The 288358-nt window shown below is 46.6% G+C and overlaps 7 protein-coding genes and 1 long non-coding RNA gene across 21 annotated transcripts; 5 read left to right on the top strand and 3 right to left on the bottom strand.

Annotated features, from left to right (window-relative positions):
• The first annotated feature begins 6657 nt into the window (after nt 1-6657).
• LOC100123382 (15-hydroxyprostaglandin dehydrogenase [NAD(+)]) lies at nt 6658-8650 on the top strand. Its single transcript, XM_001606968.6, has 7 exons — nt 6658-6861; nt 6948-7074; nt 7161-7267; nt 7377-7550; nt 7625-7773; nt 7857-8045; nt 8130-8650. The coding sequence occupies exons 1-6, from the start codon at nt 6769-6771 to the stop codon at nt 7999-8001; spliced, it is 795 nt and encodes a 264-aa protein (XP_001607018.2). The 5' UTR covers nt 6658-6768; the 3' UTR covers nt 8002-8045; nt 8130-8650.
• Nucleotides 8651-67024: 58374 nt separating this feature from the next.
• LOC103317219 lies at nt 67025-70789 on the bottom strand. Of its 2 annotated transcripts, none has more exons than XR_512754.1 (3): nt 70674-70789; nt 67683-67844; nt 67025-67367 (listed from the first exon to the last, which is right to left on the bottom strand). It is a non-coding gene; the product is annotated as an uncharacterized LOC103317219 (long non-coding RNA). The 2 variants fall into 2 exon arrangements; XR_512753.1 differs by lacking the exon at nt 70674-70789 and adding an exon at nt 68089-68632.
• An 11573-nt stretch (nt 70790-82362) lies between these two features.
• Nucleotides 82363-83233, top strand: LOC100680393. Of its 2 annotated transcripts, none has more exons than XM_003424044.3 (5): nt 82363-82489; nt 82560-82659; nt 82726-82808; nt 82883-83003; nt 83072-83233. In XM_003424044.3, the coding sequence occupies exons 1-5, from the start codon at nt 82445-82447 to the stop codon at nt 83155-83157; spliced, it is 435 nt and encodes a 144-aa protein (XP_003424092.1). In that variant the 5' UTR covers nt 82363-82444; the 3' UTR covers nt 83158-83233. The 2 variants fall into 2 exon arrangements, with proteins under 2 accessions (XP_003424092.1, XP_016837664.1); XM_016982175.3 differs by having other exon boundaries at nt 82365-82489; nt 82571-82659.
• Nucleotides 83234-95414: 12181 nt separating this feature from the next.
• Nucleotides 95415-208083, top strand: LOC100123387 (homeobox protein cut). 9 transcript variants are annotated; one of them, XM_031923675.2, is made up of 9 exons: nt 95415-95878; nt 101709-102888; nt 150303-150488; nt 189929-190247; nt 192122-193411; nt 198658-199063; nt 199769-200444; nt 200899-201172; nt 201633-208083. In XM_031923675.2, exons 2-9 carry the CDS (start codon nt 102781-102783, stop codon nt 203369-203371), a joined length of 4998 nt encoding a protein of 1665 aa, XP_031779535.1. In that variant the 5' UTR covers nt 95415-95878; nt 101709-102780; the 3' UTR covers nt 203372-208083. The 9 variants fall into 9 exon arrangements, with proteins under 9 accessions (XP_031779535.1, XP_031779539.1, XP_031779538.1 ...); XM_031923679.2 differs by lacking the exons at nt 95415-95878; nt 101709-102888 and adding an exon at nt 129936-130020 and having other exon boundaries at nt 199793-200444; XM_031923678.2 differs by lacking the exons at nt 95415-95878; nt 101709-102888 and adding an exon at nt 129936-130020 and having other exon boundaries at nt 200899-201157.
• Nucleotides 207967-211679, bottom strand: LOC100120247 (ubiquitin-conjugating enzyme E2 G1). Its single transcript, XM_001607335.6, has 6 exons — nt 211405-211679; nt 209822-209924; nt 209643-209740; nt 209381-209559; nt 209179-209301; nt 207967-208875 (listed from the first exon to the last, which is right to left on the bottom strand). The coding sequence occupies exons 1-5, from the start codon at nt 211448-211450 to the stop codon at nt 209221-209223; spliced, it is 507 nt and encodes a 168-aa protein (XP_001607385.1). The 5' UTR covers nt 211451-211679; the 3' UTR covers nt 207967-208875; nt 209179-209220.
• On the top strand, nt 211605-213573 carry LOC100123401 (intraflagellar transport protein 20 homolog). The gene is made up of 3 exons (XM_001606992.5): nt 211605-212292; nt 212453-212607; nt 212686-213573. Exons 1-3 carry the CDS (start codon nt 212169-212171, stop codon nt 212797-212799), a joined length of 393 nt encoding a protein of 130 aa, XP_001607042.1. The 5' UTR covers nt 211605-212168; the 3' UTR covers nt 212800-213573.
• A 501-nt stretch (nt 213574-214074) lies between these two features.
• LOC100123408 (probable protein phosphatase CG10417) lies at nt 214075-218756 on the bottom strand. 4 transcript variants are annotated; one of them, XM_031923684.2, is made up of 7 exons: nt 218091-218756; nt 217118-217397; nt 216788-217035; nt 216261-216649; nt 215951-216080; nt 215415-215870; nt 214075-215329 (listed from the first exon to the last, which is right to left on the bottom strand). In XM_031923684.2, the coding sequence occupies exons 1-7, from the start codon at nt 218199-218201 to the stop codon at nt 215078-215080; spliced, it is 1866 nt and encodes a 621-aa protein (XP_031779544.1). In that variant the 5' UTR covers nt 218202-218756; the 3' UTR covers nt 214075-215077. The 4 variants fall into 4 exon arrangements, with proteins under 4 accessions (XP_031779544.1, XP_031779543.1, XP_032452810.1 ...); XM_031923683.2 differs by having other exon boundaries at nt 216261-217035; XM_032596919.1 differs by lacking the exon at nt 218091-218756 and adding an exon at nt 217659-217818 and having other exon boundaries at nt 216261-217035.
• Nucleotides 218757-227658: 8902 nt separating this feature from the next.
• LOC100123415 (heparan sulfate glucosamine 3-O-sulfotransferase 1) lies at nt 227659-272110 on the top strand. The gene is made up of 4 exons (XM_008214428.3): nt 227659-228447; nt 258775-258873; nt 267587-268133; nt 271309-272110. Exons 2-4 carry the CDS (start codon nt 258815-258817, stop codon nt 271939-271941), a joined length of 1239 nt encoding a protein of 412 aa, XP_008212650.2. The 5' UTR covers nt 227659-228447; nt 258775-258814; the 3' UTR covers nt 271942-272110.
• Nucleotides 272111-288358: the final 16248 nt, after the last annotated feature.

Genomic DNA, 288358 nt, shown 5'->3' with positions numbered 1-288358 from the left:
GGTTTGCTAGTCTGCATTTTGATCAGACTGATTCAGTTTTATTTTTGGACAAGTACGCTACAGGCAGGAGGCAGAATGGTATTTCAAGTAAACAAGTTTAAAAAGCGTTGAATCTTTGAAAATAAAAGATCGCCGCAAGCCTGATGCTCATTGTGTGCAGAGGAGATTCCCATCAAGTCTCGTGGAAAGTTTTGACTTGAACCAGATTTCACCGCGAGCGCGCACACAACGAAATTCACCGGTAAGTAGCTACTTTAGTTAATGTCAATCATCGCCACTTCTTTGTGTCGCGGTTGACACAAAAAAATCTCGCCCGTCACATCGTAAATCACCACGTACGATCTAGTATATTTTTGTTCTCTAATTATAAATTCCAGCCAAGACGCGTACGGACAATCGAGTAAAAAAAGGTACGCGTCTTATTGCCGTGTACACACATAGAGACATATAATACCGGACCCCGACCCCCTTGAACCCCGGACTACTATTATAATATACACTGTGCTCGCACGCGCTGCTTTCCAAACCAAATTCAAGGAACTTGCTGCTCGTTCGAATCGACTTTCGGAAATTTTGGGACGACGCGGGCCACGATTTTTCGTGTCACGTAGAAACGATTTCCAGCTAGTCCTCGAATTATATGCTCGGAACATTATTAAATTAAAATATTTCTCGGAAACTTTATTTCTTACGTATATCGGTAAATACGCGCAGCTCCTCGAGATTTATACGAGGAACGTGAGTTTTAATTTATTTCCAAAAGCCGCGTGTGTGCTCGTGCCTCTTTAATCGAAAAAGGACTATCTTTGGACGCGCGTCGCGCCGCCCAGCTCATGTAATGTAAACAAACGATTCATTATTATTTTGGCCGAGTAGATTTATCGCATCGGCTTGAGATAAACAATCTAATCATTAGTCTCATCGTTAGCTTATTGCAATCGAATCGGCAATTTCAGCGTTTCGGACTACTTTATTATAGGACCCAATACGAAAAAGCGAGTCACGCGTGCTCCGGTAGCCGGGAATATTTATAAATCAGGAATATCGCTGCGAACGAGCCGCGCGACAAGTATAGCTCCTGTATATATTCCGACGTAGCACACACCTGCAGCTTTCGCTCGGTTTGATATTTGTATGAAGCGCGTGTAAACTTGTTGGGCAATGACGATGACTTGATGCTTATGAGCTCCCTCTTTCTCTCTCCTTCTGGCTTTTTCTCCTCGTTCCTCTTTTTTTCGAGCCAGATCGTATCAGAGTTTCGAGAACACGCGTACTGTGTGAGAACAAGCGGCTAATGAAGAGCGCTCGCTTTTGCTCGGGTCCCAAGAACTCTCGAATCGCCGTTTGATTGTCTTTTTAATAATTAATTTTTGCAGCAAACTTGTCATTTGCTCGATGAGGGATGAGCCCGAGTTTCATGTTATTGCTGCATAAATCCTCGGTAATTTCTTATTATACATTATTTTTTTCTTGGCTTGTGTGCTATATCTTTATCATTTTAATTATTGCCTTATTATGTAAGCCGTACGCCGGAATAAAAGAATTTGTTCAAAACTTATCTGACCAGTTGTAGTACGTTAAAGCGACAAAATTACAAATTGCCGCTTGAAATGCACGCAGCCTGAATCAGAGCGCACGTGTGCCCAAATGACTTTGCTAAAATAATGCTTCGAAGAACGCAGCAGATCATATCACCATCGCAGTTATGAAGCCATTAATTTATCGGGCGAAATTGTTTCAATTTCGAAAACCGCAATGTGTATGATTAATTCTTGGCGATTTCGAAAAACGCGCGCGAAAATAGTATAGGAGGAGTATAGGGTATGTGTGTGTGCATATCGACCTTATATGGGACTTCTATGTCGGTGTATAAATCCAGGCGGCGAAAAAAACTGTCTTGGCGACGTTAATTTGTGAACGATTACGGGCACCTGCTGCATCGTGGCGCGCCTCAAATGACAGGGAAGTGCTGCCGTCGTTGCGCGGAAACAACACAAAGAGACTTGCAGCACGCTAGACGCGACTCGACCATCGCGCATTTTTTTCTTGACTCTTGCGCGCGTCTTTTGCTCTCATCGCGTGAATGGACTCATTCTGTCAATCTTTCTAGTTTCTCCATATTTCTGCAGCTTTTTCCCTGCAAACCTCGACTTTTATTACTTAATTTTATTAACTAAATCGGCCGCCTTTTTCCCCAGTTCCAGTCGAGTAGCCTATGGTAGTAAACGTCCACTACGACGACTTCTTTGAACTTGGCGCAGGATATGGTGAAATTGAAGTAGATAAATGCGTCAACTGCAATTTGTAAATAATTACGGAAGCCCTAGAGTCCGCGCCCTGCAGTTTGACGTTAATTACAGATCTAAACTCTGCCTAGACAGTTTTACAGGAAAGTTATCCTGAAATCGATATGAAAATCCAGCGAAAGTGTGCGATTATGCTTTCTCGAAGAAACTATATCGTACAGTTGGCAGTCTGATGTTCGTGTTCTAGTACGGAGATGCTTGATAGCTCAATTATTTATCATTGATGCTAGTTGTGAGTGAAATATCTTATAAATTACAGTTTACGCGAATTCATCGCACGATATAAGCCGCCGCGAACTAGAATAAGATAATTACGGTGGTGGTCGCGTTTATTTCCGTCTAATGATGATAATCTTGACGCTATAAGATCGCGATCTTAATGTAGAAAGCGCGTAAACTGCTTATAATTATTATCCTATTTCCAGGAATATCCTTTACTGCCAATAATAATCAGAAATATAATTTCCTGCTCTCCCGGGCCAATAAAATCAATGCGTAACGAGGCGGAATGCGCTAGAGCTTGCGTATCTGACTAACGAAAGTTAGGCAAAAGCAAGGCGAGCTGCTCGTTACGGACGCTTCGAGCGCGCGCGTATTTATCCTGTCGTCGAAATGATCTTGAACGGCAACAGATTCTTGGATTTCATGGCGACGATCGGGCGTAAAGTCGAGCGAACGACTGCACGGTCACCGTGCCACGACGACGATTGCGATTAATTAATTTTACTCCGCCGAGACACTTAGTTTCCGTTCGTTTAAGCTCGTTAATACGCTTCTCTCTTTCTCTCCCTCTCTCTTCTACTCGCTCGCATCGCCGCCCCCGCTGCCGCCGCCGTCGTTCTTTTCGCTTTGGGCCCTCCTCCCCACGACCGCTCCTTACTTCGAAGATTCAACGCGCTTCCCGTTTCGCGTGTCTCTATGCGCGCTTCTCGGTAATCTATTTTCAAGTGTCTTCAAAAATTATAGAGCAGCTCTGATATTCAAACGCGCTATCGGGTTGTTGACATCTTGCTTCTGTATTCTTCCTAATTTCGTCGTAACCACTTACAGCGTCCGTCCGCGATGAAATATCAGTGTCTAATAAGCTCTGAAAATAAAAATAATATGTAAACCACGCGAGGAACAAGAAATTAAAAAGAAACCGGTGCTGCGTGGTTTCCCTTGACTTTGAGTTTTGACAGGTTGATGGACAGCAGGTCACGATAGTGTGATATTCCAAGTGTTATTACTCCGGTGCGCGCGTCGTCGTACTAATGAAATTAAGAGAATAAAGTGCTCGGAATCGCGCGTTGACCTACCGTGGGAAGTCGCTCGCGGGTCAAGCAGGTAAGCTCCCTTTGCCCCTCTCGCTCGCCGCCTTCTGGACTTATGTATGTCCGGTGTATTTCCTCGGCATCATATCGCGTTCTTCGGAGTGGCTCGTAAAAGTCTTTGCTGCTCGCGTTCGCGCGTGCGCACCCAACGATCATTGTCGAGATTAAGGAAACGAGCGGACGGGCCCGGACTATACTACTTCTTGGCTCGAGTTGCTTGGGAGCGCAGCCTTTAAGACTTGCCGAGGATTTACGCGTATCGCGCACTCATCGCGACGACGTCCGCGGACTTTTCAACCAGCAGCCGGCGACGGCTATTAAAATTCGCGATTGACGCAGCTCGAATCTACCTTTTCCTTTAACTGCCTTGTATTAAACGACCGAATGGCTTTTCTTCGATTTGCAATTTTAATTAGTCGATATGGCTGGTCGTCCCACTTGCACGACATCGTATTCGCGAGCCAAGGTTTTTTTGCTGATCGATACTTTCATTTTACGGCATCAAACTACTCTCTTTTGGGAATAACGTCAACAAGGTTTATGGCACCACAAATCTCTTTCGAGTTCAGCGGCTTGTGCTTACGTTTTTGCCGATCATAAAATGACGGAGTTTCATTTTTTCCAACCTTCCCGCGCTAGATCTCAATATTTTTACCGCCCATAAATTAAATACATTTTTTTTAAATTATTTTATTGCGACTCTTATTTTCTCCAATTCAGTCAATTTTACTGCCAATGTGTTATCAATGATATTTCAATTAAAATCGCTCGGATTTTCAAGCATCAAACAGCTGTATGCTTGAGTTTGTGAATATTTTTTCTCAAAATCATTTTATACCCTGATAATATGTTCTTTCTTTTTTCTAAGTAGTTCGCAAACTTATATCAACGTTAAAATATAAGTTATACACTCATTAGCAAATTAATGAATGGAAAGGGCATTTAATTACTTCGAAAAAGGATTTTAAGATCAATCCGAAAGACATCAACTCATTTTACGAGGCCACAAATTTTGTTCTGCAGAAGAAAAAACGACCAGGTCTCGAGCAAAGAACTCTTATGTCGATTCTAAGCACAAAAAAGAATACACGAAAATTCGGATTTCAATTCTGTTGTTTAATAAACCAAGTGCGCAAGTTTCGCATGCTTTGAGAAATTGCAATTCATCGAAGGCGAGAGCGTGCACACGCCGAAATTACCGAAACTAATTAATTCACAGGCGTCGGATGCGCAGAAATAACGCGAAAATAGATTGCGCAATGCTGCGAGAGCGCGCGCCCGAGTTGCTCTTCGAGATATTCAGCACAGGATATAAAATTAATAGCGATCTAGATTTCTAAATTGTGGAGAATGCGGCAATTGCGAGTCGTGGGAGTGCGCGCTGAGCGATATATATATATGAAATTTCATATCTTCGACGCGAAGAAACGCGGCCAGAAAGAGAAAGGACGACGAGAGATAGAGAGGGAAAGAGCGAGCAAGAGAGGATGAAAAGGGGAGGGAGAAAATGATAGCGAAGAGAAGAGCGAAACGCATATAGCAAATGCCATTCCTGACCCGAGGCGGTTCCATGCGTTCATTGCATTATTCTTTGCTACAATCATTAGTACAAGGCATGTTTAAAACCAGAAGATTAAAAGAACCATTATTAAAGTGTTTTATTAGTTTTCGTTGGAAGACCATTACTAACAGTGTCTTACCTCTAAAACTTTATGTTTCGTAATTAATCGGCAGCATCGCCGTTTGCAAATCGCACATTTTTCGATGCTAGACAAGCATTGCTTCCTCATTTAGGGAAAGGCTTGGTGCGGTTTGGCGGGGAGAGAAATGCTCATCGCATCCATCGAGAAGCTTTTACCCAGATTTAACTTTCCATCGGTCCGTGGAAAAAATTAATTTGATATTGCCCAACGGTAACCATTTTAATGAATCAAAATGCTCGATCTTTAGTATTTCACTCGGTTCTTATCTTTTCCATCCATTAATGTTTCGCAATTTGAAACGCAAATGATTTAATTCGCGTGGAAATATATATATGTATATATATTAAACATTCGAAGTGAAAAATGCGGATGATGTTTCGAGTTCAATTAGTGACGCATCTGCGGCGTAGAAATCCTCCTTTAACTAATTGCAAGTTTTGCGCTCCAATAACATCATCGTTTTTCACGTCGTGCTTCGTTCCTATACTGCGCGCAGAGTTCTTGGCAATACTTTTTGCTTTTTCACGCTCATTGATGCTGACCGCGGTGTCGGGTAATTGGTCGGCTCGAAACAAAAAGAGCCCAAGCCTTCCAGAAGGGTCGCCATAAAACAATAAATACCAAACTAACACACCGTTGCCGCGGCAGAGATTCCCCGTTTACACTGCTTTGTTGGCTTTTATTTTCTACTATTTCATTTTTACAATGTTTCGTTAAACATTTGCTTTAACCAAAGTATAGCCTCGCTTCGTTTACATATGATAAGATTTCGATTGAAAGCTGAAAGAATTATGACGGAAGAGCATGACTAACTTGGCAAACACATGCTCGACAATTGTGATAACGAGCGTGAAATGTATATAATTAGTAATGGAGGCTTTTCTTCATTGACACGTAAGAGCACATAAATGTTTGATTATTTAAAGGGACGGAGTATTCTATGACAAAAAAAAACACACCAAAAAGAACGGCAATGAAGAAAACGAAGAAAAATGTTGAAGAAGAAGACTATAGGGTATATACAAGTTAAGCCATTAATAAAAGCGCTCTAGAAGTTCGAAATAACTTTATCTCTACTACTTTACTATACCTCGACCTTCTACTCTATACTTCACACCGACTATCAAAAAACTGAGGAAAATCATGATTTTCCGTCGTTTGAAAAATGATTATTCTTAATAAACCATGTTAGCATCAATATAAAGTCCGTTGGTTTATTTGATATAGAAAATAAACGTAATATAGAACAGCATTAACAAATCTTACTTGACCGCTGAATCTGGTTTGATAGAATATCTGCAAGATAACGTTATCTTTCACAGCAAATATTAAACGTTATCGCAGCAAGTGGATACAAGTGTACATACATTTTTATGTTTTAGTTGCTCTTCAGAGTTCGTATAGATTGCTTCGATTTTTCAAGTTTCTGTTGGAAAATAATTAATTATGGAGATTTCAAATAAAGTTATTATTATTACTGGTGGAGTTGGTGGTATGGGATTCGAAACTGCGAAGGCCTTACTGAATCACGGGGCTAAGGTTAAGTGTTGCGTGGTTATGAGTGATACGATTCTTTTAAGCAATAGTTAGTGAAGTTCGCATAATCTGAATTTAAAATTTTGCAGTTTGTTGCGTTGTTTGATTTAACCGAAACCGACGGCCAAAGTGCAATTGAAAAACTAGATAAAGAGTTCGGGAAGGGACGCGCTGGTTTCTATCCTGGCGATATCGTTATTGACAGTGAATTCGAAGGTAATATACACTATGACGTTATAAACTATCTCAGTATTGAATTTCATAATGCAGTTTTACTAATTCTGGAAACGCTTTTTTAACAGATAATTTTAATCGTATAATCAAAGATCATGGCAGTATTGATGTTTTGATAAACAATGCAGGGATTGCAAACGAACAAAACATAGAACGTTTAGTAAATGTTAACGTGGTAAGCTCTATAGATAAAAACATTTTAAGAGCATCTCAAATGCCTCTTTCTCTCTCTCTCTCTCTCTCTCTCTCTCTCTCTCTCTCTCAGTTTATAAATTTCATTATAGAAAGCCGTCTTGAACTCCAGTTTATTGGCTCTAAATCACATGGGAAAACATAAAGGCGGTAAAGGAGGAGCAATTGTTAACGTAAATGCTATCTTAGGTCTCATTGATTGTCCAATTTTACCATTTTATAGTGCTACAAAGCATGCTATTATTGGCTTCACAAGATGCATGAAGGTAGCTAATGTTATACATTAAAAATTTGCTTATTATATTCAACCGAATTATTGACATCCCAACTTGTTCATTAGGAGAATTTTGCAACAACCGGAGTTCGCGTGATGTCGGTATGCCCAGGAGTGACTAAGACGAATCTAATCAAAGAAATTCCTAACCACATTTTAGATTTTGTTACCGATAACTTGAAAGACAAGGCTTTGAATGAAGTACCTGTACAATCGTAAGTATTAGTGAAACTTTATCCGAATTTGGTATGCCAAATAGCACTTCATAACAATGTAAATTAATTTATTTTCTTTTAAGGCCCAAAAGTGTTGGGTCTGCCATAACGGAAATTATTCAAAAAGGAGAATGCGGAGCTGTTTGGGTCGTAGAGAACGACAAAAAACCTTTAGTAATCAAACCATGCGATCATTATATCAGAATGGGTACTCCCGTTGATAAGTGAAGCAAGTTGCGTATATTTACTTGTATTTTAATTTGCTTACACAGGTATGTACATATTTAAAATATCCTATATTTCCCGTCAGCTGGTTTGAACATAAAAAAAAGTTATCAAGTTCATTACTTATTTAGCATAAGGAGACAATATTACACATGAGCACAAAGCGTGCAGACATGTCCGGCGCTGCCAAGGATGCATTTTATAGGTCCGATGCCTTTTATAGTCGGCGAGTGGCTGATGTCCGTGCGAACTGCTTTAAAGAAACTACTTGGCCCAGTGGATGAGGAATCCTGTGCAATTAAAGGCTTATTGCTTGCATATCTCCGAATCGATTCGCCATTAAGAGTCTACGTGTATAAGTGTGTTGGCAAACACAGCAATAAAGACTTCTTCTAGATGACAAATGAATGGTCCCGCCAATTTAATTAAAAACTGTCATTGTTAAATGGATACTATTAAATCGATGAAAGAAGTTTTTAAACAGTTTGTTTTCTCAAGTTTGAGCTTGCATATTACGTTGCATGTATTGCGCTTTTATTATAATGACATAATTATGTTCTAAGCAGTGTAATCTGCGTAATATTTTACATTTTTATATTCAGAAATGAACAATGTTAGTGTTATAATTTGAGTAAAAATGTTTGTAACAAAAGGTTTGCGTGATAATTTTTTTCCTTAAAATATTTTAGAATTTTTTGAAAGTGAAGCAAGAGGGATGTGGTTTAACAGTAAAATATTTGGACGAAATGGAGGAAAAGGAGAACTGGTCGATTTTATGAGTTTCTTTTACGAAGTTGTCGATTAGATTACTGTCGTATATGCCCCAAGATACACACCACTCACGGTCTAAGAAAAAATCTCGCGATTTTATACTACCTTCCGTCTTTTTACAACCTTGGGGAAGGCTTCAATTGATTTTTTGGCTTTTATTGATCCCTCTCCCTATGTGTTCGCTGTCTAAAAATAATTTGACCTTGCCGTCTTGAATCTTGTATATTTTTTAGGAATTCAAACATTAACGCGCATTATAAATATCGCGAACATAAAAGGAGAATATTCGTAACGAGATAAAATTGCGGCAATAATAACTTGGTTTCGGCGAAATTTTTATGACAAATGAGCGGAAAAGACAAAACGGAAAGATAACAAAGTGCGAGTGCAGCGACTGCGAGCGGTCGCAACATTCAATTTTTCAGTACGTGGCTGCACGTCGAGACGAATGGTTTTGTTTCTCATAGTGCGTGGGCGCATTTCGGCAGCGACCAATCATGTATGATGGACGCGTAATTCATCCTCTCTCCCTCTCTGCCTCTCGCGACTTTGGTCTTCTGCTGCAGTCACTTCCCTACTCCGATCGAGGAATACCGTCTTCTTTCTTCGATTTTCATTGCTAAATTTGCCATAATTCCCTACTCTCTCAAGTAAACGTCGTCTAGCCTAGAATAATTTTGCACAGCGCTTGCAGTCTCTCGTTCGTTTCTATTTTCCCATCAGAGCGTCGACTTCAAACTTTGTCTTCCCTCTTCACCTGTTATATTCTTGAAATAACGGGCTGTTTCTTCTCGGACTGCCAGTTCTATATTTCGTACTTCTCACTCTCGGGCCGTCGTTCCGTACTTCACGCTGCATTTGCTTATGCTATTCCTACTGGCAGTACTGGTAGTGAGCGTCACTCGAGTCTCGCTTTCGAGTCTTCAACTTGTATTCTTCTTGTGGTTAGCAGGCCTGCAATTCCCTCTTCATCCGGTGTCTTTCTCCTCTTCCATTTGCCGGCCGCGTGATTCGTGACTTTATCTGAGGGGACACGTACGCGTGCGCGCGCGGGCAGACGGTCACATGTGAAGCGGAGAGTCTGTCGAGCAAGATAATGCGTCCACCTACAAACCAATCTATTAGGCGCCATCTCTCTCTCATTCTGTCGCGCACTTACTGCTCACTTACATCGAGGCCCTTCTCGTCTCCCGTCTCCTGCATCTTCGCGATGCTCGCTGCTCTAATCGCCTTTTCTCTAGAGATCTCAGAGCGACGCACTCACCGGAAGCGTCGCGACACTGCTAGCTCTCGCTCGCCCACTTGCATACTACAGTATATCGCTCTGATCGCAATAATGCACACATCCGCGCGCACGAGAGTGAGAGCAATTTTTCGCATATTTTTCAATCAAACCTTTCGTCTCGCGCTATACCGTCCTTCCCGCTTAATTAAGCGCATACAACGACTCTTTTCTCTTTGCCTTGAAAAAGGGCGATTATGGTGGCGGCGTCGGCGGAGGAACGGCGGTCCCAGTAGCCGCCGAGAGCAGAGGATACATATAAAGTTTGAATTTTTCAATTATCTCATTGGCAATTGGCGCGCTGCTAAGCTCATTTACGAAATTATCACTGGCAGCGAGCGAGCGGCGCTCTGCTCACAGCGCACGCGGCGGGCGACATAATGCATAGTGATGACGATATGAAGACATCGCTTAAATTCATCATTCTCAATTCTCGTAAACAGGCAGTTATAAATTATTCAGGCCGAAGAGTAGTGTGTGGCGACGACGGCACATCACGTTGGGATGACCTAAGCGGCGGCCGTATAGTTGCGCGCTAACTGCCGGCAAATTAGCCAATTGAGGGCTTCGAGTATCCGCGGATATCTTATTACACACTCGACCAATGGCGCCCGACCTTAAACGCCTATCTAGTCGCGCAAGCTGCCGTTAGCGAACGATCCTCTTCCTCCTCCGCCGCCGCGCGCGCAACGAGAACTGCGGATCATTATCCGTCGCCGCCGGCGCTGCTCTTGCAATTTCTGGCCTTCGGTGTCGATTCCTCGCTCGTTAATCCTCATATCCTCCGATTGGCCTTTTCGCCGCATCGGACGCCAGTAAATCATACCGCAGCGCCAGCCGCAATCGCCAGAAATAGACGCGCGGTCTGGCTGCATGTGCGGGCATTGAAAATGGAAATACTGAGCAGCCTTCTGTAACGAATGCGCAGTAGTTTGTTATTTCACGCGACGTCGCGCACATTCTGCATAGTATACTTATAACCCAGTTGTGCAGCAAAAGAGCGAAAAGCGATACCAGAGCCGGCGGTCCCTCGTCATCTACATGCGCTCGCTCGTCGTCGCCGCGGTGCTCGAGTGAGCGACATTGTCTCTCGGTGTCTCGTTCTCCGTGCTAATAAGTGCTAGACTCTGACAGAGAGCGCTTGGCTTCAGCTTCTCCGTAACGAGGGAATGGCTCGACTCGCACACACCTATATGATGCACCCCACCGCTAGCGTCCGTGAGAGAGTTGACCGGAACGATTATAAAGACGCGCGAGAGCTAGAGCAGCTCCTTCGCGCGCGACGCGAAGACTGCGAGACAACGAGCGCGTCCTCCGTAAAACCGGTGCGTGTAAGCAAATTTATATTCTCTATCTCTCCGTATATATAGAGAGAAGCTGCTGGCTCTCGACCGCGTCCATCCGTGTCATTACTCCCTTTCACGATCCTCGTTAGCGCGCTCGCGCATAAACGACTTGGATATCCTAATAAGCGCGAGCGGAGGCGCGAGTCTGTGGTGGCAAAGCAGCGTGCAGTAGTACAGAAGGCGCACAGGTAGCGCGTCGAAAAACGACGTATCGCCGGAGCCTTTTCGAGCCTGTTATATGCGCGTTGCATATCAGGGATGTGTTTCGGACGGTCATGAGATACAATGACTCTTTCTCACACGCGTCCGAGGCGCGCGCACCACAGCGGCGGGCTATCGTCGCCAAAGAACTCTATACTCTGCTCCGTGTGCACACGTGCCGCCGGCGTATAGCTTTGACGAAACTGGAGGCATGAACGCGCGTCTCTTGCTCTGATTATTAGTCGAGCTTATAAGAGCGGCGTAGAGACGTGTTTATGGTTATTCTCGGTCGTTACCGACTGCTTCGAGGTGTTTCCTCAAGTCGTTTTTGTCCTTCGCGATGATAATCGACAAAGTTAATAGACATACAGACCAGCTCCGCCACTACCTGAGTCCGCGCGCGAGTGCACTTGTGTCAAAATTTACGATAACAAACTTGTCGAGATAAGCTCTGATCCAGACAGAAAAAGGAGTAAAAACAAGGCACTTCGCGCGGAGAAGTAGCTACGGTAGATCAAAACAGCGGCAGAACTTTTATCGGGAAATTTCAGTCGGCTGAAAGCGATTTATCCGTACAGATATTTCTTATTGAAATTGAAAAATAGGACAGGCGCAGTGCCGGAATAACGGAGCGAGAGCAGAGCCGAGAAGAATGAAGACGGAGAAAAGCTTAAAGGGAACTTCCGACGGTAAAATAGAGCTTTATTCGGGGGCTCTTGGCCGATCGCCACGTTGGCAACGCAGATTCGCGAGCCGTCGCTGCACAGCGCCGCTCTGTGTCAAACCGAGAAAGAGAGACGGATAGGGCGAGAGAGCGAATGCCGCGGAATCGATTAAAGTTCCAGTTTCGGGCGAAAGAGACTGTACATAGTTTTTATAACGCCACCCCTTCCCCCGCGCTCTTTTGTATTATTAATGCGCGAATATGCACCGCAGAGCCGCGAATATTGAGCGCTCATCGTGGCATATGAAAATCAGGCAGCCAAGCTTACAAAGGCTGTCGGAGACCGCAAACGCGGTGCGCGAGCCGACGTTGTCGTCGCCGTCTACACGAGAGCTTGTAAAGAGAGAGAGAGAGAGAGAGAGAGAGAGAGAGAGAGAGAGAGAGAGAGAGAGAGAGAGAGGGAGAGGGAGAAAGAGCTATGTACGCACTACTCGCACACGTTTACGCGCGCGCGTGTGTATGTGTGTACCGACGGCGGCTGCTTCGCCGTTCTACTCTCGTAATGCGTCGTAACTTGAAGCTGCCACCAAGCCACTCGGCGTCTTCATACTCCCCCGCCGCTCACCTACGTGTACTCGCTTCGTTATGGGTCTCGAATTTTTCCTTGTTCCACTCTCTCTCTCTCTCTCTCTCTCTCTCTATCTCTCTCTCTCTCTCTCTCTCTGCGCTCTCGCCGGCTTTGACGCCGTGATTGTACTCGTCAGAGATTCTTCCTTTTTCCCTCGTTCGAAAAAAAAATGTTTTTGTTTTAATTATTTAGAAACGTCGCTCTGCGCGTATGGGCTTTGGGAACGGGATTCGAGAGTTAAAAGTGCGTAAATCCGTATTTTATCATAAGACCGTAATGCGGGCAGCATTTCCTTATGAAATATGTAGTCATTACTAAAAGAATCTCGTTAAAAATATGCACAATTCTTTGAAAGACGTGTTGCTCAGGACAGAGCCGGAATATGAAAAAAAAAATCAAGTAAAATTGTGGCTCTCGACACGTATATAATGCACAAAGAATTTTAATATTCATCAAATGAGTCGCGAAAGAAACGCGAAAATCCCGCGCGTGGCTTTGCATTTCGAATTGAGCGCGCGTAGGCGGCGTTGTAAACACATCCCCTGCAATATCGCTGAAAATCTCTCGGCATCGGACTATTGCACTTCACACACACAGCAGCTGACGAAGAACTGCGAAACATAGTTACATAGTTACATTGCACGGGCGCCGACGATAATCAGGTAGAGACTACTAGTAAGTCACGTCGATTAAGGAGAGATACATCGAATAAGGAAGGCACATAAAAAAGCCATGCGAGGCGGTCTGTCGGCTGCGTCTGGTTCCCAGAACTCACTTCGACTCTACTTCGCGAAAGAAGCGGGGAATAAAACATTTCCCACAGATTAGAGTAACCTCGGTGTGCGTGACCATACGCGTAAATTATACACTCTGTGTATGTACGTATATAGGAGGCGAAGACAGAACGCGAGCGGGAAAAAGACCGCTTACGAAAAAACAGTTATAGAAGTCATCGCCGTTCCGCATCCGGCGCGAGACAAACTCGGGGCTTTGGAAGTATCGAGAAAAAGAGATGAACAAACAGACGGTGTGGCGAATTAGCTTGCGATACACAGAGCACAGCGCCGCTAGATAGGAAAAAGCAGATAATACGCGCGCGGGTACGTCTGTGTCTTGGCGGCGGCGCATAATCGTGACGGACGCGATAATCGCCAAGCGCGTTACCGGTAGTAGTAGCAGTCCTCCTCGTCATACTCGCTCGGCCATTTGGCTGCGGCGAGGAGCTTCGGGCCGGCTTCAAAGGAAAATAACGTCACAATTTACCGATGTACTTTCTCGTGTTTTCGCGAGATCCCGGCAAATCTTCGCGATGAGAGTGGCTATAACGCTCATTCTCGTGTCTCTCTCGCTCTCTCTCTCTCTCTCTCTCTCTCTCTCTCTCTCTCTCTCTCTCTCTCTCTCTCTCTTTCTCTGTTTGTACGCCGCCTCTCGCGGTCCCTCTCCGCTTCCTTCGCTTCTCCGTGTGTACTCAACAGCACAAAGTCATATTTAATTTCTTTCTCTCGCGCCCGAGCTCTTTCTCACGCAGCACACTCGAAAGTAACAACCGCACTTTTACACGTCATCGGAGACCGTACGATTTTAGTGTACTGGGAAAAATCGGTTCGATGAAGAATTCTCCTTCAGCGCGCGCGAGCTCATATATCTCGGCGCGAGTCAGAAGTTTTTCTAATTACAGCAAAGAAAGTCTCGTTTCTTTGGCCACGAAGAAAAGTCGGCGGCTCCCGTATAGTGTCGTTCGTCGAATTCGTGGCTGCACACGCGAGCTATAGAATCTCGGGCGGGAGAAAGACGAAAAGGGGCCGACGAAAGGCTCTCATTACGCTATTAATAACGGGCGCGGCGGCGGAGGCGCGCGAAAAAAAAATAATCCCCGAGACTGACTGCGGGAGCAATCCGTTTCGTCGTCGACGGCTTGTGGGTGCCAGAGTATAAGAGAGAAAGAGAAGTCGAATAATCCGCCGTCAGTGCAACGCGCATCGACCAAGTGTTACTGTGCCTTGCATTGGCGCCGGCCTCTCCGCAGCGCGAAGAAAGGAGAAGGAGTGAGAAAGAGAGAAAGCCGCATACCATATCTAATAGTGAAATAATTCAAATAATTCAACAGGAGTTATGCGAATGCCTTATCGTCTTGACGCTTTGAATTACCCGCCCCGACGATGCTGACGACGTCGCTGCAGACGAACACGACGACGACGCTGCGAGAATGTAGCTGCACGCGTCGCTCTGTTAGATAGCGAAGATTTTCGCGGTGCGTTTATATTTTTAGAGTGATGTATGCCTTCGTTTGATTTCGAAGATTGCGCGTCGTGCTTTTCTCTTTGTCTCTTACAGCCGTCACGTTCTCTGTCTGTCTCTCTTTCTCCACCACCTTTCACTATCTGGTTACGAGTCTCGTGTGTTTTCGAATTCCCGTGACTTCTAGCCTCTTTTATCGGATTCACGTATTCAGCCTCTTCATTCTCTCTCTCTCTCTCTCTCTCTCTCTCTCTCTCTCTCTCTCTCTCTCTCTCTCTCTCTCTCGGGTTGCGCATAACGCCTGATGCTTTAGTTTTCTCAGAACGATTCAGGAAGATAATTTCAAGCCTTTATTTTTCGTTTACTTGATTTTCACCGCTCCCATCAAGAACTTGCGATTCCCACAATTTGCATTTTCGCACTTGTGCGAGCGTAAGTGCGCATCTCTCCGGCTGGGCACGAAAAAATCGCGACGAACGCAAGATTGACATAACAATAAACACGCACGAGTCGAGAGAGGAACAACACAGGGGGTAATAAAGTCGAGCGGAGAAAAATGCAGCAATTGTTTACACACCTGGTATAATTGGTCTCGCGGTCGCGATGCCGTTTTCACGAGCGAGCATCGGAGAATAGTACCTGCTCGGAAGCACTGCGTAGCGAGAGAGAGAGAGAGAGAGAGAGAGAGAGAGAGAGAGAGAGAGAGAAAGAGAGAGAAGTAAGAAGGAGCAATAGAAGGAAGGCTCCTCGGCGGCAAGTAGACCATGTCCCCCGCTTCTTCGCCGAGACGGCATATAGATGTTAAACTTGAGTACTCGAGGAAAACACAACGGGGAAAAACATTTCGAGCACGCGGCTTGTATACAATGATGCTTGGATAGACTCGGGCTTGTTAGAGGTCGAATGCAAGAATCGCGGTTATTGATAAGCTTTAATGGAGTGGCGTGGGAGGAGATGCAATTCCGTACAATCGCTCATCTTGCATGCTGATATTGGCTTCCAGGAATCAAATTAACCGCATACATACTCAGTGCTTAAATTAACCTTGCTCCCTTAACACGTCGCTGTTATAAATTTAAAATAAAAACGTTTACATTATTGCAATATTATGCGCGTGATTATACACTGCTGTTAAATGTTGCAACGACCATATTAAAAGAACAACACCTATCCGCGCGTCTCGGCGATTTCCCTTCGTTACGCTTTATCGTCGCGAGTATACAAGGGCGTTGGCAGCGGCGGATATAGTTTTATTTTCCTCCGCGCGCATTAGTTTAGGTCTATGCATTTCTTCTTGAGTTAAAAATTCAAGGAAAATCGCAAGTCACAGGCTACTGGTTTAATAAATGCAGCAGTGTGTTTCTTTGTACTGCGAATCGCTGCGAGCGCAGGGCATACAGTGCGCGCTGCATTTTAAAAATAATCCAGCTGGGCGTTGGAACGTGGAGAGAAAAAAAATACATTAAACATGCATCAGGCGGCGGTTGGCGAGGGAACGTGTGTGTCGTATCACTATAAGAGAGTAAATAATGCATAAATAAATCATGCCGCGTCGGTCGCATCAGCCATAGCGCAGGGTCGAAACATTCAATGAGATAATCGTAACGCGCGCGCGCGCGCAGGTATATCAGCGATTATTTTAATTGGCGGCTTAATAGAGTGAATTACTCGCGCCGCTGCCAGTAAATTACGTCTCGCATAGATTCGAGTTCGGCTCGTCTGTACATGTACGTACGCGCGTGTGCTCATGTGTACGTACCGAGAGTTTATAATTCGTACAGCTCATCATTAAAGTTGTCTGCTGTTCGCGGTCTTCCTCCCGATGCGCGTGAGGGATCGGGAAAACTCGGCCGGGTAGATCGCCGATAAATGGCTGCAACTCGCCCGCGGCGGCGGCGGCTATACTATAGGATTCGCCCGCGATCTTGATACTCGCGCTTCAGCGCCGAAGGGCCCTTCTTCCTCCCGCTCTCTTTCTTTTCCATTACGCATTAACGCGCAGCCAGTGGAACTACCCGCGGAATAATTTAGCGTCGAGCGATCCTGATGCGTGTGCCTCTGCTCGCGTGTGCGAGAAAAACCGCCAGCTGCCTCGTCCTCTATCTATGCGTATATGCGTATGAGTGTGTCTCGATACAGGCCCTCTGCGAAGGTGTGCATTGCGAAACGCGTGTATATAGAGAGGGAGCGGGAAACCGCACAGTTGCATCGGACTGACATGGGAATCGGAGTAATTTAATACTTTGAACGGAAACTGTCTTTGAATTCTAACGTGCCGGCTTCATTAATGGGAAAGCCTCGTATTGATTTTATCAGATTCGTTAACAGTTATAACCGTGGCTTCATTTAAATAATATCGCTTTTTACGCTTCGGTTACCGATTCCGATCTCTAATTGACTTTAACGATCACAGCGCTAAAGTATAATTTATAACAATCCGAGCGAGAACTCGGTGCCATTATCGCGCTGTTTTTAACTCGAATAAATCACCGAGAGAGACTTTTTCTTCTGAATTATCGCCCCGATTCCGAGCTGCGGGCAAAATAAGAATCGCAGCAGCGCTCGTTGAGACGCGATTTCTCTCCCATCCCCGGACAGTCTGGCGACACCGGAGCTGTTTTGCACGGTATATTAATTTAATTCTTTGGATACTCGATAGATGAGGGGGCGGTGGAGAGCGGAGGAGGACGAGTCCGCGCGAGCCGGCTTTGAATATTCATAGGAAAGAGGGAATAGAGATCGTCCGTAATAGAATTTAAATTAAGTAAGGGCTGGGGGCTGTGTATAGCGTCGCCTCGGACGCGCGAGCGGCTGCAGCGGCGGCATAGAGTTACGTAATTCTGTAATGCGAGTCTTGTACGTCGGCAGGAAAATCTTTCGCTCCTCATCGCTTCGCAAAACAAACTTTAATCGATTAATTCACGCTGCCAGTTTTATATTCCGCTCTGCTCTCTCCTCGTCGGCTGCTGATCTCAATAATATTCTGATGATGTCTCCGAGCTGCGAGCGTATATCAGGTCGAGATTTTTCCATCCCGCTTTCTCAGCTTATTGCAAGAGCTTTGTTTGTTTGACACGAAAATAATTACAGCCGCGCGTAAAGAGCGATTCGAAGAACAGGCCGTCAATTAATTCCGCTTTACATGTGCGCGAGCTCGCCCATATAGGTATACGCACGCGTATATACCTTTGCCTTCCATCTTCCGACGTGTGTCTGCTGCTTGGCGCGTAGTGTGTTGGCACTCGAGACATCTGTAATCATAATGATCGCGGAGTGTTAATCTTCCCGTTAACTCGGCCGAGGTGTTTAACCTTGTTAACTAGCTCGCGCGCGCGCTCTCTTCACGCTCTTACCGATGCTGCAGCGCGATGCCCCCGAGAGCTGGCACACAGGTGCGCGTATACATACGACGCGACAACACACTACACTCGCGTAAATACATTACCTAAGTGGTTTTGCTCTGTTTCTGGGACCATTTAGACGTCGAAAATCGCTCCTGTATGAACGCTTTCTTCTCCCAGGTCCCGCACATACAATTAGACACCTCCGGAGATTCATCGGCCGGTTCACACGCGACGCGACAATATAACGGTGCTAGAGAGGCGTTAGTTTTCTCGCTATATGACTGAAGCGGCAGTGCTGGATCTTATATTTTGATGTCGGAAATTTGGCACAGCCGGAAAATCATATAGCTCAAAATTCACATAGCGGCTCGAGCTGTCGCAGTGTCAGCAGCTAATAGCCCTGGAGGTATTCTTTAAATTTTCCCAGCGGTAAGCTACAGTGTATACTGGCCAAAAGCGCGTTCGTCCGTGCGAGCGCGCGATGCCAGGCGATGCATCCATATAGGCATACTACTATACTGCATGCAGCGTCGTGTGCACGCGCGACAGCCGAGCGTTGACGTAAGCCCCGACTCGGTCACACCTGACGTATCCAGACGGATTTCTGCCTCCGTGACTGTCGTGTCGAGTCATCGCTTCGCGGCTCGTTCCGAACTCGTTCGCCATCCGAAGAGAGATGCAGGCTATCATGCGCCACTCGTGGGCCACAGATTCTAATGTCAGAGCGTGAGAGTCGGAGGCAACGCCATTATTGGCCGTCGCTTTCGACGACGCGGCTCGCGGGTGGTCCAGTACATGTGAGTGTTGCTGAGGATGCTGAAGCTCATCGACTTTTTTACATTAATTACTTGGCTTGTTTTTATCGACAAACGCCGATAGAGTCCGCACTGAGAGCGTCTTAATGCATATTACAAAATTTGTTTAGCAATGAAAATTTTAATACTATTAAAAATAATTGTACGAATTCGACCCTCACATCCATTGTCAATAACGGTATCGATAATTTTGCCTGTTTCAGGTAAGCGTTACTGCACGCAGAATGTACAAATATAGAGTTGTGCCACCTATACCAAAACTGCCTTATTAGGCCTGGTGCTTGGGCCGTTCATACCGTAGCCGCCCGATACAACTGACGTATAATAAGATAAGATCCAAAATTCAATTGAGATAAAAATGGAAATTTAAATGGGCGGAATTAACGGATCGTTAAAGTACGCGTATGTGTGACCATTAAACGCTGCTCAGTTGAGCGCGCATTTAACGAAGAATCTTTGCTTATTATTATGCGCTCATACAAATTTGATAATTTTACAAGTCGTTTCTCTCGTAAGCTTGGCCGGATCGAGCTCTATAGCGCGGCAGCTCGAGCGAAGGAGAGCAGCCAGATCGCCGTCGCGGATAAGCAAAATAAAAGTTATACTCCTTACTGTTCGCACACGGCGGCATCTAACTACGGCCGCGTGTGTGCAGCGCGCACCCGCGTCGATAAGCGCCGAGCTCGATGCTCTCATGCAGCGCGCTAACTCTGTGAGAGTGTGCACTGCAGTATATGGCCGCCGGCAACGCCGCGTACAGTCTGCGCGAAGAAAAAGATACAGAGAGGAGAAAACTCGGCACGCCGTGGAAGTTCACCTGGCCAGCTTGGCAATTAGCACGGCCGGTAATTAGTCGTGCTCTTGTTAATCTGAATCGATCAAATAATTATACTCGCCCGCCCGCGCGCGAGCGCACTGGAAAAAGTTGCAGCCGATACTCGTCGAGCTTGGTATAAGTTTGTTTATTAAAGCAGCCAGACAGTCGAGATCGAGCCGCGCGCGAATCGTGCAATTATAATTAATAAAACTCGATGATGAATTGCTTCGCCATCTACATAAATATACCCGTCTCATTTCGTCGTGATCCTTAAACAAGCGATTTCTTCTGCAATGCTCGGCTGGTAATCAGAGCAGTTTACGAGAACTTTCCTGTGCAGGCTATTTTTACCCCCGCTGATGATGAGGCCCGCGAGATAATAGGTAAACATATTACTCAGTTCCACTAACTCACTTTTCCTTTGTTTCAACCCAGCCTGCGCGCGAGGCGACGGCGACGTGGTCCGCTCTCGAGACACAGACGGAGACTTCACAGGTCCCGCGAACCCCCGCGAGATTTATTAATGTTCCAGAGGTGATACGTGGCGCAGCCTCTTGCCCTTCACCTTGACGGCCGCGTGCGCGTCGTCATCATTGTCGAGCAGCGCGTATATGTGCACTTGATTCCGAGAAACGCAAAGTTCAGGTCCCGAGCTCGTTCCTCTCTGCGCGCGGCTGGACATCGGCGGCTCGAAAAAGGAGCGACTGGCGGAAAGGGATAGGCCGAATGCAACGCGCGTCAAGTGATTTACTGGGACTCGTCATGTAAAACGGGACACACTGCACGCATATGCGGCTATATTCCATGGGGAGCCAGAGAGAGCGCTGCACAAGAGGGCGTTGATTATCGCCCGAGATTGTTCCCGTGTATACAAAGAACAGACGGAGGAGGATGGAGAGACAGAGACGTGTACATCCCTCGCGAAAGAGCGTAGCTGGCCCATAATCGTCCCGAGGCGCATCTCGAGATTCAGAAATTTTTTTACGACTTCTTCTGCTCCTCTGTCTTTCCCCTCCCCCTCCCCTCCCCCTCGCGCCGCACTCTTTCCTCTTGTTCGCTGCAGTTCGTGCCCGGACTGCCGGATCAAGAAAGAGAGCTCATAGGTCGAGAGCGAGCTCGGTGGCGACCGCAGGTCGATTGGATTATCGCAAGACATCTAAAAATGAAAAGCCGAGAGAGAAACGAATGGTCTACTGTAGATAAAGCCTGAAGGGCTCGTAAAGAATAAGTGAGGAATCGTTTGTTTTTGTTTTATTTACTTCAAAATTTCGAGTTTCTTTTGGGGAAAAATATAAAACGGTGATTCGGTTTCAGTTTCTTATCCGTGAGCTTGATCTCTACGGTTGAATATTAAAAGACGCTATAGCCCCGACTGCAGCGTTGCCGTGAGATTAAAGTAACTAACCGAGCTGCTCAGTTTAGTGCGCCCATAAAGGACCGATAGCAATTGTCCGTGGCGTATCTGCAAGTTCCATTTCGATGCTTCGACCGTAGGTATAGCAGTAGGTGTGCTACTGCGGAGTAATAGAAGGAAGAGGGGGAGCAAAAAATAGCATAACCGAGTAAGCCCCGCCGCCGCATGTACATATAGATTGCAGTCTATCGGTAATTTTGTTTGCCGGCGCTTCCAAACTGCGGGCGAACAAACGCGCGGGAAATTGAAAGTTCAAAAATTCCGAATTGAATTAGTTGCCAAAGTGCGTGCGCGACCCGTGCGTCCTTTTTTCCTATTCGAGGAACGGATAGCTCGATCCACTTAAAAGGGAAGCAGCGACGCTGGTCGCGCGCATTTGCATAATTAGAGAAAGCCCGAGCGCGTAACCTCGATAGTCAAACTCTCTGTTGTAGTAGCAGTAGCAGTAGTAGTATAGTGAGCTGGGCATTTTGTTGCGGGCGGGTCGAAAAAGTTTGATTATAAAGTTCCGAGCGATGATGTGTCGTCCGGGAGTGGGAGAGAAATCTCATTTTGCGAAAAGCGCCGTTCTCGCACATATATGTAAGGGTCAGAGAGCATACAGCATCAGAAGCGCTTCCGTGTATGTTTCTCACAGGAGCGATCGTGTGGCAGCCGCGCCTGAGCGGAGATTGAGTTCGACTCATCTCGAAATGCTCGTAGCGGCGAGTATATCCTATTCTGAGGTATATATAGGTAGTAGGTGTATAGCCGAGAGGGAGAGAGAGAGAGAGAGAGAGAGAGAGAGAGAGAGAGAGAGAGAGAGAGAGCTAGATACATAAACAGGGGCGGAAGAAAGAGGCGGGAGAGAGAGAGGATAGGAAGGAGCGCGGCGGTGGCTATGTACGTTTTCATGTATATCTATTTGCCGACACAGATAAACACGGATAAACACAGATAGAGTCGGACCCCCTCACGAGAGAGAAGACGGGAGAGCGTCTCTATACTAGTGGGAGTGAGAGAGAGAGAGAGAGAGAGAGAGAGAGAGAGAGAGAGAGAGAGAGAGAGAGAGAGTTCTTATAGTGGAACTTATTGATCCAACAAAACTCATTTCAAGATACAGTGCAAAGTCTCCAAGATACTGCTCCTACTCCTCTGTCTTTCGCCGTCTCCGTCTCTCGAACTCTCCCTCTCTCGCTCGCTTCTCTATAGCCGATCTATCCGGCTGCTGTTCTTTCTCGCTCTCGTGAGCCGGTATACTGCCGGCGGCGTTGCAGCCTCTCTTCCTCTCCGCGGCTCAGAGCAGTAGCAGCAGCCACCCCTTCTATAGCCGATTGCAGCCCCATCCGCCAGCAGCGCCTTTCCCTCCATCCCTCCCGCCCCCTCTCTCTCTTGCTTGCTTCTGCTGCTGCTGCTTCTTCCTTTAACTCCCGTATCGTATCCAAGACGCTCATTCGATCCTCTCTGCTCTCTTTCGAGCGAGTGTACGAGCTTCGTCTCTCTATCTCTTGCAAGCTCGCTGTGCTTTAGTCGCGCGTATAGGCGCGCTTAATACGTGTACGAACCAGCGGGAAGAAGAATATTAACCGAGAGGAGGCGCGACAGAGAAATTCCATATTTGCTAACTTACCTGTAAATCTAGACTGTAAAATATTTCCCGCAATGTTGATTTTCCGATCGGTATAGTTTTAGCTCCCTGTACTGTGGACAAGCTTATTTAATTTCGATAACTTAGCATGAGCTTGCCTCTCAAAAATAAGGAAACAAAACAAATACGCCATACGCATTTTTCAATGGTATACGCGTTTAAAAAAAAAGAAACAAAAAGAATGGAGAAAATAGTCATGTTTTGCCAGTAAACACGTAATCTATAACGGGATCAAGACCACAAACCAACTTTTCCTCGAGCTTAGAAAAAGTTAATAATTAGAGTCGACGCGTGACCTTGTACCACGACAGGGCGATCTTCGCTCTCCGTCTAGTCCGCCGACTCGATCTCGCTCTCTTGAGTAGCAGTGCCCGGCAGCACGGTCCCTCTCGCTCCGACTCCGCTGCTATATACACTGCCGTACCTCAACGAGCTTTCTCTCTCGAACGCACAGTCGAAAAGCCAAAGTTTGCCGCGTAGCGGCTGCTGCACACTGGAAGCAATTTCGGCAGCTTGCGCCCCCTCATCTGGTTTTACGCACCCGGTAAAGGAAAGTGCATAAAGCTCTCGCTTTCGAGTGTCCTCTCTCTCTCTCTCTCTCTCTCTCTCTCTCTCTCACTCTCTTTCTCGCGCGCCAACTCTCTTTTTACTCCTTCGGGAAGCCTCAGCCTTTTCGCCGACGATCTCCTGGCTGTGAAGGAGTGGCTACTCTTTTTCTACTCAATCTCCTCTACGGGCTTATCGATCCGCCTATGATAAAAAATTCTTTCTCAGTTATTTCGAGTACGGCTTATTATCCAATGGAAATTATTCACGATCGATTCTTTACCTGTCTATATTTGCGATCGAGCAATTTTGTTGATCAGCCTTTCTATTTATGTGGAAGGGTATCGAGTTCAAAGAAAGGGCGCATATAACATTTTTGTTTTTTTGAATAATCAGTGTAGGGGCACCTCCATTGAGCGTACGATACCGTGGATCGAGTGTTGGTGCAAAGGGTAGACAGGGCGGCACGCGTCGGAAGCAGAGACACCGGCTCCTCGAGCTGCAGCAACGGCACTAGCGGCAGCGAAGGCGGGGGTGGAGAGAGTAAAATGGCGAAGGTAGGAGAGGGAATCAAAAGACAAATCGAAAGAAAGAGATATCGAGTCGTTCCGCGGGTGGGGTGTATAGGTAGGAGAGGAGGGATGTATAGGTGAGTCTCTCGGGCGCTAGCAGTATCGGAGAGAGAGCCAGCGAGGGAGGCAGTGGGTGGCAGCGGCAGCGGCGGCGCAAGACGCGAGAGGAAAAGAGAGAAAGCAGCGCGGCAGGGGTGCGCGAGAAAGGGGTGGTAGCTACACGCCGGTAGGGGCGGAAGGCCGCGAATGTCGGAGGGAAAAGAGGGAAAGAGAGAGGACGCCGCGCGCTCTCTTTAGCGGATGCGCGCAAGGCGGACGAGCGAGAAAGAAAGACGAAGCAGCAGCAGCGGGAGGTGGAGTAGAGGGAGAGCAGGAGAGAGAGAGAGAGAGAGAGAGAGAGAGAGAGAGAGAGAGAGTATAGAGAGAAGTGGTGAAAGGGGAGCGGGAGAGTCGGAGGAGATAGATAGATGTATGTGGGAGGGCCGCTCGATACAGCCCCAGCAAAACCCTATCCTCCAGCCAAAGCCAGGCATCGCATCGCGAGGTTAAAGTGAGAAAAGTCAACCCAGTCACTCGACGAGTCCTTCCGCGCTGCTGCTGCTGCATCGAGGCTGCCGCCGCGGATGCAGGTGTATATACATCCTCGTATCCCGGCACTTTTCCTCGGGTCAAGAACCTCGTGCGCCCCTAACGCAACTATCTTTTTTATTTTTCTCCGCGAGCGACCTCTTTCGCCTCTCTCTGACCAGAACTGACGTATTCGGATGGCGAGATACATTTCGTGGCAGTCTACTTCTAACGCCTCCTATTATTGAGCCGATGAGTTAAGAAGTAATGTTCAAGTAGTAACAGTCGGTGCTGACAAGACGTGATTAGATGTAGGATGTTTAGTCAAACGCTCAAATTTTTAAGGTTAGGAATTCAAATGTATACAGGAATCCCGTGAGTTTGGCGCTATAGTCTCGTCTGTCTAGTCACGCAGTTCGGATATTCCTATATTTATGCATAAGAAGAATATTTCTGAAAATAAAACTTTCATTCGAAATATTTTCTTCATATTCGTTATATGCTTCCATTTTATAAAGTTACCTTTCATTACAAACCTGCGTAATTCAATAAATCATTTAGATCAATGGCCGATAACCGAATGGATTATACAAGTGGGCAAGTATATAATGTACACGTATACGAGTTCCTGATAATCGCACGCGAGAGAAGTCGTGGGCCATGTAGGCACGGACACACAGAGTACACGGGAAGGGGTGTAGGAAAATGAAAAAAGATCAGCGAGCTAGTGAGACAAGCCGAGCACTCGCGGGAGACACATATAGAGAGCTACGGCAGCAGCAGCAGAGAGCGGGCGAGAGTCGGCCTTTTATCGAGAGACTTTTAAGCCCACTTTCCCGAGTTGGCTGGCTTTCAAAATTCAAGTCGAGGGAGTGCGCGCGCGCGTTTGCGAGTCAGAGACAGGCTCAGTGCCTGCTGCAGCAGCGCCGGCTTGTCACTTGGCTGGTTATCCAGGCACTTCCATGCCCGGCCACGCGGATACGAGTGCATAAACATGCGAGCGGGTGGCATTCTAGCTAAAGAGTACCTTTATCTCCGGCGAGCCGCTTCTCACCACTCTCTGCAACCTCGCTCTTTCTCTAGGCCTTCGCCAGTATAGTGCATAGTTCTAGCGCACGACCCACGCACAGGCCCAAAGACTTTCTGCGTTTCGCTCTCAGCTCTTCCCCGCGCTGCGTACAATATAGAGGTGGAGGCGCGCGCGCGTGTACTCACGTAGGTTACTCCTTCCTCTGTTGGCGGCGGAGGATATTGTGATTTTAGCGTCTGTGTAATTATGGAAATTAGCGACATGGAAAGCCTAGGATAAAAGGGTTGATTATAATCCAGGCGCTGGAGAGAAGGGGCGGGCGGGAGGGAGTCTGCGCCGCTGAGATGAGTGGAGTGGGGGGAGAGAGGAAAGCGCGAGCGGGAGAGCGAGCGTCTCTCGTACCACATGACCATAGATTAAAATGCTCCTTCTGCACTCTCACGCAAGCCTGTCCGTCGTCCTCCCTTTTCGCTTTCGCGCACGTTATCTGCATATTCTATCCCGCGCGGCCGCTTGCGTATCCCGGAATGATGATGATATTATAGGATCAGGTTCCTATATCCAGCTGCTGCTGGCGGTTCGCCTCCGAAAAGAAGGCAGAAAAAGTGATGGCTGAAGAGCTGCCCCCCAGAACGCGCAGTGTGATTCGAAGCGACGTGAAACGAAATGCCGGCTCGCCGCGGCGCTATATAGACAGAGGGGTCGCCGACGGGAGCTTTTCTTTCCTCTTTCTGCCGCCGGAATGTATCCGTCGTCCGATGGCGAATTATCTTCTATTTTCGCGTATTTGCATGCGAGCACTCTGCGAGCATCGAGTAAGAGAAAAAGCCAACTCTCGCTCTAATGGAATTAGGAGGGGCAGAGCAGATACTCCCGCCTTTGTTCGGATATCAAACGCGAAATTACAAGCTATTTAAAAAAGTCCGCGGGCTGCTGGGGTACGTATAGCGTACACGGCTTATCCGCAAGCGGGCTCGCGCTAGTCCCATATAATTTTTTATCAGCGCAAAAACGGCAAAGTTTTTCGAGGAAAAATTGCCTGCCAGAACGGATATCGCCGATTGCGCGGATATATAGAAGCTGCCACGGCAGCGGAAGCAGCGCCGGTGGCTGCTGCAGGGAGTAGGAAGAAAAAGAAGAAAAAGCGAGGGTATATAGCGCATAGGAGCGAAAGGTGTAGCGCGGCGCAAGGAAAAGAGAGAAAGAGGAGGCTTGCACCTTTTTCCTCTCTGCGCTCTCGCGCTGCTACCCCTTCGGGCAGATCGGCTCCCTCTTCCTCTCGCTCGCTTTCCTTTTTTCTCCTCCGCGCCGAGATAGATCCCTCCTCTGACGCTCGCTCTCTCGCTCGGTCGGGCGGTCTCCCTCTTGCGTCTCTCCTCGTCCCTCATCGATTCCTCCCTCTCGCCGCCGTTCGCCCGCTCTCGCACGGTGGCGACACGCTCGCTCCCCGTTTTTTCCTATCAGGCCATTGGGCACGGCCCGAGAGTAGCGCGTACACATACACGCGCACACAGCAGCCGCCCCCACTTCCCGGACTCGCGGCGCGTAGGAACCTATGCTCGCTGATCGGCTATCGAGTGAATATCGGCTCGCGCTCCCATTGGTCGGCCCGCGGCCCCGGCTCCCGGTCACGACTGATTTGTTACGTAAAAACGTCGATAGCTTCTGTACCACCGCCCCCGCGATGCTGCAGCAGCGAGACGGCGCCACTCGCGCTCGGAGCACGAGCCACCCGCCTCCCCCTGAACAACGTCGCGCTGCTACTGCTCTCGCGCGCGCGGCGGATGAGGGAAGGGGGCAAGGAGAGCGGACGATAGCTACTGCTGCCGGTGCACACTCCTCTTTTTTATCGGCGCTCTGCGCCAGCTCGCTCCCGTTCGTTCAGGCGGGAATAACGCTTTGACGAAGAAATGGCCGCCCCCGACGTCGACCTCGTCAGCGAGGAACGACCTCGACTTTTTCCTCCCGCGCTTCCTCCTCGTCTTCTTCGTCTTCTTCGTCTTCTTTTATTCCGAGCGCGCTCGCTCTGATCTTTTCGCCCCCCCCCCCCTCGCCGCCCCATCCTCTTTCTCTCTCTGGCACCCTATATACGACCGCCGCTGGATATGACGTGTACAGCGAGATCGATCTGGTCTTACGTATAGTCTCGCACATTCTTTTCTTAATTAAACTTTTCACGCTCCGTTTTTTCCGCCGCCGAGCGACTCTTCCGCGGAATTCCCCCTTGATGAAACGCGCGCGCACTTTGAATTTATCTCTATACTCACAGCTGGCTCGTTATATGAAATCAGGCGTCGCTGATACTTTTGTACTATCTGGATTTCAGCTAGCTCTCGAAAAATAAAAGAGAGGTCATTGTCTTTTTTTTGGAAGCCACAATAACTTGGCGAAGTAACACGTAATATTGTGCCCGTAAGATATGGTTCATATTTTCCCGTCCTTACAAAATATACCCCGTAAAAAGTGGGGAAAATATTTTCCTTTCGGTAAAAAAAGAGAGAAAAGAAAAGTAAAGGATCACACGTCGTAAATCAGGTGTCCCGTCCGCTCGACAAAGGGGAAAAGTAGGACCTAAATAAGAGAAAAGCATCCGCGAGAGACGAAGCAAGACCGCATCAGCTCTGGAATTGAGATTCGACTCGGTCTCTGAGTTTCTCAGACCGCGCGAGCACAATATCGCGTGGCGTTCCCCTTTGAAATTTAGAGAGAGAGAGAGAGAAAGAGAGAGAGAGAGAGAGAGAGAGAGAGAGAGAGAGAGAGAGACGAATGATAGTTCGGCGATAAAGGTGGCCGCGCGAGCGTAGTTTGCTGCAGAGTTGCTCTGGTCTCTCGAAGAAAAGTCCTGCGCGCACGTACACACACATGAGCGCTAACGTGTCCGATACCGGCTCCGCTCGCGCGATATATACGACGGGTGGGCGATTCTCGTGTGCATTGTACGTCGCCGAGCGGGAAAGAGCGAGAAAGTGCAGTGAATGGCTTGGGCGCCATTTAGCGCTGCGCTGATGCCCCTTTCCTCGGGCGAAGTTTCCCGGCAGCGACGAAACCTATTGTGAAAATATCTACGCTCTCTCTCTCTCTCTCTCTCTCTCTCTCTCTCTCTCTCTCTCTCTCTCTCTCTCTCTCTCTCTCTCTCTCTCTCTCTCTCTCTCTCTCTCTCTCTCTCTCTCTGTCCGGCAGTGCAATGAGGTATGGCCGACGTCCAGGAAAGGGACACGTACGAGCCGGTAGAGCCATACGCCCGATCCTGTCTTCTCCGACTGTTATGTCACTGCGTAGAAATGGTCGCGTGGGAACCGAGGAAATATCGCGAGCACGCGACGCGTTCACCTCGATGAGGAAAAAAACGAAAGTAGTTGCGATCCTTTCGAAATCAACCGGTCGCCTTTTGTTATCTCCTTATTACACGGCTTTATTATAAGCGTCGCTGCGAAGGCGGCGATACGACATCCTAAATTTTGACAAATAGCTCTCGGTAATGTATGCGAGGAGCACAGTCGAGTTGTGACTTTCTGGTGGATGACAAAATCGTCGAAAGTCGTACGGTTTTAAAAATGTCGCTGGCGATGATTGGATGACGGATTGAAAAATTGTAGAATCCACCGAGCTTGATGACAATAGGAATTATCAAAGTGGATTTTCTCGTAATTTTCAAAGCGAATCCAGCCCGATGGGAAATGGTATCAAAGCTGAGCTTTATTTGGCCGGGGGTAGAACAATTGATTTTTCCGCGGCGCGTTCGAAGCAATGGCGGAGCCATTCGTACACACGGCAGCTTTACAATAATGGAATAGGAGAAAGAATGGGACAGAGAGCGAGAGAAAGGTAAGAGGCGTGGAGCAGAACGGCAAAGTCGGCGTGGATAGAAAGAGAGAGCGAGAAAGATGGAACGCTGCACGAGAGAGAGATAGATAGATAGATAGATAGAGAGAGAGAGAGAGAGAGAGAGAGAGAGGGAGAGAGAGAGAGAGAGAGAGAGAGAGAGAGAGAGAGAGAGAGGAAGAGAAAAGCTCGTCGCTGCAGCAGCAGTATAGAGCAGCGAGCGTTAGCTCGAACGCGCAGACTCAATATCGCCGAACCGAACCCTCCGATAGGTCGAGGTTCGACTTCGAGGGGAGGGAATAGATTTCCAATCGCGCGAGGGTGGTCCTCCTCTCCTCCGTCGCTCCTTCTCTTTTCCTCGCGAGCTATCCCGGCTGCAGTCTGTCCCTGTCTGGGTACAGGCAGAGGCGATCGCTGCTGGCTGTAGGTGGACCGACGCATTCCACGCACCTCCATATCGAACTGTATTCGCTCTCTCCCACCCGTTTGATACGCGCATCCCGCCGGCGCGCCACCGACCTGTGGAAGGGAGCTGCTCAGCGCGCGCCGCGCAGAGAGACTATACACGGAGGACAGAGAGGATAGAGAGGACGCGCACCGCCAGATACACGCGGAGAGCAGCGCGACGAGGAGAGAGAGAGAGAGAGAGAGAGAGAGAGACGGAAAGAGATGCCGCGACTCTATTGACCAGGCTTCGATGCGCGCATCTGGGCGTAACCCATTCGCCCGTTCGTTCGTTCGTTCGTTCGGTCGGTCGGTCGGTCGTTCCTTCCTTCCACCTCGTCGTTCGTAAAAGAATGACCGGGGCCGCCGCCGCTGCTGCTGGGAGAGGGAGAGACCGAGAGGAGAGGAGAGCTCTCTGCGCCCCGCCGCGCCTGCGAATTGTCGTCGCGGAAAAATCGAACACGGATAAACCGAAGCTCGTCGAGCGTGTAGTCGCCCCCTTCGTTCCCTGATACTGCAGCACTCTCGCGTTCGCCATTATTGCTACCAGCGTCCTCCATTTCGATGGCCTCTGGTAGCCGTGCCCTAATACGCAGCTATCTTATTGTCTTTTGGGCCTAGTTTTTTCCATTGAGTGCGGCGATATGGATATAAATACGAATCAGCAGCGAAGGGGGAGAAAAATTTGGATCGATACTAGGGCAAATAAATAAAAACCGAAGAGGGAGTCACTCCCGCAAGAAAAGATCGTCCCTTAAGAAACGAGCACACACACACAGCCGGATACGCATACACAGAAACCGCTGTGGCGTCGGTGGCTCATAGATCACCGAAGCTCGTCGCAACTTTCAGCGCGGATGAGTTGTTGGAGCGATTTAGGCGTTACCGCGCGAGCGAGAATGGCCTCGTCTCTCCTCTCTCTGCACACACACATACACACACGCGTACAGCTCCTCGAGGCCTTTTTCCCGTTCTTCTTCCTTCAAGCTTTTCTACTCCCCGTTCCTCCCACACTTTGTCTCGCCTCGGGCTAGCCTGCAGCAGCAGGAGCCGCCGCGACGCGGTATTTACACGTCTGCGTCCGCGAGCCGGCGAAACAAAGAATTATTGTTTTGTGTGCCCTTGTGGCTGGCAGAGGATTTTCCAGTTCACAAACTAAGTTAGCGCTCGTCGCTCGCGATGATGACGACGCAGTAGCTGGCTGGGCCGGGATCGAAGCTAGAAAACTCCCGAGGATAAAGCTGGCTAGTAGTATACTAGAAGCGTGACTCAGTTTTTATCCTGCGTCGTACTCCTACTCGGAGCAGTGCTTTTCTAGCTTTAAATTTTTCCGTCTGTGCATTAAAAAATAGTAAAAAGGTGACTTGATGTTTGGACGATTCGCGCGCTGCTAGCATAAAACGCGAAAAAATGTTACTTTTTGCAAATTACATTTTTCTTTACGCCGACTGTCGCCCGCGAGCGCGCGCGAGGGAGAGAGAGTGAGTTTTTGTGCCGCGTCTCTCCTTCTCTCATTATTCCGTGTTCCAGGAGTGTAGCTTACAGAGCGCCGACAATATGCGGAATTATGTGTGCAGATTTACACGAGTTACAGTTAGCAGCAGCAGAGCGACTCCGTGTGTCCTCGGCAGGTATAACGCAGCCGGGCAGTCGCAGAGGAGGGGGTGGAGAGTCATCGCGGAGAAACAAGAGACGGGTTAGTGCGCGTTAGCCGCCAAATGGAAGAAAAAGGAGTGAGAGAGAGAGAGAGACTCACACACGCGAAAACAAGAGCGACCGCCGCCATTGTGCTTTTTTCTCCGCCAAGCGCGAATACTCTCGTATATAAATCGCCTCGACGGACCGGCCGCCGCACTACGACGACTTGAGAGAGAGAGAGAGAGAGAGAGAGAGAGAGAGAGAGAGAGAGAGAGAGAGAGAGAGAGAGAAAGAGAGAAAGAGACGCACTACTTGGAGGACAGACCCTCCGCGAGCTCTCGTGGATTAGATTAGCCGTGAGTTATAACCTCGTGGAGCAAGCCGCTCTTCCGCTGAGCTTCTATGTGCAATTTCCGATTAAAGAATTGATGAGATGAAAGAGAGTAAGAGAGTAAGAGAGAAAAAGCTCAAAGCTTTCTTTCTCTCTCCGCGAGGATAGCTTTCAGCGATGAATGAGAAAAATTAATTCTGATATTTTCTAGGTGTTCTCACTAGCAAGTTTTAATTGTATTTCCCAGGTATAAAGAAGTTCCTGCATGCATTTGTATTGGTTTCCGAGTGGCAGCGGTATCAGGCAATTTCGCAGAAAACATCGTTTGAACTATAGTGCGCGTTTTCGACGATAAACGCAAAATACTTTCATTTTCACGTTTCGACTCCAGATCTCGACCGCCGTGTGCAATTCTCGGGTGCATTAGAGCTATAGCAAGGTGCGCGTGTGCGTCTCTACAATATACGATCTGGATGCTCGGATCTGCCTGTTGCATATTAGAAAGCTCAAAGGGCATGCAAAAGTTGCTTATATGAGCGCAAGCTCGCGTCGTTGAGTCGAGTGGTCTGTGCGGTTCGAGCCATTGGCCCTATACACGCAGTTTTTGCGTGCCTCGGATTTCGCTGATATAGCTTTTTACCCAATACGTGATGGTACACAGTTCTCACGGAAAACCCGTTCAGATGTTTTTTTTGGTTCAGTGCATCCAGAATACGACGTGAAATATTAAAAAGATTTACAGAATTCAATGCCGTTTCCAATGTAAATAGACGTCTGGCGCAAGCTTACCTCGTACTACTTGTAAAAAATCGACCCTGGTAGAAATGATCCTAAGAACTGGCCAGTTACTAGCCTGTTCTTAGATACCAGGGGAACTACAGTTGCAAAATAGCGGATTGATTTCCAAAAAAAATGTAAATGTAAAAATGAGAAAAATATAAATGAAGGAAAGGAACGAAAGAACTGCAGAGTCAATCAAGAGCCGCGCGCGACGTCTTCGTATACGGGGTGGAGTACCCACCTTCTACGTCTCTCGTAGGATGACGGCGGCGACGGGTGGGGCTGGGGGTGGCCGGTCGGTCGTATTGATCTCGCGACTCTTGCTTTTCTCAACTTTTTATCCGACAGAATCAACCGACCGACCGCCTCCGGAGGCAACTACGTCGCCACTGGCAACTTTATCCTCGTTTCTTCGTGGATTCTTGAGAAAAACGAACTAACAGCTCGAGCCAATGAAACGCACCCGGACAACTGCATTTATTTCCAAGCAAGTTCGCCCGTTTGATTCTCATGCTCTTTGTTGTTGACGATGAACTCGCAATGTAGCTTTCAATTTCTTGTCTCACGCGTGAAATCAGTCGACAGTACCGAGAGAGCCTTTGGATAAATGAAATCCGCTTGCGCAGTCGTTGAAAGGAAATAGGCAAAGGCGCGTATTAAAACGTAATTCGCGCTGTGATATGGTATACGCGTGCGTATAAAATACATACATATCGCCGGTAATTCCTCGGATAAACGAAACTTTTCGCCGGGATAAAATTGTTTTCCAAAGCTCGAAAAATCTCGTTGAGCTCGGCATTCGCGCGCGAGCTTTAATAATTTAATCATACATTTCATTCGCAGGGAAAGAAATCCCGCGACTTACATCCGCTTTGCCGCTCTCTGTCTGCGCCGAGGATGATGTTCTCTTTTTTGCTTTCGCTATGAAACTCGCGAAACTTGTAGCTCGGATGCTCGTCACAAAAGGGAAGCAGCGCGTGTGAGCGAGGTGTGTGCAACTAGGACGGAAAATTAAAATTCAGTTTCGCGCAGCGTCGACGAGGCGGATTGAAGCTCTCTCTCTCTCTCTCTCTCTTTCTCTCTCTCTCTCTCTCTCTCTCTCTCTCTCTCTCGTATTTATTTGTCTGTGCGAGTGCTGCAGTGAGCCTACGGATCCTAATCTTCCTCCGTCTACTCGTTCGTCGTCGCGTTCTTCCTCGATTCCTTCTTTTTGGGAGAGCGTATGAGAGACGTTCTACCGCCATCTCCTTTCGACGCCGGAATTTCCGCGTCTATATACGTACAGGCCGTCGCTCAATTTCTACCGTATTTCTGGCGTTTCCGCGAAATTAATATATTCCCTCATATACTTTGCATATTATTGCAATATTCCGTAGCTGTTACTCGTTCTATTACCGTCGAGCACGTCGGGAGCTGCTTATTTATTTCCTCCTAGCGCGCGCGGCTTATTTCTACAAGAAAGAGAAAAAAATTTTCAACCCGTTGCAGCCGCTTAATGTCGCCTGCCTCCGAAATCGTCAGAAAATTAAAATAATCAATTACGTACTTTGGTGGACCGGCTATACGGGTGTTATCGTGTTTAGTACCCGCAGTGCACATCAACTGAATTTCGTTTGAGAAAGTTTCCGCCAGTTCAAAGTTTACTCGAAAACTTTTCATTTTTCAATAAACTATATACGTATAATCTGGCGAGAGGCAACGACTGTATTGTTTGCTCTGAAATGTGCGGCTATTGCAAGTACTCGTACAAATAAAGTTTAATTGATTAAGAGAGACGCCGCGGTGCGGGCCATAACTTCGAATTATAGAAATTGAATCCAAGGCGAGTGGGGAGGGGTGCGGGAGGGGGGAGGGGAGTCGTTCAGTCCATAACGATTCATAGTAATAAAACGCAATTTTAAAGATTACATCCCCCGTCTTCAGAGCATCGGTGGGCGAGTAAAGTTCCGACCGAGGCAAGAGAGAGCCAACAGCTGAGTGCGATTCGAAGCCATCCAATCAGCGGGACAGTTTAATTTAAAGCCGCGTGCCAGCCCACACGGGCGCTAGCTCGATCGCTATTTGCATCTGCTAAGTGATAAGTAAACCCCGCAGACATATATCCGGCCGGGTGATAAGCGGGAAATAAATCGCAAAACTTTAAGTAGTTATAAATCTATACTTACCGCCGTAAAGCGACCGACTTAACGATATAGAGAGAGATAGACAATCGCCGCTGAGAGTGCGAGGGAGAGCGAGAGAGAAGGAAGACTCCTACTCCCTGCTCGCGGGCGGAGGGAAAAGGAAAAGTGAGATTATGAATATAAGGAGAGAGGAGAAAGAAAGTTGCGTAAGGTGAGGGGTCTCTCTGTGTAAGTAAGTAAGATCCGAGAGAAGGGGTGGGGCGAATGAGCGAGAGAGGCGCAGGAGCAAACGTATAGCAGGAGGCATAAAATATAATTGCATCGGATGGCGTCACTGGCTGCTGCTGCTGCCGCTGCTGCACGCCCCCGGCGCTAATAGCGCTGCGCTCTCGCATTTTAATGTCTAAATTATGTTCGCATTGAAGATTGACGAGAATAGGCTCGGCGCTCGCTCCTTCTCGCTTCGGCTTTCCGTATATAGTACTCACGCTCTCGCGAATAATAACATCATCGATGCAGTAGTATACGGCCCTTCGTTTATATTTCCGAGCTTTTTGACGTGTAGTTCGACGCGGAATTTCGCAAAATATTCCATCAGTCCGCGCAGCGCGTAAATCGTGTTGTTTCAGCATTAAAAATATGGGAACAGCTCCGACTTGTTATTGCTTTTTTTCTCTCGCTCTCTTTCTCTCAGCATCGACGGGAGCTTGCCGTTCCGAAGATGTTTGCTCTGCGCTCCGGGGCGCCGGCGCGCGAGCAATAAAAACGTTAATTAACGGCTCGACATTACGATTCGACGAAACCTCTCGAATTTATCTTGCTGGAGGAAAACATTTCTTTTCCACGAAAGATTTACGGAAAAGCGAGAAATCGAACGGGAAAGAGAACGAGCGCGCGCGCCTGCATATGAGAGTAGAGAGAGAGAGAGAGAGAGAGAGAGAGAGAGAGAGAGAGAGAGAGAGAGAGAGGGCGAGAGAGAGAGAGAGGGGGGGGGGAGGCCCTGGCAAGAGACAGAGAATCGGGGATCTTTGAATTAAATATAGAAACGCGTTTGACTGTGCTTTGTTCGATCAGCCTCGAGAACGCGAGACACGCAAAGAGTAAAGAAGAGCCGCACACTTGTGAGCGAGTGAGCGGGATAAATAGAGGAAAAGGCGCGCGCAATGTAGAATATAGGTATACGGATTTACGAATGGCGACGTACGCATATGTGCTTAGAACGGAAAGAGAGTAATGACGAGACGGGAACAGAGGGAGATACGAATACTTACGAGATTAACCTCCCACTGTGATTATTATTAAAAGACAGAGGAAGAGACAAACACTGTGTACGTGAAAGAGGATTGTTAAAGCAAGCTTTATTTTAATTAAAAGAGATAATCTAGAAAAAGTGATGGAGAGGAGGATAATTTTTTCCGAATGGATCGATATTTTTTTATTGCGAATGCAGAATTATTTCTTTTTTTCGGATCAACGAGAAAAATTAATTGAATTTTCAATTCGCTGCAATAGTCAGCGCAGCATCGCGCATCGCTATACGTTTTCGAAATGCTTTGAATTATTATTTTTACCGAGGTTGTTAATACAACGGATGGTAATATTCTACAACGAGCGCTACAGTACCAGCTGATCACAGAAAATCAACGCAAATGCACTGATATTAATTAACAAATAGTTTCCCACAGAAGTCAAATACGTCTGTATTAATTCATCATGATGTAGAAAAAGTTAGTCGGCTTTTGAATAATACATGTATTGTTCTGAATAAATTGCAACTTCGTAACAGGGTGGCTTTGATAATAAAATGTGATTATACCTTTGCGGCGAAACAGAACAACAATAATGCACGCGAGATTAAAGTAGTGCAAGCACATCGGCTGCTAGAATTTTGATAAAATGCGTATACGGACGAAGTGAAAATAGAGACAACAGCGTGCGGAAAGTGCCCGCGCGCAAAAAGGCGGCGAAGCTTCGAAGCCGTCGCCAAATTGTTCAAAGAGCGATCCGCTGGAAATTCGAGGCTATTCTCGCTAGTCCAAGCGCCAGACCGAGTTTGTCGCAAATCGCTGTCCAGTCGTCCACCAAAGGTTTTTTTACGTATTTTGACCCGTTGAATCCAAATTTCGAAGGTGGACAGTCCAAAACTGCATCCGTAAAAAGTTATAAACAATTTAATTGTTTAAACTGATCTAAAATTGATACAATTAATGTCGGGTAAATTCTAAACGAATTTAATGTAACTGTGTTCATATACAATCATGAACCTTTTTGCAGAATTGAAAAATTGTAGTTAGAACCAGAGATTTTGCAAATTTAGTGCAAAAAGGCAGGTTTTTGTCGCTTGGCGCCCGGGCGCATCAAGTGTTCGTCTCGTACCTTTCGTTCTACTTTGAATTATTGCACATAGTAAGTATAATTTTAAAGAGTAAGTATTTTTATATATTTGTATTTACAAAAAACAACATACAATTGTTTAAACAATGTAATTTGTTATTGTATTTGTTTATAAACTCGCTTGAAATTTTTATCAGAGAATAAATATAAAAACTCCGTACTGAAATGAAACTATTTTTATATATTTTTTATAATAAAATGATTATACACAAAGAGAGACATGAATTATAGGTATTTTTATGGGATTTTTCTCATTATGTAAATATTGTATTACAATTGAATCGATTTTTATAATTCGTTTTATAATCGCGCGACTTGTATTCTTATAAACAAGTTAAAACTTGATCAACAAACACGCTGCGGCGCGTGTATGGCGCGAGTTTGAAATTTTTTCAAATTCATAATTAGTTTTTCCTTGCAATTCACAATTACATTTCATAATCATAATCATTATAATTAACATTCAACAATTTTATTTAATAATATGTACAGATTTCGAAAAATAGTACATATCATTAAATATGATATGTCACATTTTGCGCCTTTTATTCTCAAGCAAAAATACGTTCGCTTTTTTCGCGGTACAAAATAAAACAAAAAATTATATGTTTAATAATTCCCACAAACACAATTACATACAAAAATTACAAAGTTTTTATATTCATTCTCTGATAAAAATTCAAAGTAGAACGAAAGGTATGAGACGAACACTTGATGCGCCCGGGCGCCAAGCGACAAAAACCTGCCTTTTTGCACTAAATTTGCAAAATCTCTGATTCTAACTACAATTATTCAATTCTGCAAAAAGGTTCATGATTGTATATGAACACAGTTACATTAAATTCGTTTAGAATTTACCCGACATTAATTGTATCAATTTTAGAGCAGTTTAAACAATTAAATTGTTTATAACTTTTTACGGATGCATTTTTGGACTGTCCACCTTCGAAATTCGGATTCAGAGGGTTAAAATACGTAAAAAAACCTTTAGTGGACGACTGGACATCGATTTGTGACAAACTCGGTCTGGCGCTTGGACTACGCGTCATTCTCCTCTCTGCAGTCCCCGGCTCGCTCTATCGTCTCTGCGGGAACATTTGTTTAATTAGCTCGCGAACGGCAAGTTTCACAGAAGAGACGTCCGTCCGTCAGCTCGTTCTCCTCGTAAGACTATACCCGCGCTGAAGCCGCTTCTCCTCGCTTCGGGCGACGTAATAGACTTTCGCGCCTCCAAATGGATTTCGAGATTTATGCTAACACGCCGCATTTGTTCGCCGCAGTCGCGAATTATACGTGCGCGTGTCTAAAGCCCCCACCGCCGCCGCCGTTACTAGTACTCTCTCTCGCCTCGCTCTTGCACATACACGCTCTCTCTCTCTCTCTCTCTCTCTCTCTCTCTCTCTCTCTCTATCTATCTATCTCTCTCTCTTTCTCTCTGCGGCGGCCCTTTTAATACTTGCGCAATATTTTTGAGCCCGGACTCACACCACGAAACTGATCTTAAGCCGAACCGTAACCGCGTTCTCTGCTCGCGCGCGCACAAGCAATTTTCATTCAGTACACGGCTCTTTGTGTGCGCTGTGTGCGCCACGCTCTCGCTTCCTTCCTTCCTTCCTTTTCGATTCTTTTATGCTCCACCACGAGAATAATAATTACTCATTATGGAAATCGATTTTCCTTTTCTCCGAGCTCTGCGACGAATGCGCAAAAGCACCCGGAAAAAAGTATCCCAGCCCGAAGGGGGCTTTTAGCCTGCCCGGAGGATACGCGGCCGCACAGATACATAACAGGCGAGATTAATTTGCGGCGAAAGATAACGAAGAACAATCTTCCCCCGCCTTCCTCCTCTCGTGCGATTCGATTGTGTCCTGCTCCCGTGTAACAAATGTATTTTCTGGTACTCTAAAGAGAGCGGGAGAACGCGAACTTACACCGCCGCCCTTGCCCGCGTGACGGCCCCGCTTTGTCCCCACTGTATCCGTAAAATATATCTATTGTTGTTCTTGCAATTAGTCATTCGACAAGCAACGCCTCGTAAATGAAGAGAAATCTATGTTAACGGTCCGCTCATTTGGCGTTATTTTCAGAGCGCGAGCCTAAGCGAGCTAGAGAGAGACAGGGAGAAGGACAGAGAGAAGTTCTGCTGAAAAAATGGATTTTAAGAAGCGAACGACGCTCTCGAAGCGAGAACAAGATAAGAAAGTTTCCGAACGCCCGCAGTAAATCAAAGCTTTATTTAGAGCTCTTGCGAAAACAAAGATTAGCAGAAAGTGTATAAAAGAGGAGCGTATTTCATCGGGACGCATTTCGAACGCGCGATGCTAATAAACATCTGCCAGCCGGCCAGTTACGAATCTCCTCTTTCTCTATGCCAATTTAAACGAGCTTGAACACGCGCATTATACCCAAAGCCATTTAACTGCGCGCGTCCATCGTTCGAGGCAATTATTCTGCCAAAAACAAGCGCCGATGCCTCAATAATTCAATTAAAAGCCCGAAATAGCCCTCGTGTGGAAATCCCCGAGAGAGATTAATCGTACTGTGTGATCGCGTTTCGCGAGCCGGTAGCCGCACCCACGCATATAAATATATCGACAAATAAAAGCAGCCGCGACAGAGTTTCCGCGAACGTTCGAAAATCGATGTTAAGCGATGGCGAGAGGCTCGCGCGCGGCAGCGGTATCTTTAGCATCGGGGACGACATTCCTCCACATTGGCGATCGGTGTGTGCAGTTGACATCTGAGAGAGAAAGAGAGAGAGAGAGAGAGAGAGAGAGAGAGAGAGAGAGAGAGAGAGAGAGAGAGAGAGAGGGAGCAGCAATGGATGGCATGCGATGCGGCGATTTGGCCCAATTTATCACTAATGCGCGACGCCCACCGAGAGTGAGACGGGACGACTGAGCGACGGTGATAAAGCAAGAAGCTCTGCCGCTGCAGCTCGCTCGTGTGTAAGAAAACACAAATACGCAGAGAGAGGATGAGAGAAATAGAGAGAGAGAGAGAGAGAGAGAGAGAGAGAGAGAGAGAGAGAGCATCTCGAAAGTCGAAAATAGCGACGTTCGAGCGAGCTCAGGCACGATGAGATGACGGTCGAGAGGAAAGCAGAAGCGGTACTCCGTTTCGCTGCTGCTTCTGCAGTTTCGAGCTGTCAATCGTTTAATTAAGGACTTGACGAGGCGCACATCTCCGCGACGCGCTCGTTCGAGCATCGATTTTCTCGCGCGCGACTACTCCGAGACTCTCCTCGTTGAATAGAGACACGCAAGAAACCAGCTCGGCTTTTTTCTCTCTTCTTCCATTCATTCTTCCCGCTATTTTCATTCAAATTTGTCCGGCGCTGCCGTATCGTTCCATTCAGCTTCCTTCGTCTCGAGAATCAAATTTGCCTTTCTCTCGAGCGACGGATTGCCTATTAATTTTTTTCTCCTCGATTGTCCCCTGAACGCAGGAATTTTTCCTCAAAGAAACAAATTAGCGACTCTGCACGCGAGTGCGCGAGTTAGTCCAATAAGTCATGTGGATCGTTGGCGAGATTCGCGCGTTTTATATCAGCGTTGATGTGGAAATTTAATAAGATGGAAAATAGCCTGTCTAATGAAAGGGAAGCTGCATTTCACGCTTTAGGGATATATGTTTGCGTCCATCAGTCGGTATAGAAGTCCCTCGCAAGCTCTCTTTCTCTGTCCTCTGTCTCTCTCGCGCAAGCATTCCAGGAATAGGCTGTCACGAGCGGTGCCAATGCAGCCACTAACCTATAACTTATTTCACGTATCGTTTGACGTGATGCATTCGATCCAATAATATCTGCGACCGGCAGCCGGCCGACGTATCTTGTGCAGCGCGACGAAATTCATAACGCGAGTCTCTCTTTCTCTCTCTCCCTTCCTCCATCCTTGTATACACACACACACACGTATACATGTACATACAGCAGCAGCAGCGAGTCTCGGGCCGCGCGCGATTCGATCTAGACGATTAAGTGTCTTCGCGCGCTCGCGCGAGCCGGAGCGACGCAGAAATTAATGTGCACTTTATTTTCGCACTTTCTGCCAGACCGGCGCAGACACGCAGCGAGAGAGAGAGAGAGAGAGAGAGAGAGAGATAGAGAGAGAGAGAGAGAGAGAGAGAAGGGGAGGGAGGGCATACGCACATAACGCCGCGACTCCTAAATATCCGCTCTAGCGTGGCCCCGACTGCTGCTGGATCAAAGAAGTTCGAGGATTATAGCGGTAGGGCCGAGAGTCTCTGACAGCTGCTTCCTCCTGCAATTTCGCAGCGCGTTCCTTGTTATGTTCACCGCGCGAATTTTATTATCAATTCCGAGATCGCTCGCACGCGCCGTTGCCGCATTTTATTATTTTCGACTCCTCGTCGTCGTTTCTCGGTCTCTTTTTACATTCGCTCTCTCTCTCTCTCTCTCTCTCTCTCTCTCTCTCTCTCTCTCTCTCTCTCGGCTGGCTTCTATTAGCGGAGAGAGCCTGGCTGCGGCTTGATATTCGCGTATAAATAACGTAGGTACACCCACTCGCTCAAACGCATTTCTATTTCGAAGAAAAAGGGAAAATCCAATTTCTCGGCCGAGTGCACGCACAAAGGAAGACGAAGGATAGCCGCGTGCGGCCACCGTCTTGCGCCGCGGATCTCCAGAAAGTCAGCCGGGGCTCAAAATCGCATTATGATTCCAACTATTTTGAAAGCGGCGAGTGCGCGACAGATTCTTCTCTAACATATTATTTACATACTCGCCGAGCGGAATTTTGGCACGTGCGGCCACGACAATAGACGGCCATATTTCCACTTCAGATGGTTACAACGCCGATGCTTCTCGGTAGTAGTGGCACTCGCTACAGTGTATCGGTCACACACCCGCCAGAACGAGTGCCATGCCGTACGGGAGTCGTTTTATTCGCGTGCCGCCCCCGTTGTTGTTACCGCTCGCGACCGTATTATGTCTACGGGGAAACACGCGCTGGTGTACCAGAAAAACGAGAAGCGCACTTCCATCTTTGGCTGGTCTGTCTCTCACACATGGCTCGTTATGACTTATCGCCTCCTCTCTTTTCGTTAAGATCCCTATAATTTTCGGTGCTACGTCGTGTGCGTTCCGCGATGCGCGAGGCCTTGTCGTTCGCCCCCTTTTCTAATTCCCGAGATGACAAGACGTTTGTGTGCTGTGGAGAATGACGTCTTTCGACTGATGCTGTCCGTTTTCTGCTCTTTTTCTCTCGTGGCTCCGACGCCTGCGCGACATATCCATCAACTCCTCGCATAAAGGCCGTAGTGCGGATCGACGAATCGTACCCGGCGCGCAGTTCGCGGATAATTGTGCGCGTTTGCTCATTTTTATATGAGCCTGATGCAGGCTCTCGCTGCGCATCGTCGCTACGGCAGCGCAGTCTTGTGATATTTATTAAGCCGAATTCCGAGCCTTTGCTTGTCGTGCGCAAATCGCTTAATCTCGAATTCTCCAGGGGGTTTTGTGAGTGGCGCCCACCGCTTCGACGATAAATTCACGCCTAATGCAAACGTCGTCTCGGAAATGCTTCTGGAACTCGGCTTTGTACTATTTTCCATTTTCACCGCCGAGCTGCTGCTGCTACTCATTGTACCTCTTTGTGCATATAAAGTCAGCGGGGAAAACAGTAAAATTTCAGCAACGAGATGGAATTTCAAATCCGAAATCAAATTGAAAAGATCCCATAAACGGATATCCGAGCGAATCCGAGCTCTGCTATCCGAAAATCCCTAATTTCCCGCTCTTCTGGAGGCTGCATCGCGGCGAGCCTTATAGCTTTACGAGGTAGGCTCGCGCTCGAATCTTTCGCCGCGGCGATCCGTCCGGCTTCTTTACGCGGCTCGGCTGACTTTTACAGCTCCCGATTCCGCGCGACGACGACGACGACTCCGGATGCGATTTAACGATTTAACGAGAGGGCAGCAAGCCGCGACGGCCGACGTTTACGAGCGCGCTCGCGAGCTTGGCAATGAAGTCGCGGATCGACGACTCGCTTGATTCGAAAGTGCACTCTCTTCGGATGACAGCCGCTGTCGTCGGAGGCGATACTTAGCGCTCGCGCCGCGGCTTCGATCCTCCATTTTCCCGGGCTTATTGCCGCGAGCTTGCGGCCCTTTTTTCCTTCTCTCTCTCTCTCGTCCGCGTGTTTCGCCTAGCCCGCCGTGTATTTCGAAGCTTCAATCAAGGTTTTACGATCGTTGTTCGTCTTTTCTTTTTTTCATTCTTGATCTGCGCAATTTTTGTTTGGGATTGAGTCGCTTCTAATTTGTGCGGCGAAATCGTTCACCGCTCGCGACGAGCCATAAATAATCGGAGCTTTCCTGGAAGAGCATCGCAGAAGAGGGAGGCATCGTAAAAAGACAATAAGTGATTGTTCGCGGCAACGTCAGCAAACTAATGACACAATTGGTGGTGTATAGTTTGATGTAGCGTCGCAAACGACTTCGGTTTCGAAGCTCGCCGCTCGCGAGATCGGTGCGGGAAATCCATCCACGACATTAATCCACGACACACGTCCGAATCCAAAGGGTCGCGTTAATTGGTCGCATTCTGAAGGGCTTATACAGACCCCCTCTCTCTCGCTCTTAGTCTTGCGAAGCATAATGCTTTCTTCCATCCTCGAGAAACATAACCGAAGCGTTCATGACTCCAGCTATTCCTGGAGATCGGCGCGCATCGCATCGCATCGAGAGCTGCCTCGGGAAAAAAAGAGAGTAAGAGAGAGTCGGCGAAGCGAGCTGAGACGAGACAGGTTGCTCGAGAAGGGAGAGAGAGAGAGGGAGAGCAGCGACGGCGCGAGCGCTACTAACGACCCCCGGGGAAAAGACGAATCGGTTCTCTAAATAAAATGACTCGGTTATTCATCGGAGTATTTGTAAGTGTCCGAACGCGGCCGTATATATTTCTTCGCGCCTGCCTCGAGAGAAAGAGAGGGAGAAAGAAAGAAAGGAAGAAAGAGGCTTCTTCGTCCGCTTCATTCTTTTATCCGTCCGCTTCATTCTTTTATCCGTCCGCTCATTCGCCTTGCCTTTGTCCGCGGCGCGCGAGACCGAGCTAAAGAGACGCGAGAGGAAAGAGAGCTCATAGCCGTCACGCTCGATCGGTCTTCTTTCCACGGAATTTCGTTGACTTGCCTACCTTCAGGCAAGAGGCGAACTTTGTGCCCAACGTCGTCGTCGTCACCGTCGTGCTCCAGAAATAATAATAAAAAAGCAGCACGCGCGCGGCCGAAAGAGAAATAATTACCGCGCACGCGCGCGACGTAATAGAAAAGTTGGGTCACTTTGAATCCCTCTTTGTGCGCGCGATACTCATTAGCCATTGTCGTTCGGAAGAGGGAGAAGAAAAAAAGCTCGCGCGAGCGTGCCTCTTTTTCCTTATACTCTCTGTCTCTCTCATTTTTGTTCGTCGAAAAAAGTAATCGCGGCCCTGGCTGACGGCCTGTCTCCGAGACGATGCTGCTGCTACTGCTGCTGCAAAAAGCCGATAATCAATCCATCAGCGGCATTTACAATGTTTGCGTATACGCGATACACCACGATAAGTAGAGAAGCTGGGGCACATATATATGAAAATCTCACTAACGCATGCACTGCCGGAAGAAAAAAGCTAAACGATCGGTTCGAGGCAGCAGTCGGAGAAAGAAGCAACGAGCCATGGCCATTGTCGTTTTACGAGGCCCCTTGAGAATTCGCAATTTCGTAAACACGTCCGATCGGTCTCGACGCCCTCGTCTTCGCGGAGCCACCTGTCCGCGGTATATGTCGTTAACTATTAACGGACGTATAATTACTTGGGAAGATCCTGTGGCAAATAAACGAGCCTAATTGACTCGGAAATAAACTCGGTCTAGCCGCCCGCTCTCTAAGACGCGACAAAGGCAAAAAGACAGCCTAGAGAATGACGGGGGCAGAGGTAGAAGCAGAGAAGGGGGTACAAGCGAGTTGAGACGAACGCCCGACACAAGAACTGCGCGAGGAAGCGCGACGGAAAGTATTGGATAAACAAAAGTGAGACGTCAGTGGGCTCTAAAAGAGAATCCGGGGTAAAATTGGCACTTAAAGAAAGAAGCGCGTCAATAATAGAACGAATCGCGATTAACAAGGGCAAATAAGAAAGGGAAATTATCAAAGAAGCCGCCGAGCAGTGGAAGGAATTTTCTTCGGCAGAAGTGCAGTGAATGGCTCTTTGAGCCTCATCGATAAACATGCTCCCAGCGCGCGTCATACTCGATCCCTCTTCAACGAAGAGACTCGGAAATAAGAAAAATGAGGGAAAAAGGAAAGGCAGAAAGAGAAGAGAGCTTGCAAGCACGCGAGAGTCAAAAGAGCAAAGGGAAACTTGAGCGGCCGCGCCATGTGCTCTCGCATACCGCAGGTTTTGACTTATGCCAAAACGATCTGGCTTTGTGTCTGTAGCGCGTTCCCGAGAATCGGTCCAGTGGAGAGGAGAAGTACTCGCGAGGCTAGGAGGAGGTGGAGGGCGGGGGAGACAAGCTCGCGAGCTTATTTTCAAAACGGTCGCCTCAAAGCTCCAGCCGCGGCGCTAAGTTTCGCTGCACGCATCGAAATGAGCCATCGCTCGCGACTCAAGTGCACACAGGCTGTAGCTCAATGATGAAAATACATAAATACGCGCGAGAGGTGCACATACACGCAACAACACACCCACCTCGTCGAGCCAGTGCAGAGCCGGTGCGGTGTCGCGAGTGCCGCTATATATACGCAACCGTAAATATAGATGGTATTTACAAGACGAAAATATTCGAATGCTGTGTAGCTCTTTGTAGGTAACGCGGAACATAGTCTCGGCCCCTTGTTGTTGCCGGCAGCCGCCCGACAGAACGACAACACTCGCGTCCGCACACTCGCGCACCCAGAACCGAGACGGCGGTTTCGAAAATCGGCGAACTAGTCTTTCCCCCTACTGATGCTGCGACTATTGTGCGTATGCATGTATACGCGACGCTCGAAGATCGCGAGGGTGCGTCTGCAGTTTAGTCTGTTTTTCCTCGCCGACGATGACGCCGACGACGACGCGCGAGAGTACACAGTACAGCGCACGGAACGTTATTTATGATTTATCGTGACAGAAGCCTGTCTCGGTAATACGAGAACAACGACGCATTCCCGGACGACGCGTGGCTTTCTCTATACTCTACCCAAAGCCGCTTGTTTCCTCGTACAGACCCCCTGAGAAATAAATTTTCCTCAAAGCAATTTTCATTCTAATATTTTGATAAATATGTCGTACATCTAACTACCAGATCAAAATAATGCCGTTGATTCTCCTTTTAAATTCCACGCTGCAGTCGTAACAGCGGCTAATTTGATTCTTGATTGCGAGTATCCGTTCGTTAATCGCGAGAACCGAAAAATTGATTGCCCCTCAAATTAAAAACTATATTGACACACGCGCAGGCCATTGATTGGTGAGCCGAAGCCGTGTCTGATTGACGTTAAGTGCAGCGGCAGTAGCAACGACGGCATAGCACCGCCCTTAAACGACTTCTCTCCTCGTCGAAGCACGACTTATGGTCGCGGCGAGGTCGGTACTTGCAACCGATTCATCTTCGCAGATCAAAAGACGCTTCTCAGAAATCGTCGGCACTCGTGGCGGCCACTGCTTCTGGGCTACTCGCGCGACGTAGAAATAGATTAATGACCTTGTGAATCATCGTGTCGATTTGAGGCGCAGCCGTTGCTCGTCATCGACTTCGGCCCGGCTCTGCAGCGACTACCGTGCAAAAGTCTTAAGGGCAGGCTATACTCGCATCCAGACGATTTCCGCTGTAGCGAGCGGCAGCCTGCAGACGTTAATGAAAAACGGAGATGCGGTACGAACTGCCGCTTATTATACGCGGTTCCTCTTATCTGACTTTGCACTCGCTGCTACACTCATTAAAATTGTCACGGTAAGCACGGATGTATGATTGTATTTTTTGTTTTCTCTTATGCACAAAATTCAACATTTGGAAAGCATTAAAAGCTTTTCTAGAATCGATTCCTTCTGGCCATAATCCCAGAGACTCGTGGGAGTGGCGTAGGGAGCCGTTACTGTTACCATTCCTCGGAGCGCTGTGCTATGCAGCCAAGGGAGGGGGATTTACGTACGTTCGCGAATACCCCGAGCCAATGCGCGCGTTGTATCCCAGGTCCGATAAATCTTTCCGGAGACAAACGGCTCTTGCTATCGGAGTCTGCTCGCGGTAGCACCAGTATCTTCAAGGGAATGCAAAACGATAAACGGTCGACATTGTGTTCATGTAATATTTTAAAAGATATGCATTTGTTTCATACGTTGTTGATTTATAAATAACTGGTTTATAAACAAACAGCAATATGTAAAAAGGATTAATAGGAGAAGGCCTCTGGTGCTGAAATCAAAAAGTTAAATCACAACCGTTTTAGAATAAATTTTATGAAGGCCAAAACTTTTCAGCTGTTCTTTTCCGAACGTTCCGAAACGTGGCGGTACTCGAGACAGCGGAATATGCCCCGGGAATCGCTCCGTGGTGGTCTGAGTTGACGAAAATAATTTTCTATCCCCCCAGCAGAAGCGCGAGTGATAAAATGCGCGCGCGAAAAATTCGGATCCGAGCGGCAGAGATGGAGATAAAGCATATGCGTACACGTAAGCTTTAGCGGAGAAACAAAATACCACGGATGGAATGAAGAGGGACAAAAAGGGAAGAGTTGAGCTTTGCGCGCGCGTTGCCGCCGCCGACACTCGGAGATTAGATTTGACAATAGATTAGCCCCGTATTTATGGCTCAGAATCAGAAAACAAGATAAGAATGCGTTGGATTGAAGTTGAAATACTTTTTTGTTTATTTGAATTTTTGTTGGGTGTCCGAATTAATTACGGCGTGCGAGTCATCAGGTCGGTTAAATTTGGAAGACACTCGCTAATTCGCCTAATCTAAGCCACTAGACGTTGATGAATCGGAGAAGTGGGTCGATCGTTGAAAATAATTTTCGAGAACGCGTGGAATAGCAGTAGGTGCGAGCAGCACGCTTGAAGACGCTCGAAATTTTTCGTAGGCGAGATAGGAGCAGAACTCGTGCAGCTTTGGGCTAATTCAGCGCGGCGCAGCGATAGGGCAAAATTAGCGTAATGCACAAGCCGCCGCCGACACGGCATTTGATTAGATCGTCCGTGATGAGCGATTTGCTTTAGCGGGCTCGAGGAGGCCGCAGCTAGTCTACTACTCGTGAGTCTGGCCAGGGTGGCCAGGCTCGTTTCACGGAATTGATTAGATTCAGTTATTAATATTCCCTTCTATCCCTCACTTCATTTCCGGCCCTGGCTAACTCGGTGCTAATAGCGTGACGACGAGCAGCTCTCCTCGCGCCGTCGGAAACTGCCAGCCGCATCGGGAATCGGAGGAGAGAGAACGAGAGAGAGAGAGAGAGAGAGAGAGAGAGAGAGAGAGAGAGAGAGAGAGAGAGAGAGAGAGAAAGCTCATGCCGCCAGTAGTGCTTCTGCTGTTGCTGCAGTCTTCCCATTATCTCTTTCTCATTCGCTCTTCTTCTCTTACTTGTATCTTCGCATCACTTGATCCTTAATAAACCATTATTATTGGAGCGGATTATATAAATATTTCATCCGCTCGGCTTGAATAAACGAATCCTCGCCGGAAGTATGAAATTGCTTTTGATCATTGTATTTGCAGATGCTTCGGGATCGCATTTATCTTGCATGATGCTTTTTTAAATATTCATCTTAACCTGATTTCCCGGATCGAGTTTGGTGCTAATGGAGACATTATTTATGCGAATGCATACCTCTGCTAATGTGTTTCAGCTCGCAGGGAGACAACATCATGTCATCAAATAAAGATATTATATTTCGAATATGCTCGAAATTAAACGCGAATCAACAAACACTAAATATTGCATCGCTATTTACGTACAATCCAATGGAGGCAGTCTACGGATAAAATTATATAACTAATATGCAGACACGGATGAAATAATTTCTTGACGAGCCACGCTATCATAACTTAATAATAAAATACAGAGGACAAAAAAGAGGAGCTTTGAAATCGAGTACCCCGTATAGCACAGAAGAAATGCGCTGCAGCATGAGCGCGTCGAGCGATTTTTTGAGCGAATGTGCGGAGCGGTCGAGAGCGAGTAATCGTCAAAAGGATTCCGGCTGCATCAGTATGGCGCCTGCGTGTCTCAAATATGGCGCACGCGAGAACCGTGCTAGGAAGATCGTCAGCGGGAGTTTGTCGGTAGCCAAAGCAAACACGATGTAGGCCGTGGACGCGCGCGTTTTACGGAGAGTCGGTCGGCGAGCTCAGAGAGATCTCGCAGACCGACAAAAAACTTGCCGCAGTATATAGCTGGTACCGCGGCCGACGCCACCGCTGCATCTCGGGTATCGTGAAACGCGTGTATCACACATGCTCTCAGCCCGATCTCGCTCCTCTCTCACTCGCCGCTGATGCCGCTGCCGCCGCCGCCGCTTCTCACTCGGCGAAATTACCCTTATCCGATGCTTCGATATTATGTCGGATCATTTTTACGACCGAATAACTCCGAGTAGTTTTTTGCTCTCGGAATAGGTATTTTCTGCCGCGGCGGGTAATAACGTTCGAGTATAATGTGGTTATAGACGGTATACTCGCCGGGTTAAGTGAGGCGCGCGCATATTTTGGATGCCATCCAAAAATAATCAAAACAGATTTTACGTACGGATCGAATTCGCAGACTTGAAATCGTTCGAGTTTCATCACCAGACATCGATGCGCGTATTTATTGTTTGCTTTCATATGTCGGTGTATTGAAAGCAAATACGAGGCTCGCGCGACTTCCTCCTGAAAAAATAAGTAAAACAAGCGCTTCGTAAAATTCGTGAAAGCGAGCGGAGGTTTATTTTCTCGGAAAAGAGTTGTTCGAATGATCAAAGCGATCAAAATTTCGAGCGGCATATAAGAGCCTCCATTAAAGACTTTCGTTCAGTCCGATTCGTCTGGGCGTATTTATAGTTTAATTTGTAGCATAGAGTGTCGTTGAGGGTCGCGAGAGTATATTTACTTGCCCGCGCTCGACTTCAGTAATCTCCGGAATTGTGTGGAAGCGTATATTCCGTTCATGCGATAGTGGAAGTAAGGAATTTTTATGAGCCCATTAGAAACATCCAGACCCCACAGTTTCGCTTACAATTTAATTCGAAAAAAACGAACCCTCATGATTCGCCGCAAGATCGATCGGCTTGATAAACTATTTGTAGGAATGTGCTCTCGCTGTCGCCCTTTCGGAATTTACAACCCCGCCAACGACCGTTACAATTCTGTTTATTAGAAAAAGAAAAAGAAGCGAAATTTTGGTGTAATGCGCGGCAGCTCGTTCGTTAAAATACCATGAGGAAATGCGTTATAAATAGGTGCGTCCTGGAGGAAGATATAAGTTACTGTTGGTTTTAGTGTGCGGCCGTGGCATAAACTCGGCTCTTGAATAATTCGGGAATTCACGCGAAATTTGGAACCACTCAGTTGGTACTTTGTGCCGCGCATTGTAAATCACGGGTTTACGATCGCCTATGGCCTAGGCAAAAAGTCCATTCCCGTAGCGCATTCAAGCGCCGCACCGCGGCTCATCGTTTTTCGTCTTCGTCTCGCTGCTATTAGTACCGGGAATAAATACGGCTCGTTGCAGAAAATTTGCCCTGCTCGCCAATGAATCATCCGGCAAGTCTCGAAACAGCAATGATACGCGCTCTAAAGTACGCGCGTCTTCCGATAAACATTCGGCCGAGCGCGCGCGCGCGCGTTGATTGAATGACTGCAATCGTAAAAGCCCGAGCGCACGTGTGCGCAGACGCGCGACCGACCGACCGATCGTTCCGCGATGAACGCTCTAGCGCGTGAACGCAAAATTTAGAATCCATGACCGCCAAGTAATTTCAACACGCAGCAGTTATCTGTCACCGAACGCTCGCTCGCTCTGCTTCTTTTATAATGTCGCTTTTGTTTTATGCGCGTATAACACGCGCGTAAGGTCGCCGGGTTAGATAAAATGTCATTCCGACTGACGATCAAGCCTGTTGTCATTTTTTTCAATTTGCTTTCATGCCTTTATCCGCGATGAATAATGCAAACAATCGCGACTGTGTTTGCTTAAAATCCTCGATTTTGCTGCCTCTGTTCCGAGGCAGTTATGATGTGGATAAAAGCACAATGTCATATTTTTTCCAACTTGCAAATCCAGCGAACATTCAGTATTCGATTTCTGAAGGAACGTTTGGTACAGTGGCTCTTTCTAGCTCCGCTCTTTGATCCCTCTTCCTTGTATTACGTCTCACTTTCATCTCACCCCCGCGAAAGCTCCTCGCGGCACCTACGGCTCGCTCGAGGGAGGGATAGCAGCCCCCTACTCCCTGCTTCGCTTACTCCGTCTGCAGCAGTTCGCACTGCAGCGAAGGCGAGACCGCAACTGCCGAGATATACGTGTGTAAGAGTAAATACGCGGAGAGTGTGGGCTGGGGTGCGACTACACGTCGGTGTGTTTGCGCGTGCAAAGTAACGAGAAAGTTGGCTGCCGTACTCGCAAAGAACACTGTACATAACACATATAATTATAATGAATTTTACCTGGGTGCCACGCGCGCTCGAGATTATATTTCGTCTGCTGCACTCGGGGAAAAAAGACACTCGTGCGCTAGCTGCCGCACGATCGTATGTAGGCGAAACCCTCGTGAATTATCAAACATGAACCCTGCATGAATAAACAATAGTCCCGCGCTTACTTTATGTATCTTGCGGCATTAGTACATTATGCCAAAAAGTCGAGGCTGGAAAGTCGGAAAAAGATAGCCGCGCGCGAGAAATCTTCTCATTGTCGTCGAGGATTCTGGCGCAAGCCAGACTATATATACGCAGCCAGTAGGAATCCGCTCACGAATCGGCGCGGTGTAAGGAGCGAGAGCGAGAGGAAAAGAGGAAGAGGGATTGCAGAGAGGCGCGGGGTGCGGAGGAAAGGGTGCATCCGAGCCGAAGATTGGCTCGAGTCCAATAGACATCTTAAGTATAATCTAACGATATCTCCACCATCGCTATTTGCTTTCTCTCTTTGCGCGTAACTGTACAGAGAGCGTGAGGGGGGCACAGACGCGAGTCGAATATCCTCGCGCAGCCGAAAACTTCGATATTGCAATGGACAAACTTCCGATGGAAATTCTGCGCTCACACTCTGCTGCAAAGTGCATCGAAGAACTAGCTGCTGCCGCCGCTGTTCCTGCGTTTTGTTCTTTCTTCTTCCGAAAACAAGTTATCAAAGTCTCTTTCGAATCCAGTCCTACTTCGCTGCTTTGTTATTTTATACAAATATCCGTGATTACTTCTAATTTACGGCCCACTCTCTTTGCAACATAACAATTTGCGAATGTTCCCGAAGAATTTTAATGTCCAGTCGGCACATGTAAGAGCTCTCGTAAATCGAGACGCGAAATTACGAGATCCTGGATATAATCAGTATACGGTATTTATGCAACTCGTATACTTGTTTATCTCTCCGACTCGATCTTTCTCTTTTATTAAACGTTTATTGAAATTCTCCGTATTATTTTTCAGAAATCTCGAAAGAGCCGCGGCGCAATTTTTTGTTTACACTCGAAGAGAGGAGAGTAAAAAATAACGATTTCGTTCCGGTTCGTTCTGTTCAATATGCAGAGTGCGACATTCGCGTATAGAGCACGTCTCGGATATAAAAGAGAGAGAGAGAGAGAGAGAGAGAGAGAGAGAGAGAGAGAGAGAGAGAGAGAGAGAGAGAAATACTGCGCGGAGCGGAAAAAATTCCCGGCGCGCAGAGAAAAACGGAGGCGAGAGCGGGCGGGGATTTTTATATAAAAGTCGGCTATAACGTGGGAGGACAAAATCATTTGGAAGATCCGTCAGTATAGTTGAGGCGAACGAAGTAGTGGAGCTGTCCTTCGACTCTTATCTTTTTCGGCCATCGATCCTCGCGAGGCTCGAGGCCATTTCGAACGTTATACGAGCGGGTCACTCGCTCTATACGTGTATACATCGAACAGTCCCGCGAAAGCCGCACACGCTCACGTAACAAGAGGCAATATTAATAAATAACAACGAGCATTGTTGAGAGAAAAAGAGGGACGACGGCCACCGTCTCGGCCGCAGCTCGATACTACTCGCTGCGCTGGCTCGTTGTTTTGGAAAAGGAGTCGGTAGCTATATAACTGTTGCTCCGCTGTCTCGTATCTTTTCGTCTTATTGGGCAACGAGCGCGACCTGGCTTTCAGCACGTACAGTCATTGATCCGACGCGAATCTCGCAAAAACTTCCTGGATTAATTCGGCAGCTACTTTTTATCGCGCTACGTTCAACCTTTGCGGAAAACGTTGACGTAAAAAATCAGTCGTCGATTTTAATTTTCACTCGAATTCCATAATGAGACTCGCTAACCGAAATCTCATTAGCCGAAGCGCGCGGAGCAGTGCGAGAGCGCGCCTTTTACATCCTTTAATCTAATAATCGCGCGAATAATTTCGAAATAACGCGACGGTGTTAAATTTTACGAGCACTGATTCCGCGAGGCGCTGAAAATTCCGGCTCGACATTATATATTGAATTTCCTTTTTGAGGTAGCAGTGAAACTGCTCGACAATCATCATCCACCGTCGTCCAGCCCGGCTTTTATTTTTCTCGCGTTTTCCTTTATATCGCATGCGTATACACGCAGTGCGTTTTCTCTCGCTCTGTTTCGTCTTTTTCTATCTAGATTTTCGTCCCTCCCTCGTTCCTTTGCTGCGAGCTGCTCGCTACCGTCGCGTCGTTGTGTCAAGAGCGGAAGGAGAGAGAGAGAGAGAGAGAGAGAGAGAGAGAGAGAGAGAGAGAGAGCACGAGATCGTGTGCAGCGTAAAGGCGGCGCAAATAAAGAGACGAGAGCGCGGCGGCGGCGGCACAGTCAGCTAAGTATGCTGTAATTAAACGGTAGGTGAAGGAGAGTTTCGTTGATGAGGGCCTCGACGATTTAAGCCTATTCTAGGGAGCAAGAGCGAAAAGAGAGGGAGGGAGAGAGAGGAGAACACGAGGGCGAACGCGCGTATTCGCGCCCGTACACATTCACGTGAGCGGCGCATACCGCGCACTTGACCTGCACACACATACACACGCGCTATGAGCGAGAGTATTAACCCGTCACTCGATGGGGCGCGCGCGCGAGAGAGAGAGAGAGAGAGCGGCACTCTTAAAATGTTATGACGTGGAACTCGTGATTTCATGCAACATTTAATCACTATATTGGTAAATACACGCCGGAGGACTGGGCGCAGTTCCTGTCAAATCGCATTAAATCACGCGAGGGACCCTCGATTAGAGGCCGCGCAGACGTTTTCATTAAAACGAAAAAATCGCGACGGCATGCAATCTCCGATGCGCACGCTGTTTCGAGTTGAAAAAATGCAAGCGCCCTAGGGCTGATGCTGCACTGCGAAAGGGATAAGCCGTAAGGGGGTGCGAGCGCCGCGCACCAATTACACAGACAACTATTGTGCGGCTCTCATTAAACGACGCCAACAAATTCGATTACTCCTGGTTCCAAATTTCGGCGCGCTGCGCGCACTATACGCGGTAAACGTCGCACACTATCGCTGCAGGCGCTATAGAGGGAGAGAGGGGGAGAGAGAGAGCCAAGGCTGCACACGCAAATGGAGAAACGCGGAAGAGAGCGAGAGAAACAGAAAGAGCGCGAGCAGGGGATAGAGAGAGAGAGAGAGAGAGAGAGAGAGAGAGAATACGCTCCCGAGACCATTTTCCCCGGGTCGAAGCACCCGAATGCCCCGGCGAATTTATTTTATGACTAAACAGAAAATTAGTGAACGTTTCGGGTTTGCGGTGTTCGGGCCTCTGCGCCCCCTGCTCTCTCCCTCTTGCTCTCTTTCCATGGCTTCGAAGAACGCCCGGAATGCTGGCTCGAATAGCTTAGCGGCTGGATCGCTGCCGATTCCGAAATTAATCGAGGTGAAACTGCAGTCAACCACGATCGTCCTCGACTCTTTTTTCTTTCCTCGCGAATTTGAATCTCTGATCCACCTCTTCAATTGAGATGTCACGGCTAGCTTGATTGATTCGTCGATCTCGACTGCTTCGAATACCTTTGTGTACCAAAGTAAATTTTTTTCCACCGAGGAATCACATACTCGCGCGCGCGCGATTTACAATTTAATTTTCAGGTCGAGTAATTTTTAGCCCTTGGGCCATGTCCAATCCATAACCACGCACGCGCGAGCAGCCAATAAGCGCAACAACCCCTGTTAGCGTTCGCCGACTATAGCTCTAATGGTTATGCTCGTCATTATCGCCTTGTCGTGTTAAGCTCGCATTACAACGCAACGGAACCGACCAGTACGGCGCGGGGAAATGCAGTCGCACATACAGATCCGGAATAAAATATCTAAACAACGCTCGGCTGCAGGCGCGATGCGTATCGTTTACACGGCGATCGCTATGTATGTGTGCAGTAATGCTAGACGAAATTCGCTCTCTGCCGCATTTAACGAAGCCATATCCGACGATCCCCTGGTTATTACGAAAATTCATTCCGGGAATTTCGAGTAAAAAAATATTTTTGTTGCCAAAGGCAACTTTGTCTCGCAAAGTGTAACGAAATATTCAACAGTCGGATGAATTTTTCTGAAATAACGATATCGCATTTCGTGTATTATTTTATTTTGAGGTAGAATTAAAGTATAAACAATAATGGTGGCTCAAAATGAAGAATAGAACGATTTACAATTGATTATATCATTCATCTGCGTCAGAGTTACATTCAGTAGTAACAGTCAGTGCGCGTAGTTAGGTATATAGGGCCGTAAAGTTTCATTCGCCGTTTGATGGGAAGGGTTGGAAGGGGTTGGTCATTCAAAGAAATTCGCGAACAAGTCGCTCATAAAAGCTTCTAAAACGGGGGCAATCGTGAAAACAAGAAGCCAGTAGTCGTTCGATGCTTCTCGCGCGAAAAGTTTAATGACTTTTTGTTAATTAAGGACTGAATGCGGAGGCCGCAGAGCTTAACGGCGGTACACGGTCAGCGTGTGTGAGTATGTATACACTGACCCCATGCAGGACATCTCGTGCGAAAGAGCTTCACGTTTGCCATTTGCGTACGTGGAGGCAGAAATACACATGGCGGCGCACGCGAAACAATTTGCCAGTCGATAAATTTTTATAGAAGGGCGAATACGTCGGAGGGAAATGGCGCACGGCTCGAGGGACGCACGAAGAGATGCGGGAGAGGATGAGGCTGCAGGGGATACGTTGAGCGCGACACGTTCCAGCGGCCAAACGGAATTGAATCGATGTATTTATGTGCCGTTTACAGGCCGGAAGGGTTAGAGAGTCGACACTCGCTGGTAATCGCACTATCGTTGACGTTTGCCAGCTGCATCGCTGCCTGAAAATCGAGCCTGCACTTTACAGGCCGAATCGCTCCCTCTGTTTTCGCGATGCTTGTTTTTTTTGCTCGCCTCTTCTTTTTCCCAGCAGTCGCCGCCGCCGGCCCAGCACCGCGCTCGCTGTGTCCCTTCGTGTTCAGGCTCCCACTTTTAACGTGTGTTTGACAAACGGAAAGCTTTGATTTTTTTGGCTCGCGCGCGCTGTTTGTCCACTCTCTCCTCTTCTTTTCACGCTTTTTTCCACGGGTTTATTTTAAAGATGACAATGCCAAATTTCGTTATCGCGTACACCCGGTTTTTCTCTGATGGCCTCCGCGTGCGCCTGGCTGTTCATCAAAACAGTCGGAGCAAGCAAATTAATCTCTTCGCGCGTATTAATAGTGAATATTACTCGATACGACGAACCTGAAATTCTAGCCAACAATACCCGCGTGAAATTGAGATTTCGCGCTGAAAAATCCGGGATTTAAAATGAAAGCGGGCTATAGTCGAGAATCTGCCGGCGTCATACGATGCCATTTATTCGGCGAAAGACAGAAGGAAATACCGGTGGAGGAATAAGAAAAGCGCGCGCAGGAAATATACGTGCAGGCAAGGTGTATCTTGTAAAGCAGCTCTCGAGACTCGGGACATGGGGCGTATAGCTGGCGCGAGGAAGACGGAAAATCGAATGAGAAGACGAGCTCTCTCTCTCTCTCTCTCTCTCTCTCTCTCTCTCTCTCTCTCACGATAACGCCAACGCGGGGGTGGTGGGGGTCGAGGTACGTCTAGATCGAGCAAAGCGAATGAGAAAGAGCTAGCCGCTCACGTAGAATCGCTCGACTCTCGCATTTGGGAAAGGCTGGGAAAGTGGAAATAGGAAACAAGCGGCGGCGGGGGTGCGGGAAGCTCGAAGGCGGCGGAGCTGAAGAGGCAATATAGGAGAAAGCTTATTATTGGAGTTCGCCGCTCGCTTCTCTCTGCGCGAGAGAACAAAATACACCAGGCGAGCAGTGATTGCTGTTTCCAATTGAACCTCCGCCATGCGCCGCGCACGCTTCACCTGTATGAACGAGCTAGCGGAAAATAATCAAGCTACGCTCGGAGCAACTATCCCACTTCTGCCGCTGCTGCAGCTCGCCTGTCCCCGGCAACGAACGAATAATGAAGGAACGCGTGTATCGGGCGCTTCTCTCTCTCTCTTTCTCTCTTTCTCTCTCTCTCTCTCTCTCTCTCTCTCTCTCTCTCTCTCTCTCTCTCTCTCTCTCTCTCTCTCTCTCGACTGCGCAGAACGTTTGTCGCCGACGTCTATATATATTTCAGAAGCGAGGCTTCGTTCTTTGCCCCTGCTTTGAGCCTGCTGCAATAGCGCTCTTCTTTATTGTCTCTGTACACCCGGCTCTGAACTTTTTCTCTTCCTTTCTCTCTTGTAGCCGCTTAAAAAACGATTGCTCTCAGTTTGCCGTGATTAACTTTTCAGTTGATCGAGAAGCGGCTTCATTTGCTAGCCTCGCAGTAGTAGCGACCGATTCGGTCGGACGAAAATAAGAAACCGAAGAACAACAGCTTTCCGTGAGCTTTGACTGTATATAGGGGTGCAGCGGCGCAAGCGGTCGTGGCGCGCGAACAAGAAGGCGGCTGTTGAGTGACAGAGAGGGAGAGAGTTCCTATTCGCGAGCCTGCACAAGAGGGAAGTACTCATCCGCTGCAGTGTGCGCTGCAACTAATGAGACATCGCTAAAGGGCACGGGCTCCTAGCTCTATGCCGCCGAGCTGCGCACACACGCGACACCGAGCGACATATACACTCGTGGGTGTGTGCACGTGGGTGTGCGCGCACGAGCCTACGGCTGCGATGACGAGCGGGGCAGGGAGGGGGAGACTGCACCTACGCTCAGCCAGCCGAAGAGAGAAGGCACAATTAAAACTGACGCTCCTAATGGCAAGTCAAACGCCGACGGGCTCGAGAGATTCTTGACTTTCCAATGAAGCGATTGTTTCATATTCCTCGGCGCGGCTCTCCCAACTTCGTGTGCCCAGCCTCCCCGTCTCGCGCGCGTCTCGCTCTTTCTCGTCTCTCTCTCTCTCTCTCTCTCTCTCTCTCTCTCTCTCTCTCTCTCTCTCGACCACCCTCCTTTCTATATCGTAGTTTCTCCAGGCTGCTCCGTGTCGCGTATAGTCTCAGGAGCCGTTCCCGATTCTTCTGCTCTCCGACGTTCGCAATCACCCCCGCGTGTGCACTATGCCTCCTGCACGCGCCACCGTCTCTATTCTCCCGTGTCTATATGATTTACTCGTCGTCGTCCTCGTCCTCGTCATCATCATAACTTGACACGCAATCGCTCAGAAAACGACGTGGCAGAAATGTGTCGCGTATTATAATGAAGCTTTGCGCCGACGCTTCGTCTTTCGATGCGGAGGCGGAGAGACTGGCCGTCGTTAAGGAACTATTCGCTTCAGTTACTTCGCGGAACTTGGCTCGATTCAAAAAGTTCTCCCGAAAGAGAGGCGTGCCGGACTTTTTATCGGATATTTTTGTTCGGCTAATTGAAGTTTTCGTCACTTCGAGCTCAACTTAACCCATTAAAAACCAGACAAAACCTGGCAGAGATATCGAGAAACGAACTGTGCCATCCTTTGCATAACCAAAAAAAAAATACATGTGTTTTTTCTTTTGTCGATCATAATTGTTTATAACAAATTATTTAAACAAATAACCCAAAATGTTGTAATTTTGCAAAACTGAATGCGGATATCGATTCTACGGACAAAAACACGACAAAAACCTATGTAACTTTTTTTTGTCAGAGTTCAATTTGTTAGTGTAAAATACCTATAAACAATCATACTCTGGGAAGGGGGCATTGACCATGCCAAATACCATGCAAAATATGGCAGAGATATCAAGAAACGAACTGTGCCATCCTTTGCATAACCAAAAATAAAAGTACCCGTGTTTTTTCTTTTGTCGATTACAATTGTTTGTAACAAATTATTTAAACAAATAACCCAAAATGTCGTAATTTTGCAAAACTGAATGCGGATATCAATTCTACGGGCAAAAACACGACAATGCGTCTTAGATGTAGACCTGCGGAATACCGTAGTGTTGCATGCTACAATTGGATGAGCTTATTTTTTGGGTTCATAACTAGGAAACTTATTGAAACTGTTACTACTTTGCGCACAATTGTTTATCCTTATTTTACACTAACAACTTAAACAACTTTAAACTCTGCCGGAATTCCCTTCGTTTCAAACGCTCGCAGATTTGTGCTCGGTGTACTTTGCCCTGCCATTTAAAGGCAAATTGAGATTCGAGCGGGCAAAGCAGCAACAAAGGCCCCGCGGAAGTCAAGACGTATGAAAAATTTCTCAAAAAAAGAAACGTAGAAGTAAAAGGAAAAGAAGATGAAGCGTGAGAGGGTGGAGAGGAAAGAAAGCTCAGGCCACGACTTTGCTCGAACAAAGCGCAAACAGTGGGACAGTTTAGAATGCAGCCGTACTTCTTAATTGCAAAGGTATCGCTTTTGTACTTCCGCATAATAACCTTCTTGCCCAGCTCCAAACCATTAGCTCCGGCAAATGAAGCAGGGGGGGGGGGAGGGAGGAAAGAAGCCAGTCGCCGCCGTCTACTGCTTCTTCCCGCGGCGCTTTACTTTTACCCGACTAGGGGCTGCAGCACCAGCCGCCGGTTCATCATCCCATCATCATCCCGCGGCGGCGGCGCGGTGAATCTTCGCGGTGGCGCCGAGGAATGTATGCGCGGGCTCGGATATTCCCGAAAAAAAGAACAGAAGCGCCAGCCGAGTGGTCGGTTCGCGATTGTTTTCACTGTAGGAGTAGAAAAATTTTTGTTTTCCCATCGCAGAGGTAGTCCGACTAATGAGGAGCAAATCTCGAGATAACTGCGGGAGCACGCGCGCGCGCATGCCACGTGAAACAAGGAAGAAGAGCCGTATGAGGCCCGAGCAAACATCTGACTATCCACTTTTGAAACGGGTCCATCTTCGATGCTAATTCACTATCCTTCGCCGCTGAGTATACTTGCGCGAATCGCCGTGGTGGATTATAAAAATTTACCTTTCCATTATGCGATAACGATAAGACACGATGATTTATGAAGATAGAATTTTTAAGAAATTAGCTACTTTTACAATAACAAGATTTAACGAGGCCACGCGGGTATTTAGTTTTATTTTCGATTAAAAAAATCGGCGCAAATCCGTGGAGTCTGGACAAAAGGAAATCAAAGGGGGAAAATTGTCGGTTGTATACAGGAGGGATAAAGAAGTAAAAAGTTCGCAGTCCATTCTGCCCGACGACATGCTTCCCGGCAGTGATTCGCGGACTTGTGCAGCCCGTCGCGCAAAGTCCGATTACGAACTTCAATTATCCGGGAGTCTATTTTCCACTTGGCTGATGCAGCGACGACGACGGCGCCGGTGCAGAATGTGTGCATGTATACGTGTACACGGCACGACGACTGGCTCGCTCGCACTTTTCGCGTATATGCAGTTCGGATTCGCGCTGCAGCGACTATTGTACGACGCAGCCTTCGCTGCTTTACAATTACTAAAGTCTGAAGTTCCTGAGTGCCCTCGACCGAGCGGTATTACCTCGGGCGACCTTCGCGTTATACTTTTTCCTCTGCATCTCCTTTCTTATTCTCTTCTTTATTCACATTTGTTCTCTTTTGATTTCTCAACTCTCTTTTTTTGTACTCCCTCGTTTTTTTCTCTACGTTTTCGCCAGCCCGTCGTCGCCGACGACGCCGCGAGTTCTTTTTCCTGTCATCAAAGTAGCGTGAGACGTGACATTTCTTGCTTTTTGAGACAGTATTTTTAGAAATACGTGTATTTGGTCGGCTGAAAATGAAGCCCGCGGAGAAACTTTTAATTAAACTTCAGATGCACATGTCTGAATATTAATAAACGGGGAGCCGTGGAGTTCATATCACAGTTATCTTATTTCTCATTCACTCTTGGGATTACGGTATGTCTTTGATGCATGTGCGTTCAATCCTCACACAAGTTTCTCATTCGCGAATTTGATGAAACCGAAAATAGATCCATTGTATCGCGCGATTCTCGAAGCCGTCCGTCTGTATTGCTGAACGAGCGACAGTGCGCCAATCCAGGAAGGAGTCGCGTCGCAACACGACGTTCTCTCTCTCTTTCTCAGTATATATCAGCGCAAGGGTGCTTCTACTTAACAAGCTTTCGCGTATTGTGAGGGAGACTGCTTAAAAGGAAACCAAAAATGGGGACAAGTAGCCGGGGAAGCAGTAGCGGCAGCACTAGTAGTGGCTGCCGTTGCAGCAGTCGACGCTTCAAGAAGGGGCCGGATGACAAGGCGAGGTGTGAGAATCAGCGGGATCAACGTGACACCTCCGGGCGCCCTCTTGTATCGCGCGCGCACGTTTTTCTTACATTCTTTTTTTTTTCTTAGCCAGCCCCGAGTGTCGCGCAAACAATAACAAACAGCACTAATGAGACTCTTCAATACGTGCCGTCAGCCGAGTGTGTGCTCAAAATCTACAGTCATCTTTTATTAGGGAAGTTTCAAATTTTCGTCGTCTCGCGTATCGGCGAGACTCGAGTGCTGTTGTCGCGGAGTCTATTGAGAAGGATCGGCGAACTTTTGGAAAAAGCTCTTGTAATCCATTTCACCGAATTGAATTTGAAACTTTAGCGGTCGTATAGCTGTTTCATCGGAATCATCAATTAGGAGAAAGTACGTGTAGTCCCGCAAGATGAAGCGACGCGAAGTAATACGTTTTTTAAAACAAAAACCTTCTCTGCGAGTTGTAGATAGAGCTTATTATCGAGGAATTTTTTCTAAAGATACTCGAGTGCGGAGGAGCTCGAGAAAGGTAAGTTTGGAGACAAGTAAAGTCGGTAGCTTTTCTCGAAGGAAAAAGCAACTAATTGGTTCCCCGGAAGATGGGACATTCGTGCAGCGCGGCAAACAAGCCTATCCGGGTGAAGGGAGTGAAGGGGGCGACGGGCGCGGGAGGGAAAACGAAGACGAGAAGAATCTTCTAGTATCTAGAATTCTGGAGCGGGCCGTTGCCGTCGTATACCTACTGTGTATAGCGTCGAGTGTGTGCCGTGCTGCTGTACTGCTCGGAAAAGATAGTTGGAGCACTCCAAAGATAAAAGGACAAGTTTCTTTTTTTAGAGAATGCAAACGAAGAAATTAGAGCATGTCGCGTGCATACGACTGAGTCGCACGTACTGTACTTCACTCTATCCGGCTGGTTGTTACCTTTCGTTTTTTTTTGCAAATATTTGCGTCCTATAATAGCCGCACGGATGTAGCGCGCAGTGCTGCGACTCTTTTGACGGGGGCGATGATCGACGTCGTCGTTTACTCATTTTCGCTGACCAAGAAGCAATTTGGAGCGATTTATCGCGAGAAGTAGCTGCGCATTATGGATCGCTTAATGCGGATAGACTTAACAATACAGAAAGGTAGAGAGAGAGAGAGAGAGAGAGAGAGAGAGAGAGAGAGAGAGAGAGAGAGAGCGAGAGCGAAGGAAGCAGTAGGCGCCGCTCTGCATCGCTGGCTATATAACGTATACCGAAGAGAGGACGCAAAGAGGGTGGGAGTTAATAGGACCTCATTGTTACGGGGAGGAAATTCGATAATCGCTCGGCACACACCGAAGTGTGAGTGAGTAGGATGGGAGGAGGGGGTCTACTGCCGCTGCAGAGGGAAATGCGGCGGCGGAGCGCGAGCTGCGTCGGGGGCGAACCTTAGAGAGAACTTTGACTAAACGCCAGCACGCTTCCTTAACCTCCCATTAATCAATATTATATCGCCCAAAACGCTCCTTTGTTTATTGACTCGAGCCACTAATAGCTTTTCAGCGGGCTGTCACTCAGTTTTTCGCCACTGCCGCCGCCGTCTCGTTGCTCCGGGCTTGAAAGCGCGCGGGCGAATATGCAGAGCGATTTTCGCGCTCTCACCGATCGACGCTCATTATGCGCTTGAATCCTCCGCTCCTCGCTTCATACGGCTAATTACCGAATCAGCCTTTATTAGCATTTCTCAGAGTCACTTCTTCGCCGAGATTTTTTCGCATCAGTCGACTTCATGCATTTAATCAAGTTGTTTATATTACGCGGTTCGCGAATATTACATCTCCGTTGGCACACCGCAGTAAAGCATCAACAGTACGTCACGTCGCTACAATTTCAAATAACGCGAAGGCGAACGCGAGCTGGAGCTCGACGATGTGATTCGCCGCATCGCAAATTACAAATTGGCGAGTAGGCAGCACACGTCCTGCGCGTCCCGCATTATTCCACGAATTTCGCGGCAGATCCAGGAATTAAAACGCTATCGCGCACTGCTGCTGTGCGCGTATAGTTGCTCCGATTCGGCCCCGTCGAGCCTGTCGAAAGAAACCGGAGAAACAAAGCAGCGCGAGTTGCGCGAGCAGAGCAGACGCACTAATTGCAAATTAATTATTACCCGGGCTCGGAGTTAATTGTGCCGCGCACAGCAGCAGCAGCAGCAGTAGCTGAAGCATTCCGTTTAATGATTTTTCTCTATCTCCCGACGAATGAACGCCTCCCCCTTCCCCTTCTCCCTCTCTTGCGTATATATGCATGTATATTCATGAGGCCGCGTGCTCTTTTCAATTAACGAACAGAGTTTTTGACGCCTCCTGGCTAAAAGCGGCGCGAGCGCGCACAATGAAAATTGTGATTATCGTAATAGCCCGGAATTTTCGCGCAAGTGTGTTTTCGGTTCTATTTCGCGGAGAGATGAAGACCCGTCGTCGGTATGTCGAAAGGCGAGAAGCCGCGAGTGCGCGCGAAAAATAAACGAAATACGAACTCTGCGCAGGCGGCAAACGAAAATTAAATATTGCTAAATGCGGGACAATTGTGGATGTAAACGTACAATCTCGTATTTAATTATGCGAAGGCTGCAGCATACAGAAACAGAGCTCGCCTGCGTGCGGGAGAAAAGCAACGGAATGTATATGCCGGGCAAAAGTGCAGCGCTAATGACAGTAATGCCGTTTTCGAGCGCGAAGAGCAGCACCGCAAAACGGCTCGCGCTCGAGCAATAATAAAACGTGAGCCTCCGCTGCTGCTGCCGCTGCGAGTTACTGCCACTTTTTCACTGCAATGCCGGCCTCGTCGTTGCGCAACGCGACTCTGACTTACTGATGGCGGATCTTCCTGATCCCACACTCGGATTCTACCGCCAATTCTCCGCTTAAAATATCCCATTGTCTGCAGTATAGGCTACTTTATTTGTGTGAATCGGTTTGATTATGCCACACAGGGAGATCTATTTGATTTTCTGTTTGTCATGGTCGGCTTATTTGTGTTTGCAGACATCGACGTTGCCACAGAGAGCTTCGCGCGCGAAACATTAAAGTAATTGCCGCGACGTCGCACCGCTTGCCTCATTGCGAATTGTACAATTTTATTCAAACGATTTTGTAAATCAAGCGTGTCAAATTTTTCTTGCGAAAAGGGTCCATAAATTTTCAGCATCCTGTATACCAAAATAGAAATAAATTATCCGGCCAAGTGGAACGCGAAACGCGTCGTATATTTTTTAATGTAAGAAGGGATCGAGAGCGCATTGGGAAGAAAGCAGGCGGCGGGGTATGTCGGAGAAGCGTGCGCGGGTACAAAAATATACAATTTCTTCCTCGTGACGTAGCCGCCGCCGTTGCCGCGAGAACGCGCTCTCTCTCTCTCTCGCGCGCGCGTGTTAGAAAATTAGCATCGATAAATTTTCCGTCGCGTCGGCAGCGGCATCTCGCCCGCGGAATGACACGATGATGCATAGACGACTGCTTTAAGAATTATTTATTATTTATTGCGACGAAGCAGCAGCTGAACTGCAGCGGCGCGGTGCTTCGGCTGTATATACGCACACCTAAGTCCCAGCTCGCGTAGCCGGGTACTCGTTTGCGAGTAAACGGGCCGGAAAAGAAGATTTTCATGGATGAAGGGAGGAAAAATGGCGCCCAGACGGATTCGCGCCTTGTAATGGAAAAGGAGACATTTCGTTTTTTATTGCCGCAACGTAAACGCTATTATACACACGGTTAGTTGTACGACGCTGCACACTCACGTAGGTCTGTTGCGACAGGAGTCTAATTCCGTCATTAATATCATATCGAGATAAACCGCGCGCGAATAATAGCGCAGCTGCAGCAGCGCGCGAGAGATGTTGTTGGGCAATCCATAGTCGAAATTCGAGGTGCGGGCAGTTTAAGTAACTGGAGTAGCAATTTTGTGGGATGAAGTGGCGCGGCTGCGTTCCCTCGCGTTCGCTTGCGCGCGCGAAGACGAATCTTCTCTTACTCTCTTTCTCTTGGCCCAGTGTTAGTCTTGCAATGCGGGCTGCTGTAATTATACCTGTCTGCCTGTCGAACACAGCAGCTGCATGCTGCACACTTCTCTCTTTCTTCTTCTCTCTCTTTCTCGTGACGACACGATGAAAATTGTCATTACACTCGAGAACTGACAATTATCGCGGCGCGTTTGCGCGATTGCAATTTGCGCCGGCCGCCCGAAAACTCTTTGAGGATTACTCAATGGATCATAATCTTGTAAGTTTTAAGTACGTCTTTGCAGCCTCGACGACTGCGCAAAGTCAATAAGCGCTTAAAAGCGCCTTTAGCCCTCATCTCTGTCTCTCGCGAGCGAGCGCGCGCGTTTTATTGCGCCCTCATCATTAGTAGCATTAACTCTTCGTTTCGGATTCCTCCGCCACTACGGCGCAGGCCTCATCCCCTGCCCGCGCGCGAATTGCAGCCGCGTATATTCAATGAGAAAGGGGAATTGGCCCTCCAATAAATACGGCATTCTTGCATTCCGAGCGATTTTTCATTCGCCCGGCGGGCGCGGTGTGCAGTTTTCCGGCGCGAAATACGTATACGCAACGGCTCCACCGCCGCGCGTGACTTATGTCATCGCTGTTCCCCGGCGATTCGCGCGCGCGTGTTCTCTCTCTTATATACTTATTCGAGACTCCTCGGCACACTTACACTTAAGCTGCCAGGACGGTGCGTGTGAGAGATACGACCGTCTACGATTCGGCGGGCTATAACTTATTTTATTTACGAGTTTCGCAGAGAGAGCGCGACTATACGGGGCTCAAGCTCCGTCACGCTGCCGCGGAGAATATCAATATGTAACGCATTTTGCTGATTGAAATTTTTGTTGGCTCTTATTTGCACGCTCTACGGACTCTCCTCATTATTTATATCTTTGTTTTCCTGTCATCGGGTGCGATCTTACAAATTTTACCAATGAACTTATACCTATCTCTCGAAAAACAATAATACCCGGCGTAACCGATGGACTACTGCCACTGATGCAGCCGGAACAATTTCAACTTGCACTATCAAGCGCGGCGGCGTTGAGTTTCACTTTCGGAATGTAAACTCGTGTCCGAGTAGTCCGTGGGATGCCCCGCGTGAAAATCTCGTCTTCTGCCGTCGTCGCTTATTGCAGCGGCGCGTGCGATGTGCATGTATGCGCATGGCGCAGCCCGGGAGTCCATCCGCAATAAACTACAATCGCAAATTACGGAGTCAAATAGTTTCGGCTCCCTCGGAATGTCGCAATTTCGACTCCTGCCGACGGAGGCAAAGGGAGAGGATATACACACGACGCGAGGGTGCGAGCAAGAAGATAGTTTGCATCGAGAAACGACGCGGGGCCGGATGTTCATTCGCTGAGCAAGATTCTGCGCCGAGAAGGAGGAAGAAGAAGAAAGCCGAGCGAATAAGACGCCGAGGAGAGAGAGAGAGAGAGAGAGAGAGAGAGAGAGAGAGAGAAAGAGAGAAAGCGTAGAGCAAGGAAAGCCCGAACTCTAATGAACTTACAATAATTGCCAGCCATTGATCTATGGACCGAAGAGCTGGATAAACGCTGCGCTGCTGGCTCTGTGTGTAGCATTACGCGCGTGACTCTCCCCCTTCGGCTACTATATCCTCGTATTTCTCCACACTGCTGCCGTCTTGAGTCTAAGGTTTCGCGCAAACATGCTGAAACGAGATTTCGCTTGAAGAATTTATGCTCCTCTCTGCCACGACGCGGTCTTTTGTTAATCGCGCTGGCTCGATAATTATCCAAGCTCTACTACCGCCACTGAGATTAATCTTTTTTAGATTTACTTGTGCATGACGTTGTTACTCAGTTGCGCGGCTAGGCCCTGATTTGCTTCTTTGTTTGAAAAGCAGAGCGAATTAATGCACTGAAGACGTCAATAATTCTGCACAACACAATTACCTCTCTCTCTCTCTCTCTCTCCCTCTGTCGAGGCTGTGAATCGTCTTGAATTGAGTATCTTGCACTTTAAACCGGCCGGGCACACGCGTGTGAGTAATTAAAGCGAGCGACTGTCACATCCGGCGACCCACGCAACTAGGGTGCGGCCCAGCATAATCGAGCTCTCTTTCAGCTGCTGTGTGTCGTCGGACGACAGCAGCAGCAGCCCCACAGGGTCACGTCAATCCGCTTCGCTGACGATGTTTTTTTTCTTCATTATCCGTCGTTTCCCAGTTCGATCTCGCTAATTGAAAAATAGTCGCGTCGCGGTTCAATCCACTCGGTTTGCTCTGCACCAGCCTTGTTATATACTGCACGATAGAGAGCGTTGAAACCATTTTTCGGAGATGTCAGGTTTCGCGCATAAAAGTTTGAAGCAGTGCTTTAAAGAGACCATGGCCTTCGTCGCCCGGCTGTGTTCCGCTACGTGCCGCTAATAAATAATTAAAACTTTTGTTTCGAAGGTGGCACCGATGCATGCGGGGCGGGGGCAGCGGCTACGGCGTCGTCGTCGTCCCACGCCGTTGAATAATCGCGCTTTATAAATTAAGGTTATGCTTCACCTTAAAAGATTCGCTCGGCATCTGTTTCTAATTACCCGCTAATGGCTATAACGCGCGCCGCACGCCCGTAAGACATTCGTTACCATTACCTTCTCCCGCTCTCTATTTCTCTTTATGTCAAAACTCCTCTTCAAATCATTCATCAGGACTTTTTCTCCTGGCCGAGCGCGCGCATCAACGTCAATGTGAAAAAAACTCGCTTAATTAAATTTATCTAATTGATCACGGGCGGAAGTGAAAGTTCACTGCACCGGCTCTCTCGTTAATCATTTATTACCCCGATACGCTGTGTAATAGACGCGAATAATCGAAAAATACTCCTTTCGCGATGTTTCGTAAACAGAGCCGGTGAATTTTTCGCAGTATCACGTATCTCGTCCCTCTTGATCAAAAGTAAGCTCAGGCAAGCCGCCTGAAGAAGGCGACTCGGGAGTCAAAGATGAATAGGTCAGCTTTGGCAGTCGTTAAACGACCGGGGTATACACTCGTGCGCGCGAGCGTAGCTTGCGGACGGAGAAAAGATGCAGGGATATCCTTAACGACGCGACAAAGGAAAGAGGTAAAATGCCGCTAAGCTCGCCTGTTAAGTCGGGGCTAAGAAGGGGTTCAGGCGTTATCTCGAGGCCAAACCTCCCTGCTAGCGCTATGCACGACCGCCCGTAAATCACGGATTTCTTTTAACGGGCATTAATTGTTTTTGCGATAGTGGGAATTCCGCGAGCTTACCGATTTCGACGAGCACCGCTGCTTATACGGCGTCGCCCCCTTATTTCTCCTCAAGACTTACAGTGTCGTCGATTCAGGTCGTTTGCATGCGTGATACCATCTTGAATTATTCGCCGTAAAGCTTACGCAAATTAGCGATGTAACGGTTATTTATTTATCAAGTTCAACGTCGCTGTCTGAAAAATTTCAGTGTGCATCGGAGGAGTTTGCAATTAATTGAAGTGAAAGAGAGAGAGAGAGAGAGAGAGAGAGAGAGAGAGAGAGAGAGAGAGAGAGAGAGAGAGAGAGTATAAGTAGGCAGGGTAATGATTCGCGTAATTGGCCCAGAATTATCGGAACATGTTTACCGCCGCGACTGGTTCCCCATCCAATATACGTTTTCCCGTTCGAACTTTCTCTTCGGCGAGTGGAAGTCTTAATTCGGCAATTAGCCTAATGGAATGTATATAACAATTAGAAGTCGCGAGGTTCGTGCAGCGCGTGCAAACGCTGCCGCCGCCGCCGCTGCGAGAGAGAGGGAGAGGGTAGTGTAAAACTGAAAAGAGGGGGCGCGAAAGAAAGTGGTAGGGGGTTACTTACCCTCTCACGCTCCTCATTATAGGCGTCGGCTTGTAAGGACGGAAGGAACGAATGAAGGAACCCAAAGGGCGACCGAAGAGAGAGCGAGAGAGAGAGACCGTATCTTGTAATTACCAGCTGATAATTTATGTTTATGCGGCGACGGCCGTAGGAGCTGCTGCTGCTGCCGCCGAGTCGGCTTACCCCTTTTCCCTCCTTCGCGAAAGCTCGCGTATATAGTTCGAACGAGGGGGGTGTAAGCGAAGTGTATTACTACACATTCTTACGGCCCCGCGCGAATAAGGAACAGAGGGACCGGGGGACCGTCGACGGCGTCGCGCGGGACTGCCGTTGTACATCCTTAAAGCCTGGCATCCATTACTTCCGTCGAAATTTACTGCCGTTTTCGCACGTTACCAGAAGTTAATGGCCCTGCGGGAACGACGCGACGAATTTTCAGGCGCGAGTGAGCCGAGTTATTGCGGGACCAGCGACGCACACTTTCGATTGTTTTAACTGCGCCGCTGGATTTTAATGTATCGCGATGCTGTGCCGCGCGCTTAAGAGATCGTTGCCGAGAATCGACCGAATTTCATTTACCGTAAAATGACGGATTGTTATTGACGCGAATGGATTCGGTTGTTTTGCTTCCGGATTTGATGTGTGATTATTTTGTGATCACCGTGGAAAAAGCATTACCTCTTTAATTCCTGGTTATTATACTTGAACCCGTTCTTCGTACGCGAAAGAATCGACTGATAGCCAAGGCATTTGTCTCCGCGGAGACTGTGAGAAAAGACGCGTATACGAGGTTAGGTCAGAACGGCTTCCTGCGCGCGCGCAGGGAAACAAAAGTTCCCTGAAACAGAACAAATGAGCGTCTATTAAAGATATATAAAGGACGGGCCTGCTGTTGATGATCCGGAAACCTGGCAGTTCCTTCGAGAAAATCGACTTTTAATTAGACTTAAATCGAAATCGTACATCACATTGACAGGGACCTGGAAAGACTGGCCCCGAGTCTATTGTGCAAGGAGTCTCCCGATGTGACGACACGAGCGGGGCACATGGGCCAGTGCAATTGAGCTGGAACTTCATCGTCCGGAACTAATGGCGATTGTCAATTAGGAGGCACCGGCCGAAACGAGAGTCGAAGTATTAATTATCGATGGGTGGTATACCTGCTCCGGATATCTCCTGCCACTACTCGCTCCTTTCAAGCGCGAAGAATGCCGCCTGCGCGATCGTTCCTTCGCATCCAAGCGTGAACTTTTACTTAGGATATTTGAATTTGATTTTATTTTCGAGATAACCGCCGCTGCCACCTGGCCTGTACGACGAATACGATTATACTGCCGCTAGATAGAAATTTAAGAGAGGATATTGAATATTTTAGATTCGCTTGGATACGGGCGCTGTGTATATGGGTGGATTTCAGGCGAGGTGTATATCATTATACCTCCCACAAAAACATAAAAGTGAGCAATAGAATAGCGAGAGAGCTAATAGGGCCTGAATTTAGATTTCGAATATTTTATTTCTATTTCAACCGATTTGTTCAACAGCTCAATCAACGCAAGCCGCGACGACTGCCAATTTATTTCAACTGCGTGAACTGTATGCACTCGATTAAATTACAAAATAAATTGTTCGAATTTCATCCGGGAGGCAATAAATCTGCATTTCGCCCACTGCAGCACTCGCCCGATCAATTAAAACTCCAAAAGAGTCCATAAAAATCAATAAAGGCGAGCACCGCCGCGTGCGCTGAAAAAGCAGCATCGGTCATTAAATAGCAGCGTCCTTTAATTCGCAGTGAAAGGGCAGGCAGGAAAATCGCAATTGAGACCAATAGCTTCTGAATGGCAGTATAGCAGCTCTCCCTCGACTGCGAAGCTATTCGATTGTCGTATTGGCACTATACACGTGCGCGAGAGTGAAATAACGAGCCTCCGCCGTGCGAGCCCTCTCTCTCCGTATGTCGTGCGCACTCACCCCTGACGCGGCACGCAAGTCCCGTGTAACTTGGCATGAGTGTAAGTAAGCGAGCGGGGATCACGCACACGTACGTGATATCGGCGCGGCTGTTCGCCAAGGGTGCGACCTGCTTGCCTATGCCCCGCGTACAGGTATAGATATACCTACCTTTACAGACACATGCAGGTGTGTACATATGTATGTGGTTCGAAAAGGAAACGCAGGAGATTCTCGCGCGCGCAGATGTCGGTGAAATTCTGTTCGAAGAGTCACTCGAGCGACGCCGCGCGCATAAGTGGACAAGGCTATTCACTTGGCCTCTTCTTCCTTTATTGCCATTTTTACTTTGCGCTACCTACGCATCAGTTTGTTTTCAGTATTTCGATGCGAGTGATTCCTCAGCAGAGAGAGAGAGAGAGAGAGAGAGAGAGAGAGAGAGAGAGAGAGAGAGAGAGAGAGACCTTCGTGTCGAACGACCGATGCTCTTTGTATATGCCTACTCGACTGCGCGCGGGCACTCGATGCTCGCGACCGTGAATTCTCACGAGAGCTTGATATTTTGTTTATACGTGCAGTCGTCGGCTCTCGAAACCGCAGCTCACGATTATATGGGTTATGGCAACACAGGAAACCTTCGCATATCGACAATTTTCCCGCGCGCCTTTCCCTCTGGTGACGCGAGACAAGGTGCACATCGTATATAATATACGTCCGGACCATCGCGATATGCGCGTCTCCTCTCGCTAACGAGAGAGCAACCTGCCATTACTTTCCAATTAAGAGGCAGTAAAATTTCAATAATGGTCATTAAAGAGCAGACGTTATACGTGCGCGCGTGCTCAGGAGGGTGCACTACGACCCAAAAAAAGAAAACACGAGGGAAGAAAGGATGCGAGGAAGGAAGGAAGGACGGAAGGGGCGGGCTGAGGAGCCTATAAACCGAGAGCCCCGAAAAGGAAGGGCGCGAAGAAGGAGCTGAAAAAGTGTAAAGTGAAGGAGCGTCAGGTGCGGCAGATGCATCAGCCGCCGCGGCGCCTACCTCGATACCAATCGTTCGCCGATATTCACCCCTTGTGTGTATGCACAGAGCTGATGGAAGCCTTCGCGATGTATTGGTGTCGAAACGTTCGCCTCTATAAGCACAGCACGGTATCTCGTATCTGCATCTGCTAACACAACTCATCCATAAAGATGACTATCTTCTCGCTTCTGTGAGCTTATATGCCTTGGAAGGAAGTTTCATACTCGTTCTCAAAAACGGTTTCCAGCTTGACTTTTCAATTTACTCGCGTTGGAAAACTCGATAATTAAAGCGCAACGCTCGTGACTTGATTATTCACGGCGAATGGTGGTTTTGTAAAACACAGAACATCAAACAGAAAATTCTCGAAAACGATTGAATTTAAAATTTCCCGGTTAATGCCGCGCAACGTGGTTCCAGTGATTTCTCCTAATTGTTCTTTCGTTGCCGGCTCCTGCGGAGAGCCGGAGATGTTGCCGCGAGGCGAGTGCGAATCCGAGCGTTAGCTTCCACCTCGTGTTTATCTTGCGAATACGAAACACGGTCGGCAGTAGCACACGGCATTGTGTTATAATTTACTTACCGATGTTGTAATTACAATTTTCGAGCCGTCGCGCGAGTGTGGGCCGCCCTGGCGCTCAAAACAGGTAAGCGAAGCTACTGTTCCTTCGCTCACTTGGCGGTGTGTTTACTCAGGCCGGCATAATATTCAATTCCAATTCGTCCAGCATTAAGCTTGCATGTCGGCAGTGCGCCGCCGCGCTGCAGCCGCCTTCACCTTTGCCACCAGCGCTGCCGTGCTATCAAACGCGAGTAGGTGGGTATACGTTGGAGGCGCCCATCGAGTTTCCTTCGGGTGAGCTACCAAGCCGCAGACCGAACGAGCGAGAGAGAGAGAGAGAGAGAGAGAGAGAGAGAGAGAGACCGCCGCTGTACCGAGTTCCCAGGTAGCTATGTGTTTTGCCGTTTCGCCCTTTTGCTTTCGCTTCGAGTTTTGCTTTCTGCTGCTGCTGGCCAACTCGGCGCACGGGAGGTTTACATATTTCCGGGGATTTTTAATTAAACTCCGGTCTGAGGATTCGTTTCATTTCGTATACATCTTTGATTTACAATTCGAAATCGCTTTTCCATCAGGCGCAATTTACGAGCTCGTTCGGGGCGCTGTAAAACCGAGCGAACCGCGTCTTTTACCTGAATTCCGTGTGAATATCCCCTCGAAAGTTCCTTTTTTCCTCGGTTCTCTCTCTCTCTCTCTCTCTCTCTCTCTCTCTCTCTCTCTCTCTCTCTCGTGTGTTCTCGCGGCGGCATAAGAGAATGAGCAATAAAATTGAGGCAAGGGTTCGCCCGTGGCAATGATACGATGCCCCTTAGGTGTAAATCATTACCGCTCGGCGTAGCTTTATCCAAGGCCGACAATATATCCGAATAACTTTGGTTTCTTCTGCGGCGAGCGCGGGTGAGTACATATAGCGCGCGAGCAAGAACGAGAGAAAGAGAAAGACAGCGAGCATCACATGTACTAGATTACCACGTTAAGTTATGATAATTTCCGAGGGAGGACGCTCAAGTACACGTCGTGCAATAATCAAACACGGCGCCGAGGCTCGATCTCTCTCCCTCTCTCCTTCTCCCTCTTTCGCTACAACAGCAACAGCAGCCGGCGGCTCATGCAATCCCTCTACCATACCCGAAGCCCGAGGCGTATAATAATTTCGCCGCTCGTCCGCGAGATAACGCTCTTTCTCTCGCTCGATTAAGGAGTCGCGCGGGCGCCTTTATGTAGCGTCTCTCGGAAAACCTTCCCGCGCACTTTGCACGCGCCCTTGAACTTGCGGCTCACCTATACCTGCGGCTACTGCACTATTTTAATTACTCGTTCCTCCGCGCACGCGCTCTACTACTGGTGCTACGCGTGAGAGAATCTCCCGAAAACAATCAATTTACAGACGGCGATGTCTGCGCGCAATTAGTCGGAATTTCCTAGCGCCCGCTAATTATTGCGTTTAATGTTTCAGCGTGCCCGAGGCGTTAATAAAAAAATGCTGCGAAGAGGTATAGCCGTGGAGAGAAACGGGGAAAAGGGGGAAAAGGGCCGCTTTTGTATAAGAGAAGACGATGAACTCGTCGCGAGTAAGAGAGAGTGAGAGAGCGAGAGCGAGAAGGGAAAAATACCTTGCCTCAGTGGAAATCTTCATTATGCCGCGCGCGCGCTCGTAAAGTTTGCTCGAAGCCAAACACATCCAATTTCCTCGGCGTCGTTCAATCGTCGAGTCCTCGTCTACAGCTCGTCGTCTATACGCCGCGGCGACGTTATTCGCGGAAACGGAAAAATAGCCGGAGAAGGAGAGCGCGAGAGAGGGAGCAGAATGAGCTCGAACTAAACGAACGTTTAACGAGTTTTCGCCAAAGAAACGTGACGTCGGGCAGCGGCAGCAGCAGCAGCATCCGCGCGGTCCGATATCGAGGCCCCTCGCGTAGGAGAGAAAGGAGAGCAAAGAGAGAGAAGGACGGACGGAAGGAAGGCGAGCGAGCCAATGGTACCGATGGAACCAATGCGCCAGGCTCGCCACTTTATTCGCGGCGGCCAATCGTGTTAAATCGCCTGCGAGAGCCTCTGCCCTCCCGTTTGTACGCGTGTATACCTGTGTGTTGCTGCAGCTATATATAGAAGAATGGGGCGAGCGGTAGCCGGGAATGATAAAGGGACGGAGGCGAGTGTGCGGTCGTATCGCACGCGGATGCAGGATCGCCGTGTCTGTGCGGGTGCAGCGAGTTATGTGCGTGCAGGTATGCTCTTATCGAGGATTGGAGAAAAAGAAGCGCGGCCAGGACTTCGAAACGAGCGAGTTATCTTCCCCCGAGGCTTTTTCTTCCCGTCTGCCGAGCTTTTTATATTACGTTCCGTGCAGCCCTTTTTTACGATGTTTTTCGACCCGCGCTGCCGTATAACGATTTTTCCGGAACCCAACTTTCTCAAAGTTCAATATTTAGACTGCAGCGGCGTAGCGCACTCGCGCTATTGGATTTTTTTTTCAGCGATGCATGTTTTCTGGTTAAATGATATGCGAGCTGGATTTTAAAATGAAATCACCGCGGGATGATGCGAAATTATGTATAAATTAATAATTGAAATGAATCTCTGCTTCGTAACGCGCGCGCATTGTAAATACTTTCAGCGAGCTCCATTGAAAAGCCGTCTAAAAAATTAGCGCCAACGCCGGGTGCGTATATATTACTTCATCCTCGTTAATTAAAAAATTTTTTGCTGATATAGGTATCCGCTTGAATAATTTATTTAACTTTCGCCACACTCGTTTCCCGTTCGATCTGAAGCAGCGTTCGTGCAACGAAAAGCTCGCTTCATCTCTCTTTCCCTCTCTCGCCGACGCGATCTCCGCAGCTAGGCAGCCGAGGAAGCCCAGATTGTGGAGGCAGTGCGGGTGGTAGCTCTCTCCCGCGAAACGAGAGAAAGAGCAAGACAGAGAAAGTATGGGTACTGCGAGCGCGTGCAGCGGGTATATGTATAGCTGTGCGCGCGGAGTCGATAGCGAAAAAGAGAGGGAGCGAGAGAGGGCGGAGGGACGGAGAGGAGCCGCGTATATAGCGCGCGCTCGCTGCATTGCCCGCAGAGAAACAGCGGAGTAATGGAAGCTGAAGTAGATATTGTATGGCATTACTGGTGAACTTTTCGCGGCGGAACATTGCGATATTGGTTTCGCCAGGAGCTACGCGATTGGCTGCGCTTTTTCATTGCTCTCGCTGCGAGGCTCCTAGCGCACATGCAGCTGCCGAGAGTAGTTCTCTCTCTCTCTCCCTCTGTTCGCCGTGCACGCAATATCGCTCGACCTCGGACTCCATATCGGCAGCTCTCTAATGATTTATTGTCTGCTGGATCGTTTTTTTACACAACTTCTGCTACCGTGCGCAACGTTTTTTTACAACTTTTTCTCGATTTCAATACACCGTTCGTATGAATTTTAAAAGTGCTCCCGATTTCAACGGATGATATCGAAAATGCGCAGAAAAAATGAGTCCTCGGAAAAGAAGCGAAAATTGAAGGAATCAGAGTCCATTAATCCCACGCGACTGTCATTAGCGAGTCAGCTGCCCGCCGCCGAAGTGTAAAGTGTCAGCAAGTCGCGCGTATCGCGCTATAGCTACCTGTAGAGAGAGCAGCGACTCTTTTTGTCTCTCTGTGCGTATACATACAGTACCCGCAACACACACGCATGCAGTAGCAACTCAGAGAGTCGGTAGTCGCGGGTATATCGGCAGTGCATTACGCAGGCCGCCGGTTTCCAAGCCGACTATCGCCTCTTTCCATTGTGTGTTCCATTGTTGCGCACGCGGCAGCCCGCTCGTTCGGCTGCCAATACCCGCACGTATTAGCGGCAGCTAACACGGCTGCGCGGCCCATTGTAAAGGCAGCGCGCGTATATATACCTGCCAGCCAGCAGATATCTATTTCCGCTATTTCCCCGGGCCCGCGCGCGAGCAGCCCATTTTCTTCCTCTCGGCTGCTGCTGCTGCTGCCGCTGCTGTTTTCTGTACTCACGCCGAGACTGCGCTACTGCTGCAGAATATTGCACGCACTCTCGCGAGCTATATACGCGCTGCTCGCTCTCTTTTCACGGCGACACAAGCAGGTGCGCGGATGCACGTGCATATACCGATCCCCTTATTGCCTCTCGTATACCGGCGCGTCGAATTTTTCAAACTCTCATTGACAAGCTCGAGTACCTATATACGGCTCTGGGCCATTTAAAGGTCCTTTAAACCCACTTTGGAACGATGAAAAAATTTACGGGCGTCGAGGCCTTTCGCGCAATCTTCCTCCAAGGCGGAATTTTCGGAGAGAGCGCCAGCGGATGAGAGAGTTGCGCGCTCGGGTTTTTCATCGTTACTCTTTTTTGCTGCCGCGACTCGCGCGCTCGTTTGTGTTTCGTCGTCGTTGCTGTGTACCGCGTGTGTAAAAGCCGCGGAGACGAAGGATCGTGACAACTGCGCGCGAGTCAACAACCTGCGGGCATTAACGGCCATTGTTTCCTCCGTCGTGCAGAACCAAAAGAATAGAGGACAGACAGGCATCGGAGCGACGATGAGAGAGAGAGAGAGAGAGAGAGAGAGAGAGAGAGAGAGAGAGAGAGAGAGAACGACAGAAAAAGAGAGCGCGCGCCCGACGATAAATTTCGAGCGGAAGCGACGGGCCGTTTCGGTTTGTCGCTCAGACTTTTCGTGGAAACGATAGCGCGGCATAGCGCTGTATGCTATGTAGCGGTAAAGTGTTTCTGTGTGTTGCATGCGAGTGAGCCGCCTCGATAATGTCGCCGAGAACGAGACTGCTAATTTCTCTCCCCATTCTTCGACCGCCGCGCGATCTATATATTCCTTTTCCTTTAGCACAGTGTACGGGCAGCACACAAAGTGCATCGTGCAGCGTAGTCCGATACACATGCCGTTGGCAGCGCGCGATCTCTATCTTCGCGCTTCATATACCTTAATTGGGCGTTGTCGGCGGCGGCAACCGATGGAATTAATTCGCGATCGGTCAGGCGAGATGCCGTTACGACACGTTGCGCCGTATTCTTAATGAGCGGCTAGGTGCCAGGATATGCAATAGCTTCTTCTCTCGGAGAGAGGCCTTGAGACTGTGTGTGTGTGCGCGCGCGCGCAGCAAACTGCCTATACATGCACGAAATTGCGGATCGTCAAATTTTATTATCACCCGCAGACTGCTATTAATTTAGCCGAAAGGAAATTGCCTACACGTTTTCCTTCTCCCCTCTGATTAATGAAAAAAAAAGAACACGCGTCGAACGTATAGACCGCGTGTACGCGATGTACCTGTTGTGTGGAGAGGATCGAAGCTGCCGCGGCATACATATATACATATATACGCAGACGCGAGGGAGTATATTTGGTGCACGGTACGAGGGATACGGAGAATGCAGTAATGACAGGAAAGCGTACAGTCGAACAGATATACTCGCTCGGATAGGCACTACTGCCAGCAGAGTGAGCCGAGGACGGATTCCCCATTCGGTGATCTTTTGCTTTGTGACTGACTGGCTGACTGCTCTGCCGCTGCGCGCGGACGACTCGGTGACAGAGAGAAGAAGAGAGCTCGCGACTATACGCAAGCCTTATGCCTTTGCACACCTACCTCTATATGCGGATGACGCGCAATATGTATGCGCTGCTGCTACCGGCACACGTGTGTGTGTGCGTCCATATATGTGTGTAAAACCCGAGCGTTTTAAGCTCTCAAAGCTCTCCTTTGCGAGACTCTCGACGCGAGCTCGATCGACTACGCGGCGGCGACGGCGAATCGCAGCCGACGAGGCTTTTACCGAGGACATGAAAAAAAACTATATGAAAGTACTCACTAGACGAGTCGAACTTTAAAAGCGAAATAGCATTGTCATCTCTACGCGGGCGCGCGCCGTTCGAATTTCAGGTGCTCGCTCGGGCGCTCCGTTTTTTTCGCTGAAAGTCACTTGAGGAGTATTAACGGACTTTTACATTTTCGATGCATGAGTGTTGAGAAAAAGTGGTCGACTTTTTGAATTACTACCTTTTTTCCGGGGCAATGGCTAGAATTACACGACGAGAGAGCTTCAAAAAGCTTCCCGGATTTTTTCGAACGACGCGTCGCAACTGTATTGACGTGAAAAAATTTCTCCGTAAAATCGTTAGCAATCACATCGTTTCGCAAGGAGTAAAGTGCATCGGCGTCGCCAAGTGACCAAATGATTTGAATCAGTCCGCAACGCGGTGGATATCATCCACGCGTGGACAACTCAGATATCTGCACAGACTGCAATTGCAATGCGCCGGTCTCAGGGGCACTGGCTCGCTCACTTATTCACTTACTCGCATATGCACGACGACTGCTTATATGAAGAGCTATTCTCCCTTTTGGCATTGAAACAAGCCAACTACTCGATAGATCTGAAAAGGATTTTCTGATTTCAGATTAAGCGGGAGCGTATTATAGCGTTTCGTCAATCCGGCGTAATTAGGCGCAGTGATTCATGCGAGCGCGACTATATGTATCCGCGACGAGTGTCGGGTTTCCGGTAAGTCTATACATGCATTGCGCAGCAGTCATCAGAAAAAAGTCAAACAACAAAAGCGTGTACGCGAGAAGCTCGCGCGCGAGCGCGCACAGGAGAACGGTAAACCATATCGCTTAGTATACACGGGTTATTCGAATATAATATGTATCGGGGCATTCCGTCTGCGCGGCGCGCGCATCTAACTATGCGCTCTCTCACGCGCTTTAATAATTTCCTGCGTTGGCACTTTTTCCCCCGCGCGTCGTCGCTCTCGCGCCGTCTCATCTTTTTATTGTTGCTGCTCGCTCGCGGTGCGAGTGTACGTATACGGCAGTTCGACGAGGCCAGCTAGGCGTGACGACGACTCGAAGCTCGCTCGAGAAAACAGAAATTATCGCGCGAACATCGAATATAAGTATGCCGGTAATTTCCCGCCGCTGCTAGCAGCGGGCATGAAGCGACTGGCGGACTGGCACATAGAGCCCGCGTTACGCGTATCCGTGCACAAGTGTAATAGACGTGTGTGTGCGAGCGCCCTACACACGTAAGAAGCGGGCTCTATACTCTATTTCTCCATCCGCACGAAAGATGGCATCTCGTCCAGGACGTTCCTTTCTTGCGGCTTATTTTCATTTCGTTACTTCCTTTCGATTATCTCGCTTCGTCCTCTATTAATCAGCCCGACAGTCGCGCGAAAGCCCGAGTCCGCGCGCAGCTCTTAATGACGCGAGCACGTCGCTCGGCTTCGTAATAAGATCGACCATAAAGATCACCCGTGAGCGTCTGATTTCTCGGCGAAATCACGAAAGCCTGTATGCGCGCTACTGCAGAGAAGGAGAGCTACTCGCCTCGCGCTCCCTCTTCTCTCTTTCTAGGAGCTCGCGAACAATGCCGGAATAATAAACGCGAGAGCTCCGCCTGCGCTTTGCTGTTTTATATCGCGCTGCTGCTGCTGCTACTGCACTCGATTGGTTTTTCTTGCCTTTTTCTCCGGGACCAGTAAATCCCCGAGATCCAGCTCTATCTCCCGCGTTTCTTCAACGACGCGCGCTCTCTGTCGTTCCGTTTATACGGCCGCCGCGCGCATTTAAATGCAGGCTCTTAAAAAATCTCGGCTATGCGCCGATTTTCTGCATCCCTCTCGCTCGCTCGCTCGCAGACTGATGTGCAGCAGTGTACACGTACGCGCGAGCGTACGTTGGACTGCGAGCCGTAGGCCATATAGACACACTCGTATCCGGTGGCCAACGGCGATTAATAACTCAGCGCTCGGGACCCTATTAATGCCATTGTTCAGAGACGCGTGACGAGGGCGGCGGCGGCTGTATGCGTTCTCGCGAGCACTTGTCTCCCTTGACTCTTTTTACTGGTGCTCTGATGTGCGTGAGTGTGCCGCATACCAGCGTGCATGCGAGAGAAACGTTTGGTGGGTTGGACAGGTGCTGCCACCTCGAGCACGACGAATAATCGGCCCGGAGAATTGAATCCGCCGATCGATGACGAGGCGATGATGACGATGGTCACTGGATCGAAACGCGTTCGCTCGCTCGTTCGTTCGTTAGCTCGTGTACACGCGTTGGCATAAGTAGTACGTGGCCGCTGCACAACGAGAAGTGGCGATCTCTATCGAGGAACTCTTCCGTCTTGCGGCGCCCTCATATCGGTCGGCTAAGTGCGTACAGGCACATGAGTCAGCCTCATTTGCATTTGCACACCGGTGTGCGCGCGCCCATATGGGACAGTCGATCGATACACTTTCCTTACCAATCAAATGTGCTCGGAATATTTTAACTTTCTCACTTATATTGTCGACTGCAGTTCCGTTTTAGTTGGAGCTTATGTTTTCTGAGCATCGTCCTTTCTTGCTTTTTCCAACCGCTCGCCACTGCTCGTTAATGCTACCGCGCTTTACTCGAAATTACGCAAAATTAAAAATTTGAATTCTTTCGAGGGAGTTTATAAATGTTTATAAGCCAGCATACCACTCTTCAACAATCATGAAAAAATATAATTTTTACTCACGAGCAAACTACACTGAATTAGATACTTCCCATATTAAGAAAAATTTGATTAAGATTCTCGCGATAAAATAACTAATTGTTGCTGTTTACATCTCGGAATTTTTTAAGGAACAAAGTACAGCGATTATCGCACACCGAGTGCTGCGTGCATATCGTTTCTGCGATACGTAGCTGAAATAAATTAAAAACGCCGTGTCACGACAAGGAGTACTTACGTAAAAAAACTATTCTACTCAACAATTAATTTGCAAAGTGTTTCACGAACTGATGACGTCAAATGACTTTGTTTCGAGGTATAAATACCTCTTGTTACAATTTTAATCAGTCATTCGTCGAAATACACCCGAGCCTAGCACGTAATTTCCCGCATCGGAGCTCCGAGTTCTCAAAAGGATGAAGTTTCTCACATCTGTCCTTTCCTGCTTTGTTATTCATGCGGTAAATATGTTTTCATTTTAAGCGTAACTAATATTTTGTATAGTATAAATTAGCTGAATTCACACGTTAGATGCTCGTCAGGTGTGCCCCCTTTCACGAGACATTAGATGATGATCCAGATTTAAATGACAGTATTGATTTATGCGCTGCTGAAGTTGGTTTATTAGTTGGTAACGTATGGATCGATATTATAAAATGACTAGTCGTCGGCATATTAACAAACTTTGAAATTGCAGAAGAAACCAGGAAAAGTTTTAATATGCCTATAGAAGCTCCTGGAAATTGCGTAGTAGCGTGTGTGTGGAAAAAAATTGGCCTGGTAAAATCAATACTTTACATATTTTTCAGCTTCGATTGTTGACATTTTTTATACCATAAATATTTTATTTCAAGATGGAATTAGATGGAAAAATTGTTAAAGAAGAAATGATATCGAGTCTCCATCCGACTCTCAAGCAAATGCCCAACATAACTCCAATCCACGAAGACGACTTCTACCATTGTGTGGACGAAGGTAAACAATGGGAATTATTTAAAAACATATTTTTCAAGGTTATACTGATATCTTTAACGTTTTTTCAGCTAATGATTATGAAGGTGGCTGCATAGTAGTCTCGGAATATTTCAAATGTATAATAAGGGATTTATTTAACCAACTGTCTATATAAATAACACCATACAAAGACTCGACCATAACTGACTTATATGATTTTTAAATAAAGTAAGTTTTTAGCATTGATCAAATTTTCATATGTATGTCTGCCGTGATTTTTATGTCTATCGTAAAATTAGTAATTATGCACTCGAGAATTGTGATTCAGTGTAGTCCGCATTAAATTCAGTTTTGCGGCTTAGAATTTCAAATCGTCAGTGAGATGACGGATAGTCGGAGCATCTCTCTTTTCCTTTTAGAGCGAGTTTGTTCTCACGCGTTAACCACCCTTATGCTAATTTATCTACCTACGTGAATATCGCTGACGATGCGCACCTGATTTTGATACGAAACGACTAGTCGCCAACACTCGCTCATTTTATTGTTATTGTGTTTTATTTTTCCTAGCCCAACAACTTTTTTCATGTATGACTATAATATCTATAGCAAAACTAAAATTAGTATTGCAATAATTTTATCTAGAGTAAGCATCGAAGTACTTATAACCAACCAATCAGCGAACAGTTTTTCGTTGTTTCGAAGCTGATCGTCATTAGAAAAATAATTCCATTACAAAATTGGATAATTTAAGAATCAAGAATCTCTCGAAGACGAACGCTGAAGGCAAGATTAAGTGGTGTTTATGGAGGGTCTAGAATATTGATACTTTGAATGGTGATCGTCAAATAATCTCCGGCTTCCGTTCACACAGTACTCGTGGCTTCTCTTTCAGTCCTTCCAGTCCCAAACTCGAAGAGCGAAGAAACCAATAAATCTGGATCGGCCTGGCTGCATCATGTGTGTGGCTACTAAGACGCTTACCCATCGCTTCCTCCCTCTCTTTTCCCTTTCTCTTCTTCTCGTGTATACCCATTTCCATTCTGGCTGCTGCCGATTTCTCTCTTCCGTCACCTCGGGTTCCTGTATACTCTTTCTCACTTGAGTTTGTATACATATATACGCATATATAGGTTCCCATCGAAGTTCCCGCCGCAACAAAACTCAAATCTAACTTATTTACATATCTGGCAATGGTGGCGCGACACATTACCATATTCCACGTACCTATAACCCGCGCTCGCGCTCACGGATATACGTGCCAACGCATGCGAGGCAAAGAGTATATATGCGAAGGTACGAACGCACTCGACTGCAGATAGAAAGAGAGAGTGGGGGATGAAGACCCGCTGAAATAAAGAAAGGTTGTTAAAAAACGCGCTCTCGCGCATATCACAAGGGTTGCTGCTGATGCTGCCTCGTCGATACGTATAGTCACGTATATTTGTTGTTGTTCTCTGCGCGAGAGCTCGGCGCGTACTTTTTATCGTCAAAATAACAGTTACGTCCCGTTCCCGCATCGATCGAAAAGCCACCTTTTCGTTGTAGTCCCGATCGTACGTGCCGCTGCACTGCCTCTACGGTATACACACCGTCATTGGCCTTTGTCCCGACGCAGTATAAAATTCAGCTGCAATAAAGAGAAGAAAAAACGGAATGAAGAAAAAATTCGAAGAGAGAAAAAATGAGAGTACGATTGGCGCAATGGGGCGTTCGTCACGAAGATCCTTGATTTGGTTTAGAAAAAAGCCCGTGCTCTCTGCGGTGTGCTTATGTGTATTATGTATATGTATATGTATAGGCAGAGACACGTCGTGGCATCGGGATGACGGTGGAGAGAGTATAGAGGGGGAGCTCTTTTATTGAGCCAGGTGGAGGGACAGGCCAAGGTCGCTTCTTCTCTGTCTTTCGATCAGGCCGCGCTGAAGAAAAGGGTTGCGGATCGATGAGTGCCGGATTAGCATTACGAGCTTGGATCTCTCGGCTTTTCTCTCGCTCTTAATGTGTGCATATTTAAAAAAATTCAGTGCCACTTCCGATATGTGAGAACCAACGAGAGAGAGAGAGAGAGAGAAAGAGAGAGAGAGAGAGAGAGAGAGAGAGAGAAAAAGAGACAGAGAGAGAGAGATGCGAGCACGGGAGGATGATACATCAAAAGAAGACTCGCTGCTGTTGTTGATGCTGCTGCAGATGGCACGAAGATTTACTCCTGTGGGAATGCAAAATTTACACATGCCAAAAACCATTTTATTATTCACCGGTTCGACTGAACTGCTTTTAAACTTGGAATCTAATTCACAGAATCGCAGTTATCAATGCGAAGATTTACCTTCATCGACTTTATTGACTATTAAATTCTGCATAAAAGAATGACGTCGTTATAAAAACGTATGGGGGCAACAGTGCTCGAAGATTTTTTGTCGTTGATATAAAATAAGCCCAGATGAAATTGAAGCCATCAAGGCTTTTTATATTTCTACACAAAAGCGCACAAGAAGCTGCAGCTCGTATCTATAAAAATTGATTTACTCCAACTCCCACACGCAGCCAGCAGACGAGTGACGCTTTTTATGAATTACCCTTTTATCGCGGAGACGAAGTTCAATGCTCCCGAGTCTCCGCGCGCAATACTTCGATGACCGTCAAAATTTTGTATGGCCTCCGCATAAGAAAAGTCAATGCGCTGCTCTGTGGGGACACAATGCGTAAAATAGGCAGGGGCAGAAGGAGAAGGTCTGGGCATTGTTCGCGCGCTATGTAACGCCCGCGCGATAGAAATCGAGAGCGGAAAAGTCGCTGCGCAGGTAAAGCTTCCAGTTTCCATTGTCGCGCGGGCGTCTCCCTGCGCCACGGCGCGTAACGGAGAGAGAAAGAGAGAGAGCAGACTAGCCCCGGCGTCCGCTATACACGTATCTATGTGGATCAGAAGAAATGCGTGCTGGCGCGTTTTGGACGAAAAGCGATATCCATTCAGGCTCTCCTTGTCGTTGTCGTCAAGCCTCAGCGACGCGACGTCCGCACGTGGAAGAGCGCCGTGAAATTGGAAACGTGACACGATGCCGCCACCGCCGCAACGTTTCCAACAAAGCCGGGACACAGGTAGAAACACTTCTAAGAGTCCACCGCGAAGATGAATTCAGCGCCTTGTCCGCCACGTATCTTTACACTGTGCTGCCGAGCTATCCACTCTCTCGTCGTCTTATTCTGCTTCCATTCGCTAGTCTTGTACCGAACGAGTTCAGCTTCAGGATGATATCGTTCTTCGCTCGAGGTCGAAGAACTGCTGGTTTCCGGTTTTTGGCCTCTGTTGCATAATTGGACTTCAACAACAACCAGAAAAACAAAAATATTTCCATTCGCCCGTTTCATTCATAGAAGCTCCATTTGTATTAATTAGCTGTATGCGTAAATAAAATTCTACGTAATAGACGCACTTGAGGCCAATCTAGAAGGTTCGCCGAATCAATAATCCCCAGATAGGATTTTAATGAATCCCATCGAGTGTTTATTATCCGATTGTGTTTTCAGGCGCTCGAGCTCGGGCTCCAAGTGACAATGAGAGCAGGTCGCTATTGATCATATTGAGCGGCTGCTCCAATATACGCGCACACGCACGCACACACAATCGAAGGCCACTTGAGTTCGCAACAGATTGGCGGTGACATGCGCGGTCCGCCCGTGAATAAATAATACATTAGCCCGAGTGCTGGGAATTTAAGCGGGCCAGTGTCGCGCGCGCATTATCCGCGGATCTCTGCATATAAAAGCATTAGCAACATTTTATCCCTTAATTTATTATTCCTACTCCGAAGGGCTGCTGCTGCCGCTGATACCGCTGCATCCGAAGCTATACTTACTCTCTTTTCGGCGACGCATCCGCGCGACAGAGCGAGAGGGAGAGAGAGAGAGAGAGAGAGAGAGAGAGAGAGAGAGAGAGAGAGAGAGAGAACAGGAGAAGGATCGAGCTGCAGAGGTGAAAGGAGCGTGTATACGTTTGAGCTCGGGTCGCTCGCGAGAATGCACGTACGATGCAAATTTCTTCGTATGCAAATTGCCCGGGAGGTATGCAAATGCCTCGAACATGTGTTCGTCTTCGAACCCTTCTTCTGCCCTCCTCGGGATATTCGAGCTCCCCTCTCGCTCTCTCTCTCTCTCTCTCTCTCTCTCTCTCTCCCCCCCTTCCCCCTAGAAGCGCGCGAGCTAGCTAGCCCACCCTACGACCTTTCGAAGATGATCAGAACGCGGGCTAGTTTGCATATCTTGGATATTTCCTCTCATTGTATCGGAAGCATTGTGATCGCCGCCGCCGCCGCTTTCACGTTATCCTGCGCGCGCGCTCTCTCTCCGTCTGCCTAGTGGCTTTCGATAGTCGATGCAAACCATTAATCCGAATCTCCTTTATATCCAACGAGTGGATTGACAGATAGCTCCAAGTGTTCCCAGGATATACACCCGAGCCTCCGGGCAGCTATCCCACTCTGTATTTACGGCCAAGCGGCTGCAACGCGTCCTCTACTCGAGATTTCCTGATCGCCGACACGACACCGGGCTTTTCAATAGCCGTTTTTTGGGCTTTATTGATGCAATATTTAAGTAGTTTTTTTATCTTCAGGTCGCTCTAGGGGACAAAAGAGACTGCGGAACTTTACCTTTGTGACGTTACAAAGAGTTGTCAGCCAAAGATATGAATGAAAATTTTATGTCGCAGAAAATAAATTATTACACGTGTGATTCTAATTCGATCCAAGCATCCGAGTAGCGCTGACGACCTGCGACACTCGGCAAAAACAGAGAACCTGATCTGCCGACTTTGCACGCCGAGAATAAAGATGAAAGCGACAGAAAAAGAGCAAGAGCCGAAGAGAGCAAACACGATATCGAATCGAGTTAACGAACTTTGCGCGACTTAATGAAGCTTCGACCGGAAAGGAAACGCGAGCAAGCGACAGCATCAGCAGCTAGCAGCCGCGAGAGAGTAAAGTAGTGGAAAGAGACGGAGAAAAGGGCGGAGGAACGTGAGAAAGCATCTGAAACACAACCCTAATCCCGATGCGGAGCTGCTGCAAAAGCTTTAGAAGACCGCTCGTATTAGTTTCATGTCGCACGCGTTATTGCTCTCTTTCTTTGCTCGCCTTTCTCCACAGTCGAACAGCTGATTAGCATATCGAAATTGCGAAATAATCGAGTGCGAATCGAAGTACTCGTCCGAGGACTGGCCGCTCGTCGTCGGCAAACCAGTATTATAGACGACCTCATTGTTCGAAACCAGTTCACGCCCGATACGTATACGCGCATAAAGGATCTCGTCTCCGGCTGATCTCTCGAGGATGTAACTGCGAGCGCGCGCGCGCGCTGCTCGTTTTAGCATACTCACTCGCCCCACTAGCCGACACCCTTAAGACGAGATTCATAATTATCACAGAGAAAGAGAGAGCCAGCTTGCTCGCGCGCATTGATTATTAAACGCCTCTTATTGTCGTGATCTCGCTCACTCACTTTCTACGTTTCGACGCACACAATACGGCTGCCAAAGGGAGAAATACAATGCAAGAAAGGAGCTTTTAATACGCGTCGTGCACGCATACCATTAAATGTACACACTTACATAATTCGACGCTCTGGAAAGTTTGCATTTCGGGCGTATGAGAACGGAGCATCAGCGTGCGCTTGTTGAATTATATTTGCGATTACGGCGAACAACGGCTTACATGGGAATTTAGTAAATATACGTACGCGATGAGGCTGCCGTCAACGATTCACTCGAAATGAAAAACGAGTAAATTATTACACAAGCGCGCGTCGCGTGATTGTTTAGCGGACGAGAATGCTTATTTACGCTCTCGAGCGCGCGAAATGTTCTTCTCCCTTCCCCTCTAGCTTTACTTCGTGAATTAACGGATCGTCATCGTCCGAGTCTTCGCTGCTGCCACTGCTGCTACTGCAGTAATACGCGGCGTTTCGTCAGGAACAATTTGTTTAACCGCAACGCAACTTGCGAGCAAGCGCCAATTGTTTTGCAATATGCCGCGCTCGCGCTGAAATGATTGCCCGAAAACGGCGCTTCGTCGTAGTGGGTTATATCCCGGCAAGTGCACGCTAGAACGCTTCATCCTCTTTGCTCGCTCGATAGATGCGGTATCATCTGCTGTCGACAGTTTGCTACTCGTTCCAATTATTCCTGACAATCGTTCTTTCGCGTTGCGAATTATCAAAGCGGACTTTAATATACTTACCTGCGGCTTGAAATCGAGAATTTTATTTTCACCGAGTTTAACAAGTGACGAGTTTTTATTTAAAATTATGCATTTTAAATTCGAGTGATTATCTCTTTATCAACTCCTTCTGACGACTCCCTTTCGTTTTATCAACTTTTTGAAACGAAATTCTCGAAATGTGAGAGGATGCCAAAATTATTTTATTCGAGAGCTCAAACAATGACCGTGCGTATATCATTTTCTCATTATCATTAGACGAAAAAGAAACTGACAAAGCATTAATAAAAAGCGCGCACAACGCACACATTTAAGAGATCGATCAAGCTAAACTTGTTGCTCGCATGGCTGATGCGCGTACGCGCTCGCGCTTCAGTATGATATATGTCGTTATCGCGTTTTTAATTAGCATAAGAAAAATTAAACGTCGATGCGGCTTTTAGCGCGCTCGCGCACATGTAGAGCAGCGCCCAGAGCCCGGGGAATTTTCACACATAACTCACTGTCGGCACATCACGAAGGGGTGCAGCAGCACACAAACACTCAAGCCACAGCAGCGGCCACCGGGTTGGGGGCTAATGAGAGAGAGAGATAGAGAGAGAGAGAGAGAGAGAGAGAGAGAGAGAGAGAGAGAGAGAGAGAGAGATAAAGAGAAAGAGAACGCTACTGAGGAAATCGTCTCGATCCGAGATGCGCACATGATCACAATAACAATCGCTCTCGTAGTTGCGCTCCCTCAATAGCTCCGAGAGATGATCTAAACCGGAAACCGGTCTAGCTAATATACTTCGCGATTTTCAAATGACAATCTTTCGGGCCTGCGTTGATGTTTAGTAATACGTACTTTACTTTCCCAGCGCTTTCGACTTAATCAATCCTTTGCGTATGCTAAAAACCGGATTTTGCTCTATAATTTTACACCTATGATCACCTCCTAGCATTAGACTCGCAGCACTGCTATATCAAAACGTTCGATACACTATTTGAATCTATTTACTTGTGCGCAGTTTAAAAATTTTAATTAACATTTTGTTTATTCTTGGTTTGTTTCAGGTAGTATACGCGCTGGTATTCGGTGAGTAGAATTTTTATTTGTACAATATATAATTAACATCATCAACATCATCAGAGAGCTGATACAACGAATGGTAAGTGGAAATCATTTACAATATACATATGCGCCTCTTAAAAATGCTATCGAAGTTTCCGCTTGACGAGCTGAACGCTCGAGTTTGCGTGGTGACCGCTGCACGCAACTGGAATTATCGTCGAAACGCAATATGTTTACGGAAATTACGAGCCAAAGTGCGTATGCGCACCTTTCATTACGAAAGGTGCGTTCAGACGTGTATTATGTTTATTGTTCCTCACGCGCCGGCACAACACGTGTAACGCACAAACTTTAGCCGTTGAAAATCGAATTAAATGATTCGCCTGATTCAATCTTCCTGATTCACAACGGAAGCAGCTTGAATTTTTATTATTTCTGCAACATCAACGGACTCAGCTTATAACGACGTATAATGATTACACTTGCGCACGATTGTTCGTTCAATGCGGTCAGACAGAATCGGAAACTTACTGACCCATTTAAGTGCTATAATATACCGACATTCGATGTTATCTATAAAAAAAATATTTGATTCGGAATGGCGTGAGCGTTTCCACAGGAGAAAAATAGAATAGAACCAACGAATGAAACGTAGCTCAATTAATTGTAATTGCATGTGGCTATATGTATGTGTGCGCGCATGAAAAGAATACAAAATTATTAGCCTCGAGCATTTATTGAACTATTCAAATAATCGAACAATAAAAATTAATTAATTGTTGCGAGAGATCGTCGCGTTACATATTAATTAAACACCAACGAAGGGTGTATCTGCAGGATGTATCAGAGCTCGGAATCGAACACGTATATTATATATGAATTAGCGCTGCAGCACGTTGCCTTGAATTCTGCGAATATGAAGTGATATCGCTTGTAATCGTCTATTCCGTCTATGACTCTGACGCGGTGTTAAGTGTCGCGCGTAATGCGAAATACGATTCCATGGACATCCTGGCCTACATCGCCAGTCGTTATGATCGTCGAGTCGTAAAGCCACTGCACACATACTGTATAACCACTTGGATATGCTACGGTTCGTTTCATTGCATTATTTGTTAATATCCGATGCTTATTGCGAGGCAAATATTTGTGTTTGCCTTATTTGTGTATCGGAAATCAACTCATGCGTGTGCGCTCGCACATCCTCGACGTTTATTTTCCTGCGTGAATGCACGCTCGATTTACAAAACTTTTTGATGAATTCTAAGAAATTTGCGAACCGCACAAGCAGGAAAGTGCGACGAGAGAGGGAGAAAAAGAGAGTGAGAGAAAAACCCAAAGTTCAAAGAGCCGAAAAAGCGTTCACGTTCACTTGCCGAAATCAAACAAATGTCGCGCGACGAATTTCCAAGAAACCAAGAGTTACAATAATACTCAGTGAGAGAGAGAGAGAGAGGCGTTCGCGGCGCGTGCGATATATATCACGAGCAAAGTCACTACCGCGTTTTGACCGTGAATATCTCGCACAGCGCCGCTGCAGGTTCTCCTGAGACGTACCCATACTCATACGCACCCCCCACACACACACACGAAGGCGAGTGCAACTCACGCGCCGCCTGCACCTAAGAGCCTCAATCTTGATCTAATCGTTCCCGCTACCCGCTTCCTCTCTCTCACTCACTCTCTCTCTCTCTCTCTCTCTCTCTCTCTCTCTCTCTCTCTCTCTCTCTCTCTCTCTCTCTCTCTCTCTCTCTCTCGTCGTCGCGTAGTCGTACACCGAGTCCTGCGAGACTTGAGCCGGAAGTGCTTATGCTGGATCTCTATACTCGAAGCCGAACGCATATATCGGCCTTTCATTTATTCGAGCTGCCTTTCGATTTTAAATGCTCTGTCTTTCTATCTATGTGCGTGATATATTATATCGGTGTGTGCGTGAGTGTACTCTTGGAGAGCTGATTTGAATCATAAAGGGCGGAAAATATGAATCGATTTGTTATGAGACGCGACATCGACGATTCGTTACGTATAACATCGTGACGAAAATAGTGTCTATGCCCTTCTTCTGTACTAAAGTGTTTGTAACAAGACGGTAAGTTAAGACTTGCATACATTTTTTTAATCATATTTTCTCTATAAATGTACAAGAGTGAAAAATCACTCTAATAGAGTCAAATATCACTCTTTTGGGAACATAAAACAGAGCCAGTCGGAATAGAGTGAAAAGTAACTTTTTTCAAGAGTGATTCATGTCACTCAAATCCTTGAGTGATATGATATTTCTACTAATACTACAAACCTAACCTAAAAATAATTAAAAATGTATGTTTATCATCACGCTGCGAGTAACTTTTAAAAAAAGATAAATTTTCAAAAATTTATTTATTTTTACTATTATATTTTAGATTCATTATTTATTAACTCATTATTTAATTTACTGTTCGTATTATTATTAATTTATTATTCATGCATTTATATTATTATTACCTAATGTATTGATTTAGTATAGAGAATTAAGGAAATTAAAATTTTTTGACGGCGACGTGATTTGAACCTGGACCCCCAGCTTGACAGTCGAGTACACTAACCATTCATCCAAACAGGACGCATGTGTACACAGACTTTCGGATCGAATATATCAACTACTTTACATATTAACTAAAGTTAATAATATATGAACAATAATTAATAAATAAAATCAACAATACTTGCATAATGTCACTAACATTTGATTATTAGATAAGTCAATTTATACCTTTTAAATTTGAATTATTTTCCGTGCGACATCACTCCAGCATCGAGTGATTCAGAGCAGGAAAATTTTATCACTCGATTACTTTTAGTCATTTTTATGACTCTATAGCTAGAGTCACTCTATAATATTGGATCATGTTATGACTCAAACTTGAGTGATATTACTGATCACTTCTTTTTAGAGTGAACTAATCACTCTTGGAAATTTAGAGTTTCATTCCAAAATATTTTATTACTAGGCAGAGCAAAATAAATATCCTGGAAATTTCATTTTTTTATCTAAAATAAAATTTCCAGGCAAAAAATCCCGATAAATGTCCTTGACCATTCAAAAATCTTAGAATTTTTCTCCTTGCCATTAGGCGCGTAATATTTGAAATAACAAGATTTTCGAAGTGTCGAGGATATTCGAGGACTTTGAAGCGGGAAGTTCAGTCTGGAAAAAGTAGGGAGTCGTGCTACAGTCCGATCGCGCCGATGTGTTGGTGTTGGCTGGCGGTGGGGGTACGGAGGGGGACGAAAACCTGCGCCCAAGATCTGGCGCTCTGGACGCATGCCCGCGTTCACCCCTTCCACAACGCTACTGTTCGAGCTTTAACTCCCGATGAGATCGCAATGGGAAACGTCGCTTGACTCATATTGTTGCTATTATTGCGATTCATCAATATCGATAGTCCTTTTTAATTGATACTTTTATTTGAAAATCTAATTTAAAAGTTTTTTGTTGGTCGGTTGTTTACAAGACTAGTTGACGACTAGAATAGCTTAAGACGCGGCCCTATGAGATGTGGAGTTTTAGTGAGTATGCCTGGTGTTATCCCTCGCCAGGATAGTCTCACACACGGGGAGCCTCGCACGGCTACTCTCATGGTGCATTAAGCATTTCTCCAACTCTCCGGGTAAACAAAAAAAAAATTTTTTAAAGTTTGGATTTAACTATTTTGCTTTGTTATCACTAACATTTTTTATTGTATGGTAATGTGAAATAATATTTGCAAAAAGTAATGGCTACTGTTGATATAATGTTTCCCAAAGCTCTGAGTCAGCGCGTTTCGCCTGATACAGTGTTTTAAAATTATAATATCGGTTCTTCCCACGGTAGAAGGGTTAATCTATAGAAGGGATAATTTATTACGTGAATCTATTATGAATATCTGGTGATTGAATAATATCACGTCTCGTTTAGAGTTACCACACATGTTGTTCGTAAACTTATTTATGTTGATCAGTTTGCTCGATTTGAATAATTTGTTTGTTTATTATTTTCGGTTATTGATTTTTTGTCAGGTGTGTCGACGCATGTTCAGTGCTGCGCTTACTTTCAATATTCTCAATGTCGATTCGTCAATACCTTCAAAGTTTCAAATTGATCGGCCTTCGTAAATTATCTCTAAAATTCATTTTCTGTTCAATAATTCACAAATTAGCGTCCCTCGATGCACTATGGCTCCAAAGTAGGATACTAAACTTTTTTGTAAACTTTGAATTGCAGTAGTATTTCATAAACTCTGACGCCAACGGCATTAATCGATACTTTATTTGCAATAACGAAGTGAAAATATTTTTATAAAGAAAACACTTTGATCGCGCAATAGTAACTCAAAGGAAAATCACGTACATTCAGAATATTAAGGCCACGCAATCAGTGCCCTGAAATAATAAACAAACAAAGAATCCCCACGCAGAGACTGTCCACTATATATACACACACCCCACTTGCCCTACTTGCAGAAAGCAATCCGTATGCCAACATATGCTCGATGGGGTGCCGCATAGTAGGTATAAGCCGGCGGCGCGTGCGGCCGCAGCCCGTCGCTGCAGTCACCCTCTTTTCCGATCACATCCCGTTGAAGTCACCGATACTTCCAATACGCGCGCGAGAGCCACTCGGCCGCGCGCAGCATCCCCCGATCAGCACATCGAGTCCCCCGCGGTGCGAGCGAGAGAGAGGCGCACCGATATAGCCGAGCGATGGAGCCGCCTATATAGATAGAGCTGCTCTCCCGTCGAGCGCGCGGGGGAGGACTGGAGAATCGGCAGACGAAGCGTGGGGGTAGGCCGCGAAGGTGGGGGGTGCCACCCCCGCTCGGCGCGAGTTGCGCGATGCGCGCGCGCCCCGCTCCGCAGAGCCCCGGTGATTCGTGCGACGACCGTCCGGCGGCGCCACACTACGGCCGCGACTCGTGCTTTCCCTTCGCGGCGCCCTGCCGAATTTTCGTCCGGGAGTCGCGAGCGATTTTCGCGGCTGCTCGCGTTTCTCGCTCTTATCGCGCGCTGACAAAATCCGACCGTGGACCCGAGCACTTGAACGAGAAGCCGTGGGCCCGGGGCCCGACCGTGTTGCGATGGAATCGGGCCTGCCGGCAGGGGGAAAGGGCCGCGCGCGACGGACAATACTTTTGCCGCGGGGTGCGGAAAGTGCGTAAAGCGGCACTCGGCGAGGGATGACTGCCGAGGGCTGCAGCCTGCGCGCTCGAGTTTAGTCTCGGTCAGAACACAGGCCTAGCAGGAGCCCGATGAGAGAGCAGCAGCACACGCGCGGTTCTCGCTCCCTACCGCCCGTGCTCTCTCTCTCTCTCTCTCTCTCTCTCGCTCCGTATACACACACTACTGTGCAGCGTAATATACAGCGGGCACTTTACCCACACACGCCTCACTCGACATTCATATATACACGCACCGACACGCTGACAATTGTCAGAATCTCGGTTCTTACAAGTTCACACTGACAGCTCACACACAGGTGCATATACGTGTGCGTGCTCGCGAGGACCATTCGGAGAGAAGAGAGTCGAGGTCGTCCAGCGAAAGCAGCGACGACACTGCTACTTGGTGCGCAGAGGACATCGAGGTCCAGGATTCTCCGGAGAGAAACAACCCAGCCAGTACGTAGCTCGCACACACATACACACTGACGAGCCGAGCCCAGGTCTCATAGGCGAATCCTCCTCCTCTTCCTCGCGGTAGAGAGCGAATGACAGTGCGACCACTCGATAAATACAGAGAAAGAGCGAGAAAAAGGAAAACCTTGCACGCGTTTAAGCATCAGGCAGTGACGAGCGCGAGCAGAAGGTCCCGGGACCTGCGACAGCGTTTCATGTATACCTACCAGTGAATATTGTGCTCTGTGACAAGTATTAAGGCGAATATCAAATATTTCATTTCGCGCGATGTATGTATTATAGTCGTGCAACTCGAAGGTTTTTCCCTACTCGTACAATACCTGCGTACCAGCGCGCAGCGGAGAAAGAGAGAGAGAGAGAGAGAGAGAGAGAGAGAGAGAGAGAGAGAGAGAGAGAGAGATATGATTTACTTTTTGCCTCGACCTCGAGTCATTAAAAGTCGTTGATGTATCGTTGTTGTTATGTTCGAAATTTAATTCGTGACTGCGAAAGTTTGTCTGTTTGCGTTCTCGCAGACGCTCGCGGTAAATATTTTCGGATGCAGTGGAATTTATAATTCAATTGATCAAGTGGACGAAAAAAATATTTTACATTTTTACCACGTGTAGCCAGACGCGAATTCCGAGAATCACTCCAAGAAGTTTACGAAAAATTGTGCTCGACGGATAAGATCAAAGAATTATCAAAACGGTTTATTTTCATTCTGCCGGTCGTGAAATCGTTTGCAGTCTCTTTATATACGATGGGTGACATCTTCAACTAGCAAAAGTCCCGTCAGACATACCGCGAGCTCGTTGCGTAATTAGACGAGCGGCCACATTTATTAGTGAGTCTGTTCTCGTGCTGTGAATAAACAAGCGAATAACAACAAAGAAAAAAGGCCGCAAAAGTGACGTATGTACGAGAGAGAGAGAGAGAGAGAGAGAGAGAGAGCCTCGCCGAGGAAAAATCCCGAAAGTGATCTCGAGGGGAAAAGAGAAAGAGCGAGTCCCGCGTATATCGGCGATCGGTGAAAATACTCATGCACAAGTGTCCTCCGGGCGTGTGGAGGAGCAGCAGCGGCAGAAGCAGCTTTTTATGTGGCTCACGTAAACCGCCGCGGCTCGCGCTCACTTTGACGGCTGCTCCTTTCTCGGCGGCTCGCGCGCGCGGCGACACGCGTATTATTACAACGAGAGAGACGGAGACGACCATGCGCCGTTGATCGCGCTCGGACGACAAAGTTCAGGTAGATCGCGAGCGCGCGACCCGATGATTTTATCGGCTTTCGTGACTCGAAAGGGAATTGCGATGAATCATGTATACGTATACGCGGCAGTGGTAGCCCAGGCTGCTCGCCGACAAATTCACCTGGAAATAGGAAGATCAAAGGGAGCTCGTGCGCGTACGTATGTGCGCCTCGGCCACTTCGTGTATCGCTTTTTTAAAATCAATTTTCGAGAGATGACTGTGCGCAGCTCTAACTATATACATACACCGGTGCCCCTGCTCCGATGCTTCTCATGCAAATATCCGCGCCCGGCTCGTTTTCGGCGCGCGCGCGTGTGACAATTTTTCGTAACGAGCCCGAGTTACAGAAATTTTTTTCGGACAGCGCGCGAGTGTGCGCAGCTATAAAAATATTTTGCGCGGAATTAATCTTTCCTGCCGCTCGTTAAAAGCGTCTCGCACTTTAGGAATATTCGCCACGGCGCGCGTTTATTGCCCGGGATTCAAAGTCGAAACACGGCTGACTGCTCTCTACGTGACCATATAGCTCTCGTGGATATTCTTGATTGTCTCGTATAGTACACGACGAACATATACTCTAGCATTTATCTTGTGCCACGCGGACTTTGAGTCGGAGAGGGAGAGTGAGCGCGAGAGCGGTCAACCAACTTCTCTCGTTGCCTATAGTCCGGCATAAAGAAGCAAGAACCTTTGTACCGATAATACAGAGAAGTCCGCGCGATAACGAGAGTGTAGCTGTAGGAACTTTTCCGCTCGCTAAGGTCGACTTCCCCCTATATATTAACAGCAACTCGGTGTACTTGGTCACATCTCGGCAGAATTTGATTTTTAATTAGCGCGATATTTCAAAAAATATGACACGATGCGGAGCACTCGAGCCAACAAAGCGATAAACAAGTTGTAAGTGCCGGTAAATTTGAAAAATTTTGACAGCTAGACATTTCGATGAAACCCTCGGCATCATCGCGGTACAATTAAAGCATTATTTAAAATTGCACAATAATTTCTCCTCGTTACTTCGCGAGAGCGATACCCGTCATGAGCGCTGCGCACTTTATCTTCGAAACAATTAAAGAGAGGAAAAAACTCGCATCTGACAAGAAAGAGAGAAGACTCGCGCGAACGAGCAAGAAAGACAGAGCGAGCGCCCGTCTCTTTCTTCTCATGGCTCTTGCTCTCCTGTCGCTCTATCTTATCCGGGGCTTCGCTCTCGGAAAAATTCGCTTACGCGAAAGCGCATCGCGGTGTGTATGAGTACGAGAAAGAGTGAGAGAGAGAGAGAGAGAGAGAGAGACAGGCGCGCGCGCGAGAGCTGCTGCAGCCAGGGCAGAAGACTCGAAGGGAAGAGGCGAGCGAGTGCGCGCGCGCGCACACAGAGTCGTGTCCCTGAGCGCGGCTCTTGAACTTGGCCGGCGTGCACTGTACGCGCTAGCTCTCTCGCTGATGATGCCCCGTGCGCCGCGCATCATTCGCCCGAGATATTGTTACAATCGCGAATAATACGAGTCCTCCTCCGCCTCCGTCGCCTTTATCGCGAAAGGGTATTGAGTAGCGTGCGACTGCGCCGCGCTGCTCTCCCATCATCAGCGGAATTTCAAGCCCGACGTCTTCAGTCAATCCACTCTCCGTCGTCGAGCCTCCGTAATTGTTTTGCGTGCGAAAAATCACGCCGCTGGATTCCCGGAATCGGGCGACGCTCGACTTTCCGCTCGCTCGCTCGCTCGTGATAAAAAAGAGAGTCCGGGGCTAGTAACCTTTTTTTCTTTATCTGTCAAAGCCTTGGAGGAATCGGTTTCTTTTTATTTATAAAACTGCTGCTCGCTTGAGAAGGATCGCGACTGGGAAAATACGAGACTTCTTGACTGCGCCGATTAAACGAGAAAAACTATCCGGTTATGCTTTTGCGTAATCGAAATTTTAGAAGAATCACACTCGGAAAAAAATCTCATTGTTTCGTTCCGCTAATCACTGATATTTCGCTCGTTGCGTTGTAAAAAAAGCCGCGCGGTTATTATATTTAGCACGCTTTTGAAAAGGCCCGAATTACCGCGACAAGAGCTGGAAAGGCCTTGCGTAAAAGTGAGGCAAAGTTGATGGCAAGGTTCGACGAGTCGTTTACGAGGATAATTCGCGTGGTTTTGCGCCTACAAAGCCATATTTTAGAGTTCAAGAAGGAGCTGCGTCTCTCTCTTTCTCTCTCTCTCTCTCTCTCTCTCTCTCTCTCTCTCTCTCTCTCTCTCTCTCTCGCAGTCGCTGCTGCCTTGGAATAGACCAATTTGAACGGGGAAAGTTGGACTGCTGCAGACGGCTCTCTCGCTGCACATAGTAGACGCGCAGGCGTTGACAAACTAATCCTCGTGCTCTATACCGGGTGATCGTAAAGCAGCGCCGACAGCCCGTTGTCGTGTACTTTCGTGGGCGTTACCCCGCGATAAATATCGGTCACGATGTATTCATAACGCGCGGATGCCTATATGCGCGACGGGTCCTTTATTATATGCTGCTGCTGCCCCTTTGCGCGATGCGCGACGTGTCGGGAATCAATAAGTAGTCCCTGTCTTCTCGATCTTGGAATAAAAAGTCGACTTTCAGATACGGGCGACGAGTAAGGTATTGCCCTTAGTCGATGCGGCGACCGATGCTCCGGCTCATTGATATTCGCATCTAATTATCTTAGACTTTCTTTTATATCGAGCACTCGAACCACACATTTTCCCTGACGAGCGATGAATTCAAATTTTTATCCACCTCACTCTTTCATTCGTCGAACTCGGTTGTTTACCCCGTCACTCTTTTATACACACAAAGAGAACAAATATTCAATATGATATCTGCATTCATGAATATCGCGGTCGTAGCTATAGTCTAGCAGTGGGATCGGAAAAACATTTTACGCGGGGAGAATGCGCGTCGTAATTCAGATGTGTATTCACGAATCGATAGCGCGTTTGCATGTGAAACGATCGAACTTCCTGACACCTGTGTCAATCAGAAATGAATTCTACACACTCCATCCGGGTTGCGTCCGTGTCTGCGTATAACACAGTGCACCAACTCGTCGCGATGTTCCAGTGGATATAAGGTAAAAAGCAGCTTGCTTGTCAATACCCAACCCTTTTATGCAGGCTATTATCTGCACGTGCCACGCGCTCTTATCTTATTTTTTATTTAATGGAAATACAATGCAAGGGTGATATAATAAATGCGAAAATTGACGACCTTATGTCGCTACTCATTTGCCTGTACTGCCGCGTTTCCGCATTAATATTGTGTTCGTCACTGTCGACAACGTAATGACAAAGTATCATTGTAATTTGTTTTTCTTGTCTTATACTTCGTCCGACAGTTTGCTCAGAGTTTTCCGAAGAATACGTGATTACGGCTATGTGTCCCGGATATATTTTAAAATTTAACGCGCGAAAATAAATAATTTGCAGCGGAGTCAGAAGTATGTTTCTGCTGATCAATAAAACAAATGGTGTACGTGCATTCTTGTTCTAGGAATACACTAGTATATATTTTAGTTTCAACCCATTAAAAGTTTAGCCAACTTTGCTTGTATACCTACAGCCGGGACAATAACAAACATTTCGAAATCAAAGCGAAATTGATTTAAGAACACGCGGTAAACTTCGGCGTCTATAAACTGCATATTCATGGAATTTTACAAAGTTAAATATATAATGTCCTTCTAAAACACTTTTGCATCACTGCCTGGTCGTCTCGAACACACTGCATGTTGGAATAAACTCTGAAATATGTACATAAATGAAAACAATATTTACTCGATTGGTCGACAGCTGTCAGCGTGAGATCTCGTATTTTCAGCCTGAAAATCGATAGCAAGTCCGAAAAACTGGCAACTTTTCGTGCTGGCCGAAGAGCCAATGTCGTTATTGGCCACCGGGAATTTTCCCGCGAGCGCACCCATCCGCGGAGATTCCGCAGCGGCAGCCAGCTCCACCGCGCGCGAGAAAAAGTAGCCCCCACCGGGCAAAGTAGGGGTACAAAGGAGAAGAGTACGTATATAGAGAGCTGCACCGGGAGAGAGAGAAAGAGAGTGAGAGAGAGAGAGAGAGAGAGAGAGAGAGAGAGAGAAAGCGCGCGCACCGCCGTAGAGATACGCGAGAAGGCTGCAGCGCGTCATAACTTATCCTGTCGAAGGGCGACCGATTCGCTTGGGCGCACGTCGCGCGAGACCTAACGGGCGTTTGGGAAAAACTAGCGATTGGCAGGATGGGGTTGGAAAAGGGCGGGAGGCGCCGCTCGGGGAGTTGAAAATACGAGATCTCCTCACAGTTAGGTACCACCTCGCCAGCCTCCGCCGCTTCTCTTCTCCGACTTGGTGTGCGCGCCGCGGCACAGTGCCCGCGAGTGCACACAGAGCTGCGCGACTCCCCACCAGCGCGGACTCCCCACCCCGATGACTCTCGGGCGTATTGGCCGGCCGCCGGGAGGGGAAGCCGGCGCCGCGATTGGCGTCTAGGGGGGCCGGCCTACTCCCACCGCGAGATCTCGGCTCCGCCCATCCCCACCACATGAGTATAACCCTCCTCCAGCCAATGCATCGGTCCTCCGGTAGCTCTTAGTTTCAGGTTAGGAGCCTGCTAGGACGGGTCTCTCTCTTTCTTTCTCTCTCTGGGAAGAGTGTCCGCTCGTGCCGAGGCAAACTCACTCGCTCAGCCCGCAGCGCAGCGGATGTTCCACATACACGCAGCATCAGCAGCCCGTGATTCAGCGATCATCAGCCGCGTGGCGTTCTGTATTGATGGGAACTAATTCACCGGCGGCGATTGCGTCAACAGGCCGTTGATTCACAGCGCACGGAAGGAACGAATCGTGCTTCGTGATACAATAACAGAGCGAAAAAAGTGCCCGGGATGAGCGACTAGTGCAAAGAACGAAACTTGTGTGATGAGATCACGTGAGTGAGAACACTGTCACGATCAGAGTACTGAAGGCTCGCTCACGATCGGGAACAGCCGGTTACCAAAGTGTCAATGTACCTGGAAGTGAGAATAATCCGAGTGAATTCGCGAGTGACCGGGCTCGAGTGATTCGGCTGGATTGTTTTTGACGGAAAAGACTCATCGCTGATGAGTCGTGGCGATGCCGCGTTTCCGGGTACGTTCGCGATACCGGTACTTGATTTCTGTGATTGTGCAAAGTTCGTAGAGTTTTGAGCAGACGTAGAAAAGGACATCAGCAGTGGCTAGCGAAAAGCGCAGCAGCAACAGCAGCAAGTGAAGCGAGCAGAGAACTGGTAGCCAGTAGTTTCGATAATTGGAGAAGAGACTCTGGAGGCGCGATCCGGTGGTCGCGATTCTTTCGCGAAAGGAGTGAAGGACGGAAAGAAGACGGGGGTGACCGGCGGCGGAGTGGTTTCGGGCACGCCGGGTAAGCACGAAGCCGTCAAAGTGGCTTCGTCACTGGGGCTCCAGGGGCCTGCTGCGCCGATCGGGGCCCAGTTACTCCAGGCTTCAGCCGCGGCAGTGGCCGGTCCAGCAGCCTCCTCGGAGGCCGTCGATCATGCGAGCGCGACCGTTTACCACGCTAACCTGCTAGCCGGGACCAGCGGCAACGTGCAAGCGGCCCTCCAGCAGCCGGCTGCCGCGCTACTCTCATCACTTAACCCGGCAGCCGCCCTCGCCAGCATGCAAGCCTCCGCCGAAGCCAGCTCCCTCGACCTCCAGGCCATGCAGTCCATGGAGTGGCTCTTCAAGAAGGAGCGCATCTACCTGCTCGCGCAGTTCTGGCAACAGGTAAGCCCTATACTCACCGCACTGTGTTCTAGCATTCTTTTCTTCTTCTCTTTCTTCGCGGTGCGTACTGTACACAAGTGACGTTTTGACAGCTCGCTCGCGCCCCTTTCCCCCAAAGACATCACACGAGAGTCCCAGTGATTGATTGGCGTTTAGAGACTTATCCCACGAGAAACTCCCGTGCTCTTAATATTCTTTCTTCTCCGCTGCATCGGTGTACGATTGATGCGCTGCAATTAATATGCGGCTTCTAGCTTGAAAATCTCACGGCGCAGTAATTAATGCGTAAAAAACAAAAGTGCGCCGCCATGAAACGCCGCCAGTCGCAGCGTGACACCGAGCACGTACGAGCATCACAGTGTTGTGTGCAGTCGTTGTAAAAAAAGATGCCCGGCCGCGAGTGCGCTATAATTCGAAAGCATTCGAGACATGTCATCGTTCGCGTAGGTCGAATGCCCGTGCACGATTTTTCACTTATCCGCTATGGTGCGTCGGAGAAAGCAAGGTTCGATCGGCAATTAAAAGCGTTGAGATAAAAACGCGAGAGAAGCGAGTCGCCGCGCACTCGCGCAGTGAGAGAGGCGAGAAAAACACGTCGCGCTGCGCAGCTGTCACTCGCGCGCAAGATGAAGCAATTAAACGCTATTTACTGTTTAATAGACAGATAATTTGCAAGCGAAAAGCGAGCTGCGCAGCGGCTTGTCGATGCCGCGATTTCGCGCGCGGTGTGTAATTTGACAGCTCGGCGTCGACTCGCACCTAAGAAATTCACAAGTCTGTGCATTGGTATATTCTAGTTCGAGCGAGAAGAGACGTGTGTGTACGTGCGATCGGCTATAAGCGTAAAGCCGGAATTTCGAACGAGTCGATGAACCTTGAGGAAGGATTCACGTCTCAGCGGAGTGTGTAAAACGGTCGAGGTGTATGCTCGGAATAAGCGCTGCTCTCCAATCGGCGGTATTTTCCAAAAACGCGCGAGAGGAGGAATTAAGCCAGCTTGAATTATTGACGTGGAAGTGGGCGCCACGGCGTATATCGATGAATCCTAACGCGTTTAACAGCTTGTACAGATACTCGTGTGCATAAGCGCCGTGGCTCGCGTGTTTAATTGACAGCTCGAGAATATAAGGGCGGTGCTGCTGGTGGTGCTGCGCTGCCGCCTGATCGCGCACGTCGCTCGAGAATACTTGACAAGGGTTGGGAGCGAGCCTCGCGCGTTATACAGCGGAATTGGGAAAAGGATTTGGAGCTGAATATTTCAGGCGGACTGAGCGGGAAATTTCCTCATTCTGTTTCGTCATTAATGCCCGGATCAGTGTTCGTGGCTCGTGATTCATGTTTACCAGGGATGTATAGCTGGTAGGGCTCATTGAATTTTCCCCATCCGGCCTTCGATCCGTCGATTTTGGCTCGAGCGCGCTGCATAGTTCGCTATTAATCGGCTATATTTCGAAGCGTCATTAACTTATCGCCGCGCGATATCTTACCCTCGAACGGTGGCAACTCGATAAGGGTTCAATGAGATTAGCCGTTTCTGCAGGATCCTGAAGTGACAAATCGAGTCGGAATACACTTAATTCTTAACCGTCTCGATAACTCGATTTCACAAATAAATCCCTTTATGTTGGAGATCATTTGAATAATTGGCCGAAAGCAGCGTTAAACGCGCGCTGCTCTTTTCGATCGGCTGGCTAATTGACGCGCTCGAGGAATTATCATTTTATTTTCTGATTGGCGTTTTGACGGCAAATTGCCGCTTTTCTATTTTAATAATTAAGAGGAGCTCGGCCCTGCGAGCAGCTCGCGCTGTGTAATCGATTTTCAATTAATGACTGCGCGTTTTAAAAGTGCGCATTATTAACGGCCATAACGAGGTGTCATAATTGTGTATCGCGAAAAACTACTAGGCGCCTAAATTATTGAGCGGCCAGAGGTAAAAATTCGAGGCGAACGATTAAGGATTAACGCCACCGTGCGCAGGTAACCCGAGGATAGGAGGTCGGAGGTCCTTGGGTAATTGCTGGTCGGTCAAATTCTCGGTCAGTCGAGCGATTCTGCGGGGGTTGATCGCGCGCGCGAGCGCACGCCTGCGAGGGTGAGGAAAGGAGCGGCCGAGAATCCGGCTTCGAAGTTTCTCTCTCTCTCTCTCTCTCTCTCTCTCTCTCTCTCTCTTTCTCTCTCTCTCTCTCTCCTGCCGAGCCGCGTGAAAGCGCTCGCGCGCAAGCTTACGGTACTTGGCCGAGAGAGAGAGCTTGCTTGGAGGATAGTTCGAACAATTTTGGGGCGGCACGCGCGCGCAAGCCAGAGCGAGAGAGAGAGAGAGAGAGAGAGAGAGAGAGAGAGAGAGAGAGAGTCGACCGACTTGCGGCCAAGTGGCCGGCGTCTAGTGGCAACAATTGTCACGCCTCGGCGTCTACCGTTTTCGCTCTTGCGTCGCCCTTAGTAAACTATAGCGGCCATCAAACGCTCGTTCTCTCCCGACACCTCGCGTATCGTTGTTTTCTCGAACTTACAATATGTTTGCGTGTATGCGCGTGCGCACGCTAGAGGGAGAAAGAGAGAGAGTTGAATTAATCGAAACAAAACCGTTTGACAAGTTGGAAATTGCAAACAATGAGCGCGTTGAATTCAGCTGACAGAACGTCAGCTTTCGCTTATAACGCCGGCTGTGCGCGACAATATTAAGCGATCGCGACGCGACACACGTGTGCGTATGTTCGTGCGCGTATATTGGCCGACGACTACCTGTTTCCAATAAAATAAGCTCGCTTAATAACGCGCAAACTAGTCCGGCAGCGTGCGGCGAGAGCTTACGTTAAATAACTAACGCGGCCTGCATTGCGCGTACACACGCTCTCGGCACTCTCTCATACGTGTGTACGTAAACAGGGAGACGTCCTGTGCCGCATAGTTTCACGATTATTCCCTCCGTTCTGCTTCTGCCGCTGCTGTGTCGCCGATGTCGCGCGAGAGCTTGGAAATTCGAATACGGTATTTCGATTTATTAGCGAAACGACCTTGCCTTGCTATACATCTTCCTCCGATATACATCTGACGAATTCGAGAGGCTACTCGGCCTCTAACGCCAATTAAAATTCATACATATTTATGGGATTCATATATGTGCGGCTAGAAATACAATACAGAAAAATCGCGTCGTCGACAATGAAAAATCTGTTTGGAATACACGCAATGATTCATGCTTCGATTCACGAGCGCGAGACGGAAATTCAGAAGCGCCCGTCTTCGTCGTCGTAAAGACAGATAAAGAAAAGTCGTTACGGCGCGAGCGAGAGTGAGAGAAGAGGCTGCGGGCGAGTCGATGGCCTATACGCGCGGCTTGGAGAATGTATTGGTTTCTATAAATATTATGTGACACCGAACGAATTCCGAGAAAGAAAAAGAAAGATCGTCGCCTCGCCGCGTAGTCGTCGTGGGTGAGAGAAAACAAGAAAGAGATATAGAGGGACGGTCGCGCAGCTCCAAGAGAAAATAAAAGACCGCCTCGGATGCAGATGCGATTTGGCATAGAGAGTCATTGCTCTCTTGAGCAGTGGCCGTAGTATGTATATATCTGGCCGTTCCTCCTTTTATGCAGAGAGCCGCAGGCTCGCGACGCGCCGATTCGTTACTGATAGACAGAAGGAGGGAAGGCGCGTCCTCGCGGGATTGATTTACTTCATCGGTGAATTATACGAGGTCAGCCGGCGAACCCCGTGCGTTAGCCAGAATCGAGACGTTCGTCGATTATCAATGAGAGACCGGCGCCTTCTGCGCATTACTTATTCGCGACACTTTTTTTTCATGCCTTGACTCTTTCTCTTTTTGATATCTCTAGCGTTACTATCGCGTCCGCGAGTTAAAACAATCGCCGGTGATTAAGGAAGCTCCTAAATTATTTCCATGTAAAAGTCGAGCATCAAAATGTAAACATTATCGCGCGGTCAAGTAGAAATAGACGGAACGGGTGCGGCATCGATTATACTTACATTTTCATTAAATTTTTCCTCCTCAATTGTATTGCAAACATTGGATAAATTAAATTACAGAGTATCCTCCGAATCCATTAATACGAAAAAAGCGTCCGTCTATAAATTAAACTCGGCGTGAGCTATTCTCTTTTATGAAGACGCAAACATCGTCTCGACGCGTCTAAAATTACAAAAGTTCGATCCATTGATAAAAACACTCGGGCTTCCGGTCGGGCTATACACATCCAGAAGAGATGATTCGGCATATGTAAAGAGCAAGACGAACAGACAGACGAATGATTCGTCTCGAGCAAGCCAAGGATGATCCTATATAAGCGAGAGCCGAGAGGACAAAAGTTTTGCCGCCAGTGTGCTGCTGCTCCTCGCTTCCCCTCGATTCCCCTGAAGGCTCGCGACCGGCGGGGAATTCCCCACCACCTCGGCGAGAGTCGAAGGGTTCCCGCAGTGGTGGGGACGCGGCGGCATCAGCAGCGGCGCTAGAGAGAACTTGCCGAAATCCCCGTGAGGCGGCGGCACTTCCCGATCTTCCGAGCGAGAGCGCGATCCAGACGGGTTGAGTCACGCGGACTGAGCCGACCGCCAGACGACGAGCAAAGCCGGAGAGAGATGGAGCCCTGCAGCTGATGCACACTCAGCCCAATTACGAAAACAAACAGAGGGACACGAATGAAAAAACTTGGCCGAATTCCCGCGCCGCACGTTGATCGGCCGGATCGATGTTTGTTTGATAAATAAATTGAGGATATTGACTTGCATGAAGCACCCATTAATGAGCCGCCCACCGAGCGAATTTCAAATATTATCGTACGCCGAATTATTGTAGTCTGTATTCATTTGATCAAATTACGTGATTAGCACCGAGACGAAGAATTGGGGATGGATAATGGGGGTATAAGGGATTTGAAAGTGCATAAGCGTGCCTCGAAATATATAGAGCTTGCATATTCCAAATGCAGACTGCCTTGCCACTGGTCTAGTCCAGAATCGGTCTAGACCTCCAGGCCAGACTGTGTTTAGAGCTTTACGACGTGCGAGTGGATATGATTAGAGCTTCCCGAGTTTGCCCGAGTCAGCTGGAGTTGGAGTATATAGCGAATCGTGTGCGGTGTGTATACGCTCTCTTGGATCATGTGTGCACATACACGACGGTACGTTTTCTGCCGCACATTCGACGCTCTCACTGCTGCTGCTGTTGCTGACTCTGCAGTGTTTTGGTCACACGCTAGGTCTTTATTGTTTTTTTTTTATTTTCTCCTTTGTCTGCACGGACTCGATAATAATAACACCGCTGACAACAATGCGAAAAAAGCTATAAACAGATACTCGTCATAAATACATATCACAGCTGCGATGCTCGTATTTACGAAAACGCTGTCGTTTGAAAAACAAGAGCAAACTAATCGAACAATTTGCAACTCGTTTAATTTTTACAAATAACCGGAATCGATAGAAAAAGCCGAAATCCAATCTTTCATCATTTGCTGGGAAAAAGAAGCACTCGAGTTTCTAAAAACACATTTAAGATAAGAGAGAAATGAATGAGTCGCGGCGTATAACAAAGTAAGGGTGATCCTTTGTCGAGCTGAGACGCCCGAGGAAAAAACTCGAAGAGCAGCAGCAGCAGCAGTGCACAAAGAGTCAAAGCGATCGGGTTTTTGACTTTAGTCTTTGGATATATAGCCGCTATAGAGTGTCTATTAATACGCACACGCTCTCTTTCTCCTTCTCTCGCTCTCATACGCGATCCTTGCACATGTGCGCTCGCTGGTCGGGGCAGCGGCGGCAGCAGTATCGAATCTTAAGATCGTTGGCAAGTGGGATTATAGCGATTTTAGTCATCCGCTCTTATTTTCCATTTTCTTCGTCTCGTTACTCAGAAGGCGCGTGCACTCGCTCTACGGGTTCAGTCGTATATTCCCCCTCCGATATACTCTCTCTCGTCGCGGAAACACATTTGGATAATATACCGACGTATAAGACGCGCGATTATTAATTTCCAGTCGCGGCGTTATTTCTGAAATAAGTGATTTAGTTGGCGGAGCGCGCACGAGCAGCGCGCATGAGCTCTTCGAGCTACTCTCTCTTCCTTTTTCTGTCTGTCTCTCTCTCTCTCTCTCTCTCTCTCTCTCTCTCTCTCTCTCTCTCTCTCTTCGCTTCCTCCACTGCGTCTCTCGGCCCAGACTCTCTGATTCACCCACACTCCCGAAATATACACGCGCGCTCGCGGAGCAGGAGAGAAAGAGAGATAGACTCGCGAGCGCGCGTCTCGCTACTTAAGAGTCCATTTACTGCCGCGTCTCCACGGAAATCAAACGTTCCTCTCTCTCTCTCTCTCTCTCTCTCTCTCTCTCTCTCTCTCTCTCTCTCTCTCTCTCTCGTTCTCGCTCGCTCGCGATGCTCTGCTTTATGGGACGCGAAAATGGGCCCCGCAACTACCCTCGCCGTCAGTGCGCGACAGAGTGATTATGCACTCGACGGGCGTTTATTCCTGGACCAACTCATTAGACGTCATTATAGAAGCCAGCGCGACCGACAGAAAGAGAGATATAGAGATAGAGAAAGAGAGAGAGAGAGAGGGAGAGAGAGAGAGAGAGAGAGAGAGAGAGAGAGAGAGAGCGAGAGAGACAAGGATACTTTACTCTCGGCCCTACACCTTTGTTTACTTTGGCCCCGAGCTCGCGAGCACTTTAATTCGACGAATAGCGAGCTTGCGTAATAAAAGAGACAAAAGAGAACGACGCGGGCGGTGGAGACGGAGAAAGATGCGCGTGCAGATTGATTGGTGCATCGAATTAATCGCGACACAATGCGCACAATAGCCGGCCGTTTTCTCGTTACGTAAAGCACCCGACACTCGCGTCACTCTTGCGACGAGCTTCTACCTATTGCCGTATGTACGCAGCATACGGTCTCGACGAAAGAGAGACCTGGAAACGTCACTCTCGGTTCGATCGGCGCACCGCAACAGTCGTGCGTATACGCGTGCGTACCAAGTACAAGAGAGATAGGCAGAAAGGCTCGCGAGAGCGACGGTAAAAACCACCGTAGCTCATTGGAGTTGGCGACCGGTTGCGCCAACAGCTCGACGTGTGCGTGTGCCTGAGATCGATACGCGTCCGCGCTTTCTCGCTAATAAAACCCGCGATTTTTCGGGCTGAAGAAAAATATAATTTTATGCTTTTATTAGAAATCGATAAATCTCCCGGGAGATTTTACGAGCGAGTGTGACGCATGGGCTGTCCCGGCGGATCTCTTCACACTCTTGTGCGTGCGTGCAACGCGTGTTATTGGATTCGCAGAATATCGAGAGAGGGTTTTATATCTGTGAGAAATGTGGCACTTTACTACTCGCTAATGCTTTGTTTTCAAAATAAATATTTCGCCGGTTCGGCTCGTGCGTTTGACCATACCATACAGAGTATGTGCAGCCGGAGTCGATGGAGGGCGTGTCGAAAGCCATAAACTGCGGAGGTTAGCGGTGGCTACACACGTGCGTATGTATAGCTATGTAGGTAGATAGAGAGCCGGCCGGCGCTAATTCGCAGGTAGAACGAAACGGCAAATTGGCGCTGACCACACACGAGCCGCGTCGTATAGCTGTCAGTGTCGCGCGATCGACGGATGGACAGCCGCAGCATCGCCGGATCGGAGTGACACGAGCAATGGCCCGCGTCAAGCCAGACGACGATGAGTAACGTGCTTTTGTTCGCTTGATAAGAGCGAAATAACAAAAAGGAATATCCAGCCCGCGCGCTGGAATTGATAATGGCTATCTAATCGGGTTTAATTAATTAATTCGAGACTAATGAGAATTACGAGCTTGCTCTCGTGCTTATTGAATCTGAAACGTTTCTCGTGCTCGATACTACACTGCCACGTTTCGCGGCCGAATTAATACGTCGCCGGTTTCCTCGAACGCGCGAATCAAGCTGCTAGATAGAGAGACGGGAAAAAAGAGTCAGCGAAAAGAAAGAAAAGTGCGTTGGCTCCCGCAGTCGATCGGATAGAATCTGGCCTAGAAGGCGAGAGCGCGTATATATTACACCTATAGACAGCGGCACCGACCGCTGCACGAATGTGTGTACATATGCGTGCGCGTTGGTAGAAGCAGTAGCGCGTGTGCGCAACAGATGCGCCAGGCACGCGAGCTCGTGGGACGGGTCGCGAACTATCGTCCGGACCTTCCGGTCGCAGCACTTACTTACACACAGGCGGTCGAATATTTGGCAAGTATAGGAGCCGCCTCTCCCCTCCATCAGTGCAAATTCCTCGCTGCTGCTGCTGCTCTCTTTCTTTCTCGATCTCAAGGACGATCGAGCTGTCGACGGTAGTCGCACGCGACACCCGCTCTATTGCGTCACTCGCTCAGCTCTTGACTTTATTATTTTCGTAATTATAATTATCGATTCGGCCGCGAGAAGTTGATACTGCTTTCTGTGCCAGCAGCGATTTTATTTTTTCTATATTCTTCTTCGCGCGCAGTGAAAAAAAATACACGCTGTGAAATTATTGCCTCGCCAGATAAAAGTCTAAACACACGATGATTTTTCAAATAAATTAGCTCTAATGTTACACTTGTACTTATCAGCGCGACGTTGAGTAATAGGACACGGAATAAATTGTCCGAGTAGCCTGCGCGCGCGGGAGATTCGATCGATTCGAGTAGAGACCCCCCTGCAAATACCCCAATAAATTTCATTCAGCATTATCAATCTTTCTATTAAAAAAGAAACGCGCGGAGAGAAAGAGAGAAGTCCCACGCGATCAATCCGGCACGCGCGAGCGCGAAGGAGAAAAAAGAAGGTCGTCGGGGGGCGGAGAACTAAGTAGCCAAAAATCGCCGGCGCGTTATGTAAAAATTCGCTATCGCGATCACGAGAGTCGTTTTTATGGAAAGTTAGACGGCGTGCATTCGTCTCCGCCGCCATCTCCTTCTTTATATCTCTTTCATTCGAAGACTATTCAAAGGTCGCTTGGACGAGTTCCAAATTCCGAATGGTCCGCGAGACAGAGAGAGCGAGAGAGAGAGCGAGAGAGAGAGAGAGAGAGAGAGAGAGAACGGCCGGATGAAGCGTCCCGCAGCGATTTGTATTACGGAGATCCGCTGCTCCTTCTCTCTCTTTTTTTTCTGCCGGGGAAATCCGAAGCCCGAGCGTTAACGTCCGCGCGGCTCCGAATAAACTTTCGATCGACGAGGCCTTTGTCCGCGCGCTGTCGTCTTGGTCGTTTGTTTACGCTCGCTCGTCGATAAAATTCGCGCTCACAAAATTATTCCGGGCGTCGTGTAGGTCGTAATATTTTTTGCGCAGCCCGAACAAACAAGCTCTGCCGCGAGTGAAAACCACGCATGCGGTTCGGTGAAAACTTTTAAACGCGGATTTAACAACGTATTCTACGATTATTGCGGCTCTCGCGCGCATTGAGATGCAAGCGCATAGTAACGAAATAATTTTCCCGAATAATTCAGTAGTGCTGGAGTATTATAATAAGTATGTATAGTAAGCGCGCGAGTATAATCGAGATGAAATACAGCAGCTGTCAGGCCTAGCACTTTCCGTTTTTACGACTGCGGCAATGCGCTTCCCATGAAAGGAGAGAGCCCCGCTTGCGCTAGCCGCGCGCTTATTGTCTGTTTACTGGCGGCGCTCGCGATACGTATGAATTTATGTTCGACAATGTGCAATTACCGCAGACAGATAGCGCGGCTACTTTACATGATTAGCAGATATCCGTACGCACGCACACGCAGAGGCGTTCACAGAAGAAAAGTAGTCTGTATAGTGTGCAGAAGCGGCGCAGCAGCCTCGGAGGAGTTCGGTTTAGCGCTTGCCTGCGAGCAATTATGCAGGAAAGCCATAACTCGTCGCGGCGGCTGGCGTATCGGCGCCTAGACTACTGCCGATCTCGTTATGTAGCTAACGCCCGCGCGTCAAGTAATGGCTATTGAAAATCGTTAAATCATGAATAGTCATCGTATATCGCCAATTAGCGCTCTCGCGCGCGATAGCCCCGCTATATTGGCCCCTCTACTGGATGAATATTCAGCGCGAGAGCGGCGGCGCGCGTGCATTCGGCCGAGAGTTGCTCCGCGCGTGAAGCACTCTGCAATACCCACACACGCACGCGTGTATGCACCTGCCGTAGTATCGGAATGGTCACGCGAGTTTCTGCTCGGCTACCGCCCTCTCGCAGCTTGTGTGTGTGCTAATATTATCGATAGATCCCGCTTCCTGTTTCGCCGCTGTCGAGGTGCACCGGCAATCTCCACGTCGGCAACTTTTCCTTTTATACCACACTTCTGCGTCCTCGGCGCATGCACTGCTGCTACTTCTTTTTCTCCTTTACTCTTAATCGCAGCTGCGCTCGCGAGCTTTAATTTAATGAATTTGAGTAGCCGGTATAAAGAGCAAACTTTCCATAGATAGAGCGAAGCACCGGCTTGGTATAATTTCATCGTATCGAGGAGTTATCGTTTCAGCTGTCGTAGCTTGACGAGTGCGTTCCTCTTTTTTATTTTGGGCGTGCGAGGCGATTGTGCCTGCAGTACGCTGTCGTGGGGGCTTCTCGAATAAGTCGCCTGCTGATAATTTGTCGTTACAGCGCCGAAACGCAAACGCGAACGGAAGACCGGATTGATAACTCGCCGGATGTTGGCGGTGCGGCTTACTATCCTTGTTCGCCGAGCGATAGTCGCTGAAAATAAGTTATCGATACTCTCTCCCTGGAATAACTTTGTTTTATTTCGTTTCGAAAAGAAGAAAATAAAACAAAATTAGAAATCAGCGTGTAATTATCGCTTACGCGCTCGGAAAATATCAATCCGGCTGGCGAGGGGATAATGCCCGGGCAATTTTCCAGTCAGCCGCAATCTCGGATGCGGCGAACGAGAAACCGCGAGATCTCGAAGATCGAGACGTGGAAAACGATTGTTGCTGCGCCGAGTACACTCGTCGATCGCATGTTCTATGAAGTGTATAAAGTCGAAGGAGCTGCTGCTGTGTGCTGTGGCTTGTTCGCATCAATCGAAGTCCGCAACCGGATCGTTCCGCATGGAATCGGCCCGAGCGGCGGAAAAGGAACTCGCTATCGCGCTCGCGCGGACTTGCGCTCTCTGCGTGATGTTGTGTCGGTCGAGACTGGCTCGGTTTACATGTATAAATTCATCCGGATGTGACGCTGTGGCCAGTGGCAGTCAATCGCCCGGTGGTCCGAGATTTCGAGAGATTTTCGTTCCCATATCGCCGCAGCGTGTGTAGCGCGGCATGACAGTCGAAAATAAAAACACTCTCGGTGGGAGTGGGGCGAGGTGTACCGTGCAGTGTGTGTTATGTGCGCGATCCGCTGCTGCTCTTCGGGATTTTTAAATTGTATCTATTGGCTGGTAGCGATTGAAAGTAATTGAATGAAGCGGCCGGCCGGTTATTTACGAACGTTTAAGTCTCCGAGCCAACTATCTGTCCATTCATTCGTCTGTCCCTTCATTCATTCATCATTCACTCGGACCGAGTAGCCGCTGGTGTACGGGCGCTGCATGTATAGCAGTAGTAAAGGCCCATTCAATTGATCGGTGATTGTCTAAATTATAAGATTGCCATACAATGGCTCTCATCTCGACCTATTGGGGTCCCGCGTTCGACGCGCGAGCGCACGCGGCCGCTGAAGCAAACGCGCTGCTGCTGCTATTGCTCGTTACGTCACCACTTTATAGGACCGGATCGTAAGCGCGAATGCGTTACACGATAGGTAATGCGCGCGTACACCTACCTGTGGTCCCACATGTTTCTCTCTCTCTCTCTCGCTCTCTCTCTCTCTCTCTCTCTCTCTCTCTCACTCTCTCTCTCTCTCTCTCTCTCTCTTCGCCGCAGCTTTAACTCTCTCGAAGGAGCCGTATACACCGCTCGCCTCTATCAAATCCAGTGTATCCTCTCCACTCCTCCCCTACCTGCGACTGTAAGCGAGTTTTCGAATCCTCTCCCCTATAATCCGATTTCAGCCGCTGCACTATACTACTGCGCGGATTAACCGATGATCATCTCTCACTCTCCCTGCAGCGCGCGCGCGTCTGTCCTATGGAATATCGCATTAGCCCTGCCGATTTTTGCGCCAAGGTCGCGCGCCAGTGTCGAAAGTGCAGCGTAATTCAAAAGTTAGCCCCGTCGCGTCAGTGCGCACATGTATCCTCCTAAAAGTTAAGGTGTCCGGCAGTATTATGTCCAAGCCGCGAAACAGGCTTAATTGCCGCTAGCATCCAAACGGGATAACGCAGCGAACACGTATGGCCGTCCCGTGTCCGGCTAACTAAGGTCGGCGCCGCAAAATCGGTTTACCATTGCACAGTACGATTCGCGCGCGCTGCACTCGTGGATACGCGCCGGTGTCTCTCTGGCGCTCGGAACTTTATCGCAGCTGGGGTATATGGGCTTAGAGCTTCGAAATGGGATATCGGTATACTCTCTTCCTCTTACTACTCGCTTATAACATTGCCATTAACGTCACACATGCGCGCGTGTGCGAGCTGTAAGTAGCGGCAGAAAGGTGGGACGTCCTCGAACGCGATTTGGCTTTTAGGACCTCCGGACTTAATTTCGGATGAGGATATACGAAGAGCGACTCTTTCGGAAATCGGAAAAGACAATCGCTGCTCCAAGCGCTATAAGCTCTTTTTCGCGCCAAGCGATTATACCTCCAGATATGTGGCTCGCCGTACTAAAATATACGGCACTTGCCGATTCCCCTCTCTCGACGCGGAGAGGAGCGCGCATATTATAACGCACGCTGTAAAGCAAAGTGATTCGGCGACGCGCTCCGCTATAACCTATAGTCTAGCTGCGAGTTATCTGTGCATCGAGCGTAAGTATGTAAGTACGTGGGTATACGGTTATACGGCTCGCACTTGCGTGTATGCGTGTGGCCAATAGCGAGACTAGGCATTAACGACCGAGCTGTAAAGGCAACGCGCGTGCGTGCACACATCCTTCGCCGCAATGATTTTTCCCATTATCTCTGCTCTCGCGTATAATTAGCGTCTCGATTTCCTTTGAAATTTCGACGAAACTGGAGCATTGTATAGGCTCAACCGATCTTTGACCGCTGCACGCGCGTTGTATTAGGGAAAAAAGGCTAATGGGTGCTTTTGTCGAAGAAGCTCATCGATACGACATCTTGCGGTCGCAATCGAGCTCGGCACGTTTCGAGGGTATAACAATTATTCGAAATGTTTCTGTAACGGGCCACTTCTATTCGGCGAGACAATGCAGGCGAGAGAGAAAGAATGAGAGAGAGAGAGAGAGAGAGAGAGAGAGAGAGAGAGAGAGACAGAGAGAGAGACAGAGACAGAGAGCTCTCTGGCAACATTTGTCAGGCAAGGAAGGCAGTGGCAGCGGCAGCAGCATGCAGATGGCACCGGTACACTCGGTGAAAACAGGTGTATCGTTGTAGCCTCTGGCCTGCCAAAGCGGTACACCAAATATAAACCGTCTGCAGCAGCGAACCATTTCTTTTAAGCGTGTTCGGTTGTCTTCTCTTTTTTTCCTGCTATCTCGCGCCGACTCGCTCGCTCGCTCGTTCATTCCTCTTATTATCTTTCGCTTCCCTTTCTTGGCCGCAAACGGCCATTGTGTTACGAATCGTTAGCTGGTGCGCGAGTATCCGATGTGCGATAATTCTTCCAACGCTATACACTCTCTCGTGTCGAAAATAGAAGAGCGTTCTGCTCGAACGAGCCTCGAATTTATAACGTCTCGTGTCCTATAACGGGAAAATATTTTTCTAATTCCAATTAGAAGTGCAGTAAAATTGGCGTTCCTCCTATTTTCTAAGAAAACAGCGGCGTGCCGCGTCGTGTCGTCGTCGTCGCCGTCGACGACGACGACGAAAGAATTATGAAAAACCGCCGCCTCGGAGAGAAAAGAAAAACAATTCGCTTATCGATCGAGACATCGGAGCCGCAACAGCAGCAATTGTTTCCAGCCATGCCGGCACTTGATTTTCTAATAATAACAGGCTACGCGCAGGAGGATGTATCCCACGCAGTTGCGTCGTTACGTGAGCGTTACAGCAGCAGCGGCAGCAGGTGACGAGGTTTGTCGTATCGCATTAACACTCGAGAGCTGCGCGCTCACCGCTGCAGCTGGGTAACGGCGTGCGAACCCTCTGCTTTATATTATATGTACACAGTCGTCCTCGCCTCGGGTGCCTCGCTGGCCCGCCACCATCGAGGCTTTTTGCGCAAGTCCCCGCTCCTCTTGCACAGCGTCGCCGCCTCTGTTTTCGCGCCATTTGCGAAACTCACGCGCTGCTTTCTATGTCTAATTGGATTTGACGGATTCTGCGCAAGCGCGCACTACTATAGAACACCTCGTAATTAGCGAAAGAGACGCGTTTACTAATACTTACCGGAAAATCCTCGAAGAGAGCGTAAACACCGGCGGCGGGGAGATCTCTCGTAACGGTTGAATGCAAATTGCAAAAAATTACACGCTGTACACCGGCCTATAGAAATGCAAATGTGCCGTTCGCCAACCTGCGCGCCCGGCGCATACCTACTCGAGTGCGAAGAAAAGAGCGAGAGAATGAGAGGGGTCGGTCGTCGCATAGGCCGGAAAAGAAGACGACGGAGCAGAGCAGTGCGAGAGAAAGAGAGGAAGCAATACACGCGTGCAGAAATCGGCAATATATTGCTCGGCCTTGGATGAGGTTCTCCGCCGCCAGCGCCGCGTGTTTCGGACACAATGGACGATGGCGTGCGGGCAGCGCCGGTAGTTCTGATAAGGAATAAGAGCACCTCGAGCGTGCTTCCGCTCAGCTCTCGGACGACTTGCTCGCCAACCGATGCACGTCCATCGCAGCCGCTGCTGCACAACTCCTTCCCTTTACGATTTATTGATTTCTGACGAAACATCCTTTGTCTCGGACTCGCATTGAAGAGCAAGACACCTCGCTTTTTTTCGATCCCGTTTTCGCAATGCGCGCTTGGAATCTCTATGGTTTATCCTGTACGACACATCCGCTGCCGCAGCCCAGGCGGACTATAATTTTTAGGGAAAGTAGCTGCGTCTGCTTATCTTAACGACTGATGCTGCCGATGCTCTCTCGAGACTTGTCTTGTTTTTCAGCTTCCGAAAGACATAAAGCGCGCTCGAGGAGCCTGGGAGAAGTGGAGGTCGGAGGGAAGCATCGCGATGCTCGGTTATTAGAAGGAGAAGGACAGGAGGCGCATAGGGGCACGCGCTTCTAAGCACTGATTTATACTTCCCACGTCGAGCGGCTGACTTGACGGGGGAAATAAAAATCATCTCACCGAGAGAGAAAGACAGGCACTATAAAGTACTTTACGAGTTTCAAATTAACAAATTTATCGCTCTCGTCTGTTGATTCTATTTCAATGCGCGGCACTGGAACGCACCGCGCCATGATGCGCTTCTAAACTCGCTCTCGCACATTATATTCTTCGCAGATACGGCATTGTGGCACTGATTTTATTGCCATCGCTGATTTTGATTCAAATGAGAATCGCGCGCGCATTCGCTGGGCGAAAAAGTCGCAGCTGATGATTCTCCTCCCCGTGTGTGGTGTAAGTCTCCCTCCGTCCATATATGTCATTGTGAGAGGGGATCGCGCTGCACATGGCGCGCTTTTGCACACGCACGGCGCGACCGCAGAACAAGAATCCATCAATGCAGAGAGAGAGAGAGAGAGAGAGAGAGAGAGAGAGCGAAAAGTCAAGCGTGAATCGGGATCCAATGCCGTCTCACGGATTAACAATTTACCTATGCTCTCTCTTCGAAGGGTGGAAATTCGAGAAAGGAAATCGACCAATCACCGGGCCGCCGAGCGATACATCAAACCAAGCCGAGAGTCAGCCTAGAGCGAAGGGAGGATCCTTTTTTTCCTTCTCTCTTTTGCGCTCACCCTGTCGCCGTCGTATGCGAGTAGGGGAGCACACAGCCGTACACGTCCAATTTTAACGACACCCGATATGTAGATCGTGGAGAGCTCCGCGGAATCTATGCAAATTCCGAACGGTGCGCGATGATGTATACAAACGCCGCGTCGTATATAGCTATAAGGACCAAGTGCGAGAATTAAAAAAGCGCAGAAGGAGCGGAGGAAGGAGGGAATTAGCCCCCCCCCCCCCCTGACAAACTGGTTCTGCTCTCGCTCGAATGCTAAACGCGCGCGCATGTATGCTTATACTTACGCGCGCGAGCAAGAGAGAGAAGGACGAACTTTCACACACGAGTGCGAGAAACACGTTGCTGGCGGTCTTCCTTTTTCTCTCTTTCTCTCACTTGCTATCAGCTCTATCGCGCGGCGCCGCGGCCATTTATACACGTCCCGATAATATATATCGGCTGCTTTTTGCGCGTTTTATTGAGTTTCGGCTCTTTGTGCTCCTCGGCCGCCTTCCCTCGAGTCTTCTTGCGATACTGCTTGCAAGGGTTGCGCTTGTAATATACTGTACTCGCCGCTGCTTGGACACCGTATAGACAAGTACCGGCCGCATTATGCTTGTGTGCATATATATAGACTAGGTCGTTTAGCCGCTTGACGGATCGTCCGGCGTGGAATCCGCGTGTGAACCCCTCGATCCACTCGTTAAGATCCGAAACCTGTTTCGTGGATTTTCCTCGCGCGTACACACATATACATGCGAAATCGCGCCGATGACTCGGGCCTTATAACGAGGGGCAAAAAAAACTTGATTAATCCAATATGCCCCTCTGTATGAGAACCTGAATGAGAATTTGTCGATCTAATTTATAGCGACTGTTTGTTACGCTGAGAAGCTGCCGCTGCACTCATTGTCTTTTTGCAGCGCGTCAAGCAGCTTTATTCGAAATAATTTTTTTCTCTCTTCTTCAAAGTAAAAAAAGATAATCTTCATCATCCCTTTGACCCTGCAGAGACTCACGCACGAGGTTAGCGAGACTCTGCCGATGCAGCAGCAGCACAGCATAGCACTCGAAAGTACCGGCGCTAATTGGAGTTACAATGAGTCGCACGCTCCGCGCACGCCGGAACTTTCGCCGAGAGCGGCGCGCTCGTCTTGCGAGAGGGCGAAAACAACCCCCGCGCTCGCGAGCGCCCAAATAAAGACCTTCCTTCCCGCAGACGGCGCGATTACGTCGCTCTCCTCTCTCTCTCTCTCTCTCTCTCTCTCTCTCTCTCTCTCTCTCTCTCTCTCTCTCTCTCTCTCTCTCTCTCCCTCCCTTCTACTCTGCGAAACCTGCCATCTATCGCCTCCTTCAAGGGGGCACTACGGCGACACCTGCTGGTCACTGCATCGTGACGACTCTGAGCCCTCTGGCGCTGCATTCTTAATCTTAATCTAGTTTTAATCTAGTCAGACTCGGCCCTTAGGCCGTAAAAATTCTTCCAGTATTACGTATTTTTAGATTTCAAACGTGCAATACAGATAGGTCTATGACCAAACCTTAAATGTACAGCGTAATATTAGAAAAGATTTATGTGATAATTAAATATGACGAAATGTGATTTCATGTGATTTTATGTGATGGTATTTTTATATATTTTATTTTCTCTTTTTGTTAGACTGTATGCGACACAGTCTTTGTGATATATATTGTATTATTTTTTGCTTTTAGCAAATAAAGACCTATCTATCTATATATCTATCTCCTTGTCGGCAGTTAAGCGACGCGGATTTTTTCCTTCCTTCCTTCGCGCCCGTGGTCGAGATTCGCTCGCGTGAACGCGTCCGCTTAAGAGGTCGGTTTCCTCCGCGACGCGCTCTATATATAGGGTCTTCTTCTGCTTCTTCTTCTTCGCGCAGGAAGCGAAGCCCGGAGGGTGAATATTGATGGAGCCTTCGAGGGGCACTAAGTCTATGTAAAACCGATAATTCCCGCCTCGTCTTTACGACGTTAAATTGATACTTGCTGGGAAGCGTTTTTTCGCCGCGCACATGCGAGCGTCGCATAGTCTCATAATATTTACGTGTTCGACATTTTTGCATCACTGTTTCGAAGCACGCGCCCGACAGTTTGATAGCCCACTAACACAATGCGACGTATAATACAAGAAACGTCGTTATCGGGGAGAGCGAGAAAGACTGGCTCGATTACAGGGAATCGGCTATCGGAGCATTTCATGCGAAGTCCTCGAAACACAAGCAGGTGTTTAAAAGCCTCGTGCGTGTGTTTGTGCGTGTCTTGCTGACGGACGAATCGTCCGCGAAAGGATCAGAACTCGGCTCAAGTTCACAGCGCTTAAAACACCATCTGCGAATGGACGCGCGGCTGACGTCGACGGAGAGGAGGTGGAGGAGAGAGGGAGGGAGAAAATGAGAGGGTCGACGCCGGTGCATTCTAACGCGTGATTATGCCACACATGCACGCCGCCGCCGCTACGCTCGTATACACGCGCGCGGAGGTCAGAAAGGATCTATGCCTCACTGCACCGCGGCAGTCATTACGGATGTATCTACCGACAGATCGCGAAAATGAAAAGTTCGATAAGAGCTCGCGCGCTCTGTCAGCGTAATATTTCTGTTTCCTCCTGTTTCGTGGAAAACAAAAAAACAATTGCTCTTGCGCGCCAGCGGAGTTTCCATCTCCGTTGTTAGCCGCCGTCAGGCTTTATCGAATTTCTCAGCCATCAATTCTGCTGTGCGCACCGTACTATACTGCGCACACTTATCGCACTGCTGGCGTTTCGAATCAGCGGCTATAGCGTAATAACTTTTCGACGCGTTTTACACTCCTCGAACTCGCGTATTCACTTCCAAATGATCGACGTGTAGGAATTACGCCAAATAGATATCCCTTTCGTGCGAATATCGGCTATTGAACAGAATCCGGGAGAGTAATATTGCCGATGGAGTGGCATAGAGGGAGAAAGAGGAAACGGAAAAAAGTGCGAAAATTATTATCCGGCTCGTAGAATTACGCTTGATCGGAGCTGCTGCTACTACTCTCTCCCCATATGAGATAGATAGAGAGAGAGAGAGAGAGAGAGAGAGAGAGAGAGAGAGAGAGCACCAGTTGCTGCAGCTTTCGCGCCTATATATGCACACACGGGGCGAGTTTCGTTTTTTTATTCCAGCGGCTGTCAGGGGATGAGCGAGTCCGGGATATCCGGAGAATGGAAGAGTAGCCGCGAGGACTCGTGCATCGAGAGGGGCTGAAAAGCATCAGGGGCTGCACACGCATCGACCACGTGCTCGCGCGTGCATTTTTCAAGCTCACCTGACTGTGCATACACCTCCATTCTCTCTCGCTCCCGTTCCATTTTTTTCCTTCTCCTCTTTCGCTTGTGGGATAATCGGAAAACAACGACGCGTGTACACGCGCCTTGGCTAATCAGATTGCGACAGACTCGATCTTTTTTATTGCGAATAGTTAGCGCTCGTCGTTGCGTACGGGCGAAGGAAAAAAACAGCAATAACGTCTTAGCGGCTGCTGTCTTGCTGTTTAATCGCGATCGTCGGCTCGTAAAGCCGAGAACAAACAATTCAGCTGTGTATATAAGTATACACGAAATCAGACGGAGAGTGAAAGTCATGCGCTCCCATTTCCGCGGAGTTCTCACCCCTTTTTCGCAACTTCCGCTTGTGCAAAGGTCTCTCGCGCATGCATCGCGCACGTATACCGCCATCGTATGAGTATAAACGGCCCGCGGATGAAATACATCAGCCGAAGCCAGGGGGTTGCATACCGCTGCTGCTGCTGCGTAAACATACGGTTTTCCGTAAACAGCCCGGCCAACCCTCTGTATATAATCTTTGAAAGCGACGCCTATGCTCTCGGCGGCTGTTGTTGTTGTAGGAGAGAAGCTGTGTACCACGTGCAGCATTATGCGCCTATTACAGAGGCGGTGCGGCTGTGAGACGGGGTTGAAATTCAAACACACACCACACGCACGCTCTCGAACTCGAGTGGACACGTATGAGTCATGTGTGCGCGCGCGAGTAGCCTATACTCGTTTCATGATTTCAGTTAAATGAAATCCCTTTGAACGCGCGCACGTCGACTCCCAATGGATTTTCAATTTCCTCGAAAGAAAAGCGAACGATCGTGCTGTACCACGTCGAATGGCTTATTGTACTGCTCCGGTCGTCTGCATGCCGTCGTTTTAAAACGGTGACTCGCGGGAAACGAGTAATTTCACGTTCTTAGCGCGCAGTGTCATCTGCCCGTGACACGGTTTTACGTAACCCATCCGAGAGCTACACACATCAACGCCTGTCGCCACCGACGCGCCGGCTTCAATCTGCTGCTCGCTCTCTCGCTTGCCTATTGCCACACGCGCGCATTACGCTTCGAGATATAGGCTATACAATCGCTCTCGGACGGCCCGCCATTGTAAATATGCGTGTACCGTATACCTACATCTATATTTCGGCGCGGTCTTTTACCGGGCTGGAGAGATAAGGAGCTCGTAAATTTCGCTTGGATTTGTCTTGGATTGTATATTATAGTCCATGACTTTAGAAATTACGCGAGACCATTGTATAGAAAAGTACATCAGCCGTTCGGGTCGTGAGTTTTTTCTTCCTTGCCTCCTCGATAAGTTGGTTCGTGACAGCGTAAACTCGCGCGCTAAGCTCCTTACGAAACGGCTATATCAGCGTTCAAACAAATCTTACCGAATTTCACAAACACGAGCAGCTACGTATCTCTCGCGTTTCGGGGTCGCTTACGTTGGGTATTTTTTTATTGTCTGCAAATATGTGATCGTCCGTGGCATAAATTGTTTCATAATTATTGAAGTTCTACGAAAATTGATAACGATTATCAAATACGTATCTCGAACCGGCGTGCACGAATCGTTGAATTTATCGCTCTTCGCTTGATATTTTTGCAGAATTTTCTGGATTCTTGTGTTCGTAAAATTTAATCGAGCCTCGAAATTACTGTATCACGGAGGATAAAATTAGTTCATCGAAAACTGTAAGCGAACGCGTGCACGCTAATGAACAAATTGAATTAGTGTTTACCCATACCGCGCACGCGCGACAATGAAAGGATGAATTTCTTAACGAGCTGAGATATACGCAGCGACGTCTAATCTGGGCGAACAACGGCGCACGCACGCTCAGTCGGGCGCCTCGAGGCAGGAAAGTGCATAAGAGAGCAATTCGAGTGCAAAGTATCTCGCTGATGCACAGTCGCCGCGGCGGAGAAAGAGAATGAGTATCTTAGCTCGCGTCTGATTGTGCAGCTCGCGAGTATATTATGCATGTCCACGTAGTCGCGCCTGTATATAAATGTATATGTATATGTATAAAGTATAACTATACGCGGATATAAATATTATATAAGTATACAAAGGCACGAGAGCGAGCGAGAGAGCAAGAGAGTAGGCGTGGTTTGAAAAAGGGGGGGCGGGGTCGCGGGCACGTTCTCCGGCTCTCTCACCCCACCAGAAAGAGAGAGATCAGTCTTCGCTCCCGCGAGAGCGAGATAGCGCAGCAGCTGAGCCGAGGCATCGAACTCAGGACCACAGCAGCAGCGAGTCCTTCCACCAACGTACTTCAGCTATACGAGCGAGATGCTCCGTCCGTCAGTCGTCCGAGCACGCAACTGAGTGTATGTGTGCGCGCGAGCGCGTGTGTATGAATCGAATTAAGGTGCATGTAGTAAATACTAGTGACCGTGTATGCGCGAGTGCAGCGAGTATTATTATATATATATATATATAGTGCACACACGTATGCGGCGCGCAGTAGGGGAGAGGTGGACGTTATTCGCTTCGCGCTCAGGTGAAAGGAGCGGAGGGGGGAATCTCGTGCGCCGCGAGGAAGTGGGAGAGAAAAAGCTGGCTCGGCCAGACACGCAGAGCAAATATCAATCCTCGCGACCCCGCGACAGATACGGATAAGACGAGTCTGCGCTGCAGCTCCGACCAATGATACTCGCGAGCTTTATCTCCGGAGCCTTTATATCGCCACGGCGAAAGTATTGACCGCACACTGCAGCGCGCACATAGTCGATCGCCGGTGCTTACGGCGCTCACTCGCAGTCCCCCTCCTCTCGCGGCTCGTCTACGCTCGTGTGCAGTGTTTGCGTGCATGTGTACGTGTACACACTACAGCGTGAGAGAGAGAGAGAGAGAGAGAGAGAGAGAGAGAGAGAGAGAGGCAGGAGACTAAAAAGAGAAAGAAGGAAGCGATAACACCGCCGCGGGGTATGATCGCCCCGGCTTTGCCCACACGCTGACCGAATTTCACGTTCGCAGTCATGGTAAGGGGATTGTTTTTGTTTTTCGTCACCTCTAGTCCACGTATGTGCGTGTAGTTCTTTCCTCTTTGGCGCTGACTGCTTCAACTCGCGGGCGTACGCTAATTTACACTCTCTGCTCGCTCCGGATTTTCACGTGGCCTCGAAGTACACACGGCGACCGCGCGCGTTTATTGTAATTGCAAGTCCGCGCGCATTTTTCCCTCGTGAATATTTTCAATTTTATTTAATAACAGCCACTTAAAATGGAAGTTGTAGAATTTTAAAATTATCACTTTTACATGCATAACCGGCGTGTATTATTCTCTAATAACAATTACAAGACTTAAACTCGTGTAGTCATTGCAAATTGTAATCGAAGTGTACAGTGGCTAATTAGCGTAATCATTATTACTCTCTCTCTCTCTCTCTCTCTCTCTCTCTCTCTCTCTCTCTCTCTCTCTCTCTCTCTCTCTCTCTCTCTCTCTCTCTCTCTCTCTCTCCGTGGGCTGCAGCCTTTCTCTATATCGCGTTGTTTTAATCGTTTGTTTTTCTTCCCTCTTCTACTTATAGCTCCGCGACGATTATAATCGCAAAGCACTCGATTGACTTATTTTTATGCATAATTCGAGCTGAAATTTTATTTCTCCCCTTCTGCACAACTGTAAACACATCGCTATAAAAAATGTTAAAAACAAGTTCGAAGCTGCGCGTAAAAGAAATCATTTTGAATGTTTCCGCTGTCGTCTGTCGCGTTAACGAAGCATCGAGTGAGAGAGCCTGTGCTTCTCATGTACACAAACACAGAAGGCGCGCGCTTGTGCACAGAGACGCGGAATATGAGTATATCGAATCTGAAAGACAGACACACGGGGCGAGCGCGCGAGAAGGAGTCAAGCGTCATTTGGTTTTTCAGCCGGCGCGCACTTGTTTGTGTAGCGGCAAAGAGCTGAGACTACAAGCCGCGTCGAATCCACCGGAAATATTATACATTTTGTCCTTTAATGGCATATATAGAGATCGCAGCCTGCGGCGCGTCGACGGATGCATTGAATCCTTCGGAACAGAAGCCGCTGCAGTCGCACTCTCGAACGCACTGCTGCAACGGATCGCAGCGGGGGCGCCATAAAAATATTTTTAGATACGAGAGAACCTCTTTCTCTCTCGCGCGCGCTTGCGACTCCGACGCCGGCACGGAGAAGAGGGATACGGGGAGAAAAACAGAGACCGGCCGGGGGAAAAAGGAACCAGAGCGAGAGAGGGTGGAGAGGATACGGTTTAAACTCTCAGCGCGACGGCCGAGCGATCGGAACGTCCAACCGATGCGAGTTGCGGGCCATGTGCAACCGATACGTCTCAGCTGCACCCTCCTCGTCGTTCGGATTTATTTTTTCTCGCTTCCCCTCCGACGTCGTCGTCATCGTCGTCGTCTTGGCAGTTGCCGTCTTTACTGCGCTGCTCCATGCCAACTTTGTTTTTCTTTTTACGTCGTTTTGCCTCTTTTTCCCGCCGAAGCTTCGTCTCGCGCGCCGCATGTATGCTCTCTCGCTACTTAGCCTTGTATTCTCTTGCTTGTCTCTCTTTTCTCAAACTCCGCTTTGTCTTTCATCTGCACGTCTCTCTTTCTCTCGTTTCGATTTTTTCTCAAACAGAAATAAAACGATCTTCAATCTTCGGACTGTCTTGGCCTTGTTTTTTCTTTTATATTATCTATCGCGTTGAAAGAGAGAAACGATTGGTTCCATGTGCGCTTGAATCTCCCCAAGCTTGTCCACCTATTTCGAGAATTGTCGGCACGTTTTTTTCTCCCCATACTTACATCGACGTTCGGAATTTCGATATAACGAGCCACTATTTCCGCTTGGTTTCTTTTCCAGTTTCCACAGACTCTACGATTTACGATTTCATCCGTATTTTTAGCCGACACACTCGGGGGCAGTGGCGACGGCGGCGTCAGAATAAAAAAATATTGTCGATACGTTATTAATAGATCGGTTAATACCCGATGTAATGTCCCCCCGAACTCCGTTATTTTTATCCCCGCGATCGCGACCCTATACACACACGTCTCAATATTCGCACGACGACGGTGCGTCACAGTGAGTTCGAACTGTAATTTGAGAAGAGAGCGACACCACGCGGCTCGTTAACGTATTCGCGTGCACGCGCGCGTCTCATTCGCAGATGTTTCGTTCCTCCCTTGTTGTCGTCGTAGTCATAGCCTGAATGGTAAAAAGCATCGGCCAACTCAATCTTGCATCTGCTCTTGGCAAAGTCGTCGGCTGCCTTCGATTCGACGCCGGCATTGTTTACGATTTTCACGCGCAATTGGCGTCGAATGAGCCGAGTACATAGATCGATCATAGGATTCTCGACTAGAAAAAGACGGCTTTGTGCCCTTGGCTACCTATGCATCTACATGTTATACGCGGGGACGCAAGTGCCGAGTCACGCCTTGCCGTACGGGGATGTCAAACAGATATATCGCTCTCTCTCTCTCTCTCTCTCTCTCTCTCTCTCTCTCTCTCTCTCTCTCTCTCTCTCTCTCTCTCCCTCTCTTTCTCTCTCTCTTTCTCAAGTAGACCTCGCGATCTCGTAAGTAATGCTTGCGCTCATACGTATTAGATGAACGAAAAGATGTCTCCGGCGATAATATTCTTTTATATTCTATCGAAGATTCGTTATATAATCTTTTAATCGCCATCTCTTCCAAATTGAGTATTGTCATTAGCTATTATATTCAGAAGGTAAATTGAATACCAAGGTAATTACACGGGATATTTTTTAATCAAATAAGTATCCAAAACATTCTAGTTTTTATCGGATATCGTATAATTATCAAATTCAATCTCTCTAATTGATGCTTTCAATTCTATCAATTACTCAAATTTCCTATTCTTTATCCCGTCGAAATTGATTACCGGAATTGAATAACAGTGAAAGGTTCATTCGGTCTGTTGAATTTCATTAAAATCAATGTGGCTACAGCGTTGAAACAAAAAAAAAAGAGAAAAGAAATAATAAAACCGAAGGCAAAAAATGTTTCCACAGCGAAACGACTAGTCAATACTCGATACACGCAGTGTGTACGCGCGTGCGGTCGAAAAAAGTGACTCCCGCTTGCGTTGCATCGGCTCACCCTGTCAGTGTGTATGATTGGCTGTCGGCGTCTCGCACTGGACCGCGTGTCCGTTCGCCTGCAGGCTCGCTCTCTGGTCATTTCGCTCGGTTTATGGGGGATTTGACACGCGACACATCGGAGCTTTGCACCTGACGCTAGTCGTCAGTGGTTTTCACGGTCAACGGAATAAAAAAGAGTTATAGGCTGTCCGGCGCCATTTGCCCTCGTGCGTTGTCTCTCTATCAGCTATTCTCTCTTCTCTTCCATTGTCACGTCCGCACAGGTCGATTAAAAATCTTTATCGCCTAATAGAGCGCGAATTTTGCTGATTTTTTACCCTTTCTTTCATCATCCGATGAAAACATACTCAACATGTGTCGAATCGCTCGATTAACGACGAAAGATAAAAATGTTTAACGAGTTTTGTGTTTATACATCGACCCTTCGAGTACACTCTCCCAACCCTTTTACTTGGTTACACAGGTCGAGAAGGAAAAAAAACGGGAAATATTTACCCATCGAGGCAATAAAACGAAAAATTCGTTAGAGCATCTCCGCCGGCGGTCATAAAAAAGCAAAGCTTTTATTGCCAGCAATATCCGACCTGCGCAGCGAGTGGTATAAAAAAGGGGAAAAACCAGGCGCGCCAGTATTTATAAGAAACGAAATCGATGTTTGTCTAAAATTGAAGGTACATCCGTCTCTCGTCGAACGATGCGCTTGCCCCTTTGGCATCGACTATATGCCATAACTACTCTCCCACTCTCACAGGGATCGTTTTTCACGATGCAGCAGAAGCAGCGCCGTTTTGAGATAACCCGAGACTTCTCTCCATACGCGCAGCGACTATATACATACGGTCGTGAATCGGTATGCGCAGCGCGTAGCGAAAACAATATGTGGCCGCCGAAGGCTGATGTTTACCGAAGGAGGAAGCAGGAGGAAGATCGGTTGGCATGTGTTGTTTGATGTCGATTTGATGTTATGGTGTCGGCCCTGATCGGCCCGCCACCCAAGAGGTAATCGCGCGCATTGTCCGCCTACCTCTCTCTCTCTCTCTCTTTCTCTCTCTCTCTCTCTCTCTCTCTCTCTCTCTCTCTCTCTCTGTGTACGTGAGAGTGAGGGACTGCCCCCGATGTGCAACGCAATAAGTATGCACGTCTCGTGCCGCGCGCGAATCTTGAGCGAAGGAGAAGCACAATAAGAGCGGCAATCTAATCGAATGTATACGCGTTACATCCATTAATATTTCGTATCTACTCTCTCCCTCTATCCCTCCCTCGCCACTTCTCTCTTCTTCAGACTTATTCATAATAAAAGCGTGTTTGATAAATACGTCTCTTGCGTTACACGACCGTTAAAGGTAAGATCCCGATGCGCGCAGGAATTTCAATGCGAACATGATCGATCGACGAATTTCGTCGCCTGCGAGATAAGCCGTTACGAAACGATTGAAATAGTTGGCAAAGTTTTCTCTAAAAATACAATTACCAGTCGACAGTACTCTCGGGAACGAGCGACTCTCCCGATAGCTGCGTATCGGTGCACTGATAGTACGCGCTGCAGCGATACGATTACGCTCCCTGCGCAGCAGCCAGAAGACTAAACAGCCGATGCCAGATCGTCTAGTCGAATAATATAAGCTTGTTCGTGACTTTTCCTCTGGTACAGCCTTGTTTATCAATAACTCTATAGCGATAAGAACACATTCCGATCGCGCATGCACAATAACATGTTTATTAACGATCCCCTCGTTTTTCTTTTCCAGGTGAGTCAAACGCTTCGCGACAGTCCGTCAAACATGCGCGGGGAACAATCTCTCGTAATCCAGCATCACGTAAGTTGTATTATGGTTGCACGAGATGCATTATATTCTCATGAAGCCAAAGAGTCTTGAATGTAATCGACAAGGAATGCCGCGTCGGGTGAAAAAAAAACCGCTTCCGATGAACCAATTAACATATTTGAAACGAGATCCCCTTTATGCATCACAATGAGAGAAAGGGAAAGAGCGTACATAGTACGTAGACGCGTGAAACCGGCAGCGCGGCGTAAAAAGAAATTCCTCGCTGCGTCGAAGCAGCTTTTTTTGGCCAAAAAACAACGAGCGGAGTTAAGAATTCTTGTGGCTCGTACGTACGCGACAAAGCCCGCAAAGTATTGCACAACAGCAGCAGTGCTCAAGAGAGAGTAGGAGAAAAAGAACGAGAGGCATAATATCGAGTGGCGCACGGAGAGAAAAAAAGAGTACACACCGTACATACCGGCGGCGACGCGCATGTCGTTCGCTCATTACCCCGTGGCGCGTTCGCGTCTATATACGCTGTATACGTATACCTATACGTGTAGGTACATTCGTTTCACACATCCGCTTCCGGCCGCGCGCATAATATAATAATCGCTCGAGCAGCTCGCACAATAGCCGGCAGTTCGCTCGCGCCGCCGCCGCCGATACAGCAAGCGTGTACACAAGCGCGCGAGAGGCGAATCGGCGGCAATAATGCGCGCGAGAGGCGAATCGGCGGCAATAATGCGCGCGAGGGAGAGAGAAAAGAATCTGCATTGAAGGGAAAAGAGAGAAGCATAGGAATTCGATTAAAAAATAAGAGAGAGGCCGAGTTCAGAATTTTTGGGCCCCAGAACAATATGTCATTCGTATGAGGGACGAAAAGAATAAGAGACGTGCGTGCGCGCGCGCGAGGAGAGCTGCCGCCGCCGTCGCTGAAAAAGCGACAAAACGACAGAAAGGAGAGAGAGCTTAGCTCTCCGATGAATGAGAAACAGGCGAAAAAACGGCGAGAACGCGCGCGCGTATATTTGTTTAATTATCAACGGTAGCGCATTAACTCGTTAATTGAGCGTCAGATGGAGGGCATTGTTGGCCGTTTGACACGCTTTGTATACATCGATCTATATAGTCGAGCCTACACAGGGCCGCAGACGTCGACGTGTGGGAGTTGGCCTCTCTTTCCTCCTCTCCTTTTCATTCTTACTTCTCTATAACGTGTGCGTCTAGGTTTACGCACGCGCGAATTCCGATCGTCCTCGCGTGTACGCGGACGCAATTTACGTGCAGCATCTAATCACTCGTTCAGCAACAGACTCGTATGTATATAGAGGCGCTAGCGCGAAGAGAGAGAATGTTTGTGTGTGGGATAGAGGCGGGTGGAGGCGGCAGCAGCCAGATGCCTCGCTTTTGGCAGACAGTTCGCGGTGGCGGCGGTGCGCGTTAATCGTATGCACAAATTAGAACAATGAGTGCGTGCCATTATATTCGAGAGCCGGGAACAACGCGAGCTTTGAATGACACTTCTATGCTTCGGGATAGGGTCTCTCTCTCTCTCTCTCTTTCTCGTTGCTCTCTATCCTCTTGAGAATCCTTTGTGGAGATATTTCGGATTTGAGCGTATATAGCATAACGGCGTGAGCGGGAAGAACCGGCGGAGGTGAAAGACAGAGATGTCGGTCGTGACGCGACGGGAAGAAGGAATATATATATATATATATATATATATATATATATATGTGTGTGTGTGTGCGTGTGTGCGTGTGTGTGATGCGCGAGTCGAGGGGCAATGAGAGAAATTCGAACGCTGCCTGTCCAAAATTACGCGCCCGCGCGCGCGGGGATAACTCTAGACTAATCGCCATTGTATTACGCGTATAATGCGCCTTCGCACCCCCAACGTTGCCTTCGATTTTTCTTCCTCGACCGCGTATACACTGAAAAAAAAACACAGCCGTTTCTACTGTAAAACACGGTAGTTTTAGCGAGTGCGCCACAGTAGTGACTTTTCAGTAAAAGCAGCGAGTGTTCACTGGTAGTTTTGGCAGGTCTCGGCGAGCTGTCTCTATCTCGAGGATATTTAGGTTATGTATCACCTTTTAAAACACCAAAAATCTTAAAAAAATCATTTTTTTAATGAGTTTTATGATAAAATATAGAGTAATGACCATTATGGGACTGATAAATAACAACATTCAAAATGTTCACGTAACTTATTTGCTAATAGTCACTCTGCATGCGATAATGGGATGGTAATAAGTTGATGGTTGTTATTCAAGGTATTTTTCTCTCTTATAATGATCATTACTTATAACTTTAATTTAATTAATCATATTACTCATTAAAAAAACTATTTTCTTAAGATTTTTGGTGGTTTAAAAGGTGATACATAACCTAAATATCCTCGAGATAGAGACAGCTCGCCGAGACCTGCCAAAACTACCAGTGGCCATTCGCTGTTTTTACTGAAAAGTCGCTACTGTGGTGACACTCGCTAAAACTGCCATGTTCTACAGCAGAAACGGCTGTGTTTCTTTTCAGTGTACATAGTGCGCAAACATGGATGAGTATCGAAGTGTCTTATGAAACATCGTAATTGCGCACGAGATCCGATAATAAAAATATTAACAATTTTCTTAATTAATGCGCGCGAACACGCGACGAAATGATTGCAATCATCAGATAATTACTATCGGTGCGCCTCTTAATTAAGCTGTTGCGTTGTTTATTTTCCCTTCGCGATATGTACACGCGGATGCAAACAGCTGCTGTGTCAGGAATATATTATATACATTTGCTTCGCGCTGATTTTCAATAAGGTAACGAGATGCAGAGGTTTCTGGGTGGTATCGAGAGGATCTCGACCAATCTAACGGAAGTCCTCTCTGTCTCTGTTGTCTGCTGTTTCTCTTTTTTCTCATCTCTCGTGATGGAAAACAGCGGTGGCGTCGTCAGCTTCGTGCTGACGATAGAAGTCTTCGATATTTACCGCGGCCCAGCTCATTAATTATCGCGCCTCCCATTTCAGCACTCGGCCTCTTGATTAGCGAGCAGTGCGCGCGCGCGTGGAGCTACCTTCGTTATTTTCGTTACTTACGGATTTTTCCCCTAATTACTTTCATTTCACGGCGCGACTCCTCTTACGTATAAGCCATTATCGCTGTTTAGGCCTTCTCGCTCGTATTTCTTCGCCTATCAGTGCCGCCGCTATCGGATTTTTCGCCATACAATACGATCTGCATAGCCCGCGCCGTATTTTTATAACGAAAAAATTGCCATTGTTTCGACACGCTGCAATTAATTAAACACATCTTTGTGCTCGAGTGTTTTTTTTTATTGTAAAAGATGAGCTCGCGTACACTTTGAGTGGAGAAAAAAGCCGACGCTGGAAAGCTGAGCCGCCGTGGAAGGAAATGAAGACATGATAAAGGACGAAGGCTCGCTTTAAAAAGAAGCTGCAGCGTGCGCGCGCCCGAGATTCGACCGGTAATCGAACGAACGCGCTCGACCTCTCGGAAAGATTCCTTTGTGATCATAGGATAGAGACGCTGCCGCTGCTCTCGGCTATATACACGGTGGAAATTAGACGCTCGCGGGCGAGCTAAAATAATTAAAACGTCCTGGGGATAAAAGACAAAAGCCGCTCGTGCGGCCGGTTTACCTATCCCATCATCCGCCGCAGAAATACGACGTAAGGGTGAAAAAGGAGAGGAAGAAGAGGGACGAGATAAAAATCGCGCGAGCTAGCAGGGGTGGTCTCTGATAGGAAGCGAGCGAAGAAAAACACGGACTTGATCAAAGTGAAATACGCATTGCCAGCCATGTGGGTAATTATCGTGGACCTTTGCATTAACTCGCTTGCCTTCACGGCCGTTTCCTCCTACTCGCTGCGAAACGCGGGCTGCTGCTGCTTTCGCCCGAATATTTCCTTGCGCGCTCTGTGCTCTGCTTTTCTCTCTGCAGCCTCTCTGCCGCGGCCGCATACATATTCAAGCGCAGCCGTATAAGGAATGCAGGCCCAAGTGTTTGCTAGTTTCGCTTTTTTGTATACATATACCGAACGCAAATTCGTTTGCGCCTGGCATGCCTGTATACGGATATTCCGTGGGAGGGGTGCAGCTCTAATCAGGCGCGGCTCTTCCCTTTAATCGCGGAAATTGCCACTGAATTATATTTCGTTATATAGCCCTTTCAATTAGTATTTATCAGCATATCCAGATTCACTTTTCTCTCGATTCGTTAATGTCAATCTTTCGCCGAGCCGCCTCTGCACGCTCCTCCCGCCGCTGTCGTTCGCTCATTGACGAAGAGAGCCGAAGCCGTCTAGTGCGAAGGAAAATAATTTAATTAATCTGATTGAGAAATGTTAATGCCGCGTCGTCTCTTTCTCTCGTTCTCCTCGTGAAATAATATCCAAATGAATTAATACCCGCCGTCGGGCGATTCACCAGGAGAGAGCGAGGGGTTAAGAAAGGAAAGAAGAGAGAGCAGTGGAAATGCGCAGGAGCGGAGGATGTGTACGGATACAGAATCCATTGGATTGCGCAAAGAGAGAGAGAGAGAGACAGAGAGAGAGAGAGAGAGAGAGAGAGAGAGAGAGAGAGAGAGGGGCCTAATTAGCTAAGTAAAGCCGAGGCTTTATCGCTTATTTTCAAGCCCTTCGTTCGTCGTCCTTCATCCGATTTCGTCCTCTCTTTTGCTCGATCATTTATTCTTTCGCCCCCCCCCCACACTCTCTTTTATCCTCTCGCCCTTTCTTTCGACGGCTCCTCTTCTATCTTTCGTCCCATCTTTCGCTTCATCCCTTAAACGAGAATCATGTTGCGCGGTGCACGTACAGACGTGTGCAGCGCGGCGGGCGCGCTCATTGAACGAGTATCGCGCATTCGTCGCACTCCAATTGGAAAATCTCGTCTAGTGTGAAATTCGCGCCGGTCCTTTCATGTGTCTACACTTTTTGCAGCGGCAGAGATAGGTTTGTGACGACGCAGCGCGAAAGAGAGATGCAAAGTACCACGGGGTGAAGGTGGCTGGTATATAGCGGGATTATCGGTGGCCACATTGAAATCCACTTTTTACGCTCGCGCGCGCTCTCTCTCTCTCTCTCTCTTCCCGCAACGGATAGAGTATAGAACGATGTGAAACTGATAAACAGAGAGCCGGAGAGGGAGAGAGAGGATAAAGTAAAGGTTAATAAAAAAGGGGGAACCGCGCACCATCGCGAGAGCGAAGCGAAGGCGCGAAAGTGAAAGGATGTTTTTCGTGCGTAATTTTGTAAAAGCGTTATCGAACGCTCGCGTTCTTTGAAGTCGTACATCCGCGGCTGCTGCTGCTGCTTCTTCTTTTTTTTATTATTATTCTTTGAGAGCAGGCGAAAAAAAATTCGTAATTTGGATTAAAAGAGGGACTTTTTTTCAAGAGAGTTCCGCGGCAAGTTTATCCTCGGTCGACGATGGGGAAGCAATAAAATCGCATTTGAGAAAGCCCTTTGACGAATGGATTTCTAATAATTTATAGAGATAATTAACCGAGTTCTCCTCGCGCTCGTGCTCGCCTCCTCTCATCCCTTTTTCGTGTCTGATGAGAGCGAGAGCAGCGACCCTTTGATTCGCAGCGACGATCCTCTCAAATCACCAAGGCTTCATTGCGGAATTTCCGATTTCTTTTTCTTTTTTTATGCCTCCTCCTGTTCGCTAACTCCAGATATTCCAATTGCTTTCATTAATATAAGACAGCACGAGAGCTGAGTTATTTCCGCAAATAAGTGAGAGACTGCATCAATTAGCACTCCGATATAATCTGATTATACAGATTGCATAAAGTACCAATAACAATAGGTCCGATGAACCTGATCGAAATACCATTATGCTCGATAATAGATGCGCGTCTTCGCGATGAATAGCCGCAGTCGTCAAGTGCACACATTCTTTAAAACTCTGTAAAATCGACTGCACTGCAGTATACGCATTATATCCGGGGAGCGAAGAAAGAGGGTTGAAGCACGCGAAGAGTGAGAGAGAGAGAAAAAGAGAGAGAGAGAGAGAGCCGTGTCACTAATAGCTCAGTGTTTTCCTTCCCCCTGTGCCATCGTCGTCGCAGCTCTAGATGAAAATCTTCGCTCGAGGATCGGCAGCCCTCGTCTTTGTCGGAAGGCTCTCGTGCGCACTGCTCCCGAACAATGAACCGGGTAATAATTTAAAACACGGATAAAATCGATACGTAACCCCTTTCTCCGTCGCCGGCGTCGTCGACGTCTGGTCACATATACACATTCTCAGCGAGAGAGAGAGAGAGAGAGAGAGAGAGAGAGAGAGTGCCGTCATCGGGTCGTTCTTCACGCACACGCGCGGATTTTCATGTGCATGTACACAGGCGCAAGCCGCACGTGAGACCAGAAGTACAAAACACACGCGGCATGTCACGTGTGTATGTATGCAGACACGTATACACATGCAGCGCGAGCGAAGCGAACGACTCCTTATGTAAGTGCGCGCGAGAGTGCAACTCTTTCATATCGCTAGACCGATAGTTTTGATCCCGACACTATGCACGCGCTCGGTGGCAGCAGCCCTTCTCTGCATATGCACATATATCGCCCCCCCCCCTTTTTTGCGTGTCGAGTTTTCGCTGGTCCGCGCATACATGCGCCCTCGTGCTCCGTCTTTCTCGCGCCCGCGCGACAACGATCAACCGCCTACAAGCCCTTCCCGCAGCTCGACACTGCATATGCAACAATCAGCGCCGCTGACTCATTGATTCGCTCGGCAAATATACGCGTCTCTGTGTGTATGTATGTACGTGCGACTACGACGAAGCTATATATATATATACTAGCTACTCGCGTTCAATTCTTCTTTGTTTCCTCCTCGGCTTCGCGCCGCGCCAGATTATTCTCGCCGCCCGCTCTCTCGCCGTACACTCGCCTCCTTTATTTACGAGCATTTGTTTTTCGGCGATGACGATAATGACTCCTCGGCTCGTAGTTACTCGCGTTATATGCCTCCTGACTTTATCGAGATTCTGATGAGGCCCGAGTAGTGCGTCGGACGTGCGATATAGTGAATCATTTCGCCGCTTTTTTCGTGCTCGCTCGCGCGGATTAATCTTTTATTTTCCAAAAGTGTACGCGCGCGCTTGCACGGAGTAATTTATGTCGCGTCGAAGACTTCCTTTAGCGTCACCGCGAGACTTCTTATCGGTCCTGCTCGTAAATCATCGCGAGCACTCGAGCGTAGAGGCTGGTGCGCAGCTGCTGGCGTTGCTTCTTTTGTCGTCCTTGTAAATCAGAAATCAGTTTACGTGTCTCAATATTGTGCCACCTCGCGTTTTCTCTCCCTCTCCTTATACCTACCTTTCGCTCTCCCGGCCGATTGTATCTACAGAAGTTTCCATTGTGTCCCGTCGCTGCTACAGATTGATCGCTTTTTATCGACTGCATTGTTGGATCGAAATTACGGAGCGCGTGTCTCGCTTTTTTCCGCACAAAATATAGACTGAAATATAGTTTTGCTCGCGAGGTAATAATTACGCAAATCCCCGCAAGTTTCGAGCTTCTGCGTAACCGCAAATTTAATTCGAGGAAATCAGTGGAATTGAATTAACTGCGTCGGGAGTTTTCGTTATCAGGAAATAGACAATTTTCCAGTGTCGAGCTCAAATATCAGCGTTTCGTAATCTAGCCGAAATTCCTGCGGATATCCGCGTGTGCATCTAATGAAGAATAATAAAAACATCGACTTAATCGCGGCTAATCGAATCCAATGAAGTCCGCCCGATCAAGTGATTTTCCACTCGATAGCCATCAAGCGGCGCTCGACGAAAGAAAAGTGGCAAAAAGACGGACGGTCGCGCGTAGCTCTGACCGGTTAATTACTGCGGGAAGGCGGCGGCGCTCGGCGATAGAGGGAGAGTCCCAAGATTGAACGCCTATCGAGAGGAAGTAGCTGCTTTGGCGCGCGGACAATCTCTTTGAAGAGCACCGGAGGCCGGATCGACGAAAAGAAGAAGAAGAAGAGAAGGAAGCCGACATTCGATTGGCCGCGGCCGGCGGCACGCCGCCGACAATTAATTTTTATTATCGGCCCGGGAATTTACGCGCTAATTGCGAGACAATGTGACCAGCTATTCTTCCCCTGTACATATTATAATTATCCTCCGCGAGCGGTCGCCGCTGCTGATGAAGTTGTGAAATTGCGCCAACGTTTTTGCGCGCGCTCTTGCTTCAAAAGCCGCGGGAAAATATGTTAAAAAGGCTGCGTAAAATGTTTGCGGAATATATCGAGGAATTTTAAGCACACGTGGATATAGTCAGCTTATAAAGTCTTCTCTCTGTTTCATAATAATCAGCACTTCGAGAACGAGTAATTAATCGCGTCTTCTCTTGATTGGCAGTTCGCTGTTTATATTTAATGTCGCCGCATGACAGCGTCTTAAAAGCTTCTAAATATGCCGTACTCGAGCGGATCAGAAAGCTATTTTAAACATTGATAGGGCACACCGATCGGGCATCATTCCTCGACGAGAATTCCCATTTATTTTTAAAGCCCGTCAAAATAAATATCTTAGATGTAAATAAGGACGTCGTAATATACGCGAGAGCGATCTTTCCCCCCTACTCTTAGAGGGCATCACGAATTCATCGCTCTCGAAGACTGCATCTCACTGTAAAACGATATCGCCTTTGTTTGTCGCGCGCTATCGGCTTCGTCGACTCGTTCATTTATTCATCGCGGTGCTTTTAGCGCACGCGAGCGAAAAGAGCTCTCGTGTATCGACTGCAAACACACAAGTACACACACAGCGATTAGCGAATTTATCTCGCTCGGCTTGCACTTTTTGCTTGCGCGAGAGATATGCAGGTATATAACGGGCGACGAAGTGGGAGAGCGAGCGAAGCAGCCGGGGGAGAGAGGAGGACTAGGACGAGTCAGGTGGAACGGATTGCAGCAGCAGCCGGGAGTGAGCTCGCTCAGCACGTGCACATTAGTATTGCCGGCGCGAGAGCGAGTTTGACGTTTCAGTCAGCGGCGCGCAACACGTATACGAGTCTATACTATAGAAGAGGAGAGGCGCCACCTACACCCGCTACTACAGCCGTCCTCATTCAACATTCAGCATCCCCCTCGATATCACACAAGTTCTGATTAGACGTGGAATTAATGATTCGAAAATCAATACAGGCTGGCCTCACACTCCCTCGGGTATTAAGACACTCGAGGCTCGCCCAATCAGACGGAGAATGGGCCCACCCGGCTTCCTGTCTGCCTGGCTCTACGCACTGTATTCTGTCTTTGCCTTCTCTCATCTACGGCGCGCGAGCGTTCGAGGGCTCGGATCGAAGATGGAGCCGAACCGTGCGACGCACTCTCTGACAATAACTGATATTTCATTAAGGCTATCGCCGACGCGCTTTATCATCTTTTCGAAAGCCACGCGATCTTCGTACCAACTTGAAATTCAACAAAAAGAATTGCAAAGTAACAGGAGTTCAGCATCTGTCTCTGCGGCGATTTTTCTACAACCTTATTCGGCAAAGAGCATAAGCGTCGCAAAAAGGAGGTGTAGGAGGATGATGAAGAAGGCGAAGACAAGCCCCGGCGGAAGTAGGGAGCTCCTCTTCTCGCTCTCTCAGCGGAGCGATAGCATATCGAGAGCCGAGAAAAGGGGTAGAAAGCGGGCGGGAGAAATGGTATGGGCTCGAACCCGTCGACGCGCGGTGGCGGCCGACTATTTTGTCACCAAACCCCTTCTTCGCTCTTTGATAACTAATTAGTGTTTTACCCCCTCCCAGCGGGCTCTTTTATCGTCCCAATCAGGGGGTCGCCGTTACGATGACAGAGGGAGACGGAAAATCAGACGAGGATAAAGCCAAAAAGAAGCAGAGCGAAACGGCTGCTGCAAGAAGAAGCGAGGGAGGTACATAGCGAGCGAGCGAGAGCGAGTTCGGATCGAGGGGGTGCTGCAGGACCACTACGTTGACTCGTTCGGAAGAACCCTTTCACGAAGGCACATCGACGTTTCCAAGCTCTCCGACCAAAAAGATCGGGAATCAAAGGATTTCGCCTGGGAGAGAGCGAAGCGTCAATAGTGCGATGGGGTTTCGAAAGCAAAACGAAGACGTCGAATCGCGCGCGCGCGCGCGATCTGGGATGAGGGCTGCTGTGTTGTAGTATTAGCGTAGTAGCTGCGGGACTGCACATCTTTTTGGTTCGAAGAGCCTAGTACTTTAAAAAGCCTCGACGACGAGAGCCGGCAGAGAGCTACTTAATGCCTCTCTAGTTCCTCAGCTTCCGGTTACTTCGACCCCATAATATAATGGCTGTAATAAAAATAAAGAGCTTCTCGTGTGCGCGGTATCCGCACCGTACGTTATCGCTAAATAATTAATAACGGCGGGACGGCGACAAAAGAATCGACATCGCGCATAAAGAGAGTACAGCAGTCAGAGCCGCGCAAACGAAGACAAAGATATCCGCGTATATTTCATGGGGTCGTCGCGGCGCTGCGAAAGAAGAGCGAGGCGTCCCTCATGTTTCCCTAACGAACGGGTGATGTTCCGAAATGAAATATCGAGGAACGCGCGCGAGCGCCCGCTCTCGCTACAGGGGGATACACACTACTTTTATCGAAAATACCTGGACGGCGCGCGTCGTAGGAACAGAGAGCCGATGCGGCGCGGAGCCGGCGTGTAAAAAGGGGTAGAGAGACGCCATAAATATCGAGGCGTTCTTATATTTTCATCACGGGGCCATCATATTAAAATTTATGTTATGATCAGAAGTGCGCTCGTATATATCAGAGGAAAGCGCGAGAGACGCGCGTACACAGTGTGCGCGGGAACATGACGACGGGGGGCCCGACGACTAGCTGCTGCTGCTGCTGCTACTACGCGCGGGTGGTAATATTGTAATCTATGTGTGGAAGAATGCGAGAGGAGCTTGGAATGGAGACGGGAGCTATATCGTAGCAGTAGCAGAAGAGGAGGAGGATGAGGAGTAGGAGGATGAAAAAGTGGCTTGAATGACAAGCGCTGGTGTGTGCGCGCACGCGTGTGTGTACGTGCAAGGGGTGGTTTTCGTTGCAAGGGAGCACTTTGGACGAAGGGTACCTACGGTCGAGCGCGGCGAAGAGAAAGGACAGGGTGTCGAACGCGCGCCCCAAAACAATGACGTCTCGATAGCAAATCCCTGTCCTATTCCTTCTTTTTTCCCTATCGCGGGGTGCATTAGAGCCCCTTGGCGGCAAGCTCGCGAAAATACGGCTATTGTTGCGCTCGACTTTCGGTCCACCCATGTTCTTTCGATCCTAGTTTTGATACGTTATTACCTGTCGCGCACTTGTGGCAGAAACCCATTAAATTTGTCTCATGCCCATCTGTCTTCGTGTATAAATATGGGGTGTTCTCATCGACAGCTTCATATTTATATTGCATTGAGATGTCACGCGCGGCAGTCGATCGCGGTCAACGCGAACAACGGATAACTGAACGGGCATCGCTCGTCATTAACTTTTCAATTTCCGCTCGTTCACGCTAGATGACGCGAAAATTCTTTGTTCGAACGCACTCTGTTGCAGCCCTTAATTCGCTCTCCCTCTCTCGCTCGCTGTACGCACTGCAGAAAGCGCTACCGGCTAGATTTTTGACTCGGGGCGAGAGAGGGAGAGAGTCGCGGTGGTGGACAGCGCAGTATTGTCGTCCATTGGACCGAGCGGAATCGAAATGGCAAAGCGGTATAAAATGGTAACGCGATTGTCCGGCAGAAGCCCGTGCGCGATTGCGAATTATTTCTCCTATGATTGTGTGCGCGCACCAGCCGTTTGTGTCGCTCGCCGCCGGAATATAGACTGGCTCTCTCTCTCTCTCTCTCTCTCTCTCTCTTTCTCTCTCTCTCTCTCTCTCTCTCTCTCTCTTTCTCTCTCTCTCTCTCTCTCTCTCTCTCTCTCTCTCTCTCTCTCTCTCTCTCTCTCTCACTCTCTCGTTGTTCATTCTGCGGCGCCAAACAATCGTGATCGATTCATGCAAATTTCAACAATTGGCCGAGCGCCCACCTCCTCCTCTCACTTTCCGTCTCTCTGCACACTCCCTTTTGCCGATTTCGCGTCTCGCGATCCGCTCATTGTTTCACTTTTTCACTTAATCCACAAGATCAAACAACAAAGTCCTCGACTGTTTTGTCGTCATTTGTTTGAATCTTTTTCTCGCCACCAAGAGCCATTCGTCAAGGCAAACTTTTTACCAAAACACACACGAAAGTACGATACAAAGCGACGACGAGTATATGGGTGCGAGAGGCGTCGCGGGGCCGTTAGTCAAGCGCTTTTTGCGCGCCCGCGTCATCGTTCAGCGCAGGAAATCGACGACGACGTCTTGCCGAGAAAGAGCTCTGCCAGCAGACGGAGAATAAGAAAGTATACATATTCCCTCATCGGGTTTATGTTACTGCTACTGTCCCCTTTGGATCGGGCGGCTTCGTAGTTTCGTCGTTTCTCTCCATGAGCCAACTGATTTATCGTCGCGAGCTCTGGCGTGAGAATAAGCCTGCGCTCTAGACTCTCAGCTGTGCGTATACACAGCCGGAAGTCTCTCTCTGTTCAAAGTGATAGTTTCTCGGTGGAGCCCGTCGTCCGCGTGTCGCGTCCCGCGTCCATAATATAAACGCAAACATCGCCGATCGATCAGTGCGCGCGCGAGTTCGAGTACATTATTGCCGGGACAAAGGCCTGCGGTGATAAAGAAGATAAGGAGAAGGGATTACAGAGCAAAGACGAGGCAAGAAGCAGGCGGGGGTGAGACGATAAAGCTGAAAGTTGAAAGAGCGAACGGCGCTCGGTGTCTAATGATGTTTAAGAAGGGGCTTTAATTTTTCATTAGGAGCCGCGCGCAACATCAAAGGGTTTTCTTCATTTTTTAGCCCGCGGATACGTCGGGGGTGGCGACTCGGAATACACAAAGCCGAGCGGGGTATTGTCGCAGCACTCGGTTCCGTTCGATCTATTGACATTTCTTAAATATTGCCTCCGCTTTTGGAGCGCTTTCTTTCATCCGGCTCTCGTGCAAGAGAGAGAAAGCACTTTGGCGCTCACAGGGTTGCCTGCTGCTGTTGCTGCTGCCGCTGTCTCTCACACGTGGGAACACGTGTCGCGTAGACTACGCGAGAGATCTGCCTGCGTCGTATAAACTTTACTACTCGGCTCCCGGTCGATGAACCTTAGAAACAGATTTTCTTCCCCTCGTTAAAATCGAGTAACACATGTCGCGCGCACGCATGTAAGCTCTCGAGGAGGAGTATAGCGGGAGGATCAATTGCCCCGCTCTTTCTCTTTCTCTCGGGGAGCAATTGATTATCGTAATTTACATCTGGTGGTGCGTGCTCTTTCTCCCTTTCCAACTCTTTCTCAACATCATGCCTTTTGAGAATTTCCTCGGGCTTCTCTCGTGGAAAAAGCAGAGTGCATGCGATGCTTTACGAGCGCGCGAGGGAGCTTGAATTAAAAAAGCTCGAGAAAAAACGTCGTAAAAATTTTTTACGGCCCGAGGTATTATTGAATATCGGTTGTTTTTACGTCGCCGCGAGGTGTATCATGTATAAATACAACGACAACGGGGTGTCGCGACGGGGGATATATAGAGTGTGTCGGATGCAAATATTCCAGAATGAGTGAGGCTTAGGCCCGGTCGATATCTTAATAATAAATACAGAAGAGGGGTTCACTCTCTATCTCGCTCTCTCTGCTGATGGCTGGTTGGTGTGAGATTGAACAGAGGGTGGCCGGGGGTGTGATTGGTGGCGGCGGCGGCGACGACGTCGCAGCAAGTAGCGCAAGGGATCATTCGCACCTCGCGGTGTAATGAGAAAATTTGAAATATCGCGGCCGTCTCGCGTCGAAAAAAAGTACACACAGCAACGGCGGCGCAGCCCGCAGTCATAACCGGCTGATCCGTTCCTCCCCTCCCACGGGAGATTATAACAGAGGGTGGTAGTGGTGGTGTATAAGGCATTTGCCTCTCTCTCTCTCTCTCTCTCTCTCTCTCTCTCTCTCTCTCTCTCTTTCTCTTTCTATCCATCTTGCTTTTTAGCTGCCGCGCGCTGCTCCTCTTCCCTTTGCTGTGCGCGAGCTCGTCCCTAACGTCGCATTTTCGTGGCGAACCGCCAACGATACTTTTGCATATCTTGGCGCAAGCGAGAGCGAGGGTGTAGGTATATTTCGAATCAGCTCTCGCTCTTTGCTCTTTCTCTCTCTCTCTCTCTCTCTCTCTCTCTCTCTCTCTCTCTCTCTCTCTCTCTCTCTCTCTCGGGCGCGCGCGCTCGGCGACGCCTGAATTATCGTCGTTCTCCGAAGGCTCCTTTGTACTCGGAAATACGACGCAAATGCACATTATTTTTGATAATGACTCGCTCCCTCTCTCACGCGTCATACAAAAACTCAGCACACTTTGTTCCTGATTTATTCGCCGTATACCGTCCCATTTTTTATGCAATCTCAATTACACGGCCTGCGCTATTACGAGGATTTAAAATTCAAACGATCCGCCGCAGCAGACTCAATCAAAGTTGTGGAACAACTTGTGCGCGCTTAATTTCTCAGCTGTTAATCAATCAATCGATTGATCGTAATGACCGTGTAAAGAAGAAGCGGCGGTAGGCTGGAGCTGCTAGTGAGCTATAGTACAGCGCGCAGCAGAAAGAGCGCGAGAGATAGCGGTCATATGTATAAGGAAGGAAGGAAGGGGGGCAGAGAGCAAGAAAAGATAGAGTCAAGGTTGAGGATTTCCCACCATTGGGGCGCGGTCGTATAGCTGCTCTCTTTTTCTGTGTCTCGGTTTCTCTTTCTCTCCCTCTCTCTCTCTCTCTCTCTCTCTCTCTCTCTCTCTCTCTCGCCAACAGGAAGAATAAGAAGCTCGGCTATTTCTACAGATGCTGCTGCAGCCTCTCCGTCTTCTCTCTTTTTCTTCCCCGAGTTCCATCGCCTTTGCTTTGCTTCGTCTTCTCGTTTCTCGGGAAGCCGCGGAACGAAGACTCCCGTGAACTGCTCGGGACGCGTCACTGCTCGAGAATACGATTAAGTGGAATCCGAAGCGAAATTGATATCCCTCTTTGAGTACGCTAATTGCCTTCGCTGCATCGGTTGAACTTTCGAAAATGTCGCCTTCTCTCCCGAAATAGCAGAAAATTAGTTTCCGCGCGGCTATTTTCGACTTGGGTCGTACAATCTGCAGCGAACATCATTATTATTATAACATTTTCGAAAAACAAATAATTAATATACTCGAATGTTTGATCGCCCGGTAGAGAAGTGTCTCGTAAACGTCGCAAAGGTCTATATCGGTGCCAAGTTCAGAGTCGCAACAAATATTTGCCAACGAAAATAATTCAAAGCTTCAATCGCGATGCGCAACATATCATTATAATTGATATTCGCTCAACCATGCCCTTGAGCGTCGATCACATACGTCTCGGGGCAGCAGAGCAAGCGAGAGAGCGAGAGAGAAAGACAAACGCGCGCGTGCGTGTCCTGCTTAACATGCCAGTACCAGCTGGCATCGCATCCGAGCGATATGCTTGTATCGCGCTACGTCTCTCGTCAGCCGCGACCACGACGATGTTCGGCATTCTTTATGTAACGCACATGACTCTCTTCGTACGCGCTTTTTATTGCACCGCGGCTGCGGCAAAATTGATCGGCTTCTCTCGAAAAAGTTTTTGCGGAAATTTAATTCGAGAAAAAACCTATTCGCCGTTCTGTCATTAAATGTGGTAATCGAAAGGCTTGGACGCTCGAGCTACCATTAAATTTGTAAAAAAGAGAAAGAGGCGCAGCGCAGGTGAAATTGATTTCGGGCAGCAGCAGACGGACGAGCTCTCGATCACAAGCGGCGGGGTAATGCGTTCTCTCGCGAATAGAAGACGAATCAAGGAGATGACGAATCGTCGGCCGCTCCTGCTGCCAGTCGGTAGCTGCGCGGCTCTCCTAATGATAGGTGCCAGTTCGCCATTCACGAGTCGACCTTCGCTCTGGTCGTTACTACTCTGCGCGCGCCGCGATAATGACCCCCACAGCCGATCTTCGCTACTCAATTCTCGAATCGCTTTTACCTCCTTGTCGCCGTCTACTGTATACTCGGGCTATTATTGCAGCCTTTCAGAAAACGTAGCGCGAGAGAAAGAAAAAATAGCTCGTGAACAGGTACTTGTAGACAGAGTTTAATAGCGGCGAGTAGCTTCGGACGATCGTATCTAGCTTTTCCGCGACTGCCGAATAGAGGATGACGGAAATTTCCCAAAAACAATAACTTCTAGAGCTCGCGCGGCAAAGTGATTAATCGGTTAAGCAATTTGACTCAGGTACCTTTACAATCGTTCAATCTGCCGTTTTATTCTCGGCCGCTGCTGGACGTTTGTAGCTCGCGCGCGAGCGGTAAAGCGACGATAACATCATCGTCGAGTTTGTAATGACAAACACATGGGCATTCGCTCGCAGAGTGCTGACGCCATAGTTCGTGCTCTCTCTCTCTCTCTCTCTCTCGCGCGCGCGCGCGTGCGAACTCGGCAGCAGCAGAGCTATCGGCTTTTGATCTATACAGCGCGGCATATGTTTAGGTCATTAATTAGCATCTGGAACCAATTAAAGTAATTACGGATTCGGCAGTAAAATATCGTCCGGTGAACGACGCCAACGGGCCGCGTTCTCCTCGTTAATCTCACATCAATGTGTGTACCTACGCTCCCATATATCTGTGTATATTATATGTCCGACCGCTCGCCCTTATACACCGCGCTCATTGCTCAATATCAAAAATCACGCGAAATTTCCCTATAAACCCGCTCCACGCGCGATTTCTCTCGGCAGATTATAAACCGGATGTTTTTTTTTTTTTTCATAATAAATAATTACCGGCAGTCATTCGCCGCTGTCGTCACGCGGCCATTATTATGCCAGCTCTCCCGGCGTTAAACCATTCGTATCGAGCGCCGACGAGTGATTTTCGAGATATCATCGCGCGCGCGCGCGCGAATTTCAGGCGATGAAAAAACAAAACACGCCATGGCAACGAGGATAGAAAAATAATAACGAGCCGATGTAATTTACACTCAGTTTTCGTGTATTATGTGGGATGTGTATATATGTGGGGCTTCCGGCCGACGTCTTCGGAAAAAATGTGAGACGAGAGAGAAGGAAAAAACACAGTGGGGAAAAAACTATAGCGTAATGCTGCCGAGTCGTAAAGATAAATCGGCGAAGAATACAAGCTGTCAGTTCTTCTTACGTCTCCATCGCGAGTAAGCCACGTGACAAATATTCGCCGGATGCGGAGCGTTGCCGCCGCCGCCGCCGCGCACCGACTATCGATACGAGTCAGTGTATTAGGAGTAGGTATGTGTATATGGAGAACGCGGCCGTGTATTACTCGCTCGCTGCGCGGATATGTATTTACGCTTCCCGTATCATTTCGTAATTATCGATAACATCATCAAGGTTTTTGCAGGAAACAATGGGTCATTACTATAGCCGCATTGGCACGATCATTGTGTGTCTCTCAGCTCGTGTACGTACATGTGAACGTGCGTGCGAATGCCGGACTATATACTTTTGCTCTCTATACTCCATATATCTCTCGTTCGCTTACGTTTTCCCTTTCTCTCTCTCTCTCTCTCTCTCTCTCTCTCTCTCTCTCTCTCTCTCTCTCTCTCTCTCTCTCTCTCTCCGCGTGTGTCTCTGCAGCCTGTGCTTCTTGGTTTGGTGCGACGCGATCGGATCGAGCGCCCATATATTTGTATGATTCATAACGCCAACTGTCCCCGTGTGTTCTGTATAGATGTTTACAGTCCAGCTCGAGATCGATACGCGCTCGCGAGCGCCATGAAAGCCCTCGATCGAATCAAACTTTATATATACGCACGCGCGGCACGCGAGTTCCTGTCGCTTTTGAATTATGCCGCATTAATTTATTCCTGAATTATTCACCGTTTTATCAGTTTGTCCTCGCCCTTTTCCCTTTTCTACCTCAGCCATATAGCCGCTAGACGAGATTTCCAAACGCTGATAAGTGCCGGTGTAAATCAATTTCGTGATTAGTCCGGCCGGCGTCACCGCCGTGTGGGGGAGCGAGAATCGATCAGCTTTATTAAAAAGGGAAAAAATCGTAATGGCTCGCTCGTTTGCACGTTTTAACAGCCGTATTTGCTCTTTTTTTCCTCCGAGGAAAATATCGCGACTCCTATACTTTTTGTTCCTCGTGTCCGTTATTATATTAAAAAAAAAATGCACCTCATCACTCATTCGCAATTGATTGCGTAAGTTAATTATCATGCGGATATCATACGCCTCGATAAGATAAACGTCTTAAAGTATCAAAGTAGCTAATTGCGTTTGCAAAAAAAAGCGCTAGAGCTGAGCTTGAACGAAAAGCGCGCGCGGGCTTTCGAGATTTAAACGACGACGCGAATTAGAGCCGTTAAGTGCAGCTCGTCGCGGCTGCAAAAGAAGGAATTAGCATTTATGAATGTCAACGGACGCATCGAGGCGTCCGCATATCGAGCGGGTAAAGTGACTTACACACACACATACGCATACACACTCGCCTTTGCAGAGTAGCACGGAAGCACTTGATCTCTCTCGCCGGAGGATCGATGCTCGTGCTGGTCAGTTTATCGCGTATTGTGTCCCACACTCGAACAAAGCGCCACGAGCGCACGGGAAAGAGATAGAGAAGAACGAGGAGGAAGGCAGTGCAGAGCGAGAAAGAGGGTAAGCGTTGTGGCGTGTATAGGTATGCGCAGGGGATGAGCTTTCGCGCGCTTTCGTACTTCCACGCGAGTCCTCCGATGAATGCCTAAGAGAGAAAGCACGAGCTTAAAGAGAGCGGCGTGCGCAGGAAAAAGAAGGAGTAAAAGAGAGCTGGCGAGCGGGGCTACTTTGAATATAAAAGCATCTATAATTAATATCCGGCCGAGCAGAACAACGAGCCCGCGAGCAATATTTATTAGATACTTTATGGGGAAAGTTTAAAAAGGTAATCCCTGCCTTTGGTACGAGCTGCTTTCTCGCTATCTTTCCCGCCCGCTCTCTCTCTCTCTCTCTCTCTCTCTCTCTCTCTCTCTCTCTCTTTCTCTCTCTCTCTCTCTCTTTCTCTGCGCTATCTTCCGTTCTCTCCTGCTCTCCTCCTCGTTCTCCGTTCTCCGCGGAACGCCGACAAAGCTCGCTCTCTCTCGCGGGTTTTGTGCGACTGAGCGAACGAAAGGGGGGCAAAAAGCGTGGGAGCAAAAAAAGCTGCATAATTATAGGGCGTAGATTTTCAAATTCCCTTTCATGTCCCTCTCTTCTGCCGCGATAAAATTGATACTTCCTATTGGGCAAAGGCTCGGTTGGTCGGGCTTTTCCTCCTCTTCGCCCCCGATACACTGCGCGCACGGCAACCACAGTCGCCGCGACGCCATTGTTTTATTCATCCCGGCAATTCTCTCTTTTCCCCTGTATATTTATTCCATTGTTTGATTTTTTCAAGCGCCCATACGTATATACCTGTACACAGGCGCACGAGAGCGCCTCCCGAGGTGCGCGAGGGAATGTGCGGTTTTATTGGTAATTTCAATTGCAGAGTGCTCTGCAAATAAAACCAGTATCGATATAGATAGCGAAAACTAGCTCTTTCTCTCTATTTGTCGCAAGCACTCTTCATAAAGGTCATCGACGCGAAAAAACGAGCTCTCGGTACATAAAGCCGATAAAGCGACATTTACATTTAGCTTTTCAATCACTGCGCGGGCTGCCCTTGTTATACCGGATTTCCTTATATCCCCTGCTCGCATGAACATCCCGCGCGCGGCCCGCGGTGAATTTATACCGAGAGAACACATAAAGCGTTATAATTAAACGATCGAGCTCTTATTCTATTTTCTGCCTAGGCATTAATCCACGCGAGAAACTAGGTCCTAAGGCAGCGGCGAACTGATTGATTTTCTCTCGACACGGCTCGCTCCGTCTGCAGCTAATTCCCGAATCGCCTGCGAGGCGGAAAATTTACGCGGAGTTGTTGCCTCTCGCCTCGGGATTAAAAGCCGCTGCACGACCCCTCGATTGTGCCTCACGATCGCATATAGGCGCGACAATAACACGCGGCGAGTCATCGGTGTTTGGCTATTTCGAGCGTCGGCTCTTACAATTCGCTCGAGAGATCGAGAGTCGTTTGATCTCGATGCATGTATCCGCTAATTTACAAGCTGTAAATTAGCAGTGCCCATAAACCAGTCCGGTTACTCTTTTTCAATCATACTATAACGCGTCACGAATAAACAGCCTGATTGACCGCTTTGTTTTCTCCTTGTCTCTTGCAGAGGGCTACCTTAGCCGAAAAGGAGGTGTCCGCGCTGAAGGAGCAGCTCGCCGCTGCGACCGATGGGAATTCCAAGACTGAGGGACAGCAATTCTCCCAAAATGCCGAGCAGAGTCAAGACGCCAACAATCCGAGGCGGACGCCCAACAGCAACCACGAGCAGGAGCTGCAGGCCAAGGATAGAGAGGTGAGAATTAAATCTCGCGATGCTACTTATATTATAACGTTAATTCTGGTGCTTTTGAGAGCCAGCGCTGTATTCGCGTGTCATTTATTTCACTCTCGATTAGCGCTTCTAATTTTGTACTTTGGTGAAATATCGCGTTTCAACTATGAACACGTTTCATAACGTAGCGCGCAAAAATGACGCGGCGCAAACAAACGCACACACACACAAAGCGTCTTCCTTTCAAATTTATTATATGCTCCTTTCCGACGAATTAAACATTAACGGACATTCATGTGAATAAGTGATGAATTTCGATGGCTATAAGCTTTTGTAAAGTATGCGCTCTTTCACTCGCGGCTTTTCTGCTTTTAATTAGTCGATCCGTCGTCTTAGTCATAAACTATATAAACTGCGGATATTCGGTGCAGCGTATGATATAAACCGCCCGAGACGAGACGACTCGACGAATAATTAACTCTTGCCTCGCGCGCGCGGTAGAGGAAAAAATCAGTTATCGCCATTGGAAACACACTCTCGGGCGTCGATTACTTTGGAGAGCCAGGGAGCTTTATACACGCTAGCGTGTGTATAGACTCAGAGAGAGAGAGAGAGAGAGAGAGAGAGAGAGAGCTCGTTATGTAGGCAGTGTTCGGGCTTAATCGCGCCGGCACGTGGGACCCCGAGTAAAAGAGGTACCCACCACGTTTACATGTGTAGCGCTCGTACGGAAACACGGTGTTTGTACCTAGCGGCGCTTCTCTCTCTCTCTATACACTCCTCCGTAATAGGACAGAGACGGAGAGAGTATCCGAGTGACCAGCGCGGCTCGGTCTCTCTTTTTTCACCCTCACACGGTAAACCCTGAGGGAGCGACGGGATTTTAAAAAGTCACCCGCGTACACGCTCGAATCAATGGAATCCCTCTAAATATACAAGACAGACAGAGGCGAGAGAGAGAGAGAGAGAGAGAGAGAGAGAGAGAGAGAGAGAGGGAGGGAGCGCGCGAGGAATCATTAGACCCAAGGACTCTGTCGTTTCTTTGCTGAGTGAAGCGAGCCAAGCGCGCCGTGTCTAAGCAATAAGAAAAACACGGGAGTGAGAGAGGGAGAGAGAGCGCGAGAGGTTCGGCAGCCGCGTCGCGCTGTGTAGTGCGAAATGACGCTTTTTCGCTTAACGCGCCGTTCATTAATCTTTGGGCCAAGCCAAACTCGCTCTCGTGGACGCTTTATATTTAGCAAAAGTCGACGGCATCTCAAACTTTCGGACCGTACGGGCCGTTAAAGCCGCGGAACGCATCGTCTCGCCGTCTTCGTCGTCGTCGGCGTCGTAGTTGTGTTCGCCGGCCGACTCCCCCACTGCAATTGCGATTCGGAAAATATTCACGCGCGTCTGCAGCAGCAGCAGCGACTGTCGCGCGCGATAACATTATCGTATATTTATCGGCAGGGTAAATAACCCGGCGGCCGTCGCGCGAGCGAAGCTAATTTGCCTGCGCGTACAAAAATAACCGGCGCGCGAGGAGAGAGGGAGAGAGGTGGAAATGAGTAAGAGGGAACGCGGCGCAAGAAGCTGGCCGCGGAAACGACGGAGGTATACGTACGAATACGCATCGGAAAGCGGGGGCGACTCGGGGGCTATATTATAACGTCGTCGCGTCTTTGCCAATTAAACTCTCGCGGCGTTCCATCGGGCTACAATCTCGATGATTGTTTATTTCTCTTTCGCGCGGGGATTTCAAATGTAGTCTCGATCGACAAGTATAGCTCGGCACCGCACTCCAGATGATCTTCAAAAAAAGTCTTATGCGCAAAAGAAGACTCTTGGAGTGTGGCGCGAAAAAGAGCTGCCGAGCGATAAAAAGACACGGGGTGAGGGAGCGTTAAGAGTTCAATAAGTATCCTCCTTAGAGCCAATATAAGGCTTCTCTCCCCCTCGTCGACGCTCCTTTTCGCGCGACTAGAACGCTACTCGATGGAGAGAAATCGTTTGCTCGCCAAAAGCCGATAATCGTCAAGGCCCTTCTCTCAACCCCTTGGCTCGCGATCGAGGTCCTCGAAGACGGCGATAAGCATTTGCTTCGCGGATATAATAATGTCTTTATTGGAAAGCCAGCGTTCGAGAGAGACGGAGAAGAGACCGGCTCAGAGTCGTTAGCTCCTATTGTTCGTCTGAGCATCAAAGAGAGAGAGAGAGAGAGAGAGAGAGAGAGAGAGAGAAAAGGAGACAGGATGAAAAAGTTTTCGCTGGCGATGTTTCTTTGCTGTGTAAGGCGAGGGAGAGGGAGAACTAACTTTATTGCCGCGGCACGGCCGATCGTATTTTAATTGACTGTGACAATAAACGCTTGTCGTAGCGCCGGCTAATGCTCGTGAGAAAAAAGACGAGCTCCCCGAGAGCGATAAAAGCTACATCGACGGATAGAGATGCACATAGCCTCAAGTTCGTTCGGAATAAATGGAACGGAATTCGTTGATGTGGCTTTTCTTCCCGTCAACCGCTTGTATATACGTTCGCAGAATTTGTTTACGCGGAAACAAGTGAGAGAGCGAGTCTTTGAAACAAGCTAATTAAAGTAATCTCTCAAAATATTCAGCGCTAATTGTGCCTAGCAGCTCATTTTTCAAAAGCTCAGAGGCGCTTCGCAACGACTACGCGGAAGGAGAAAAAGAAGGAAGGTGTGCGAGTAAATCGAGAGCGGGCGTGAGAAAGCCGTACAATGATCACTTCAAAGTATCAAAAGCTCGCTTTGAGGCGCTAAAGAGCTGCTACGCTAGCGTAAGACGCTCCGCTATTGTAACCAAGTCGTCGCGGGAGAAGATTGGAATTACCGCGCGAGTGTCAGCCAGCAGAGTTAATACAGGCACCTCGTACGCGTATTATGCGCGCGGGTACACGCGAGTATATGTCGCAGGGGGAGGATCAACCTGCAAATTAGCCGTGCCTTTTAGAAAAGAGGAGAGCTTTTTCCCGCCGGGACGGAGAAAGCGTGGACGGGCACGCCTGTATTGCTATAAGCACCCAAGCTGCGAGAGAAGGAGGGAAGATGAAAGCGAGACTCAGCTGCCAAGGCAAATACGCGCGGCGAGTGTTTCCAAACACGTTGGCTAATGTACCGCAGATCAAGAAATAACCTAGCCTGCGTTTGAGTGCGTGCGTACTCTCTCCCGTCCATCCTTCGATTCTCAGCTCACCCAAATGAGCTGATCTTTCGCATTTTCTCAAAGAGCGAATTCCAGCGTGTGCTGCATAATTGATCGGATTACACAAACACGGAGAGAGTCTCGCAAGCTCGTCGTCTTTTTCCTCCTTCGCACGTAAGCGAGTTACGCTTATTGGAGAAAATAACGCGGGAAACATTAGGCCGCCCACGGGGGAAAAACAATATTGACTCGCTCGTCGGTCTGCTTACGCCGCGCTAAATCACACTCGCGAGAGAGTTCGCGAGCATTCGAAGGCTACTTGTCGGCCATATTGCTACGGCCGATATATCATTATACCCGGGCGTTATTTGTTCTGATAGGAGCGAGATTCCAGTTGATAATTCGCAGCGATAAGGCGTACAGTCGCGCATACGCTCAGCCGTACGTACGTACGCGAAGTCCATAAATACAGCAATAAATACAGAGAGAGAGGGGGGGGGGGAAAGAGCGAGAGAGAGGAAAAAGAAAACGAGAAATGATAATTTCAGCTAGACTGCTCTCCGTCGGTCTATTTGGCAAATATTGGCGCGAGTGAGAGAGGGAGCGCTAGTCCTTGATAGCATCGGGGCGCCTTGTGCCATAAAGTCGATTAGTCGGCAACCGAGTGGGTATTTATTATGCGTCGATAAGTGCCCGAAAGGCTTAATGCTCTCCGACAGAGCTTACCCGGCTTGTGCTGCAACATTTTTCGCGCTTACAACGCGCGGATTATTCAATGCTGTGCGCTCGCTTTTGCAAAGAGATTATACTCGCGCGCGAGTGCCATTTGTTTTTTATACGTTTCCGACTTTATTACTGCTTTATTTTTCCGGAACCTATATTCACGTATAACTCGCGCACTGCGAAAGACAATACGCCTTTTTATTCGCGACAAAATATTTGGCATCTCGCTAAGAGCTTATTTTTGTAAATCGACAAATTTTAACGATATCATTTGGAATTTCTCCAATACTCGGGTATACTGTTTGAAGTCGAATCGCGACATTATGAAAGATGACAATTAATGCGCAGTTGGCATGCATTATCAACGTCGATAAACGCAGTTTTATGAAAATCGAAAAGCTCGCAGTAGAGAGCAGTGATATCGCGTCCGTACGCTGCTTTCTCGAGTAGGCTCTCTCGCTCAGTATGTGTAAGTATGCAGCACATCGATCGAACCTTGAGGAGTCTGGCGTTATTGTCATTGACAGAACTTTGTTCCGCTCGGTCGGCTCGCGCGCGCGCGTGAGCACTCGTTTAATTTGAGATTTTGTGTGCATGCAGCTCGCTGCTGGCGTCACGAGAAAAGTCGTCGACAGAGTGGGGAGACCACAAAGCGGAGACAAAGGCGACCCAGATTTTCTTCCTCGGCCGAGAGAATCCGAACGACGTCTTCGACGATTTTTAGAACGAGCGATTGACGGAACGAGCCACGTCGGCGACAGCGCTTCTATTTATAAAGTCCGCGTTGCTCTCTGCCATTGTGTCGAACGACAGACTAACGGCCAGCTATGTTTTATCTGTGTGCGACTTGCTTGCGCGCGAATTTGAGAATAAGCGCGATATTGGCAGCAGCGCGAACGACGTCGATTTGCTTTATTGTACAGTCGGAGGAGGCGGCGTACGTACCGAATCCAAAGAGCGATTCCGAGAGTCTCCCGATACGCATCCGAGAGTTAGCCGTACGTTGTATTCGGAAATAAAAGAGCTCGAGGACACACTTTTAAGCGGCGAATAAAAATACTTCCGTACGTCCAGGCTATTCGAGCCGCTATACTGCGGGTGGAAAAAATCTCGGGCGAATCATAAAACCGAAATGGTTATATTGCCTTCGGTCCCAAATCAACGCAAGAAGACGCGGACTTTCCGGTGATTAAACGCGGAGCCGCTTCTCGGATTCTTGAGTGAAATCGCGAGGGAAAAAAGCGGAATTATATATAAGCAGGAATATTTGCTCTCTCGCGTATTTCTTTTTTTCCATCGAAGGCTGCAAAATTACTCCGACCCATATGGACCGAGCGAACGAGAGAGAGCCGGCAGTTTACAGGTTCCTCGTCCGAGCTCGAGCCAATATCGTTAGATATTCATTTCGTAAGTTTCAAGTAGAACAAAATATAGAAACTCGCCGCCACGGATAACTCTCTCTCTCTCTCTCTCTCTCTCTCTCTCTCTCTCTCTCTCTCGTCGAGCTTCCGCGCGCGCAACCCCTTTTCGCTTGCAGACATTTCTCTCTTTCTCCCCCAACTCCCTGTAATACGTACTTTTTCCCTCGGACGCGGGCTTCCTCCGCCAAGCTCTTTTTTTACCTCTTTTACTTCCTTTTTTCGACGTATCTCTTTCTCGCTCTCGACTCTGGCCGCGCGTTCCTCCCTCTCCCTCTCGTAATCCGGCAGAAAAGCGGAAGGTCCCTCTCTCCGTGTGTAACTCGCGAAATTGCATCTGTTGCGACGATGGACCGTCATATATATTCATTCGGGTGCTTTTGTAAGGCCTCGCTCGTCGTCTCGTTAGAGGCTGATACGCCGCTCCCTTACTGCAAGGGAATGGATTCAAACTCGCACATCGAACCGTCGCGTTATCTAACCGACTGTCTGTTTCAATATATTTCTGGTAAGTCGTTAATTGTTAGTTAAAGCTCGGGGAAAACGTTTTGTCAGATTTATTTTCTCTTGATCAAACTCGTGTGTCTCTCTACGTGAAAAGAAGTACGAGGAGAGATTTTTTTATTGCGTATTTTGTAATACGGCTGAAATCGTACTCTATGTACTCACGTCGCGCTGCCTTATCATTTTTTCAACATTTAGTTTAGTTAATGCTGATCCTCTCCTCTTACACGTTTGCTCTCTTTATCACTGATTCACAGCCGAGAGGATCCGACAGTTCACGCGCATACTCGCACTAGTCACCTTGTTGGAATTTCAATTTTTACGAGTTTAAAATAGTACAGAACTCGTTTTCGAAAGGTATTCCTTCATCATTAGCTAGCGTTATCAGCGCTTAACCCACACGCGGCGACGTGCATCGCCATCTTTGAGTAATGCTGCGAATCGAAGATAATATCTCTCGCTGTCATAATTCTGCAATAACGCCTTAATTTTCGTTATCGGATTATTTGCGCGTTTGTTGCTATAACGAGCAATCAGCATCGCTTGCATTTGCTCACAATCGAGTATACGTAATAATTTTAAACGAGTACTTTTACGGCTTCAATTACGAAACGTTAATACCGCATTTACCGCGCTTCAAAAATAAATCCCCTATTTTTTAAAAGCAAGTTCCTCGTCGGACACAAGCCGGCTCATCGATAACTCTCTCGCTCTCTCCGGCTTTATTCATATACACACATCGACATACGTGTTTTTCGGGTAATTCGCATTTCGAAGCTCCAAAAGTACGGGGACTCGTGCGCACATACAGAGAGTGGCTCTCGAGCAGTAGGAGGAGGAGTTGCGGGGAAGGAAGACAGCAAAGGGGCCGCCGCTGCTCGCGCATACGAAAGCTCGCGAGCGCTCCATCATCGTCGGCCGAAGCGTTAATTAGAAAATCTGAATAATTAGAAAGTTACTTTTATGGATTCCGGCCGGGGTTCCTTCCGTCCGCGCTGCGTACTGCATATCGTCGCAATACGAGAACGCTCTTTTTTTAGGCAAACCGCAGAATATAAAGAGAAAAAAAATGCAAAGAAAAAAGAAAACGGGGAAAACTATACGGCTTTATATATGCAGGTACATGTACGCGTATTCGTATCAAGGTGGGCCGCGCTTTCGTATAGAGCCCGCGAAGTTTAAAAGCCTCTCTCGAGTAGTCTGAATCGATCGACGCCGAGCGGCCTCCTCTCTCGAATAAGCGAGAGATGCGTATCTGGTCACGGCGGCCTAACGATTGTATCGCAATTACGGCTTTAAATATATTTCATCGGACACGCGAGGGCCAAGCTTCGAACTCCGCCACAATGCGCAGAGGGAGAGGCGAAGGAGAGAAAAAAACTTAACGCGTCACCGCTCTCTATGTGCCCCTCGAGCTTTTTTCCTGTTGTTGGTTGTACGCGTTGCGGTATTGTCCTTTATCGTCGTCGTGTATAATATACCACCCAGAACCAATTGTATCCTGCTTCGATCCGCGCGCTCAGACTTTGAAATGGAGATATGAATATACATTGCATAAATTTCTGGAAAATCAAAACATGCACACGGAGCGAGAGAGGGAGGGAGAGAGAGACAGAGAGAGAGACAGACAGAGAGAGAGAGAGAGAGAGAGTATAGAGCGCATTCGTGATAAAATCTAATAATTGACTTTTTCGAGTAATTCGAGCACTCGCTCACGATATACAAACGCGGCCTCGCGGGGGTGTTGGTATATAGAACTCGGTCGAACTATCTCGATGCTATATATTATCATCCGACTTACGGAGCGCGGAACATAAAAATGAATGCGGTATACTTTAATATATAACTCTGGGAAGCGCGGCACGTACACTGAGAAAAATTTGATAGTAGAAATTACTATTTGGGATAGTAATTTTTACTGCTTTTCATAATAGATTGGTAACAGACTTTTAAGATATTAGATTTTACTATCCAAAGATAGTAATTTTTCATGAAATTGAATTTAAAAAAATTTAATTTCAATTTCGCTTATTTCTATTTTACACCTATCAGATACTTCGCGCTTTTATTATTTATTATTATGCTATTTTGATGAAAGAAAGAGATTACATTTTGCTTGCGGCGTCGGGAATCGAACCTGGAGCTTCGGCGTGAAAGTCGAGTGCGCTGACCATTTACTTAAACATATCTGTTAAGTACAAAATTTCAGATCTATCTGACGTATTAAATGATGTATGAACTAAAGTTAATAAAAATGAAAGAATATTAATAAATAATAAAGTTAAATCAATAGATACAGAAACTTATTATAATAAAATAAATGTAAAATGTCAACTAAAATACTGGTTAGCGCAGAAAAAAAAATTAAATTCAAACTTTACCGACTGAGAATATTATAATTTTTCCCACATTTTATAGCACATTTTACCATCTTAGGTAGTAAAAATTAAGTCTTTTGAAAGCCGTAACAATTTTTACTATCTGAGATAGTAAAAATTAATATCTCATAGTGAATTTTACTATAAAAGATAGTAAAAATTACTAGCATCCGAGTCTGTTACCAAATTATCATCCGAGATAGTAATTTTTACTGTCAAATTTTTCTCAGTGTACAAGGAAAATCGTTGTTAATCGAAAGTAATTTTTGCAAAGACGTCGGTATATCGCACACACATACGCTCGTCACACATATATCCGCGAAAAGAAACAGGGCCAAAGCGAACTATACGATTTCGCATGTATTATATCGCGCGCTCGTTTTCTTTCGCTCCGCGTGTATGCTTCGTAAAATTATAGAGTCGCGAGGCCGATAAATCACAGCGCGTTTTAAAAAAGTGCCTATTCGCGCAATTCTCGCGCGCGCGCGCGAGTTCGACCTCGGGTCTCGATCCCGGAGCTCTATGTCTTTAATAGAAAAGTCGCGTGGCTAGGCGTCGCGCGCGCAGTACTCTCTTATTTTCCTCCCCTCCTCCTGCCTGCTCGTAACTTCGATTCGCCGACTCATCGATAGGCGATCTAACGCTGATAGCGAGTCGCAGCCTAGAATCTACGTCGCAGCCTTCGTTCGCAATATAAAACACGAAGCAGCTCTATACGACTGCGTTCAATTAATTTTTAGCAGTACGATCAGGTAGTAAAATTGCAATATGCAAATGCGCAGAGAATTCGCAGAATATGAAAGGGAAGAAAGAGAAAAACAATTCCAATCCGTGGACTATATCCGCCGGCCGTATACGCGTTCTAGTAAATCGGTGCCACGGCGCGATCCTCGAAGCTTGATAGCGTACTCGCGACTTCTTTTTCATACGCGGCGGCGGTGGTGGTAGCGGTGAGGGTGTATCGTCGATAATCACGATAATAACAACACGACGTTTGAACGAACGAACGCGAGCCGCGCATACTCGGGGGGTCGATAAGAGCAAACGAGGCCGTCTTATATTACTTTGCTAATTCTTTTTTATGCGCATGAAAGTAAAGATCGTGCTCGTAAAGATTAAAGAGCACGGCCGTCTTTATAGGAGTTTGCCGTTTCTTCGATACTCGCGTGCTTAATTATCGGCACGACGCTCCTCGCTCGCTCGTGCTCTCTTTCTTTCTATATTCACCTGTATAAAACATCTGCTGGCCGCGAGCTTCGGTAATACATATTTTGGGGTCGTGTACCATACTCTCGCGGCACGCGTGCGTACTGCTAGACCGCGGTGTGGAGGGGTTGAGAAAAGTTGGAGCGCGCACATCGGCGAGTGGTTAACTATTAATTATCGCGAGTCCTCTCGAGAGTCTTGGTGCATGAAAAAACGGCCTGCCGGGCGAAATGTAAGCCGAGAAGAAAATGCACGAAATCAGTCGATAGCCGGAGGTAAATCCACTCCCTTCCTCTCCCTCTGTATGTGTGTGTGTGTGTGTGTGTGTGTGTGTGTATATATATATCTTTCCTCTGAAAATTAATCCTCCTAGCGATGAAAGCCCTAACGAAGCCTCGTGAGCTTGCTTTATTCGCCGTGGCGGAAGAGGGAGCAAACGGCGAAAGAGAGCTTGCGCCCGTGCGCTGGCGCTGCCAGACGAAAGGTTCAAGAGACGAATCGAGAGGAAAAAAGGAAGACACGGCCAGCTGCAGCGGTGGGGGCAGAACAAGCGAAAGCGGCCGGTAAAGGCGCCGGAGATACAAATACGCGTGAGCGCCGCTGCGAAAATTAGATTCATAACTTTTCCGAGGGCGAGTTGGGACTCGCTGCTGCTAGTTAAAAATTCCATGTGCGAATATATCAATCCCCCTTCTTCGCATATCAGCGAGTGTGCGCTTGCGTACTTTCTCTTGGAAGTAGGAGGCGGCCGCCGGCTGCTGGATTATCTCGGGGTTTTTCCGCAAACGCGATTAAGCTCAAACTCTTGCGCTCCGCTCTGACTCGCGCATAAGCCTTTTACTCCGATAATTCGCCATTCGCGCGCGTGTCCCTCTATTACCTGCATTGATTCTGTGTATGCTCGAGCACTAACTCTTTCATCGCTCCTGTATATATACTTCTACTGTCTCGCTCTCTAGCGCTTGACTTATGACTCGCTTATAATTGTTTGCTGAATCGCTAAGTTATTCTGCTCTGGCGCGACGCCGCCTGAAACCTGATCGGTTTATAGCCTCCTCTTCTGCTTTTTCATCATTACTCCGCTGTCTCTCTTTCATCTCGAAAATAAATTACGCGTTAACGCTCCGCTAATCCGGTCTTCGAGTCTCGAAAAAGAGACGAGCGATTTGAATTTTGAGCAACAAAAGTGTGTGGTCGTAATCCAGTAACGAATTATTAATTCAGCTTCGATTTTATCTCTTCTTATACCCGCCGCCGGTTTCGCCGATATGGAACTTTTAATATCCTAATTGGACATCATTCATCGTCGCCGAATCCACCAGAGAGAGAGAAAGAGAAAGAGAGAGAGAGAGAGAGAGAGAGAGAGAGAGGGCAAAGAAACGCTCGCGAGCGTATTAAATCCCAATAGGGAAGTGCGCGTATCGAACCACGCGCGAGTTATATGACGGACGGGGAAAAAGTTCTGTCCATGGCAATTTCCTTAGACAATGGCAACTAGGCCGCGGCTGGCCGCTGCTTAAAGGACATTTTGTTATCGGCCTGCGCGCTGCGAGCTTTCGGCTTCGCTCGCTCGTATATATTCGCGATATTTAAAATTAATCCTTCCTTTGTACCGCCTCGCTGTCGCTCTATGTATACGCCGCGGCGCTGCGCTCGCGTCTGTCTCTGTCTTTTTATCGTGTGGGCCGATATGGAGTCGTATAAATTTTACTCCATTATATTCGTCTCTAAGCGCGCGCGCACTCGCGGAGGGTCGTGCGCGAGCGTATAAGGGGGGTTCCGCAAGCTCTGGCTTCTGCCTCCCCCTCTTTTTGTCTCTCGACGTTGCGGCTTCGGCGACGGAAACGCGCTGCACTGTAGACAGAGACGCGCGCGGCTTTCATTTCGAATCCTCAATCACCGCCGGTGATCAATCACAATTGAACTCGAGGCGGCTGAAAAAAAGGAACTGCGAGATCGAGAGACAGGGGAAATGGAGCGCAGTCGCCGTCCGCACGTGTGCGCGTAGAGAGAGAGAGAGAGAGAGAGAGAGAGAGAGAGAGAGAGTGAGATAGAGAGAAAGAGAGAGCTCTAGAAGTCGCGATGACTGAAAGACGAAATCAAACCGCAGATGAATCATTCGAACCCGCTTCTTCCACTGATTACCGCCCCTCCGATCCGTGCACGCTTCGCTGCACGCGAATAATACTCATCATCGTCGACGGATTAATCTTTCATCGCGCGACGAGGAATCGATTTTACGTACGGGGCTCAGCCGAGTTTGTTAAACAATCGGAGCTTACATTTGTAATTCTCGGTGCCGCTACCTCCGCTAAGTAGCGAAGATATCGCGCGAGTCAGACCAGAGGGAGTCGAGAGAGAGAGAGAGAGAGAGAGAGAGAGAGAGAGAGAGAGAGAGAGAGAGAGAGCGAAAGAGAAGGGAGGAGAAAGAGAAAGATAAAGAGCGCGCTGGAGGAGGAGCATCGCGGTCCGGAGAGTTACCTTTTGATGCTGCCCCTCCCCCGGTCGAAGGATAATACACAAACCAAAGGATAATTCCCGATACGGGGACGAAATCCGGAGCGAGGGCAAAAAACTCTTATTTAAAAATGTATTTACCGTCTGGCTCGGCGGCGAGAGCAGAGGCAAGGATCGTCGTCGTCCAGCCGCCTGGAAAGTTCGCTCTGCATCCAGCGTCACGGTATACAGCGGGAGAAAAAGAAATCGGGCTTTGTTGTACACGCCGCGGCGGGGTTGCTCTCTCTACCCGCCTATACGTGCTATACCTATACACTATATGTGTCTGTGTGTACATCCGAGTAGCGGCGGGGAAGGGGCTACTCTGTACAGTTATAAATTACACTTGAAAGTCTGCTTTTGGACAAGACCCGCGCGGATACACATGCACAAGAAACTGCGCTTTTGGCGCGGCTTTATGCATTGATATCACTGCTGAGTCTCCCTCGACTTATGTGTATCGCTGTCGAAAATTCAGCAAAACAGAACTAGGCGGGGGGACCACGCTACTGCCGGTACGTGAAATTTGTAATAATTAAGGCAAAGTTTGCTCGGCGACGCGAGATGTCTGTATATGTATGCAGTGGCCCGACAGTTTCTCCTCCGCTTCGATGTCGTCGATTTACGCGCGATAATATACCGAAGCGTTGTTTTGCTATTCTTTTGCAGCCGCGCGATTTGCAAAAATTTCTCTCCCTCTCTGTCTCTCTCGGTTTTATCAAATTCGCCGTTGCTCGCTCGACACCCGCTGCCGCACTTTGAGTCCGCCTTGATTTTTCGCCAATTAAAATTATTCCACGTTCACTAATTTAATCAGCGGAACGCGCACTGTATATCCGTCCTCGCAGAAATAAGCCCTGAATATAAATCCTTCTGAAAAGTTAGACGCCCCGCTTATATTATACATTTCGCAAACTCATTAGAGTGTTCGACTGCATTAACGGAAATATTAGTGTATACTCGCGAAAAGCGCGCAAAGTATAAGCGCGCGCGATATATAGAAAAGAGGAGGGTAGGTCGCGCGCTATGATTCATGGGAGCGTCGTTAGGCAATCCGAACTCTCGGCATTGTAGACGAGAGTACGTATATGTGTATACATGAATCTGGGATAGATGGATGAAACGTAACTATCAAAGTTGGCAATCACACGGCGCGGTCGCGCTCTCCTTTGCCCCCCCCCCTCTCTCTCTCTCTTTCTCTCTCTTTCCTCCTTTCTTTCCGTCCTTCTCCTTCCCCTCACTCGTTTCCTCCCGCACTCACAATTTATATTATGAACGGGCTGCGCATATAATTAATTTAATTAAACGCGCGCGGGTGCCGTTGAAAATCGTCCTATTAGTTCGGCAACTTTTGCCGCTCGCTCTCGCTGCCGCTATACCGCTGCTGCTCTCTTACCCCCCGCTGCACCTCTTGATTCTATACATCTGCTCCATACACACGCGGAGAGCTTGTATTTCTCGTTTTCGTTCGTTCTCTGCACTTGGCGTCTGTCGCTTGTTGCCCACCGCCGGCGTCACGTACATTCGAAAAAGTTTCCGGATGATCCCCGCGCGCGCGCGCAACTCTCCGATGCTGCCTCGTTACGCATTCAATTGACGCGCGCAGGCGAGCGTTAATTTGTCCCTTGCGCGCTTCGATCTCACTGCTGTCCGACGCAAGAAGTCGCGTCTCGAAGGAGCGGAGACAGCGCGCAAAAAGTTTAATGCGATTGTTTTGGGATGCAGGACCGATCGAGATAGTGTATGTAGGTAGTCGGATCGTCCCCCTTGAAGGACAGTAGTCCGTAAACGCCTTCGCGTGGCTTCGTGTATTTACAGCTGGTCGACGTGGCCGGCGAAGTTTGGCATACCGAGACGTCGTCGTATATAGTGAGCGCAGGAAAACATTGTCTGGTCGAAACGGGACCGGACAGCGGAAGCTGATGCGATACGATGCCGCGCACCGGCTATGTGCTCCCCAGCGCTTCTCAAATGCTACTAGTTTAGCTTGAACTTGACCACGTGTTATTGCAGCTTTGGATTACTATGTGTTTGCCGGCTCTCGCCACTTCGGCCTCCATAACTCTCCGATAACTTTTGTAATTCAGAGCGTAATGAGTTTCGCACGCTACACGCTGAACACACAACCCTCATTTCTTTGCGATACGTTATATCTCCAGTCCCGTACTTTTCTCCGAGCTATACTCGTTACTTCGAATTTTATTGAAAAAAAAGAACGATGTTTCAACTGAAAGCTCGGAGCATCCGTCAGTTTGAGAATCACTGGCAGTAAGCGATAGATAGGATTGGGCTTGATTTCCGCCACGGTCAACCGCCCCCGCCGATAATGTATAAGGGAACGTGCTCCGGCGTATCGTTAGCTCGAGTAAACTCGAAAGGACGACTGGTTGGTGCCCGGGATTCTTGCTACGGACGCGGGTGGACGTTCGGACCGTCACAGATTGCGGCTGGCCAAAGAGAGTCCCCGAATCTCGTCTTTCTACTTCACTCTCCGCTCTCCGCTACAGCTCCAGTCATTCCTCGCTTTTGTCATCGGCTGAAAGGCAATCTTTGCATGCGCGAGTAGTCGGCCGCAAAATTATCGATTTCCTCGCTCTTTCAACAGATTCTCCTCTAATCTTTGATCGCATTTGAGCGCGTCGTCGCGACGATTTGGAAAGCGTTATCGAAAAGGCTAATGAAAGGCGCGCGTTCTTTATGCTGTGAGCATTGAACGGTCTTACGTCACGGTATGAGTTCGAACGACCCCGATAAGTATGAATTATATATAGTTCTTCTCTCTTGGATCATTCCAGATCTTGGCCCGGTACTAGATGAGCGTATACTTGTATGGTAAAGCCGTGTAGTATATTGGTACGGCCAGAGAAATCTTTATCGCGGAGATACGATACAGAGCCGTTAACCGACTCTTGCCTCGATGGTGTTTGTGCTTTCTATGAGCGACATTTGACCCTTCGGCTGTAGTCGAATAATTTATCGGTTATTTTAGAAAAAAATTTTCAAAGCTGTTTTCCTTGTACGAGAAAAGTCTGCTCTGTATGGGCGTGGAGAACCATTGGCACATTAACGCGAATCAATGCAACGTTGAGTAAAAAAAAACTGCATCGGTCTATTAATAAAAAAAAAATGTAATACAATATAAGGCTTATGGCTTAAAATATTCATCGACAAAGTCTTGCGCTTAAGTAAAAAAGTAAAACCATGCAGCTATATCTCATTAGTTAATGATGGTGCAATTATTTATTGAAAGCATCGATAAGAGTAAGTAAGTGAGCAAGTAAGAGCGGATAGTTGGAGGTTATCTATCGCGCGTATAATAAATAAGTTTACACATTTTCGGCTAATCGCATGCGTAAAGCATTATCTCATTTGCTCCTACTCTGAGGCGTTCGACTCTCCATGAAATGACTTACTGTGTTCGGCAGTCCAATAAAAATTGAAGATAAAAGCGATTTGGGCGATCATTGTGGCCCGCTTCATTCGATCTTCGACTACTGAGCGCTAAGGTCAAGTCGCGGCTAACATTCTCGACCTATCGTACTGAAAATGCATTAGTTCTACGGTACGCTATTTCCGAGTGAATCATCGAAAAAGAAATCCATGGATCCGTTTAACGCAAGCTCCGATCGGCGAAGATATGTCCAGGCGACTTGCAGCAGTCAGATGTGGCTCGAATCTCGCCAGCAAGCTTCCGTAAGTTCAGCGAATTTAATTACGGCAATTAAAGTGTAAAAGTTTCCTTCTACTCCGCGCGCCTAGTCGTCCGAACGAGCTCGATCAATCGCATCGGGGACCCCCCGGGCGGCAGAGTTGCCGGCGCACTGATTGACAGGGAAACTTTTCAATCACATCTCCCGCGCGCGCGCGCGTCATTTTCTTCCGAAATTAATTCGGAAAATCTCTCTCCCGCGCGATTCGCAATCAATGCCGCGAGAGAGCCGGCGTTTAATTTTCCACTTGGAATTAACTCGATTTTGAGTTCCACGACTCTTCGAGCTCCATGCTATATAACGTCCCGAGGAAAGTTTTAAAAGTTACGGGTGCTTGAGGGGGATCAACGAAGTGCATGTCGGCGAGTAGCGGTGAGTCAGTTGTGCCGACTGACTATATAGCGAATATAAAACATATATTTATTTGTGCGCGCGCTATGTTTGATTGATTTAGTTGCTCTATCGCGGAGGGGACTCGTCGTCGCCGTGCGAAGCGGGGGCAATCTATCGATGGACGAGACGCGAACACGTGTACCCTCGGACGCTATAGACTCGCTCTTTCTTGGAGGGAGACCGCGCGGGGGTCGGTTGCGCGCGGCGGCGGCGAAAGGCACTGGTTTTACGTACGTGGCTCACGTGCATCACGTATGCGAATGCGAATGAGACACGTCTGCGCTCGGAATCGAATTCGAATCTAAGGAATCTCTCGCGGCATAGGCAAGTCCTAATCATAAATCACGTTTTGACGCGCGACTTCTGCGGGCCCGGCTACCATATATACTCTACCTCGTGGGGAATTCCTGTTTACGCGGCCGACTGATATGTGGTATGGTTTATATAGCAGAGAGAAGAGTTTTCGAGGATTCCTGCGCGCGCTCGCGCGAGTAGGCAGTGGGTTATTACGATTCCGGATACGCGCTTTGCGCCGATTGAGCTTTCAATCTTTCAAAGTCTCTCCCTTCCGACCTTTTTATCCTCGAGCACACATAGGCGATGTGTCAATGCTCAGCGAGTCGTCGCGCCTTTATATATTCGCACGCGCCTACTTGTCGATCGAACAGTATACACCTTCGGAGGTCTCTTGCTCGCACAATGAGCAACTTCCATGCCTCCGTTTAAATAAACATGAACGACCGGCCGATCGCCACGTCATTGTAAGCATGCTCAAACTCGCGGTATTATACACGCGCGCATGCATACACGCTGCCGCACAGAGGAGAGAGAGAGAGAGAGAGAGAGAGAGAGAGAGCACTCGCACATGCTGGCACCCGCGTTATAGTCTATCGAGCGTTATAATAACGGATTGACTACTCGCTTATACACTGCCCCGACTAACGCTCTCTCTCTCTCTCTCTCTCTCTCTCTCTCTCTCTCTCTCTCTCTCTGTCTCTCTCTCTCTCCTTTTGCCGCTACTTTATATATCCGCACGATGGCTTATAGGTCGCCCCGACTGATTGCCGCCGCGTTTCTTTATTACGAATATAAACTCTCCCGCACAGTGAAATCACACGATTGATACACCGTAGCTCGATTCCTTTTTGTACTTTCGACGTATAAATAAATTACTGCCCGAGGCTGGAGCCTTGATCTACTCAGCCCTCGTTCGTGCGTGCGCGGCGATGAGGGGTTCGACTCGATACGGAATTAAAAATGAGAATCATCATCGGAGAGAGAGAGACTCCGCGCGACCCTAATTGTAATCGCGAGCACAAACGAGATGGATGCGAGCCGAGATAAAGACGCGGTGCTCCCCTCCAAAATATCGACGTATCTTCCGAGAAGTCCGCGTGCGACTACACTCGTAATAATAATCGCTTCGACTGAATAATGAATCCGACGAACTGAAAAAAGGCATTATCCATGCAAGCGCCCGGCTCAGCAGTCGAAAAGAGCACGCGCGAGCGACCGAAAAAACGAAGAGAAAAAAAAACACGAAGTGCAGGTGGTATAGAGTTTAGATATCGCGTGACTGCCCCGTAATACATTACGGTGCTGCGCGGGGGTGGCGTTATCGAGCGGCGGCCGAGCTAGCGTTCATTAAAATTGAGCTCGGAAACGAAATTCGAGAGTCCGGAGATCGACGATCGACGCCAATTAAAGATTCGCCGGCTATATAAGCAATCGACGCCGTAGACAACAACGTGACACACCGCAGGGTGGAGAGGCCGATGTAGTGTAACGTTGCGGAAAATTAATCGTGTCCAATATACCGGAGGGGACTACCTATCTAAGTTTTCCCGTCGCCGTGCTGCAGCCTGCCCCAAGGCTCCCGTCGTCTTATAGCAGCTGATCGTCCGCGGCGCTACTGAATTTCTCATCGCGCCCTGCAGTTGGAACCGGTAATTTTCGCTCGCGATTTTATGGGAATTTAAGAATAATTCAATTAGAACCCAGGGATCACTTGGCGAGATATGCTAATTCAGCCGACGGGCGAAAAGAGTGCGGAAAGAGAAAAGGCTACGAGGGAGAGAGAGAGAGAGAGAGAGAGAGAGAGAGAGAGAGAGAGAGAGAGAGAAAGAGAGAGAGAGAGAGAGAGCGAGAGCGAGAGCGAGCATTAACTACGGGTTATAGGTCGCGCCGGGCGAAGGAGCTTGTGAGGGAAAGCCAAGGCGTTCGGCTTCAATTTAAAAATCCAATCTTCAATAATCGTTTGCGCAGTATCCCCCGCGCCTGCAGAGAGAGAGAGAGAGAGAGAGAGAGAGAGAGAGAGAGAGAGAGAGAGATCTTGGGCAAATATACGAGCTGCGCCGCTCGAGCGTATCAGAGCCCAGCCTCATTTTCATTCGGTCTGATTAAATTCATTAGTTTAATAGCGGAGTATCAATATCAAGCGAGCCGAGTGATTTCTTCCTCTCCTTCTCCTGACGACGTTTTTCTTTCTCCCGTGCAAAATCACCCTTGGGGACTGACTGTCCCTCCTCCTGCTCCTCCTCGGGTTATAAAGTTCTCCTGCGGAGAGCGGGAGAGGTTGCTGTTCCTAATAAAATTCCGAAAAAATTACTTGTTTAACCAAGCGACCGACCCCCCGCCGTTGATTGTGCTCGGAGAGTCTCTGATTTTTTCGCCAATCACTGCGGGCACTTTTCTCCCTCGCCCACACTTCATGCCGCGAGATTCGTGATTCTATATCTTGCACGCTTACCTGGAAGAGTGGAAATCGAAGCTCAGCGCGAAATTTAAAACGGAAAGGGCAGCCAATATAAAGGTTGCATCGGCCAGAGGTGGAGCCCGATAGAACTCAGGTAAACATTGGTTAGTCGGATTAAACTGAGATATTCTAATGGGCGAGGAGCGAAGTAGGCCCCCGGGGTGTCGTGACGGTTCTATCGGCCCCCTGTATCTTACCGGAAACTAATGCCTCGCGCCAGTAAAACCCCGGCCCCCGTAAAAATATATATTCCCGCTTGGCCAATACGCGCGGCGGGCTGGTGTACTGCCGCTGGAGAAAAATTCGATTCTTTGCGCGCGCCCGGCAAATCGAGTATGCAAATTGGACGCTCTTGTACACAGCGCTAGGAATTAACCGATTCCCCCCGTCGATTTCTTCAATTTTACGCGCGTCCTCCCCGCTCTTTTCTAATTCCTCATCGCCAATTAAAAGATGCCCCCGCTTTGATCCCGTTAATCATTAACATTTCTCAAAAAATCCGTCCGCATTCTCTTCCCATCGGTATACCGCTGCACAGCGCTGCAGAGGGGGAGACCGCGGGAAGATTCGAAATTCGACGATCGGTGCGCAACGCGCACAACACCGCGTCACCTGTCCCCCCTGATGACGTCGATAAAACGGCGGCGACGCCTGCACGATCCTCGGATGCCGCGTGCAGCGAGCTGGTGCAGCGCCGAACAAGGGGCCGCGTTCCGCGAGCCACAAAAAAATCTCTCGCGCCACATTCTCCAAATGACACTAATCGCCTTTCTTTATCTTCCCACGGTTCGCGCGACCCGATAAAAAGCCCGGGAGCGGAACCAGCCACTGATCCCCTACTGCTCACTACTCTCAGCGACTGTCTGTCTATCTTGTCGCACCGCGAAAGACTCGCCCACCGTGGCAATTCGATAATTATTTCTACATTTCTCTAATAACTCGTCGTCCGTCACTGCTCGCGCCACTTTGATCTCGGCTTTTTTCACGGCTCTTTTCGTCGTCTCTTTTCAGCCTCTCGCACAGTCAACGACCGATCGGTCAATCAGCGCCTATGAGGATATTGGTAATTTCGTTCTCGCTCTCTCACACTTGCTCTCGTCTTTGTCAGCGCGCAACATACAGACACAACTCTGTGTGTACACCGCGAAGGAAATCTCGAAACCCATTGCCTGCGGGGTCATTGTAACCGCTCGAAGCTACTCGAAGCCACCCGCATGTAGGCTACTCAGCTTCGCTCGCTCGCTCTTGCGGTAGTAGCTCAATAACTTACGTATCGGAGCTTCTTCTGCCTCCAGTATATTGAATCTCTCGCTCTTGCTCTCGTCCTGTTATAGAATCCGGGCATTATCGATACGGGGACGACGTGCTGCAGCGCGAGCGAGCATAAACGAGAGCATTATGTCAGAAAGCCGACCAGTACTACGGGCTCTGTGTGTGAATGCGGCCCCCGAAGTGTAATCAATCACTCGCGAGGCCCCGCGTCCGCTAAGCGTTAACACGCTTAAGCGCTCCGGCTCTGCCGATGTGCTAAGTGCCGTATATACTGCCGCCGCAGCTTCGATGCGCGGATGCTGTTCTCTCTCTCTCTCTCTCTCTCTCTCTCTCTCTCTCTCTCTCTCTCTCTCTCTCTCTCTCTAAAGCGCGCTGTACACCGCATCAAGTGGAGAATCGAAGCCGAGCGTATTCTTCTATCCTCGCTCGTCTTCTTTATTGTCGTCTCTTGGTCGTCGATTCTTTTGCCGGCGGAAGTTATTAATAAACTCACTCATGATTTTTCTATCCCTGTAGCTGATGCTGACCCCGTTTATTCCGCTCAACGTTTCTGGTTTTATTATATCGCTAATGCCATCACAGAGTATGTATTCCTCAAGATGATTTCGCTGCTTCTTATTTGTCAATTACATATTTAACGCTCCTGAAAAACTGTGCTTGAATAGTAATAATTCTACTCTTGCTCTTAATTCTTTAACACACTTCAGACGCTTTCGAAATTGCCATAGAATAATATACACAAACTCACACAGATTTTTTCCACCTCTGTTTTTCCTAATAATCAGCCGGCGCATCGTCTGATTAGTGTCTATCCGCAATAAAAATCCCGTGTCTCGACTTTCTATTTAAGCTTTTCCAATTCCTGCAACAGCAGCCGCACATAAATACATAAAATCGCGTCCGGCTTCTTTTTCCACTTGTTCGCCGCCGCCGCCGCTCATCGTCTCGCGATCGTAAAACCGTATTTATCCGCGTGCTCGCTTTTGTTTAGTTTTCTCGTTTACGTTCTTCCTATACACACGCATATCCCCTTGACCCGTGTACATCAGCCGTTGTCCTCTTCGACGCGAAGCTTGGGATGGAAGAAAGAGCAGGAAAGTGTGATAGGACTGCGTGTTCTTCTCCCTTTTTACGGCCCGCGTGTGTCATTATAAATTCAAGCGATACTCGCGCGCGCGCGCGTCTATACTCCTTCTCCCGCGGGGTATAAGCATCGCCGCCAGCTGATAAAAAAGCGATGCCGCTCTCGCTTCTCCCTCTCTATATTTATTATCAAATTTCTTTATGACTTTACAAGCCCGTCAGCAGCGCCTCGGACTGCACGCACAATGCCACTATCCGGTACACACATTTTCCGATAGTTCGCGGCCGCCCGAGCTATGCCCGTTCGTAAAGCAATAAACGCGTGTACACACGTCGGCCTTTTCCCCAAATTTTTACTTTATTTTCTTCCCTACCGGGAATTGCACCTGTTCAGCATCAGCGGCGGCAACTTCTGAGATTTTTACGAGGGCCGCGCCATCAAACAGTGCACCGCCCGGGGGAGAGGGAAAAAGGACTCGAGGAGCGATAAAACGCTCTTGTTCGCGCAAGATTAACGTCTGCGGTATAGCTTCGTCGGAAGAGAGAGAGAGAGAGAGAGAGAGAGAGAGAGAGAGAGAGAGAGAGAGCTCGTGGCAGTACTGCAGGTTCATTAGTCCTCTTGTAACGCTCTCATCCTCGCGGTTCCATTGTGTATCGAACCGATATCGATTTTCTCACCCCCAATTATACACAGTCGGAGTAGCTAGGCGATGCAGTAGTACGTTGCGGGTAATGGCGCGCCCCCGATGATGCGCGCCTTGTTGTTTCCTTCTCGCTTTTTTATTCGCGCAGGCCGCGACTCTATATACGTATAACGAGGATTATTCAGCGTGACTCGATGGAATATCAAAGCGAGCACCAGTCCGGAAATAAAAAAAAATCGTCAATAACTCGCGCTTCGAGTTGAACGAACTTTTCTTTTTTGCAGCAGCATTCGCGCGGATCGTCGCCGTAATGAATTTAACGCTCGACGCTCTCTGGCGTGTAGCCGAGTGCTAAACAATGTGTGTACGACTGGTATGCTAATAAAACCGATGGAAAAACACTCGAGTCCCTTTTTTTCTTTGCGTTCATTAAAATGCATCAGTTTTCAATAATCGAACCGCGAGCGCGCGACCGTCCGAGCCGAATTGATTTCCACGAATAACAACGAACTGACACGCTCGGCCGGGAGGACAGATGTCAATTAATGATAGCGATCGCGAGGACCGATCTTCGTGGGGCGGAAGGGGGGGGGGGGATAAAGACATGCCGCGGAGCCAAGCAAAGCAAACTCGTGTCGAAGTAGCTCACGCCGCGCGCTGTGTGCGTGTGTATACATATTCATCGCAGCTGTGTGTACATGCGCGCGCGAGCGTGTATAGCTATATATTTGAAAAAGTGATTGATAGGCCGATATAGCGGAGGGCACTCGCCGGTATCGATATTCGATGCTATGAAAATTTCATTATCGGTGTTATAATGATATAAAGGCCATGTCGCGCAGGACGAATGAGAGCGAGGGTGGCGCGCAGGGCTCGTCGTCGCCCCGGCGGCCGAGCTGTCGATTAACTTCGTTAATTATTCGACGTTGCGCTCGCGCACACTCGCGCATGGGCTCGCTCTGACACAATCGCGTGCCTCGCCGCTGACGACGAGAGTCGTCTGAATGCAATGCGCTACGGTATTTTCAATCAGGTTTTAATAATCGTCCGCTCCAGGGGGTCGAAGCTTCCTTTTTCCGGCTCTTTTTGGCGGACCAACTTGGATGTATGTACGGCCGAAAATGCGTTTCGTTTGGCGACGAGCTATTGCAAACTCGCGCGCTTAACGAGCGGTATAGACTCGCGCGCGGTATAATCGCGTCTAACGTGATCGGCGTACTGCTGAATTTTTATCATTTCCATTTGTGTGTGGCATCGAGCGGCTCGTTGCCGAATCAATTATTCACGTAAAATGTCCAGCTAATATGAGTACATACTTAACGCGGCAGCTCTGAAAAAGCTCTCGAGTGTTTACAGCTTATGCGTATAAGATCAATGAATGATTAATTAACTCGTATAATTGCGTAAGCAATAACGCTAATGATATGCTTCGTTTTTGTTTTTCAGGTGAGTTCAGCTTCGACAAGTGCCCCCCTATTTAATAGATGTTAAGGAGTGAAGTATGTATTTCGTGAGTAAGATGCTTTTCGACATTACGAATTCATGCCAGAGTCCCTCTCTCTCTTCGGGCTCTCGTGAGTCTCGATAATAATTAATATCGCAATTACATATCGACGAACTGAGCTCTCCTCCATAACCGGCGCCGGCAAGTTTAAGGGCATCTTGTTAAACAATAAAATCGAAAGATGCCCGACGAGAATCGCGCTGTCCGCGCGATGAAACATGTCGAGGAGAAAACCATCACGCACTGGTGTGCCCGAACCGAAAGCAAAAAATCGCGATCGTGCGCGGATCAATATGTAGCGACGTTAATTAAAGATACGCGATAGGTGTTGCGACGCGCGGCGGCATAATTCAATAGCGCCATATTTCGAATGGCTCGACAACAGAAATATGAAAATCCAGCGTTGCTTCGTTAATTGACATCCGATCTGACAGTCCGGAGTCGTCAAATTGATTAGCGAAGAACGAATTAGGATCGATTGACTATATATTCTCCGCGACGAGCGCCGCGCGCGCCACCACCGGTAAAACATCGGCAAATAATTAACAAGATCATTAGTACATAGCTTAATGAATAGCCCGCGCGGCTAATCGGAAAAACAAGCTGGAGGCGAAATTCCGAAGGAGTATATGTATACAGGGCTAATACAGTAATCAAACCCCCTTTGAAAGTTCCGCGCTGTCTGGCCGTAGCTTCTGTGCAAAGGGGGCGCGAATAAGGATACGAGCAGTCACAGGGAAGCCCATCGAAACACATGGAAGCGGGAAGGATGGCTCGTGTTGTTTCTATCTCTGTCTCTCACTCGGCATGCAAATTTCGCCGATCGCCTTAGTATATACGTGCACATCTCTCCACATGCCCACCGAAAGAGAGAGAGAGAGAGAGTCTCAGACCGCGGGAATCAAATCGATAGCGGACTATGTTATACCTATCAGTCCATTTGTCAGTGTGCGCGTCGTGCTGAGGAGGAGGAGGAGGAGAAAGGGCCGTGGCCGAGAGAGGGTAGAAGGAGGCCAGAGAGAGAGAGAGAGAGAGAGAGAGAGAGAGAGAGAGAGAGGAGAGAGGGTGTAACTCGCGGCGCGGAGGGATAGTGTATGCGCGCGGCATATAGCTTAATCACTCTCCGGAGGCGCGCTCGCGCGTTCTTCAAATCCCTCCCCTCTCGATCGACTGCTTGCTTGCCTTCCTGCCGAACAGCAGAAGCAGCAGCCCCTCTGGCCCCACGTCAAGTCGAGAGGCTTCTCTCCTCTTCCTAGAGGAGCGACTGGCCGCGCGCAGCTCCAATAATCAATAATTATGCTCAAATAAAGAGAGGGGCGTCAGAGCTCCGCGATGCTGAGCGGGAGAGCGTGGAATGCTAGGATTGCGGCGAGCTAAGATAACGAGGGAAAGCTCGTGTAGCGCCGCGGATTGCGGATGTCAATTTGTGCGGAGCGAAGGCAGCTCTCCCACTCTGTGTCTCTTCAAGGCGACCGCGAGGCGAGATACTGCTGAAAGTAGCTGCGAAGGCCGAACTGATTCCGATCGTTTTCCGATATCGCTACTGCTGCTTATCGCCAATGGGTCAGCAGCGTACTCGATGGTTCGATCAGTATTCCCGATACTTTTCACGCCCATCGTCGCTGGCTCCTCGGTTCTCGCTCTCACAGCAACTTCGCAGCTGATTAGCTATACATGTTTGCGGTCCGCTTAGTCGCAAGTAAATGGAAAGTTTCGAGCAGGGGAGGAGGTCCCTCTGCATCTTTGATAAGGTTTCTATCGGAGCCGTAAGTTCGCGCGAAAGTTCGCCGCGCGCGCGAGTATCGAGTTTGGAATCTGCATAACTACGGGATGCTGTATAGATACACGTCGGCGCAGAGAGCCTGTATACGGCATTATCGGCGGCGCGTATACACAGACACTAGGTGCGCAGGCGAGAGGGAATAATTAATTTTTCAAACAACTCGAGCCGCGTGATTGGAGCCAGCGCCGCAGTATATTCCTTTAATTAAACCATATAATTAGTCGCAGGCAAGTTTCGCTGTGCGGATGAGGAAAAGATAAAGGGAAATTCCGCGGGCGAGAGAAAGCAAGAAATGACGGAGTATAAATCATCCGCGGCGCTGGTGTGTGCATCGGGGAAACAAAAGAATCGTATATAATACAGAAGCGGGGGGGGGGGGTAGCGGTGGCACCGGACTTGGAAGAGTTAAGAGTTTTCGAACGACGAGTACAGCGGTATACAGCGCCGGTGGCAGAGAGAGCAGTCGAAGAAGGTGGGGTTGATCGATGCAAAATCCGCTGAAAGTCGCGTGTCGCGCCGTCCTCCCCGCCTAATTAATCACCGTAGTATCCAATATGGCCAGGTCCCTTGGTCTCTCGCGACACGACACGTTTCCTTGCCCTTATATCTATACTGAACGAAAATAAATCGCGCTATCTAAATCAAGCTCGACGACGACATTGAACAATGACCCCTGATCGATCCATATAGCTTCTACACTCCTCTCTTTATCTCCTGCTCTCGCTCGCTTATTTCTTAATATCATCCTATGCATCCCGAAAAAAGCGAAAACAAAACGATAACACTGGCTCCAGTGGCTGATGACCGGCATATCTTCGCGACAACGGGGTAAACAACGACCGGTGCAAGAAAGCGGGATAGAGCACTATAGTCTCTAGCCTCGGCTTGAATGAAGCGAGGAAGGAAGGAAGGAAGGAGAGGGCGCGCACGCGAAAGAGCGAGAGGGTGGGCGTCTGCTTCGCCACTTTGGAAACTCTTGTGAAGTAGCGGGAATTCCGGGCCGCACGAGCGCGCGGCAATCTCTGTAAGCGGGTCAGAAACTTCTTTCGACCCTTCCTTCCTTCCTCTTCCTTGTACGCAGCTCTCGCCGCCGGCCGGCAAAGCTTGCCTGAGTTTAGGGAAGTGCGTTTGTGTCTACTTCTTATTACCGGCGATGCTTTTCTCGCGCGCGCGACCTCCCTTTTTTCTTTCGATGCTCGATTCCGGTTCGTCACCTTCTCTCTGTGAAAAGACACAACTGATGTTGCTGCTGCGAGTCTTCTCGAGGGGGCGGATTATTTTGTTGCGGCTTTTTTCCTCGAGGGGATCGACCGCCGTATTTTCCGGCTACGTTGTTATCGGCATTATACGCGCGTTTGTTTGTTTTTCACTTCTCCTTCTATCTCTCTCCGGCAGTATAGCTTTAATCACGCCGCCAGCTGGACGAAAGATAATTATGCGAAATTTAGGATGATTGATTTTTTTGTTGCGTGCAGCAGCAGTAGGTAGATCGGGGGCCACAAGAACGTGCACGTCGACAGAGAAATCAATCCGCTGTCAAAACGCTGAGGGGAAATTCGATCTTAACGAGCGATGCAGCCGCGTGTATACGTATATACGGGCGCACGAAATTTTCGTGCCGACTGCGCACGGCATTCAGAAGCAATTTAGCGATTACCGATGCTCCCGATTGCTCGCGGGACTATTGGCGAAGCAGAGCGGGCTGCGCTCTCCTGTTTCCATCATCCACAGTTCAGTGGTTTCTCGTGTTCAACTTTCACTCTGTAATTTCTCCGGCCAATGCCCACCGCTCGATGTATCGTGTAGTCGGAATAGAATCGTGAACCGCTTGTTTTTTTCGTGCGGAATCTTCGATGACCACTTGTTTATTCGGCTGAAATCGCTCTCGCAGGAATTACTCACGCGTCAGGCAACAATAACAAGCAATAAAAGCTCCGCGCGGCGTTTTTCCCTTTCGCGTGACGTGCGCAAAAACGCTTTTATATAGACATCAGGTTACGTATAGAGAAGTGAGCAGTAGCAGCAGCAGCGACAGAGAGAAAGAGAGGGAGAGAGAGAGAGAGAGAGAGAGAGAGAGAGAGAGAGAGAGAGAGGGCGCCGCGACAATAAAGCGAACGAGCGCGCGGGAGCTTGCAGAACGTCGACATGAATTCATATTGACACTTGTCTCCGAGATTTGCATTGTACATACATTGCGTATAACGGTAACACGTGACGATAGCGTGTACAAGAGGGCAATTGATTCAATCGAGCGCGAACGCCGACGTCGGAGGTAGAGGAAGCGGCGCATCTCTCTTCTCTCTATACGTGTATACTCATCGACTATGTGTGTGTGCGTTTGAAAAGCCCGCCGTTTGAAGCGATCGATGCCCGCTCGATACATTTAATTCCCGCAAGTTACCATTCTCTCTCTCTCTCTCTCTCTCTCGCGCGCGCGCGCGGACCTAACGCGTAATATTGATTCCGCAGTCACGTGAGAAACCGTACGTGTCCATAGTTTCAGAAAGTGCAATCCTCGCGTCTCCGCCACTCGAAACTTTCTTATTGTTTCTCGCTTTAAGCAGACGCGTGTTATTATTCTTCTTAAAATTACGGGTTCGGACAAGTATATTTTATAATTCGCGCTGCGAAACGAAAAGATAATAAACGCGAGCTCGGCGGGCGTACACAGCGGATCGATAATTTAAGGAACCCCCCGAAAAATCGTCAGTAACCCGAGATTACGCTCCACCCTCTGCGTATGTATACACAAACACGTACGCGCGGCTCATCCTCAAAGGGTTACCTCCAGCTCTATATATACGCAGGCCACGTGTGTATAAGCTATACTGCGGAATCGCATTCTCCGTCCCCTTAACGAGTCCACTCGAAGCTCGAAAGCCGAACTGGAGCGATATTAAAATTAGAGAGACGGCTCTGAGCGTGGGGAGGAAGAAGAGGAGGAGGACGGCAGGTACACATACATACGATGCTGCGGCAATATTTCGAGTACGCGTGCGCTCATAGAGAAAGGGCGAGAGATGGAAAGCGCGAGTGGAAGATTGAGGGAGAGTCGAATTCGCCGGGCCGTTACGCTGCTCTACCTATATACATATACAGAGGCGAGGGTGGCTCCGCGATAAGGGCAACCGGCTCTGAGACGACGCTGCCGGCAGATCAATGCCGAAAGGGTTGAAAACTGCGAGCGCGAGGGGATCGACGTCAGTCGAACTGATCGGCCGATAGGGAAATTTCGTTAGAGTCTCGTACGTATACACGTAGGCTGCACGAGAGGGGGACGAGTTGCCCTGTAAAAGTACGATGCGTCACGCGCCGCTGACACCGCCGCCGCTGCCGCGGCCGCCGTAGTCGTATACTACTGAGAGCGGTAAATCTCGTTTCAGACAACTCGCCATTAGCCGAGCGCGGCCGTAACAAGAGCCGCTGCTGCTCTGCTGCTTCGAATGAAAACACGCCGATATTTATTATTGCTAAGCTGCGGGCAGCCTCCGACGCGCGGCGACCTTTACAATCCTGATGCATGCGCGCGTGTACGTACTGTATAGCTATAGGGAAAAGGAGATTGGAGGAGCATCTGCTATCAATTCTTTCTCGCGAGCGCTCGAATACACGTTTGAATATAATTAGCTATCGATTTTCCTTCAGTCGTATACGTGATGTTAAAATGCAATCATAAGCCGCGCCGGCTATATTTTATTTAATCTCCTATAATTATTTGCTTTATTTGCGCGCGGTGGCTTTATATGCTGCGCTCTCGCGAAGTCCGCCGCCGCCACCGCCGCCGTCAATTGGCAACTGCTTCAATTACAATAATTTATTCTCCATCTGACATAATGAAAGCTCGACTTGTGAAACTTAATTAATGGCGTTTAATAATTCCTCGAATCCACATCTGAAATCGAACGCTCTCTCGCGAGCTGCAGAATGAAGTCCACTGTATACGGCTCGATCGCGGGCGAAGAAAAAGTTTCGCGAATGTCGGCTAATGAAACGCGATTACCGAGAGAGACAGAGAATAAGCTCAAGTCAGCCGGTCTACTACCAGTATCATACAAGCAAATTTATAACGTGTACACGCGCGTTCGATTCTTCGATCGCTCGCGCGCGCGTATAGGTCGAACGAGGTCGAGGTTCATTATTCAAGGCGCAAATGATAAAAGAGCCGGTGGCTCGTGGAATAAAGATCCACTGCTGTACGATAGTAAGGGAAGAAGCCCCTTCCTCCTGGCGAGTATAAAAAGGGTTATCGCGCCAAGGGGTTCCGCGCCAAAAGGAAGAGAAGTCGGCGGCGGAACAGCGCCAGACATGGAAGCACACGTCAGAGTATTAACGAAATTTTAACCAATCAATGAGAAGTTCATTAGCCAGATATATACCCCCGGCGCTCTGCCGACTGCGCCGAGGCATCCGTCCGCCACTTTTGCCTACCCTCCTGCTGTAGTAGTAGGCTCTTGTTCGAGCGGCGAGTAGTAGTAGTCCGAGGCGCGCCAACCCTCAAACAGTCTTACCATCGCGGGCAGATCGCGAGCCGGCGATAATATAGTCGGCTCGCGGCCGTGTCTGAATGCCTGCCAGTTTTTGCCCGCCTCGATTTTTCCGCTCAATGTGTGTGCTTTAAAGCTTTGATCGATCGGAAACTTCTATTTGCCGTGCTAAACATTTTTTCATTAATAATTCACGTTATCGCGCGGCGAGTGGCGTGAAAAATCAATGCCACGTATTGTAAATTAATCAGGGAAAAAAGGAATAATGTCTCCGATCGATTTAAGAGACACATTAAAATTTTTAACGAACGCAATCGCGAGTAGCCTTCCCCCCCCCTCTCTCTCTCTCCTGGGGAGAATTAGCTTCTCCGCTCGTTCTCTTTGTGAGCGGGAGAGAGAGCGCACACATGCGCGTATATGTGCGCTCGTCGTCGTCTCTGTCTGTCGAAAGGGGCCCCCACCGTCACATTAGTTATTCCCTCGGCCGAGAGAGCGGGATTCTCACGAATACGTTTTTTGCGCTGTCATTTGTCTCCAATATCTCTCACCACCCGCACTCTGACGTCCCGGCTTGCCCCGGACGAAGAGACACAGAGAAAAAGAGAGAGTCCCTTCCTTCCCCCCTTCTCTCCTCCATATCGCACACACATACACAGGAGCTCTTGGATGTATCGAATATAAGCTGCGCCTGCAAAAAGAGTTGAAACGCAAAGGGGGATCGCCTAAGTGTCATCATGGCGTCGTGGTCGTCGTCGACTCTCGGCCGGGTTGCCAATCCGCAGTGCACTGATGCTCTTTACATTCTGTAACGCGTTGATACAATGGATGAAATATTAATTATAGTTGATCCGCGCACTCGCGCATCACCTATACAAGTCGGTCGCGTTTAATTAATGCCTCATCGCTGCGGATTCTTGCGAATGTGATGTGAAAATACACCGCGCGCTCGCGTTGATTAGGGAAAAGTCAGTCTCAAGGCAGCGCAGCGGAGAATTATAAAATATACAAGCATCGCCGGACGATCGTAGCATCACAGGATATACCGCGTGTCTGACGTCTGTGTACGCGCGTGTTTATAAATGGCAACGCCGCGAGGCTTTTCTCCGCAGATGATGCGAATGAGACGGGCGGAGAGTGGCATGTGCGAAGAACGAACGAAAGCTGTGCGCACGAGGGTGGTTAGCTGGAAGAGAGAGAGAGAGAGAGAGAGAGAGAGAGAGAGAGAGAGAGAAAGATTGCCATTTAAAACCGCGACGAGCCGCGCGGGAGCAAAAGAGATTTGCATTCGCCGCCAGCTTTGTTGCTTCCAAGGGGTGGGTTACGAAATACTTCTCGATGCTTCTGACTCGCGCGCAAAAAGATGATAACGCGCGGCTATGCATGTTTATGCTTAAAAATATATACGAAAATTAAAAACAACGCTGCCAGGAGTTTAAAAATAGCCGCGCGATTCTTGCGATTCGTAATTATTTTTACATATCGGAATAATGATCCAGAGTCGGGGTTTTCAATTAACTTTTCCTCCGCCAGACATCGCTGCCGTTCATTTGTGTATATGTATCCGTGAAAAAAGAGGCGAAAAAACTCTTGCGGATAAACTGGGCGGAAAGTTCGAAGGGTGTGCTGCACAGAAAATAATAATCTAACACGAGACAATGGCTCTCGGCATTCGATCATCTGATAATTAGCGCTATCGCGACGCTCTCGGATCCTGGAATTTCACCGAGCGAATACATCTCTCTATTCGAACGTACTTTTCCCGTTGCCTCGTCACGAGACACACTCCGCAGTAGCAGCAGCAGCAGCAGCAGCAGCAGCGCGAACCAACTTTCTCATTAGTCGCGCGACAATGCAACAACGTTAGCGGGCTATACCTGCCGAAGTATAATAACGCGCGTGCTGGATTCAGACGACGATCGCCGATTGTCGCGCCCACACACCTATATACACCCGCTCCTATTCTTCGCGCTCGGCAACCCCTCGAAACGCACACAGCCACACGTTATATGTATATCAACGTGTGTCTGCGCAGAGTCTAGAACCTTACACACGCGCGAATATCGCGTGCGCAAAAATCAAAAACTGTCAAATTATCGAACGCCGCTGCCAATAAGTGACGAGCTGGCAGTTATATGCTACGCCGTAGTCGGCGATCCACAAAAGCTGCTGATTATGAAATAAACGCTTGACGCGACCCCATTGACTCCGGCTTTCAGCTCGTCACTATGAGCTATAGGTATACAAAAAGAGCGTATCAACTTTTCCGTTTTTTGAATCTACCTATCAATATACGAATGACTGGCTTTTTTCCAAACACACGATAATAGGAGTCCAGAGTAGAATCCGAGAACGTGTCAGAGAGTATATCCGATAGGCGAAATCGATCGATTTTTAATGGATAAAATTTCCGGCTGTCCGAATGATTGAGCGAAGATTTTTTATTAAAAAATTCGCGGCTCTATATCTCGATGAGGCTATTATATGGTACAGCTCCGGTATAAAGCGAGCAGGAGAGACGACCATTGTTTCTCCGAGCCCGGAGAATTACCACCATAATTTTTTGCTCTCCTTGAAAGCACGGTAACGGTGGTGGTGTGCGCGCCGGCTAAAAAGAGTAATATAGGTGAATCGCGGCGGCGGCGGCGGCGGCGGTGGCGGCCGAAAAAAGGATGAAGAAGAAGAGGAGTATAGGAGGCCGCGCGGCGAAAGAGAGCAGCTTTGGAGTAGCTATAGTCCGGTGGAGAATAGAGGAGAGCGCGAGCGAAGCCGCGCCGCAAATTTCACCCAATATTACGCACGCTCGGATGAATGTCTCGATGTCCCTGTGGTGCAGCAGCTTCCGCTTTTCCTTCTGCTGCCGCTCGCCATTCCGTTTCTCTCGTTTTAATATTTCTCCGGGCGAATGCCTCGACTAATATATGGCTTCTGGTGAAGCAGCATCAGCCGCGGCGGATATATAGGGAAAGAGAGTAGGGGGGCTAGACTGGCCACTGAGTATCGTATACGTATTCATACAGGCGCGCGAGCGCACACTCGTCGTAATGCAAATTAGCGATGTATAGGTGTATGTGCGGTTAATATTAATTCTCGGGCTCTCGCATGCCTGATCGAGTTCCCCGCCAGCGCCTCTCTCTCTCGCGCTCTCGCGCTGCCGATGCTGCTACAACACTACCGCTGCTCCGTAGTTATACATGCGTTCTCGGAAGTCGGATGCAATCGCCGGAATTTCCCTGCTTCCTTGTCCATTCTCGCACTCCGATCCATTTCGAGTCAATGCGCTTCGCGCTGTACCGTGCCCGGCCCTTTCTTCCTGTGCGTCGCGTCGTTCTTATACACCCCGTATTTTCAATCGTCTATTGCGTATGTATATTTATGTATTGCTTCTGACCACGTCACAGCCACAGACAGAGTACATAAGCTACACCGCGTGTTTTATCGTGTGGCGTATCTAAGGTCGATAGTGGCTCATAATAGTAAGAGAGCGCCTTTGAAAAAGTGGGTGTAGTCGCGCCGGTGTACTTGGACACGTGTCCAATCGATTTTACAGCGGCGCATATCAACCGACAATCGGCTTCTTCGATTCTATAATGCGCCCCCGCGTCGCTGTCCATTACGCCGCTGCCTCAAGTCTCGCGCTCGGCTATTATTATTCCATGCACCGCTGCCGGCCATAAAATGCTTATAAGGAATTATTCAGCCCTCGTGCACATTGATCGGAAAAAGTAGCAGCCGCAGCGGCATCGATGAGCAAAGCCGCGCGACGCGCACACAACAACAGCGGCGTATAATTAACGAAAAATATTTTGGATCAGCGAGAAATAATTCAGAGCTCTACTCTCTCGCCGCCGTTTCCATTATAAAGGCAATAACCTGGCGTCGCATCTCTCCCTCGTTACAAGTGTGCGCGTCGGTCCTCTCATAATCTGATGTGTATTATACGACTGAGCGGTTGTACGCGCGCGGTCGGCCGGCCGGCGCCGCCGCGCGCTAAAAGAAAGAGAGAGAAAGAGAGCGCACATCCCCTCGCGTAATAAGCATAAATCCTCCGAGGCTTATCTGGAGTCGGCCAGAAGAACGCTAAAATAAAATATCACACGTTCTGGCTTCTCTCTCTCTCTTTCTCTCTCTCTCTCTCTCTCTCTCTCTCTCTCTCTCTCTCTCTCTCTCTTCTCGCTACCCTTTCGCCCTGTAGCGCCGTTGTTCTTGTCGTTGTTGTAAAGCGTTACGTTACGAGGCACGCGTATGTATAATGCCCTTACCCCGTGCGCTTGCTTCCACCTTCGCGCGCTCTCAGCTCCGCGTGCACACCCCACGCGTGTACTCGCTCATTTTTCTCGTGCTCTCCTCTCGTTCCCAGGACGATGGGTATTGTTAACTGTTTCAGCGCGTGCTTTGGCTTTCTTTCGCTCACGCACTTTCCCTCTCTTGAGCGCGTACAAGTACGCACCCTCAATCGAATCGGCGATACGAATCTATTGTGCGGCGCTAAACTTTGCGCGACGAAAAAAGTTGTAAGAGCCTTTCCTGTAAACGAGTACTTTTCAGCCCGCCGTTGTACGACACTTCAGAGGACTCGTATAGAGTCGAACGTAAGAGGGCTTTTGTGCGCGCTTGACTCGTGTTGGGGGTAATTTAAAAAATTTATCGCACCTCCGCGTGGCGTCGGTATTGAGCCGTGATTGAATGCCGCACTTGCGTAAGACGTTGGGATGAGTACACCGTATACCGTGCTCCAAGGCCGTGTAATGAGCCGGACGATTTAGTCGCGCGACAAAAGGTCTATACCGCATCTTCCTCGCCAAAAAAAAGAGCGTCGAAAAATAAGGCGGATGCAGCCGAACGAAATTCCTCCCGTGGGGAGAGACGCCGTGGAGTAAAGCGGAGATAGAGAGACAGAAGGGTTGCGAGTCCGATCAGTCATTAGACAAGTGGGTATTCACATATATCGAGTTGTAAAATCGATAGGGGTGTCCGTTAGCCGTGTATCCTGTAAGGAGGCAGCCGAGCGGGGCAGTGGGGGTGAGATGCGAGCGGCACGCCACCACCTCGCCTCGTCTCTCCGTCTTTCTCTTACCCCGTTCGCTCGCGAGCCGCGGTATACCACCCCATCGCATCACGAGCCCCCTCACTCTCTCTTTCTCTCTCTCTCTCTCTCTCTCTCTCTCTCTCTCTCTCTTTCTCTCTCTCTCTAGCTTCCCATATTTCCCCTTCAACCCCTTTTGTTGCTCTCTCGGTCGCTCTCCTCCTCCGCCACCCGCTGCTTTCCACCCACAAGCCACAGCAGCAGCAGCTCGCCGGCCGTCAAACCACCCTCGGGCCGAACTTTCTCTCGCCCACTCGCATCTCTCTCTCCTCTTCCTTTTCCATAGGCATCCTCCGAACGTATCCAGTCCTTGCATATTAATCCTACCCATAATTCCCACTTCCAGTTTCGGCAACCCTTCGGCTTTCTCTCTCTTCTCCGCCAGCCGCTCTCGTTCGCTCAGAAATAGAGAGAGAAAGAGAGAGAGAGAGAGAGAGAGAGAGAGAGAGAGAAAGAGAGAGAGTGAGACTGGCCGAGCCAACGGCTATCGATTGGGCTTTCTTTCTGCGTGAGCGAGAGAGAGAGAGAACACCCGGCTTTTAATTGGCATTCTCCTGCGGCGAGAAGAGAAGCGAAGCGGAGCCGGCCGCGGGAGAAAGAGACGGGCGCGAGAGAACGCCAGAAATGAGATTAAGAGAGAAAGAGGGTGAACTGCGCCGGAAAGAGAGAGAGAGAGAGAGAGAGAGAGAGAGAGAGAGAGAGAGAGCTGACTGAGCCCAGGTATATCTGCTGCCGATTTTCCTTTTCCCGCTCTATATATGGCTGCAGCTTTTTTCCGCGCTTGCTTCTTTTATCTTCGCCGCATACATTTTTATTCCTCATCCCCGGCCCCCGCACACACACCGCCCATTATCCGAATTTCCAACCCTTATTGTGCTCGCGCCCTTGTCGCTGACCAGCGTGGAACATCAGACAGAGATACGCGAATATAATATAATATCCCCACCTCCTACTCTGCGCACACGCGCACTAAATTCGCCTGGTCCATATCCTCTCCCTTTCTTCTTGCTCCTCGTTTTACTTTTTTGTTGCGCGAAATGTCGTGGGCGGCTGCATGCTTGCGAGCGCGCGTGTGTGTGCTTTACGAGGGGGCCGGACGCCTTTGTACTTGGGAAATTTCGCGAGTTTGCGCGCGCTCGCGGCTGCCAATAAACGTCGGGACTTTGACGAGTCGGCGGCCGACTCTGGGGGAGAGGCGTATATATATATATATATATATATATATATATATATATATATATATATATATACAGCGGGGCAAAAATTAAGATTGACGCTTGTCACCGTATTTCCTTGGGAATAATCGATTTGCGCAAATTCACGAGCGAGTTCGTAAGCGCCTCGGAAAAAATTTGCACCACTTTCGTTTGATGTATATTTTTTTCCTCATATGCTCGTATACGCGATGCCGAAAACCGATTGCCCGCGCTGTTTATATTTGATGGAAAGAAATTATTCAGTTCCATCGCGTCTGGTCTCTACGTATGACTCGGTAAAAACGGTAACGCCGGCAAGCGCCGCGCGTACGTGTATATGGATCGGCGAGCTGAGAAGCGTCGTAAAATTAACGGCCATCGGACGTATACAGCACATAAGTGCCGTAGGAGGAGGAGGAGGCCGCGCGATCCTAACGTGTGAACAGCGGCTGGAAGGAGAGAAAGAGAGAAGGCCGGCGAGCGGTTTTGCATATCGCGCTCGTCCGGTGTGAGTAGTGTGCGTGAAGATTGATTATGCCGCGGGAGAAAATGTGATCAATAGCCCGGGCAAACAAAGCCGTCCAGGGCAGTGCAGAGAGAGCGCGAGAGCCGCGCCGGGCAAATAGCAAAAATCAGCCAAGAATTAGGCTCTTTTCACTCGGACGCATTTTTTCGGGGAGGCACAAAGGTACGCGACGACGATCAATTGCGAGACGACTTCCGGTTTTCGGCCACCTTGCAATCTCTTTGTTTATCCGGATCGATTGTGTGCGCGCTGCGCTACGTCCGAGCTTTTTCACCCTCGCACAATTACGCGAAGCGCCCATTCAGATCTCCCTCTCTCGCTGCTGCGCTTTATTGCTCCTTTTCTCGCGCGCATTAAATCTCGCTCTGTGTGTGTCGGTAATCGAATTAAGATCGCGGCGCGCTGAGAAAAAAATTTATCCACCTACCATACGATCTTCGCGCTGCGCGCCACACACTATACTCTCTCGACACTTTTTTCGCGCTCGCATTATGTCGAAGCCGCCGCGCATTCTTTTGCGGGCTTTGTCGAGCACAATGGCCCCAGCCCGCGTCCACTAATGACGAATAAAATACAAGTGCCGCGCGCCGCCTTAGAAGGAACCTTAGAAGCCCAACGATGAATAGCTCAGCGACACACGTGAAATGGGAACGCGAAGCGCGCGGCGCACGGCCGATCAAGTGGACACGATATAGCCGGCAGGCTGAATTGCCGACGATGAATATATGTGAACTATGGTTATTATATTTGCGTTGGATTGCCGCGGATGCGACGTCCTCGCGTTTGCGGCGGCTTTATACGTCTGCGTATGCGGAGACGTTAAATTTAACGGCTAGGGTTACGCCTTCGTGCACACTCGCTGCCGCGCGCTCCGCTGGCGGTTATTATCAAGTCCGCATCGATTCGCCGATCGTCCGTTGCCTGTCTTATTTTTTTTTATTCCGCGTAATATACGCCTAGTATATCGTTAACCAAAGAAGTGTATAAAGCAAGGAACGGATTTGCCGAAGCGACTCCAATCGATATAATTTAATTGACACAGAGCGAAGAGGATAATTAATAAAATCTCCGCGGAATCTCAGCCAAGTTTCAAAGGAAAGCCGAGAAAGTGTAAAGCAGCGCTATTACAGTGGGGGAAGGGGTCGACGGTGATCGAGGCATTATCGGGGGGGGGGGGGTCGTCGAACGCGGCGACACGAGGGTGTTAACTCCACCTGTCCTTAGCTCGTCTCGCCGGCTCCGTATCCCTTAACGATACTCAGTCGCCGGCGGTCGCTTGCGACACTAATGGCGGACGCGATTACGCGCGATCGTGGCAACTTTGGAAACTCGAATCGACCTATAGGCGGCTATAGCCCCACACCCGCGACGCCTATATCGAACGGCCTCCCCGGAATTCACCTTTACAATGAAATTTGCCTGCTCTGATTGAGGAGCTACTTAAGTTACGCGTAATACGTGTATAGGTGCACCTACGTGCGTATCGATTAAAACGCGAGGAAAAAGAAGTGTCGCGCGCGCGTTAATACGGGGAAACCAGCTGCGGCGGTGGGTTCGATTGCTCGATGAATAAAATAACGCGTCGAGGGAGCGAAAAAAGAAGCATTACGCGGCACACGTCAATGATACTCGATTACGCTTGCCGAGAGGAGTACCTATACACATGCGCCCGCGGTAATTGCCAGCATTGATTTGCCGCTAACCAGCTTGATTTGCCTTAATTCCGTTTCGCTCGTGCGGCACTTACACACGATATAAACGCCCGTGTGCATTCATGCGTCGGCGTCGATGTACGCGTGTAAACGCGCGCGGAAGAGAAACGGAAAAACAAAGGGTGGAATGTGTACTAGTAGTCCGATCTCTCTCGATTAACCTGTTTGCTAGCCGCCTCCCAATACCGCACTCTCGAAGCTGCAAAAAACAATCGACCTGCACCGCGTACGTACACACATATCGGCTCTGCGTACGTGCACTCTCCGGCAGGCGGAAAAGCGCTGCTCTCGGCTTTGGAGCTTTTCATCTCGCGTGTTATTCGCGCTCTCTTCGTACGTGCTCGCGGCACACACTGATCAATGTGTGCAGTGTATGCATGTATACGTAGACGACCAAGCACGCGCACGGAAAGGAGAGCATGAGAGAGGGAAAGCAAAGTACACGTGGATAGGTTTCGAGTGGTCGATTTCAATTGATCATGCAGTGTGCCCCCCGCTCTCTTGGTGTGGTTGCGCGAGCGCGACACTCCTAGCGCTCCCTACATACGGCGTGTACGTGTACACACTCACCTATAACCGCGTGCAATATTGCCGGGGGAAAGAAAGAGCGGCTCGATAGCACGTGGCTCGAGAGCCGTGTAGAGCGTCATTAATAAAGTCACTCGCGCACGCGGATAAGGGGTGATGCATCGATGAGCCGTCCATTCGATTGATCGCGTCTCGCGCGTGAGGAGCTGACTAGCGTAATTAATCCCCGCGTGAATCTTTAAGAGAAGCGATGCAGGGCTTGCACCGGAACCATCGCAACGCCAGAGACGGAAATAATTTCTGTCAGTGCGGATGTATTGCTTTGACTATATATATATTTATCATTAATGGACAAGGAAATTGACGCGACGGAAATTAAGTGTGCATAGTAATGCGCGCTCGCGGATGTGTTTTATTCAAATGAGGGAGCAGGAGAAAAAGCCGCGAGCTTTATACAACAGGTATATATCGAAAATCCTTCAGCGGGAGTCTATAGCAGCTTTTAATTTTACTCCCGACGCCGTGTACATTTTTTTTATATGGCTTTTATTTTTACCGGAGTCGATATAATAAAGGCGACCGCGCGAAGCGATAGCGGTCGAGTGACGCAGTTATATTGGCCGCCAAGCGAGCGAATATACTCGATACACACGCTTTATTAAAAGGCCCGATCGGGAACTCGTTTAACAGTGCGACGCCGATGAATTTTACGATTGATTACCAATGCTTCTCGCCCCGTCGACGGGCAGTTAATTATTTAGCGCTCTAACAGGCGCAAAAATATGTGAATTATTGAGAGAATTCCACTGCGCGAAATTCGCCATACAGCCTGTTCATATCTGCACATCATGGAGTATGATGTACTCCACACGACTGAGCTTGAAATTGAAATTTAATCCCTCCGTTTTTCTGCCCAACAGATCAACCAGCTGATGGAAGAGGTGTCGAGGCTGCAGATGAACCTGCAACGATTGCAGGAGAGCACCGCTCAGACGACTTCCAGATTGGAGGAAGAGCTCGAAGCTCGCCGCCAACACATCAACCGGCTCGAAGCCAAGCTCGAGCGACAGAAGGACTACGACGAGCTGAAGCGCGAGATCAGCGTGCTCAGGTCGGTCGATCTCTCGCAGATCCCGACCGGCGAGTCAGGCAAGAGCCTCGAGCAGGTGCTCATCGAGCGCTCCAAAGCGCTGCAACAGGCGGAGACGCTCAAGCCGCCCAGCACACCCGATGCTCTCGGTAAGTCGAGAGCTTCTTCTGCATCTTGTTTGAGCTTGTAAGCGCGAGCGCGATTATACAGCTTTGGTCAATGACGACGATGATGTATACGAAGAGAAGAATCGAATTCTCTTTTCTAACGATATATAATCTAGTCTGTAAGCACATATTAACGAGCGTGATGTTGTGATGAGAAAGATTGTGGAAATGGGTAAGAAACGAAAAAGCTTTGCTAATTCCTGTGCTGCTGCTCTGATCTTCGGCCCTGACTCTCTCTCCGAGGCTCCGTCGTTCTGAGACTTGCTATCTTGGGCCCAACGAGTCCTGTATTGACTTATGTAATCACTCTCATTATTATTGTTTATTTTGTTTTATATCATACTGTTTATTATTTGTACAAAAAGTGATTTGAATGGTAAAGATATGTAGCTATATATACATATTGTATACTCGAATAACCCCCGCTTGCGGTTCAATTCGCACACTACTTATACTCCTACATACTTTTTTCTTTCCACTCTGATTGCTTGTTTTTCTCTGTCTCTTTCTCTCTCTTTCTCTATTCTTTTTGTTAACGTCATGTATACTCTCTTTCACGTTAATCCATTCTTTTTGTAACATCTCATAATCTTCTCCGTATTCACTCATTATCTCTCATTCTCTTTCGCCGCTGCCGCTGCCGCCACCGCCGCCGCCGGTCTCTTATAATACGCAGAGAGGCTTCATATATACCGCCGAATTTTTCTTTGCTCTCACTCCCCTCTTATACTCTCTCTCTCTCTCTCTCTCTCTCTCTCTCTCTCTCTCTCTCTCTCTCTCTCTCGCTCATTGAACGCGTTGCTTAGGCTGCACTTTTTTTCTCTCTAACTCTCCGACTCGTTTATTGACTCCACGAAAGCACCCCCGGACGGCGCGTATTTTTCGTGTGTACGTATTACCTGCGAATACGAAACAACGCAGCCAAACACACACGGTAAAACCTCCTCTCTCTCTCTCTCTATCCTTTTTATTCTCAACCTCTATATCTCTCGTTCTCTCTCACTGTCTAAAGCTCCGAAACCTACCATTCGCAAGCACGAGGACGAGGACCGCCGCGGCACGCAAATTTGTGGACGATATTCGCAATATTTGCCCCGGGTACCGCGGGCCATTGTTTCGGGCACCGAGTTTATTATGAATCGATCCGAAGAGTGGGAGAGAGACCGAGGGAGATACTGCAACGTCACCCCGTTCCGATCCTCTCTTCCTCGCCGGTTCTCCCTATATGTATACGCATACAGTAGCGCCGCGCGCCAAAGTCGCTTCCACGTACACTCCACGTAGATACACGCAGACAGATACACGTACGTGTATCCTCTTGCGCAGTCTGGCCCGGCTGTCGAATTCGAAGCCGCCCCGGCCGCGACTCTTCCTGCGCTCATCCCCCGCCGCGCTCACGCGCTCAGATGCACACAGACTCCAAAAGCCAAATCTCCAAATGTCGAGAGCCCCGCCGAGCTCCGCGATTCAACTCTCACTCTCCCGGCCGCGAGTGTATATGATTTGCTCTTCAGAATGAAAACTTTTACTTTTATTGTGCGCCACTTGTCCGAGGACTTATTGTAGACCGCAATTGCCAAATTGATAGTCATACACAGACTGAGTTTTTTCATCTCGGCGCGTCTCTCTCTCTCTCTCTCTCTCTCTCTCTCTCTCTCTCTTGCTTGAGGGGGAGACGGTTCTACCTTACCCGCACACACGTTATATTTTGAGTTGACTTTTATTGAATTACTGCAGCGACGAGAGAAAATGGAAGCATCGAAAGAGAGTGTCGGGGGCCACGAATGGTCTTATCCTCCCTGTTTTCTTTTTTGTCTCCGTGTTGACCGTGTGCCTCGTTCTGTTTGGCATTGCAGGTGGACTCACGTCACCCCTGCAGCGGGCCGCGACCGCTTCGCCGCACGGTGTCAGCGGCGCGGTGATCGCGCCACCCTCGTCCTCCCTCGTGCAGTCCTCCCATCAGTCTTGCTCGCAGCCGCCGAGCCGCTCGACTCCGACGCCCTCGTCGTCGTCGGCGCCCACCCCGACCCCGACCTCCTCGTCCTCGCTCCTCTTCCCACCGCCCCTGCAAAACGTCGAGACATTCGGCTCGTTCCTCGGCGAGGAAATCGTCGCCAACTGGAGGCGATCCCTGGAGAGGTCAATCATGAGTCAGCAGCAGCAGCAGCAACAACAGCAACAGCAGCCGTCGACTGCGACCGCGACTGCCCAGGCCTCCACGCTCGGTCTCCATCCTCAGGCCTCGGCGCTGCAGGCTCTGCCCGCTAGTCTAAATCACCTTCCGTCGCCAACAGATCCGATCTCCAGCTCGAGCACCCCGGCCAAGTCGAGCACGCCCCTCGGCAGCGGCAGCACCGCCTCGGCCCTCGACTCCGCGGAGAAGGCGACGACACCGGTCTCCGGACACGAGACTCCGGCCCCGCCCACGCCCTCCTCCACGACAACGCTCACCTCGCCGCCGAGCGCGATGCAGCTCCTCCAGCCACCGGCTCATCAGCAGCTGCAGCCACCAACCGGCTCGGAGTCCTCGTCGCAGCCTGCAATGATGAACGGGCCCCTCGCGGCCTCGGTCGCAGCGGCAGCAGCAGCCGCCGCCGCCGCCAACCCGCCGCCCAAGAGCCCCGCCGAGGAGTCCGTCTGTCACAACAACAACAACAACAGCCACCACCTGGCCAACAACAACAACATCGGCCCCGCCAGCGCTACCGGCCTCAGCGTCCTTGACAGCCTCAAGAACCCGTTCCGCTTTGATGAGCGCTCCCACCCGTTCCGCTTCGGCGACGAGTTCGGCGCCGCGGGCATGGCCGGACGCCTCGGCGAGTCCCTCATACCCAAGGGCGACCCCATGGAGGCACGGCTCCAAGAGATGCTGCGCTACAACATGGACAAGTACGCCTCGCAGAACCTCGACACGCTACACATCGCCAGGCGGGTGCGCGAGCTGCTCTCGATACACAACATCGGCCAGCGGCTCTTCGCCAAGTACGTGCTCGGCCTGAGCCAGGGAACCGTCAGCGAGCTGCTCAGCAAACCCAAGCCCTGGGACAAGCTGACCGAGAAGGGCCGCGACAGTTACCGAAAAATGCACGGCTGGGCCTGCGACGACAACGCTGTTATGCTGCTCAAATCCCTCATACCCAAGAAAGGTGAGTTTCGTTGTTCACGCTCTCTCTTTCTCTCTCTCTCTCTCTCTCTCTCTCTCTCTCTCTCTCTCTCTCTCTTCTTTGACTCTTTCTCTGAATCTCTCTGTTCTCTCTACGACACACCTCTCTACTTATGTACTCAGTCTCTCTGTTGTTGATGTTGTACTACGTCTGTCTCTGTCCGGGTCCTCACCCTCGTCGCCGGGCGATGATCCGCGAGGGAAGGATCGTTGTGGTTGTTGTTTTTATACTTGTGTATTTACCGCTACTATTACTACTATTGACACATGTACCCGACATATCGACGCTATGGCTCTCTGTAATAACGACTCTATCGCCTGGCACTGCTAATGATGAATGTTACGCCGATTACTAACCAAACTGCGAGCTCTCGATTAACCGCATTATACCGCAGGCACTCGTTGAAACTAATAAACCTACCTCTTTCTCTCTCTTTATATCTCAACCCCCTGCTGAATATCTGTTCGATATCCACCTGATGATGACTGCGGCGGGGATAGCAATGAGTACGAATAACCTATGTGTACATAAAAGAATGAGAAAGAAAGCACAGATAGCAAGTAAACGAGTCAGCGAGGTATACAGCGAGCTGTATAATGATGTAGCGTACTATATAAGAACGAGGTCAAGCTAATCAATATGCACAATATACACAATGCCAGACAGCTGCTGCAGGGAGTGAGAGGGGAGAAACATCCAAAAGCCATATCGGCTGTATACCATGTATACCATAGCGCGCCGCGGCGTTCCTCTCAATCCAATCAGGCTATCGGTCGTGTCTGCAGCAGCGCAGCGTCTATTGATTGCACAGCCCCGGCGCGCATTTGTCAGCCGTATAGTTTGCACTAATAGCTCCTGGGAAATAGTCGAGACGCGAGCGCGGCTTTATTATCGTAGAAGGGTGCTATATGCCGAAGCGCGTCAGGATAGATTCCTCCGAGATTCCTCCCGCAGCCTGCGATGCTGCTACTGCTCTGCTGAGCGAGAGCAAAACAAAACTGAGCTCTATAGCTCTGCAGTTACGCCGGGACAGAAGTAATTTACACTTTTGCCTGATTGCCCGCGCTTGCGCTCAGAGGGAGATCATTATTGCCGCGCGCGGCTCGGCCGGAAGTGTCCCACGACGCGCGCTTGATCAACGCCTCGCGCTCACGATTCTTCGCGCGCTTAGGTCTATACACTTACTAATTTACTTTGATAGTCACTGAAGCCCAGAGAGCGCGACAAATGAAAATTCACCGACTTTCGCTTCCCATGACACGCTCTCTCGCGAAATTCTGTCGCGCCGCCGCCGGCCGCGCAGCGGATGGTAATATGACGCGCGACGCAATTTCCGCGGAATGTGTATAGTTCCCGCGTCGAAATTATCGAAAGTGTGACGGAGCCCACCATTGTCCGGGGCGCGATGACGCGCGCGCGCTCATTGAATACCGTATCAATTATTGCCCTTTATGTACATGATGGCGACACGGGGTCAGCTCTCTGTTTGCTTCCGTCGATTTTTTTCGGGCTTCCGAGAGAAAAATTTGTGTTCGAATTCGCGTCGAAGTTTGAATTGTCGGGAATTGAAAATCGTTAGAGCTAACGAGAAAATCACGGCCGGTTATACGTGCACTATACACGGAGAGAGCGGTGTATGTAGTGAGCCAAAGTTGTGAAGAGGGTCAAGGAGGCCAGGAAGGAAGGACCGTAATGAGAGACCCTGGGCTCAAAAGGCTTAAACCGCGCGTTGATTCGCGAGCTTTGCCCGCGTCATCTCTCGCTGCCGTATGTGCGTGTATAGGTGTTTATCGACCGAGCTACTCGCGGATCGTATCGCTTATATTACATTCGCCGCGTGCAATATCTGCTGATAAGCGGTGGATTCGTAGTGTATAGGGTACGTTCACGGTGGAGTTAACTACCCCCTTCGAGCCGGCTCCTTAGAGCTGGTTATTATTATTGTTGTTATTACGCGACGGACGGGCGCTCGGTTTTTGTGCGCTTGCGGCGTCTTTGCGTCCACAAAAGACCTCGGCTGAGCGACTCAATGGAACAGATATACACCGGCGGCGCAACTTCGCCTCGTAACTTCCCTAATCAGTCAAGATTTACGAGCGCGAATCATCGACACAAAGCTTACCCGATGCCCGAGTAAAGTGATTAATCACACACGGCATTATTAAATGACCAGTAGCTCAAGATCCTTTAAATCGAATAATTGACCAACGACATACCGCTTGAACCCTTTGCAAAAGTCAGCAGCGGCAGCAGCGTTTTTCGTTCTTCCCGGTCAGCAAAATAATCCAACCGCGACAGTCCGATACTATTTGCCGCCGCCGACAAACTATTTTCCTTAATTGACGCCTCTCTGACGCGCTATAAGGTCTCCCCGCGCGAGTGCGCGACAGCGAAAAGAGAAGTATACGCGCGCGTGTTTCAGCATCAATTACTGTACAGCGCGCAGCTCTTTCTCTTTCTTTCTCTCTCTCTCTCTCTCTCTCTCTCTCTCTCTCTCTCTCTCTCTCTCTCTCTCTCTCTCTCTCTCTCTCTCTCTCTCTCTCTCTCTCTCTCTCTCTCTCTCTCTCTCTCTCTCTCTCTCTCTCTCTCTCTCCGTCGTTCATTAGCCGCGCGTCTTTCCTCTATCTCGCGATTTTATCGCGGCGATATATATCTGCCATACACCGCGACGAATAACATGCGTAACTCGCCGTAACAATCGTCGCTCTCTTGCACTGTACGCGCGGGCTTTCTTGACGACGCGATTGCATTCCCACGGAATTATATCCTGCCGCGAGCGAGTTTTGTAACGCCGCGTGGCGAGGAGAACTTCGCGCCGATGATTTTACGACGATATAATTGCCGCAAAATGCGATTTCCTCCAATGGCGTCGTTTCCTTTTCGCTGTATACGTATGCGAAGACGCTCGCAAAAAAGGGACCATTGTTCAGCGCTGACGAACGATCGACTGATTGCCTCTTTCTTTCTTTCGTGTGCTTTCCGCGAGCGTCGACTTTTTTTATTGTTACGACTCTGCGTATCTGCGCTTGGGTTAATTGCATCTCATTGTAAACCAGAGGAGGTTGGTTTTATTTTTTTTTTTCCTGATCTTGCATAGATCGCTGTTAGCATTTTGACCGGTACGACGTATGCGCATTTTCACGTTAAAAAATCCGGCAAATATCGTAACTACGGCTCATTGTTCCGAAAAAAATAAAAGAAGAAACCGTCGGCGATGCCATCATTACAATAATCACCGAGAGCGTGCGCTATACATTCGGCGGGATTTTCCCTTCGCCGCGCAGTTTTTTTGTCGTTCGCATCGGAGCTAAACGAACCGTGACTTATAAATAATTAAGTTATTAATAAAGTTTCGTCATCCTGCGGAAATGAAAATCGGGGCCCTGAATCATCGAACTCCGAGTACACGGCAGCGGGCGCTCAGCTCGAGCAGCGGAGCGTGATTCTCGCCGGGAAAGGCAAATAAATCCCGCGTCGGCTCCTTTCGCCACACATGCGAGTGGCTCACCCATGCGCTGTGCCGGAGAAATGTGTGAGAACCGCGGGTTGCGCGAGAAAAAAAATTGCCGATAAAACACTGGCGCGCGCGATGTGCAATAGACACACGCGACGTCTAAACAAGGTGCGAGCGATGTTTCACGTAGACTTGGTCGATCTTCCTGCAAGAGCAGAACTTAAAAATTTAGCGAGTAACTCGGCGAGCGTTTATCGGATCGCGAGTCAGAGTCCGTCGATTATAATAGCTTTAATTGCATCGCGGTTGTGTTTTAATTAGAATTGATAGCATCGCGCATCTGCGCGAATTAACCGGACCGTTAATCGGATTCCAAGTAAATATTGACAAAGTCATAATCGCATTAACGAAATGCGACTACACGGCATCGCTCTTAGCTGAAGAGATACTATAAATATGCAGCCAGTCCGACCTCATTATTATGGCCATTTCGCGCGAATCGAAGGTCGATCGTTTCCGACAGGTAGGTATACCTATAGCCACCGTGTGACTCTTCGAGCGAGACGTGTGTGTCCGACGACGCTGGCACGGCTTCAAGCGTTGCGATAATGTGATATCACGATCGCTCACTTATGGCTGGGAGAAGCTTTCGCTCCGCCCGCCGGACACTTTATCCGGACCAACGCTCGCGCTTCTGGCAGATATCGCGCGCAGCTCTCTTCTAATATCAGCCGTCCAATTATCCGCGAAATCAGACGGCTCTAAACTCTCAATTCCGCACGCGCTCGTCTGACGCGTGTGACCCATATCGCGAGAGGATTCAATTTTAACTCAAAAAAGTTCGAGTATAGATCGGCTTGCGCAATAAAGAGGTCGTCGTGCCTTATGGTTTTTATTGTTTTTTCAAAAAGTCTACGAGAGTATTGATCGAGCGCGCGATGTATACTGTCTTTGGAAGTAGAGTAGAGTGGCAAGTCGTGTATTCTGAAGAGCAATCAAAGGGAGCCGATCGATGGCTGATTTGTCTGAGACTCGCAGTTGATTGGTCAATTAGATGGGAAACACGTATAGAGAAGAGAGTGAGAGTGAAAGAGGACACTTGTGCACTTTCGCGTGTACAAGGGACGACCACAGCTGCGCGAAGGGGAGAAGAGGGACGAAAAGACGAAAGAGGAGGAGGAACGACGGACCCTATACAGAGCGAGAGAGAGAGAGAGAGCCGGGCAAGGAGATATTTTAATTATCGCGAACGGGATACACTCGAGCGTGTCGAGTTCGCCCCGAGGCTATACTCGCCGGCGAGAGCTTATACTATCGATTTTCGCCTTACGTTAATTGCTATCACCTTCGATTCCGAACTTGAATCTTTAATCCGCCGTCGTCGCCGTAAACACTACGATCGACTCGCGTGAAAAAAAAACGTCTCCCCTATTGTTTCTCTTCACTCTTCTTTTTTCGAGAGGACTAAGAGCGATTTGATTGTGGAAAATGCGCGAGAGCTACGCAGTGCATTCCGCAGTTTGGATGGAAATCCGCGCTTTTATGAGTTATTAGCAAACCAAGGTTTTCAACGATGACACACGCACAGAAATACGCATACACAAGAAACTTTCAATGTCATATAATGTTATATTATAACGTCAACATCATGCATTCAAGCACGACTGTCAAAACGATCGATGTGCGTCAGTTTATTGTAGTCCGTAGACCTAGTTGATAAGCTGCGACGAAAAGCCAATTTAAGAACGCACCGCAAGTCGTGCCTCACCCGTAGAGTATGTTTCAGGCAAGGAGCAGGGCATGCCCGCCTTTGCGCGCGGTCCCCAGGAGCCCGGCGCAGGCGGTAACGGCAACAACGGCAACAGCAGCGGCCCGACCTCGGGAGTCGGCCAGGACATGAGCGAGGAACGTATCGCCCACATGCTCAGCGAGTCCGGCCACATGCAGCTGAGTCGACAGAGCGAGGCCGACACCTCGAACGACGCCGACAGCAAGAGCCCAAGCCGACTGAACTGCCCGAGCCCGTTCGGCAAGGACCGCAGTATGGACAGCCAGAACCGCAGACTCAAGAAGTACGAGAACGACGACATTCCCCAGGAGAAGGTGGCCAGGATCTACCAAGAGGAACTGGCCAAAATCATGGGCCGAGATATGCGCGGACCTCGAGACTTCCCTGCCAGGTGAGACACCGTCGTCGTATTTTTGTTCGCGCACGTCTCCGATCTCGCGTATGTACGTAGAGTTTTTGACGGGCGTCAGACGAGTCGCGGGAAACATTCATGAGCAATTGAGTTCGCGCGATGTTTTTAAAATAAAATGTCGAGAGCTGACTCATCCCGCGACAGAGAACTCGATCGGAAAATAATTGAAGCGGTAGACCTTTTAATTTTTCAATGACTCTTTATTTTCATTTATCGCTCGCGCTTGCTTTTTCTATCGGCTGCATCGGATTCTGATTCAAATTGAATTTTGTCCCGACGACGAGCTTTCGTTCAAGCTCCGTCAACTGTCCTCTTCAAAATTTACTTGCCGCTTCCGATGAACTTGCGATAGAAAACTTGATTGGAGCTTCAGCCCCGGCATTTGCAACGTGTAGATATATAAAGAAAACTATATTAAACGTCATCGTTTAATTATTCAGCCGACTGAATTAATCACTCGATGACTAGAGTCCGTAACTGCATTTCGCTCTCGATGCGCTGATTCTCAACCCGAAGTATCGACCAACTTTTATTTCGGTCGTGGTATTTTTGTGTTTCAATAAATTCCGTGATAAATATTGACCAATAGCGCGTCGCGTCCTGGCGAGTAGCTATAATGACACATGTACTGATAAGATCAATCGTTTCGAATGAGGACAGCATTGTGATCCTGATTGATCGTAGCGCGATGTTTCCGCACTTTTTCAGCGGGCAGAACCTGCAGGGCATGGAGCGCACCCAGGAGGAGATCCGCATGGCTCTGGACGCCTACCACCGCGAGCTCCAGAAGCTGAACGTGGCCCAGGGTCTGCCCTACCCGCCACAGATCTCGGGCTTGCTCGCCCTCCAGCAGCACGCCATCCAGCAGCATCACCTGGCGACGAACGGGGGCGCCGGCACCGGCTCCGCGGCGGCAGCCGCAGCAGCGGCCGCCCAGGACCTCAGTCTCGGCAACATACTTAGGAGCAAGATGATAAACGGCGTCTCCGAGGAGGAGAAGGAGAAGATGGAGGAGGCCATGAGGCACGCGGGTAGCGCGTTCTCTCTGGTCAAGCCGAAGCAGGAGCCGGCCGGTGCCCAGTCGACGCCCGGCGGCTCCAGCGCCAGTTCGCCACTTGGCAACTCGATCCTGCCGCCGGCGATGACGCCCAGCGAGGAGTTCGCTGGCGCCGCCGCGGCCAGCCCCCTCCAGAGGATGGCCTCCATCACCAACAGCCTCATCAGCCAACCGTCCACGCCGACCCACCACTCGGCCAACCAGCGGCCGCTCAAGGCTGTCCTGCCTCCCATCACCCAGCAACAGTTCGACATCTACAACAACCTCAACACCGAAGACATTGTCAAGAGGGTGAGGGCTTTTGTACGAGACATTCTATCATGCAAATTCAAAGCCTGCACACTCGCGCATTTACATTTGACGATCTACATCGGCTATAGTAGTTATATTTACTGATTTCCGACGCGGAAATATGTGCATCCGCAAACTGTTTCATAATTCAGTGACTCTATTCCGGTCTGGCGGAATCTCATTCGACTCCGGGTTGAATTTCAAAGAGACTTTTATCGCGGAGCGAATGAAATCGCGCGCGCGCTCTATTTCCGCTACATCTGTAATGAATACTTTACCCACACTATCCGGATTTCGCTTTGTACCCATATTTTTAAAAAAACCATCGATAAATTCATCCAAGCTGACTTCCGCCGCGTGCTATCGCATATCCAGTGTTATCCAGACTTTTCATTTGCACTTAAAAATAACGAAAAACGTGTCGGTGACGAGACTAACGATTCTCGATTGATTTTCTTCGCCACAGGTGAAGGAGCAGCTCTCCCAGTATTCGATCTCTCAGCGTTTATTCGGCGAATCCGTCCTGGGACTGTCCCAGGGCTCCGTATCGGATCTCCTGGCTCGTCCCAAGCCCTGGCACATGCTCACACAGAAGGGCCGCGAGCCCTTCATCCGCATGAAGATGTTCCTCGAGGACGACAACGCTGTACATAAGCTGGTTGCCAGCCAGTACAAAATCGCACCGGAAAAGCTCATGAGGACCGGCGGCTACGGCGGCCTGCCTCGTAAGTTTAACTCAGGTCAATATAGATGTTTTGTTACTTTATTTATACACGTAGTTCGGCAGCTCTATATATATATATATATATATATATATATATATATATATATGTATATATATATACATGTATACTATATCTCGTCGTTCTCTTACTGTGTTATGTTATGGGTAATATATTCTGCTCGATTTATGTGCGCTCTGTGTAAAAGTTTTACACGGCAAAGAATGCAAATTTACAAATTTGCATTTTAGCCTCAAAGCGCTGTATTTGTTTATCATTTTGACAAGTGTATTTTTTTAAGTAAACCTTTTCGCAATCGTTCAGGTTGCTCATCGTTGTAGCGATGTTGAAGATCCTCTTATTGTCACAACTCGAGCACAGATAACTCGACGCTTATAAGATTAAAAAAGAGCTTCTGGACTATGTTTTCAAATCCGGCAAAAGTGCGCTTACTAAAGAAAACTAATTCGTATTTCAGCTTGTGGAACACCAATGAAACCCATGCCACCTACAAAGCTCGTTCAAGAGCAGTTGCAGAACGCGGCGAAAGCTCAGGCAGCCGTACAGGCAGCTGCGCAAGCCGCAGCGGCCGCCCAGCATCAGCAAGAGAGCCAATTGCAGCTCGGCCCGCCTCAGCAGAGCCCGCAGCTTCCAGTGCATTCGCAGCCGTCGCCGATGATGCTGACTCCGCCTGGACCCATCCTCACCCACTCCCAGCTCAGCATGCAGGAGCTTCAAAAGAAGCAGCAACAGCAGCAGCAGCAACAGCAGCAGCAACAGCAGCAACTTCAGGGGCCCGGCCAGATCAGCCTGCATTCGCCGCATCAGATGGCTCCGTCACCTCTGCGCGCCCTACACCCACACATCTCGCCCAGCGTCTACGAGCTGGCAGCCCTCACTCAAGATATGGACACGCAGACGATCACGACAAAGATCAAGGAGGCCCTGCTGGCCAACAACATCGGCCAGAAGATCTTCGGCGAGGCGGTCCTCGGCCTGTCGCAAGGCTCCGTCAGCGAACTGCTGAGCAAACCCAAGCCCTGGCACATGCTCAGCATCAAGGGCCGCGAGCCCTTCATCCGCATGCAGCTCTGGCTGTCCGATCCACACAACGTCGACAGACTGCAGTCTCTGAAGAACGAACGGCGCGAGGCCAACAAGAGACGACGCAGCAGCGGACCCGGACACGACAACAGTTCCGATACCTCGAGCAACGATACCGCCGAGTTCTATCACGCGGCGTCGCCCGGTCCCGGACCTGGACCCACCTCTGCCAAGAAGCAGCGCGTTCTCTTCAGTGAAGAGCAGAAGGAGGCTTTGCGGTTGGCCTTCACACTCGATCCCTATCCGAATGTAGCCACGATCGAGTTCCTCGCGAGTGAGCTCGCCCTCTCCTCGCGAACGATCACCAACTGGTTCCACAACCACCGCATGAGACTGAAGCAGCAGCCACCGCACGGCCAGCCGGAGCCCCAGTCGGCCCGCGAGCCCGGACAGCCCTTCGACCCCGTGCAGTTCCGGCTGCTCCTCCAACAAAGACTGCTGGACATCCAGAAAGAGAGACTCGGCCTCGGCAGCGTGCCTCTCGCGTACCCGCCCTACTTCAACCCGAATCTCGCAGCCCTAGTCGGGAATGCGCTCAAGGAACAGTGCTCCGGCCTCGATCTCTCCATGGGATCGCTCAAACGTGAGCCCAACCAAGAATTCGAGGACGATGACGCCGAGGACGCAATGAGCAATCTCGGCAGTGAGGACTCGGAAGGATCCGCCGCCAGCATAAAGCGCGAGCCGACCGAGACTCCGGCACCAGCCAACAGTTCGACCTCGAGGTCGAACAGACGAAAGCCTGCCGCACCGCAGTGGGTGAATCCCGAGTGGCAAGAGCCCGCGAGGACCGGCGACGAGGTCATCATCAACGGCGTCTGCGTCATGCAAACCGATGACTACGGCGTCAAGCGAGAGACCGAAGAAACGGTAAGAGTCGAGCCGACGCCGGTTCCGGACAGATACGAGGAGGACGCCCAGAGCGACGTGTCGTCGGTCTCCGCGGCCAACGTGCCGGACCGACAGAGCCTCTCGCCCAGCCCCAAATCCGCGCAGAACAGCCCCACCACGTCGCCCAGGCCGCCCTCGGACCCGCAGCACGGACAAGCGCCTGCCGAGGACAGTCCGAAGGACGTCGTCAAGAACGAACCCGAAGAAGCATGGGACTACTAGAGAGGGATAAAAAGCTGACCGCCGTTATTTAGCGGCTCGGGCTTCTTTTCCAAGTGTATTTATTCCAAAGCTGTGAGCTGGCCAAGCCAAGCCAAACGAGATCGGTCGATCAAAGACTGAGCATCGGTTGCATCCGCCTCTAAGGATGAGGATTATCGTAGTTAAGTTTTTTTTTTCATTTTAATAACGAAGCCAGCAATAGGATACGGTGGAAGCCGAGTCCTGCCTACAATTAGGGCATTAACGTATAAAGAGAATACAAGTGAGATAGAACGAGCGAGAGCGAGAATGAACACGGCGACGATGATGGCCAATGGTTTGAATAACCGAGCAAAATCAAAAATAAGCGAAACTTCGGACTTGCATCGATGATGAATTTCAAGTTGGATGAAAATTTGTTGAAAAGAAAAGATAAGCGAGCAACGAATGTACGCAAGAACAAAGGAAGCGATAGTAGTGAAGATATTTAAGCAGTGGTGAATTAAAATTTGTAAGTTAGTAATAAGGAATCGAAATTTGAGAGGATCCCTTCCGCCTGCGCTAACCATGAACTGTTCTAAATATAGAGGAAGAGCGAAAGGCGCCGAGCAGATCCTCTCGACAAACAGTGCAATCTCCACGTAACCAATTGTTAGATTGATTTTTAAATAAAAGCTAGGAAAGAATGGAAAGAGAAGAGAAGCGGGCTCGCGCCGTAAGCGAGTGCAAGAGAAATTGCATAATTGTGATTAATGTTATTGTTTATATTGGTCCCAATTACCCATGCGAAACCTCCTTTTTAGCCATTAAGCTGTTGACGTTATTGCATATATTTCACTCTCGAGTTGCGTAAATATATAAAATGAAAAAAGTATATACAATTGTCGATTTTTACGTTGTTAAAACAAAAGGAAATAGCAAACAAATATGTCCAACCTTCTTTTCACTTCCCTTTTGCTTGCCCGCTATTTATGCTGCGAGAGAGAAAGAGACGAGATCGATCGTGTCGATCGCATGGACACCGTTACCAATGTTAATTATTACTATTATTATTATTCTTGTATTATTATCTTTATTATCATTATTGTAATTTTTATTATAATTATTATTATCATTATATATTAATATTATTACTATTACGTTTTGACTATAATTGCTATTCTATTGCAAAGAGAAAAAGAAAATTGTACAGTAATTACTATTTTATTGATTATTCTACTTGCGATAAGCAAAAAGGGCCTAGCCAAAATAAAAGAATTTAGACGAATCGTCGATGTCTTATTTCCGTTTTTGTATTTCTTAAAGAAAAAAAAAATAAGCGAACGCAAGTGTAGTCGATACGACAAAAATGCAAAAATATTGCAATTCCGAGCTATCGAAATGTATAAAATAAATTGTATTGTAGAAATTCGTATCGAAAATTCTGAATTTTCATTATTATTGTCATTTGACCATATTATAGTTATATTATTCATTATAAATTATTATTAATTATCATTATCTTAAGGCAAATAAGAAAAAAAGAAAAACAAATGAAACGGCTTGTGAAGCCGATGTGATAGAGCTTACGGACTACGAGAGGCAAAAGGGACAGTGGCAGCGGTTTTTAACCGTAACCATACTTTGCAGACTTGCAAGGGCAAAATAAATAGCCCACCAGTTACGAAGTGAATAGAAAAACAGAAAACTCCCGATACGCGAAAGCAGTTTTCTTCGTATGAACTTCTACATTGTAAATATCTTTGTACATAAAACTAAAAATGAGAATACAGACACAAATACACAGCAAACTTGTATAAATAAGTATTACTCTCTTATCGCAGTTAACTACGTAATATCGTATATGTGCGCACGATCATAAAAGCAACAAAAAATGATATGTCGCGATAAACAGGACCGAGAAACTTAGAGCCGCTTTTAGCAGCAACGCGATTAAAAACGTTGCGAGCTATACATGTCTGATCGAATAGCAACGCAACGGGATGAATGCGTCGAGTACGTGAAAATTGTATGAATGATCGAAGTAAGGAAAAATTCTTGCTTCGATGGACAAATCAAACTTGCGTCGACCAGTTCAAGCTACGTTTAATCTTTGATTAACTTCTAGTCTGCAGTTAAAAGAGAAAAAGTATGAAAGCAAATTTTTTAATTAACGTAATAGAGTGACTGAAAAAGTACCGATTTGACGGGCATTGAAAGATTACAAATAGACCGGTGATTGTTTTTATTAATTTTAATAGAGTTAGTGCGTATATAGCGGGGCTACCGTTTACCGATACAAGAAATCGAGTCAAAATGCACTGAAGTTTCCAAGTATATAAATGAATGGTATAAAAACAACTTCATACATTTTTACTTGGCTTTTTATACAAAAAGAGTACCTATAAGAACAAAGAAAATGTTGATTGACGTTTCTTTGCAGATATAGATAAAAAAATCAGATGAACGTAGCTAAACTCGAGAAAAATTGATCTCTTTTAAATTAATTAAGTTATTTTTATCCGCTTTTAAGAAATGAATCTCTCAATTTTATCCTTCTCATTTTTATTTTATTGGCTATTAAATGTCTTGAACATCGTTCAAAATTTTGTCGACTGTATGAGAAGCATTCCGAACTATACAATGAGAAAATTATGGTACAATTAATGATGCTGCGTTTTAAAATTTTATTCCTACGAAAAATGTTTAAGATCAAAAAAGCTTCTAAAGTTCGTACTATCGACAACCTTCGCGGGAAGTGAATTAGTTTCGCTCCGGAAGTATTTGATCAACGGCGAACGATGGCCTCTGATTTCTCATTCATCGAATCAGAATAACTAGGTTTTTTGTAGATACTGGTATAGAACATAAATAGTTAATAGCTTTAATTATTTAAAGTGGGGATCGGATGAAGAGCGAATATAACAAGGAATGACAAGAATATATAATAAACCGTCTTGTAATATATAAATAAAAATGAATGATTTGATGAGAGTCGATGTTCTCGTAAAATTTTCGGCGCGTGAAAGTCGAAACTCGTATCATAACGAAAATAAATGTCGCGCGTGTAAAATTCGCTGACATTGGTGAAGAAGCATGGAGAAAAAAATCATATCGTAAACCTAACAATGAATATTTTACAATATAAAAGATGTAGATAGAACATTTGAAAAAAAGTTATCGAAATGCTTTGTTTCTTGAATATTTCCCATAATTATTTCTTTTGTTGTGACAACGACAAGAAGCCGTTGGAGAGTCGTTTTAAGAAAACGAATATGATGTTTAGAAATAATCGACAAAAATTAGATCGAAGAGATAAAGACACAAGCGCACTGTCGTCTTTTCCAGTAGTGAAAATAATGTATCAAAGAAAAATCGAATGCGATTTACCTGCAGTAATAAATAGTTTAATTATTTGTATTTCATTTTGAACTGTATTATATAGCTTAAAAGTTATCCTGTACATTGCATAAACACTATTGCACTCTTGTTTTAAATTGTACGTTTATGATTATTATACGAAGATTAAAAGAAAATAAATAAGGTATACAAAATATTGAAATACGTGAGAGATTTATTGTCTTTAGCTTGTAATGCTCTTTGGCAATTCAAAACATAAGAAAACAAAAATTAATAAGTATATAGGAACCAAGACAAAAAAAGCATTCATATCCTCTTCCAGTAATAAGGATAAGAATGAGGAGTCAGCAAAGGAAGCTTGTTTGTGCTCGTTGCGAATGCGTTTGTCTACAGTCGCAATACGAAGGAAAATCAGATATTTGAGAATTCTTTCATTGTATATACGTATACATATAAATAATATTATTCATATCACTGTCTTCATTAAACATTTCTAAATTAAAAGCCTGTATTAAAAAATTGAAAAATTTGTTATTTAAATGTCCTTTCCGCATGCTTTGAAATTAAATATTTTACTGAAAATTTGTACTGTATTGTTTATTTTTATAAATACAATGTCCCACAATAGTTCAGGCATGTAAGATGTGCTAAATTCAAAATAATAATTCTTAAAATGAAATATTTATCTACAGTCGTTATTATGAGTTGTTGGCATCTTTGTATACTCACAGCGACGCGCGATAAGCCTTAAGGTTACCATCAGCAGGTAGGGATTAACGTTACTTTATCTTATCCCAATTAGGAAAGTACATTCTATATCAACTGTAGATAATACTCAACTATGTAAATTGCACTCTTCACAAATACTATCTGTAAAAAAACTGCGAGTAATCACGTACCAATTAAGTTTTAATTATATTCTTTTAATCTGATTCTGTGTGGGATATTTAAAAAATACGCTAATCAAAATGTATGATTTAAATTTAATTGACAATATTAAATGTAACCAAAATTTCGATTTTTGCTCTGCAGATCTATTACAAATTTAATCATTATCCTTATAAATAATAAAACATTGCTGTGAAATATCAATTTATATTGGAATTGAAAGTCTATTTTGTACATGCAAGTTCGAATTTATAAAAATTCCGTTTCAATGTAAACATGGTTTATACTGATCTTATTATCAAGTATAGATATTTTTTATAGTTGTGAATTTTATTATTTTGGCATCTTGCGAATCCGATAAAATAATTTAGAAAAAGTAATAAATCATGTAAAAATGTAGAATATCCTTTACTTCTTATTGCAAATTTCTACAGAAAAATATAAAAATTTTGAAATACATTAAAGTTATTTCATATATTTCTGTAGAAAGTAAATTAAAAAAAAAATCATTAACTGTTACCAACAAATATTTTTGTTTGTTTCTGTTACTGCCCTATAAAGATTCATTATAATGTGTTCTATATTTTTAGGTAATAGTTCAGTATGACATTCTTAGCAAGAATAGCACAAAAACTCGCGTACCTTTGTGTCACGAACGATGCATCGACAGACATATAGTTTATGTTAATTATTATCGTGTAGTGGTAATTCGTATGTATTTTTTCATCACTGGCATTACATTCAACGATTGTTATTTTCACTTTGTTTTTTCGATTTACAAAAAGTTATTTATATCATACGAAAGTAAGAAAATACGAAACGACGCTAAGCAATCATTATCGAGTAATAAACGTAAACAAATCATTTTTTTTTTAAATTACACGATTAAGGGTATAGAAGATGGTTGAGAACAAGGGAAACTCTTGGGCAAAGATTTTGGAAAACAGTATTCGGGCAAAGGTAAGTTGGAGGGACGTTAAGTTTACAATAGCTACTAATATTAAGATAGCATTCGTACAGATGATTTTTTTATATTCTGAATAGTTGTAAATTATTTTTCTTATCTGTTTTAGCAATTTTTTAAAAAAGTGAGCTGTGTATGACCTTCAGCTTTAAGTTGTCCAGTCAGAGGGATGTCGATACGTCGGATAATTGCGGTCCAAAGGACTCGACAAAATCGTTTATGAACTCTTGGCTTCTCTTAGCAAAGGATAAGTTTCAGGCTTTGTCCATTTTTTGGTGGCACTGTTGTTTGTTAGCTTTATGCTTAACGGTTTTTTACAGTGCTTATGGCTTCCCTGTAACAGAAAAAAAAATAATATTAAGGTTGCTTAACTAAACATTTGTTTTAAAGTTTAAGTAAATTAAGTACTTGTAAAGCAATATCATGGATAGTGTAAAATATCAGATTACTGAAATTTCAAATATTGGATGTATTACACTTCAAATATCATAATTTGTAACAGTATATAAGTTAGTTTTATTTATGAATATTTTAATTAAACTTAAAAACTAGTAAATTTCCAAGTAAATAACAATTACGTAGCATCTATGTACTGATAGTTATGAAAATTTATTTACTGTTTAAAGGTTTAACATACCAGAATTAAATAAGTCTTTCCATGTAAATATTTCTTCATACCCTACATACATTCTTCCTGACTTTTTCTGACACACCTAGCTACCTTTCTCTTGAATTCTGTATAACTCTCTCGCCATTCTTTCTGCAATTGAAACATATTTTTAATATTTTATTTTTAATGCACTTTTTTTACAAATGAGATAGTCAAATTTGAAACTTACAGCAGCATCAACATTTGCAGGGCTTTCATCATTGGGATCAGCAAGCATGCTAATCACACTGATTAAAATGGTTTCCACTGTGTGAACTGGTAGCCATCGTTCTGACGCTTTTTCATAGCCCCACTTATCATCACCAGGCTCATGCAAGATGGATATACATACATCACCATTTTTTTCAACTGATAAAAGCAAGATTGAAAACAAATTTAACATTTGATTGACAGAATAAAATAGTACAATTGTAACATTTTAATATTCTTACTGTTTGGATGCCATATTTCTGTTATGAATTTCATACGTGGTGGCCTTAGGGGGTATTCTTTCGGGAACTGTAAATGTGCTTTGAAGAATCCACCCTCGCTGAAAAATTGCAAATATTTAAAATTCAAAGATAAATATCCTTATAATTTTAGTCTGTAGTTAAACCGCTAGAAAACTCACTACAATGTGTCCGGAGGTCCAATGATAAGCACCTCCCATCGATAAATATCATTATCGTCTATTAGACCTGCTGAAAACCCTTCTACTGGGTTTTTATTCAGTTCTGTAACACGTAAAATCAGTAGGATTATTATCAAATAAAATTATCAAGAAAGTTTTTTGCCATATAGTATTCTTATTTGACCCAGTTCAATTGAAAAGATTCTAAGTTTAAGAAAAATGTAATTATCATTAGAATCATTGAAAGAAATAAAAGATGATCCTTGCCAATAAGCATAAATTATATCAAAGAAAAAAATCAAAAAACCATTCGCGCATCTGGCAAAGAGCCAAGCAATTCATTGGCGCGATCAAGATGCAAGCTTGTTTTTCCGGCGACGAGTTGTGGCCCGCACCGATTCGCAAAAACGTCCCCTTTTTCGCGAAAAACGTATCAACGGAGCCGCTCGTAATGAGCAAGGGAAAGCAAGTCATGAATCCCGAGCAAAGGAAAGAAGCGCCTCGAGCCATTTGTACAGCTGTATCGGCGCAATGAAATTCGCGACCAGGGCGTAGGTCACACGCTCCTCGGCGCCGCGAGAGTAGCAAGATATATGCTCGCCCTTAGCCTCCTGTGCTGGTTCTTTCCCAGCGTGTTCGATTTCGAGGTTATGTTCGCGACGGCGTTATGCTCCCGGTGTGCGGCTCTCGTGAGCGCTTCCCGGCGTCGAGTCGAGTAGACGAGCCCTTGATTTTGCCAAAATCGCACGCCGAAAGCTCGCGCGCGGTTATTCGCACGGACTGCTCGGACAAAAGATGAATCGTTAACCGAGGAGAGGCTGACCTTCAGCGAAAAAGTAGTAGTCGCGAGAAGAGAGATAGAGAGAAGGCGCAGGGAAGAGAGAGCGCCTCTATAAATACACAGCCGGCCGCGCGCGGAGGACCAGCCAGGGGAGAGAGAGAGCTGCTATTATTTTCGGCCTCCGGTCGAAACGGCGTTGAGGAAGCCGGCATCGAGATACGTCCCCGATTGCCGCGGGGAGCACGAGGGGTCACGGATTCGCGAATCGAGACGGGGGGCGCGCAAAAAAGGCACGGCTTCGCACGCCGTGCCGCGAGAACAGAGAGAGAGAAAGAGAGAGCGCCCGCGGAGGGAGTGAGGCGGAGAGCAGCGGCCTCGACGACGACAATGTACGAGGAGCACGGGGGACCTCCTGGAGGAGAGCGAAGACTGTCGATGCCGACGGAGGTCCAGGATTTGGCTGGGATTTGTAGGTTAAAGCAGGGGGCCGAGGTGGGTTCCGCTCGCGGCTCGTATTGATTTCTCGTGCGGCCCGATTGGACTTCGCGCAGAGCCGAGGGTCCGAGCTCCAGGAAGAGATTTTCAAGGTCGGGAAACATAACCGAGGGTGCGAGCTGGGGAACAGGAAGTTCAGAACACGGGCTCGCTCGGCATATCACACTCGCGGCGAAAAGCGAGCCCGCTCGCGCTTGGCTCGCTGGCTGAGCAGAGCTGGCACAAGCTGTGGCTACGCGCGGAGAGATTCGCGCGAGGTGAAAGCACCGCACTGCACGTTATTTTTCTAATCACTTGGGCTGCGTACCTGCTAGTTGTTTTCTTAGTAGAAGCGCGGACTGTGGTTCTGACATTAATAAAAGTTCCGTTAAATAAGACTAAGGTTGAAAAACAATACACTTTTGGCTTGACTGGAAAGATGGCTAGGTAACGTCGCGCGGAAATGTTCACTGCGCCTGCGCCACCTGCTTTTAAAACATATGTTCTTCCGTCGGCAGCACTGAATACAGTGCGAGACTAGAGATCCGTCGAGCTTGTCTGTCCCTGGTCAAACCGGTCGCTTCACTGCGAATCGCGCGAGATGAGTCACGGAGTCACGAATACCAGAAGAAAGGAGACGAGCAAAAAGAGTGGGGGAAACAACAGCCATAGAGCCTCGTACGTTGGCCGCAAGAGGCGCCGGAAAATTTGGCGCTATTTTTTTGTTTACACCAATACAAATTACAACCGCTACAACATTCATAACTCTGTTTGATATTTATTATTTATATTCGAATTTAATTTTAATCTATTTATTTTCTTTGAAACAAAGCTCCGACTGTTGATTTTTTTTTCTGAAAACTAAATTATTAGATATATAGTTCAAGTACAGAAAAATGATTTCACATTATTAGCTTCAGAAAGTATACGCATCATAATTATAGTGATTATTCACCCTCTTACATCGAAATTCATTGTGTTACGTGCATGTTGCACTGCAATACTTGTAACACCCTGTCGTCAGTCGATATTCTTGTTTTGACTGTGAGAATCACTTAGTAACCAGGATAGCGACGCAGTCAAAGTGCAAACATGGCAGATTCGCTGAAAAAGCATGGCCTTTTTCTTGATGATTTAGCAAAAATTCGCGTTCTCGAGCCTGAGGTTGCCTCGCAAACTGATAAATTGAGGGAGGAATGCCAAAATTTTGTCACTAGTAAGTTAATTTTGAAATAAAAAATTATTTGTCAATAGGCTCGTTCAGCACTGTTTCCTATAACCAGCTCAGCATTGCTTACGTTTTTATTTACTGGTATAACTCGTTAATATTCTCAATTTTACGATTTAATAAAAATTACAAATTTGTGTCATCGCAGGAATCGGAGATTTTCATAAAGCCGCTGAAGAGTTTATTAAAATAATGAGTCATTTGGCAGATCGAGTGGAACAAGAAAAAATGCGTGCAATCGGGATGCGTAATTTGTTACATTCACTTACAAAAGAACACGATGCTGAAAAGCAGCAATTGGAGGTATTGTACAATATTAGTGTTCATTGAAATTATAACATGAACTCGGTTAAGTTACTGACTTAAAATTGTTTCTTTTAGGCACTAGTATTAGAAAAGCAAATGGAACTAGAAAGATTGCGAGTTGAATATGAATCATTGAAAAAAATTGAACAAGAGCAATTGGAAACTATTGAACACTTGTCATCAAATTGATTTTTGCCAGATATTCAATTATTTACAAACTATTATCAGAATCATTCCTTAATAAACACATTTCTCATTAACGAATTGAGGTTTTTTTTTATATTTATACTCTATCAATGGATTTTATATAACTCAGATAGGTTCAACTTTTATAAATCTATACTTATAATGCTACATAATATTTGACTTACTTATTCAGAAATTCAATAAAATTTTAGTGTGCAAACTGTTTAGAATCGAACAAAAAAATGATACAAATTTTATTCTTTAAAGTTGTTATTATTATTTGGTCTATTTTGATAAATTGTAGGTGTACATACATACATATACAATAATTTTTCGATGTTTAGTCAGATTTATTTCTTTTGATAAAATGACAAAGGCCCTTGCATAAGGAGAGAAATTTAAATTAAATAACCCTGAAGAAGGAAGGCACATTAGTAGAATCTTTAATTATCCCCCTTTTTATTACAATATTCTCTTATAGGATTGAAAATAAATGCAAATGCACTTGCTTTTTTTAATGCAGGGTACGTTATATATAATGCCTATATCATAGTAAGAATGTTTGCTTAGCCAAGTGATTATAATTTTTTAAACAGTAAATCGCTTCGTGTTTCTTAACGTTATTTCACATAAATTATAAAAAACTTGTTCTCAAGGTTTTTCAAAAGCCATGACTAATTTTTATATTTGAAGTGTTTAAATTAAGAAGTTGTACATAAAGTAGCTCAAACCATATTTTTATTAAATATTTACAAACAAACTTGAGAAATTGAAGAATCATTATTCAATCCTTAAAAAAATCAAAATTTTTTATGGTATGATAACATTTGTTACAATACAGTTTTTGACTTTTATTGCATTTAGTATGCATTATTCTATCAAATGAATATTATAAGAACATTTTTTTGCTTAATAGAAAATATCTTGCAATGGAGTTTTAAACACTCAATTCGTGTGTTCATATTCAAACTAACCAATATTTCATATTTTTCTTTGCATTATAAATATAATCAAAAACTTGTAATTTCAAATATACATATTTGTACTATAGAAATAGGGCAGTTGGCTTTATATTATGCCTAATCAAATTTCGTATCAAAGTATGTTACTGATTTTCATTTCAAAAAACTTAGACGGTTTTCTTTTTACAGTTACTCAAACGAATGCACTTGTTCATACTACAAATTGCTTTTTAATTTAAATGTTTACAAGTGTCTAGAATCAATCGTAGTATTTTTAGCAACTCTGAAAATACTGTCACGTATTCACACAACAATGTGACCAGGGATTCAAAAATAAACTTTATTTAATACAATAAAAATAAGAAATGGTCTTGTTTCAAATTCCAAGTACAAATTCTACAGGCTAGTTTTATAAATATGTACATGTATATGCCTAGACGAGCGACATTCGATGACATTCAAAAAAAGTGGTTTCTTTAATAAGAGACTTGTATCGTTTTGCATAATTTACTCAACTATAAGACAGCTGAAAACACATGGATGTAAAAATGAATTTACAAATCATGCAACATTTTATAAAATTGAGCTTAGATGTATATGGAGCAAATGGGATAATATTAAAAGAGATCAAATGTTCTCATAACGTGTCTTAACATAAATGATACAGTTTAAATAACCTTCGATGTCAAAAAATATAAAAATAGAAGTGTAAGGTTTACAGATTTGAGTCACTATAAGTAAAATTATGCATGGTTTAATTTGACAGAAACCACTGCAAGTATTTATATTGAAGTGCACTAATGATTAGGCTTTTTAAAGCTACCTTACCTACACTATAATTTAGGAAATAATACAATCTAGAGAAATAAAAAAAAATAAAATAAACATGACATAACATCTTCCTATTTAACAAAAATAACTGAAGACACCTTGGCCAATTATAATCTAAATTTTTTCCGCGCAGGAAACAATTATAGTGTACAGTTTTCATGCATTTCACGATTTTGTTATCATAAAACTATTTGCAAACAACGGTAAGTAAAATTATTAACAAATGCGAGCTATTAGTGAAAAATGCGTATGCAGTTAAAAAAAAAGTATATCATCCTCATATGCTCCAAATGTCTATCAGTCCATCACCAATATTCAACGCTGATACATTCTTTTATACATAAAACTATAACATATGATAATCGCTGTGAATGCAAGGTAACTTCACAGCTTTACAAGTTTTATAATTTTACAAAAATTCACATTTAATGCAACAGCTCTCGTAGGTCAGTTTTCATGTTTTTTTTTCTTGTTTAGTCCCAATGTGCTCAGCACGTTTCTGCTTTAAAACGCTTACATTCATCTATCACATTATCTTCGGTCTTTTCAGAGTTACATTCGGTCCCTTCGGCGGATGTACTTGGTGAAACAGGCCTTTTCTTGGTAACCGTTGTAACCTCTGCCGCAGTACCTTCTCCGTTTCCTGTCTTGGACGATTTGAATTTCACGATTATCGCTGTCATATTGTCACATCCGGTACCATCACCGAGAGTATTTGGGGCTAAGCAATAATCAAATAACTGGAAAAATCAAATTCAGAATCATCAATGATATTAAAAATTATCATTCTCAAGCTACAATAAATTTTAACTAAACAATTTATACCTCTTCGCAAATTTTTGAGACATTGTCATACCCTCGGGCGAAAGCAGAGCGTATGTAGTCGATTACGTTTTGACTTGACATAAAGTTCCAAATGCCGTCGCATGCGAGTACCATAAATTCATCTTTTTCTAGATCTAACGTAACCGTTTTAATATCTGGCAAAGCTGATATCATTTGCTCTTCTGGTGGTAGATCCTTGTTTTTCTTGTAAGCGTGATCACCAAGTGCTCTCGACAAATTAAGTCCACCATTTACTCTGCCATCAGCGGTAACTTTTCCACCAGCTTTTACAATGCGCTGCATTTCTGGCTGATCCTCAGGTTTGTGATCAAAACTCAATTCAACTGCTTTTCCATCTCGGCACAGTACACACCGAGAATCCCCTGCATTGGCTACATATAATTCATTTCCTTTGAGAATAGCAACTACTGCTGTACATCCACTGTCCGAACCAGGCTATGATACAATTTAATATTTTTATTATATTACAAAAGTAAATCGAAATAATTTAATGTTTATCTTAATAATGTATCAACCTCTTCGTCGAGTGATGACATAGGTTCATCTTCCTCTTCTTCCTCATCCTCCTCATCTTCTTCGTCGTCATCTTCAGTATCATCTTCTTCCTCATTGCTATCATCGTTTTCTACATCTCCTTCATCATCACTTAAAGATAAAAGAAATATTAAAATTTTATTATTTAGCACGGCATTCATAAAATTGTTGAATATATGACGGAAATATATAACTGAATAATTGGACTGGTGGTATCTTACTTTATAAGAGATTAAAAGAAAATATAAAAATAATGTTATGAAAATGAAGTTAAAATTAATTATAATATACCTCTGTGGTTGGCCATCAAAATTTTTATCATTTTCGTCATCGTCATCGTCGTCATCATCATCAGAATCATCCTCAGCCTCAGTTATTATACTTTTGTAGAGATTTATCAATTGCTTCTTCATGCGGCCACTGCTACTGATTTTTTCTTGCTGCTCAGCTTCACCATTCTCCACTGGTGTACAGGAACTGCTGCATTCATTATCACCTGTATTTTTACTGCTATCTGCATCCTCAAAGCTCTTGCTTAGTTGTTCTCCATTTGTTTCTGCCTCGTTTGGTGTGATCGTTGAATTGGTGGCTTTACTAGGTGATACTGTATCGCTGACATCCTCAGAACTGTCTGGCATTTCGGATGATTTAGCAGAACCTGAATCTGCAGAGGAGCCCACCTGGGACGAACGAGGAACATCACCATTGCTTGTAGTAGAATCTAGTACTTGATCTGCTTCGCTACTGCCAGCAGTCTCAGCAGGTTTATGGTCTGCAGTCGAAGAGGACAACTCACAAGGCTGACTCGAACTACTTACATCTGTTTCGTTGCTGTTCCATGATGTTGATGATGTTGAACAGCCCGCACCAGACGATGAACAAGCCCCTTTGTCTTTACTCCTTCCACTACGTAAATATGGACTCTGGAAATTCGATGGACTAGCACAACTTTCACTGACGAGTGGTTTGAACTTCAGGTTTCCAAACTTTGCTGAATATTTGGCCATTACTTGATCCAATGGCATTGCTGCTTCTATTCGAAGGTTGTTGACATTTTCTTCGACATCTTTATGTGACAAGAAAAAACAAATGGATAAGCAATCGTGATATAAATAACAGTAACTTGAGATAAGTATTTAAATGCATACCAGAATCTTTTCCTTTTTCTGCTTCATTATCAGATAATTGACTTCTAGCTATATCTTTCAAGATGCTAATTATTTCAGGTTTTGTAAGCGTGGCGTCGAATCCCAAGAAAGCATCAATTAAAGCTTGCTTAATATCACCCCATTTGTATGCCTCTGTATTTTTAATAAAATCTGGTAGATTATTAGAGCAATACGTCGCCACTTCAGACCCTCCGTGCCCATCATAAACGGCAAACAGTGAACAATCTTCGTCAAAGTCTATGCAACAGTTGTGAGCATCCTGAAAAGAAAACAAATGTTTTGATAATCTTTTAGAAGAAAGCTATGCATTAGCATGCATCACAAAGCAACATTATACATCATGGAAGTAGACTCTTTCATACAGGGAGAACAAATCACATGTGGAACAGTGCCTCGACACCCACAAGACTTCAAAACAAACATCTAGTCAATTGCCACGAAAAAAAAAATTACCAACGATTGCCTTACGTTTTCGCAAGTTTCTCAGCCAGCATCATTGCGTAGTATACTTAGCACGAACCTTGCATTATCAACATTTCGCTGGAGACAATTGACGAGGCGGCAGGCGGAATGTCGCCATGCACGATACGAGCACACGCTTTCGATAAGAAAAGGCGGCGAAAAACCAACGCGAATCAAGCCGGCAAGAGGAAAAACGCGGAGCCGTTACATGACACAGAGAGAGAGAGAGAGAGAGAGAGAGAGAGAGAGAGAGATAGAGAGAGAGAGAGAGAGAGAGAGAGAGAGAGAGAGAGAGAGAGAGAGAGAGAGAGAGAGAGCACCGGCGCACACGCGGGTGCAGTCACGAGAACGATCGTTCCCCGAATAGGATAGCTGCGGCGCCGGAGCCCGCGCTAATGTAACCCGCTAACGCACGCACGCGTGCATAGCCTATAAATGCAGTGCAGCAGTAGCAGCCAACTCCGGATGAAAATGGGTAGCTGATAAATACCTCTTGGCTCTGGCGCCAGCCCTGCATGGAGCTAGCTCCGACGATGAGGTTCTTGCCGACCTGGTCGCTGGAGACCTTGTCGGTCTTGGGCTGTGTCAAGTAAGCCCCCATCTTCCTCTTCCTGCTGCTCTTCTCTCTGATGTATGGTGGCCTCTCACTCGTCTCTCGCACGACGACCGGCAGCGGTAGCGGCGGCGGCGGCTGTACCTGGTGATCGTTCTCTCTCTTTCTCGCTCTCCACCTCGTCCCGGGAAGAGAGACTACGAGAGCAGGAAAGTCGTCTCGTGAGCTGCAGGTAGCTTATCGGGACCCGGCGGCAGCGCACGCACTGCACGGAATTTTCGCACAGATCCGCACAGCTCTTCTTCTCCGTGTGTGTATCCTGCGCGACGACGACGACTACGACTGTTAGCGCGCGCACTCTTTCTCTCTCTCTCTCTCTCTCTCTCTCTCTCTCGCTCTTCCTCTCTTTTTGATTTTTCGCTCTGTCGGTTAGAGCATATAAGTAGACTCTCTTCGCGGCCGCTAGGTCGTCGTATTCCCGCCCCGGGAACTTGGGCGCGCGCAATACACGCTCGCTATAGATCTCACAGGCCGTTGCCACTTGCCAGTTGCCGTTGCTCGCTGCCAGCGTTGGGCCTGTCTAGAACTATTTCAACATGGCGGTCGGTGGCATAAACCGACGTACCAACCTCCAAATAAAAATCTACTGGCTACAATACACGTGCAGCCTGCGTAGACGTCGCTACGGTAACAAAAGCGCGAAATTCAAAAATTAAGTTGATATAGACATTTGATGTGTGTGAATTTAATAAAAAATAAGTCTTTTTTTAAATGGAGAGATGAACCATTTGAACAAGAGTTAAGACAACTGAATTACTATTTGCCCCACACGTTAAAAATGCTCAAAATACTTATAGAATCAAAATGCATACATTACTAATGTATTTAATCTTGACCACTTGTATTGTGTAAAGAATCGTTTAATATTCTTTCTCATTTATAACATCCTATAAGCTTAGATGTTCCATCAATAATACTCTGCTATACGCCATGTTTTCTTGCATGAGTCTCTATAGAAAAAAATCGCGAAGAAGATCGCTCTACACATCAGCGCGCGGCCTTCGTTCGTAGATCGCATTTGAGCTGCATATATGGATGTAGCTCCTGCTTCCTTTTTTTAATACACTTTGCATTTCTTCGCATGCATAGTAAGTCTCGCGCCGTATATAGTGGTGGGCGTGTTTTTTTCATTCGCAAGAATCGCAAGGTAGTTTTTTCCATGGCTTCGCGTGCACAAAGCGAGTTTGTCTTGCTCCTTTATTTTCCGGCACGGCGACGCGAACCGTCGCTGGAATGGATGCGATGAATTTTTATTTTTGTTTTTTTCATCCTAGCGTCGTGTCGGTACATCGGTGTCGTTGCTTAATCGAAAGTTTCTTTCCTCGGGTTATGTTCCGGGCTCTCTTGCTTTTCATGCTATTGCTTCCATTAATCAACCGGCTTGAAACAGTGGTTTGCAAAATTCACGCTCAATCTTACCGCAATATCTCGTTCATACTTTTATGTTCTGCGGGTTTTTAGCTAAATTTGTAGCTTATAACAATCGGTTCAACGAATCAGCAAATATATATATATATATATATATATATATATATATATATATATATATATATATATATATATATATATATATATATATATATATATATATATATATATATATATATATATATATATATATATATATACGTGTGATAAAGAAGTACGAAAAGTCTCAGGGAATTACCGGCTGTTTTGCGTGCAGCCTCGAGAATTCTTTGACACAAAGTGGACTGCGGGATCAAATTCGCATAAAATGCATGCGAGCTGCTTTGCTGCATCGACCTTAGCTCGGGCAAACTTGTTTCCGCTGCGTTTTACATACGCGTGATGAAAGCGTAAATAGCGCTTTATGCATATAAACCCATTACCATAAGTTTATATTATGAGCGCAACGCGTAAAAAACAAATAATTCGCAGCGGCGCCATCGAAATAATCGCACGATATTTAGCGAACCACATCGAGGTTATACGAATCTTTTTTGTTGAAAATTTTTAAAGTGGCTGGATTATAATATTTCGGGATTAAAGAGAAGTGTCTTTTTCGTCTTTTAAAAATTTTATTTCAGAATTGATTTAATTGAATGATTGAAAAATGTTTTCGAGAAAAGCTGGAATTTGACAGTTAGTCAATTTCCGCTCGGCATAGTTTACTTTTTACATCGTAACCAAATTTTCGATATTAATGAAACCTCCGAACAAGTGCGCATCAAGCATCGATTCTCATCTAAAATTCAAATCTAGAATCAATGTTACACGCTCAACTATGAAAAAATTTCGCATAACCCATTCTAACCCTCGGAAAAAAAAACAGAAAGAAATCGATGGAATTCCCGCAGTAAAAGACAAGCTCCACGCGAGCTGGAAACCCCCATCGAATAAAATCCTTATCGCCCCGCAGAACCCGATCCTCTGAATGACATAGCCAAAGCCGTCGCAAACCCTTTTCCGCAGTCCCGACAAAATGCGCAGCGTCGCACTAAAACCATGAGCCGACCAGGTACAGCCGTGCGCGCAAGTGGTAACGTCTGAGTACGGTCAGACGCGAGCGTGATCTCTCTTCCCTCACGAGCGAGAAAAACGGTTTCCGATGGTGCAGTAGCAGCAGCAGCAGCAGCAGCAACAGCAGTAGTAGTAGTAGTAGTAGCAGTAGCAGCAGCAACAGTCGAAGAGCTGAGTAGCGCCCCTAAAACGAATGCGGCTAGAGGGGAAGGTGGCGGCGGTGGTGGTGGTCCGCCACAACGCTTATCGATTCGGCCGCCGTGTGCGCTCTCTCTCTCTCTCTCTCTCTCTCTCTCTCTCTCTCTCTCTCTTTGTCTTTGCTCTGCTCTGCTTTGCTCGCGCACTGTATCTTCTCTGGCTGATGCTGCTTTGTGGATGTAGCTACGGATGTGTATTGAAGCTGCCGCTTGTTTTTTCGGGGGCCGAGAATTGTGTCTTTTGTTTCGTCGAAGGTGCTGCAGGGATTCTATAAGAAACGTTGATTTTCTAGTCGATGTCGAAGGAAGTCGGCTAATTAATGGGATTTCTTCTTCTGCGATTTTCTGATTTAAGCAAGCATGGAACGAATTTTGTAGAAGAGGAGACTTGTTGAAAGAGATTTTTCGATTTATTGCAGATGTAGACAGAATGGTAGAAATGTACTTGAAGATTTGTAGCATTTCATAGTTAAAGCTATGACTTACATCGCTTCGAGTTTTCAGAAAATTTATCAAGAATGTTTAATAGCATACTTTCGACCCTCGAAAATCTTTCACTTTATTTCACGATTTCAGTGAAAATAGTATAAATCCTGATGGTAGTAATTTCAAATCCTCGAGGCTGTACAACGGGAGGGTGTTTAAATATTGAAAACAAGATGCAATGGTTTAGTAAACATTCAAGTTACATGGAGGCTTTTATAAGATTGTCGAGTTAATTTTTTATAACGCCATGCAGCTCCAGTGTTAAAAGTAGACGACGTGATTTTTTCGCGAAAAGGATTATCGGAAAAACTCAGCCCAGTGTCTTCTTTAGCTTTAGCCTTTACAAAGAAAAATCGCCGATATGGTCGTTGAATATTTTCCTCGAATATATTTTATATCGTATTTCGTAGCAAAGAAGTTTTTTTTTAACTTTCCTTGCCCGCTGCGTTGACCGCAAATGTTCGTCATCAACTTAGCCTCTCAAGCGCGACAATAATATATAGAATTAATTAGTCAAATAACTTTTTCATCCTCTTATTATTTCCCTCATTTTTTATTCCGCTCTCGTCTGCGTTTTCTCGTCTCCACTTACCAATGAGCCGATATTTCATTTCATGCTTTTATTGTCATCCTGGCGAGACTGCCCTCCACTTTTTTTCTTGAGAATATAATGAGAAAATCATTTGGATTAAAATTTCCAGACATGCCACCCGTAATTTATTAATAGCAAACGGCGCGCGGGTTTACAGTTGCACTTTTGAAAAACATTTCAGATTCATACAAATTTTATACGCTCTGAGCATAAAATTCGTCCTCTTGGCATTGCTGTACAAAACAACCGATACAGAAATTCGAAGTAATAAAAACATCATCGTAAAAAGGGTACAATACCCTAAATTATGACAAAATTTTGAACATCATTATTCCTGAGCTCTTCAATTAAGAAACTTAGAATCCGAAGAGGAGCCAGTCCAACTTGGCGAGTAGCATACCTATAGTATCCCCCTCTCGTGCTCCCATTCCGGGCACATGCATAATTACAGTTTCGCAGCCCCAGCGTCGACAAAAAGAAAGTCAGCCCCGGTCTCTTCTCTCCCTCTAATTATTTCTCCTCACCTCGTTCTCCTCGTATATCTTCCCGTTGAACTGACCGCGCGCGCGCGCCAACAGAAGTCCCTCTTTAATCCACTCGGCGAAATTTTTCGAGCTCCGCGCGCGCACTATACTTGCATGCTCCTTTTTTCTTCCTCCCCCGCGTCATCTTTGAGGCTACTCCAACGTCGTGCGCACAGTTGTGCAAGCGAGTCACGCGCATGAATTAGAGCAATACTTCGTCTTTAAGTCGAGGGCTGCGCTGGAGAGAGCAGGGAAGACCAGTAGCGGAGAGGGTGAAAAGCAGCTTTCTTGAGGGCGTTTGTTCGTCCCGGAATTTCGCGCGACCGAGTCACACAGTGCTCTAATTATCGTTACTTTATACCTATACGACTCCGCGGGGTTGCGCCGCGCGGAAATTTACGCGTGAGCTCCGCGGCGAGGCAAAGAGAAACTTGAAGCTTGAATGCTGATTTTGAAGCGATGAATGTTTCGCGTATTTCTTTTCGCCGCGATAGTTTTCATTAAATCTTTGGGAAATGTTTTGGACATAGAAGTGCTTTTAGAAAGCTGAGAGGAAAGAAGTTGCGCTGTATATTACACGCGCGAGCTGGCTTTTTCGTGCGCGAAGCTTAATTTTTGAGTGAAGAGAGATTTTTGAAATAAAAGCACGAAAAGAGAGGGAGGAAGAGAGACGGATGAGCGGTGTGTTCTTGCAAAACATGATGGAGTAGCGAACGGAGAGCACTTGGAACGCGGGATGTAAAAGACTAGCAAAACTTTTTTATGCGTGTTTTTGTTTTGAACGCGGGAGTACTGACTCCGTGCGCGGTGGTGTAGTAGTGTTGAAATTGCAAAATATTGAAGACGGACTAAAATAGAGGAATACTTTGAACGCCTTTCGATTATTGCTTTTATTTTTGCGGATGAGAGCTAACTTTGAGCTTCGGAAACTGACGTGGAATATAAAAAGGATTTTATTTAAAAACTGGGAGGGACCGTGAGTATCGCATTCCGTAAATTCAACTGGTTTTGATAAAAGGGGCGCTGAATAAATCAGGCTGCGTTCTTAATACTGTTAAAAAGTTATAGACTTTGAGAATACTACAAAATTCGATCTTAATCGATGCATACATTCAACAAATCTATATATCTACGGAATTTTCCCGTAAATTCTGAGTTATCGTAATTTAATCATAAAATGTCGACCGGAAATTCTTCCGGCACCCTTTCACACTCGATCTTATATTTCGACCTTGTCGTCGATATAATACTAATTCATCATTTTCCCGTTACTGCGATCTCGAAACTTTTGATGAGGCACTTACATTATTAATTCCGCCATCGATCTCCCTCTCTCGCCCCCTCGAAAACTTTTTCAGCTTCTCCGTCGACAGCCGAATTTATATAAACAAAGGCATATTTCTCAAAGGATGAAGAGTCACGTGCCAGGTAAATATTAAAGACGGGAGTTTATGGGATTGGTTTCGGTGAAGAAGGCGATTGCGTTCGGGATATCACGTGCGTACCAGCAATACTCATACCTTCGTATATTCGCGGCAAATCGAAGGCTTTCATCCTTGTAGTGCACGTATACACCGTGTATGAGTGTATGGAAATGCAGATCGCAACGGCGCCGACACGTTTTCCCGCAGCTGTTTTTACTTTCAACGACGTGCCAGTTGCGGAGACTGCAGTTGATTTTACAATTCTTTCGTCGGCCGCTATATATGCGTGAAAAATACGCCGTATATATTTCCCAGTGAACGAAATTGTTCAAACGAAATTTTGTTGAAAAGCGCGATCATTATATTTTATTCATTTGTTTGTTTCAACGAATTCGAAACGTATATAGCATATACACAAGCCGTAGTAGCCGTGAAAAAAAAGAGTTTTGAACTGGCCTTTTCCCCACCGATTGAACTTTTCGGTTAATAAAGATAGGTGGCGCGCAGGCGTTCCTCCGGTTCCCTCATTGAAAATCTAAAAACAGCCTCCTTGGACCTGCTTTTTTGGCCGTTCATACTACGACTGCCCGAGCCTAAATACTGCTGTTAAAGATTTAATATTACATACTTATAAGACAGGCGACCCTCCAAACGAATGCGAAAGCGGCTACCGTGAGGGTTTTCGTGGCCCTGTGAGAGGTGGAGTTTTAGTGAGTATGCCTGGTTTTGTCCCTCGCCAGGAGAGTCTCCCACACGGGGAGCCTCGCACGGCTCCTGTCATGGTACATTAAGCATTTCTCCAACTCTCCGGATAAACAAAAAAAAAAAAAAATTGTCTGTAGAAAATAGAGGCAATAGTAGTTTTCTTCATGCAGGCGATTGATTCGAACCAATTTTGACTTTGAGTCACAGTAATCTGGTTTCAGTCTTATGCATTATTACTAAAGAACTTTTTGATCAAGTTACTCAAACAAAAAATCGCAAGTATCTCTCAATAATTCTCAATCCTGGGCGCACGACTTACGCATTTCCCTTCTGATATTTTTACGACGCTCTTGCGAAGAGTACAAAAACCCGATAACTCAAAGATTCTAAAATGGCAAAGTATAGCTTCGTCCTGGCGAATGTAGAGCAGGCAAAAAGAGCAAAAGGAAGACAATCTCGGCGTTCGCGGGTAACGCTCTAAAGCCGACAATCCGCGCGCGCGATCTCGTGCCTCTCTCTCTCCCCTTTCTCTTTCTTGGTCGTGGTACGACAGCCAAATTCCTTTCGTCTCAAGGCTCTGAGATCATCTCCAGCGCTTCGTTCGTACATGAGTTTTGATCCCCCTAAGACATCCACTTCTCTCTACATTTTTCTTCGTTCTCTTCTAGGCTCGTCTCTCTTTCTTTCAGCATTATCCGACGCATGCACGAAAGTCGGTCGCACATACGAGCATACATATCGCCGCATACACACGTGCGCACACAGACAACAGAGGAGTTGTCGGAGCAAGGGGCGAAGAACCGCAAAAAGAATCGAGCGCGATAAAAGCGCGACGCGTGCACACAGAGGGGGGAGCGAGAAATGGGCCGTCGCGGTAATGAGAGAGGCAGAAAAACAGTCGCACGGCTGTGTATGTGTGTGTGTGTCTGATGCATGTATACACATTCGGAGCGTCCCCTCTCGAGTGGAGTAGGAGGAAGAGCCGGGAGAGAACAAGGCGCCTCGGGTTGACTCTCAACCCATTATCGGACAAAGACAGGAGCTGGCTCTCGAGTAAACACGAAAAGAAAATCAGCAGCGACCGAAATCCTGACGCTGATACTCCTGCTGTAGACGGCGAGAAAGAAAGCGGAAAAAAGTGAGAGAAGAGATCCCGGTAAACTAGATGAGGAATAGAGCGGACGCGGCGGAGGCAAAACGACGACGACGAGGACAACGGCGGCGGAGAGATGGATAGAAAACCTTCTTGTCGCATGCGCGCGCAAAGTGGATATAGAGAGACACGCCGTCGCCGAGCTGCAGCGCGCGAGTAAGTAGATCGGGACAGGAACGCGCCAGACGAAGCTCGGCTTTGAAGTCTCGCAGCTGCCGAATCGCGCAGCCACTGGAGAGCGGAAAAATAAGGTGACGCCACCGTGCACACAGCCTCGAGATTATATGTATGCCTTGAGAGGGTGAGAGAGAGAGAGAGAGAGAGAGAGAGAGAGCGAGAGAGAGGGGGGAGAGAGAGAGAAAGGAGAAGCGTGGCGAAATTAAGGGGATGAGGAAGCGGAGAGAGGGGAGAGAAAATAGCGCATAAGTTATGCGGGTGAAGTCGCGCGCGTGGCATGAGGAAATTCATTGAGGTTTCACCGTCCCGGGAAGTGGAAAGTAGAGGAGGAGCGAGACAGAGAGCAGGAAGTGGGAGTCTGTCATTTTAGCTGGTGATACACTGATGCTCGTATTTTTTATCCGGGATGTATTTTCAAGAAATTTCACGTTGATATGCATTTTTCCCGGAAAAGTAAAATGCGACTCGACGATGTGAAACAAGAGAATGGATATGCATATTACAAAATTGAATCGCTCGAATATAAGGCTTTGAAAGGGACGTCGACCGCACTAATATTTAACCGATTCACTCGACAATTTATTTCGACTTCGAAAATCTCTTCTTCCCAACAGAGCATCGACTGCACGACTCCTTACCTCTGCACACCGAGCGCACATTTTTCTTAAAACGAAGTATACTCGAGTTCGGAAATGAACTTTAAAAGTCTAAAAACTCGGCAAACTAGAGAGAAGAAAAGGAGGAGGAGGAAGTTGCAGAGGAAAGGAAACGAAAAATAGAGAAAGAGAATAAAGTACCGATAGAGATAACGACTCGGTTATGTATAGGAAAAGACAGCCAGATAAAGCGGGCGAAAAAAGCGCCCGGGCACAAAGGGAAATCTGCAAGACAGCCGATATACACACGAAAGTTCGATAAGCCTGGTGAAAATAAATCCCGGGGAGAAAAAAAATGAAAAGCACTCGTGCGAAGAGAGAAAAGCGAATAACTCGGTTCCCGGAAAACGAAAACCGGCAGCTATGCCAGAATAGAAGAAAGAAAGAAAGAAAGAGAGAACAAAACGGAACCTGTATTATACATTCGCAGGCCCGAATCGTGCGAAGACAAAGCCAGGTCATGCGACGAAATCATGAATACACGCGTAGTCAGTGTGTGTATATCTGTATACACACGCGGGGGAGAAGGCCAGCGCGCAATTTCGAAAAGCCAGTGGCCGAGTTGGTCGAGCAGTAGTACTACACACCTCTCGAGCAAAGCAGCCGAAGCCAAAACCATCGAAAACTCCCAAGACAAACACGGAGAGTGAGCGAGCGACTAAGTAAGGACAAGTAAGTAAAGTACAAGAAAGAAAGCAAGCGCGGCGATAGGAAGCAAGAGTCACATCAGAGAGGAGGCAGAGCAGCAGTGCGCTTGCGCACGACTCTCTGGCGCGTACTACTACTACGCGCGCCCGCGTCACATACTACCTACTACTGTACAACTCGAGCGAGCGTAGAACTCACGCGGCGGCTGCACCCACACACCATGCTCGTACACTATCTACCCACACGCGCCCGCGCAGCTGGAAGCTTATACAGCGGCGGAGGGGACGAGCGCAGATGCAGGGCTGACGAACGAAAGAGAGGCGGAGGTAGGAACTCCCCTGAGAGAGGGAGAGAGACAGACAGAGCGAGGTATAATACTCGAGCGCTCGGCGCCGCCGCGGCCAGTACATCGCGGAAGCTCGCACCGCCCGCTCGACTCCGAGCTTGCAGTCGCTCGGTGCGCCTCTCACTAGCTTTTCTGTCTCACGCACACACTCTCCGTCTCTATCTCTTCGTCTCTGACAGCTCGCTCACTCCCAACCACGATCGCAAGCGCCTTCGACGAGTCGTCCTGGCAGTGCAGTGCTCGTGCAAGACATCGTCAGTTACATTGTAGCTCTGACTCCGAGAGAGAGAGAGAGAGAGAGAGAGAGAGAGAGAGAGAGAGAGAGAGAGAGAGAGAGCTGGTGCGAAGGAGTGCTCCTAGCGTGTGTGCGTAGCAGCTCACTGCGCGCGCGCGCAGGACTACATTCACGTGCTCGAACGGCGAGTGTTACAACACGCGAGACTTGCCAGAGTCGTGTGTTTACTGCTTCTGCGTTCCCGAACGTTACACTTGTATTCTTTGACTGATTGTCCTCGTCGCAGCATCCCCATGACGAAGGCCCGATACAAAGGCAGTCCCTGAACGGAGTGTTGCCTGTCTATGCTGGCGTACGGGTTACTGGACGCGTTGTTGTCGTTGTCGTCGTCGTCGTCGCCGTCGGCGTCGGCAGTAGTAGCAGACACTCAGTTTTCGGCGAGAAGAGTAACAGGAGCACGACAGGAGTCCGGGGCGCCGGGCTCCAGGCTGCCGGGGCTGCCGTCAGCCGCAGCAGCAGCAGGAGGAGCCACTGGCGCGCGCGCTCAGCAGAGAGCGAGAACGAGACGAGCAGCGGCCTACTAACCCGACCTTGGGCTCCGCTAGACCAGGTAAGGAGCAAAGACATCTAGCGCCCCTGTGCACACGCTCTACTCTGCTGCTTCCAACTACCCTACGCGCGCGCTCTTTTCTCTACCCTCCGTGTGTGAGGGTGTTTGTGCCAGGACACAAAGCAAGCGCCGCGGAAAGCATTGTGTTTTGACTGAGGGGAAGGGGCTGAGGGTTGAAGCGTGTTGTTGAAAGACGACACACGAGGCTCTGAGAGGATTATTTCGTTAGAGGATTGGAGGGTGCTGGCCTTGTTTTTGCTAAGAGCGAGATAATTTAAGATTTTTTAATTGCTGCGTGGAGGTTAAGGATAATATGTTGTTTGGTTCTGCCTGGCCCTGGATAAAGCATTTCGTACGAGTTTTGATTAATTTACGGGATACATGCCGCAGAAACTGAAATTTGATACGCGAAAGTAATTAATCGAGCAGGCTGTGAAAGTTTCAGAACAGCTACTAAATGGACTTACTTTTTATCAAACAAGCATCGTGTTCGTCAAGTTTAATTGAGATTCACTTCACATTTTTTTACAAATTTTTCTTTCCTCTATCTAAACATTTGTTAGGATAGATTTTGAAATTAAAAAACGGTATTTAATAGGCTCAAGTTTTTATGACTTTTTATTCTCTTCTTTGATACAGGATCTAACTTTGTATTTATTTTTAACAGACTTTAGTTCGCGTGGCTCGTGACGAACGTTTGTCACTTTGAGGCTTCAATAAAGGTCGTTTTGTATATAATGAAAGTTTGCGCGATTTAGAGGCATGCATAATATGCATAAGTTAAAATATAAAAATTAATACAAAACTATAAACTAGTTAATTTGAAATAAATATTATTTCACCACTTTCTAGTCACTCTGAAAAATTTATATTCGTATTTTTCTTATTACCCGACTATAACTGAAGAATCATTAGGTATAACCATAAACATGCGGCAATTGAGCTATATTGAGGAATACAAATCCTTTTGATGTTATTATTATTTATGCGAGTTCCGCATAGCAGCCTTAGCTAAAAGTAAATGAGGAAAACAAGATCGTGTTGATGTCAGTACGAGTACGATTACTTTTAGTTTAGATGGCACGTTTGACAGCTTTATTGAGAAATATCGTGAGAATGAATTCTTCTTTAAGTGGAACTTTAGATCGATGAAGGTAGTTTCCACGCTGGGTCGAAATATTTCCTTTATTATTAAATAAAGGGTTTATGAAAATTGCATATTTCGTAGGCTTTATTTTTTAACATGCACGTAAGATAAAATAAGGCTTTTACAATTATTTCGACTTTTACACGATACATTTTATGAGATTTAAAAATTGAGGGATTTCTTATAATTTTTCGTTATTAAAATATTTTAGTGTCCGTAATACATAAAATGATCAACCATGAATACGTGTTACTTATGGTACCAGAATTTTTAAGTATAGGATTGTAAAAAGAAAACTAAAAAAAATGAATTTCTACTATTTACTTAGGTATACTATGAAAATCATAAAGCAATTGTCATATTGACATATCTACAACATTTTTCCGAAAGCCAAAGTTTATGATTTTTATTTTTCAGTCAACAGGTTTCTTTGTACATCGAGAAAAACTTTTAAACGTCTACTAGATCTGTTCAAAACAGATGTTATTTTTTCTGCAAATGTGTCAAAATGCACTCCGATATCCAGAACCAAAAGAAGCTTGAGGTCTCTGAAAAATATAAGGCATGAATTTTCGCCACGTTTCTACTATATGTCATGTAGAAAAAGTGTTTTATGTCTTTCAATAAGTTTTGTAATTGATGAAAAATACAATGTTTCATTTGTTGCTATCCTCTTAAGGCATTGACCCAGTCCTTTTTTACTAACAGTATTAATGATACACTCTATTAGGAGTTAACTCCGTTACTGTAAACGCTATAAGCTCTTCCTATTTCTGGTATTCCTTAGTCGATGCCATTTCCTCTCAAGTCGCCTCTCGTGGAACCGCATCTCTCCAGATCTTCAAATTTCAAATTCCATCTCCTTGCGCATACCTATACCTACCTATCCTCCCTAGCGGAAATCCTGTTACCTATAGCGCGTCATGCAGCGGTAGCTTCGAATTATATCGTCTGTATATAACTGACAAGGAGCTTTCTTGTCGACCTTACCCAAAGTCAAGCGACGTGACACTGTTAACTAACTCTTGTAGTCTTGTACAATTGACTTCAAATTTGTATCCATCAATAGATTCGAACTCATGGTATAGTAAAATCCTTCGTTTTGGAAAACCCTTTTACTATTTCTATTCAGAGTTATAACTTTTATATGGTAGTTTCTCAAAAAAAAATATATATATATATATAAATTGTAATAATGTTCGAGTTTATAAAGGTAGGCGACACGGGTTTTATGGCATGCCATTACATATCGCATTCAAACCCTGCCACGTATTTTATGCCCTATAAGAAACTCTTTCCATGGCCGAAATGAATAATCTAATCTAATCTCATCCAAGGACACAGTCTCAGAGTGCGAGCGAGATAGAAAGGGAACCAATTTGGCCCTTGATTATTTGAAGGTTGGACGGGTTATACGCGCGGCTCAGGCGTCGCTTGCCTCCCGCACGGGCGAACATCGTGTTTTTTTGCGCTTTATTTGCTTCAATTCGGATTGTTTGACTAGGAGGTGTTGGGTTTTTGTCACGTTGACTGGTTGGTCCCGGCAACTACTACCCACTCTGACGAGCTCGGATTTTACGACTGACTTTTATGCCGTACGCCGTTCCTCCCTGCTCTTTCTCTCGCTCGCACCTCGCTATCTCATCCCTGGATTGGCGAATTTTACAGGTAGCTAGGGAATCACATGTTCCGCGATATATATTCCTTCCCCCTCTTTTACGTTTATGTCGTGCTGGCGCGTTATTTCACCCTCTTTTTTTGGTTGTCGGCCTAATTTATTCGAACTAATCACGTACGAGGGAATAATTAATGCGGTGGATGAACGAATGGTACACGCGTAGATCGAGGGGAGATTGAAATTTTTAAAAGTCTCGATTCGCCTTTTGTGAGTTATTTGGGGAAGCAAGAGATTGCGGTAAATATTAATTTCGCGCTGATAGTCTTTTGCACGAACTCGACAGAACGTTTAAAAGATATTTTATCTGATGGTCTCGTGAAAAACAAATATATATATATATATATATATATATATATATATATATATATATATATATATATATATATATATATATATATATATTTATATATAGCTACGTAGTTTTCTTTGCGAGAAGCCGTTCGTCCTTCTTTAACGTTTATGTATATTAAAATAAAATAAGGAAAATACGGCAACAATATCTATATATTTTGGCCATTTGACTTTCATAATATCACCAATTTACTTGTTCTCAGGTATATATACATATACATCGTTATCATCTCAGCAGTTTCTCTTTCTCTCTGTTAAATAATGTATGAACACGTGGTGTGCGATTAATGCCAAGAATATTGTGTTCTCTTAGAGTGAATAATAACATTATACAAAATGACTTTGTGATTTACATGAAACAAGCGTTAATTTATAATGTACTAGCACTTGTAAGTAGATGCTACGAATTTCACGCTACAGGAATTTGTTTGAATAAATTACGTCGTTGTCGTACACCGCGTAGGCGTTGCAACCCGTGCATCCTATTATGATAAAATATTTATTATTTAGGATTACGGAGAAGAAAATAAGTAAAAAGAATGGCGAAGCTGGGTCCATAGTTCGCAAAAAAAAAACTCGACGCATAATTTTTTTCTTTCCGCTGGGTTGAAGAAAATTTATCCAAGCTTAGCAAAGAAAAATGTCCGCGATAATGCAATGTAACGCCGCCAAAGTATCACAAAGTTAGAAAGAGCTTTTCCGATACTTTACTCTCTCAATACCTCGAACTTTGCGGATAAAAGCCTCTAAACACAAATAAAAAAAAGCTCGTGCATCTAGGCTGAGCGTATTAATCTGCTTTGCTCTTACCGCGACCCTTGCGCAATTTTCTAAACTCGCCATTTATAAACAGCCCCATATGCTATGGCTGAAGTATTTTTTACTTTCTCGCGATTTGAATATAGAATGAATTTTTTTAATTAAAAATTTTCACGCGGGAAAAGGGAGAGGCCAAGAGATGGAGAGAGAAGGGGGGGGGGAGGAAGGGAAAAACTTTAATTGACCTAAGTTTAATTGCGCTAGCACGTCCGGAGCTTTAATTACCGTCAGTCCGCAAGCCTGAACTTTGTTCCAAAATGCACTAGACCGTCGTCGTCTTGTCGTGTGAGAGACGGTGGAAATTTTGGTTGCCGTGGAAATTCAAAACTATTAGCGATCTCAGCGAGGCACGTGGTACGCACTCGCCGTACATATGACTTGGGTTTTTTAATTTTGATTTTGCACTTGACACGCTGCGCAAATAATTATTTTAATAATTGCTAAAGAGCCCTTCACTTATATATGATTAGAGTTATTTAAGAGTACCGCAAATAGTTTCAACGGTTTTCAATGACTATTATAAGAGAATCAGCTATATACATATCTAAGAATAATTTAACTTACCACAATTATTTCGTTGTTTCGTTGCAGTATCAATTTCTCGTTGCAATTGATTTCATGCCGGTACTGCCTCGGAGTTACTAATGCGGGAGAGCGATGCGATGGCTTGGTGGAGTACACCGCCTCGGTGTTCGGTTCGTTAAGACGAAAATGCACACAGTTCTCCGAGTAAGCGCTCTGTAATCAATATAATTGCAGACCCCTGGACCAACGCTGGAATGCTCTTTGCAATCGTCATTTTCTCGTTAAGTGCATTAAAAGTAGTCCCTTTGCTGCAGCGAAATTAGTTCGAATGTAATAACTTCTTTGTCAAAAGATTCCAATTAACAGCGAATTCTAGCGGAATCTGTGTGGGCCAAGTAGATGAACATTGATTTAAATAAAGTCCTCGTTAAAAATGTTATCGCTGGCAGATGGAAACATCTCAATTTAATGCAATCTTGAACGATAGCACGAATCATTTTTGAAATCTTATTTTAATTCTGTATGTTTATACCATTAAGAGAATAAGCTTTTCCGCGAGTCTGCTAATTTCATGCTGTCATTTTATGTTTGGCGGAAGAAAACTCTCTTCCTACGAAAAATAAGTATTCGTTTGCTCTATTTTCATGAAAGTATATTAGGGTATATAGGCAGCTATATACATAGGTATGGCCGACGTCAAGTTAAGAAATCAAGATTAATGGAAAACGAAGCTTCGCCATATCCCGGTGCAGTGCGCACTAAAAAGCGCCGAGAAATCCAGGCAAAAGAACGCCGAGCTTCCGCGGTTTTCTGCGAATAATTGCACGTCTCTCTTCATCTCGTCTACGTACACATAACTTCGCCGACGAGAATCTTCCGGCGGCCGCTCGCTCTCGCAATATAAATTATGACGAGACGACAGAGCTAATAGAAACTTCTTTCGCTGACATTCCGCCTTCTTTGATGCTTGCCTCCCTGCGTTTGGTCCTTCATTCATCGCGAGGCGACAGTGTCGACTGAAAGAAAGAGAGAAATCGTTTGCAGAAGTTCTCCGGTGCCGCGCGAAAAAGTAAATAATTGCGGACAAGTTCAAGTTTCCATGCGTTGAATTAATCAAGATTGATGTGCATAACTCGCTCTAGTTTCAGAACAAAGACTATATATACGTTATTATAGACATACATGAAAATTGCTTGTATTAAGTTTAATTGAAATTTCAAAGCAAAAGTATACTTTCTACGCGCACATGTTTCGAATTTTTTTTTTTACATGGCATTTGGAACTCGAAAGTTCATCGCCTCATCTACGCAAGCCTTCCACGCTGCCCTATCTTGTGTCAACCCCACCCAAGATGCACCTCTCCGATCGACACCCACCCGTCCTATTTCTACTAGATCCGCTTTTACGTTGTCCTCCCATCTACGTCTAGGTCTACCTAGAGGTCGCGTTACCATCGGCCTGCCCTTCATGACACGCGCTGCCGTACGGTCGTCTTCCATTCTCGCTACGTGCCCTGCCCATCCCAATCTGCGCGATTTTATTATTCTGTTAATATTTGGTGACGCGTACAGATTGTGTAACTCATCATTGTGTAGTCTCCTCCATTCCCCGGTTTGATCATCTTTCTTCGGCCCGTATATTTTTCGCAAGACTTTATTTTCAAATACCCTAAAACGGTTGTCCGCCTTCTTAGTGAGAGCCCACGTTTCGCACCCGTACAGAACCACCGGCAGTATTATTGTCCTGTATATTCTTATTTTAACGTTTTTAGACAACAGCCTCGACTTAAGTAAATTACTCACGGCGTAGAAGCAAGCATTACCCGAATGGAGTCTCTTATTTATTTCGACACTAATCTCGTTTCTATCATTTATGGTCGTACCCAGATACCTGAATTCGCTAACCTATTCAAAAGTAAAATTCCCAACTCTGAAATCTTCCTCCCCTCTGCAGATGCCTAGCTTATCCACAATCATGTACTTTGTTTTTGATTCACTCACTTCTAACCCTGTATACTCCCCCGCTTTTATGAGGATTTCCGCGTTTCTTGCTACCGTTTCCCTACAATCCCCCAGTATATCCAAATCATCTGCGTAGCCTAGTATCTGCGTTGTTCCATCAAGCGTTGCGCCCATCTGGCTAACCTGCATTTTTCTAACGACATACTCTAACGTTAAGTTGAACAGCACCGTAGAGAGTCCATCCCCTTGTTTTAAACCATCGCGTATGATGAAGGGTTCTGATACATTACCGCCTACTCGGACCTTTCCCGTGCTTCCGTTCAGACATATTTGAATTAATCTCACGAGTTTTTTCGGTACATCGAGAAGTACTAGAATTTGATACATTTTGCTTCGCTTAATAGAGTCGTACGCTTTTTTAAAATCTATAAATAGTTGGTGTATGGTTTCGCAAAATTCCCACTTTTTCTCTAACAACTGTCTTATGGTAAACATTTGATCGCTCGTCGATCTGTTGCGCCGAAATCCGCACTGATAATCTCCTACTATATCTTCCGCGAATGGAGTGAGTCTAGCTTGTATTACGTTTGACAGAACTTTGTAGCACGTTGCTAAAAGTGAAATACCCCTATAGTTATTGCAGTCTGTCTTATCCCCCTTTTTAAAAATCGGTATAATGATAGATTCCTTCCAATTTTCGGGTATTGTTTCATTTTTCCAGATGGCACATACTAGTTTATAGATTTTGAAAGTGAGCTCGACGCCCCCATATTTGAGTAACTCAGCTGGTATAGAGTCATTTCCCGCGGCTTTGTTGTTTTTTAGTTTTTTAATCGCGGCCTCTACTTCTTGGTAGCTCGGTTCCTCCACGTGGGGTTCAGCAGTGTGAATTTCGTCCCCTAATTCTTCGCTATTTTCGTGCACGTTTAATTATTTATCGAAATAATTTTTCCACAGCGACAGTAATTCGTTGTCATTTGTTACGAGGTCCCCGTTTTCGTCCTTCATCAATTGCGCTCTACTCCTAAAACCCTTTCTGATGGCGTTAATCCCTCTGTACATTTCGCGGGGGTTATTTTCCTTACTGTTAGTTTCTATTCTCCTAATAAGATTCTTTGGATACTCCCGCTTCTTATTTCTGTAGATCGCGCTCGTCTGTTTCCTTACGTTAGAATACTCTTCTACGGTCCTATCGCTTCTATTTTGTATGCTATCTAATTTAGCCTTTTTGCGCCTTTCAAACCAGAGTTCGCACTCTTTTTCTTTTTACCCAGTACTTTGTTCGCGGCCTCTTTTACCGTTTTTTCGATGTCCCCCCATAAGCTATTCGGTTCGGCATTCCCCTCCGGCGATGTGTTTGCTTCTTCAAGTGCCTGAAACCTGTTATTAATTTCTATCTGGTACCTAATTCGCTCTGTTCTATCTCGTAGTTTCTCAATATCGAAGCTTTCTACCTTGTTTGCTCTCTTACTATTTTGATTCGCTACTAGTCTAGCTCTTAATTTGGCTACTACTAGGAAGTGGTCCGAGTCGCTATCTGCCCCTCTGTAAGCCCTTACGTCAAGAACATTAGTATGACGTCTTTTTTCAATGAGGAAATGATCAATTTGGTTCTGTGTGGCCCCGTCCGGCGATGTCCACGTTGCCTTGTGTATGTTCTTGTGCTTAAAACACGTAGTTTTGATTATAAGATCTTTTGCCGCCGCGAAATTTATGACCCTAATACCGTTATCATTGCTGGCTTCGTGCAGGCTTTCCTTACCTATAGTAGGCCTAAACATTTCCTCCCTACCTATTTTAGCATTGAAATCGCCTAATACTATTCTTGTGTCGTAAGACGCGAACTGGTCGATTACCTGCTCTAAAGTTTCGTAATAGAGATCCTTAGCTTCTTCTTCTTTGTCCTCCGTAGGACAGTGTACATTAATAAATACATATCTATACCATTCACCTTCGATAATGATGTACGAGAGCCTATCATTGACGGATTTGAAACTTTTAACCGAATGTATGATCCTTTTGCTTACGAGAAATCCGGTGCCTAGAGATCCCCCACTCCCGGCCCCATACAGGTACGTGAATTTACCCGATGCTAGTAATCCGCCATCTGGCCACCGCGATTCCTGTATTGCTACCAAATCTAGATTGTACCTATCAGCTTCCTTTACGAGTTCTTTAAACGCACCTGCTCTGTATAGACTGCGAACATTCCAAGTTCCGACCCTTAAGTCCCTTTTGGTTCGGATTTGATTTTTTTGAGCCATGATGTTATGTTAAACCCGCGCGCTTCGGATCCTGTTCCGATCGCAGGTGAGTCCACCGTTTTAGAGGTGATAACCCCCATACCTCTCTAGAACTCAGTATGAGAGCTTTCCGACTTTGACGAGGACAGTGTCAATTCATCGTCAGACACACTACGGTTTCATTCTCGTTGTCATCGTTGTCATCGCTCCCGCATCCTCCTCGGCAGCAGGATTTTTGCCCATTTTTGTAATGTGTGATGAAAGAGATAGATTGAGAGATAAGAGATAATGTGAAGTGTTTTTGTTGTTGTGGTGCTTGCGTAGTGTTTCTAGATGAATGCGTTCGACAGTGTGGGCTCATCACACCCACGCCTGTTCCTATCGGCTGTCCGCGGCTGCTTATTCAATTTATTCGCAGCTAACCTCTTTCTCAGGGGCTGTTCCTCTATCCGCAACCTAAGGACGCGCTGTGTAGTGGTGATAGGCACCCACCCGTCCGATCTGGACGACAACGCCCAAGACCCGCTTAGTGTAGCGGCATTGTAACAGGCACATGTTTCGAATACCCGGAAAAAATAATTCATTGATTTTTCCTATCTATTTGCAGCATTGAAAAGCTTAGTTAGTTCGCGATGCAATGTAGATCGGCCGGCGAAAGAAAAAACATTCATAGAAGAAACCCTCGAGCGCAGTTCATTAACGATTCCCAGCATGCTCTAAATTTTCATCCTACTCTTGCATCCACATACATTTTTTCAATGTACCCCGATGTATTTCTTACTTTTTTGCCGAGCTTCGGCAGCAGCTAGGATTCGGAGCCCCATGCAAATTTGAATTTCAAGCCCTTCCAATATGCAGGTACCGCTGCGTATAATATCAGAGTACGCGCGCGTACGGTTATCTCGGCCGGGCGGCTAAGTGAATTTCAATGGGGGTTCGGCTTACGTGCATAAAGAGCTCTGCGTGATACGCTTTAATTTCTCGTCAATAATTACAAACTCCGGCCGCGCCGCAACGGGCTTAAAGTATCTGTCAGCCAGTGCCTGATGTCGAGCGCGTGCAAAAGTTCACGTGCAGTAACTAGCAGGCGCTTGAATTAGAGGCGATATGCCAATGTTAACCACTGGCGAAAAGCGTCTGTAAACAAATAATTCGAGCTTCGCTTCATCGTTTCGGGCTGAATATTTACGAAGTCTGAGTGATGGTAAGCACTGAATTCTAAAACGATGCACTTTATTACAGCTGCATTATTAATAACGAAACCATTATTTCCTAATAGAGGTATGTACAGCAAGTTGAATAAGTAAAGTCCCCGGTCCTGAATTTTTAAAAAGGTAAACAACACTTTATTTTAACGATAAATCGTTGCCCAATTGCATTTAATTCGACGTTTCAATTCATTTGACGTTTCGATTAATCGCCGTTAGAAGAAAAAAAGCCCGATTCTCTGCATTAAACTCAGATATATATCTCTTGAATTTTCGAATTAAAAAAAAGCCCTTCCGCAAATTTACTGATGAATGTTAAAACAAAGCGAGCAGCGTAGTGGCTTGGTTTACACTGAATCCATTTCTAGAGTGAAGCTCGCCACTCCGCCATCATCAATGCCACAATGCATTATTCGCGCGAACAATGAATTGCGCGTCGCACAACAATGTCTCGTCGGGCGCTTTTCGAGAGGGGAGACCAGCCATTTTCACCAGGACGATCAAACACGCGTAATTGCTCGACTCCCTCTTGATCCCAATATTTGCCTACTTAATATAAGGGCGTGTGAGAGAGTGATGCACAAAGAGAGGATGATCGTTTGCTTTGCACTGCTTTCGCGAAATTAGCATTAGCTTTTATGTGACGAGAGCGAATCGTTTGTTAGTCGAGCGATAATACTGTCATCGTCTGTTTTGCGGGTGTTATGGCCTCGAGAGTACCAGTATATTTCGGAACGATCCGAAACGAACACCGAAGAGCAACAAAAGAATTGTTAGACCATTTAAAATTGATATTTTTAGCTTATACGCAGCCACTTAAATTTTGTATTAAACACTGTCGTGAGTCTGAAGTTCCAAACAGTTTTTTGGACTGGTTGTTCTCCCATATTGGTGAGCCAGCTTATAATGCCACTCATGCTATTTAGCTGCTTCAGTTAATTATTTTAGTACAGCTTTTTTGGCAATTATTTTTGATTTAACTAATTATTATGTTATTTCAAATACATAAACTATACATGAACGAGGCAACCTTTTTATACGTGAAAGAAGTGATTAATTTGTATGCTAATGGGGTCAATAATTTCTGGGTTTTTAGCATGAAGCATTGTATCGCACGAGAAAAGGCACAAAAAGCTTAGTTTTATTATGTTAAGAATATTCGCTCAAAATGAAATTTTCAAACGGCCCTTAATTAATTCATATATTCAATAAGGTGTATAATTGAGCCTGATAAAGTCGTTCTACTCTTGGAAGCCGACGCTAGCCTAAATTTTACCGATCGATACTGCATCTGTAATTAAGACATAGGTTTACAGAAAGGAAAATCCAATATAATGCGCACTTCTCGTCATTTCTATCAGCCAGCGATGTTCTCTCTCTTCGAAGTAATTTCATAAACGATGTACCTACATCAAGTTTTACACATAGCGGTCATTTAATAACCCAATTCAGAGCTCAACATCGACGCACATACAAGTGTTAAAATATTTACACATTAAACCAACCACGACTAAAAGATATCGTCATTCTTTAAATTTATTTTTTCCTTGTCCCATTCAAATCAACATGTACACACAGGGAGTCCGTTATTAAAGCGTCGTAAATCACCAACGTAATAATAACCCTACTTTAATCTCAATAATGAGAAATAGTTTAACAACCGCTCATTATCCATCCCGTTATTATCCATAAACGAGAAAGGAATAAAAATCCCTTGTATTTACTCGCAATAAAACTCCGGCAAGGAGCCTACTTTCGAAAATACACCGACTCGCTTATTACCCACCTCCTGCAACGAACTAGCTCTATATAATACAGAGTACGCCCCTTGTACAAGGTTGTCATATATTTCAAAACTGCCGTAAAGCCTCGAACTAATTCATAAAACATCGTTTCCCTGATATACATACACAGCACTGTAAGCCTTATCCCCGACACTCGTGCAGGCCATACATAAACGGCCGCCGCCAATATCGCTCCATTTTTCCCCGTGCGGCTACGAGCTGGCAACGAATGAACCTGCGGCGGCGGCAGCTTTCATGCACGCAACAGCATCGTCGGCGCGTCACGCATCTCTCGTCGGTTTCTCTCGTATTTACGAGCGCGTGCGCTGCCGATTTCGTCCGAGTACACACACTCGCAATTAGACGCCGTATAGGTATCGAGTAGTCGCTCCCGCGGGGCAGGATGAATATTCAGTTACGTCGTCGCGACGATCATCGAGGAGCTGCAGGTTAGCTACACCTTGCACGTATTATATTGCAGTGAGGAAGCTTGTGTGCGTGTCGGGTCGGATATATAGTGTAGACAGCTGCAGTGGTGCAAATTTTTCGGGGAAACGTCTTGAGAGTATATGTAGGCATGTATAGAAACCGGCTATTCTTCGAAAATTACGAATGACCACGACGTGTTCTGCGTAATATAGGTTTTGCGCAGGGTGTCAGTGGGTCAGCGCGATGATCGGAATGATAATGGAGCTCTGTATAAATATGGAGATTGTTTGAGAAGTAAAATTTATGGGCAAGATGGGCGCGGGTGTTTTGACCTGAGCATAGGAGAGATAGGCTGTAGTTTTCGTTGGAAAAATTTTAATGAGGGGATGGTGTTTGAGCTTTAATTCCGTGAGTGACTTGGGATTCGTATCGCGAGAAGGGTGTATGGAATCGGATTTTCACTGTCGTGTTTTCACGTGTTCGTTGTTTAATATATTAATGGCGAGACTAATGTTAGCGGATCTTGCAAAAATAACAAATTAGGCATATGCTTGTTCTGATGCGAACGTCGTTGTAAATTCGTGCGCCGACTATTTGAAAGACACTGAATAATCGCTACAGTACACGTATTTCAGAGCAGATTTTATCAAGGTACCAATATTTCTATTTTCCACTCCGTTAACTATTCTCGCGAACAACGCACTCGCTGCGAGCTATCCAAATTATAGCCCGTGTATACGTTTTTCGCGTTCGATACTTTTTCTAGGGTTTGAGAGAGTAATGAATGCCAGTGTGTCCATCGATTTTACTTAAAACTCTACATATTCTTCAGCAATATTATGCCAATTAGCTCGTAAACACGAGCTTATTAAGTGAGTTAATGGCACAAGGTTCTCTGCTGTCAGTACCGACGTATCTATGCGCAATTTAAAACCAAGGGTTTGCATAAATACGTATCTTTTCTCGTCAGACAAGAACACACAAAATAAAATGCAAAGTTTGGAAAAGTAGAGTGACCTCGATCAAAATGTTTGGGAATCGATAAATGTGAATAATGATATAATTTTTTGTCAATCCAGAAACATAAAGCTTGCAATGATACAAGCAGATGTTTTTTCGTTGAAAAAACGAACAGCACCATAAAAAGCTGGAAAACCCCAACCGTATACAAAGAAATATTTACGATACCACCGACGTCACGGCCTTAAAATACGATTCGGCAAAAACAACTCTGTACTTTTTTGAAAAAAGAAATAACAGCAGAATACGGTACAGCGATCGCATTTAGGCGAATAAAAGCAACAACACCTGATCTCATTGATTACTCCAAAAAGTTCATAAATAATGTATATGCTTCTGAAAAAATGCCTTAACAGAAGCAGCGCCAACTCTGTATAATGCATGAATATTCATGAATAAATTAGCTCAGGAAAAAAGTCAGATCAGTCAGTCGAGTGCTAAGCATTTCGTTTTCTCTCTCTCTCTCTCTCTCTCTCTCTCTCTCTCTCTCTCTCTCTCTCGATAAACCCTATACCTCGGCCTGGCAGTATAGAGCTCTTTCCGATACACACAGGCAAACACACACACACACACACACACACACACACACTTATACCGGAGTCACTTGTCTATTTTCGTATATCTTCCACCTACAAACACAAACACAGACGTACATTTCTTTTCGTTAGGGAGGCGACGCGTTGCCTCGGGCGTCGTCCTAGACGTGCTCGGCATCGCGTATACAGGCTGCGTGTCGCCCCGAAACGCGTGACCACGAGCGACTGGCTCTCTCTCTCTCTCTCTCTCTCTCTCTCTCTCTCTCTCTCTCTCTCTCTCTCCCTCTCTCACTCTGCAGGGAAACGTAAAAAAAACATGCGCAGCTTTTATTAGAAGGTCGACGGCCCGCTGGACCTGAATTTCACGCGCCAGGCATATTTTTTTTAATTCGGAGAAAGAGAGGCGAGAGGTCGCGAGGTTTATTTGGGTGAAGAAGATTATGCGCGAGGTGTATACGATGTGCAGAGAGAAAGAGAGATAAAGGGCGCTAGACCGTACGCGGATGCTCATTATGGAAGTGCTAAGAAATCTGCAGCTTCTTTTGGTACAATACAAATGGAGTTTCTTTAAGCACATTTTCGTGAGATGTGCATCTTACAGGATCCGGATTTTTCTACTTCTTATACTTTTGCTTGCATTCGAGCTCAAAGTTAATTAACAGGAGACAGCATTTATCAACAGAGTAATAATAAATAAGTACTGTCAAGGCTAACTTAATTTCGACTCCGTCCCCTAAATTGTTTCCAAAATATCAGCCCCATTTATTCCTCAAGCAAATACTGCGCGCAGGCTTTCCGCGCGAATTTCTCGCGCCAATATCGTAGAGGGTGCACATAAAACAAAACGCCTGGCGGGGCTTCGATATCGCGCGCCTGCGGCCCTCTCGATATGTCTAGCCAGCCTTGCACTGTACGCAACGCACAGAAGCAGAGAGAAAGGGAGAGAACGAGAAGAAACCCTCTTTGAGATAAGCCAAGTCGCAATCCTGGCCACGTTCTCGCTGTTCTTCATACCCGACCGCTGCTTAACTATATACATTCCCCCTTCAAAAATTTCTGCGAGACCCTCTATGCGAGATATTATTATATGTATGTATATAACAGCAACCGCTGCTCTCGCACTTCCGCGTACAGTCCCGACGAGCCTACGTACACCTTTCCAAGAAGAGCAGAAGCCCATAGGGATTTTATTCTTATCGCGTGATGGGAAAAAGGTATAACGACCTCTCATGGAAATGGCATCGATGACGCGAAATTTCATCTGGTACGTGCGGGGTGGTATAGGGTTGTAATACGCAGTGTGTAGTGTAGCCAGATGGAGAGGGGGAGAGCTTGGATTTTGCCGCGCGCTCGGAGTTCAGTGTTGTGGGAATAAAGTTGTAATTGGATTTCAACTGGATTTTGATAAAAATAGCTGGATTTACTCCTGATAGTCTTATTGGTTTTATCGGTAAGTGGATCGATCTCGCCTGAAACATCGAGTTAAGTTACAGGAATGTAATCCGGACTCGCGTGGGATGTTTATGTTTGTGTACGGATGTAACTAACTTTGGACCGACTACGAGATTCTATTTTTATCTTGTGTATCTTGTACGTGGGAAAGCGTCCAATTTTTAAAAAAATTACGGTGCAAATGAAAATCTGATGTAGGGATGATTACGCTTTGCATTTTCGTCTATTCTCCAGTAGAAATTTTGAATTTTCGACAGCCAGCGACCCGAAGTATTTTCTAAAGCAAATTTTAATATAAATCGGGTTTTCTGCATAATAACACGTCGTGATACGCAAGCAGCAGAGATCACGTTCATGAATTCAGAGGTATAAAAGAAAAACGAAAAAAATAATAATAATATTAAAATAAAGCAATGCACCGCATGGGAGAAAAGATACGCGAAACGTTCCGAAATAAAAAAGAAATTTGAAATTCCGTGCCTTGGTAGAAAGGTACTTCGTTTCACAGAGGCAATTTAACTTCGCTTCTTGCTTCATCGCCGGATATCGATCCTTCGGCGGCGAGGTGAATGCAGTCGTAATCGTAACAATAAACTCGACGCCGGGCGACGCCAGAAGATAAGCAAATATTCATTCATCCGCGTGCGCTTATTGTATTCCTTATACGAGCCCTCCCTCCTACCCCTCCTTCTGCACCAGGTTACCCCTTTACCTTTCTCACCGCTGCTACAGAATACGAGCGGTCTAAGGCTCGTCTTTATACGCGCTTCTTGTATTTTCTTCAGAGTTGCCTTGATATCATCGCTTTTACGGCTTTTTCTTCAATATTGTTGAAACGCGCTCGGCTGTAACGCCGCACTTGCGCCAGTTTATCTGTGCACTCGAGGATGTTGAGTAGCTTTTTAAAGTGGGGGAGGATTAATACTTAAATAACAATTCGTGGCTCGCTTTTAATTTTTATGATTACACTACGAATGCCACGCTCCCCAGGTTCTTATATAATATATATACAGACGAATGCATCCCATCTCTATTTTTATAATCTAAAAATTTCTGTTTCTCTGGTTTATTCGTGGAACTGGTTTAAATGTAGTTCTTGAAATCAAGGTTTCTCCGTATAATGTACTTTTGCTCAATATTGACCATGTAATTCACCTGTCATTCTTTCGAGAAAGACGGTTGAATTACTTAGTGATTTGCGTTCTAGAAACCGTTTTGCTGTATACTAAAATAAGCTCCAAACAAGAACTTTATTAAGCAAACAGTGTCAGAGCGAAAGATAAGTATAGAATCGTTTGATATGCTTAGTAGTAATGTACTGAGACCGGTCAGACACGCACACTCCAAATTCTATATAGCAAACTCTTGGAAAGTTGGAATTATTTTGTTATCCGACAAAAACTTGAGCAATTAGGTACAAAAGAAACCCCTGGGTTAAAGCTTGACCATTACAGATAGCGTCCCGATCGGGCGTTCGATAAAGCACAAGATTCCAAATGTCGAAGGTCGTCGGCGAACAAAAGCTTTCAATTTCCAGCTGATTATACAAACGACCCTTTTGGCCCAAAAACTTTGCCACTAAAACACCGGTTCCGCGCGCTCGCGCAAAGTTGAGCGTGCCGGCCATGCCCCTTGCACTCGAATTCAAATTCCCAAACTCACCCTCTTGCTCTGCACGCCGCATATAGCAGCAGTAGGTAGACGGCGGGCTCTGCAATTATAGAACACACGCAAAGGAATCGCGGAGCGGCTATAACACTAGTCCGTCGTTTGAAAATCCACACGCTCCGGCTCACGTGCATCTTCCAGCTAGAGCTAGCCGAGCCTACGTATACGTATATGTACGCGATCAAATATACGCTAGAATAATTACGGGTCAACATAAGCGGGAGAGGGAGGGGGAGAGAGAAAGCCAGTGGAGTAGTTAAACTTGCATGCATATTGGTACACGCGCACTGGAGTCGGCTCTAATCGATTGCACTCGTATAATATATATGCACCAAAAAGAGATAAAGAGTCAGTCGGTCAGGTACATAAAAGAGTCAGAACTGCATCGCAAAGATCTCGAAGATGCGACGCGAGATCGAAAGCAGAGATGACAAGGGCAAGCTTTCGGACCCGCGGCTGAATCCCATTGACCTCCATGTATATACTCTATGTTCCTCTCTCGCTCAAGGAGTTCTTAATCATCCTTGACCCCCTTTTTGTAGCATCTCAGAGTGTCTCGAGCGCAGCATCTTTGCCGGCGGCACCTTTGCTCCTATTCTCTCTCTCTCTCTCTCTCTCTCTCTCTCTCTCTCTCTCTCTCTCTCTCTCTCTCTCTCTCTCTCCCGCCCGTTTATACAGCTCTCGCGCACGTTTCACACCTACACTATACACAGGGTAGAACAGCTGCTGCTGCTGCGTCGCTCGTTCGTTATGTGTGCATCAAGCGTGTGTGTGTGCTGCTTGTGTACATAACAGGGTTTTTAAGGGTCGCGGGACGACGACGGTTCCGGCTTGGCCGCGCCTTTGTCATGCTATATACGTGCAGGTGTCCGCGCTGTGAGATACCTTATTCGCAGTATTTTCTACTTGTTTACTGAGGAAGGGATTATTTTTGGATGAAGGTGTGTACGAGTAGACGCTTTTTGGCGAGATGTTGAGTGCTTTTTAGTCTGTTTATGCTTTTGTTTTGCTTGACTAAATTTAAATACAACCTAAAAGTCTTCGTGTGCTTTATTACTTTGCAAACAATATGCTCTAATACACGCTGTAAACAAGCATTGTTATTAAAAAAAAAAAATGTTTGCCTTTGAACAACAACGCAAATTAAATCAAATATCGAAGTACGAAACAAGCCGATTGATGAAAAATACGCTACGATTAATTTGGAAACCCCAATTACGTATACTTTACTTTTAACAACGTTATACAAATTACTCGTATTTCGGGATCGCGACGAATAACTTCGAATAAATAGCATCGATATCCCTCCGCTGCAAATTACCGAATTGCAGCATCGTATCAAATCGAGCGTTAGAAACGCATCCCATTCCCTAAACTATAATAAGATCGCTGCGTCGCGCGATCGCCCAATATCCTATCGATTATTAAATAAATCGAACACATATACATAGATTGCAACGTAGCGGGGCTGGCCATACGAGCGAAATGGTTAATTAATCAACGGCGGCATCTCTATAATTGGCATTTATTAATTAAACCTCGCGAACGCGCGCGCTCGATCGATCGAGGCACTCCGCATTATAATAAAAGTCATTTGAATTCGATTGCGCGACCGCGGGGAAAAGAGAGAGAGGATAGGGGAAAGGTGAGTAGAGCCTCCTTTCAATCGAATCCGCATTATGGCTCTAATTCAGCTACTGCTGCAGCGTTGGCCATACGCCCGTCGTTCCTCTACGGTGGAATTAATTCGTTGGCGCGAAGGAGGGCGAGATTGCCACTTTCTCGATTGACCCTTGGCTCTCTCTCTCTCTCTCTCTCTCTCTCTCTCTCTCTCTCTCTCTCTCTCCCTCCCTCTCTTTTCCTCTGCTGTACTGCCACTTCGCTTGTGGAGGGAAGTAGAACATTCTTAGCTTGTGTATTTGAATTAGCCTATACCGCGTTGATTAGTGATTGCGCGCGATCGAGTGCAGGCTTTGTATTGTATTGTATTGCGTATTATTTATATCATGGAAAAATGAAAATAATAGTAGTTTACTGCTTAGGCCGCTCATACTATAACTGTGCATGTGTTATTGTTTGTTTTGGATCTTGCATACCTATACTTATTAACTATTAACGCGACGTATAATTAAGATATACTTATTACGTGTCCTCGCGAAAGGTCATTTAAACTTTTGCCATCTGTTAGAGCATCACGTGAATTGTTTGTGTTTGAATAAAATGTTAACTGCGATGTAAAGGTATTGTAGGTAAAACAACGTTAAACGCGACATGGACATTATTCATTTGTTCATAAAATTCATTACTTTACCCAGTGTAAGCCTGTCAGTCACTTAGAATGGCAACACACATCTTGGACATCTCGACAACAAACAAAACCGCCAAGCCAACCACCCCGCGAAATAAAGCAAAACAATGGAGCAGTACAGATCTCCAGCTCGTAAAAGCTCTCATGCCTCGCACACATTGTCCCACCGACTCATAACCACCGCGTCCTCATTTCTCGGAAAATCGTCTATCTCCCCATAGTGTGTCAAGTTGCAGTAGCACCTACTCCTGCAGCCCAAAACGAAATCGAATTCCACGACAACAGTGACGAGAGCCAAGCCCCGGCAATTCTGTTTGTACGTGACGAGAGCATTCTCGTATTCAGACAATGATGCAGCCGCGGTTGTTCTCTCCCAATGCGTATTCATACACACATTTGCTCGCGTCACGTTGTTTGCGAAAAGCCGTCGTATGGTCTATTTCATCTGACTCGCTTACACTCGCCTGTGCGAGGCACTTTGTTTCGTGGGCCGTGTTTTTGAGGGCGATTGAGGCTTGGTAATTGACATTACGTCGAAAAATGAGGAGAATTTTTCAGTAAGGCTTGCAGTTGTTTTACGAATGGAAAAGAGGATGAAATGTTTTGGTCATGAGGTCTGCGTAATACGCTTTCAAAGTAATACGTGTACATACGCTGGGATTATTTTCGTTGTTTATTAATATATGGAGAAAAAAAAGTAAACTTGCGCAGGCGAAATTAAAAACAAGCTTATATACGATAACTTTATATTCTCCTTTGCATACAACGGCGACGTTTATTTTTCGAAACAAAGTACGCGTTGCGGACTTTTATTCAAAAAGCCGTCGTCGAAAACTCACGAAACTTGGTTAAACGAAGATTACCATAAATTTTCATCCTTCGAAAATTCAGCGAAATTCGTGCACCTGTATACATAGTAGCCCAACACAGTGTGTTTCGCGCAGATTTCTTTCTTGTGGCCTGCGCGACACGAGCTCAGCCACTAGAGTCCGAAGAAAAACGTCCAGCAAGCAGGCACCGGGCACGCGCAGGAGAGAGAAAGTCTTCTGCGCAAATTGCCCACTCTATTATTCACGTCGCGGTAAAAGCCGTTGTAAACTTCGACGTCTGATGGCTCGGCACGACAAGGAGTTGCCGCTGCTGCTTCGCCCTGCAGCAGCATATAAGCGGAGGCGGCTCTGCTCGGGCCGCCGACCCCTTAAGAGCCGTCTAGCTCTTCTCTCTCTTTCTCCCCCTCCCCTACCTCCTCCTTCGCCTCTTTCCTTCTCTGCTCGTCGGTCTTTACAAGTTTTTAGTTTAGAGGCCCGGATTGTGGATGCAACCGCGCGCGTTCTATTTTTTTCGACTTCTTTCTAAAATGGGGTGAACTCGGCTTCTCTCATGGGTTTGTTTTGTTTTTTATCGGCGCATGCTTCGAAATTTCGGAGGGCTCTAGGGTGCGAAGGTCGAGGTTATATTAGGGGATGGCTTATTCAGAAGCGGAGGAAGTGATTGGTTTGGGGTCGGCGTGTATGCGAAAAGGAATCTTATAGATCGTCACACGGGTGTACTTGGTGTATACACAATTTATGCGAGAAATCTTTTTTAAATATTCGAATTTGACAGATGGGTCGCGCCGCGACGCTTGAAAAGCTATGTAGATATATAAATGCGTAGAAGTGAATACTGCATACGTTATAGCAATAATTAAAGCATTTTCGGGTTTTTCGATTTTTCCATTATTATACCTCCGTAAACATACTAAAAGGTTTCTCATTCAACAAGAATCATACGCCGTTTTCTATTAAATGAATTTCCAAGAATTTCAATTCAATTTATTCTTGTTTTTCTCGGACAAACGGAAAAGCGTATTGATCAAATAAAAATAACCAATTCAGTCGCCCCAGAGATTTCCATTACGCCATTACCTAGATTGAATACAAATTGATTGAAAAAACAAAAGGGTCGCATCGGCGGCGTAAAGCTCTTCAATAATAAGCCGCATAAAAAATGGACCGTTCGTCCCAGAAGTGCATAGATTACGTAAACTCTTCGCTCTGGAATCGTAAATTACCCGACGGATGACCTCGTGGCCACATCTCAGGCCGCGTGCGCGCTGCTCTTCTACCTATAGCTGCCTATACATACGTACGCTACGTTGGTCGACACCCTTACCTCGTTTCCCTGGAAGGCAAGGGACAAAGCCAAGCCGCTATACTCGCTCTGGGTGTATGTATGTGTGTGTGTGTTGGTGTGTATGTGTGAATGTGTACATAATAAAATATGGAAAATCGATTTTCAATGCCTCAGTGAGTCATGCATGCATACACGTGCAGACGCGTGTACAGAGTAAGGACGGATCGATCGGCGATGAATAATTCCCTTACGGACGCCTGATCTCGATCCTCTGTATGTGTGCGTGCGTGTAACGTCGTCGTGCTTCCCTAGCTTTCTCGGAATAAAATGTCATTGCGGTCTGTATATGAGAGAGGACGAGAAGAGGGAGAGAGAGTTGGTTCTTTTTTGTTGACTTGTCGTGCGGGATTTCGCGCTTGAATGAGCACTCGCTCGTTGTTGGATGAGCAGAATTTTACGGTGTGTATCGTCGTCGAGGCGAGTTTGTACGTGCAGGGAATTTGTAGTTGACAGCTGTAATATCAGGATTTGAAAAAGTAATTATAGAATGCGTTAACTTGTTGAGTATAGAAGATAATCGATAAATAATGTAAAGGTATATATGAATAAGCTATTTATTGCGATGTGGATATATTGTAGAAGTTAAATAAAAACTTAAAGTAAATAAATTGTTGCGTTGGCAGAAAACAGAGTTTCTATGATAAGGATAATAATCATTAATTACGAAGTTTAAATTAAGCGCGACAAAATTAATTTCATAGTTGTACTATCTAATTATCATAATTTAAAACAATTGTGTGCAGATTGGGATGAGGGAAACAAGATAGTGTCTTCGCACCACCTAGCTTCACTAGCCAGAGACTTGAGAGTCAAACAATTCAATCAGTTTTATTTCACAGCAACTCTGTAGTTGATTTCTCATGCCTCTAGCTTAGGGGACATTTTTCTTGCGCGCGGTAAAACAAATTAGAAAATTCCTACGCTCTCTTATAAAATCGCAATCGTCTCTCCGACGTATCGAATACGTTCTACATGTACGTCTCATAAAAAGTAAAGGCCACTTCGTGCATACAGAAGCACGCATCGCTTCGAGAATCGAGCTCCAAAGGCGTCGAGCTCGCAGCAGTAGTAGCAGTCGCGCTCGCGTCAGACCTTGACTCGGTGACCGTGCGCTGCTATACTTGCTCGTCGCGCAGACTCGTTCTCGCGCGCGGTGCTATATAGCTGCCTATATATGTGTGTAGCTCGCCTTCGAGCGACGCCGGCGCGACGTGTGTATACGCGTGTGTACACATATTGTTGGCTCGAGTAAGCCGAGCTTGTGCTTCTTTTATTTCTGGGGAATAGAGACTAGGTGTACGGGCTGTTGATGCGATTGATTCATGCGAGTATCGGCTGCCGGTGAATGTTAGTATTGCACAATTCGTCGTTTCGGACCTTTGCTTTTATCATATTTTTGGAACGGCGGCATTGGGGATTTTATTCTGGGATGGAATTAGTTATTTAAACGGAACGACGAGTTTCAATAATTCATAACGACGTCGTGCTTTTTTCAGGTTGACCACACGGGTAAGGGTTATTTTATTCAACAGGTTTTCGGATTTTTTCAGGTCTGCTATGGAGATTGATTGTCATACTGTTTATATTTAACTCGTCCCCTGTCTTCGGTAAATCGATGCGTGTGCTCTAGAAAAAAAAGTGTTCACCAACAATAGTACGACATTACGCTGCGAAATAATGAAAACGGAGCTGGATGATAAAATAATGCTTTGCCATGAACTCACGCACTACTGCTCCATTTGCAAAAGCAACGAATGACCGAAAAATGAAACGCTCGAATTGTCATCAGGAAAAGTAGGCTATTAATAACGTCGATTCAGATACAGCAAACAAGCGTGCATCTTTCAAAAAGTACCGGCGCTGCAGGGTCAATTCAGGCAGCTTATGCATGCGCCATTACATATTTACGAAGCGCGCGCACACAGGCGCGATTTTGCAATCGCTATTCATTTGTGAAATCAAAGCATTCTCTCTCTCTCTCTCTCTCTCTCTCTCTCTCTCTCTCTCTCTCTCTCACTCGCGCGTAATCCCTTCTCTGATGCAGAGTAAAAACATTGCGATCATAAAATCCCGGCAAATGAGCACGTGTGTATAATGCACACCCACTCGCTAATTACGCATTCTGCACAATAAAAGTCGTCTCGTAATAATCAGCAGCCAACGCGCAGCGAGCCTTTATGCTCGCATTAATCCGACCATCTATGAGATCTACGCCGTACGCCTCGCTTTACCGTTAATAACTCCTCATAAGCCGGTGACGAAATCGACCGTGAGTTAATTAATTTACCCACCGGCTCGGATTCCTCTTCCTTTTTTCCTTTTCCCTCGCTCCGCGTGCGCATAACTCAACACGGGGTACACCTTCTTCCTCTATTTTTATTCCCGTACCTATACCCTCTCGCAAGGCTATAAAAGGGTTGTGGTATAACGGCTCGTTTGCAGCGTTGCACGCATTATCGCCGCCGAGACGCAGGCCTATACACGTGTCGGTTGCCGCGGCGGCGAAATTCAATTATGAAAAACACGAGTATGTACGAGGCTCGAGATTTTTATCTGCGACCGCCCACGCGAGCGCGCGCGCGCGACTATACCCCGACACGTCAGGGCCGCCGACCAGTGTCCACAGCGGCTTCGGGCGCGTTAACGGTCTGGACGATTGTGGGTGCGAGAGAGGCTACAATGCGGAGGTGGCGATGTCTGCTGCTCACGTGCAACGACGCCTACGCCTCGCGAGGGCGGGTTAATGGCTCAGTTCGGGGAATATTTTGAAAGGGGTTTCGAAGAAGTGCAGAGGGAGTGGATTTTATGCTAATACAATTCGAGCTTTATTTTGGAGCTGCTTTATATGTTGCTTTTATTTATTTTTATTTCTTTTGACTTTATGGTATATTCCATGGATCAGTGCATTATTTTACGCATGCGAATACAGGTTGGGAGACAAATTTTACCAAGAATTCCTTTCGAATAGTGTTTTTCCTCGTCTGTTTCCAACAAAACAAAGCACTGTGAATCGAAATAATTCCCTGAGCAAATTTTGGGAGTATTTATTTTTTTCTGGTTTTTTTCCGCGTAGATATACAGCTTTATTGAACACCCTCAAAAACTTCGAGCCAAATTAGATAACCATCGCAGCGAGGGCTGCTAAAAAAAGCTTCGAAAAAAAATGCAGCGGCAGCCGCGCGCTTATCTGGGTCACGAAGTTCACCCTCCCGGTTTAAATTTCCGACCAGCTGATTCTCTCATTGCGCCGCGACCCCTTGCAGTCCCATTCTCCGGCGCAGAGCGTAATCGCAGCTGCCGCAAGAGAATGAACGCTCGCCTCTATACATACGTATGTGCATACGTATACGCATGTGCATACGTATACGTATGTATGTAGCTCGCGAGAGAACTCCCGTGCACGTGTACTCGCGCTACATAGCCCACTATCCGCGCATCACATCAAGCGAATCGCTATATACTCGTACGAGCGAGAGCGTCGCGCGTGTATGATATCGATCGCTCCTCTCTCTCTCTCTCTCTCTCTCTCTCTCTCTCTCTCTCTCTCTCTCTCTCTCTCTCTCTCTCTCTCTCTCTCTCTCTCTCTCTCTCTGACTATAGGTATCTATAGGTACCTCCCCCCCTCTCTCTCTTTGCACAGATATACGTACAGATATATACACGGCGATGATGGCGGCAGAGGATCCAGACGTGATTGACTCGTCTTTTGGCTTGTGAGAATTGGCTGTATGACCGAGAACGACGAATGGTACGATGATGCACGGTACGGTTTCTGCTGCTGCTCCATTACGAGTGTATGTATGTATGTAAACGTGCACTGGAGGGTAACGACGGGATGTTATACGAGCGAGTGGGTGGCAACGACGTAACAGGATTCGGGCTTTGTTGTTTCGGGGACGGCGAATGATGCGTCGTCGTATATATAGTACTAGGATTATACGTCTTGTCGAGAGTGAGAGAGAGAAAGAGACAAGCGACTCTGCTGAGAGTGTTTGCCTGTTTCGTTAATGGAGAGCGTTTTGTTTTTTTTTATAGATCGTGTTGTTTTCCTCCCGTTCGCATTGAGTGCAGAGGAAAACTGTTTGCATTTAGGATTTCGCGACGGTGTAGAGTCGCGAGGCGTGGCCTGCAATTATTCAGGATGTCGGATGCGCAGGTGGTTCGCAATTTGCAGCTTTGTTCGCCGTGATTCTCATTAATTTGCGAGTATCCGATTTTCCGTTATGTACAAGCCTCTGGACTCAATGAATGGTTCACAGGGGAGCGAATTGTACGGTCCGGCACCGCAAGCGCAGGCAGTTCATTCAGCTTTCCCTTTAGAACTGCATTAACCCCGAGATGAGAAATCCCAATGTTCGTTCGGGTATAATACGAAAACGAAAGTGCAGCGCAAACTAACTTTTACGATTATTAACCCGCGATTCCATCCTTTAACAATGAAAATACACCCAAGAAATTCTCTTCTCTGTTAGCGATACGTCAAATTCGAACTAACCACATCTCGCTCTAGTCTATTAAGTATAGACAAGAATATCCCACCCGAGCCAGCATCCATAAACGCACCTGCCGCGATATTTTTCCGTACCCGATACATGCGTATCCCGCGCTCGCAGCTCCCGAGTATAATACATTCAGGAAAGAGAGGAGAGAGAACTGGCAAACGCAGGCGAAAAACTTTGACCGCATCAGGCAAGAAAAGAAATTTAATTAGCAAAGTTGGCGCGAAAGCTCATTAAACCAGAGCCCAGCGCTGTATAGGAGCTGTAGCACTAACAAACCCCCGACTATATACGCAGCAGTACAGCAGCAGCCGGCAGTTCAGGTTGCACATCAATTTTCATTCATCAATCACGCTCGCACCGCGCACATTCACACACACACACACACACACACACGCGCGCGCGCGTAAAGCCCTCTCTCCCCAAGCATATAAATCCCGGCCGCACTTTAACGGGACATGTTCTGGAGCTCGTTAATGAATCTTAATCTCAATCTAAATCTCAATCTCTGGCCGCGCCGCCGTCGCTGCCGCCGTCGTGGAGCGCTAATCCACCAAAGCCGGAGAGTGGGCGGTTCGCTCCTCTCGCCTTCCCTTGTATTCACCGCCGCAGCCGCTATACCGCAGCGTCTCAAGTAATACCAGCCATCAGCGTTCCTTGCACCTGTGCCGCCGCTGCTCTCGACTGTGCACACTACCTCCAGCTCTCAGAGAGTGCATCCACCCGATCGACGTGTTGGCTGCTGATGTGTCACTTGGAGCGCGAAGGCGGTTATATACTGCACGTAATGCGCGTGGGAGAGAACGCGACGGAACGCACATGCACTAGACGCAATTTCGGAGATTATGAGTTTAGAGTCGCGTAGGTGGAAATCGGTTTACCCTCATGGTGTGCGAGTGGCAGGTTATGCCGATTTTCCGCGCGCTTCCATAATTGAGAGACTTTTTTTGTGTACTTTTTTTCTCGATGAATATTTCAGGGGAGCGACTGATGTTTATTAGAGCGACGCGTGGGCTGCGATTTTAAAAAGCGAGAGGACGCGAGTGCGAGAATTTACGATTTTTTGTAATGCGGACCTGGTGTTTATACTACTACTACCTTACACTCGACTACGCGATAATCTGGATACACGATAATATACCCTTTCCGAGAGACTATAGCTACGTAATTATACACGTATGTATATGCGAGAGGGTTATTTACCATGGACAAAGTTAGGAGCTGTTCTTTATATTCCATTAATTCTTCTACGCAAAATTCGAAGGATTTGTCCGAGCTGCATCATGCTCCGTCCCCTTATCTAACTCAAGCATCTCGTTCAAACGACGAACGCAATAATATTCCTCGCGCGCGGAAACTCAACGGCGAGTGTACAGTCGGCTATGTAAACAAACATCATCCGAGCTCAGCTCTCAATGCCCATTACATCTAAAACAACACGATTCCCAAGCTAATCACTTGGCTTTCCCCAAGGCGAGCGGCATCGCAATATCGCGTAGTCGCAATAATTAAAGAAAGCAGAGCTACAAACGATCCCTCTTAGACGCAATCCCTCATTCCCATCTATAGCGCCGCTGCCGGCTATATCACGATTAAGATCATCTAGATACTGTCCATACCTGTACACACTTGCCCACTCCACCCCTCCACATCTACATTCAACCGTACAAACCCCTCTCTCTCTCTCTCTCTCTCTCTCTCTCTCTCTCTCTCTCTCTCTCTCTCTCTATAGCTCTCCCACATTCTCCAGGCGTATATATATATATATATATATATATATATATATATATATATATATATATCGATTCCGATGCGGCCTTGTTATTTCATGCGCGCCTGCGACTGTATATAATAGAGAGAGACGTAGTCCTGTGTGTAGTCGTCGTCGGGGCAAAGTCGAGTCTGACAGTCAATCGGATGCAGAATTGCTGTACAAGGAAGCGCTTTAAGTGGTAGGCGAAGCGAGTGACTCGGTTAAAGGTCGCTCGACGTTGCTGTGGGACGAGCTACGCGAAATGCTCACCTTATTCGCTGTGAGCGCGTCGTTGGAGGGGAGGGCTGGCGCTGGTGTCACTTTTCACACGTAATCTTATGGGATGTACTCTCGAAATTGCTAATGGCGGCCGCTCGAACTATTTTTCGCCCATAAGATTTAACATGGGATGTACTCCCGAAATGAGGGCGCCACGGTATGTGCTCTCAGCGAATAGTCCAAATGCCGGATCGAAGGCTTTGCATTATTTGGCTCCAGGAAATTAAGAGCTGTCTTCGATTGTCTCTGCCATTGGATTTATTTCGCTCCGATGCTGAACTGGGAGGAGGGGGCTAATGGCATTGTACTGACAGTTGGGAAACGGATGTCTGATGGCCTGTAATTGATTGACGGGCTTGGATTTGCTTTTGAGACTGAGATGAAGATATTCGCGCTGATGCAGATCCTTTTACTCGCTTGATTATGCAAAGGCTCATGTAATTCATGACTGGGGTGTATATCTTAATTTGTTTCCATCTCGATAAAAGAAATGGATTATAGCAAAATAAACATTATAGCGCTAATTGTAATTACACTCGTTACACACTGCCGGAACAAAGGCGAGCTTTTTTCGCTTATATACAACACTTCATTAACCATGCAGACACCTAAAAGTCGCGAGTTACAGCGTCTATTAATCATACTTAAAACCAAAATACGCGAGCCACGTGAAAAAACGGCGCCATTACTTTTTCAACCGCAGCCAGACACTGTGAAAAAAAATTATTCGCATAAAATATACAAAATCTCGCGTGTACACGTACATCGCTGTAGATAGCTGTAATAAGTTCTCGCGTCCCTGCGTATCCGCGCAAGATAAAAAAATCCTTGTTCGATATAGCATCATCGAATCCATTATTTAAGCGGAGAAGGAATAGACTCCTCTGTTTATATCGAGTCTGGAACTGACACGACGAATGCAGACCACGTGATCTCCTGCTTTTTTTCCACTCCCGATGTCTGGCTCGGCTTTTTTTGCTCGCTCAGCTGATTCGGTATGATCGCCATAGCAGCGCGTCTTTTTTTTCTCTCCGACTCGTCCCGACAGCAAGTGCAGATGCAGCAGGTCGTGAAAGTGAATCGTTAAGTAATTGGGAATTTCTTCTCCTCTCTTTGGCGACGCAAAGCTTGCGCTGAACGACGCTGCAACTGAAAACCGATATTTTTTTCAAAGCTTTTTAATAGATAATTGCGTCTCTTTTTCCGTTTCGTTATATATATATATATTCCATCTAATTAGCTGGCAGTCTCATTAGGTATAATCATGAATATTGACAGCGATGAGAAATATGAGGAATATTTTAACGGCACTATCCTTTTATACACGCGGGACGAAGGTAAAAACCTATCGATTAGCCTAATTCGCTCCGGTCGTCATGTGTGCGAGTTGGAAATTTTTGAAACTAATTATCAGGAGCTGTAGATTCATTTTCAACAACTACTCGCCACAAGAGCCGCATATGTATATAGGTTCATCAATCACTCAGCGAAGCAGAGCTTTCGTGCGAAGAGCTAAACTTTCGCACGGCAGGCTTTTATTTGCCGAACAAATAAAAACAATTATTCCGTTCAAACACAGAAAGAGAGAGTGAGAGAGAGAGAGAGAGAGAGAGAGAGAGAGAGAGAGATGGAGAGAGAGAAAACCGGTTTCCTCTTCGCTGTCTGCACAATCAAGAAACCAATAGACTGGCAACTTTTACGCTTGCGCACAATTAAAGAGGAGTCTACTACTCTGCCACTGTAGAAAGAGCGAGAGAGAGAGAGAGAGAGAGAGAGAGAGAGAGAGAGAGAGAGAGAGAGAGAGAGAGAAAGCTCCACTTCCAAATCGAAATCTGAAAAAGTTAAATCTCATTTGCATACAGCTGGCCGTCCACTTTAATCTGGCTGCGGCTCTGCCCCTCTTCTACTGCTCTCTTTGAATTTCCAAAGTACACGTCGGTGCAGTGAAGCTCGGAACGGGTATAAAAAAGAGGGAGAAGCAGCAGCAGCAGAAGAAGAGCTAACTTTTCTCGTCATGCCTCGCGCGAAGCCGTTGTTACTCAGCTATTCCATTAGGCTTTAAACGTCTGCCTTAAATACGTGTATAGATTACAGTATAGCGCCGCGAGCTTGAGCGCGCGTTCGCGGTTACGGCCAGTCGTTAAGTAGTAATAGTCCGTACGATCGGACGTAAGTAGTAAAAGGTGCCGTGACCAGCGGCGCCTCATAAAGGGCGAAACTTTTTCATCTGAGTTATCTAGAAAGGTTTCGCGCGCGAGAGCTGCGCGTTTACTCTTCTCGCTCCGTCTCCCTAACGACTCAATCTTGTTAATACATCAGCGTGTAATATATATAATATACGATATAGTAATATGTAATATACGATATAGTATATATGTAGTAATATACGATATAGTAATATGTATAATACACATAGATAATTATACGATACGTTGGCGGATTAATCCGATTGATATCACGCAGTAATAATAATAGCGTCTTTTTTTTCGCAGGTGCAACAGCGATAAAATGTGAGCGAGGACTGCGAGGCAAATGCCCAGCAAGGCTTGGTCTCGTCACAAGTGGCCTCCCCAATTCCCTCTAGATGTCTTGTGAGTATACAAGTGCATACACAGCCAGCATTAATTCGCATTCCACGAGCGTTCGAGCGCTCACCGCCATAATTATGCGTATATCGGCGACTGTGCAGGAGCAGCGCGAAATTTAATTTGGCGGCCTTGTAGTCGCGCTCGTTCTCGGTATGTCGCGGCGCGAGCGCGCGTAATTATTTCGTTATCTGAAACTCGAGGCGCGCGGAGGGGTTAAAGGGGACGCTCTCTGCCGCAGGTGTATAATTATGCCCTAACAAGTGTGCCGGAGAAAAATTAGCCCACTTTCCAGTGGAGTATAGCCTCATGGAGATAGCTGATAAAACTTATTGATTTTTTGGCAGCGACGAGTCTCTGGTCTAATGCCGAGTACTGCTGAAGAGCCACTTTGGAAGGATAATTCGTGCGGGGTTTATTCTTTTTTAATTACGGTAAGTCGTACCCGCGGCGAATGACACCCTCTCCTTCTCTGTTAGAGGGAATTGAAAGAGGGAATCACCGCGCGTGAATCGAGTTGGCAGCGAAAGCGCGATATTGCGGCGAGAGATGGTTTATGGTGATTTGAATAATGTATAACAAAGTGCGTATAATGAAGTGCTGCATTTCATTAACAAAATGACTTTATTCAAATATGCGAATGAGTAGATGGTTAAATATTTTTATTTCGAATTAGTTGACTATATAAAGTCGCGTGGATTCGATGAGAATAAAGATGATCGTATTCGTACAAAAACGTCGTGGGATTAGCTTTTTAAACCTATAGCGCAGAAGAAGAAGGTTAATAAAAATGATTGCGGGAATTCCTAGCTGCAGTGCGGAATGGACAAAACGTTTTAGCGTTTTTAAATGTAAACTTGCAGATTTGCATCTGAAGTGCAAATTTCTCATCCTTCCGAAAAAATGGCGCGAGTATAACCGACGTTTTATGACGCTTGTTTACTTCGTGAGCGGAAAAAATATCGATTATTCGACTTTATTCACTCCTCAGATAAACACAACTATAACTATCCTTTTATTCCAATCCACCGGCGGCCTCTTTATATATCGTGCCTCCAATAAAAATTCTCTTTCTTTCGCTCGCTCGTCACAACGCCTTAATCTCTCATCATCTCAATTCTAGCGTCATCATCCTCTTTACCGAGCGCGCAACTATACTCGACACACACACACACGTACACACAACGACGTCGACGACAGTACCTCCCGCAAAACGACTAAGCTCTTAATTGAAACGGTCGTGAGCTGTACTCTCTACATACATATCTCCACGCGCAGGATTCCCGAGTATATAACTTGAGTAGTAAAGCTACTGCGGGAAAAAGATAATCGTCACAGCATTTCCAGTAATTTTATTGAAAAACCGGACGCCGCCGCTCAATTATCACCGACGATTCCCCCGTAATCTTAGAAGAAGAAGACGAAGAAGAGGACACGACGAAACACCATTAACTAATTAAAGTTTAGTCGCGCGAGGCATGACGAGAAAATCGTTGCTTTCCGCCGATTCGAGGCTTGCGTGCAATTTGCCGCGAGAGCGAGAGAAGGTCTTCAATTTTTAGCACAGAAAGTTTCTCCTCGCGTCTTAGCGTCCACGTATACAGCAGCTCCGCGAAGTCGCCGAAAAACTTTCTCCCACGCAGCTTATTCCTGTGTACAGTCGAGCTTTGTCCGTCTTTGCTGAGTCCGTCCGAGCTTTTCTTTGCGCCTCTACGGCCTAATTAACGCTAAGCCGGCTGCGCGTTTTCTTCTTTTTTCGCCCGCCATCACCTCTTTTCCCAGGCGTGCGCGTAACGAACGTTCGCGCCACTCGGCTCTTTACTGTACGTCGCACATATATATTAGAGCAGACCAGCCTCTCTGTTATTATCGTTATCGCGAGCGTGCGACGCCGCTCTTTATTATAAACTGCAATTTGTGTTTTTTGATATTTTAATTAAATACGTTCGGCGGAGGGTGGGGGCTCATTATACGTCGTTCTCGACTTTTTGGTTTGGTTTTCTTTCGGTGAGGGATAATGACGCGCGGATGATAATTATATTACGGCCTTTGTTATCGGCGAGCTGATTATCGCGTAATCGAGTTTTTGCGTTTGCGACGAGAAGAACAACTTAATTGTGAATTTTCGTTGATAAATCGGGATGACTCTGTATATACGCTCTAAACTGCTATAGGTGTATGTACGAGTGAAGCTTGAAACGAGCGTCGTGCCATATATATCTATACGTAATCTTTTTATGCAGAAAACTTTCGTATTTCCAGAAAATAATAAAAATACCGTAAAGGTAAATTGACTTCCTTCTGCGCGCGAGCGCCGCAGTTGCAATCTTCATAAAACTTTTACGGAATCTTTCATTTGGCTCGTTGGCTATAGGTATAGAGAGCAGGCTACGTGTCATTAAAAATTCGTTAGCTTCGGGGAAAAATCAAAACTCATCCGCGTGCGCGCACCTACTTTTCACTCGCGCTCAATTTTCCGGCCTCGTCCTCGAAAGTTCGACTCGGCAGCGCAGCTGCATTTGAAAACCAATAACCCAGACCTCCGTGAAACATTTGCGAAACATTTTTTATTTGGCTTTCTAGGACGCGCTGGTGATTTGATTAAAAATTTGTCTCAGAAAAATGCATTGGCGCTTTGCATTTCAATCATGAAAATTGTTAGCAGCTCACTAATCAAGCGAAATAAAATTTGTCCAATATCCGTCGCGAGTAATATGAAAACAAGAAAGCACACTTTGTGCCCCGCATCGATCGATGCTTTGCAAGAAAACATTTGCTCGCGAGGATTCCCATTTAAAACGAACAAAACTATATAATCCATGCCCACGTCGCTTGGCACCTGTATATACGTATATACACAAATACTTGACACGCTTCTGTCTTTGAGTTTGCGCGCGTCCTTTGCCATTAATTGCTCACTTCCGTTTCTGTTCATCTTCTCTCTTTATCACTGAAGAAAGAGCGAACTGAGAGAAAGAGAAATAGCCAGATATGAAATTGCTATGAAATCTTGCGTAAAATTAAATATCTCCGCGACGTTTTCAAAGGCGTCTCCGATTGAGCGGACCACAGGGAGATAAATATTTGACGTGCCGCCGCCGCTGCCGCTACCGACGTTCAGCAGCTATCGCAAATATTTGCCCCGGGAGCAGTTGCTGCTCGATGCGCCGAGTTTTTTATAGCGAGATGTGAGCATACGATTGAGCAAACAAACTTTATCTCGATATCTTTCGTATGAATTTTATATGGAAGTGACCTTACCGATGACGTTAGATTTTTGTTAGATAGGTTTCTTACATAGGTAATCGTTATTACGCATACATGAACTCAGGTGTGCAATTACAGCATCAGCGCCCTATATTAAGTAGCAGGCAATTTTGACATTCCTACGGCACAACTGTATACATACATTCTGCGCGCAGATTAGGGTGAGGAAAACGATAAAGTATCTGTGCACCATCTATCTTCAATATTCAGAAAGACTAGAGTGCGCTCAAGTTAGTCCAAAACAGTTTTGTCTTATACTGTTACTATACGGCTTGCTATTTCACATGCGCGCTCGCATCGACTGGTCGTTTTTTCGTGTAGCAACAACAGAAAATTTTCACGGAAAAACAATACCTGACTGTGCACAACAGCCAACGCATTTATTAATAAACAGATCCATTCATCAAAGCCACCGCGGGCGTTTGGCCAATTTCCCAAAAACGGGCTGCAATTTCCAACTTGTCACTGTTGGAATCACACGACGGCGCTCGTCATCTCTCCCCACAGAGCTCATCTATCTCCCTGGTCTCTAATTCGTCATCTTTGCCATCGTCTGCATCTCTCTCAGTATAGCCTACGCGCGCACACACACGCAGAGTCCGAATTCGACAAGCCGATAAAGACTGCTATTCGTTATTTCGTCCGTCCGCCCATTTCTCTCTTGCGCACGGAAGAAACAGAATGCCCTCGGGCAAGTATGGCCACCACTGTTGCAAAGTTGGTCGTCCGCGATCTCCGCTTTGTCCGGGACGCCGCTACTGCTGCTTGAATTATGGCGCCGGCAAGAGCAATGAAAGTCGCGAGCTTTTTGCAGCTTTTCTTCCTGATACCCGCGTTCGGAGCTGTATCTGTTTTTTTATTTCCTGCTCTCGGAAGAGAGCGGCTGACTGTAGACTATGGACGCTTTTCTCTACTTTTTCCAAGCTGAATGGTTATGGGCTGCTTCCTACGCGGACGCGATTGAAATTGTTCTTGCCTGCCTGCAACTCTTTAATTTTATGTATACACCTTTTAAAACGAACTATTTCCGCGTTTCCATCAACGCACGCTCTGATGAAAAATAAAACATCGCAGTTACACAAACTTTTACTCGGAACTTCATTCGGAAAAACAAATCGTTGTACAAGCGCGGAAAAAATATAATAACTCGAGAGCTGCATGCTCTCTAAACAGTCGCGAATAAAGTGCTGCTGAAGCACGCGCGCAGCCAGCTCTCTCCAATAATTTTTCCTGCAATTCCACTCATCCTAACACCCTCTACTCCCTCTTCCATCTCCGCGAAACAATTTTTCCTCGGCAGGAGCGGCAGCGGCAACTACTTTCCAACTGCGTGTGCATGCATGCGGCTCCAGCCAGGGTGAAAGTTGCAAGTGCCGGCGCGCGCGTTGCACATATTCGGGAAGCGAGCGTGTATACACGACTCCGCCGACGTCAGGTTGTTGCACTCTCGTGGTGGCGGGCCAACTTGGGCCTTCGCCGCCGCCGCTATTCGTGTACTACACGAGCCACCCTCGCCAAGTACCGGGCCGCACGACATACTCGCGCTGCACTCGCGTGATGATTCAGGCGCCGCGAATATAACGAGAGAGCGGGAGCCAGGATTAACAGTCACTATAGGCGAGCGTGCATATATAAACGGAGAAGCTTTACTCTCTCTTTGCCACTCGTTCGAGCTGCGAAACTCGCTTCCTGAAACAAGGAACGAGGAAGAGGAAGGAAGGAATGCGTATACATACTGCTGGATGGCTCCCTTCGCGTCTCTCCTCAAATTCTCTTCTTTCACCCTTTTTTGTAGCTAATATTTTCCGGGCGAGGGCGCATATTTTTGAATTCGCTTTAAGCCGATCCCGAGCACGTCTGAGAGAGAGAGAGAGAGAGAGAGAGAGAGAGAGAAAGAGATCTCTAGCCATAGGATAGGTGTAATATAACGAAGACTCTCGAGGGCCGGGTAATGCAGTTTTTTTTCGAGGGGAGCACTTAAGGGGCTGAGGCGTTTTTTTCTTCTTCTTTCTCTTCTCATGCGCGCTCCTTTATTGACGTTCGAGTGGAGGAAGAGCGAAGAGGATAACCGGTGGATAATTGGATCGAGGAATGATTAAAAATCCAACTGGGAATCGAATTATTTTCTGTCTTCTATTTGGTGTGGGAACGTGATTTACTGACTGCTGGCCGTGGCTAATCGTTGTTTCCTAATTTGAAGCTACAGTTTTAGATAGAATGCAGCACGGATGAAGTTTGTTAGAAACGTATAATCTAAAACTCAATGGTTAATACGGTATCTAGGTGAAATTATGTTAGTTTCCTTCAAACTCACATGTATACTCATGTGAACGTATGGGTATTGGATAGCTTTGTGTCTGACTGAACTGGTTAATAATATTGGAATTATACGCTTATGCTTTAAGCAGAATAAAACTAATTCGGATTAGCAAAGAAAAAATAGAATATTTATTAATTATAACTCAAGTGATACAAAAATAGGAAAATATAGAGGCGACAGCCGAGTAAGCGCAGTTACTCTCGCAAAGGCTGTTGCTCGACTGACTGTCCAGCGCATCTCGCAGAAGCTGTCAGAGTTTCCGAAATTTGTTAAAGATTATCCCTACCCTAGGCCCTTCGGACTTCGACAGCGTCGTCGTCGGGTCGGTCGGGTCGGCCACCGCGTCGGCGGCGGGGCAATTAGTTTATAGCCCTGCGTAGGACCCAAACCCTCGGCGCGCAATAAAAGAGAAAGTAATAAATGTGCGGCCAGAAATTCGAAGTACATCATTTTCAACAAATAACTACTTACCGCTCTTCATATCCTTTTAAATTCTCATCGAAATACTTTCATCGATTTTGGTTGTTAATAATACCAAAAATCTATTCAATTTAAATTTACTAAAACAGGATGGTCCAACAAGTTAATTTTACAATCATCGCATGAATGTATTTTCTGTATAGACACTACAAGCATAGTTGCGAGAGCAACCCGGGACAAAATGACGGGATAATAATTTATACCGGCAGCGCATTTGCGTCTAGTTCAATTAAAATTCATTATTAATTTATTCACGCGCCGGTATATACGAAAAGATATAATTTCGTTGCATTATTTATGAGTTCCGTCAGCGGTAGAGCTTGATGTATTCCTGCGACTGAATGTTTCTTTACAGTGTTTAGAATCAATCAAATGTGAAAATTGTGAAACACGACGCGTTAATTGCCGCTAACAGATGTAATAAGATAGTAATGTATAGAATATGGATTGGTGTGAATCATGACGAGGTCATCCGAATTAATTATCAGCCAGCCAACACTGCACGACATGCGTACTCAAAAACAAAAATAAATTCGTTTAGTGAATCCCAGAAATTCACGGTTTTCGAGGTCATCTTTCCGTCCTCTTCAAGCCTATGTTGGTCAGATTCTTGAGAAAACGTGCAAAAACATCGAAATCTCTCGATGAACTACGTAGCTTGGGATACGATCTAGTTTCGTTCATCCCTTCTAATTCGTTCGAATTTATTATAATACATCGATTTCGAATGATTTTTAATTTGCAGTAAATTTTAGAGTAATGCGCATGCCTAATACGCCACTCGTTGGCTTGATTGAATTCCACTTTCATCGTGAATTGCAATTTAATTAATATAACTGTGCAGAACAATGGAAACGTGAAACTCGATCTTATTTCATCATTGTACAGTACAGTGTACCACCCATAAATTATACATCGCCCATCGCATATCGGAATTATCCTACACAACTCGACTCCCTATATTCAAACTCGCAATTAACCCACATATACATCAATAGCCTCAGCGATAAAACGAATAAAGGTCCGCTCGACGTCAATCAAGTGTCGAAAAATCACGATCGCTCCAGGATTAATCGTACGGTAGCGCGCAAGCAGCGCAGTTTCCACAAACACGAGTGAACAACCAGTGAAAAATAAATATAGCAGTCCGCCGCTGCCACGCGCTCGCGCACATTATCGTCCATAAAAATCCTGCGCGAGTACACTCACCTCGGCTCCTCGAATAAACGTCGCGCGCAAAATGTATGTGTCTCCTCTGTTTGTGTGTGCGTGTGTATACGTATATATGCGAAAGCGTCGAGTTCTGCCGCCAATGTCCGAACGCAAATCCGGCAGTATACAAACATAGCTGAAGTAGAGAGAGAGAGGCCCTTTTGCGGTGGCGCCAGGCAATCGCTTCGAGCTTTCTTGCTCTGAAAAAAGTAGGTGTGCACGCGAAAGTAATATGCGCATGGCGTGCGACAGGTGGAAAAAGAAGGAATACCAGCCTCGAATCGTGCTGGAGATGGCGGCGTTTTGTGACAATAGCGGCTAGATTTGCAGGGCTTTTTGCGCGCTTTTGGACTCGCGTGGAAATCGACAGCCTAGTTGCAGTGAGCTTTGATTTATGCGGAATTCCGAGGGAACCGCTGCTGGAAATATTTCCATGCCTTTTGTTAAATCTTGATCACTGATTTATAGAGGTTATCGAGATCTGATACATGTCGATTAAATACATCAACAACTTGCGTATTGAAATCTAGGTATAATATTGATATTATAAACGTCGTATCGTCGCGAGAAAAAAGAGGAATCGAATGCAGGTGAACGCGCATACATTGAAAAATCCGGGCTCGCGCGTCATGACGAAAAGAATGACTGGGGAGTATAAATTTTGATGTTCCCGCGCGGCAGAGCGTTATTAAAAACCAACGTGCGCCTCGGAGAAACTGCGTTACAAAGAAGTGTTTTAATATTGCGTGTTCTGATTCACGACAAAGGATTAAAATGCAATTTCTTTTTAGAGAACTTTTCGGAGTGTGCATGTGTTAACATTCTTTGAAAACGCGGCGCGTTAAATTATAATTCCGCCTGCGTGTATGTAAGCCCTTTGACAAAGGAATTTCCTAACGAGGTTTATGTTCAGGAGCTTTGTGTGTCATAAAAATTCTCGTTATAATCGTAATAAACAAGACAAATATATGAGTTTAATTAAAAGTTCTGTCGCTCTTATAAAAAATATATAAAATAGCGACCAATTTCGATAATGAGAAACGAATTTACTGCAGGGATGATTGCTGTAAAAATATAACGATGCTGGCACAGTATAAATTATTATTCTTCGTTTTATAATAAAGCGTTATTGACGGCCGGTTGTATCGAAAAAAGAACAGATATACTCTCTAACGTGACGTATTACTGACACAAGTGTATCCTTTATCAACAAGTAGATACGCTGAAAAATTAAAAAGTAGCTCGACGGTTACACATCGATCTGCTTAATTATTACGTATGATATATACACGGGAATTAGTGATGATATATACCAAAGCGAATTTAATGTTTTAGCTGTTAAAAACATTAATGGCACTTATCAATATCAAAAGCGATAACCTGTCTCTATTATTGTCTCATATTACTGAATATTCACGTAGATTTACTGTATTGTCACAGGTGGATGCCGCGCTCCGCTATGAGGCCGGTCGAGAGCGATGCGCCGTCCGACTGCATCCTGGTGGTCGGCGTCTCTCGGCCGAAGATCGCCGCCGCGTTCCTCACGGTCGCCTTGCTCTCGCTCTTCCTCACCTTCCACATTCTCTACGACAGCGCGGTCTACAGTCTGCGGGCGGCCGCAGTGGTCAACGGCCCTGGGCCAGCGCCGCCGCCTGACCTTCTGCTCGACGTTCCCTCCAATCCCGTCCCGCTCCAGCCCTCCTCGCCCGTGCCCCCACCGCTGCCCAGCAGCAAGGCCCACTTCCCGCGCACCAGTCGCCAGTTGCCCCAGGCCATCATCATCGGGGTGCGCAAGTGCGGCACCCGCGCCCTCCTCGAGATGCTCTTCCTGCATCCGCAGATCCAGAAGGCCGCCGGCGAGGTGCACTTCTTCGACCGGGACGAGAACTTCGAGAAGGGCTTCGAATGGTACAGGAAAAAGATGCCCTACTCGTTCAAGGGGCAGGTCACGATAGAGAAAAGTCCGAGCTACTTCGTCACGCCGGAGGTGAGTCTCTCGCTATTCGATGAGCGCGCTGCTTGCCATAGTTTTTTTTACTCGCACTCTTTATACTTTCTTTCTCTCACTATAGCTCACACCACGAGTTTTCTTTTGCACAGTGGGGGCTTCTTTGTGCGTTACTACGCGTCACCTGTGATTTTCCGTGAAATTACGGGCGAGCATCGCGCGAGAACCTTTGTCGGGAAGTTTTCTGAGAGAGCAGCGAATGCGCGCTTCTTTGAGATATGGCATTTTCAAGCACAATGGTGTTCGCGGGACATTGTCGGCGCTCTGCAGCTCTTACAATGATTTCTAGTTTGCGGATCTCATCTCTCTCAGCTCTTCCTCTGAGAAAATGAGATATATATATTTTTGCGCCGCTTTAATTTATTCGCTCGCGTGAATTTTTCACGGCTCATTTATAAAAAGACGACGGAATTATTCGTGAGAAGAATTACATTTTTTAATCGCCTTTCAAATTACGGGATTAAATTTTGCTGTAGTCATTTTATGAAATACATAAATCCGTTTTCTGACGGAGGTTAATTATTTAATGATGATGCCAAAGAGTTGTGATCTTATCTGTTTACCAAGGTTTAAATAAAATATATGTATATACAAGATAAAATATTTGTAATTAAATTTTTAATCAACTTTTATGACGTTATTTTACGCCACGATGATAAAACAATTTTTCATATAAATACAATTTTTCGGATGCTTCAACTTTATGGAAAACCACAGGTGGCATACTATTGATCGTTTTTCACGTAGACAACAAAATAGCTTCAAGGCCCATTGTTCTCTTTTAATTGACTGATATTTGATGGCCTTTGTGTGCAAAGAGCACAAAAAAACGAGCTGACTTTCCATTTGTTTTAGAGATACCAATTTTCCATCAAGAGCTTTCCACCGCGGTCGAACATTTTTTTTTTATGATTTTTATTCGCTTGCAGTATTTATTTTTCATAAAAATTTTAAATGCTTCATGGAAGAATTAATATTTGATTTGTCGCCGCATCAATTCGAGGAATTCGCGCTTTTCGCTTCGCAGTCTTTATTAATTCATTTTTTAATAAATTTAATTCATCAATCTCTTTTGCCCATATGAAGTGAGCTTTAATCGAATTTCACTTGGATTTTGGCTTTATTTATTTAGGTAGACAAAGCGCGAAATTTGCATTGTATATATATAAATAAATACTGTACAACAAATCATTCAATCGCATTGAAATGAGAATGCGACGAATAAATATTTAGCTCTTGTACATACATACTTAAAAGATGAAAATAAACGTATTTTTTACAGTTCATAAAACTTGCATGATAAATTCATTTTAATACACCTCTCACAAATGTTTAACTCTCGTTTCTCTCGCAGTCGGCACGGAAAAACAAGCTCTCGTGAGTTCACTCAGAAAGAGTAATCCTCATACGTTGCGCGCGTATACCCGGTAATGTTATGCACTTTATGATTTCGCATTCAGTCAAAGCACACTGTGCGTACACGCGTATAACATTTTCGCTGCGCTTCTCGTAGCGATTGTAACGGTATCACTAGTGAAAAAAAGAAAAATATTTACATTTAAAAATTGTGACGGGGGATGCACTGCATGTTGTAAAAGCACCGTCGCCACCACCACCACCACCAGCACACCATGCACCACTGCAGCCGCATCGATAACGAAAAATGCACATTTCCCTTCTGGAACGAGACATACACCTGGCACCCATGTAGCCCGCACGAGCGACGCTGGAGCTGGATTTTCACAACAGGACTGCAGATATAATCTCCGATCTACGATGGGATATGCGTTGTTTAGATTGATCGCACGAGTGACGAAGGACTATAGTTGACGACAGAGTAATTCCGATCGAGCTGTCATTTCGTTTGAATCTCATTAAATCTGTTGTTTGAATTTAACTTATTAATTTTATGTTTATATATTTTTAGGATTTTCATCGAGTACGGTTCGTTATGATTTTATTATTCGATTATATATCGTATAACGTTATGCTGAGTTTGATATTTTGTGTAATTTAATAATTGATTTATTTATTTTCTGCATATAATTGCATTATTATTTTAGAAGAACAGATGTTACAGTTATAATTTTATCGGATCGAAGTTTCAAAAATCTAATATTTAATAATACACCTAGGAAAATAGTTCAACGTCGTTAAGTGTATCAGAAACATAATGGGCAACGGACGTTCATCTTTGTCAGTCAGTCTGCATTATCCGGAACAGCTACTCCATCTTCTGCTGCAGATGAATACTAATGCTGCTTATTAAGCGAATAGACGTATACAGAACAAATTAACTTTGTTGCACATCATTGTGCAAGCGTTTCGAGTCAACGGCGCATAAAATGGAGTAGTTGTGGCTCGATCTAATTATGTTTTCATACAGCACTCAATATTGGACGTCGTTATTGTTATACCACAATTGCACTATAATGAGCACTATAATATATTTATATACATGTTTCGTCGTTCCCGAGCACTTCTGAGCACTCGATGCACTCACGTACGTATGGCACAATCACCTAAAATGATAAACCGGGTTGTTACGCTCGAGGCTAAAGTGGAAAAAGCTTTTTGTATTGATCGTTCTAAGCGGTCACGGATACTTCGGTAAAAACTATACTGTGTGCATAGTTTTGCGGTCAAAGTCAAGCGGTAGAAAACTTTATTTTAGGATTGATTAATAATTTGGCTATGATCGGATTGAAAATAATTCTTGTATATAAAATTTATAAATTAGAATGCGTTTACGGTTGGCTGTGTATTCTGGTTCTAATGTTCTATACAAAAATTGAGCGTAGCAACCCTGGAGAGGTATGTAAAAGCTAATTTATAATTTGAATTGATTGAATTACACGAGATCCTATTTTATATGATATGGGAATACTCTAACAGTACTTATAAAGGTAAAACATTATCGTTTTGAGTATCAAAACTCGTATTCAACAAGTCACATTTATCGAGAGCTTTACTTCATGCCTCTTCAACGCATATATGCACAGCCAATATATAGGATGATTGCAGAGAAACAAATGACATGTACTACTCTATGTAAATCAAAAAGTTTTACTTGCGCCTGCAGTCACCCTCTATAAATTAAAAGTTAGCTTAAAAATCATGCCCAACTTCTATAACAATGTTTCCAACCCTCCAGGTGCCGGAGCGCATCTATTCGATGAACTCGAGTGTGCGTCTCCTGCTGATAGTCCGCGAGCCGGTGACGCGCGCGATTTCGGACTACGCTCAACTGCGTAGTCACGCGGCCACTGCATCCTCGCCCATTCAGACCAACAGCGTTCAGCTCAACAACCACACCTTTATCAACTCCTACAGCGTCCAACAGCAGCAGCAGCAGCAACAACAGCAGCGCAGCTTCGAGGAACTTGTCCTTCGACCGGACGGTTCCATCAACGAGTCTTACCGGCCAATCGCCATCAGTATCTACCACATGCACATGTACCGCTGGCTGGAGGTGTTCAATCGACGGCAGATCCTCGTCGTCAACGGCGATCAGTTGATCGACGACCCGGTACCTCAACTCAAGCGCATCGAGAGCTTTCTCAGGTTGGAGCCCCACATAGGTCGACACAACTTCTACTTCAACCGGACCAAGGGCTTCTACTGCATGCGCAACGACACCGAGGAGAAGTGCCTAAGGGAGAGTAAGGGCCGCAGGCATCCGCGCGTCAACCCTATGGTCGTCGGCAAATTGCGTAAGTTCTTCAACGCGCACAACCAGCGCTTTTACGAGCTCGTCGGCGAGGACCTCGGTTGGCCCGAGGAATGAGTCTCTTCTTCTGCGATTATAACCGTCTAGTAATCTTGCTGATGCATTCATTCTTTTTCTCCTCTAACTGTCTGTTCGTGTCTACTTTTCCAGTCCCTCTACTCCTGTACACATCTCTCTGTCTCTGTCCGTACTTTGACTATATATATATAAAGGCATATAACAGCGACACACGTGCACTTCTCTCGCGTATATACCAGCCAGGGCGCGGACGTGCCGCAGTACCAGCACTTCTGCGATCGCCACTTCATCCCATTCCTCTCTACTTTCATTCCATTCTATGTACTCTTGCTTTCCAAAGTCTTTCCGTTGTTTCCTTTGCGTCTCGCGGGGAGTCTACTCGACGGACACCTATATTTCTCACCGTGGATTTTATACAGACGACGACGTCTTATTCGCCTCTCGATGCTGTCGCTGCTGCCGTCGAGGTCTTTCTCGTCTCGGATCACGTATAGACGTGGCAGCAGCAGCAGCACATTGTGGAGTCGAGTGTCTCACGGTACACCGGACTACTATCTACTTGGCTGTACTTCTACCCCCAGCTACACTCTTTCTATATGATACACACACATACACGGGCTAACATATAGGTACGCTACTGCGGAATGAGACGTCGATTTCTCTCGGTGGTTCGTTGACTTTCGTCGTATGATTTGTTGACTTGAATGGAAGTGCTGTTTACCACTGACGTCGGTGCAAACGCTCTTGATGTTATACATGGAAATTTGGAAAACGTTACATAGCCTTTGGCCGTTTCAGCGCATATAATTCAGCGAGAAATGCATCAAGAGTAATTCGTTCGTCGAAAGCGAGTTATCGCGGGAAATGAGTTGATCGCGTTGCGGCGCGACGTCACGCTTTTGATTCAATTTTAATCTCAGATTACGCAGCAGCGCAGCCCTTCCATTCGTAATTTTCAGGGCTATAATAGCGTTTATAAATTCTGAAGCGCCAATTACGCACTTGCGGTAAAATATGTATAGATCTCATTCGAGAACCCAACATTCGATCGACATTTATGTTTCTCTAATCGCAAGTGTTATAGGTATAACATACTTGTCCACCGATCGAAGCTCATATAATGTGCAACAAGTCCATCGAGTATAACCAAAGCGAGTGTGTTCCATTAACTAGCGGAAAAAATCTAGACTCGCGCAGGATAAAATCTAGCTCTTTCAATTATGAACAGCAAAGTTAGAGAGCTCAGCGTCCATCGTGCACAAGCACACGCACCCCTCGTACCGTATGATTGCTGAAAGCGCTACCTCTTTAAACACGACAAAAAAAATTAAAACGTTTACGCCGTTCTGTATGAACACAAAAATATTGCGTCCCACGCAACAGCAGCAGCGTATAGTGAGCAACAAAACTCGTTATTTAGATAGAGGAATAAAGCGAACACGGCATTGGTGGTGCAGAGAGTTCCAAAAGATCCCTTTGAACGTGCAACGGCGCGCGAAACCGTACTGGCATGTATATACACACTCGAGATCGATCTTCGGCCGGCTTTGTTAGCGCCGTGCCGGCGGTCAGAGAATTAATGGAAAAGCTCTTTTCTCTCCTTCGAGCGAAGTAATCGAGCTCTCACAGTCAGAAATATTTAGCTCAGCAATGGCTTGCGCGCGAGTGCGAGAGAGTGAGAAAACAACGGGGCTAGGCAAAACTAATTATATTTATTTCTGGGTCGTGTATTGTTTCCCGCGGTATGGTTGATGCAGCCAGCCCCAGTGTATGCGGCTCTGCGGAACAAAACGACAATTATGTCCGCGCGCCGGATCGAAGACCAACGAATGAATGAATGTTCCGCTGGCCCACAGTTAATTTGACGTTTGTAATGATTTTTCAACCCTACACACCGTGTGCAGAACTCGGTTTTTATCGAGTGTACGCCGAGGATCAGGGCTGGTAACAATGCGGTCTATTCGAGAAATGAAGTGGACAATTAGTTTGCACGAGGCTAAATTGAAAGCAGTCGTGCCTCGGGCGATAGAATTTCGCGCCGATATTTAATTTTTGTTTTTATCCCTATTGCTTATACTACGGTATGCATTGTCGTGTGGAATACTACCGCTATTAATAGCCATCGTTTGTTTTCTTTTTCCGACTATTCATACAAGCGGGTTGAATACTTGCGCGATATAACCTCGAGGAAACACCGGAGCGTAAGATGGTATCGAGTTCACGTTCATCCCGTTCAATCGCGGCGTTAAAAATAGTAATTCGCGACGACTAAAATTATCAAAACCCTTGAATCAGTGTAGACGAGATAAAACTCGAAACTCCGAGACACGCAAAGATCCTCCTCCTCCTCCATACGGATGGAAAATCAGAGATCTCGCGCCTCCTCGCCTTTACCAGTTCCCCAGTCTCTTCTCTTCTCCTCAGTCTTCTCTCGCGAGAGATCGCAGTAAACAGCGATAAATCACGCGAGGATCTTCCAACTCGTAGGCGTAAAAGACGAAAGAGAAAGAGAAGGAGAGAGAGAGAGAGAGAGAGAGAGAGAGAGAGAGAGAGAGAGAGAGAGAGAGAGAAGAAGAAGAAAAGCCGAGATGCTGCTGCACTCGAGGGAAGCGACAGAGACAGAGTTTGTCGGTCCTCGGAGATATGCGTGCCGTAACGACGTGTCTCAAAAATGTATTAACGAGGCTGCCGTGTGCGCTCGCGTGTGTCTCTTTGAAGAGCGTACGTATACAAGAGAGCGGGTATCAGCGAGTGCTGAGGGCTGCTTCGAGATTGCTTTTCTTATCTTTTTGAGTGTAGTCAGCGTACGCACGGTGTATAATCGCGTAAAGAACCTTAAGTTTCGCCATGAATTTCGATTCGAATGATTAAAAGTTTCAAAAATAAACTCTTCGATCGCCAAAAGCACCAAAGGTCGTCACTTCCAAAGCCATCAACGCTCTTCAAAACTTGCGCAAAGCTCTAGCGAGCTCTCGCGGCGTTCGTTACCCCCTTTTTGTTTCCGCTTTTTCGAAATCGCTCGTCCGACTCGCGCAATTGGCCCGCGAAAATGCCTCACTCGACCATCGCGCAAACTATCCAATAGACGTGAAAATTTGTTTAACCTGCAGCTTAACTTCGGCCAGTTTTCGCGATAAAAGCCGAGGATTGAAAAACTAGCCGCACACTCTCGAATACTTAATTAACTGGGCTACCGCACGGAGCTTGACCGTAGTGTACGTTTACGGCGCTTTTTGCGCGCGCACGACCTCGTTTAACGCCAGCCTGTTGTTTTCTTTTTTCTCTTGTGTGTGTGTGTGTGTGTGTGTGTGTGAGAGAGAGAGAGAGAGAGAGCGTCTGAGAGTGTATGCCCAAGCTCTATTTTTCCGTGTTTTCCGTCGCGTGACGAAATTCAAAGGTGTTTGCTCAGCTGAGCTCGTCAAAGGAGCTCGAAAATAAGAATCCCTTCCTTTGCGTGCCCTCCCAAAGCGAAGGGACGCGATGCTGGGGATGGGGTAACTTAATTAGGGGATAATCGCCGCCGCCTTTGACTTTTGCAGCGCGTCGTTGCGGACCACTTTTTTGATGTACAAACTGCTATGCAATCAATTTATTTTCGTATAAAACCCACACTGCGAACTCAATCATAATTTGTATGCATTGTCAATCATCGATATCACACATTAACGCACGCGGAGAAAACTGAAATCCTCTTTTAAGACTGAAGCTTTCTCGCGACTCTCGACAAAGCGAATAACACACATTATATACTTCACAGTCGTATATATTTTTACGATCGCGCGCATCGATCATCCTTCCCACAGTTTTTGGTAGCCACAAAATGTATTGCCACAAAAAAGAAAAACTGTCAGCTACACACAATACCGCATACAGTGCGTATAGAATTGCGTACATTCACGCGCAAAAAAAGAAACGAATCGTAATCGTTCGAAGGAGAGAGATTGAGTGTCATCCTCTACCAATGCCGTAAAAAATTGCCCCCCCTGTATGTGTGCGTACAAGCCCATCGAGAAGAGAGACTCATTCCATAAAAGAAAAAAATACAATGCCAAGCCGAAAAAGAATAACAAACGAAATACAAGCCAACGGTGTGTGTACATAAAAGACGCGAAAGCACTCGCAAAAATAAGGTATAATTCGCGAAATGCATCACCAGATGTACGGCGAGATATGACGTGTGTCTGTCTATGTATAAATCGTACGGGGAAAAAGTGCGAGGAGATGTGGGTGTATAGGTATATATGTATAGGTGTACGTGCGTTATAAGCGAGCCAGAGATATGTGTAAAAAGAGCGCCAGTGAGAGAGAGAGGGAGAGAGAGAGAGAGAGAGAGAGAGAGAGAGAGAGAGGAGGCGTGGATGAGACCTGTATGACAAATGTGCACAAGGAAAAGATAAATGAGAGCGCGGAGCATGGATCATATTGGTCCGTGATTATCGACGTAACGATTACGATTACTATATGTATACATATATATATATATATATATATATATATATATATATATATATATATATATATATATATATATATATACACATACACATAGTTAAATTGTACGAAAAAGATTTAATATTTTTCTAATCCACATTGGAAGTTGTTATTTTAATCGTTAAGCTATTACGATACATATCATGCATATACAATATACATATATACTATATTGTACATATACATATATATTGAACAGAAGCAAATTGTATAATTGAAGTTAAGCATCGTATACATAACATAAGTTTTTTTTCTCGATTCTGAATATACGTAGCTTTCAGCATCACAGCGACGCGGATTTCGATCGGAGTACGTATGCATACATATGCTGTAGGACTGATGTGCAAAACCTAGCAACTCTGAGAGAGGACGCGGTTCAAAAGCGAGCCAAGCAACCGTGACCGATCGAGTGACGTTTGAGAAAAATCTACACTTTGCTGCGCAAACATATCAAACGTATCGAGCATCGTATAGAGCCGACGCTCGTTCGCCAGTTTATACCCGCACCATCGTATAGTGTGAGTAAATATTAAAACGATAAGTCTATACAGCGAAGCTTTAAAAGCGCGCGCGCGCGCCGGTTGCAGCCATGGCGAGCGAACGTCGACTCAAACGCACTCGCGTTCCCTATTCGTATTAGGCTCTGCGAATAACAAAAAAAGAAAAGAAATTAGTTGAGCGGTTATCTTTTATCGAGTGAAAGAGAATGAATGAACGAACGCGACTCTATAATGTAAGTATCTCCGCAGGAGAAATACAGAACAGCAGATCGTCGCGTGAATCCCTCCCGTAACAATAATAATCCTCGCGCCGGTGTATAATTTCTAATCAAGCGCCGCAGCGGCGCAGCGCAAACTTCTCAAAGAGCCGTATACGCTCCATTAATTCCTGCTCGAATAATCCTTCGTAAAACAATTAACGAGCACGCGCATAGCTTTTCGTGCAGCGCGGCGTGGCCCGGCGCACGGCGTCATATTCGACGAAGCTTGCGGCCATGGCAATTCTCTCTCGATCAATTAAAACTTATCCGTTATTTACACGTACGCGTGTATAGCAGGGTTATCTAGTCGGGGCGATTCGTTGCCCCGAACTTTTACATCTCCTCTCTGCGCGCCCGCGCGCGCGCGCGCCATACAAATATAATTTTGAAACATACGTGTTATGTTACCGACACACACGGAGACTTGTCCACGGCCACGAGCTCTGATAGTCAGACGCTCCAGCGTAGCACCTATCAAAAGCTGCTACGTATGGCTGACTTTTTCTCACCCTCAGTGGAGCGGACTGGTAAAAGGTGAGGCCCAGGGAGAAGCAAAATGAATCTTGCTTCGTGACCTGATCGCCTCGGAGCGGGCTGGCTCGGAGTGTGGTCACCTCTGAAGAGAGCAGGCCCTTCGCGGTCCTGGACAGGCCGTGTGTTATTTTAAGTCAGCGCCAAATTGCGAAGTTGACGACGTGTCGCGCCGCGTAGTTATAAGTTCAATTATTGTAATTGGAGCAAATGCGTGGTTGATGTAATTTTACCTGCGTAGAAAGTGCGGCTCGAGTAGGAAGATCGCCATGAATGGCATCATCATAGCCGAAAAAGCCGTACTAATCTTTTAATTCCCTTCATGCCTGGCACAGGCACGTTTCCTGACCCGGCAATAAAACAGTCCATCTGTAGAGCAGACAACAGCCCTTGGGTTTTTCCAAAGTAGGCCCGGCGTAGTGACGCAGCAACTACATCCCCGACCGGCCCAAGCCCTTCCTACTCCCTTTCCAGTCTCACCTATAAGCTCGATTTCCCAATACGAAGCTCCGTTACAAATTCGGAGGCCTCGCCTACATTCCTCTTTCTGTCACGGGTCCTCGTGGACACTTCGTGCTGTCGAGGCGACGAGGGAGACGGCAGATTCGACAGGACCGTCAAGGAAGAAAGAACTTAAAAATCTCTCTCCAAGAGTGTGCCAACTAGAAAATATACTATGTTCGAAATATACTAGAATAAAAAACTAACTCAAACACATATTCATTCTGTAACTTGATTTTCCTGGTGCCTTCGCACATTCACGCGGGAGTGGAATAACACGTGTGTATATATCCGCGAGAAGGTAAAATTAACCGAGCGCGGATCGCGGCAATTATCCGTGCAACGGCCGTGAGGCTATACAGCATTTACTGTCTGTATGTGTATGTGTGTGCGTGGGGAACAATAGCCTAATGTATGTATCTTGGAATCACATATTCTCTTCCGTTATCCACACATATCCGGCGTACATGAAATAGTTCGCGATTATCCTCTGCACATAGCCACCTGTGCGCCATTAGAAAGTTGGAATTGGAAAGTTTGCGATTCGATGGAGCAACGTTTCTATATATTTATATATAAATATAGAAACAGTGCCGCCGTCGTGGCTTTGAGTTTGAGTTTCGATGCCTCGTTATGAGCTCTATAGCAATATCTTCTGAGAAGGTGTATGCGCAGAGGTATTTATTCAAGCCTATATGAGGATACGATGGAGCTTGCGAGTTTATTTACCGCGCAGCGATACAAAGACCTCTCGCCTCTCTCTGCTACCGTCGGGGCGCCGGAGACGGAAAGCTCGGTTGTTAATTAAATAACTGTTATCACTTTCAGGGACGTAAACGATACGCAAGTAAAGCCGGTTATACGGCGATGATATTTTATCCTGTGTGTATATATAGCACTGTGTCTTGCAACTGTCTGGGATACGAGTTATAAGAAAGTCGGATACTTTCGCAGGTGCAGCTTTTATTGTTCGACTTTTACGATACCTTCTTTCTTCGTTTTTTTTACAGCGAGAGCGATATCGTGGAGGGCGATAGTTCATTTTAATGGGCGATTTTAATTCGGTCTTTATTATACAGGAGTTAGCTCGTGAAATGTATAGGTATGCGTAGATCCAAGTGCACTAGCGACGATCAAGATTAACGAAATCTAGCTAACTTCGGTTATTACGCTTTTATCGGAAAGCCGTCTTCTGGACGACTTCGTTCAGTTTCGCCCGGAACATTTCTTCATGAATTCTTGAATACGATTTCTTTCGAAATCGTTATACACGCAAGACAGCTTATATGATATTCCTGCAATGAATTGCTCAATTTAATCGCAGGTTCAAAAATTTCAGTATGCTTTATTCAATTTTATATACGTTCAAAGAATCGATATAGAATCATAACGTGAATGTCGAACGCTACTCAAAGAAGCGACACTAAAACAAACTCGCTAAATTTCCAAGTCTCTTTAGATATAACCGATGCGAGAGAAAACACGAAAGAGCTAGCCAGCTATCGATAGCCCCGTTCACCGCACCGTCAAAAATAATATTTGACGTTCGCAAACGCGCACCGTCGTCTTTTATAAGATCGCCGAATTATCATAGCTCGTCTGGAAATTCATACGAAACGTAATCCTACGAGTTTGGCCCATCGTTCAATTCGCCGATACTTCGCACGCTCCGGACAAACTCCGCCGGTCGGTTTTTTCCCTCTCCACGGCGCATTTTTCATCTTGACGTTGGAAAACTTGACGAGTTTTAAGCTGTTTCGGTACTGGATATGTATGTATGCTATACATGCGTGGGCATATATAGCGAAGGTCGACGGGAGGAAATTTCGCGTTGGAAGGCGCAGCGCACGGAAGTCGAGTTTGCCTCGTGAACGTCGGAATGGAATTTCGTAGTCTTGTTTGAAATTGTCGCGCGTGGAGGATGAGAAAGTTCCGGAGATGATGAATTGCTTATGCAGCGAGTAACAAAATTTATAGAATCGAGTTGTTGTTTTTGTTTTGGCTTTAAAGCCTTTCGTCGGTTGATTCGAATCTTCTTATCGCGATAAAGAAAAATATATAATTAATCAATATAGGAATATATTGATTAAAAATATATAATAAATCATATATAGGAGGAAATTAAAAAAAAACGTTACGCAGTACGATGTCAATGCTTCTCTCCCAATATGTAAATATACAGATAATACATTGAACGCGGAAATAAATAAAGTATATCGAATAAAACGTACGCATTTGCGGATTGTATAACATAACGTCACGTAAGTACAAATTTGTAAACGCGATCTATACACATATGATATTTAACTATAAAGGAAAAATGATTGACACGTATGCAGCACAAATGGTTAAGGAACATTTTCTATAAGCTATTAATTGCGGGAGCTTAATAAGCTACAAACGCGGCTGACAAGTACACAATGAAAAATCCGTCTGTGATTTTTTAAAACAAAGCACGAAGACTGGTTATAAGCTTATCGATAAAATACGTTATTTGGTGCGGAATATGCGATTACCCGATACATATCATAAGTGGAGTCACGTGTGTGTGTGCGGGGGAAAATGACAGCGTTTTGATTTTATCTTATTAGCGACTTTTCTTTATTACACCAGGAACGCTACTTTGAACGTTCTTGTGTGAGATTTCTACGTGTGGATACAACAACTAAACTATATCACTTGTTAAATGTCAAAGATAACACAGTTATCTATGCATATTAAATTTAATATTGTACTTGCTATACGATGGAAGTATCGCTGAAATACTTATCGTAATTTAACCGAATTCCGTTAATACGTTTAATCTTTTTCGATGGAAATAGTAAACATAGTAAAGTAGTATAATATTCTCCTATTTTATTTTCTGATCGACAATTTCCCACAACAAAAGTCGGAGAAGCACGAAGGCAGTCTTTACGTGCGATTTGAGTTGGAATCCACCATAAAGAGGCACAGCGCGACGATCTGCTACGCGGAGTTAGCTCTAAAACTCGAAACTATATACGGCTCTGAATGTTACCGTCATATAACATGAAGCATATCACACACAAGCGGGCTGCGATCAAAGCTCGAAGTCATTTGTGCTCGTGCGAGAGCGTGAGCGAAACCATAATCTTGCTGTAGTCAAATAAGTCCCTAAAAGAATGCCGAAGAGCTACAGGACAAAAAATTACGAGGAGTCGTTGGTGCATGAGAAATTTTGTGCGCCATCACCCTAGCGACGAATAAATATCGATATATTGTGATAAACATATACAATATTACTTGTTGGTGCAGCTTACGGATTGTTCAAACATTTTACGGATTGCGATGTAAAATTTTATCTGCGTTTCCTCGTATACGTATATAATATATATTATATGGCCTTCTTGATCCCCTTCCTTTTTAATGAAAAATAAAAAGTGTGCCAGAGAGTCATAGGAATATGTCATCTATACCCAAAGTCTTTTATATGGGATAGGATACACGCTTTGCAGCTTGTACGATGCAAGAGGGATAAATTACTTTACGAATATGGGATATCATAACAAAGTGAAACGCTTCCCTGCGTGCAGCTTCTCCTGGAATTCATTTTTTAATGCGTCGTCAATTTTTATTGACGTTTTTGGCGTTTTTCTTATTTTATCAGACAAAAATAACAATGTTGATTTAGAATACCTTTTCTAAAGTTTTTACAGAGCAAATTAATGTTACATGTCTGGCATATGCAGACACTTTCTGAATATCCATAGTCAACAGCTTAAAACGAAAAAACGATAGCTATTATAGAGAAGGATAGCAGTAAACTGAATGTACAATTTTCTAAAATCCAACGATTAGCTATTTTTGTATATTGAATTTATATTTTTATATCCATTAAAAATATATCAACCATTAAATTTCCATGAATAATTTATGATTTTTTGTTTCTATCTTGCATTAATCCGTATTACATACAATGCAAAACTTCAGAATCATAAAAAAATGTATGGAATGTGCCAATAACGTCTTTATTTCTTATTTCACAAATGTTTAAAGCCACACTTTTGCTTATTCCTTTTAAAAATTACCATATAGAAAAGCAAAATGTTATGATATATAGGTATTCTATGTATAAAACCTACATATTTTACAATATAAAAAAAAATAAAACGACTCTTTGACCGTAAAGTAAACAATGCGTAAACTCTCGATATCAGCATCACGAACAATGCCAAACCCACGAACGTATACATCCAATAGGTATATATGCAACGTCAAGAAGCGTTGCACTCGAATAACCTAGATCTGAAATTTCAAAATTTCCAGTTTTTCTCTCTACGTATACATGGCTCAAAAAAAGTAAAAAAAAATTCCTACTTGAAATTTTTAGAACAATACCAGCACCACGCAACCTTTCTCTTAATTAACAGCTAAACCTACTGTCCAGTAAAACAACCATCTCAACTCTCATACGGCCACCGGTGTCAGAGAAACAAAATTGCAGCCGCAATTGTTCGCGGATTAATCAGCTCCGTACATTATAACGTCAATCCAGCGGCAGCGATTTATGAGGCGGCCTGCAGGCCTCTCGTCGTTTTAAGCAATTCTCGACCGCCGCTTGCGAACACGGGCAATTGGTCCTGCTGCCCATCCGTGAAACACTCGACGAGTTTACGAGCTGCGAGAAGCGAGACAAGCGAGCTAAGTTACGGTCAATGCGCTCGATTTTGAACTCTACGAATGCGATACGTGTGTATAACTATACTGAAGATGGATCGATTGAATTACGAAGATTGTTGAAAGTTACATGGAAATATCGTGGCGTTTTAATGGAATTATTAGGTATTACAGGATGCACAAGCACTTAAGCTTGTATAGATATCTTACGAAATCAAAACAAACGTAAATTGCGATGCATTAACTAAGTAGTACACGTCAGGGAATACTCAGACATCCGTCGATCGGCAAAAGTCGTACATCCGGTTTATAGCTATTGATGCATTAACATTTATGAGTACGTAGTATTATCTTTTAATAATAACGAACAATTTGTATGTCTAAAAATAAATATAGCTTTTTAGAAAACGTTTCGAAAAATAAAAATTAATGGAATTTAAAAATGTGCAAAACTAACAGTAGCCCAACAGACTACACAGCCCACTTTAATCTCACGAAAATACTGAATTTCTCTCAAAAATAATATGACAAGGAAATGGAAGCAATATGAAAAGACTAATAATAAATACACACCAGCAGAAGTTGCACGCAAAATAGGGAGAATAATTAAACAAGTATTCAAACGAGCACAAAGCCTTCGAGCACACAACGTCATCATACACGATCTCATGCAATATACTACAATACGTTACACTGCGGGTGAGTGAATGAGTGAGTAAACGAGTAAAGCAATTTCGTCTGTGTGTAATACATTATGATTATTCATCAAAATTAAAAAAAAAACAGTAGACAGCTCTCAACCGACTGTTTTGACTAGACGACAATGTTGGGATAAGTAACGGAGTTGAATCAACAACATATCATTAGCAAGTAAGAAAACATACTGTCCTGTCGATTCGTGAATCTCGAAATAAATGTCATGAATCATTGCGCGTCTATGCCTACACGTTAATCTTCTTTAGAATGAAATTCTTGTTTCTTCGTCAATTTTCGCAATCCAGCTGTAAAATTTTTATTTTCTCCGAGTTATTGCGTAACTTGGATAGTAACTAAGATGCCAAAAAATTTAAGCTCTGACTCGAGAATGCTGGAGCTTTAGAGCTAGTAAGGTAAATAAAATCAAAAGTACTTGATCAAAAAAAAAATCTATAAAATATCAAATGACTCTTGAAAAAAAATTGTTAGCAAAATGTTATATTTTTATGAATGTTTGCAGATGAGCTTAAAATTTATCTTTACTTTTTAACCAGCGTAGACTATATAATGCACAATCGCATTAATCTAGTTTTTGTTCTTAAGAAGTAACGTAGTTTTAACGATAGAATATAAGATGTATAGGGGGTAAAATATTGAAAGCAACGTATAGGCGACTTGAAGGAACTTGCATTATAAAGTATAACTTTTAATTCATAAATGGAAGCTTAAGTAAAGCTGCAATGAGGTAAAAAAGTTTTTAATTTATAAATGAAAATCTCATTAGTACCCTGGGTGCAAGTTTAATGTGAAAATTAAAACCTATTATTCTTGCGCGGCGCAAGATAATTTCTATTCAAAATACCGCGCAAAGTTGCGCTTAAGTAGCCGAGCACAAGGCTACAAATTAATTGCATCGCGCTGAAATAGTTTCCTCTGTTCCTTTAATTTTTGAAAAGCCTCCTCTAATCAAAACAGCCCTCCAACTATAAACAGTCCAGGCATGCTTTCTTAAGACTCGCCTTTAAAAGAAGCTCATCTATCAGTTGATTCGACAGCTTTATTGGGTTAGTTAAAAAACAAACTTTATTTAAAACGTCAGCTACTCAAATCCCATTACCCCAAGCGTGTATACCCTTCAGCCTCTATCTCATTTCCCGGAAAGATCAACAAACAGAGTCGAGAGCACACGCCCGTCGTCGCGAAATAAGCTTCGTTCGCTCCCAGGTGTACTGCGAAAGAGTCTCGCTGCTTTACATAGTAATTTCGTTATACACGCGCTCACGAGAGACAGAGAAGCCCTGGCATTAACAATTCCCAATCGCGCCTCGCTCGGATAATCGGCTTTCTCCGACGGGAGCTTATCGACGCGCGCGAGCAGAAATTGTCTCGCTGCAGCAGCTTCTTCCTCTCTTTCGAGGGATAGAGAGGGAGAGAGAGAGGCGAAGAATATATACATACATACAAGGGGATGCGACTGAATATTGCATCGCGAGCTCGAACGACGAGGCCAAGGAGACGGGCAACAATTGCGCCGCGGGTGCATCCTTTCTTCTATTCTTCGCGAAAGAGAGGCTACGGCGTTGCGCTGCTGCACTTGCACTTGAAAGTTCCGAGGGTCTCGGGCTGCACATGACGCGGAGGATGAGGTGACACACTCGATTCGGTGCGACTGCGGCCTTCGGTCTAGAGTTCAACATAGCTTTTTGTGTGCCCGTCCCAGTTAGTGTCGTTTCTGGTAAAATCAATTTGTTTCGTGCCGCGCGCAGTTTCATTTTTGAGCTCGTTATTTTGGAAATTTAATATTTGCGCCGGAGATTGCTTCGTCTACTATGCACGTTTTTCGAAAAGTGGGCTTGAGGGTAATGATATCATATAAGGCGACTTGAAAGCATCAATGTACCAAGGGTATATACGTATAGACAGAGAGACTGAAGTATTAACAAGTTTGCTCTGGTCTTGAATATCCCTGTCTCGAGCGCGCTGCACTATAATAATTTAACGAAAGATTCAATTGTCCGGGGAAACATTTGTAAACTTTAAGGACTCTTCGTAAGTGCTGGGTTTTCTTTTTTCAACTTTGCGTGACGAAGTTTCTCATTACAACCGTTAAGTACGTCTACAAAGTTTTGAACTCTTTTGGCTTTTTACTGTATTAATAATTGGATTGCGAATTTCGACGAAGAAACAGAATTTTCGAGGATAATTCGAGAATCGGATAACTTATGATATTATAGTAAGTGCTTTCGTTATATATCAGATGAGAAATTTCAGTCTGCAGACTATCGTTATGGATTTTCTCAAAGAATTTGTTATGCGAATATCAAACATATACTATGAAATATTCTTTGGTACATAATATCTCATGTGTTTTCAACAATTAGGATGAATACGTTGTTTAAGCCAAATTTTGTGGATTGTTATAATTATTTAATAACATGACTTTAATCGAGTACTATGTATTATATTAGTTGAATAACAAAGATACTATCAGTTGATAATCATAAAAAATCCTTTATCAATGTGCGAACAATTTAATTATAAACTTTACATTATAATATATCTCTTGTAATAATCAATTTACAAGACTATCATCAAATGAAGAAAGTATTAGAGTTAAGTATGAACATTGGGTGATCTATATAGAGAAACGGAACATATCATGAATTCTGCCGAGTCGTCTAAGTAAGAAAAAAAAACAAAAGCTTTACGCGTATGAATTATTTAGCTGTGTAAAAAGGATTAAAAGCCCATTCGCGTCGATGTAATTGCACAAAAAAACGCCAAGTGTCGACAAGCCCGTAAGCTCGCGTCGATCCATCATTTGCCGCGTTCAGATGTACAGGTTCACACGTATGTACATCGAGCCGATCGATCTGAATCTTTAATTTAATTCTATTAACGCTGACGTGCGATCGCGACGCGTGCGCCCGCGGCGCGAGCCTTTGAAGTAGATTGAATTTGAACATCGAACGCTCCGGATGATTGGAAAAATGTTTGCTCAAAAAGGTTTTTGAGAAGACGATTATTCCTGTATCTCTTTACCCTTTTTTATCGTCGAAGCTCTTAAATTTTTGACTTTTTAGTAAGTGTATGGATTTCTTCGGCTCAAAATCATCGGAGATTTAATTATGGAAAAGTTTTCAATTGTTGATAGCTGTGTAAACGTTTTGCAAAGTTTGATCGTTTTGTTTATGAACATAAGCGTAGTATATACGAAAGTTCCTAATCATATAACATTTTATATTAATGTTAACGATCATCAAAATCTACTTTCCATAATTAAGTTATAATATATTTTTAAATGTTTAATTATTACAGACAAATTGCATTTATTATCCAAGCTCGTCAGCTAACACACAAAGAAATCGACAAATGAAACGTGCAATTTTCATCTTCCTTGCGCGGTTCCTGATAATTCACGCGTAGGCAGGGCCCACATCAAAGAGATCAGTTCAAAAATGATGAAATTTAAAAAGAAAAAACAGAGTCGCGATACATATCATTAGTTTTAACGAGAGCAAGAAAGCATATTAAGATTATTTATTAAATATAATAATAATTTATTACGTAATTTACCACAGGTATATACATATGCATATCAATATACAAGAAAGGAAAAATGGTTATATAAATATATACATTATACATACACATTATACAAGAGACATACATACTTTAATATACATTCTATGAATTCTAAGACACATACACACTCACACGATCGTGGCGTATATAGATCTAAATTTTATTAAATTATATATGTGCACTATGTGTAAATAGAAAAGAAATTTCAAGAAAGAATAAAACGCGCGACAAACATTGACATTTACACACGATTGAATAACGTATAGGGAAATACGAGGTTGGTGTATACTGCATACACTTACGTATGCATGCAATATACACACTTCATCTATACGGAAAAGAAAATAGAGCCGCGCTCTCGAACGCCCAAAGGAATGCGCGGAGAATATTGGGTGTATCAAACAAACACAAGTCAGCTCCAGCGACAGTATTTAAAAGAAAAAGAAAACGAATTAAAGAAAGTCAGCGAACATAAGAAAAACTAAAGAAGGAATCTATAGGTAAAATATATTAGCGTGTTTAATGTCGTTTCCTTTTTTATCGTCATCGTACGTATACGTGTATATGATGCTGTACTGCGGAAGAGCTTTAGAGCCACTTTTTTATTACCTCAAGCGCGTGTTTTTACTTTTTTGTATAATGGCGTGTTAATTAAAATTCTACGTACGGGTCGAATTACCGTCTCTGCGAGCAACTGATCTCAGATTACACACACCACCAAGCAAGGCTAGACATAAACTCTGAGTGTATTTACATTGCTTAAATCTATCGATTTGCTCCTGTGTAGTAAATTTTTAGAATCCCTCGTTTTATTCTTGCGGAACTAAAAGAAACTCTCTAAACTACAATGATAACAGAGTCGGCAAATTCTTTGCATTCCTTTCGTGTAACTAGACTCTAAAAATCTTCCCCGTGTGCAAATTAGAAAAAGTAGGAAAAATATACACTTGTTATTTTCTTATTTTTTAAATAGAATACTATTATACCATACGCATTTGTAAATATAGTATGCGTAGAATAATTCACGTTTTTCGTCCAAGTCTAAAATATGAGAACGACAAAACAAAAAATTGAAAAAAAATTGTTACTAGCCAAGTAAAGATGAGAAAAGTCTCTCGTGTTATAAGTATATAGGTCGCGTATTTTGACCGTTCAACATGCTCTATCCGCAATAAATACGCGTCTTTGACACGTTAAAGCATTGTTTTTTCCTGCTCAATTCTGATCGTCTAGCGAAAACCTCGCGATTCCTGT

This window comes from Nasonia vitripennis, chromosome 2 (genome assembly GCF_009193385.2).
Source record: "Nasonia vitripennis strain AsymCx chromosome 2, Nvit_psr_1.1, whole genome shotgun sequence".
Classification (NCBI taxonomy): Eukaryota; Metazoa; Arthropoda; class Insecta; order Hymenoptera; family Pteromalidae; genus Nasonia; species Nasonia vitripennis.
Note: the sequence above shows the minus strand (reverse complement) of the source record. Positions and strands in the feature narration are given on the sequence as shown.

What these genes read in the sequence shown, in the direction of transcription:
- LOC100123382 (XM_001606968.6), top strand. Translation starts at nt 6,769, where the DNA reads ATGGAGATTTCAAATAAAGTTATTATTATTACTGGTGGAGTTGGTGGT. An exon ending in GTTTAGTAAATGTTAACGTG is followed by an intron (nt 7,268 to 7,376) that starts GTAAGCTCTATA and finishes ATTTCATTATAG; the next exon opens with AAAGCCGTCTTGAACTCCAG. An exon ending in AATGAAGTACCTGTACAATC is followed by an intron (nt 7,774 to 7,856) that starts GTAAGTATTAGT and finishes TTTTCTTTTAAG; the next exon opens with GCCCAAAAGTGTTGGGTCTG.
- LOC100680393 (XM_003424044.3), top strand. Translation starts at nt 82,445, where the DNA reads ATGAAGTTTCTCACATCTGTCCTTTCCTGCTTTGTTATTCATGCG. An exon ending in CCTGCTTTGTTATTCATGCG is followed by an intron (nt 82,490 to 82,559) that starts GTAAATATGTTT and finishes TTCACACGTTAG; the next exon opens with ATGCTCGTCAGGTGTGCCCC. An exon ending in TGTGGAAAAAAATTGGCCTG is followed by an intron (nt 82,809 to 82,882) that starts GTAAAATCAATA and finishes TTTTATTTCAAG; the next exon opens with ATGGAATTAGATGGAAAAAT.
- LOC100123387 (XM_031923675.2), top strand. Translation starts at nt 102,781, where the DNA reads ATGCAAGCCTCCGCCGAAGCCAGCTCCCTCGACCTCCAGGCCATGCAG. An exon ending in CAGCACACCCGATGCTCTCG is followed by an intron (nt 190,248 to 192,121) that starts GTAAGTCGAGAG and finishes TTGGCATTGCAG; the next exon opens with GTGGACTCACGTCACCCCTG. An exon ending in ATCCCTCATACCCAAGAAAG is followed by an intron (nt 193,412 to 198,657) that starts GTGAGTTTCGTT and finishes CCTCACCCGTAG; the next exon opens with AGTATGTTTCAGGCAAGGAG.
- LOC100120247 (XM_001607335.6), bottom strand. Translation starts at nt 211,450, where the DNA reads ATGTCAGAACCACAGTCCGCGCTTCTACTAAGAAAACAACTAGCAG. An exon ending in AGAAATATGGCATCCAAACA is followed by an intron (nt 209,560 to 209,642) that starts GTAAGAATATTA and finishes TGCTTTTATCAG; the next exon opens with TTGAAAAAAATGGTGATGTA. An exon ending in CTGCAAATGTTGATGCTGCT is followed by an intron (nt 209,302 to 209,380) that starts GTAAGTTTCAAA and finishes TTTCAATTGCAG; the next exon opens with AAAGAATGGCGAGAGAGTTA.
- LOC100123401 (XM_001606992.5), top strand. Translation starts at nt 212,169, where the DNA reads ATGGCAGATTCGCTGAAAAAGCATGGCCTTTTTCTTGATGATTTAGCA. An exon ending in ATGCCAAAATTTTGTCACTA is followed by an intron (nt 212,293 to 212,452) that starts GTAAGTTAATTT and finishes GTGTCATCGCAG; the next exon opens with GAATCGGAGATTTTCATAAA. An exon ending in CTGAAAAGCAGCAATTGGAG is followed by an intron (nt 212,608 to 212,685) that starts GTATTGTACAAT and finishes TGTTTCTTTTAG; the next exon opens with GCACTAGTATTAGAAAAGCA.
- LOC100123408 (XM_031923683.2), bottom strand. Translation starts at nt 218,201, where the DNA reads ATGGGGGCTTACTTGACACAGCCCAAGACCGACAAGGTCTCCAGCGAC. An exon ending in GCTGGCGCCAGAGCCAAGAG is followed by an intron (nt 217,398 to 218,090) that starts GTATTTATCAGC and finishes TTTTCTTTTCAG; the next exon opens with GATGCTCACAACTGTTGCAT. An exon ending in AGAAAAAGGAAAAGATTCTG is followed by an intron (nt 217,036 to 217,117) that starts GTATGCATTTAA and finishes TGTCACATAAAG; the next exon opens with ATGTCGAAGAAAATGTCAAC.
- LOC100123415 (XM_008214428.3), top strand. Translation starts at nt 258,815, where the DNA reads ATGCCCAGCAAGGCTTGGTCTCGTCACAAGTGGCCTCCCCAATTCCCT. An exon ending in CAATTCCCTCTAGATGTCTT is followed by an intron (nt 258,874 to 267,586) that starts GTGAGTATACAA and finishes GTATTGTCACAG; the next exon opens with GTGGATGCCGCGCTCCGCTA. An exon ending in GCTACTTCGTCACGCCGGAG is followed by an intron (nt 268,134 to 271,308) that starts GTGAGTCTCTCG and finishes CCAACCCTCCAG; the next exon opens with GTGCCGGAGCGCATCTATTC.